Source organism: Schistocerca americana, chromosome 4 (assembly GCF_021461395.2).
Source record: "Schistocerca americana isolate TAMUIC-IGC-003095 chromosome 4, iqSchAmer2.1, whole genome shotgun sequence".
Classification (NCBI taxonomy): domain Eukaryota; kingdom Metazoa; phylum Arthropoda; class Insecta; order Orthoptera; family Acrididae; genus Schistocerca; species Schistocerca americana.
The window spans coordinates 456,038,560-456,326,917 of record NC_060122.1 but is presented as its reverse complement, the minus strand read 5'-3'; the positions used below and the strand labels follow the sequence as shown (position 1 = coordinate 456,326,917).

Here is a 288,358-nt window from a genome sequence, read left to right as displayed (position 1 = left end):
ATTTTACTGCCTAGGTAGCAGAATTCCTTAACTTCATTGACTTCGTGACCATCAATCCTGATGCTAAGTTTCTCGCTGTTCTCATTTCTACTACTTCTCATTACCTTCGTCTTTCTCCGATTTACTCTCAAACCATACTGTGTACTCATTAGACTGTTCATTCCGTTCAGCAGATCATTTAATTCTTCTTCACTTTCACTCAGGATAGCAATGTCATCAGCGAATCGTATCATTGATATCCTTTCACCTTGTATTTTAATTCCACTCCTGAACCTTTCTTTTATTTCCATCATTGCTTCCTCGATGTAGAGATTGAAGACTAGGGGCGAAAGGCTACAGCCTTGTCTTACACCCTTTTTAATACGAGCACTTCGTTCTTGATCGTCCACTCTTATTATTCCCTCTTGGTTGTTGTACATATTGCATACGACCCGTCTCTCCCTATAGCTTACCCCTACTTTTTTCAGAATCTCGAACAGCTTGCACCATTTTATATTGTCGAACGCTTTTTCCAGGTCGACATATCCTATGAAAGTGTCTTGATTTTTCTTTAGCCTTGCTTCCATTATTAGCCGTAATGTCAGAATTGCCTCTCTCGTCCCTTTACTTTTCCTAAAGCCAAACTGATCGTCACCTAGCGCATTCTCAATTTTCTTTTCTATTCTTCTGTATATTATTCTTGTAAGCAGCTTCGATGCATGTGCTGTTAAGCTGATCGTGCGATAATTCTCGCACTTGTCAGCTCTTGCCGTCTTCGGAATTGTGTGGATGATGCTTTTCCGAAAGTCAGATGGTATATCGCCAGACTCATATATTCTACACACCAACGTGAATAGTCGTTTTGTTGCCACTTCCCCCAATGATTTTAGAAATTCTGATGGAATGATATCTATCCCTTCTGCCTTATTTGACCGTAAGTCCTCCAAAGCTCTTTTAAATTCCGATTCTAATACTGGATCCCCTATCTCTTCTAAATCGACTCCTGTTTCTTCTTGTATCACATCAGACAAATCTTCACCCTCATAGAGGCTTTCAATGTACTCTTTCCACCTATCTGCTCTCTCCTCTGCATTTGACAGTGGAATTCCCGTTGCACTCTTAATGTTACCACCGTTGCTTTTAATGTCACCAAAGGTTGTTTTGACTTTCCTGTATGCTGAGTCTGTCCTTCCGACCATCATATCTTTTTCGATGTCTTCACATTTTTCCTGCAGCCATTTCGTCTTAGCTTCCCTGCACTTCTTATTTATTTCATTCCTCAGCGACTTGTATTTCTGTATTCCTGATTTTCCCGGAACATGTTTGTACTTCCTCCTTTCATCAATCAGCTGAAGTATTTCTTCTGTTACCCATGGTATCTTCGCAGCTACCTTCTTTGTACCTATGTTTTCCTTCCCAAATTCTGTGATGGCCCTTTTTAGAGATGTCCATTCCTCTTCAACTGTACTGCATACTGCGCTATTCCTTATTGCTGTATCTATAGCCTTAGAGAACTTCAAACGTATCTCGTCATTCCTTAGTACTTCCGTATCCCACTTCTTTGTGTATTGATTCTTCCTGACTAATGTCTTGAACTTCAGCCTACTCCTCATCACTACTATATTGTGATCTGAGTCTATATCTGCTCCTGGGTACGCCTTACAATCCAGTATCTGATTTCGGAATCTCTGTCTGACCATGATGTAATCTAATTGAAATCTTCCCGTATCTCCCGGCCTTTTCCAAGTATACCTCCTCCTCTTGTGATTCTTGAACAGGGTACTCGCTATTACTAGCTGAAACTTGTTACAGGACTCAATTAGTCTTTCTCCTCCTTCATTCCTTGTCCCAAGCCCATATTCTCCTGTAACCTTTTCTTCTACTCCTTCCCCTACAACTGCATTCCAGTCGCCCATGACTATTAGATTTTCGTCCCCCTTTACATACTGCATTACCCTTTCAATATCCTCATACACTTTCTCTATCTGTTCATCTTCAGCTTGCGACGTCGGCATGTATACCTGAACTATCGTTGTCGGTGTTGGTCTGCTGTCGATTCTGATTAGAACAACACGGTCACTGAACTGTTCACAGTAACACACCCTCTGCCCTACCTTCCTATTCATAACGAATCCTACACCTGTTATACCATTTTCTGCTGCTGTTGATATTACCCGATACTCATCTGACCAGAAACCCTTGTCTTCCTTCCACTTCACTTCACTGACCCCTACTATATCTAGATTGAGCCTTTGCATTTCCCTTTTCAGATTTTCTAGTTTCCCTACCACGTTCAAACTTCTGACAGTCCACGCCCCGACTCGTAGAACGTTATCCTTTCGTAGATTATTCAATCTTTTTCTCATGGTAACCTCCCCCTTGGCAGTCCCCTCCCAGAGATCCGAATGGGGGACTATTCCGGAATCTTTTTCCAATGGAGAGATCATCATGACACTTCTTCAATTACAGGCCACATGTCCTGTGGATACAAGTTACGTGTCTTTAATGCAGTGGTTTCCATTGCCTTCTGCATCCTCATGTCGTTGGTCATTGCTGATTCTTCCGCCTTTAGGGGCAATTTCCCACCCCTAGGAAGAGAGAGTGCCCTGAACCTCTATCCGCTCCTCCGCCCTCTTTGACAAGGCCGTTGGCAGAATGAGGCTGACTTCTTATGCCGGAAGTCATCGGCCGCCAATGCTGATTATTTATCAAAATTTAGGCAGTGGCGGGGATCGAACCCGGGACCGAAGAAGTTTTGATTATGAATCAAAGACGCTACCCCTAGAGCACGTGTACATTTCCCACCATGACTACCCTGTTGTGTACCTGCCTAGCAAACATGTTTTCAAACGGCTGTAGCACATGGTTCAAATGGCTCTGAGCACTATGGGACTTAATATCTGAGGTCATCAGTCCCTTAGAACTTAGAACTACTTAAACCCAACCAACCTAAGGACAACACACACATCCATGCCCGAGGCAGGATTCGAACCTGCGACCGTAGCGGTCGCGCGGTTCCAGACTGAAGCTGTAGCACATGGATTCCTACTCAAAACATTATTTACTCACTCCCCACTACAAGTCCTAGAAGCTTGTAATGGGAATTTCCGAACATCCTGTATACAGTATTGACTAGATTTTCTCGATTGTAATACTTTTAAATTTGGATAACGTGTTTGCTCCTAGGTACGTGACCATGTTGTTACCTTGGAACAGTTTTACACATTTGGAAAAACCTTATTTTTCAGGAGGAATTTTTGTACTTTCACAAAAAGACGGCACCATACTTAAAGTGATTGCTATCATTTCGATATAGAATAGGAAAATACATAAAAATTCTACGTGAAAGTCTGAAAAGTGTTAAGGTACAGCACTCTAACCTAATAGTGAGGTATCACAAAGTATTCACCAATTCTTTTTTTTTTTTTTCTGTGAGTCATCAGTCTTCTGATTGATGAATTCCATTCACTAATAGCATCCACCAGTTATATGAGCCATACCGACAGATTACTATTGTCTGAAAGCGAATCAGAGAATCTTGTTTGTACCTCTGTTATATTTGTTCTACGATACCATTCACCACACCTTACTTTTGCGTAATAACAGCTGAGAACTTCACAAAAAAAATTCTGCAGTTTCAACCCACTATTCGGGACTGTGTATCGATGTCTTGTAATTTAGATGCCACCGTCCTCTACTCGGAAAGAAATTCGTAGTTTCCTAAGGCAACAATTCACATTTACTCTTAACACGAACTTCAACATCCCATAATGTTACAAGCGCTTATTCCGTTTAAATTTAATAATGCTGCTACTTTGGAAAAAATCTGCTGCCTCCCCAGTTTTCCTGTACATAGCTGTTGTTTAGCTGATATTATTAGCTTAAAATTTACTTGATTATGTCTGTAAGTACTGAGTTCTATTTATAGTACATTATTGTTTGTCTTACAGCTTGATAAGGAACACTTCTACTTGCCATGTAGCAAACAGAGGTATTCAATGCGAGAGTCTAAATTTTCAGATAAAACTACTCGCAGCCGTTTTGCATCTTAGGTGTGATATATCAACCAGTATGAATTTTGTGAATATATACCTATAGTACAAGTATGCTGGCTAGATCTACAAATCGTCACTAGATGGAGACGTGTGTTACTGGTAAGGATAATCTGAGGAATATTCATTGGTTGAGCCCAATAAAATCATTTTGTCTCCTCTTCATCTCAAGTTGGACCTTAGGAAGAAGATTATACATGTTATGGATAAAGGAGGTCGGACCTTCAATCATTTCAACGAAGAGATTCCCAGACTGAGTGAAGTAGACCTGAAAGAGATTGTATTTGTTGGACCACAACTAAGAAAATCGATTAAAGATCCAGACTTAATACCAAACTCAAAAAGGCCGAATTACCAGCTTGGTCCTCTGCCCAAACAATCGTGAAGGACTTTTTGGTAAACAGAAGAGATAATAATTATGTTTCCATTTTGAGTGATCTTATAAACAGCCATGGGGTGTAGAATGTCGCTTACAGTACAAGCTTTTAAGAGTAATTTTGATTTATTTGCTGAAAATGTGGGAGTCATAAGTAACGAGCAGGGCAAACGTTTTCACCAAGACAAGCGTACGATGCAACACTATTAACACTGGAATCCTTCGATGACGGACGACTGCTGCTGTGGTCTTGTTAGGGACAGTGATGAAACTGAAAACAAAAGAAGTGCATCGTTGTCGAATTTTCCGAGTACTAACGAAAATTAAAAGTGAAAATGTGTTCTGAAATAGACCTTCTATTGACTTCATGACCACTTATAAATACTAAATAGCACTGAGTTCTAAGGTTCTGCATATGTACAACTTGTTTGCTTTAATTGTATCAATGTTCGCCAGTGTTGTTTTTGATCCTGCTGCGTCTAGGAAATGTGACGTAATGGAGAAAAACTTATTTTTACTAATGAATTAAGCACTCCAGAATCAGATAAATCCATCCCTTTGCAAACCAGATGCGTATAAAATTTTAATTTGTTGACTAGTGTGATTTGAAGAGGTAGTTGTTAATAAATTTTGTTTTACATTTTCTTTTTTACCGGTAGGGATTCCCAGTTTCTTGCTTTATATTAGACGGGGCTTGTTGAATATGTTACCACTAGGGTATGTAACTCCATTCTGTGACCTAGACAAGGAAAACCATTTGTGTGTTTTTTATTATGACTGTATATCACAGTTCGGCTGAAACCGATTCTTATTACAGCAATAAAAATAGTTGAGAAGTAAATGTTCTGGGAACCGAGTGTAAGAATTCCAAGATTCTTAAAAAGCTTGTGCAGGATGTATAGTTATCTATTGCACATAATATTCTTACTGTTCGCTTCTGCTAATGCTGTTATTTAATCCGTGTGTTGACTCGATTTTAACATTTATCCAACTGGGCACCAAGATATTTATTATACTGTGCTTCATTTAGCGTATGACCACTAAATGTTTACTTCTGGTGCTAAGAGGTCATTATTGCATAGTATTTGTCTTTGTGACATTAACTGTGAACCACTTGCAGCCCTGTCCACCTATCATCCAAGCTGCGTCTATCTCTTCATTAGTGTGCTTGTGTTATTAGTAAGCATTACAGGTTTTGAGCTGCCCCTTAAAGTCATACAAGGTCAGTTATATAGGTTGGAAATATAAGTGGGCACAGTACTGATTCTTACAGCACTCCACATGTTATGTTTTACCATTCTGAGGTTATGGAGGGTAGAGACATGCTACAGGGATGTCATTAATACAACAAAACTTTAGGCTGCTAAATGGAATTTTTTGAACCATACAATCAAAGTCTTTGGATAGGTCACAGAAAGTACTACAAGGGTAATGTTTCTTGTTTAGCTCTGCTAGCATATCATTAATGACGTATTGCTTTCAGCATGGAGAATCCTTCACTAAAATCAAGTATATTAACAAGTACTGCTCAGTTAAAGTAGTCTGTATTCTAACATCCGTCACTTTCTCAAACATTTTTGTCAAAAGATTTTTCTACAACACATTTAACTCTGTCAGGAAATATGAGTCGAGTTGTTGATTGATTACAAAAATAAGTTTAACCCAAACGAGTCAGAAAAGGGTTTTACATTCTTCTAGGAACACCATCATAGCTAGCAGTATTTCTGCTTCTAGTGACCTGATGAACTCTGTAATCTCTTTAGCGGTTACATTTTTTTTAATCTGTATTTGTTGGAGCTGCAAGCAGTGTCTGCAAAAGTAAATCTAACATGTCTGTGATTGGTTTTTTGTTACTGGACACTGAATTTTCAGCCACTGTGAAAGGTAATCATTGAGTTTTGTGATTTGAACGATTCCAAAGTGTCACCATTTCCGCCAGGGCTGTTTGCTAGGTGTTCAATTACATTTGGATAAGTAGTTTCATTTCTCTTTTCTTGTTTAATACTGTTCAAAGTAATTTTGGCCTTACACTTAGTGTGTATCAGTGTTTGAGCATAGTGCACGAGTTCTGATTTTTAATAACACATCGTAGGACATTACGATACTGGTAATAAACGAGTTTCCATCACTTACTATAGCTTATCCTCCAGACTCGGTAGATATCTCTCTTTGTAGCACAAGATACGCTAATCTCAGGAGTTATCCACACCTTATCCTTGCTTTCCATCAATTTTAGCCTTATTTGTTTTAGGGGAAAACAAGACTCAAAGTGACACAGTTATGTGATGAAAACACTGTAAATTTCTCATTCCCACTCTCCGTTTTATAAATTTCTCTCAAACGTTATTTCCATAATTTCCTTCGAAGCACTGTGATTGAGTCAGTGTTTATGATTCTGTGACCTAATACTTTTCTTCTATAATCTATACCTAACTAGACAGTAAATTTTATTTTTAATTTTGTCCTTCATGGTCAGACAAGTCAATGATTACTGGTTTTACAGCTAAATAATTTCAAATTGTTCGGTCTAAAAACAAACTCTCGCTCTCTTCCTTCCAAACCACGTAGGGAATTGTACAGTGTAAAATAATTCAGAGCTGACCATCAATGATTCTGGCTGCCCTCGGTCAGTATTATCTAAAAGAAAACCAACATTATAGTCTCCACAGGCAATTATTATACATTTAAGTGTGTATGACCTTATTAAAACTGGTTATACCTGTTTTGTGATGTACAACAAAAATTCTTTAACTTGAAAGAACTTCTTCAGAGCCTGGGGAAATGGGATAAATAGACACAGGAATTATTATCAGGCACACTGTAGTAATTTCAAAAGGATAAGAGGCAGAACAAATAGGACATACCAAAATTTTGTACCTAGTATACAATCTGAAAAGAATAAAATAAAGTTTGATAGGGCATTTTGGGAAAATTTTTTATCTGAAAACAAGGATGAACAAAAAAGTAGAAAATCTGAATTCGCTTTAGAAGAAAACACTTTGACAAATTTCTTTAACAGTAGTAACGCAGTAGCAGTTGTTGATAGTAATGAGAACATATCTGATGAGTATTGTTTAGTGAGAATGTTGAGTGACTGTGAAATGAGTCAAAAAGTTGATACTGGTGCTGTATGTGTGGAAGCTGATGCTCATGTTCTTGGCAATAAAAATGAGAATGACAGACCAATACCAGATGAAGTTCCAGTAGATAATAGACAGAAAAATGAGGATGTCATAGAACAGAGTGGTCACAGTGTCGAGGTTGTTGAAGAAGGGTGTGAAAAAAAATGAGTTTCGCGTTGAAAATAACATTAAGTGTGATGATAATGTTTCTGATGAGGATGTCTCAGATGATGGTGATAATGATGTTGATGATGATATGTTACTTACAGAATTAGATGGGATGGTATATGTCAAAGTTAAAGTTGATTATTTGATGCTGAATGATTCTGGAAATTCTGATGTGTGTTCGAGTGATGAGTTAGAAACCATTATAGCAGTTCCAGATAGATTAATGTTGCCAGTTGATGTTAGTGATGTTGTGTCTGAATGTGTTGGTGAAAATGGAAAAGAAGATATAATTAGTCATAGAGCACTAAGTGTAGTTAGTGATTATAGTAGCAAATGTTAGTATGGCGATCAAAAATGTAAGATCTTAAGTGAAATTCGTAAAAGTGTGTACTCCGATGGTAATATTACTATGAAAAATGTCGAAGAGTCTCCTGGTAGTAATATGATTAGTAAATGTGTAGAGTCTGTAGTAAAAGGTAGTGATTGTGATGAAGGTGTGAATTTCCGGGACATAGAAGAGGATTTGTTATTTGAAAATGAGGTCAATGAAATGGGTAAAAAGCTTGGAAGTCCATATATTGAAACACAGGTTAATGACTGGATAGGAAACTGCCTTCTGGATACAGGCAGCCCAGTTACAGGAATATCAAGAAAGTTAAGAGACAGGACAAAGATAATAAAAATTTTACAGAATTTCCAGTAACAGGGGTAAGGATAAAAGGGACTACAGGTAAAAGCAGTAAGTTGATTACCAGACAAGTCTTACTTGAAATTAAGATTAATTATGTACAATTTATACAAGGATGCTTAGTAATTGATGATTTGAATGAAATCTTGATATTACGTATAAACTGGATTATTAAGACTAAAGTACATTTTATCTGGGGTGACTTGAAAATAACATTTGTTGAACCAAAAAGTGGAATTCGTGGGGAAACGAGTATTGTAATGGAAGATCATGGTCTAAGTAGTCTGATTAGAGGGATGCAAGAGACTAACAGTGATGGTTACTGTGAGGAAGGGGAAGAATTTGGTATTAATGAGGATAGTGTTGATTATTACAGTGAACTGGTAGCGAAAAAAGTGTCTGAAACAGAAAGCCTTATACAGAGAATAGGAGAGAGCTTGAAGATTTTTTGAGGGATTTTAATGATATATTTGATGTAAAACCTGGAAGAGTAAAAGGGTATCAATGCAGGCTAAAATTGAAACCTCGTGGCCCATTTTTCATAAAACCATACGCTATCCCTATCTGTAAAAGAGAGGAAGTAGAAAGAGAACTTCAGAAAATGGAAAGGTAGAAAATAATAGAAAGAAGTTGCAGTCCTTACAATAACCCATTAGAAGTAGTTTCGAAACAAGATGGGGGTATTCGTTTAGTGCTTTACTCCAGACCTCTGAATAAATATTTCGAGAGAGAAACTGACCAGCCTGAAAGTATAAATGAACTACTAAATAAGTTTGAAAATGTAAAACATATGACTAACCTTGACTCAACTTCCGGCTTTCATCAGATCGAACTAGAAAGTGATTCTAGAAAATACACTGCATTCTTGTTTAATGGGAAATGTTTTCAGTGCTGCGTTGTAACATTCGGCTTAAATGTATCTGTGGCAGAATTTATTAGGGGATTGGATTTTGCTTTGAGTAAAGAACTCTTGGAAAAGTTAATTGCACTACTGGCCATTAAAATTGTTACACCACGAAGCTGACGTGCTACAGACGCGAAATTTAACCGACAGGAAGAAGATGCTGTGATATGCAAATGATTAGCTTTTCAGACCATTCACACAAGGTTGGTGCCGGTGGGGACTCCTGCAACGTGCTGACATGAGGAAAGTTTCCAATCGATTTCTCATACACAAACAGCAGTTGACCGGCGTTGGCTTGTGAAACGTCGTTGTGATGCCTCGTGTAAGAAAGAGAAATGCGTACCATCACATTTGCGACTTTGATAAAGGTCGGATTGTAGCCTGTCGCGATTGCGGTTAATCGTATCGCAACATTGCTGCTCGCCTTGGTCGAGATCTAATGACTGTTAGCAGAATATGGAATCGGTGGGTTCTGGCGGGTAATACGGAACGCCGTGCTGGATCCCAACGGCCTCGTATCACTAGCAGTCGAGATGACAGGCATCTTATCCGCATGGCTGTAACGGATCGTGAAGCCACGTCTCGATCCCTGAGTCAACACATGGGGACGTTTGCAAGACAACAACCATCTGCACGAACAGTTCGACGATGTTTGCAGCAGCATGGACTATCAGCACAGAGACCATGGCTGCGGTTACCCTTTATGCTGCATCACAGACAGGAGCGCCTGCGATGGTGTACTCAATGACGAACCTGGGTGCACGAATGGCAAAACGTCATTTTTTCGGATGAATACAGGTTCTGTTTACAGCATTGTGATGGTCGCATCCGTGTTTGGCGACATCGCGGTGAACGCACATTGGAAGCATTTATTCGTCATCACAGTACTGGCTTATCATCCGGCATGATGTCATGGGGTGCCATTGGTTACACATCTCGCTCACCTCTTGTTCGCATTGACGGCACTTTGAACAGTGGACGTTACATATCAGATGTGTTACGACCCGTGGCTCTACCCTTCATGCGATCCCTTCGAAACCCTACATTTCACCAGGATAATGCACGACCGCATGTTGCAGGTCCTGTACGGGCCTAAAATGTTCGACTGCTGCCATGGCCAGCACATTCTCCAGATCTCTCACCAATTGAAAACGTCCTGTCAATGGTGGCCGGGCAACTGGCTCGTCACAAAACGCCAGTCACTACTCTTGATGAACTGTGGTATCGTGCTGAAGCTGCATGGGCAGCTGTACCTGTACACGTCATCCAAGCTCTGTTTGACTCAATGCCCATGTGTATCAAGGCCGTTATTACGGCCAGAGGTGGTTGTTCTGGGTAGTGATTTCTCAGGATCTATGCATCCAAATTGCGTGAAAATGTAATCACATGTCTGTTCCAGTATAATATATTTGTCCAACGAATACCCGTTTATCATCTGCATTTATTCTTGGTGCAGCAATTTTAATGGTCAGTAGTGTATTTATGTGGATGACATTTTGGTATCAAGTAAGACCTGGGAGGAACATATTCGAATTTTAAAGTAAATTGGAGAGAAATTGAGCCAGGGGTATATGACTTTGAAATTAGAAAAATGTAAATTTGCAATGAAACAATTAAAATTTCTTGGCCATTGCATAAATGAAAAAGAGATTTTCCTTGACGAGGAAAAGATAGAGGCCATCGCAATATTCCCAAAACCTAGAAATAAAAAAGATTTAATATTTTATTTTGGATTTGTAAACTTCTATCAAAAATATGTGAAAACACAGGTAATTAATGCACCATGTTTGAATAACCTGTTAAGAAAAAATGCAGTGTAGGATTGGTCTGAAGAATGCCAATTAGCTTTTGATAAAATTAAGGTGTTGGTAGAAAGTGAAATCCTTTATAGACCTGATTTATCTTTACCATTTTGTTTGATGAGAGACAGTTGTGATTATGGGCTGGGGGTACATTTATTCCAAGAGAAAGAAATTAACAGGAAAATTTAACATCATTCTATGGCATTTGCAAGCAGAACCTTACAAAAACATGAGAGAAATTACATGATAACTGAAAAGGAACTTTTGGCAATTGTATGGGGGTTCAAAAAAAAAAAAAGCAATTATTTGTTTGAGCATGAAGTCAAAGTTTATACAGATCATAAAGCATTAACCTACTTACAAGAGTGTAAATTGTATCATGGGAGAATGACCAGGTGGTCAATGTTCTTACAGCAGTTCAAATACACAGTTCATTTTATAAAGGGAAAGGAAACTGTCATTGCTGATGCCCTGTCAAGAATGCCAGTGAGCAATGAAAATGATAATGAAAACAAGTCAGGAGAAAATATTTAAAATAATATATTTTAAAGATTTCCAAGAGCAAGGTGAAATTAGGAAAATCTGTAATCAATTGAGAAGATATCAAAATGGTGATGAACATTAGAAGCTAGGGAAGAAAGGTCACGAGAAAGTACAAATGTACTACCAGGTCTTCAAAGGTATTTTATTTTATAGGCACAGTCCAGATAGTGATGCTTGGAAAGTTTGCTGGCCTGATTCGCATATAAATACTTTGATATAATACACACATGCAAGCTTCAGACACTGTGGTGCATTGAAATGTATTCAAAAGATACAAGAATGTACATATTTTCATAACATATGTAAGAGAGTTAGGACATTACTTGCCTGCTGTGACAGATGTCAAAGAACGAAAGTTTGTAATAAGACCAATAAGGAACATTTACAGAATGTGGTACCATGTATACAGTTGGATTTGGTAGGAATAGATTTGTATGGTCAACTTCGAAGAGCTAAAGGAGGATTTCAATATATTTTTGTCATTGTAGATTTATTTTTTAAATATGTGAAATTTTATCCTTTAAAGAAAGCAACTAGTAAGGAAATAGTTAATCAATTTGTGAAACACTGCTTCATTAAAGTGGCTACACCAAAAGCAATTTTATCTGACAATGGGAGCCAATTTACTTCTAAATTTTGGAAGGAATTTGTAGAAGAACATAACATCAGACATATCTTAATACCATCATATTCACGTAATTGGTAGATTATGTAGAACTTACTGACAGAAAGATCACACAAATTGGTTATGTTATATTAATGAATTTGAAGACATTATGAATAGCTTACAACATATCACCACAGGATACTCTCCTTATGAGATCATGTTTGACCAAAAACCACCTTACCTAATCAAAGAACTTAGAGTTCCCAGCTTGCAAAAGCATAATAGCAGCTGAAAGAGAGGAGGTAGTTAGAAGAACTATGAAAGATTATTATGAAAAAAGAAAGAAAAATGCATGACAAACAAACAAAAAACACAGTATTCAAAGTTGGAGATCTAGTTTTGACAAAAAGTTACACCAAATATAAAGAACTAAACAAAGAAATAAAGAATTTTTTCATATTTGTATCGGACCTATCGAAATTGTTTGAAAACCCACACCCAAATGCTTACAGACTTATACAAAAGATTATTTGGACTCAGGATTGTTACACAGCTGAAATTATACAAACAGCCTTCATCACTCATATAACATCACACGAACTGTTTTTGCTCAGGAGGTTGCAAACTCTTTTTGCAATTTGGGGGTTGCGAACTCAAGACTCCGAGCTCGTATGACCCTTTCCTTTTTCAAGTCACATCCTCTCTTACTATTCTGTACAAACTGACCCTCCTTCTACGATCCATGTCATCCAATAGTTAGTAAGTCAATGATTATGTTGTTTGAATGAATACAGGTAGTCAGAAAATGTGGCAATGCAACATATGTATGAATTTTGAGGAGAGATGGTCTGATATTTACTTATGATGTCTGTGCAGTTATAATGTAGTTGTGTTAATTTACATTTTGGATATGATACTCTCATTGTGCTGATAATGTTATATTCTCATTGTGCTGATGATCTTGTGAAAAGTAAAGAAAATGTTTAGAGTTGGTGTGAAGTTTACTTAAGATATCTGTGCAGTTACAGTGAAATTCTATCACTTTACATCTGGGGTGTGATTACAATTAGGTTAAACTCTTTGCAGTCTTACATATGTGTTCTCATTTGGCTTGTCCTGTTACTATACCTGTTATGTGAAAGTCACTGGATAGATGTTGATTTACTACCACATATGAAAATACTCTGTCATAATCTTGTCATTAACATGTATTAGATCTACTGTGTAATTGGCAAAGGAACATTTCTCAGAAAGAAATTCATTATGTTTGTGTTACTTGAATGGTTCCATCTGTGGAGCATGAAAAAAATGAATTTTATGTTGGAGATAGTTATTGGGACAGAAGGGTTTCTGATTCCAAGGATTTGAGATGCACACAGTTTTAATTTCATGTTATTTCTACCGTTTCAATGACTATTATGATCAACCATTGGTAGTCTTATTTAATTATTCTTTTGCCGTCTTTGTACTATAAGATAGGGATGATGTTTGCTACATGTCTGGTATCTGATATATGTAATGCTATCTCCTTAATATAGATGCAAGGTGTTCTTTGTCACAATATCTACACAAATCTGAAAAAAACAGCTCTTCTATTAACATCATGTGATACAAAATGTTTGAGTTAGGTACTGTTTGATATTGCTGTATGTTACAGCAAATCAGTGCTGTACAATATATATAATAGAGAGAAACATTCCACGTGGGAAAAATATATCTAAAAACAAAGATCATGTGACTTACCAAAAGAAAGCACTGGCAGGTCGATAGACACACAAACAAACACAAACATACACACAAACAAACACAAACATACACACAAACAAACACAAACATACACACAAAATTCTAGCTTTCGCAACCGACGGCTGCTTCGTCAGGAAAGAGGGAAGGAGAGGAAAAGACGAAAGGATATGGGTTTCAAGGGAGAGGATAAGGAGTCATTCCAATCCCGGGACCGGAAAGACTTACCTTAGGGGGAAGAAAGGACGGGTATACACTCGCACCCACACATATCCATCCACACATATACAGACACAAGCAGTTATCTGGAAGTACACTGTGGGTACTTAATTTACCAATATAAATTTGATTCTATGGTGGCATGTGGCCATGGTGGCTCTCAGTCTCTACAAAAAGATGCAAAAAAAATTCGGATGACAACTTTCAAGCTACGAGAACAAGGCACCTTTGACAGTTATTGTCGGCAAATTCCTCTATCCATCCTTGTGGTTTCCTGACCTGAAACGTTAATGTCAGTTCAGTTGCTCTAAAGTCTGAGTTTGACTTGTAAAGAAATAAGGATGTTTGGTCCTACAAGTGGTACAGTCATTATGTCTAGGTACGTTTCAACAGTTGAAAACTAACACAATTTTTCCATTAAAATAGTTTCTGAAGGGCTAACAACTCCTGTTTCTTATAAATTGCTTAACAGCTGCCTTTACATGATATGACATACAGTAAAATCATCTGTTTAATCTGGACTATCTAGACTTAATACAAAGATATATTGTTACATGCAATATAATTCTTTATAATCACCCATAGTCAATGTATTCTCTGCTGCCTGAAATATCTTCTACCTCTACTTAACACAGTGATATCCTGCCATTGCAAAATGGTTCTCAGTAATCACTCATAATCAACGCTCTTTTCCTTTCAAAAGAAATATATTTACTTTAATTAGATATACAACTTATGGGAAGAAAGTTAGAACTGGCAATGTATTGTCATATATTATACCATACTGTGCTGTCACACGCAATCTAATTCTCTGTAATCATTCATTGTCCAAGTGGTAAACTGCTTTCTTGTGGCGTACACCTTACCCCAGCGATTATTAACAACAATGTCTTGACTATAATTAATTCCATCACTCTAATAACAACTGTTTATTCATATGTACTGGAACTTGAAAAAATATATATCTCTTACCTTTGACTTATATATAATTTTGTAACATTTTAAACACATCAAATATGTTCCTGAACTTGAAATAGCACTTCATATATCCTTTGTCTATTGGAGGGATAACATGACACTTGTCTAAGATTTTAGGAACCTAAAATTTGGTATCTTAGACTTGCCTTCTGTTTAATTTTGAAATTGTGACATAAATTTTTTTTGTAATTTTCATGCTTGACTTCATGGTGTTTATCAAACATATTGATGCATGAGAAAGTACTTCCATAATGTGAACATTGTAACATTTGGATGATCTGCCCTATGAGGCAGTTGAAAAAAAATGGTTCAAATGGCTCTGAGCACTATGGGACTTAACATCTATGGTCATCAGTCCCCTAGAACTTATATCTACTTAAACCTAACTAACCTAAGGACATCACACAACACCCAGCCATCAATATGAGGCAGTTGACTTTGTTTATTTAGTGATATGGGATATGTTGTAATTCGATGCATTTGGCTATCTTATTTCTATATTTTCATATTTGTGCACTAATTTATGTTTGAGCAGCAACAGATATCAGAGGAACACAGTAATTCTGTACCACACTTCAGTATTTTCATGTTTGTGTCTCAAGTATGTCACAGGTTTCGATATTTCATGTTTAAGTAATTGATTATGTTTGATGAAACTCGGATATTAGAGGGACTGCTTGTAAGTCAGTTGGTAGTATCTAGCATTTGTTACTTGAATTAACCAATACAGCATTATATATGTCATTTACTCTTTCCTGCAGAATGCTAATTGCTCACCCTTTGTTCGTTGATCAGTCAACAGTAAGTGTTGGGGTTAATTTTTGCGGACTGGGAAGGTGAAGCTGTGGCAAGTCCAATTTGCAGGGAATGCCGAACACTAATCCCTCTGGTGCTACAGTGAAGTACTGGACCAGTGAGGGTCCTGTGTGTGTGGGGGGGGGGGGGGGAGGGGGGCGGAGGGTAGGGGGGTTTCCTGTCTTTGGGGTCTGTCATCTTTTCTTCTTCAACTCCAACACTCCGAATTTTCTATTTCATTTCTTGTTTCTCATCAGAGCACCAAGCTATCCTTCCCACTGTCCACATGCATACGTCTCTATTGCTGAGACCCTTCTAATTTACCATGTCAGCTTTATAAGTGACTAAAGCCTATTTTATAGGAGGATCTGGAGAACAAGCTAGCGTATCTGTGTTATTAAATGTAACTATGCTCTGTCATACTGTATTATTTATTTATGTCTGACTTTGTTGTATGTTGTCACCCAAATGGTAAATATTTACTTTTTTTTATTTTGCTATATACCAGCACTCAAAGTTGTGAACACTTACTTATATACAAGTATGCTCTGCTAATATATTTTCGTGAGGAATGGCTTGCTTATACTATTCTCTGCCACATAATTATGTTTTATGAGTTAAGCTGTTCTAATCTGTGGGGTCTGCCATCTTTTCTTCATCTCTAACACTCCGAATCTTCTGTTTCATTTCTTACTTCTCATCAGAGTACCAAGCTATCCTTCCCTCTGTCAACATGCATATGCCTCTATTGCTGAGATCCTTCTAGCTAACCATGTCAACACTTGTCATTGTTGACAAAAGCCTATTTTACAGGAGGATCCGGGAAACAAGCTAGTATTTCTGCACTATTGAAGATACTGAATTTATATATATACTGAGTGATCAAAAAGTCAGTATAAATTTGAAAACTTAATAAACCGTGGAATAATGTAGATAGAGAGGTAAAAATTGGCACACATGCTTGGAATGACATGGGGTTTCATTAGAACCAAAAAACAAAGTTCACAAAATGTCCAACAGATGGTGCTGGACAGCCAAACGTCAGTGACAGCGCATGACAATCGTGTATAAAAGGAGCTGTAATGAGAGAGAGAATCAGAAGCGCCGGAAGTCACAGCATGTTGACGTTGCCCGAAAAGGCGCTTTTAGTGAAGCTCTATTATCGGAATGGAGAATGTGCTAGTTCAGCATTACGATCCTATCGCCATAGGAAGAGGATTCGAATGGGTAAAGGTCCGTTGACAAATGCAGCTGTGGCCTGAATGATTTCGAAGTTTGAAGCCACGAGTTGTTTAGACGATAGACCCCATAGTGGCCGACCGAGCACAAGGCGTAATGATGCTGAGACAGTTCAGGAAGAAATGGAGACTGTAGCGGGTTCGTCTATGCATGGGGAAGTCAGAGCTCGTGCAGCCGCACGTCGCACCTACATTCCATACACTACAGTTTGGTTGGCACTTAGGCGTACCCTCCGATGCTGTCCGTACAAATCCATCGGAATCATGAACTGTTACCTGGCGATTTAATGAAGCGGAGGGCATTTGCGGTGTGGGCGTTTCAAAAGATGGCGGAAGATGACGATTGGTTGAGTAACGTGTTGTGGACTGACGAAGCTCATTTCACGCTCCGAGGGTCTGTCAACGCCCACAACTGCAGAATTTGGGCTGCCGAAAATCCTAGAACTGTCGTGGAAACTCCATTGAACGACGAGAATGTCATGGTATGGGTTGGATTTACCACATCTACCGTTATCGGACCTTTTTTCTTCGAGGAGTTGCGAGATTCTGGTCTTGTAACTGCTACCGTGACGGGTTACGCTGATATGTTACAGAATCACATCATCCCCAGCCTGGCTGATAAACACCTGCTGGAACATACGATGTTTATGCAGGATGGCGCTCCACCTCATATTACTAGACGCGTGAAAGATATCTTGCGTGCGTCGTTTGGTGATGATCGTGTGCTCAGCCGCCACTTTCGTCATGCTTGGCCTCCCAGGTCCCCAGACCACAGTCCGTGCGATTATTGGCTTTGGGGTTACCTGAAGTCGCAAGTGTATTGTGATCGATCGACATCTCTAGGGATGCTGAAAGACAACATCCGACGCCAATGCCTCACCATAACTCCGGACATGCTTTACAGTGCTGTTAACAACATTATTCCTCGACTACAGCTATTGTTGACGATTGATGGTGGACTTATTGAGCTTTTCCTTTAAAGAACATCATCTTTGCTTTGTCTTACTTTGCTATGCTAATTATTGCTATTCTGATCAGATGAAGCAGCATCTGCCGGATATATATATATATATATATATATATATATATATATATATATATATATATACTATTGAATGATTGTAAAGGTGGGAAGGAGGCGTTGGAAGTGTCTGGACAAATGAAAATAGTAATATATACAAACCAACTTACCAATGTATAAAACCTATTCATATTTTTGTCATATCATTTATGATTCGTTTATTGTGTACTCACACCTAAGTGGTGAACACTTACCAATGTATAATGCCTAACCATGTTTTGTTATGATGTACCAGTCATTTATAATTCAATTATAGTGTATTCACACCTAAGTGGTGAACACTTACAAATGTATAATGCCTAACCATGTTTTGTCATGATGTACCAGTCATTTATGATTCAATTATTGTGTATTCACACCTAAGTGGTAAACACTTACGAATGTATAATGCCTAACCATGTTTTGTCATTATGTACCAATCATTTATGATTCATTTATTGTGTATTCACACACAAGTGATGAACATGTACCTGTGTATAATGCCCAACCACATAACTGTTGGTGACATTTCAGTTACTTATAAAACACAACCAATATGATGTATTAGTCACTTATTCAAATCTTTGTATATTGTCACTCAGAGTAATATGTAACTGGACACATACGTATCACAACTGTGTTGTGCATATATTCTTGAAAAAAATACATTAATTAATGTTTGAATGATTGTAAAGGTGGGAAGGAGGCGTTGGACGTATCTGCACAAACGAAAATAGTAAGATTGGTCATTGGTCAGACATTTCATCCTATAAAGCAGTCTGTGTACTGCACACTTCATGATTCTCTATGAAGCAATCTGTGTACTGCAAACTTCACGATTATCCATAAAGCAGTCTGTGTACTGTGAACATCAATACTATTTACATATATGTAAAGTACAGAGATTAGTGCATTTACACTTAGGAATTTTGTACTAGTTTTGAAACTCTAAGTTACATATTAGCTCATACAGTTAAGAAATAACTTGTTGTGCTAATGAGTAATAATTTTGTATTATGCTTCATATTAATTTACATATTTGATCAAATACTGGACTTATTTCATACCATAAGTAAAATTCTTGTTCCTCCATGTGTCAAAAAGGTTTTGTTCCACTGTCAGTTTCACAAATCCTTTTGGGGGTGTTGAAACGTAGCAGCCCAATTAGACTCACTTAAAGCATGCATTCTCCAGACGAATTCGGAATTACACATGCATACAAAAATATGTAACTCGTCTAGAAAAAATTATAACTGCAAAAATAACTGCTTGATTTCATTTACTTCGAAGTGTAGAAGCTCTGTAGATGAAGGGAACAATTTCCATGAAGGGAGCCTCAAGTAATTGACGAGATATGTAAATGCATTATTGTAATCATGTATTCGAGAAGTTATACTCAAATAGTATCACAAATACGACCCCACATAGAATTGTACTTGCTGTTCTGGAGTAAACATACGTTTTTATATGTATTTTCAGTTTTTATATGTTAATTTTAATTGTTAGTTAATCAAAAAATGAACCTAAACAAAGCCGAGGAATGTTCGGGATTGTTTGGAAAATATACGCTCCTGGAAATTGAAATAAGAACACCGTGAATTCATTGTCCCAGGAAGGGGAAACTTTATTGACACATTCCTGGGGTCAGATACATCACATGATCACACTGACAGAACCACAGGCACATAGACACAGGCAACAGAGCATGCACAATGTCGGCACTAGTACAGTGTATATCCACCTTTCGCAGCAATGCAGGCTGCTATTCTCCCATGGAGACGATCGTAGAGATGCTGGATGTAGTCCTGTGGAACGGCTTGCCATGCCATTTCCACCTGGCGCCTCAGTTGGACCAGCGTTCGTGCTGGACGTGCAGACCGCGTGAGACGACGCTTCATCCAGTCCCAAACATGCTCAATGGGGGACAGATCCGGAGATCTTGCTGGCCAGGGTAGTTGACTTACACCTTCTAGAGCACGTTGGGTGGCACGGGATACATGCGGACGTGCATTGTCCTGTTGGAACAGCAAGTTCCCTTGCCGGTCTAGGAATGGTAGAACGATGAGTTCGATGACGGTTTGGATGTACCGTGCACTATTCAGTGTCCCCTCGACGATCACCAGTGGTGTACGGCCAGTGTAGGAGATCGCTCCCCACACCATGATGCCGGGTGTTGGCCCTGTGTGCCTCGGTCGTATGCAGTCCTGATTGTGGCGCTCACCTGCACGGCGCCAAACACGCATACGACCATCATTGGCACCAAGGCAGAAGCGACTCTCATCGCTGAAGACGACACGTCTCCATTCGTTCCTCCATTCACGCCTGTCGCGACACCACTGGAGGCGGGCTGCACGATGTTGGGGCGTGAGCGGAAGACGGCCTAACGGTGTGCGGGACCGTAGCCCAGCTTCATGGAGACGGTTGCGAATGGTCCTCGCCGATACCCCAGGAGCAACAGTGTCCCTAGTTTGCTGGGAAGTGGCGGTGCGGTCCCCTACGGCACTGCGTAGGATCCTACGGTCTTGGCGTGCATCCGTGCGTCGCTGCGGTCCGGTCCCAGGTCGACGGGCACGTGCACCTTCCGCCGACCACTGGCGACAACATCGATGTACTGTGGAGACCTCACGCCCCACGTGTTGAGCAATTCGGCGGTACGTCCACCCGGCCTCCCGCATGCCCACTATACGCCCTCGCTCAAAGTCCGTCAACTGCACATACGGTTCAGGTCCACGCTGTCGCGGCATGCTACCAGTGTTAAAGACTGCAATGGAGCTCCGTATGCCACGGCAAACTGGCTGACACTGACGGCGGCGGTGCACAAATGCTGCGCAGCTAGCGCCATTCGACGGCCAACACCGCGGTTCCTGGTGTGTCAGCTGTGCCGTGCGTGTGATCATTGCTTGTACAGCCCTCTCGCAGTGTCCGGAGCAAGTATGGTGGGTCTGACACACCGGTGTCAATGTGTTCTTTTTTCCATTTCCAGGAGTGTATATATAGGGGTAGCCATATTGGCATAGGGAGTCAGTACTTTGTTGTATTTGTACAGAAAGCATGTAGCTTGTTGAACATGATTCATTTCATTACTGTAAGTATGTTACAACTTATTTCAGATTTGTCAAGATGCTTTTATTTACTTTGAGATCGTAATAAATACTCAGCTGAAACATTATACTGGATTCCGTCTCTAATGACCTCGTTGTCGACGGGACGTTAAACACTAACCACCACCACCACCATTATACTGGATTAAATATTCATTTGACTTTATAGTTAAATCCTACAGTCGCTGTTTTCCAGGACTTCCGCTGCGACAGTTTGCCAGCTACGATGAGTACTTTAACTTAAATCAAAATTAATTCATAGTAACGTTTTAATTCTATATTGAGTACAAGTGGCATAAATTTCTCAAGGTATAGTCCCCACTGTAATACCATTAAACGAGTGTTCCGTGAGTTTAACAGATTTACGAGAACCTACATACCAATTGGGTAACATATTTGTCTTTATTTGAAGAGGTACACAACAACCTCAATGTTTATGAAACTCCGTACACTCCTAATGAGCTCATTTTCGATAGCAAAGAAGACAACGATTGGACAACGCCGTTACCAACACATTCTTTTCAGCAAACAACACACAACGAAAAGGTAAGGGAAGTCTGTTTCATCCGATCTAAGAAAACAAGGCCAAGATGTTTCGAAGAATGTGAGAAAGATCTTATTAAATAATGTAATGCCACACTGTTCAATCATATTTCACTATCAGTCACTGCACACACTATACTCACATTGTTTCATAACACTTCACTCACACCACACACACACACACACACACACACACACACACTGGTGATCTCTGGGCCATTTTCTGTACCACCACTTTCCATTTGCTATCCTGAAAAACTGAGTCAGCATCCCTCTAGAATGAGTGAGATGTTGAGCTCAGCAAAGACAGTGTCGCTTAGTTTTCCAACCAGTTGATTTAGCTCTACAATACAATACAGTAAAGCATACTACAGCGTAGCCGGGCGGGTTGACCGAGCGGTTCTAGACGCTACAGTCTGGAACCGCGCGACCGCTACGGTCGCAGGTTCGAATCTTGCCTCGGGCATGGAGGTGTGTGATGTCCTTAGGTTAGTTAGGTTTAAGTAGTTCTAAGTTCTAGGGGACTGATGACCTCAGAAGTTAAGTCCCACAGCGCTCAGAGCCATTTGAACCAAACTACAGCGTAATGTTCTACTTCAAGCAATCAGTTGTCTTCGTCTGCTTTTTGCATTTAAGATGTGCGTACGCATTTCAGGTTTGACGATGTATTCGTTTTATAGCCTAATTTGAAACCAATAGTCTGCAGAAAACTGGAGTTTAAAAAATAAGCGTTACTTTCTTGTTAGTAATCCCCAAATGCTTATCAAACATAACTGAGCATTAGACGTTATAGCCGATATATTTCTCAAAAAATTTAATAAAAAAATACGAGGTTTTATAAGCAAAGCAACCAATGAGCGATATTGTACCAAGTGACTTTTAAACATAGCGTTTTCGTATGATTTAGACGGAACCGTCAAATTTCGCTCTCCTTTTTTCACTTCTAAATACTGTAATCGCGAAAAAGCTGCGAAAATATGCTCTAACTTTATACCTGTACAGTCAACCGTTCACGTGACGGGTACGTGAAACCTCCTTTAGAAACCACAGTAATGCATCGTGGCATTCGGGAAGGCGCTCGGGTCCCGAATCGAATCGTGGTACATTAACGATGAGGGCCGGTGTGCCGGCAAGCCTGGATGTGGTTTTTAGGCTGATTTCCATATCCGAATAGATGAATACTACGCTGTTACTCACGTCCCACGCGGTGGGCGTACATTTCGAAAACTAGCTCAAACTTTCAAATGGGATGACACTAGGCGCAGACATTAGGTGCACACAAATTCCCGTCACAGAGGGGAAGGTGCGCTGACAACGAGGGCATCCTACCATCCTCTGTGACTAACATTTCCCAATCCAGAAAACATGTCGACCCCTTGAAGACTTGGAATAAAGCCAGACGAAAGAAGATGGAAGAGTACCGATTTTATCGGTAAATTGGCTTCTTGTTTGACACATAACTGACCGGAAAAACTGTAATATGTGTTGAACTTTCTAGTGAGATGCTTAGGTGCTTACATTAAGAGCAGTTTCTCCCAAAGCATACAATTATTTGAGGGGGCAGAAGTATCCTTTGCCCTACCTTCCGTTCAACGCTCCAACGAAGAACGAAGCAACAATCTTAATCAAAACTGAAAGCGATTTTCAAGCTTTCGATGAGATATCTGTTCTCACCTTCGATAAAACGAGTACTGATAGTCAATTAGCTACAACAGCTAACGTAATGCGTCAGGTGATCATCGCCCTCAGCTTATGTGCGACAGGGAAGCAGCCTGTCTACTCTGAGGTGACTAGAGTCATGGGAAGGCGATATGCACACATACATACGGCGGTACTATCGCATACGCAAGTTATAAAAGGACAGTGCGTTGGCGGAGCTGTCACTTCTACCCAAGTGATTCATGTGAAAACGTTTCCGATGTGTTTATGGACGCACGACGGAACTTTGAACGCGGAATGATGGGCCAATCCATTTCGGAAATCATTAGCGAATACCAATATCCCAAGATCCACGGAGTCAAGAGTGTTCCGAAAATACCAAATTTCGGGCATTCCTCTAAACACGGACAACGCAGGGGTGACGACCTTCACTAGACGACCGAAAGCAGCGGCGCTTGCGTATAGTTGTCAGTGCTGACAAACAAGCAACACAGCGTTAAATGACAGCACAAATCAATTTGGGTCGTACGACGAACATATCAGTTAGTACAGTGCGCCGAAATCTGTCGTTTATGAGCTATCGCAGCAGACGACCAACGAGAGTGTCATTGCTAACAGTACAACATCGCTTGCAGTGCCCCTCCTGGGCTCGTGACCATATCGATTGGATCCTAGACGACTGGAAAACCGTGGCCTGGTCAGATGAGTCTGGACTGTAGGTTCCAGCGTGGTACAGACACCACGAAGCCATGGGTCCAAGTTGTCAACAAGTCACTATAACGGTGTGAGCTGTGTTTACATGGAATGGACTGGGACTTCCGATCCAAATGAACCGATCGTTAACTGGAAATGGTTATGTTCGGTTACTTGGAGACCATTTGCAGCCATTCATGGACATTGTGCCATGTTGCTGGGCAACAAGTGGTCGCGGTTGATTTGAAGAACATTCTGGACATTTCGAGCGAACGATTTGGCCATCCAGATAGCCCGACATGAATCTCATCGAACATTTACGAGACATAATCGAGAGGTCGGTTCGTGAACACAATCCTGCACCTGCAAAACTTCCGCAATTATGGACGGCTATAGGGGCAGCATGGATCAGTATTTCTGTAGGTGACTTCCAACGACTTGTTGAGTTCATACCATGTCAAGTTACTGCGCTACGACGGGCAAAATGATGTCCGACACGATATTAGAAGGTATTCCATGACTTTTGTCACCTCAGTGCGTTACGACGTCACAGTAACCTTCAGGAAGGCTAACAAAAGGGATCGGAGAGTGATGGACTTACTTTTTCTTACGACAGGGGAGCAAAAAATTGGACGATATGGAAGCTATCCACAAATAAAATGTATCTCTCAAACCTTGCCTATCGCAACAGGATAGTGTGGGTATTTTGCAATGTATCCGCTGTTAAAACGACTATGAAACCATTATATAGTATATAGACGAAGGATCCGATTTGCCAGATGTCATGCCGTGACGAGGAAGTCAATACAAAATGTGGGAATTGTTGTAAGGACGATCTTTCAATAGCGTTTCATATTTCAGAGACCTTTCTGAGTATTACTTGGAACGTAGAACGAACAGTGAGAATAGTTGCACAGTTGCTTTTATGTCACACTGCTAAAACTGTTAAATATCTGGTGAACTACTAAATGATACGCGTTAAATTCACGATATCCCAAAGATGATACGACTTTCCTGAGAAGTACCATGCGATCTCAAATTAAGAACAGGATTTTTTTAAATTTAAGTTTATGTTTCAAGCAAGAAGAGCATTTTAGAAAGGTAATTTGATGAGTGATTTCAATTTTGTTATATTTGTTTGATAATGAGGAATGTTTGAAATTGCTATTACAATAAATATTTTAGACAACCTAAGCGGTATTTTTCATGTTTAACAAATGTAAAATTGATAACATATTTTTCTGACAGATCTCATATCCAAAAGAAGTTCTCTTTGTGTGAAAACCTACAAGAAAAGATACATCATAAGGAAGTACATATGGGTTCTCAGTAACATTCTGTCAATAATATATGCAAAAACGGTGTATTTAACATTCACGTTGCACACACACGTAATGGCCAGACTTAGAAAAATGTTTGTTAATGACTTTCCAACGAGGTTAAGAAATTAATTCGTTCTCCCATCCCCTAAACTGATACAGTCTCGCCCGCCGGAGTGGCCGAGCGGTTCTAGGCGCTACAGTCTGGAACCGCGCGACCGCGTTGGTCGCAGGTTCGAATCCTGCCTCGGGCGTGGATGTGTGTGATGTCCTTAGGTTAGTTAGGTTTAAGTAGTTCTAAGTTCTAGGGGACTGATGACCTCAGAAGTTAAGTCCCATAGTGCTCAGAGCCATTCTTTTTTTTTTTTTTTTTTTTTTTTTTTTTTTTTTTTTTTTACAGTCTCATACGCATCCTTATTATTACTTCCTACATTCAAATGACAGTGTTCTGTTTTTACCTCTTGCTTCGAGGCAGAAATAAAATTTCATTTATCTAATCCCATATGTTACCCTCAGTGAGAAAACGTTCTAAACACAACCTTACATTATGAGCATTTATTTCATCTATCCGCTTGCACCGAGATACCCTCGAGCGCTGAACAACAAAATTTTTCGGAAAACCGTGATACATAACATCCCGAGTTGTAACAGGCAATATTGTTGCAATGCGCAACAGCACAACCCTTATTTATTTCACTGACAGTTCAATATTACTGAGTTGAAAGGTATAATCACAACACGAATCACAGCAATTTTTGCCTTGCCTCACCAGTGACGTCACAGCAGAGGCTGACAGTTTCGCCCGGGAAGCCGGAATACACCCCCCTGAGCGCATGTATGTTTGAAACGCTACAGGACTACCAACTATATGACGAGTGCGTGGCAGATGGGCAGTGTTGTAATGCTAGCCATGGAAGGCAGCGCTGGCTCAGACGGAATTTGCATAACGCCAGCATATGAATACAGAAGCATTCGCGGCTGTGCGGGAGTGCAGAGGAGTGTCCTTCGACAAACTGACTACGACTCAAGAAGATGTTGCAGTGTTCTCCGGCCGCAAGGCAGTAAGGTCCTCGTGCATCATCTAGTCGGCGTCGACGAGATCGCAAAATAATCTATATATATTAGCTACTCGGTATAGTTCGTGACGGAGAGGTCTTCAAAACTTTCCGGTCCCTTCCTCTCCTTTTCCGACTTCGGAGGAAAGAGGAAAATTATCTCTCTGTACTCTGGTCTCCCTTCTGTTGCAATTGAAACATTTATGTAACAAAATGGTTCAAATGGCTCTGAGCACTATGGGACTTAACATCTATGGTCATTAGTCCCCTAGAACTTAGAACTACTTAAACCTAACTAACCTAAGGACATGACACAACACCCAGTCATCACGAGGCAGAGAAAAATCCCTGACCCCGCCGGGAATCGAACCCGGGACCCCGTGCTCGGGAAGCGAGAACGCTACCGCGAGACCACGAGCTGCGGACATTTATGTAACAATGTTACCCCAAAAACGTCGTTGGATATCCTGGTATCGAGACTGAAACTTGTTAATTCATAACATGCATTTGGGCAATAATGAGTTCACCTTCCCTGTCGTTCTTTCATACTTAATTCTGACAGATGGAAGCTGTACGGAAGTGATAAAGCACGCTACCGGTCATGGTTCATACTGATCCATCACGAGCTAGGCGTATCCTGCGTTTCGTGCCACTAGAGGCAACCGAACTATATGCGGGAAGTACGTCCACCAGAAATTGTTGTAGAGAATGTGAAGACATATTTACTTTAGCCAAATTATAGACCTGTTATCTGATGTTTTAAAACAGGTCGTACATCTTAGTTTTCGTTTTTCATCTTTTTACAGTTTTCTCTTCTTTTGCTTTATCTACAACATTTACAAAGAATAATACTTTTCAAAATAACAATAATTTAAGGTTAAAAATGTAAATAAAATTTTGTTGTTTTTTAAGACACATTGCAGAACGTTACCGACGTCGAACGTTTTTGGAAGTTGACCACTAACAGCCGTCGAGTAATGCATAAAATTCATGTTTGTCCATCAGCTGCTTTTTTATTTAAAATCCAAATATTGGTTTGCTTTTGCACTACATAATCGGGAGGCGCGCAGCACTTACTTATATCGTCAGTATTTCAGTTTATTTCGCTATATCTACTTTGCCGTAGAGAGTCCACTTAAATACGGCCTGCACTGTGACTATTATGTGTATCTTGATAGATTGCCGCGTCTTGCTTTGATGGGTTCTTGTTAGATGAAAACCATCTTCTCCCATACGATATGCCAGGAGCGGTTCAGGTGTTCGGTTCTACGGAGCTTGGGGAGGGGAAAGCGGCATCGTAGTTTGTTACTATATCTGCCACCTCAACAAATACACTGCCGGAAAAAAATTAGTACAACCATTAAGTGGTTTACAATTCACACAAGATTTATTGTTGCAGCAGTGCATATGGAGTAAATGAAATGATTATATTCACAGGCAGTTCTGAGGTGCCAGGTAACGATCTGTGCTGAAACACCCACATATTAGCATGTAGTGTAGCCTCCACATGCGGCGTTACAGGAGCTAGCTCTCGCATCCAGTCGATCGCACAGATGGCGAATACGCCTGCTCGACCTGTCCACATTATTCTGTAAGAATTGTTGGCTGTAAGAGTTCGCACACATCTTACGGAACAAGCTGAATTTCACGAGCAGCGTGTGGGCGAACATTATCCTCTTGGAATAACTCATCACCTTCCTGTTGCGAGAACGACAAAAGAACGTGTCTAACAACATTCTACTCGTAACGAGCGCTGGTTTGCGTCCCTTACAGAAATAACAAGGGTGAACGAGACTTATAGCCCGTCGCACGCCAGACCATAAGGCCCGGTTTGTCTTGGACGAATGCACGAACAGCACTCACCAAGTCTACGTCGTACTCGCATACGACCATCACTTGCCTGCAGGCAGAATAGCTTTCGTCGCTGAAGCCCATAACGCACAATTCCATCTTCCAAGTGATTCTCTGACGGCAAAAGTCGAGCCGCGCACGTCGATGCTGTGGTGTTAGTAGGAGACGGGCATAGTGCCACTGCTAGTAACCGGTTCGCAACTGTTCACGTTGACACATCCGGACTTACAATATATAATATAATATATATTAATGACTTGCCATTCTACATTCACGAAGATGCAAAGCTGGTACTTTTTGCCGGTGATACAAGTCTAGCTATCAGACCCAACAGACAACAATTAACTGATGAAATTGTAAATGATGTTTTTCAGAAAATCATTAAGTGGTTCTCTGCAAATGGGCTCTCATTAAACTTTGACAAAACACAGTATATAAAGTTCCACACAGTAAATAGCATGACGCCATTATTAAATATAGACTTCGATCAGAAATCGGTAGCTAAGGTATAATATTCAAAATTTCTAGGTGTATGCATTGATAAGGGGTTGAACTGGAAAAAACACACTGAAGATCTGCTGAAACGTTTGAGTTCAGCTACTTATGCTGTTAGGGTCATTGCAAATTTTGGCGATATACATCTCAGTAAATTAACTTACCGCGCCTATTTTCATTCTCTGCTTTCGTATGGCATCATATTCTGGGATAACTCATCATTGAGTAAAAGAGTGTTCATTGCACAAAAGCGTGTAATCAGAATAATTGCTGGAGCTCATCCAAGATCATCCTGCATACACTTATTTAAAGAGCTAGGGATCTTCACTCTAGCCACACAATATATATATTCACTTATGAAATTTGTTATTAACAATCTGAACGAATTCAAAAGTAATAGCAGTGTAAATGGCTACAACACTAGGAGAAAGGATGATCTTCACTACTCAAGGTTAAATCTAACTTTGGCTCAGAAGGGGGTAAATTATGCTGTCACAAAAGTCTTTGGTCACGTACCTAATAGCATCAAAAGTCTGACAGATAGCCATATAGCATTAAAAAGGAAATTAAAAGAATTTCTGAATGGAAACTCCTTCTACTCATTAGATGAATTTTTGGATATAGTAAGTGTGTAATTTCCCCATCCCCCACCCAAAAAAAATTAAAAATATTAAGTGTCATGTAATATTTTGTGTAATGTAATACCTTGTATAGACACATTTTATTAACCTGACACGTTCCACATCATTACGAAGTGTCGTATTCATGATCTTTGGAACAAGTACTAATCTAATCTAATCAAGCCCTCTTATCTGTGCTGTGGCAGCTGCTGCCCTTACACTACAACGATCCTGGGGGGCGTCTGAGCTGCGTGGACGTCCAGAACCTCGTCTACCTGTTTGCTAATATTCACGTGATCACTGGAAGCAGCATCGCTGCACAACTGACGCAGCATGCCCAGCCTGTGAGGAAATTCTGCGTTATGTTGTCCTCATCATCATTTCATTCTCATCACCGGCAAGCGAGTCTCCCAATGTGGCTTCGACTGAAAGAAGACTCGCACTTGGTGGCCGAACTTCCGCGGATGGGGCCTCTCGGCCAGCCAGCTAGAGCATCTTCTTCAGGGTTTGCCATCTAACCCTGGTGGCCGGAGTATTTGCAGGCTTCCCCTGCATTGCCTCCATATCTTCTTTCGACTAGTTGTTTTTCTTCGGTTCTTCTCTTTTTATTCTTGTCTTCTAGTTGCCCTTTTCAGGTTTAATTGCCTTCTGTGTTGGCCGCGTGTGCGGACAACGGTGTTGGCCCTCGGCGGGCCGACTGCACTCCTCCCGGCGCGGACGGCGCAGGGAGCGCCTCACTTCGGCTGCTGCTTAGCCGCCGCTTGTGTGGCCGTCAGCATGGCCTCCGCAACTCGCTGCAGCGTGTCGGCAAGGCTTGCCACCTTGTCGATCGCCACAGACAGTGCGGAGACGGCTGCTGCCAGGATGTCTTCATTCGCTGCAGGTGCAGCGTCTCGCCTTGGCGCAGCAGGTTGACGGGCGGTGGCAGTCGTGTTGCCACTCTTGCCACCGTCCGTTGCTGTGGCGTCTCCTTTGCGCAATTTCCCCTTGTGGGGGGAAACGCGCTCAGCTTCAGGCGTGCCCTCTCGGGCACGTTTGTTGCCGCGGATGCGCCTTCTTCTGTTCCCCGCCGTGGTGGGGACGTTGTTAGCGCCTGCGGTTGTCCTCTGGGTAGTCGCTGTTGCCTGCCGCCTCGCCGGTTTTGCGCCTGGGCGCGGACGGCGGAGGGAGCGGCCGGCAGACTTCTGTGCTGGCTGCCCGCGCTGGCGAGCAATCGCAGCTTTGAAGACTTCACAGCCACGATAACTCGCCACATGCGGGCCGCCGCAGTTTGCACACTTGGGTGTGTGCGTCCTGGGAAGTGGGCATAGCCCACTTGCGTGGGGGCCTGCGCACTTCACGCATGCCTCGGGAAAGGAACAGTGGCGAGCCACGTGTCCCATCCCCTGGCAGCGGAAGCACTGTACGAGCCCCCTCTTCTGCTTGAGGCCCTCCGCGGTGACCGATGTGTTGGCCACCTTCTTCAGCTCGAAGAGCCGCCTGTTCTCCGGTGTGTCGGTGGCAATCACCAGCAGAGAAGGCGACTCTTTATGGCTGACGTGGGACTTGACCCGCGTCACGTTCCTGACGTGAAAGTCAAGGTCCGCCAGCTCTTCTTTTAGCAGGTCAGGTTCAGCCGCCATGGGGAAGCCCTTGACGACCACCTTTAGCAGCCTCTCGGGGACGGCGGCGTGCGTGTACCAGTGCAGGCCCTGGTTCGACGCCTCCGACGTCACCTTCATGTAATCCTGCGTATTACTAACTTGCAGCCGCACAAGGTTTCCAGAAGCAGCTCGCAGCGTGAAATCGGCAGTCGTCCACTGCCTGACGAGCTGCAGGAAACGCTTGTAGTCTTTGGCCACCTCAAAGACTATCGGCGGCGGCCGTCGATGAGACTGCCCGGTGGTGGGGGCCGTCTCTACTTCGTCGTCTGAGCAGCCAACCTGTGCAGCGGTCGTGGGCGCCGTCTGCGAGGTCGTTGGCTGCTCCGGCCTCTCGTCGTCTGCAAGCGCGCCGAAGCGGTTTGCAGTCGATGTGGGAGGCGGGGAAGGCGTCGCCCTGGGTCTGGCCGCCCGTCGGGACGAAACGGTCGTCCAGGTGGCGCCTACCACGCTGTCGTCACGGATGGCGCGTCTTCTGCCTCCCGTGGTAGAGACAGTAGGTTGCCTCCTCTTCTTCACTGCCTTTCTGGCGCCGACTTGAGCAGTGGACATCGGCCGTTTGCGCCGCCCGCCCTCTGGGAGATGCGGTGCGCTGGCTGCCGTGCTTTGCCCGTTCTTCGTGGGCAGGAAATCTGCCAAGTTGACGATGACATCGTCATCTTCTCCCGACTCGAGGTCCGTGTTCGGTGGCCGAGTCGTCGTAGACGGCGGGTCAGACGGGGCCGCCTGGGGAGCACGCTCCTCCGGACGGCGGTCTGCCACGCCAACTTCTCCAGTCGTCGTATTTGGGGGGCCGGATGGGGCCGTCGACCGAGCGGGCCCGGTCGAACGGCGATCCGCCACACCCATAGCTCTGCTCAGCGATCCTCGGAACTCCGGGCGCGCCCACGACATCTCTGCGCGCTGCCGGAGCGACGACTGTCTGCGGCCAGCAATGCCATACCATCGTTTCATTTTTTTTTCTCCGAAGGGACCATCCCACCATCTGGAAGGCCACAGCTTAACCTCCTTAAAACTCGCTCACCTAGCTGCAGGAAACACAAGTGCGTCTCCGTGGCGTGGTTGCCTGTTTGCTTGACACGACTGCATCGCACTGAGCCTTCTGACTGTGAGCATTCGCTATTAAAGGATAGACACAGACGGCGCTCTGGTAGCTATGGCACTAGTTGTCTGTTGGCGGACGACGTTGAAACCATTATCAGTAGGTCTAATATACACTACTGGCCATTAAAATTGCCACAACACGAAGATGACGTGCTACAGACGCGAAATTTAACCGACAGGAAGAAGATGCTGTGATATGCAAATAATTAGCTTTTTAGAGAATTCACACAAGGTTGGCGCCGGTGGCGACACCTACAACGTGCATACACAAACAGCAGTTGACCGGCGTTGCCTGGTGCAACATTGTTGTGATGCCTCATGTAAGGAGGAGAAATGAGTACCATCATGTTTCCGACTTTGATAAAAGTCAGATTGTAGCCTATCGCGATTGCGGTTTATCGTATCGCGACATTGCTGCACATGTTGGTCGAGATCCAGTGACTGTTAGCAGAATATGGAATCGGTGGGTTCAGGAGGGTAATGGCGTGCTGGATCCCTACGGCCTCGTATCACTAGCAGTCGAGATGACAGGCATCTTATCCGCATGGCTGTAACAGATCATGCAGCCACGTCTCAATCCCTGAGTCAACACATGGGGACGTTTGCAAGACAACAACCATCTGCACAAACAGTTCGACGATGTTTGCAGCAGCATGGACTATCAGCTCGGAGACCATGGCTGCGGTTACCCTTGATGCTGCATCACAGACAGGAGTGCCTCCGACGGTGTACTCAACTACGAACGTGGGTGCGCGAATGGCAAAACGTTGTTTTTTCAGATGAATCCAGGTTCTGTTTACAGCATCATGATGGTCCCATCCGTGTTTGGCCACATCGCAGTGAACGCACATTGGAAGCATGTATTTGTCATCGCCATACTGGCGTATCACCCGGCGTGATGGTATGGGGTGCCATTGGTTACACGTCTCAGTCACCTTTTTTTCGCACTGATGGCACTTTGAACAGTGGGTGTTACATTTCAGATGTGTTACGACCCGTGGCTCTACCCTTCATGCGATCCCTTCGAAACCCTACATTTCAGCTGGATAATGCACGACCGCATGTTGGAGGTCCTGTACGGGCCTTTCTGGATACAGAAAATGTTCGACTGCTGCCCTTGCCAGCATATTCTCCAGATCTCTCACCAACTGAAAACGTCTGGTCAATGGTGGCCGAGCAACTGGCTCGTCACAATATGCCAGTCACTACTCTTGATGAACTGCGGTATCGAGTTGAAGCTGCATGGGCAGTTGCACCTGTACATGTCATCCAAGCTCTGTTTGACTCGATGCCCAGGCGTATCAAGGCCGTTATTACGGCCAGAGGTGGTTGTTCCGGGTACTGATTTCTCAGGATCTATCCACCCAAATTGCGTGAAAATGTCATCACATGTCAGTTCTAGTATAATATATTTGTCCAATGAATACCTGTTTATCATCTGCATTTCTTCTTGGTGTAGCAGTTTTAATTTTACCAAAGGTTGTTTTGACTTTTCTATATGCTGATTCAGTCCTTCTGACAATCATTTCTTTTCTGATTTCTTCACATTTTTCATGCAGCCATATCGTCTTAGCTTCCGTGCACTTCCTATTGATTTCATTCCTCAGCAACTTGTATTCCTGTGTTCCTGAATTTGCCTGAACATTAATGTACTTTCATCTTTCATTGATGGACTAATGTATTTCTTCTGTTACCCATCATTTCTTCATAATTACCTTTTTTTACCTACGTTTTTCTTTCCTACTTCCCTGACTGCCTTTCTTAGATATGTCCATTTCTCTTCAACTGAACTGCCTACAGAGCTATTCCTTAATGCAGTGTCTGTAGCCTTAGAGAACTCAGTAGTTACATATCCCACTTCTTTGCATATTGATTCTTCCTGACTAATCCCTTAGACTTCAGCCTACTCTTTATCACTACTAAATTGTGATCTCGGTCTCTATCAGCTCCTTGGTATGCCTTACTATCCAGTATCTAATTTCTGAATCTCTGCCTAATCATGGTGTAATCCAACTGAAATCTTCCCGTATCTCTCAGTGCAATCTAAGTATACCTCCTCATCTTGTGGTTGTTGAACAGAGTATTCGCTATTACTAGCTGAAATTTATTGCAGAACTGAATTAATCTTTCTCCTCTCTCATTCCAAGAACCAAGCTCATATTCTCTTGTAACCCTTTCTTCTGCTGCTTCTCCTACAACTTCATTCCAGTTCCCCATGACTATTAGATTTGCATCTCCCTTTGCACATTGAATTACCCATTCAATATCCTCATATACTTTCTCTATCTTTTCATCTTCTGCTTGCAACATCAGCATGTATACCTGAACTATTATTGTAAGTATTGCTTTGTTGACAATTACAATGAGAACAACCCTATCACTGAACTGTTCACAGTAATTCACTCTCTGCCCTAGCTTCCCATTCATAATGAATCCTACTCCTGTTATACAATTTTCAGCTGTTGTTGATGTTACCTTATACTCATCTGACCAGAAATCCATGTCTTCTGTCCATTTCACTTCGCTGGTCCCCATTATATCTAGATGAGTCATTGCATTTCCCTTTTCAGATTTTCTAGCTTCCCTACCATGATCATACTTCTGACATGCCATGCCATGACTCATAGAACATTATCCTTTTTTGGTTATTCACTCTTTTTCTTGTGGTCACCTCCCCCTTAGTAGTCCCCTCCTTGAGATCCAAAAGGGGGACTGTTCTGGAATCTTTTGTCAGTGAAGAAATCATGATGATACTTTTTTAAATTACAGGCCAGATGTCCTCGGGATTCATATTATGCTTCTTTAATGCAGTGGTTTCCAATGCCTTCTGCATTGTCAAGCCATTGATCATTGCTGATTCTTCTGCCTTTAGGGGCAGTCTCCCACCCCAAGGCCAAGAGAGTGCCCTGAACATCTGTCTGCTCCCCTGCCCTCTTTGACAAGGCTGTCAGCAGAATGAGGATGGCTTATGCCAGAAGTCTTCGGTCACCAATACTGAAGATTTTTATTCAAAATTTAAGCAGTGGTGGGGTTCAATCCTGCAACAAGGGTGTTTTGGTTACTAGTTGAAGATGCAAACTCTAGACCATGGGTCATGGCATTCTGTAACCAATGTTTACCCATCCTCTGCTATACAAATGCTGCATGGATCTACATCCCACCAAAGTTCTGTAAGTCCTGACATATTATTGAACACCATGTTCTCTACATTGCTTTCTGCACCTGTTTACCTTCCCCCACATTGATTCTCTACCATTTCATCAAATTTCCACCCCTCCTCACCTACATCGAACACCTCCACATCTCCTATACTATCTTTGAACTAGATTCCAATAACCCCCATTGTCTCACCTCTCCTCATCAAACATGGTATGCTGCCATGCCTTCACACATACATCCCTCCATCCCTGCACCTACACACACTTTGCATCCCATCCCAACACAACTTCAACCAACTCTCTCTCCCAGACAATAAGATCTGCCCCACATTTATCCCTCCTACCAACTTTAATTCTTCCCTACCAACCCCACTCCACACCAGGGCTTCTCTCTCCCTGTCCCTCTGCATCCATCCCCATCCTTTCCCTCTTGTCACCACTACTTTACCCACACATCAAACCCCTCCCCAACCCTCTATCTTTCCCAACTTCTGTCTTCCCACTATCCACCTTGACACCTATCCACATCTCCAATGTTTTCCCAAACTTCAGCACCATGGAACATATTCTCTCCTCCTAAAATACTTTTTTCACAGTGCAAGTCCTTCAGGTTTCTGAGTGAAAGTGCAGTGTTTCAGTGTTTTATTTTTTTTTCCTAGAAGAATTTCACCATGCTGTAATGCATTTTTAAAATGTATATATTTTCATTTCTTAGATGTCTGTCTGATTTTTTAACTTAAAATAATAAATTTCTCCTAATGTTTTTATCTCACCCTTGTTATATTTTTAAAAATGCTCTTGGCTGAAGAGTGGAACATTATACTGCTGACAGACAACCCACCCACCTATAAGGAGCAATGGGGATGAAACTAGAAACAAAGGCAAAAAAACTAATGTGACAAATTTTTCAGCAGTTCAGATACTTTACTTTATTTGGATAAAGAATAGGGGCACTTAAGGTGGGGCAAGGTGCTTCATGCTCCCTTCCTCATCCCTTCCCTGCTTGGTCTCAACACATGAGAGAATGCCATGAGTCCAGGAATGACCTTTGAGATAAGAAAGTACTGATGCTTCTGTCAGTGAAACATAACATGCACAACTGTCTCAGCTGTAATATGACACCCCCCCCCCCCCCCCTCCTCTCCCTTCCCCTTTCCTCTGATCCTTGATTTGGCATGTGGCAGGATGTCATGATGTATGACTTGGCGATAAGGAAGTGCTGATCCTGATGTCAGCAAAATACAAGAAGCACACTTGCCTGAGCATGGTAGGTTTCCCAGAATGACCTCTAGGTTGGTGTCAAGGTTACCTAGCAAGGTTATCCAGCACTCATAGTGCCCCATTTGAGGGCTGAAAGGAGGATGTTCCAGAACCTCTCATCAAAATGTTTGAAGGAGCTCAAGGGTCTTTTTTTGCCACACATCCTGCCTCATAATGCTTAACCACTGGTCTGTTGTGCACTGTGTGAAACACTGCTCTCTGTAATCATTTTTAATTTCTGAAGCGTGCTCCCTTTCTGCCTGAAGAAATTGAATAATCACTCTTTTTGCTGATCACAAGGAATACACCATGCAAAACTGCAAAAACATATCTCCAGAAATGTGGGAATTCCAGCTGTTAACTCTGCTTGTGCAACTGGGAATAACACCAACACTATCTCTTGGTAAACACATTCATCCACTGCGATTACATGCAATCCTGCTACAGTGAAGGTCTCCTTTTCAATTGGGCATACCTTATGTACATAAAGTTGCTTACATCATTATATTTTCCCTTTGCAGCCCCTATAATCACTAAAATGATTCCACGTTCATCTCAGCACCATTACTTACTTCTCGTACAGCATTGCTGGCCCGCAATGCTAATAGGCAATTCACTGATCCCAGTAGAAGAAGGGGAGACGTGCAGTCATAGGGGAACTGAACCCCCTCCCCAAAAAAGCAAGATCATTGTATTAAATATTCATGTGGACAAATTATGATGATTACATTAAAGAATTTTAAATAATTTGTATTATTATTATTATTATTATTGTTATTGTTATTGTTACTAAGCACCAGCACCAGGCATCATTCTGTCTCACTGTGGGCAGTGATAACTATGTTTTGTTCCATTGGTTATGAGTGTATGCACTGTTAGATCAGAGTATCCAGACACATATTAGTGGAAATTAATATTAGGTGTGTCCACCCTTCACCTTTATGATGGCTTGAACTCTGCAGGTTTGAACTCTGCAGGGGACACTTTCAATAAGGTGTCTGAATGTCCATGGAGGAATAGTAGCCAGTCCTTCCTCGAGAGCTGAAGCGAGAGAAGATAGTGATGTTGGGTGTTGAGGCATGGAGTGAAGACAACATTCTATCACCTCCCCATGATGTTCCATTACGTTCAGGTCAGAACTCTGGGTAGGTCAATGTATATCAGTAATGTTAGTGTTCACAAACCATTGTGTCACAACTGTTCCTCCACACTGTAAAATGTGTTCATATCCTTCTGCATTTAGTGTTCTCTTAAATGCAATAAGGTGAGAGTGCATCCTGACCACAAAAAATGCCCTGATATTTTAACATGACCTCCTCCACACTTGACTGTTGCCACTACACATGACATGTAATGTCCTTTAGTCATTCACCACACCCAAAGCCTTCCATTGCATTGTCACAGGGTATAAGGTGATTCATTATTCCTGATCATTCATTTCCCATCACCCAAGATCCACTGGCATCACTCTTTACACCACCTCAAGTGTCACTTAGCTTTGACTACAGAAATGTGTGGCTTATGAGGAGCTGTTCGACCATTGTACCCCATTCTTTTTAACTCCCTAAGCACAGTCATTGTGCTAGCTGGACTTTGGTACTCATAAGTGTTTCCTTCCACTTATTTCATGTGATTTTCTTAGTAACATCCTCCACAACACTTGACAGTTCCTGACCATCAGTGTACGAGGACTGCCTGGTCTTGTTTTAACTGTGGTTGTTTCTTCATATTTCTACTTCACAGTCACATCATCAACAGTTAACTTGGCAGCTTTAAAATGGTTGAAATCTCCCTGATGGATTTATTACTCAGGTGACATCAAATGACTAGTCCACATTCCAAGTCACTGAGCTCTCCCAACTGACCCTTTCACTGTTACTGCTCCACCACTGAGAACACAATACTCACCATCTCCTTTTATACTGTCAGGTCTGCCTCTGATGACATCTAGTGGACAATTCATGCACAAATGGGTGTGTCTGGATACTTTTGATCAGAAGTTTATATTTAAAATACATTACATAATTCGTGCTTATACAGTGACCCTCTGACATATTACAGTACACCAGTTTCATAGAGATTATCTGTTACAAACTGGATATAATCTCTCTACTACAACTAATTGGCATTTAAGTGATGTAAAATGTAAATGTCATGAGACTAGGGCTGCCCGTTGGTTAGACGGTTCGCCAGGTGCAGGTCTTTCGATTTGAATCCACTTCAGCGACTTGCGCATCGATTGGGATAAAATGAAGATGATTGGGACAACACAACACCCAGTCCCTGAGTGGAGAAAATCTCTGACCCAGCCGGGAACCGAACCTGGGCCCTTAGGATTGACATTCTGTCGCACTGACCACTCAGCAACCAGGGGTGGATTTAAGTGATTAAAAAACTCTATTAAAACTTACTGCTATAACAAATGTTACAAGTTAATTTTGATGAGAACATCACAAGCTTTTAAGCAATGTCCTTGTTATTAGTTTTTAGCTGTTTTTTTGGGAGCTTAGTTTGGGATTAGTTTTATGTCATTCTGTTCCTCAATAAAAATTACTGTTACTATTAACTAACAGCTCACAACTAATAAAAATTATGCATCTGCAGTTTTCCATGCTGATTCCATTATATTTCTAATCAAATGATGATTTCATAAATTATTTATTAGTCTTTGGAAACAATATTGCAGCTCATCATTTAAATTGTATTTTGTTCATTAAAAAAATCTGATACTATCTTTCAGTAGTGCTTTCATTGGACACACTACTTGTTTTGATCATCTAATGTATTTGGAAGTCATTAATTTTTGAAGAACAAAGACAGAGATGCATCTTCCATTGTGTTAAAACACTATTTTACCTACAGAGTAGATCCTTAAACATGCTTCTTCTCCTCATTTTTCTCTTTCATGTGGTGCTCCTGCCTATTCCATAATTTTATTAATCCAGCTTTTTTTCTTGTAGTACTGGTAGCCATGAAATTAATCACACCCAATGCCAGTTTCTGGCTTTATTGCATCTGCCACGCACATCTTCAAATTATCAGTAGCCCAGGAATTCTGACACACAATAACCCTTTAGACTGCCTGTTACTCATCTTGACTACCTTAACAACTTTGTAGATGGCACATCAACCAACAGCAGTGGTTTATATGCCCTCTGTTCAAATTGGATGTACCATTTCCTCAGGAACTTTGCGTGCCTGTATCCTGAATTGTACCATCTGTCAAATTTACAGGTGTATCAGTCACACCTGTCATCTCACATGATTCATTGGTTCTGGTTGAGCCCACATATCAATCAGTAATGCATATCATCACTTACTATTAAGTATTCTGTGTCTGATGCTCCTAAATGTTTTACTTATGCAAAACTCTATCCTTCATGAAATTTTATGCAAAACATATCAGTGCTGACTTAGGAGAAGATGGCCTTAGTGTGCTGCATGACCTTTGCATGTGGTACCAGTATGAAACACACTCTGGCATTAAGACACATTTTGTTAATATGTCTCATTACCATAGCCATTGATTTTGTAGTATTGTTTTAACCCACATTCAGAAGGAAGGACCCTGGTTCAATGCCTTCTCTTGCTGCCCAGCTTCAGGAGCAAACAGGTGAATGCTTTATTCCTCTAGTTGAGCTTCATTGCTACCTCAACAGCCCACAGGCTTGGAGCTACTGTTTTGTTAGTGAAGACTGTCAAGAGAACTCTTTAGCATATACCTGTAAAAGTGTAGACTGCTGTGCCTGATGCTAAATTTTCATTGTCAAACTTTCCCTTTCCTCATGCAAACCACTTCCCTTCATATTTGAGATGACTGTGACACCTATTCAGTTTGACTGCTTTCAATCCTTGCACAACTTTTTTATATAATTTACATTAATGTTTTTACTACCATCTATTCTGTGATCAGACTGAGATTTTATTCTTTTGGAACAATTCATATATAACACTGTGGTTATCATCAATAAAAAATGTAATTTGCAGAGGAGAGCTCACACAATATCACAATATACATGATCCAACTCCATTATGTATCAATTGCCATGGTAGTTCATGTTGTAGGAGCCTCACTGCTTGTTGTGGGTTCCTGAAAACCAGTTAACATATAGCCACAAATAGCATAAATAACCCAAGCTGCTAAGATTTCATTGTAGCCATCATTATGCTATGTAGAACTTTTATATTGTGTTAGAAAAAGACAGTGGTTTATGCTATGTGCTGTGTTTCATACCTTGTGCTGAACTTTCATTGATTAAGAATAGTTTACTTTAGCTTCATGGAAACACTCCTATCTTACAACTAGAAAAAGAATTTTATGGTACAAATAATGGCCAGAAAATGAGGAGTGGGCATGGAGGGGGAAAGGTTCTGGAAATACACACAAACAGGTGCAAAATTTTGATGATGAAATTACTTTTCTTGAGGTTAAACCAGCTATCATAACTTATTTTGGCCCATTTAGAGGGTTCTGTTATACTGTATTACACACACACCATTTCAATGTTTTTTATAGTGAGTCACAGGCATGTTGAGATCAATAGCTCCTTGTATACAGAAAAACTCTGCTTAACATCTACAGAAGCCAGTGGAGAATATCTTGTCAGCAACTGTAAAGAAAGTTTGATCAGAGTCACAAAGGTCACATCTGGATTTTTTTTTCAAATTTAATTTGAATTTGTCATTAGTAAGTCCATCAAATGTGTCCCTAACACTCAGAACTTCTTCCACTGTTCCTAGTTTTCCACATCTTCTTCTCACATCAGGCAAATAGTTGCAGCTATATGCAACAAAAAGTTTCCACTCTGGGTCTTTGTTGTTGACTAATTGTTGGGCCTGCTTGATGGCTGCTGTGTCCATTGACTCTAGGGCACATATGAAATATTTGATTTTATCAGAGTTGTAACATAGGACACCTGTGGATCTTATGCAAGTACCTTATCTGCGGAAGGTGGAGCCCTGTCATTTCTTGAAACGGAGCTTGATGACTGGGAGCCTTTACCAGAATATTCTTCAGAGCAGCAGTGAAGTCATTTACCCTGCAGTAATTCTCCCTGACACTTTCACAAACTCATTGTAGATCATATGCAATATACAGTGTGATCATAATTAAAGTTAAACTTTCAAAATGCTGTAGAAATTACACAACTGGTCAGAATGATGTCAAATTGCAACAGAATGTTATTGGAGAAGGGGGAAAATGTATGGCAGAAGAAAAAATTGATCAATAGATGGCGCTGTATGTGTCACGACATGTAAATGAAAACACCTGTCATGAGCATGACCCATTGAAATTGGTATAAACATGCTGGGTACACGCCCTTTAATTGCCGGAAAGGTGAAAGCTTGTAGTGTACTTGATCAGTCACTACAATTCTGACTTTTTCATATTGTATGTTCCCTGGACCCAGGTTCATACATGAGGCATTGAATGACTGCATTATCATGCAGACATTTGTCTTCTTGAGTTGGTACATTTTAAAAAGCATAGGTTTTACCCATTCATCGTACAATGGGTAAACCAACATGCTCAAAATATATCTCTGCGGCTCATCCGTGGTTTAATGTAAAATAAATCCTACTTCATGTGTGCTGACCACCTCTTACTTTCTCCACAACAGTCTCATAAATTCATAACATAACTTTTTCTCAGAGTGCTCTCATCTGGTGTTGACCTTTGTGTGTATTTCTCAAGAAATGATTTGAATGCATTATTGCTTACCTTGTGGACTGGAATTCCTGGTTGGATTAATGCCATGGCAAGGTCTGTACAAAACTCATTCAGGGACCATTGCTTTTGAGATCCTGAAGTGAAGGCGGTTTGTATTAGAGTAGTTTGCTTAGGTTTTGAGTTGTGAAGTTTAATGTCCTTTAAGTGTTTGTTATTCAGATGTGCTGGTTTATTCTGTTTCGTCTTATTCTAAATAAATTCTTTCCATCAATCCTGAGTCACGGTACTTTGGTTGAGTACATACATTCAGACTAGTAGCCTCATCATGTCTCTAGCAATCAGTTTTCATACTATTTTATAATTTTTTTTCACACTTACTAAGTATGCTATTTACCTTTTACCCTTAAGGGACCTAAGAACCACTCTGTAATAATTCCTTTACATTTGCTATTTGTATTTTGCAACCTTGCTTTAGAGAAGAACAACACTAAATCTAATTATCTGTTAAGAAAATTTGCTACCTACATTTGTTTTTACTTGCAGGAAACCACCATAACTGCTTGAAGAAGTCAAACAGTTGCTTCACAGAAATTTTGTGGGATTTGCAGTGTTATCTGGTGGTATACCTCAGAAGTTCATTGCAACATATCCACCAGGAAAGCATGAAAAGTCACAGAGTAGCTACTAGGTAATTCTCAAACTGAATTATTATGTAAAAGGAAATAGTATTGAAGGAGTTTATAATAATTGTATTTGTGCTCTCTTGACCCCTTGAGTGTTCCAGATGACTGTCTGCCCCTGTTGCTCATGGTTCTCACTAGCTGTGGGAAATAAGGATCACTTCCACACTCAAAACAGCACCATTCAGTAGCTGTAAATGACAGTGAAAAACTTACACACACACACACACACACACACACACACACACACACACACACACACACACACACACGTGGGCCTTGTGGAAGGTGGTAGGATGTTCAAGTCACTCTGCTAGTCTAATTATCATTTCATACCTTTGTTTTAGGGGGAAATGTTATTCAGTTATAATTCATAGTAGCTTACATGCTACATAAGATTGTCATTTCAGCTGAGGCTTTTTGTTCTCCTTAGCTGATGGGCCATTCTAAATACATAACTCAAAATTTTTGGAATCATTCTCATCTTTAGCCTTAAATGGGACAAATAAGTTTCCCCTGCCCTCAGCTCAGTGTCCAGGTGTAACACTGGGCAAAAATCTAAATTGGGCTAAATACACACTACAAATTGCAAGAAACATCCCTCCATGTACTAAAAAAACCTCTTTCCTTTGAACTGGAAAGAAAGCTCATACAAAAGATTGCACTTCCAATTACTGATTACAGCAGTCTTACCCTGCTAGAGCTATCTGAGTTAAGTTGCTAGTACCTGGAGCTGCTGATGAATGCTTGAGTACAACATATCCGTAATGACATTTCAGTCATATTTCATAATCTTATGCACAGTTACACTGGCTGCACAGAGACAAAACAAGGGAGTACCATACATACACTTAGCTTTACTACCTGATCAATATATACACTCTCACGTATCTCTCCTAGACTGTAAGATTAGCGTGAACAATAGCAGACACATTCATTTTAATAAGAGCAAAATCATTTGTGTCCTACTAAATTCTTTTTTTGTACTATGAACACAGCTTTGAAATGTTCTCCTTCACAATATAAAAGAAATTATCGATATCTCTAACTAAATAAGTTCACTAATGACATATCTCCTGAAACACCAGTAATGACTTCCCTTGTTTTTGAATGTATCCTTTATCAATTACAACCAATTATCTTTGTTTCCCATCAAATATTTCCCCTTTGCTAAGTTACCTGGCTTGGTCCAAACATCTGAATTTCTCCCTCTTAGAACTCAGTCTGCTGTAGTATTGAGTGAAACAAAAAGGACTTTACAACTTTGAAAACTTATTCTCATTTAACTTACGGACATGGTTTTGGTGTTATTTTGTTATGCAGTACACATCCCATCTGAAGTCGATTTCTTGCTGAACATGCTATAGCATGTCAGGTGTGACTTGTTCAGTTGTGAACTAGATTCTAGCTCTGAGCTCTGGTAGAGAAGCCTTTGGCTAGAACAAACATGGTATCTTTGAGGAATCCCCAAAAGAAAATGTCAAGAGGTGTCAGATCCGGTGAACAGGGGGGTCATGCAGTTTGCATACTTTGGCCCATCCACTTCCTGGAAAGGGACATTCAGATAATCTCCAACATCAGAGAGAGGGTGTGGTGGTGTGCCATCTTGCATAAACTGTACACTGCATTATTGGTCATCAGCATCAATCTGCGGGATTGAAGAGTTTTGTAGCATATCTAATTACACCATTTCAATGATAGATTTATCTTGGAGAGAGAAAGGTCTGTAAACTTTGCTCTTGCTTAATGCAAAAAACTCATTCTATTTTGGGCCATTGTACTCATTTTCCAAGTATTTTATTGGACTTTCACTGTCCTAAACCCTACAATTCTGTTTATTAACTTTACCACTTAAGTAAAATGTCAGTTTATCACTAAAGCTAATCTTTCCACTGATATCCTTACCTTCATCCAATCAATGTAACATTTCCTTACAGAAGTCCTTACAAACAATCCTACCAATGTCTTTTAGTTCTAGCAACATTGTAAACTTATATGGTTTGAGATGCAACCATTTTCTCAACACATACCAGTCAGTCATATGAGGTGTGTGAGGAAAGTAATGAGACAGATTTTATCTATTAAAATTTATATTTTTTTCAAACAACAATATCGTCCCCTTCTAATTAGTTCCCTTTGGCAGCTGTACACCAGCAGAGTCATTGTTATCAGTCTTGATAGAAGCCCTGAAAGGCTTCAATTGGTAGAACCTTTATGCCAGTCACATGAATGTTCTCCAGAGATCCAAAATGACGTCCTTTTAAGGCATTTTTCAATTTCAGAAAAAGAAAAAAGTCACAAGGACAGAGATCAGGTGAATAGATAGGCTGTGGAATGACAGGAATACCTTCTGAGGTCAAAAATTCCGTCAAAGAAGTGTCTGTGTGACATGGAGTATTGTCATAATGCAGCATCCATTGTCGGCAATGCCCAGTCTCACCCAGTGTGACCCTTTCCTGAGCCTTTCAAGAACATCTTTGAAAAATACTTGGTTGATGATTTCTCCTGGAGGAACAAATTCTTTATGCATGACACCCCTACTATCAAAAAAGCAAATCAGTATTGTTTTAATCTTTGATTTGCTAATTCGAGCTGTTCTTGGTTAGTAAGATGTCTCAATGTGTCACAACTCACGTTGCCACTTTATCTCAGGATCATATTCAAAAATCCAGGATTCATTACCTATGACAGCATGACTAAACCATTTGTGGTCACTGGCAGTCCTTTCAAGAACAGCGCACATTTCTTCAATTGTCCTTCTGTTCAGTTCAAATAATGGTTCAAATGGCTCTGAGCACTATGGGACTCAATGTCTGAGGTCATCAGTCCCCTAGAACTTAGAACTACTTAAACCTAACTAACCTAAGGACATCACACACATCCATGCCCGAGGCAGGATTCGAACCTGCGGCCGTAGCGCTCGTGCGGTTCCAGACTGTAGCACCTAGAACCGCTCAGCCACTCTGTTCAGTTGGCACAAAATTTTCGCATGTGCAATTATTGGTAAAAGTAGGTCTGATCTCACCAGAGCATGCATATACCTAACGTTTCTGTCGGTTTTTGAAGTTGAAGGTATCCCTGAGCAAGGTTCATCTTCAATATGTTCTCAACCTTCCAAAAATGATCTGTGCCAGCAAAAAACTTGTACTTTTGATAAGGAATGTTCCCTATAGGCACGTTTTTACTTTGCAAAGCACACGCTCATGGATTCCCCAAGTTTAACACAGAGCTTGATGGCATAACATTGCTCTAAATTCCATTGTTCCAGTTTTTTAATGCAAAACAAAAAGACAAATGCACTGATGGCACTCTCAAAAATCACATGATGTATGTTATGGAGCTGAAACTTGGAAACTCTGAAAGGGATGAACACATTAGTCTACACAAGCAGAACAATACAGTGTTGCCAGATTGCTTGCAGTGTTGTCAGTCCCATTACTTTTCTCACACATGTTGTATGTTACATGCCCAGCTCTTGAGAAGCACACTGGGTTCATTTTGTAGACTGTTCACTAAACTTCATCTCACTGTAACAGTATTGACAGAGATCCTGGGTACAGCATAGAGTGTGACCTGGCGAAGATTGCATCAGCATCGAGGCATACCAGTGTTGAGTTTGTATCTGTTCTTGGGCGCCATGACCGACCTCATTTGAACTCTTCTGTCAAGAGAGTTAATTTGGAGCTGGAACGGCTGCTCATGTCGGGTGCGGGGTCACACATTGGTGTGGTTCATGTTGATTCTGTCAGTAGGTGGGATTATACTAGGCATGGCCTTCACCTCAACAGGAAGGGGAAGGGTAAATTGGCTGGGGAAATAGCAGGAAAGTTAAAGGGGGGAGGCACTGTCATGAGTGGTAAAATACCAGTGGTTATAGGATTCAGAAAAGACCCTTTTTTAGGGTAGGGAGGACAGAAAGAAAACAAATTTTAAGAGAGGTTAGAACTGAGACAAACCTTCAGTTTGAGAAAGAAATCAAAAAACATAATTCCAGCTTATTACATCAACATAAACAGCCATTGGTTAAGAATTTTCAACTGTCAGCAGATATTTTAACTCCATCCAATTTTAAGTCAGTCAATGTGAAATGTCAGCTATCTTTATTGCATCAAAATATTCGAGGACTGAGAAATAAAATTAATGAATTAACTATCTGCATAGATGAATTAGAGTCTTCAAACCCAGCTGACATAATCTGCCTCTCTGAACATCATGTGACCACTGGTATAGAACTTTTAAGTGTTACAGGGTTTAGGTTAGCATCTCACTATTGTAGATCAGAAATGGAGAAAGGAGGAGTTGCCACATTCATCAGGAACTGTCATAAATTTAAGAACATAGACATTCATAAATTTTGCCTAGAACAGCATATGGAAGCATGTGCAACAGAATTAGATTTTCACAAAAAATCTTTCATAATATTAAGTGTATATCGAGCACCTGCAGGTAACTTTAATCTGTTTGTAAACCACCTTGAAGCTGTACTGGCCCATTTAACAACCAAAAACAAAGAAATAGTGGTTGCTGGTGATTTCAATGTAGATTTCCTTAAAGACTCTCCCAATAAGAACCTATTTGAGTTAGTAACACTATCATTCAACTTAATTCCCACAGTAAAGTTCCCCACTAGGATAACCACTTGCTCACAAACAGCCATTGATAATATCTTTATAGAAAAGTCAAATGAACAAAATTATATTACAAAACCAATAGTCAATGGCCTCTCAGACCATGACATGCAGTTCCTTCTGTTAAATGTTAATACTGAACAGGATATAAAATCTGTTAAATCTGAGCTCAAGAGGGTAATCAGTAAGCCAAAAATTGATTATTTTAGGACACTCCTCAGAGACATTCACTGGACTGATGTTTACAGTGCTCATGGCATGAATGAAAAATATAACATTTTTGCTAATAAAGTGCTTACCTTATTTGAACACTGCTTTCCCCCAAAACTTACCAAGGTTAGAGCAAAGTCTACAAAGAAGCCATGGATTACTCGAGGAATAGGGGTATCTTGTAAAACAAAAAGAAAACTGTATCTGTCAATCCGAAACATTTCCAATGTTGATGCTATAGCACATTATAAGAAATACTGCAAAATATTAAAGACTGTAATACGGATGTCAAAGCAAATATATTACAAGGAAAAGATAGTCATATCAGATAACAAAATAAAGACAATATGGGATATAGTGAAGGAGGAGACCGGTAGAACCAGACATGAAGAGGAACAAATAGCATTAAGAGTAAATGATGCATTGGTGACAGATGTGTATAGTGTTGCAGAACTTTTTAACAAACATTTTATAACTGTTACTGAAAAGATGGGGTTGTCAGGTTTGGTAGATGCTGCTATGGATTACCTTAGACCAGACATTTCAAGTAACTTCCATAATATGAATTTGACCCTCACTACCCCAACAGAAATAATGTCCATCATAAAATCTTTAAAATCAAAAACATCTAGTGGGTATGATGAAATATCAACAAAGTTAATTAAAGAATGTGATTCTGAGCTAAGTAACATATTAAGCTATCTGTGTAACCAGTCGTTTATCAGTGGAATATTTCCCGAATGGCTGAAATATGCTGAAGTTAAGCCACTGTTTAAGAAGGGAGATAAAGAAATAGCATCAAATTTCCGTCCAATTTCACTGTTGCCAGCATTCTCAAAAATTTTCGAAAAAGTAATGTACAGTCGTCTTTATAACCATCTTATCTCAAATAACATACTGTCAAAGTCACAGTTTGGATTTCTAAAAGGTTCTGATATTGAGAAGGCTATCTACACTTACAGTGAAAATGTACTTAATTCATTAGACAAAAAATTGCAGGCAACTGGTATATTTTGTGATCTGTCAAAGGCATTTGACTGTGTAAATCACAATATCCTTTTAAGTAAACTAGAATATTATAGTGTAACAGGAAATGCTGCAAAATGGTTCAAATCTTATATCTCTGGCAGGAAACAAAGGGGTGTTATTAGGAAAGAGACATGTATCAAGCTATCAGGCATCATCCAACTGGGAACTAATTACATGTGGGGTCCCACAAGGTTCCATTTTGGGGCCCTTACTTTTTCTTGTGTATATCAATGACCTTTCATCAGTAACATTACCAGATGCCAAGTTTGTTTTGTTTGCTGATGATACAAACATTGCAATAAATAGCAAATCAAGTGTAGTCTTAGAAAGATCAGCCAATAAAATATTTGTAGACATTAATCACTGGTTCCTAGCCAATTCTTTGTCACTAAACTTTGAAAAAACACACTACATGCAGTTCAGAACTTGTAAGGGGTGTCCCAAGAGTATATGTCTAACATATGATGACAAGAAGATAGAAGAAGTGGACGGTGTTAAATTCTTGGGATTACAGCTTGATAATAAATTCAACTGGGAGGAGCACACCACAGAACTGCTGAAGCGTCTTAACAAATCTCTGTTTGCAATGCGAATTTTGTCAGACATAGGGGATATAAAAATGAAAAAGCTGGCATACTATGCTTACTTTCATTCCATAATGTCATATGGGATTATTTTCTGGGGTAATTCATCAAGCCAAGCTAAAGTTTTCCGGGCACAAAAACGTGCAGTAAGAATTATATGTGGTGTGAACTCAAGAACATCCTGCAGAAGCCTGTTTAGGGAACTAGGGATACTAACTACAGCTTCCCAATATATTTATTCCTTAATGAAATTTGTCATTAAAAATATATCACTTTTTCAAACCAACAGCTCAATTCATGGAATCAATACTAGAAATAAGAATAATCTTCACAAGGATTTAAAGTCACTTAGTCTTGTACAAAAAGGTGTGCATTATTCAGGAACACACATTTTCAATAACTTGCCAGCAGCCATAAAAAGCTTAACAACCAATGAAATTCAGTTTAAGAGAAGCCTAAAGGATTTATTGGTGGCCAACTCCTTCTACTCCATTGATGAATTTCTGAGGAAAACCAACTGATTTGTATATAAGTACAACATAACTTCTGCACAATTTCAGTGCAGTAATGTGTTCACTGAAAATTTGTGTGTGTGTGTGTGTGTGTGTGTGTGTAAGTATAATCTAACTTCTGCACCATTTCAGTGCAGTAATGTGTTCATTGTACATAAGTATTACAGTAGTTGTATTACATGTTTCTTACCTTATAAATAAATATAAAACTTTTTTATTTTAAATTCAGTGCAATAGTATTTGTAAAATGACTCTTAGTGTTCATTAAAAAATGACGATCATTCCACTTGGGACCTGTGGAATGGTACATTAGCTTATTTGTTTTAGTTTAAATATTTGTCATGTATTGTTGTTTTTCTGACATGTTCCACATCCTGGAGGACCTCCTCACTACGGATCAATTGGAATGAAAGTAAAAAAAAAAAAAAAAAAAAAAAAAAAAAAAAAAAAAAAAAAAAAAAAAAAAACTGCATTGTCAGATATGTGAGGATGACCTGCGGATTTGTTGTTTCTTACTGAACATCCACTTTCAATAAAACACATATGCCACTCATAAATAGGTCTACTGGGAGGTTGTAACCATACTCTATACAAAAGTTACATTGGACAGTTGTTGCAGATTCCACTCTTCAAACCAAAACATGCAGTGAGCACGCTAGGGACCGGTAAAGGCAGCCATCTTTGCTGCAACTGCTGCTAGCACTTATGATGGCACAATTCTGTACTAGTGCACCATTTAAGTAAAAATTTGATTTATTTTCCTTCAAGATGACACCGAGACTAAGTCTAAGTCATAAGAATAATTTTGCATGAAATTTCGAAGCCGTAAAATCCTTTCTGATACATCTGGTGTATTATATTTATGTTTCCTACTGTCATTATTATTATTATTATTATTAACATTATACTATTTTATTATTTAAGTAATGTGTGATGCTAAAAAGTTTTCCATGTTGTTGTTGTTGTTGTTGTTGTGGTCTTCAGTCCTGAGACTGGTTCGATGCAGCTCTCCATGCTACCCTATCCTGTGCAAGTTTCTTCATCTCCCAGTACCTACTGCAACCTACATCCTTCTGAATCTGCTTAGTGTATTTATCTCTTGGTCTCCCTCTACGATTTTTACCCTCCACGCTGCCCTCCAATGCTAAATTTGTGATTCCTTGGTGCCTCAGAACATGTCCTACCAACCGGTCCCTTCAACCCTATTCTGATGTAAGAAAAGGCCAGAATGCCTTTATCTTATTAGGCCAAATTAATAATAGATCCTATGGTGGTGTGCCCACATTTCTGTCACCTGGAAAACCTCATGTGGTTTCAAATGCATAGTTTTTCATGCAGTCTAATAAATTCAGTTTTAATACACTGTTGCTGTTTTAGTCAAAAATGCCAAGATTGTTTCAATGAACCTCTTTGTCTTAGCCAACCTTCTGCATGCCTTCTCATATCTGGATAACTTGTGTATCCTACATCTGTCTGAATGTGCTTACTACAATCATACCTTGTCCTCATTCTACAATTTTTACTCCCCACACTTCCCTCCCCCCCCCCCCCCCCCCAACACACACACACACACACAAATTACCAAATTTATTGTCACCTGGTTCCTCAGGATGTGACCTGTCATCCTATACTATCTTTAAATCAAGTTGTCTGATAAGACCCTTTTTGAACCCAGTTTAATTCAACAACTCCCCATTGTTATTCAACCTACTCATTTAATCTTCAGCATTCTACTCTCACCTGGTTGTTATTGTTAACTGTCAATGTTTTCTTTCCATACCTCTCCATGCTCCAAACAAAAAATAATTTCAAAATTCTTCCTGATTCTTAAATTTATATGTGACATGAATATATTTCTCTTTCACACTTCTTAAACCAAATGTTTTCATAATGGTTAAATCATGGCCTGTGTGAAATTCTACCAGGCATCTTCCCATTTCATTCATTTCTCCCAGTCCATGTTGTTTTATTTCTATCCTCCTCTCTTCCTTTTCCGACTACTGAATTCCAGTCCACCATCAAAAAATTTTAAATTTCTTGTAAAAACAATCTTCTTTGCCACATATTTCACTTTATTTTTGCAACATAGTTTTCAGGTCATTAGTCCCTCGTCTAACCTTACCGTATCTATACCAGACAATGGGCAAATAAACCAATGCTTAAGTAGTTTGCAAAAATAGATATTTAATGAAACAGGTCACAAAAGCGGTTTCTCTTATCATATTGTAATTTTTTACCACATAACCACAGAGTGGCATGTATTCAGTGGGCATTTGGTAACCAGTGCTTACCCAGCATAAAGTGAAAACACAGCGAAACATTGGAAACATTTGGGTTAAAAAGCATTCCTCACATCTGTTGACAAATGCAATATTATACAATATTTTTTGGATTAACGGTACAGATTTTTATGATTGTCAGCAAAATTTGGTATTTCACACTCACTTTGTGTTACAATTCAGGCAAGGACCAATTTTCTCTGAATAGGCAGTACAAGTGGCAGCGGGAGCTCTGGAAAATGTGCCTGCCTGTTACCATCAGCCACCAGGTCCTGCAGTGAGACGACTGCAGGCCTTGGTGTGAGATTAGAAGAACTTCTTCTTCTTACTGAAATGTTTCTGCTTATGCAGGTCATTCACAGAGCCTGTTCCAAGCTTCTCTTTTCCCCCACAGTCTATCATTTAGCACCTCCTCCCATTGCAGCCATCTTAAGTTCACATCATCCTTCACCTGGTCCCTCCATCTTATTTGTGGTCTTCCAACTGGTCTTTCTCCAGATTCTGTGGATTATAGAGCTCTTCTCGGAAGTCTTTCTGGCCCAGTCATTTTAATGTGGCCAAGCCTCATTACTCTCCATTGTTTCTTTTAGGGGGTTGATCTGCAGGGTGTTTCATTCCTTATCTTGTCCCTTCTCATCTTACCCAGGCTCCCTCACAGAAGGCACATCTCTGTTGCTTGTATTCTGCTCAGATCTTTCTTTGTCCAAGTCCAACATCCATAGGTCAAACTTGATAGATAATAAGACTTGTACATTATAATCCTTGCTTTGGCTGATATTTTCCAATTTCTAATTATGTCCCATACACAATAATAAAATTTTGAACAATTTTTTTTCCTCTCAGAAATTTCATCCTTGATGTTTCCTTTCTTGGTTAATTTACTTCCTAAATACTTGAAAGCATCTACTTTTTTCATAATTTTTCCATCGCAAGTTACATCCTTCATTTTTCATTTCTCCTGCTATTTTATTGCTTCATTTTTCGTTAATCTTATTTCCATTCCTGCTTCTTCAATTACTCTCTGCCAGGTATTTAGTTGGTCTTTCAATTTCTGCTCATTTTCTTCCAAAATTATCACATCATCTGCATATGCTGTGATTTTCATATCTGCTGTTCACTCTTGATGAATTTCCTTGTGATTTTGTCCATGACCATATTAAAAAGCACTAGTGAGAGCACACTTCCCTGCTGAACACCTGTATCAGTTAAAAACCATCCTGATATTTTTTCTGTCTATTATAACACAATTCAGGCATTTTTTGTACATGTTATGATTCTCAATTACATTCCTTTTGATTATTTCAGTCTGTTCAGACATTGTCATATCTCTTCCCTTGTACCAGTGTCCTAAGTCTTCTTTATATCTATGAATGCGAGTATGATGTCTTTCCTAAATTCCCATTCCTTTTTTACAACCTTTCTGGCTGCAAGCAAGGCATCTATAGTTGATCTTCCAGGTCAAAACTCTTGTTGTTCTTCTCTTAACTATGGTTCTATCTTATTCCTGATTTACTGTCACATTCTCTTTTCATAAATCATCATACAGTGGCACAGTAGTGCTATTCATCTGTATTTCTCACTGTGTGCCTAGTTACTCTGCCTAAAGATAGGTATTGCAATTGTCTTTTTCTAATGATCAGGAATCTTTCCATATGTCTACACTGTCCTCATTATTTTATACAGCCACTGAATTCCAATAGTTCACGTGGCTTTGATCATTTCTGCTGTCATGTCATCAACACCAGGAACTTTGCCATTTTTTCATTTTTAACACAGATTTACCAACATTCCATTAGAACTACTGACAGCCTTGGGAGAGCCAGTCCTGACAAAACTCTACCATTTGGTGAGCAAAATGTGTGAGACAGGCGAAATACCCTCAGACTTCAAGAAGAATATAAGAAACCCAATCCCAAAGAAAGCAGGCGTTGACATATGTGAAAATTACCGAACTATCAGTTTAATAAGTCACAGCTGCAAAATACTAACGCGAATTCTTTACAGACGAATGGAAAAACTGGTAGAAGCCGACCTCGGGGAAGATCAATTTGGATTCCGTAGAAATATGTGAACACGTGAGGCAATACTGATCCTACGACTTATTTTAGAAGCTAGATTGAGAAAAGGCAAACCTACTTTTCTAGCAATTGTAGACTTAGAGAAAGTTTTTGACAATGTTGACTGGAATACTCTCTTTCAAATTCTAAAGGTGGCAGGGGTAAAATACAGGGAACAAAAGGCTATTTACAATTTGTACAGAAACCAGATGGCAGTTATAAGAGTTGAGGGACACGAAAGGGAAGCAGTGGTTGGGAAGGGAGTTAGACAGGGTTGTAGCCTCTCCCCGATGTTGTTCAATCTGTACATTGAGCAAGCAGTAAAGGAAACAAAAGAAAAATTCAGAGTAGGTATTAAAATCCATGGAGAAGAAATAAAAACTTTGAGGTTCGCCGATGACATTGTAATTCTGTCAGAGACAGCAAAGGACTTGGAAGATCAGTTGAACAGAATGGACTATGTCTTGAAAGGAGGGTATAAGATGAACATCCACAAAAGCAAAACGAGGATAATGGAATGTAGTCGAATTAAGTTGGGTGCTGCTGAGGGAATTAGATTAGGAAATGAAGGAGTTTTGCTATTTGGGGAGCAAAATAACTGATGATGGTTGAAATAGAGAGGATATAAAATGTAGACTGGCAATGGCAAGGAAAGTGTTTCTGAAGAAGAGAAATTTGTTAACATCGAGTATAGATTTAAGTGTCAGGAAGTCATTTCTGAAAGTATTTGTATGGAGTGTAGCCATGTATGGAAGTGAAACATGGATGATAAATAGTTTAGACAAAAAGAGAATAGAAGCTTTCGAAATGTGGTGCTACAGAAGAATGCTGAAGATTAGATGGGTAGGTACTAATGATGAGGTACTGAATAGGGTTGGGGAGAAGAGGAGTTTGTGGCACATCTTGACTAGAAGAAGGGATCGGTTGGTAGGACATGTTCTGAGGCATCAAGGGATCACCAATTTAGTATTGGAGGGCAGCGTGGAGGGTAAAAATCGTAGAGGGAGACCAAGAGATGAATACACTAAGCACATTCAGAAGGATGTAGGTTGCAGTACGTACTGGGAGATGAAGAAGCTTGCACAGGATAGAGTAGCATGGAGAGCTGCATCAAACCAGTCTCGGGACTGAAGACCACAACAACAACAACAACCTACATCCAACATCTGCAGATCTTCTTTTTCTGTTTCCTCTGTAGTAGTCATATTCTTTTCATCTCCCTCCATCATTGTTTCATCCTGTCCTTCACACAGCTTTTGGAAGCATTCTTTCCACACTTTCAAAACTTCTATGTTTTCCTTCTATGTTGATTTCCTTCTATGTTGATTTCTTTTGAAGTGTTTTCTTTTTGCTTCCTAAGAAGAATTGAATGTTGTAAAATCTATCTACTTCTATGGAAAACATTTTCATGGCTAAGGCAAATAACTAATTACATACATGGTACATAGTTTTATGTTAACACCATAAACAATCTTAACAGGTATGCTGCTACATGTGGGAAGCTAAGCAACCTAGCTCATGTGTATCATACTGCGGGGTAATGGATTCTTGGAAACCCGAGCTGGTCTGCACCTGTGTGAATGTGGGACTCTGCTGCCTGCAGTTCCCAACAGGAGAAGAACATAATACAGCTGTACAGCTGGGTAGACCTAAAATTGAAATCATGGATAACTTGAGGTGAAATCTTGCATACAATTTTTCGATATGGAACATTACAACAATCAACCAAAAGAATCTGGACAGTAGATGAGGAAGTAAAGAAATGACTGCCTAAAGTGTCTACCATGCTGTGGAGTTCTGCATCTCATTTGGAGGAAACCTCATGGCACAGTCAACTACTTTCACTTTTCAAAAAAATAATAGATCCAGACTGGGGGGACAAAGAAGCCTATATTGCTACTCATGGCTTGATGTCACAATGTCAGATATCAGTTTCAGCTTAATTCTACATGCTTTTGCAGATATTTTCTCTCTCACTGATTCCTTATGTGATATGTTGCATGCTTGATTTTATGACAGTGGCTAACTTGTAACAAAAATGAATGAATGCCAAGAAATATTGAAAAATAAAAGTGATGGATTTTAAATAAAATGTGTGGAAGTCATTGATGGCCAGCATAAGGATGACACAGTGGCTAAACATCCGAGGCATGATGCAGGAGTAAATTCAGAAACACATGTTAGCAGAATCTGCTGTAAAATTTTTGGGTGTAGTGTTTTGCACAGTTATTGGTCCTGTGAATCATACATTGTACAGGGGTACATAATGATACAGGAGATGTCAAACAGTTGCAATAAAGTTTAACAGAAAACTGTTGTATGGTTTCCAGTATATAGCAATATAAGTCTAACATATGGCAATAACATTTCACAAAATACACAAATAAATTACTTTTGGCCTTGATTATCAGATGCACACATATATGTAATAGACCACATATAATACACAGATAAATCTACATGTATACATTTCTTATTTAGGCCTTAATTGTACAAACTATTTAAATTTTTCACATATTTGCATTGTAGATAAAAAATTCATCAACACTATAGTAGCAATTCTGTTGCAAGTAGGCCTAGTCACTCACTGCAGTTTTGAATTTATGCATGCCAGTTATTGCCTTAATTTTTTTAGGTACTTTGTTATATAGTTTTTTCTGCTTGCAAGGGTCCTTTTTGTTTTAGTGTTGTATGTGAAAACTGCAATGTAAATCTTGATTATTCCTTGTGTTGTATAAATGGATATTTTGGTTTTTTTGAGCAATCTTGCTATTTTCACCTACAATTTTCCTTACAAACATTATTGTTTCTAGGATATATAGGCATGTTAATGGAAGAATATGAAGCTTTTTAAATGAGGGTTTGCATGAAGATCAAGGTGCTGTGCCTTCCATGGCTCTTATAATTCTTTTTGTGCAATAAAACAGCTTTTGCTTTGTGGTGAATTTCCCCAGCAAATTAAACCACATGTTAGTGGGCATAGTACACATTTTTTATGATTTGCATTTATGTGCATCCAGCAATAATTTTTATACTACAACAAATGGTATTTAATTTACTACATAGGTGTTGTGTGTGTTTCTGCCATCTTAGGTCATCTTGGAACCAAACTCCCAGAAATTTGGTGCTATTTACAATTTCAGGTCATTTGCCTAACAGTTCTATGGTCACATTTAAAGGCTGTTTATTCTGCACTGTGTGTAGATGCATACTGTTTGTTTTGTGTGTCTTTATTATTACGTTGTTCATTGCAAACCATTCTGATACATGTGAAGTACTCTTTTTTATTGCATTTTGGAGCTCTTCTGGGGTCTTTCTTTGATAAGTACGTTTGTATTATCAGCATATTTAATGTACTAATAGTTGCAGCTGCATGGTTCCAAGTCATTTACAAACAGCAAGAACAAGATTGGTCCCAGTACGGAACACTGCGGCACACCGTATTTAACACACTGTTTTTCTGATTCATAGGAAATTAAATTCTTTACTTCTTTGTACAAGACTTTAACTATTTGGTGTCTGTTTTGTGGATATGACTTTACCCACTCATAAGCTGGGCCTCTGACACCAACATTCTGTAGCTTTCTAAGCAATAGACCATGGTTAATGATGTCAAAGGCTTTTGAAAGAGCTAGGAATATTGCTGCTATGTGTTCTTTTTTATCTAATGCATTTAAAGCTTCATTTAAGAAATTGATAATAGCTGTCTTGGTGGATTTACATTTTTGGAAACCATGCTGTGTAGCTGATAAAAGTTTTTTCTTTTTTCTTTTTCTTTTTTTCCCCAATGAAATCTACTAGTCTTTTATAAAAGATTTTTCAATTATTTTAGAAAAAGCCGGTAGTAGAGAGACTGGGCTAAAATTTGTTATATCTGTTTTTTCACCCTTTTTGTACAATGGCTTCACTTTAGCTATTTTTAACCTTTTTGGGAAGATTCCCTGAGAAAGTGAACTATTACATATGTCTATCATGGGCCTAACTACTAAGGGTGCACATTTTTTAATGATAAGGTCTGGTATGTTATCAGCACCAGAGGAAAATTTTGATTTTAGCTCCTGTATTGTTTTAGCATTTCCTGATCATCTGTTGGGTATAGGAAGAGAGACTTGTTGCTAGGGATATTATGGTACCGGTATTCTCTCCATTTTACTCCTGTTTCATGCCTTACAATGTCCCATGCGGCTTTCATTTTATTTGGTGTGTTTGCTAAGAAGGAACTACTTGCCATTCTTTTTGCTTCTTTTATGACTTTAGTAAAAATCTCTATAGTTCTTAAAATAGGAATCAAATTCTGGGGATGTGGTGTGCTGTCTAGATATTTCATTAAGTAATCTCTTTTTCTTCGGAGATATTTGTAACCCTGTTGTGATCCATTTTATTTTCGGATCCTTTTTTGTGACTGCCTTTTTATGGAGTGGAAAGCAAAGTTCAAAATAACAGCTAAAATATTTAGGAGTTTGTTGAACTTATTATTTGTACTTTTACATTCATAGATGTCTTCCCAAGTTTCTTTATTCAGGTAGTTAAGGAAATGTTGTATATTCTGGTCATTATACTTCCTAGTTGCAGTTGTTAGACATTCAGTTGAACGAAACTGTTTTCCCAATCTTATACTAATTTCTTGGACTGTCTGGTCTCCAAAGCCTGTATTGTGGGTTTGTGTTGAATATTGCAAGGGCACGTTTGTAAATATTTGATCAAGGATTGTGGCTGAGGTTTTTGTGATGTGTGTTGGTGTTTCTGTAGTAGCCTTTAAAATGAAAGTTGCTACGAGATTCAGTAAAGCAGTTTTTTGTTTGGACTTACTTGCAAAGTCATAATTCCATTTGCCTCAATATCTTTCTCCATGGATAATTTTTCTACGTAATGCATTCATTTAAAATTTCTGCTCTTTTTTAAAGATAAAGGCAGCTACCACCATGTTTACACAATCTCCAACAAAAATAACTACTCAATACAAAACTTGGAATGCATACCATCTGAAGTTTCTCTTTGTCAAGCCAATGTTCAGTAAAACATAATACAGAATTATTTTTAATGTCATTTTCTAACAAAATATAAAATTCGTTTACTTTGTTGGATAGCGATTGTACACTTTGATGAAATACCGTAAAGTTTGGAGTTATACACGAGTTCTGAAACTTATTGTCCTTAGTACTTATATTTATATTGTAAGTTCAGCCTGGAAGATATTTTTTATTTTCAGTTTTCACTTTTGAATTTTAACCTCCTTCACACGGTATCAGTTTCCTTTGTTCTTAATGATTTTACAGATGTCTGTAACCATTTTACTGAAATTCATTGAGCCTAGTCTGTTTAAATGCACACCATCCTTTCCCAAGCATTTGTCACTCAAAAATTTGTTGGGGTCTACGAATATTGTGCCGAGTTCGTCGCACTGTTCCCTGATAGCACATTTTATGATATTTATATAAGAACTGCTTACTGGCCTTCTGTGCAGAATTCCACTTATAACCAGTCTCGAGTTTGTGTACAGTGCTTTGGCTGAACGAATGATGTTTCTTGTCTCACTTACAATTTCTTCCTGACTGCTACACCGAATGGAATTTGTCCCAGAATGAATAAAAACACCTTTGTAATTGGTCTTTGGATCGTTTCCATTTTTAATTGTAGACTGTTTTGCACTTAAGAGATTTTTAAAATATTTGTTGAGTTGATGAGCAGTGCGAACACTGATTTCACAGTTTGGTGAAACTACATTTTTTAATATAGAATTGCAAATAACAAACATGTTTCACCCTTATATTAAATGTCACTGTTTTCCAGCTGTATTTACTTAGTGATTTTCTACAGTTTAAAAACTCTGTGTCTTTTTCGATCGTATTTTGCCCATGAGAATTTTGAATTTTTTTCCCTGTTGCCCATGAAAATTTCGAATTTTTTTCCATGTTTGGTACTGTATTCCGACAAGCACAGGGTGCCAAATCACTTAATAACTTCATGTTTGCTTCCTTGAGAGACACAATTTCACTTCTAAGCATCCACCCTGATAACTGATTGGTCAGCGTGACGGAAGTAGCAGAAAAGGAAAGAAATAAGAAAGACTGGGTGTGGTGGTGGAATGATGGCTGTATAGAGCTGGAATGGGAACAGGGGAACAGGCAAGTGACTTCGTTAGTCACTGTCCTCACCCATCCAGTCCCTTGCCTGTTCCCATTCCAGCACTACACAGCCATCATTCCACCACCACACCCAGTCTTTCTGTTTCTCTCCTTTTCCACTACTTCTCCCCACCCCCCTCCCCATCTCTTCCTGCCCTCCGTCTGCCCTGCTGCACTTCACTGTCCCCCACCCCCACCATAAAATCCCTCCCCCTCCCTGTCCCACTCCTCCTTACCCCCACTTGGTCACCAGACACAGGCCTGTGTCTGTATATGTGCGGATTGATATGTGTGTGTGCGCGCAAGTGTATACCTGTCCTTTTTTCCCCCTAGGGTAAGTCTTTCCACTCCCGGGACTGGAATGACTCCTTACCCTCTCCCTTAAAACCCACATCCTTTCGTCTTTCCCTCTCCTTCCCTCTTTCCTGATGAAGCAACCTTGGGTTGCGAAAGCCTGAAATTTGTGTGAGTGTTTGTGTGTTTTTTATGCAAAAGCCTAAAATTTGTGTGAGTGTTTGTCTGTTTTTTATTGTGTCTATCTACCAGCACTTATATATATATATAGAGGGAAACATTCCACGTGGGAGTGGGGAGGACTTCGTGGAGTGTCTTTCCGCTGTCCACCTAACCTTTGTAACCTCTTGGTTCATCCCTATGAAATCCCCAAACCACCTTCCCTACCCTCTGGCTCCTACCCTTTTAACCGCCCCCGATGTAAAACTTGTCCCATGCACCCTCCCACCACCACCAACTCCAGTCCTGTAACCCGGAAGGTGTACACAATCAAAGGCAGAGCCACGTGTGACAGCACCCACATGATTTACCAACTGACCTGCCTACACTGTGAAGCTTTCTATGTGGGAATGACCAGCAACCAACTGTCCATTCACATGAACGGACACAGGCAGACAGTGTTAGTTGGTAATGAGGATCACCCTGTGGCTAAACATGCCTTGGTGCACGGCCAGCACATCTTGGCACAGTGTTACACCATCCGGGTTATCTGGATACTTCCCACTGACGCCAACCTATCAGAACTCCAGAGATGGGAACTTGCCCTTCAATATATCCTCTCTTCCCGTTACCCACCAGGCCTCAACCTCCGCTAATTTCAGGTTGCCGCCGCTCATACCTCACCTGTCATTCAATAACATCTTTGCCTCTGTACTTCCACCTCGACTGACATCTCTACCCAAACTCTTTGCCTTTACATATGTCTGCCTGTATCTGTTATGAGCAGATGGATATGTGTGTGTGTGCGAGTGTATACCTGTCCCTTTTTCCCCCCAAGGTAAGTCTTTCCACTTCCAGGATTGGAATGACTCCTTACACTCTCCCTTAAAACCCACATCCTTTCGTCTTTCCCTCTCCTTCCCTCTGTCCTGATGAAGCAACCGCAGGTTGCAAAAGGTTGAAATTTGTGTGTGTGTTTGTTATTGTTTCTATCAGCGTACCAATGCTTTTGTTTGGTAAGTTACAGAATATATATATATATATATATATATATATATATATATATATATATACATACACACACACACACACACACACACACACACACCTAAAAACAAAGATGAAGTGACTTACGAAACGAAAGCGCTGGCACGTCGATAGACACACAAACAAACACAAACATACACACAAAATTCAAGCTATCGCAACCAACGGTTGCTTCATCAGGAAAGAGGAAAGGAGAGGGAAAGACGAAAGGATGTGGGTTTTAAGGGAGAGGGTAAGGAGTCATTCCAATCCCGGAAGCGGAAAGACTTACCTTAGGGGGAAAAAAGGACAGGTATACACTCGCATACACACACATATCCATCCGCACATACACAGCCACAAGCAGACATTTGTAAAGGCAAATTTGACACGTGCGTGTGACTTAACGGTCGACATGAGATTTGAGTCGTCCGGAAATTTTGTTTCACAGCCCTGTCGGTTGTAAGCAAAAAAGTACACTACTGGCCAATAAAATTACTACACCACGAAGATGATGTGCTACAGATGCGAACTTTAACCGACAGGAAGAAGATGCTGTGATATGCAAACGATTAGCTTTTCAGAGCATTCACACAAGGCTGGTGCCGGTGGTGACACCTACAACGTGCTGACATGAGGAAAGTTTCCAACCAATTCTTCATACACAATCAGCAGTTGACCAGTGTTGCCTGGTAAAACATTGTTGTGATGCCTCATGTAAGGAGGAGAAATGCGTACCATCACGTTTCGGACTTCAATAAAGGTCGGATTGTAGCCTATCGCAATTGTGGTTTATCGTATCGCGACATTGCTGCTCGTGTTCATCAAGATCCAATGACTGTTACCACAATATGGAAGTGGTGGGTTCAGGAGGGTGATGCGGAACACTGTGCTGGATCCCTACGGCCTCGTATCACTAGCAGTCGAGATGACAGGCATCTTATCTGCATGGCTGTAATGGATCATGCAGCCATGTCTCGATCCCTGAATCAACAAATGGGGATGTTTGCAAGACAACAACCATCTCCACAAACAGTTCGACGACGTTTGCTGCAGCATGGACTATCAGCTCGGAGACCATGGTTGTGGTTACCCTTGACTCTGCATCACAGACAAGAGCGCCTGCGATGGTGTATTCAATAACGAACCTGGGTGCACGAATCGCAAAACGTCATTTTTTCGGATGAATCCAGGTTCTGTTTACAGCATCATGATGGTCGCATCCGTGTTTGGTGACACCGTGGTGAACGCACATTGGAAGCGTGTATTCATCATTACCATACTGGCGTATCACCAGGCGTGATGGCATGGGGTGCCATTGGTTACACATCTCGGTCACCTCTTGTTCACATTGACGGCACTTTGAACAGTGGACGTTACATTTCTCTCTCTCTCTCTCTCTCTCTCTCTCTCTCTCTCTCTATATATATATATATATATATATATATATATATATATATATATATATATATATATATATATATATATAAAAATAGAGGGAAGCATTCCACGTGGGAAAAATATATCAAAAAACAAAGATGATGTGACTTACCAAACGAAAGCGCTGGCAGGTCGATAGACACACACAAACACAAACATACACACAAAATTCAAGCTTTCGCAACAAACTGTTGCCTCATCAGGAAAGAGGGAAGGAGAGGGAAAGATGAAAGGATGTGGGTTTTAAGGGAGAGGGTAAGGAGTCATTCCAATCCCGGGAGCGGAAAGACTTACCTTAGGGGGAAAATGACGGGTATACACTCGCACACACACACATATCCATCCACACATATACAGACACAAGCAGACATATTTAAAGACAAAGAGTTTGGGCAGAGATGTCAGTCGAGGCGGAAGTGCAGAGGCAAAGATCATATTATTAAAAATAATATGACTGGAAATTCTCACAAAGTAAACCCACTCCGAATTTTCAGTAAGTTACCAGTCTTTGCTCGGACCATGGATATAATTAGTTTTAAACAGAAGTGGTACAGATCACCCTTTTTATAATATTAAAGAATACTCTGATTTACCAGATTGTTATATTAACTTTGAAAAACTGTTACCTTTAATTGTATTATTATGTACCGCATAAACTTTGTAGAACTAATATTTACTGTTACACATGGTAGTACTGTGCATTGTATATACTTTATGTTGTATCAAATTGATGAAACCCATGTCACTGTGAAATGATTTATGGTGAATAAAGATTCTTGATACTGAAAAAGCCATACAGTTCGTCAGGAACTACAGGTCTACTATAAATGATTCATCCGTTTTCAAAGCTCTATATTCCAAAGTATTACATGTACAAATATGTTAGATGCATGAAATCTGTAAACTCATCAATTTTGCATCTTGCGCTCTACAAATGTACAAGTACCTCTCTGGTCACATGACACATCCAATCAGTAGACAAGTTCATTCACTGTCTTAGGTAACACATCCTGATAATGGCCATCACGACAGCATTTATATGTTTTCTGTGCTGTTCCAGTGTTCTTGGCAGGGGGTAGGGGGTGTACTTAAACATAGTTCTTCAGGTACCACCAGATGGAAAAAAAAAAAAAAAAAAAACACATGGTGTTAGGTCAGTTGACCTGGAAAGGGAACAGAGCCATGCCATCTTCAGCACTACACTCAATCCAGCAATGCAGAAGTTTGTTGTTCAATTAGTAACAAACATCAATGCAACAATGAGTGGGTGCCCCATCCTGCTGGAAGATGAAAGTCTTGGAATCGGCAGTCTGCTGAGGAAATAACCACAACTGCAACATATTGAGGTAAAAGGTACCCATCACAGTGTTCTCACAGAAGAAAAATGGCCCAAATAGCTTCGTCTGTGGCATTATACGTAATATCACAGGATTCAAATTAGCTTTTACTTCTGTAGAGAAAATATGGAGCCAGGAGGAGTTGCCACATTTGTCAGATACTGTTTTGATTGCAAGAATATTGATATTAATAAATTTTGCTCAGAACAGCACTTAGAAGCTTGTGCAACAAAAGTAGTATTTCATACTAAGACTTTTATAATAATAAGTATATACATATCATCGTCAGTAAATTTTAGCCTCTTCATACAAAATCTGGAATCTCTGTTGTCCCATCTCACAGTAAAAAACAAGGAAATAGTGGTTGCTGGTGATTTTAAAGTGACTTTATTGAAAAGCTGTGTCAGTGAACAATTATTGAAGTCAGTAACACTATCATTCAATTTAGTTCTTACTGTGAACTTTGGACTAGGATGTATAAATGCACTGAGACTGCTATTGATAATATCTTCATAGACAAATCTAGGGAAAAAAGTCAAATCACAAAACCAGCAGTAAATGAGCTATCTGATCTTGATATTAAATGTTGAAATTTCTCAGGATAAAAATTCTGTTAAATCTGAGTGCAGGAGCGTAATAAATCAGTCAAAAATTGAGACATTCAGGAAATTCCTCAAAGGCATGAACTGAATAGATGTTTACAATACTTCTGACTCAAATGGAAAACACAAAGAATTCATTAATAAAGTTACTTCCACTTTTGAAAATTGTTTTCCTCTAACGGTAACTCAAATCACACAGAAGTCAAAAAATAAACTATGGATTACACAAGGAAGAAAGATATCATGTGGGACCAAAAGGAGACTATCTACTATCTTGGACAGCTCTGATGTTAGCATTGTAATGCATTACAAAGGATAGTGCAAACTATTGAAGTACATAATTCAGAAATCGAAGCAACTTTATTATGAGAAAAAGATAATTGCATCAGGCAACAAAATAAAAACTATACAGGATATAGTTAAGACAGAGACAGGTGGGACCAAAAAGGAAGAGGAACAAATAGTTCTAAAAATAAATGAGACTCTGGGAACAAGTGCATTTAGGGTTGCAAGCCTCTTAAACAAGTACTTCATTTCTGTTACAGACAGCTTGGGGTTATCAGGTTCGGTGAAGACTGCAATGGAGTATCTGAGACACGTCTTTATAAATAACTTCAGTAAAATGGGACTGACACTCATGTCCCTCAAAGAAGTAGCATGCATCATAAAATCCTTAAAATCTAAGTATTCTAGTGGGTATGATAACATATCAACAAAGTTAATCAAAGAGTGTTCATGCGAGTTGAGTTCTATCTAAAGTTATTTGTGTAATCAATTTCTTACCAGTGGAACATTTCCAGACTGACTAAAATATGCTGAAGTTAAACCTCTTTACAAGAAGAGGGATAAAGACATACCATCAAACTATCGACCAGTTTAACATTTGCCAGCTTTCTCAAAAATATTTGAAAAGATTGTGTTCAAGCTTCTCCTTAAGCATCTGACTACAGATAATATATTGTCCAGATCACAGTTTGGTTTTCTTAAGGGTTCTGATATATTGAACGCTATTTACAGCGAGAATGTACTTAATTCATCAGATAATAAATCAGAAGCTACTGGAATTTTCTGTGGCCTGTCTAATGCCTTTGACAGTGTGAACCACGGCATTCTCTTGAGTAAAATGGTTTGAGTCTTATCTAACTAACAGGAAACAAAGGGTGTCATTGTGAGACACCTGTGCAGTAAACAGTTATTCTTCATCTGACTGGGAATTAATTACGTGTGGTGTTCCTCAAGGTTTCATCTTGCGTCCGTTGCTTTTTCCTGTGGACATTAATGACCTCTCATCTGTTACACTGTCAGATGCTCAGTTTGTTTTGTTTGCAGATGATACAAACATTGCAATAAGTAACAAGCCAAGTACAGATATAGAAATAGCTGCTAATGCAATTTTCACTGACTTAATAAATTATATAAAGCTTATTCAGTCATTAATCTTTGAAATGGCCCACTATACTGCAGTTCAGAACCTGTAAGAGATTTCCTTCCAGCATGTGTATAACATGTGAAGACATGCAGATCAAAGAGGTTGACAGTATTAAATTTCTGGGATTACAACTCGATAATAAATTAAGTTGGGAAGGGCATATCACAGAATTTCTTAAGCACCTAAACAAGTCTGTATTTGCAGTGAGGATGATGTCGGATGTGGGAGACATAAATATAAAAAAAACTTGGCATATTTTGCTTACTTTCATTCTATTATGTCATACGGGATCATATCCTCATCAAACCGAGGAAAAGTTTTTATCATGCAAAAGCATGTAATGAGAATTATCTGTGGTGTAAATTCAAGAACATCATGTAGAAACCTGTTCAAGGAACTTTGTATTCTAACTACTGCTTCTCAGTATATTTATTTCTTAATGAAATTTGTTGCAAGTAATATATCGCTATTTCAACCAGTAGCTTAATACATAGTATCAATACTAGGAATAACAACAATCTACATAAACACCTATAATCACTTACCTTGATCCAAAACGGGCTCCAGTATTCAAGAACACACATTTTCAATAAATTGCCAGCAACCATTAAAAATTTGGTTTCAGATAAAGTACAGTTTCAACAGAGTTTGAAAGACTTTTTGATAGGCAACTCCTTCTACTCTATAGATGAATAGCTTAACAGCTATTGTTAGATCAGCTAAAATAAAAATAAATTTCCTTTACTTTACATCTATGGTCACAAATTTTTTGTCATCAGACTACTGGTTTCAGTCTATAATGACCATCTTCAGATCTGATATATAAAAACATGTTCTAATTTACTGCAGCATATGCTGTTATTTATATATATTTGATGATGCTGGTGCTGATTTTGTGTTTAACATTTGATGATGCCACTATGGCTGCAGTACATTAGGGCATGCTTTTATAAAACAGATCTGAAGATTATCATTATAAACCAAAACCGGTAGTCTGATGACAAATTTGTTACCTTAGACATAAAGTAAAGGAAATTAATTCTATATTTGGGTCACCATTTTATTTGTGACCATGTCGCAGCTTGTTAAATAAAAATGACTGTTAGATTTCAGTTTTGACAGCACTTGGTCCAACGGTCAAGATTAGATGTTTTGTGTATATAAATTTATTAAAAGTGCATTACAGTGTTTCATTCTGACACCATATTAACTCTATAAATATTAGCAGTGCCAATTTATTGTAATGTATTCACCTATTTTGACAGTCTCCTGATAAATGACCAGGGAAGTAAGTAATATAATCAAATGTTTCATGTTTTTTATGTTATACTTTCTGACAGGTTCCACACTCATGAGAATCATCTCATTTTTTTTGCATCTATGAAACGAAAACTGAATCTAATCTAATCTACATTAACCTTTGGAGAATCTCGTTCATGTGTCATGATTTCATGAGGATTTTTGGTGCCCCACACTCTCACAATTAACCTTTCCAGATGAATGGAAGGCTTCTACATCGCTGAATATCAACTTGAAATGAAATGTGCTCACTGCATTGTGATGCAAAATTGAAGGCACCAGCCATAATCTTCCCGCTTTAATTGTTGCAGGAGCTCTGGACAGTAGGGTATGAAATGTAACAGCATCACAAAATCTGCCTACGAAACTTTCTCTCACCCTTTTCATGGCACACTTGGTTGACCTGCACGTTTCAGTTAACTGAAACAAGCAATGTCTGCAAATTATCACTATTAATGCACAATGCTCTGTTCACATAGCAGTCTTTTCCACAATTCTTTCTGAACGCAGCACTGCAGTGTTGTAACAGATAAACATCTTGTTTATTCCAACACACAAAACCTGTCCTCTGTCCTGATAACACCAAATGATGGGCACACTGCAAACTTGGCAAGTTTATGGTTCTATTCATGCAACAGTCACATTTCTATATGTAATATTTTGCAAAATATAGTCCTGTATAAATTAGTCCCCATGGGCACCATTCTGACATGGTTGCACCTAGTCAGTTATCTGTACTGATGAAGCACACAAGCAACCCCATCATGTCAAGGACCATTCTTTTATCACTGTTGAATCAAACAACAAGGCAGATACTGCATTTTACCTGCAGCACAATCATGAAATTCTTCTAGATAAGGTTAAGTATTGTGATATGAGTGGGGCAGTGCACAAATGGCTTAATTCATAACTAGAAGAATGCAGAAGGTTGAAATTAGCAGTACAGACAATCTGCAAAAATCAGCAGAGCCCTCCAGTTGGGGAGGTTTCAAGAATGGTGTCCCACAGGGTTCAGTCTTGGGTCCCTTATTGGTCTTAAAATATACTTACGACTTGGCACTCAATATTCATGAAGATGCAAAGCTAGTTCTTTTTTCTGATGATACGAGTATAGTAATCACAAATAGACTCTCATTAAATTTTGAGAAAACACAGTTTATACAATTCTGTACAGTAAATGGCATAACACCATTGATAAATATAGACAATGAATGGAAGTCTGTTGCTAAGGCAGAATACTCAAAATTTCTGGGTGTGTACATTGACAAGAAATTGAATTGGAAGAAACACATAGATGATCTGCTGAAATGATTAGATTCAGCTACTTATGCTATTAGGGTTATTGCAAGTTTTGGTGATAAACATATCAGTAAATTAGCCTACTATGCCTATTTTCATTCACTGCCAAAAATAACAGCAAAGTGCATAGCTACAACACTAGAAGAAAGGATGATTTTCACTATTCTGGATTAAATCTCACTTTGGCACAGAAAGGGGTGAATTATGCTGCCACAAAAATCTTTGGTCATTTGCCAAATAGTGTTAAAAGTCTGACAGATAGCCAACCAACATTTAAAAGCAAATTAAAAGAATTTCTGAATGACAACTCATTCAACTCAATAGGTGAATTCTTAGATATTAAGTAGCAACTGTAAAAAAAAAAAAAAAATAAATAAATAAATAAAAACAAAAAAAATTAATTAATTATTTTATGTAAAGAAAACTTATGTTAAAGTGGTGTGTTCCACATCATTACGAAATTTCTTATTCATGATCTATGGAACAAGGATTAATGTATGTATGTATGTACACCCTTCAGTCTCTCTGCCCATTCATCCTGAAGCTCTGAAGTGTCTAGTTGCATAATATCCATAATGTTACTCGTCAATACTACAAATGTACTGTAACTGATGGTGTTGTGCAGGTTTACTACAATGGGATACTCCCCAAGTTGATTTGACTTCAGTACTTGGGTAGCTTACTACGATATCCAACCGCCACTACCAATGATCTATTAAACAAACTATTTCAAAAGTGTTTTCTGTGTGCTCAATGAGTATAAATACATTTTGACATACACTGAGGTAACAGAAGTCATGGTATACCTCATAATGTCATGTTGCACCTACTTTTGCGTATCGTAGAGCAGCAACTTCATGTGGCATGGACTCAGAAATTCGTTGGGTATCCCCTGCAGACACATTGAACCATGCTGCCTCTATACCTGTCCATTATTGCAACAGTGTAGCTAGTCCAAAGTTCACAATAGGAACTAAATTGAATGATAGTGTTACTGACTTCAATAATTGTTCACTGACACAGCTTTTCAATAAATTCACTTTAAAATTACCAGCAACCACTATTTCCTTGTTTTTTACTGTGAGATGGGACAACAGAGATTCCAGATTTTGTATGAAGAGGCTAAAATTTCCTGAAGATGATATGTATATACTTACTATTATAAAAGTCTTTTGAGCACGAACTGCCCTCTCGATTACCTTCCATAAATGTGCAATGGGATTCATTTCGGGTGATAGGGTGACCAAATCATTCACACGGAATGTCCAGAATGTTCTTCAAACCAATCGCAAACACTTGTGTCCCAGTGACACAGCACACTGTTGTTGGGAACATGAAGTCCATGAATAGCTGCAGACAGTTTCCAAGTAGCCGAACATAGGCATTTTCCTTCAGAATCAGTTCGGTTACACCAGAGGACTCGCACTGTTCAATGTAAATACAGCCCACAACTTTATGGAGCCACCAACGCCTTGCACAGTGCCTTGTTGACAACTTGTTTCCACTGCTTCATGGGGTCTACCCCACACTCAAAACTTACCATTAGCTCTTGCCATTGGAAATCAGGACTCATCTGACCAGGCCACGATTTTCCATTCATATAGGGCCAAAGTGATATGGTCACGAGCACAGGAGATGATGTGCTGTTAGCAAAGCCATTCGTGTCCATTGTCTGCTAATGGCAAATTTCAGTGCACTGTCCTAACGGATATGTTCAAGATACATCCTACATTGATTTCTGTGGTAACCGCTGCAAGAAGTGTTGCTTGGCTGCTAGCAGTGACAACTTTACACAAATGCCACTGCTCTCAGTCATTAAGTGAAGGCCATTGGTCACTGCATTGTCCATGGTGCAAGGTGATACTGTGGATCTCTGAATATTGAATTCCCAAACAACTTCCAAAACAGAATGTCCCACGTGTCTAGCTCTGACTACCATTCCTTGTTCACAGTCTGGCAATTCCTGTCGTGCAGCCAAATCACGTCAGAAACGTTTTCACATGAATAACCTGAATACAAATGGCAGCTCTGCTGATGCACTGCCTTCTGCATGCAACGCTACCTCCACCTATATATGTGCATATTGCTATCCTATGACTTTTGTCACTGCAATGTAATGAGTATGTTTTATTATAGAAAGTGTCTTTCAATGTTAAGGAGGGTTAATCAACACTTTTTGCTTTGGGATTTTACTAACCAACACTTAATATGAACCACTGAAAGTGTTTTAATGATAATTATTTGATGCTATCTTGCTCCTAAAAGCAGCTAAGGAAATAAAAATAAATCTACATGGGTAAATCAAATATAAGCACAATTTTTGTTTCGAGTGTCTATGGCTGGAAGAACTGGGGCCATGCTTCTCATATTTTTGGTGGAGGAATTAATCGTGGGGAGACCTGGCCATTCCACACTCCCAGTCAAAGGCAGAAGCTTGTCACAGGCTCAGCTTATTGGGCAAATCAGCAGTAGTGCACCTTATGTCAGAGCAGCAGGTGCATCCCTCCATGGCACAAAGCATAATTTTGCAGTTTATTGCTCATGATGGAGTTCAAACAACAGAGGAAACAGAAAAAGAAGATCTGCAGATGTTGGATGTAGGTTGTTGTTGTTGTTGTGGTCTTCAGTCCCGAGACTGGTTTGATGCAGCTCTCCATGCTACTCTATCCTGTGCAAGCTTCTTCATCTCCCAGTACCTACTGCCACCTACATCCTTCTGAATCTGCTTAGTGTGTTCATCTCTTGGTCTCCCTCTACGATTTTTACCCTCCACGCTGCCATCCAATGCTAAATTTGTGATCCCTTGATGCCTCAGGACATGTCTTACCAACTGATCCCTTCTTCTAGTCAAGTTGTGCCACAAACTTCTCTTCTCCCCAATCCTATTCAATGCCTCCTCATTAGTTACGTGATCTACCCACCTAATCTTCAACATTCTTCTGTAGCACCACATTTCGAAAGCTTCTATTCTCTTCTTCTCCAAACTATTTATTGTCCATGTTTCACTTCCATACATGGCTACACTCCATACAAATACTTTCAGAAACGACTTCCTGACACTTAAATCTATACTCGATGTTAACAAATTTCTCTTCTTCAGAAACGCTTTCCTTGCCATTGCCAGTCTACATTTTATATCCTCTCTACTTCGACCATCATCAGTTATTTTGCTCCCCAAATAGCAAAACTCCTTTCTACTTTAAGTGTCTCATTTCCTAATCTAATTCCCTCAGCATCACCCGACTTAATTCGACTACATTCCATTATCCTTGTTTTGCTTTTGTTGATGTTCATCTTATATCCTCCTTTCAAGACACTGTCCATTCCATTCAAGTGCTCTTCCAAGTCTTTTGCTGTCTCTGACAGAATTACAACGTCATTGGCAAACCTCAAAGTTTTTATTTCTTCTCCCTGGATTTTAATACTTACTACAAATTTTTCTTTTGTTTCCTTTACTGCTTGCTCAATATACAGATTGAATAACATTGGGGAGAGGCTACAACCCTGTCTCACTCCCTTCCCAACCACTGCTTCCCTTTCATGCCCCTCGACTCTTATAAATGCCATCTGGTTTCTGTACAAATTGTAAATAGCCTTTCGCTCCCTGTATTTTACCCCAGCCACCTTTAGAATTTGAAAGAGAGTATTCCAATCAACATTGTCAAAAGCTTTCTCTAAGCCTACAAATGCTAGAAACGTAGGTTTGCCTTTCCTTAATCTTTCTTCTAAGATAAGTCGTAAGGTCAGTATTGCCTCACGTGCTCCAACATTTCTACGGAATCCAAACTGATCTTCACCGAGGTCAGCTTCTACCAGTTTTTCCATTCGTCTGTAAATAATTCGTGTTAGTATTTTGCAGCTGTGACTTATTAAACTGATAGTTCGGTAATTTTCACATCTGTCAACACCTGCTTTCTTTGGGATTGGAATTATTATATTCTTCTTGAAGTCTGAGGGTATTTTGCCTGTCTCATACATCTTGCTCACCAGATGGTAGAGTTTTGTCAGGACTGGCTCTCCCAAGGCCGTCAGTAGTTCTAATGGAATGTTGTCTACTCCCGGGGCGCTTGTTTCGGCTCAGGTCTTTCAGTGCTCTGTCAAACTCTTCACGCAGTATCGTATCTCCCATTTCATCTTCATCTACATGCTCTTCCATTTCCATAATATTGTCCTCAAGTACATCGCCCTTGTATATACCCTCTATATACTCCTTCCACCTTTCTGCTTTCCCCTCTTTGCTTAGAACTGGGTTTCCATCTGAGCTCTTGATATTCATACAGATGGCTCTCTTTTCTCCAAAGGTCTCTTTAATTTTCCTGTAGGCATATAAAATAAAGGGAATATTGCTGTAAAGCATTTTATTTCAAAAATACAGATATACAATTATTGCCACCCTCAGGACACTCCCCTCCTCTATCTCCACAATATGCCAGACGAATTGTCCATTGATGGAAATAGAGCTCGAAGTCTTCCTCTATGAACAGACAATGCAGTATGAGCAAGCATGTTGTTTTGATGCAGAACCCACAATTTGTTCTTCCATAACTCAGATCTTTTTTTCTTATTTTCTCACAGAGTTGAGCAAGAACCTCATGTGGTAATGTTGATAGCTAGTTGAACCTTCAGGAACCCAGTGGTGACACACAATTCCACGAATAATGGAAAATGTCATCATCACTTTAAATCTTAGTTTGTTCATCTGAGCTTTTTTACTCCTGGCATCCTGGTAAAGTTGGGCCCTTCCAGTGCATGGATTGGCACTTAGTTTCTGGATCATAAGTGAAAAACCACAACTTAAAATATTTCATCATCCTTTCCAAGAAATCAGGATCATTTTCAATTGTATTCAAAGTGTCAGTACAAACATTTACACGAGTTTCTTTTGGTTTGATTGTGATAATTTTTGGTGCCAGTTTCACACACACCTTTTCTCATGTTAAGTTGGTTATGTAAAATGTTCCTTACACTTTCTTTGGCAATTCCTACAGTTACAGCAATTGATCGAATACTCAAATGTTGGTCAGATCAAATCGGATTACCTTCTTTTTTGATATTTTCATCTGTTTTTTATATTGAGTCATCTTCAACATCTTCCAGGTCATCTTGGGAATGCTTGAATCATTCAGAGACCCAGGTATGCGATAAAAGTCTTCACCATACACTTCTGATAGGTTTCAGTAGCAGTTTTTCCAAGTTTCTTGCGAAATTTCACGACAATTCGATGCTGTATAATTACACTTATCTTTTTTCCAGTAAAACAAAATAATAGCTGTTATACAAAGACCACAGCCACATTGCTTTGTCAACAGGCACGAGAGATGCCATATTCAACTGCAAAGACTTCATGCCTCACAGCTATTGGTCGTTCATCTTAGACGCATGCATACTTGCTTTGTGACTGCAACATCCCCATTATTTTATAGCCACACCTCTTATTTGCCTCTTATTTTTCAATAATTATTTTTTAAAATAAAATCCCATTTATATTAGATCTACCCTCAGACACAGAGCAGTGTTTTACCTGAATTAGCCTAACACAAAACTGAGAAGTCTCACATGCTTCAGAGATTGAACACTTAACAGCTGTTTCTTCTCAAAAATTATACCCTCCATCAACATGCAGAAACTTTGAGGCTGCTTTTATTTTGTTTAAATATAAGTTTGCACTACTCTTACAACTGAGTCACTTAAGGAAATATCACATTTCTCTGTGATACAAAGTGTTCTGCTATCACAAAGCTTATAGGTATACAGTGTGGAGGTACTGACCAGCAGCCAACTTTATAATCCCAGATTCTCAAACTCAACTCATACCTGACTAGCAAAGTTCCCTTGGGGGTCTGAAATTTGGCATAATTCTATGGGCATGTGTAGCTCACTGGATGTCACAGGTGTGCTAAGATTACATCACTTATGACATACAGAGTTCATACAGAGCACACTAAAATCAGGTTATTCAAAACTTCTGCTAATAATGCTCTACAAATAGTGCAATTCTTTACCAAACTGTTACTAACTTGAAAAAATTATTTCATTGAAAGATAATATAGATGAAGCCTCAAATAATGCCCCAATTATATCCAAACTCTAAAGGCAAAATAACCTTTATTATTTGAAAATGAAGTACAATATTTACATCAAAATGTTCCAATCAAATAATACCATAATACAAAAAAATACCTTGACATTACACATGATCACAAACATTGAGCACCATTTATTTTTTCTTCCTTTTTTAGTATCTAGTAGTACAACATTGTGTGAAGCAGGCTTCATTATAAAAGTACACATTTAAACAGAAACTACAGTAACATTCGCACATTAGATTCAAGAAAACTAAAATTACATTATTCTACATCTTTTACAAACTATACATTACGCCTATATCTGATGAAAATTTCCAAACAGAAGCCTTTTTTATTATTTTTTGCATACAAATATGGATAATTTATACAAATATAAAGTCCTTCCCCATATAGAATGGATATCTTCAGTAACTGATACAGATAACAAAATTTGTTCCAACAGTCATGAAGGTAACAATGAACACAAATAGTGGAACAGTATGGAGTATTGTACTGTACACAAATTATGGACAACAATGGACAGAATAAAGCAGTTTATGCCTGCAGTTCATTGACCTGATTTGAAGAGGAACCGGCTGTTATCCTGAGGAAGAAAAGGTGTCGTGATATACAACATAGTACCTAACAAACTACAGACAACATTCAATATAGGCAGCATCTCTAAAATTCTCTAATGTGGATATATAAATTCTTATGGCAAGTTGTTATACAGTCTAAATCACTTATGTTCTTATAGAAAATTATACTAACTTAAGTGGTGACATTTATGAGTGACCATAATGATAAAATTGACATTCATAAAAACTGTTATGAAGTTGTTATGTAAAATATATTTTCAGTTGATTTCTGCCACAGGAGGAGACATCTTAAGGCTAAGATAAAAAGGCTTGTAAATTTGGAACAAAGATGCTCTCTTTGGCTGTTTGCAAGTAAGATATCTTACTGAACACAGCTGTCAAGCTATCCTTTACTTTTTTTAATCAATGAACAATGATATTACCTAAGAAAAGGATCCAGAACTAGGAATGTACCAATAACTCAGTTTATTTTAGTTGTGTGAGGTTCAGACTATTTACAAAGGCATGTGTCTAAACATAAAATTACATGATTAAATTATGACATCTCACTAGTCATTAAGACTTTGTGCAGCATAGCACAGAAAACAATGAAAAAAACTTAAACAGTTGGCATGAAAAAAATGTTAACATTACAGTATGCTATGTATTACCAAGAGTTTAAAAACTTTTACAATTTTTATATATTATAATCATCTGCAAAGTGATGGATGTCAGTTGAAAAACAGCAATCCTTACCATTCTACTATAATGAGGTCATTTGTACATAAAAGTCTGTCTGTTTAGAAATTCATGAGCAACATGCAATTTGAACTTTTGCTATATGCCTATCATACAAAAAGAACATAGAAGTATTTAGAATCATACATCTATAACAGAGTCTTCCAGTTTCAATTTTTTCTTACAATGATTGCTGGTTACTGAATAGCACCAGTTCCACATGTAATAAAATATCTTATTTGAGAAATAGGAGACTACAGAGTATTTGTAAAGAATTATACAAAGAGGAGAGGATCAATCTTTTCTCAACAGATAAAAATTGCAGTGCATGGGTGACTTGATGTTTGTTTTTCTTGGCTTCTATGGAGGGTAGCCTTTGTTCATGGAACATGCAATGCAGTCTATAGTAAATGTAACCAGGTTCTTATACTTTATACGCAACAACAGCTGCACATTTATTTCACTATACTACTGAACCTTGTAAACATTTCTTACATTGTAATGTCTTACTGTTGTGGCATCAAATAGATATGTTTAAGCAGCAGTAATATTGAACAAAAAACAGCATATAGGGGCCAGTAGCTTGCCACTGAAATAGGCTGCAGTAAATCAGAGTAAACCGACAACCTAACTTGTGAGGCATTATTTATTCCTGAAATTTAACAAGAGGACTGCTGATCTGAGAGAAAGAATAAACCTTTCCATTAAGTTTGAGGAACTAAACAACACTATCAAACAATTATCTTATTAAGCTAATTGCAACTGACACACTTTAATAAAAGTGCAAGATCCTAGTACACAAAATCAATAGTGCAAGTTATGTATTTGTTAGAGTACTTATAAGCATGTAATACACAAAATATTTTGGTATAGTATTCTCTGTTAATTATTCCTCCACTAATGATCTCTCATATCTGGTTCTGGTTCTTTTGGTCAAATGATCCATATCACAAACAATTATGCTTAAGGATTGTGTACATCAATAACATAGATATTGGAACTAGCATATAGAAATTGTACTCACAAAGGCAATAATTAATTTAAGATAGTTCCTCAAATATGACAGAGACAGAATAGGATAAGGATGAAGAGCAGGGATCACTGATATTAATCCTGTATTCAGAAGTACAAATAAACAGAGGCCACAGAAGCAGCTTTCCCATATGTAATGTCTGTTCTAACCAGTCAACCAAAAGTGCAGTGACATTCAGCATATATGTAAGTTAAATATTCATATATTAGTTATCTTTTTTAGTAATTTACCTTTTCTCATTTCTAAAATTAGTGGAAAGAGCTTACGAGATGATCCAATCATTTTTGACAGGATTATACTACACAAATGCTTAACAGTGCATTTAACTACATTTGATGTATACATAGCATGATTTTACTGGAAAATGGATATGAAACAGATCAAGATTTTTGCTATGTTGTCTGAAGCAACACTTCACACTCAAGTCACTTATGGAATCAGCAATTACCAAACTTCTGTTTCATTTTCTGTTATGATTGCAAATAATTTTAGGTAATATTATTTACTGTTTCAGATATTCAGATCAGATAAGATAAGCCATGACTGGCTCATCATGGTGAGAACTATGCTTTAGATATATGTAAAACCAGTCACCAAAAGCAGTAACTAAAACTTTCTGTGATCATGGCATAAAAATAAAATAAAAATATAATTACAGTGATGCTGCAGTCTCTATTGATCACATCATCATTTGCAATTAGTCAATGATTAACAACCATTATGGACCATTAGTTGTTGGTCTGAAGTGAAAACAGAAAGAGGAAAAAATACGGTAAATGGATATCTTAAAAGTGCTCTTGAAGTAACATAATGAGGTAGACAAGATGCCTGACTGTCACTTTATGTCAGTTTCTTATACTCTCTAGACAACTCTAAACTGCAAGTCAGATCAGTATGCTTCTTTCTTTACACCCTCCACTAACTTGCTGTAGCCTTTTTATCTTTGCAAACATGAAATTCTGTACCACTTTAGGTCTGAGTTAGACAGGTTACAGTCCTTATAAAATATAGCTCTTTTACATGGCTTCGGTTTTTTTTCTATATTTTGACTTACATAAAACCACATACACATTGTATGAAATAAAAATCAGCATTTAGCATAAAACAGAATGGACACACTGTCAGTCATTTCCTAGGTTACAAATCCTGACAAAAAACTAAACATATGAGAATATTTACCCACAAACTGCATCAAAAGGAAAATTATGAGGCAAAATTGCTGCCCAGTACTTACATTTTGGAGGCAAAATTTCAGTACTGCTGACAGACACACATAGAAGTACATACACTATCCCAGCTTTCAGAACCAAAAATTCCTTCCTTGAGGAGGAGTGAGGAGTAGGTTGGGGATGAAAGGAGCCAATCTGTGGTCTGAGTGAGCTCCTCATCCTTTCTATCATCTCCCCTACTATGCTCCTCTCTCCTCGTCAAAGAAGGAATTGTGTCTGTTGGTCATGCTGAAATTTTGCCTCCTGAAGTTCAGTCTCACAATTTTATATTTACTCACAAATGCTGCTGGCATATATTCCTCTTTTCAGAAACAAGTATTTTGCTTAAATGAAATATTCCCCCAGGGGAAAGTGCTGGTAATAACAGTCTCAGATATTAGAGGGGTGAGGGGAGGGGGGGGGGGGGGGGGGGGAGATGGAGAGACTTATTAAGTGGACCAAAAGATTAAAGCATCACAGTATGGAATAGATGTCAATATCTGTAAAAGTTATCTTATGCATCACACCCACCAGATTTTATTTTATAAATACAAAATAAGGTATGTAGGTATTTCATCATAACACGCAGATTAAACTATTAAATATAGGATAAGTAGCAGAAAAATCAAGTAATTGCAAAACTGATTGTAACACTGTTATCAGCTTATAGTATTTATTCGCATGTAAAATTTGACATGAAGTGAATCCATAGTGTTAAAGGTACATGTATTTTACACAAATTTATTGCACAACACTGGAACTATGGGCTCTTAAGGAAGGAAGGATGAGAAGTTGTGTGAAACAGAGAAGTGTACAACACCCCTAAAAATCTGACTGAAACAAAAACTGTCTCCAGAAGAAGAGTGGCATAAAGTATCTGCAAGCTGTCTTGACATGCAGAAGTGGGACAGAGATGAAGTAATGCACAATACGTAGTAAACAGCAAGAATGAATTTCTTTGTGTCACGGTGCAAAAAATATATAGTATGTAACTAAAGACAGGTTAAATTTTTTTTGCAAATCTTGAAAAGTATTATTGCAATACTTTGATTTGATACTGGAATATCCTGGTTGGAAAATAGACAGTGAAATGACAAAGATAACCAACCACCATATAATGGAGGTGTTCACCAATGAAGATTGGATGATGTGCTATGAGATTTAGGATGTAAGTATGTGTAAAATATGCCTATGCAGATGAAAATGAAAAAAAATAAAATAAAATAGAGAACTTGATTACACAACCAGTAAGCCATATATATCAGTAACCAATAATGTAAAAAGTTTACTCATGTTTGCATGCACAGCCTCAATGTATTTTCTGAAAGTCATAACCATTTTGTTAACAGTAGGCTATTTGATTTAATTGAACAAGTTGACCTTTTACTTCAATATTTATTTTTCGTTATTAGCTAGTTTCAGCCAGTGACCATTTTCAGTAATAGCTGTACACTGGTGACATGTGTTTCCTCATACTTTAGACCAATTATGTTACATGGGATCATGTACACAAATAATATTTCCTTTTATGTGATATGATTTTATTGTGTTGCTTTATGTGAAGCCAAGTCATAACAAATTACAGTCACAAGGCATGCAGTGCAATGTGTGCTCTTAGGAGGACAGGGTGTTATTGTATTTATATACAAGGAAATATAACTTTTGTGTGGGAATAAACACTTGTTCCCGTGGCACATACATTGATTTTAAATCTGATGACACACAGGTCACTGATCTGCATGTGAAAATGACCATAGTATGAAACCAACTAGTAGTGCAAAATACACGTTTAAACTTTCTCAAATAAATTAAACAGCCTATGATTTTGACTAACAGAATAAAACATATCAAACAATGGAAACTCCACTTTGGAATATAAACAATGTAGGGAAAGGGCGATTGCTATTTACTGTAAGGATGACATGTTAAGTTGCAGACAGGCACAATTGAAAGACATTTATGTAGCTCAGACCAGAAAGCATTCTGGTCTGAGCTGCCGCTGTTGGTGGTCATGTGTGCGTGAGGTGTGCTTGCTTGTGTGAATGAATGGTGTGCATTTCTCCTTCTTTTTCTGATGAAGAATGTGGCCAAAAGCTTGTGTGTAAGTATTTTTAATTGTGCCTCTATGTAACTTAATATGTCATCTTTATGGTAAGAAGCAATCTGTCTTTTCCTGCATTGTTAGAATAAAATATATGTAAGATATAATTACCCTTAACCATGCAGCAGAAGATTGAGTGAAATGTACAAAAGCTTGCAGATAGCTCTCCACTGTGTAGTTGTTGGCTTCTTTATTTGGTCTGTTCTCAATGTGTCTTCCTTGACTTGGGTTCTCAGACAACTTGCCTGTAAAACCCCTTCCAGTCTCTTTTGACAGATGCAGAAACTTCACATTATGAAAGTTAGTGAATCTGTTATATTTTTTCTCTCTATAATTCTGCTGCAATCTGGCAAGTAACAATTTTTTTAAATCTTAATTAGTTTTAGTTACAATCTGGATCAATTAGTTTTAGCTTCAATGTGGATAACTGTTTTATTTATGAGTATGTTGAGTATGTGAAGAGGTACATTGTGATTTATAAGAAGGTAGTAAGAACTTGATACTATGGATAGAATAAACTGAGGCACAGTGTTGCAGTGGCCCAATGAAAAAACATGTTGTTCACTTACAATCTGTAAAAGGGTGCTGACCAAGCAATTGTAATGTACAAACACTAAATCTCACTCACAAATAAATGAAAAAGAATCAACAGACTGAGTAAATTTTGGACAGCCAGATGTCTGAGCATTGATAAGAAATGCAAAGAAGTAAAAATTTCTCAAACACATGATATTTTATATGGGAAGTAATAGTAACCCATCAGAGCTGATAAGCCTTAAGGGACAGCACTAGAGCACTGTTCTGAAACAGCTGCCATTACCAGTGGAATGCAGCCACAAATAGGATTGAGAACTGACTGAAAAGCAACCGTATTTAAACAGCGTTATTGTACAGCAGTTAAGTTTATTGCAGCTAACAAGTCGAAAATAATTTTCCAGCAGCATAACATATAATTACTCCCTAATTCCTATATGCAACTTAAAAAAATGTTGAAATAAAAAATTCCAATATTCCCCATGGAACTAAGTTACTTTATCTGACAAGAGACGGTTCTAAGTTGCATGAATTGAGAGTGTTTAGGAATGAAGTAGGTAGTGGTTTCCTTGGTAGCTCTACTATGCTCATTTTGGTACATGTGGGCATAAATAGTCTATAGCAGTCTCTGAAAACTCTTAGTTCAGTCCAGTGAAGATTTACTCCTTTATAACAGCCATATCATCTTTTTATTGTTAAGCTTGACTCATTCTAAAATTCTAAATGTTTTCTTTTATGATAAATGAATTGTGAAACAAAGTCATCCATGATTTTGGGTCATGGGAAAAACTGTATAACAAAATATGATGGAAATCGTCAATTAAATACTAACGACAGACTAACTTGTCCGATTCTTTTCTCGTTTTGCGGTTTGTCTGTATCTGCTGCCAGTTGGTTATTTATTTGTTTCACTGTAGCTTCATATTGTAGACAATTTTCCATAAAGAAGCTCTTCTTGAATATATCATTCACAGTTACACCATAGGAATAACTCTGTATTTTTTCCATTCATTTTCTACTCTAAATCTTTTCTTATTTAGGATACAGCTTTTTATGTCCTTTCTTCATTGATGATCTATTGATTAAAAATAAACTCACCGAAAACAGCCTATTACCTACATAGTTTCATAACATTTTCTTGTTATTTCTGAGCATGATGAAATGTTTAACTATTTTTGTGATCAAGTGACACAGTTTTACAAGTGCCTAATATAATATTTGTACTGAATGCCTCTTACAAAAAAACCGAAATGCTCATAATGTGACAACCACAAATTATGCTCCAATACATGACATTGTTACTAGCACACATTTATTTTCTCCTGGTGTGCTTCTATTGTTCTTATGTAGTTCACACAAAAAGTTAGCCACAAACAGCAGCAGACCTCCATTTTTCATACTGTAATTCCATTGCGATCTAAAATAATTATTTTCACACAGAAAAAATGTGGCTCAAATGGGTATATAAATGAAGATAAAAAAGGCGCAATGCGCAAACATAAAAAAGTATTCTCTTATGCAATTCACTGATTTTACCAGGCCTTGGAGCCACACAAAATTATAACTGTTATTATGATTACTGGTTTCACAAAACATGTAGAGGTCTTATATTCAAAGACTATATTCAGGCAGCTAGAAAATTTAAGCCTTTATCTTTTGTTCTATCATACAATATCTGTTGCACAAAATGTAAAGGAATTATATTTTGCAACAAAACTTGCAAATTTTTCTAATTTTTCTGCCTGTAGTCACATATTTCTTACGTGCATTCATATATTTTGGCACAATGCAAGAACATAGAAGCAGAGCAAACTTTCTAGTATGTAAATGAAGGACAAACAAAAAAAATTTATTTTTATTTTGTGGTTTTCTCTTGTTGAATAGATGTCCAGAAATGCATCAGTCAGAAGGAATAGCGAACATCACTTTTACTATTACTCAACTAAAATGAAACATTAAGGTGAAAGAGTGTGCTAAACTGCACTTGGAAACAAATCTCTTATCCAAATAGGCAGTGTGAAAATTTGGAAATTTCTTTAATTGATAGACTACATTTGTCAAGTCAAGTATGTCACACATTGACATTAAACTATAGAAAACAATTTACCATAGCGCCTATAGTCTTAGAGCAAATCAAGGCTAGAGAACAATTTACAGTAGGCCTATAATGTCATCATAATTTGAATTGATGTGAACTGCAGGTGCCCATCCTCATCCAAGTTTTTTTTTTGGTCTGACAATCAGCTATACCGGACAGGATTAAAGGGTATTGCATTAATTTGCTGTGTCAAATACTAAAAGACTTGACTGATTATCTTTCACAGCATTAATATGTGATTGTTGTGAAATCCAAAATATGTAATAATCATTTTCTGGCAATGGGAAAAGTTTAGTTGATAGTAAAATACTACAGAAGAGGTAAAACAAGAGCACTGTGCAGGAAACAATAAATGAAAGGGATGGCTCCAAGACCACGGGAAAAAGAGCTGGGTGGATGAAAGAAGTGTGTAAGAGAAACAGCTTAGGGACCAAAAATGGAGGAGAGATAATATGGCGATTTCCTTAAATTTGCTTTCCTAATATCCATTATGCAGCTCAGTTTTGTCTTTCATCTGACCCTAAATTGGTCTTCTTTGTTTTTCTTTTTGTCAGTGGAGTTTCCTGGCATTTGTACTTCTCCTTTTTATCTTTCTCTCCTCTTCTTCACTCTCAATCTCCAGCACTCTCTCCAGTATCATTACCGACACAGTGCACATGATGCTCCACAAAATTCACCCAACATTCTTGAAACAGCAAGCATTTATGACTGTCAATACATATGTATGCTGCATATTCAAATTAAGGCATCCATAAGTTGTTTATTTCATGCACCCTATTATCAGATACAATGGCAGCTTCGATGGAAATGCTGCTGTGTAAGTCTTTCAGTCATCTACACCCAGTAATCTATGTCTTCAGGCATATCATAAAATGTGAAAGTAGAACTAAAATACAAGGATGAACATGAAATCTCACCTCTGAGAATATTTTCCCCATAAGTTTGCACAGTGCAGCTTTATGAAAATTGGTCTCTTTCCTTCACACTGTAAACAATGTTTACTTCAACCTCTGCAACTTGTCTTGTCCTGTCCTCTTTGTTCCCAGGACATTTTATGATATGAATACAATGTCAAAAGATTAATGCTATAAAAGAGGGAAACATTCCCTGTGGGAAAAATATATCTAAAAACAAAGATGATGTGACTTCCCAAACGAAAGCGCTGGCAGGTCGATAGACACACAAACACACACAAACAAACACAAACATACACACAAAATTCAAGCTTTCGCAACCCACGGTTGCTTCATCAGGAAAGAGGGAAGGAGAGGGAAAGATGAAAGGCTGTGGGTTTTAAGGGAGAGGGTAAGGAGTCATTCCAATCCCGGGAGCGGAAAGACTTACCTTAGGGGGAATTGGGATTGGAATGACTCCTTACCCTCTCCCTTAACACCCACATCCTTTCATCTTTCCCTCTCCTTCCCTCTTTCCTGACGAAGCAACTGTGGGTTGCGAAAGCTTGAATTTTGTGTGTATGTTTGTGTTTGTGTTTGTTTGTGTGTCTATCGACCTGCCAGCGCTTTCGTTTGGTAAGTCACATCATCTTTGTTTTTAGATTAATGGTATAAAATACATATACTATAGTACCAGTACAAACAATGTTTGTGTTTCTTGGGAGAGAGGGAGGGAGAGGGAAGAGGAGAGAGAGAGAGAGAGAGAGAGAGAGAGAGAGAGAGAGAGAGAGAGAGAGAGAGATTTTGCCTCAAATCTGCAGAGCTCCAGAGGAGTACTTGTTATACTTCCCCACAAGCTTAGTGAAACACTTGAAGTAATACTAGCAATGTCTTGGATTGGCCTCAAAAATTAATAAAGCAATCACTATTATTTGCAAATGTTGTGATGAAACTTCTTTAAACATCAACACTAAGTGTGACAAAATTTAAAACACATCTATAAATAATATCATAGGAAACTCTTTCATTATAAAGCAAAAATCTTAAAATTACCCTTTATTTTCCATTGTCTCAGTTGCACAACTGTTATGATTATTACTTTCAGTCATTTTAGTTTCAGGTTCAACATAGTAAAACTGCTTCTCACTGCTTGGCTTTGCACCAGCTACACTATTGCTGATAGCGACAGGTGCTGTATGGTATTAAAATTTGTCATTATTCTACGCTGCTACAGTTCTAATCATTATTAAAAAATTGAAAATGAAATGAAGGAAATGAAAAAGCTAATTTTAATACCACATAGCAGTTGTGAGCCTCTTCTCAATAAATGTGTTAGCAATACGAAACATAAATCATTCTGATTTCTGTATATAATTCAACATTAGCAAGTTTTAAAAAAAAGTCACAATATTATAACAATACACTGCTCCATTTCTCTCTTCAGCATATAAAAGTCCTCTGTAAATACATTGCAATAAAGAAAAGAAATGATGCATTATATTCCATGCACTGTGGACAAACTTAGCCCTTAGTTACCAAAATATTTCTCAGCTGCACAGCTGATCAGAAAGAATACATGAGTTACTGTAACACACTTAAATCATAAACTAAATAATGAAACTATAATTCTCTGTAGGGTCATACAAACAATACGGAAATCATTTACATAAAAAAAAGTAACTCACACACAGCACGAAGTTATAACATGTGCAATGAAGCTAAGAACTTCCTAATTAAAACAGTTTATTACATTTAAGTGAGCTGAAACTAACATATAAATGCATTTACACTTTAAATATGTACACAATAAATAAAATAATAAAAAAGGATATGAGGTATACTGCATTAAATGTCAGTAAGAAATAAATAACTGAGAAAATGCGAGGAATAAACCTGGTGCACACTCCATAATGAGGACAGTACACATTGTAACAGCCATCTGTGACAGCTTTCTGACAAAATCATAGGAAAAAATGTTTTTTCTAAGGTTCAGTGAAGTGCATCTCAGAGTAGTCAAGATCAGTTACATTTAAAAGTTATGTTGAATATAAATTATGACTGTAATTTATTCTTATCAAAACTGTTGATTAAGCTCACTGAAGGCCACGAATTAGTTTTGTCAACATATGATTACCACAATCTGAACTTCAGTTCATTACATTAAAAAAATTGCAAAATTCACAACTTTTTTTACAGTATATAGTTAAAAGATTTCATGTAATGTATGTGAATCTAGCAAGGAACATAAAGTAAATACTGCAAGCTCACACCCCACAACTCTTACTGAAAACATCAATTGTTTTCATGAGTTAAACACAAACAGGAAACAGTAGAATGGCTAAATGGTTTGTCCAAAGTGTTGATCTGACATGTATTCCAGAAGAGAAAACTGTTATTTAATTGGATAAAGAAAACTGGTTATTTCTTTCATTTAGAAGAAGATAACATAATGGTGAAATGAAGCTTTGCTGACATAACTAATATCAACCCAAGTTACTAGATCAACAAATATTAACCCAAGTTACTAGATCAAAAGAAGTTAACTTTTTGCAGATATAAATAATAGAAAACATAGTACAGATGATACATCCATTAGCTCAGAATATATATGACAGAAAAAAACTTCATATATACATAAAAATTACAAAAATAAATAACAATTTTTATAAAGAAAGAGACAGCAAAAACAGCATCACTGTGTGAAACTCATAAAGTAGTTCCCCTCATCACAGGGGAAAACGAACAACAGTGTAACACAGCACACATTTATGTAGAGAAGCAATGGAAAAAGCTTGAAATTTAAGTAACACAAGATTATTTTCTGTACATAAAAATGACTGGTTTGTGGTACATAAAAATGTATACCAAACCAGTCATTTACAATGCACTTCTTAACATTACTTAATAATTATTTTAATGGGGTATGTTCCATTTTCCAGTCTCTCTCATTTCACTTATTTTTTAAACTAAAGAGACATGATTCAAAATATGCTCTTTGTTTTGTTTTTGCAAAATATTTCATGGTCAATTATGTAAGACATGTTGCGAATCACTGTTCTACATATTTTAAGATTGCAAAATATCTGCCTGTTTCAACAGGCATATGAGCTAAAAACAGCATACACAGCATTACAAATAAGCACTTTTGCTTGTAAACACCTCAAGTATATTATTCTTTCCATGAAAATGCATTGTCAAAGATCTAACATTGTGATGCAGTGTAAATATACTTACTGGTAGATATGGTTCAGAAAAGTGGTAGTGGACATCTCAGTTTCAGCAGTTTTAATTAAACTGAAAGCTGATGTGTTTTATCTCTTACTCAATTTCCTGGGTTTCTAATACTGTCATCAGGTGAACAAAGCTCACTTCTGTTTTGCACAAAATATAATATTATGCAGTATGCTATACATCTTATATTTATGCCTTCAGTTCCACATTGTTCGGTTGGTATATACTAAATGACACTAAATAGTCATAGTAACCTTGCTATACTGAGGCTGGTGCCTCTCACTGTATTTTGATATTCCAATACACATTGGGGAATTTCTTTTTTTCTTTTTAATTGGGTGGCTTAAACAGCTCTCATTCAGAGTATTTAGCCTATCTTCAATGACTTATGGTGGTGACAGTAACTAATTTCTATTATAGTCAACATAGTTATTCAATCAGTTCTCGTGTTGTTTACCAGAACCGTATGTTCACATCGGAACCTTTATTAGAAATGGAACTGCATTTGCCCCATTTTTTCCCAATGCCTAGATAGTAAACTGTGTTAAAGCACCTTCTTCTGGGATATTTGGAGGGGTACTGGCCCTGGATCAAATCACTTTGCAGATTAATGATGGAGGCTGATGTGCCAGCCAGTCTGGATGTGATTTTTAAGCGGATTTCCACATCTACCAAGGAAATTGCTGGGCTGGTTCCCATGTCCTGCCTCAGATACATAATACATAAAAACTTTGGAAAATGATCTCTCATTTAACCATTAAGTGAACAATAGATGCAGGCAGAAGGGGTACACCTATTCCTCCTGGAAGGGGGGAGGGGGCAGGGGGGGGGGGGGTGCCTTTGGGACAGGTGACCCTCTTATAATTAAGTAATAATAGCCTATATAAAGGTATCGTTGGTTCTTTGTGAGATTGGAGACATAAAATACCAGTCCATACCAGGCACTAGCAGGATATGAAGCACTGGACAGAAAGGAAGGAATTACATTTTCCTGAACAGAAGATACTAAAAAAGCTATTAGGTCCAAGGTCTGTGATGAATAGGAAGTATAAAATCATAGCCACACTGTGACTGACAATCTGCCCCACTTGGTCCTGGTACTTTAAAAGTTTTACTCCTTTGGTCAAAATATCTGTGGAGCAGACTATTTCCCAGTGACAATGTATGGAAATTCACTCACCTCTGCATCTGTAAACAGCTGTTTAGTGTTTATTTTTTTTCCCTATAAAACTTATGCCACACACTAGCAATATAAATTTCAGAACAGAAGCAACAAAATTAAAACTCTTCAGTTGCACAACTACTGCTTCAGCATACAAATCTACAATGTGCTCTTTAGCCCCCAAAAGAATTCATTCTGAAATGTCATCCAAATTTGTTTGGATTGTTTAGTGAACCTTTATGTCATATACTATATACCAGAGGTGATCAATAGACAGAAAAACATATTTTCAGCATTTTTGTCTTACAGCTCATTGTAAGGATATAGCTTGTATTTCTACAAAGGCTATTGGACTGAACAATGTTTCTCCAGCCTTTAGTGGTGCACAATTCACATCATTTATTTAATTTCTGTGAATTTAGGATTTGTTATTGCTCCATAAGAAGCTCTTCATGTTATCTTGCTAACATGTTTTACTAAGATTTAACACAATGCCATTCCGTCTGTGAATCAGATAACTGTTGTGTCTTCTTCATGTTTTAACGGTTGTGCAATCTTTCTGAGAGGAGATTTTGAACTGCCTCAGTATTTGCCTACACAGGTGTGGGATATCACATAAGATCACATTCAGGCTGCCCACTATATGAGACAAATAGTTATTAATTAAATTGATCTTGTTTGTCTCCTTCTTCCACAAGCCACAATTACTCATGACAAACTGAAGTTCCAACAGTAGACAAAAATATCACAAACTCTTTCTGATAAATATTAAAAGGAATTATCTCAAAAATTAAAATTTGTATTTTTACAAAAAATCACCAAAATTATTAACTTAATAGTGTCAATGATCTCTTTGGAAGTGAGTCTCTACGGTCTCCCTGTATGCTACTGTAACTACTGAGAGTGAAATAGTGGAAGTGAATTGCAAACATTTATCATGATGCATTACACACTAAATATCCCAGCCGACCAAATGTTAACTTTATACATGGGGTTTTAAGTTTTTTGTGCCCAATTGCAAGATTTGATTTGATTTGATTTGACTACTCTGAGTTGCAGTGAGATTCTTACTGAGAAGGATAAGGAATAAAATATGTATTACAATGATACTGTTACCACTGTAGTATAGCCAAATGTTCTAGTACTGTTTCTAGCTGCCTTATATACTTAATTTATATCCAAACTGTACGTTGACATTTTGTTTTACACTGAAAAAAATATTTCTTACTTCATTTCTATAATTTTGGAAATGAATGTTTCTTTCATAGCCCTTCAACATCATTTCATCAACTATATAGGTGTGCACAATTGGTAAATAAATTTGTGGCTAATATTTTCTGTCCAAATTGGCCAGATTTCTATTAACAATTCCAATGCAAAACATCTCTGGTTATATTTACATACATGTGGCACAGAAAACTCATGTCTAAGGACTGTACAAAATTGTTATTACATCTGCTTCAGTTTCATAAATAGAAAAACTCTGACAAAATTTATACAAAATGTAAAACCTGATAAAACAGCTAGTCTGGAAACATGATTTTAAAAAATATCAGTATTTCCCTACAGACATATTGTCTTTGTTAATATTCCTTTCTCCTGAAATACTAGTTTTTTTCCTAATTTTGGTTTGGTATTGCATGATTACAGACTGAGTTTCTCAATACAATTTCATCATAATTTAACATATTATTAATCGCACTTTGTTGAAAGAAGGCAACATTATACTTGTGACTGGCTCCATTTTATGTGTTTGTCCGTTTTGTAACAGTACTAATCACTTGCTCTGATTTCTACCTTATGTCTCGACAGGCACGAATACGCCACTTTTTCATAACATAAATTGATGCAACTAGAGGAAATATTACCAGTCGGCTGATAATGTGTAATAGAGAAAAAGCACCATTTAAACAATAAGACAGTATGTGACACAGCAAACAAAAGATCAAGACACTTAGGTTTCCTAATTAATCTCACATGATAAGCTGCTAAAATTATCACAAACAATTATTAAACTAGAGTTGGTTGCGATGTCCTTGAGATGAACTTTCAAACTCCATAGTGCTGGAATTATGATACAGTGGACAATATCACTGTGCAAAAATAAAACTACATTTTTATAATTCTATGCACTCACAGGTAAAACACTATATGAAAAAAAACATCTGTCTTAAATAAATTGTAACAAAACTTGTTGAAGGGCTAAAAAGAATCATTCACTACATCATCATCTGATGACACAAAGTTCATCAAATTTACATGTATATAAAAAAATGACTAGCGGAAATATGGTCATTTGTAAAATTGTTGAAGCTGCTTTTAGAAGGGCGCTCCTCTGAGCAAGAGCAATGTGACACACTCCACACATTAAACATATAAAAGTTTGCCTTGAGACATACTGATTTGCAACAAGACCTAAATTTTGAGATCTTCAGACACACCAAGATTGGCAAGAGTTTTTTTGATCCGCAAGGCAGTCAGGCGAGCAGCTGCGTTGTGATACCAACATTCTTTCATAAGTTTTGACATGACATGCAATGCCTGTAGACAGAAACCAATTACGTAAATACAGGTCACTGAAATAATCTACCATCTTGTTTTTCAAAAAGGAAAAATGTCATTATGGTAGCCTGTACTTGTACTCTCTCTCTCTCTCTCTCTCTCTCTCTCTCTCTCTCTCTCACACACACACACACACACACACACACACACACACACATTCATGCACATGTACACATGCATGCGCACGCTCGCACGCACATGTACACACACATGCACGCAAATGCGCATGCGCACATGTGCATGTGTGCGTGCACACACACACCTCTTCATTTGCTACAGGATGGAAACATTTTATTTGCATTATCTTACCTCATTTGACTGCCATCTGTTTGGTATGGACGGCCTTTGTCGATCAATGCATACAACCTTCCTCATTTCTTCAATAGTTGGGTCTGAAGGTACCATGTCATAAAATGGCAACTGATATTCATCATAGATGCCCCCAACATTACACCTCCTTGCTATTTCCCAGAATATCAGCCCCAAAGCATAGACATCAGCTCGTTTGAAGGAATCAAAATGGTTTGTATTTATTAGTTCATCAAGTACCTGCACATGGAAATAGTAAACCATAAAATTGTAGACAGTTATAAGGCCAGCAAAGCAGAATTTTACATATGCACACACGACAATTAATTATGTAATATACAAATAGAAAAAAAATGCATACATATGCTAAGATAGCACCACCAAAGTTGATCCCATGTTGTTTGAATTTCAGAAGGCAATCAATGTAGTTCCACACTGTCATCTGGTGAACAAAATATGATCTTATGAAATACTGTATTAGCTTTTAAAGGTGGACTGAAGACTTTCTGGCAAAAAGAACATAGTATGTAGTTCTCAATGGGGAGAAATCACCACATGCAAAAACAGATTCGGTCATGCCCAGAGGAAATGTTACTGTTCAAGATAAATGTATAACAACAGCAAAAAATGTTGTTTGTAAATAGTTGGAAAGACCCATCACTACTTTCTGGAACAATCACGGATTCAAAATATCTGGAGGTATACAGAGACTTATCAACAGTTGCCATTCCTCTGCATGATTCGTGAAGGTGGGGGAGGGTGTGTGTGATATAACAAAGTCACTATAAAGAAGCACAAAGTAGAAATGCAAATGCAGATACAAAGGAGTGAATTCTGAAGTTTTTTCCATGTTCCACTGATTGCTTGCAAGACGGCATATTAATGAAGTGATATATGTTGATTTTATTGATTCATAACAATGCATTTTTATACATAATTATGTGCTTCCCAATTGTAAATTAATAAGAGCAGAAAGTATTTTATTTTTGATATCCATACTAAAAGTTTCTAAAAATCAAGAAATGCTTAAGACCTTGTTTTATTTTGCATATTGTTTACCTTGTATGCTATATGTATCTCTTGATTGGATACTTTATTACCTCTTAAGACTTCAATACCTTCTTCAATGGACTCTTCTCAATTTACTAACTATTCATAGCTCCTTGCAATATTCTGCTACAAATCAACACTTTCTCTCTTTTCCTTTTACAAATAAAATGATATTCAGATATTTCTGTATTGCCCATAACCACATTTAAAACAAAAACACTAATCCAACTTTTTGGAACTTGCTGTTAGTTCCTTCCTCAGGGAGAAATGAGGTACATCATTGGGAAGTGTTAGAAATAAGCAGTAGGGCACTCAGACCCCAGGGTGAGAGGGAAAAGCCTTTTGTGAGGACAAAGGGAGACAGAATTAAACATGAGGCATCATAGAGAGGAAAATGTCAAATATAGCATATTGGTAGGCAACTCACCAGTTTTCAATAAAGAGATTATATACAGACCGAGTCAGAAACAGAAGATAGGTAGAGGACGAAAAATAAGAAGGCAAATGAATAGTGTAACTAAAAACTATAAACAAAATGGAGGTACTGAGAAAATAAAAAAAGAGTGATTGTACATTAATGTAGGTCAAATCCTAGAGGCTGACAAAATGCGAGGGTATGTTGGAGAGCAAATTCTCATTTCTGGAGTTTTGAAAAACTAGTATAAGGTGGGAGGATCGAAACAGCATGCATTTAGGTTCCTTGAGTCATGCTGCACAGCATGGTCAGCAAATGGCTACTGGGTGTCCTCAAGATGGGACAATTCTTCTACATCCATTCATGTATTCAGCAATGGAAGTTGGTACACAACATGTGTGGTTGTACTTGTTGCTCTGTCTGTTATGGTATACAATTTACCACTTGCAGGACTGGAGTGACTGATAGTGGCTGGTTGTGTGGGGTAGATTTTACAGGGGCAAGAACCTTGAAGTAAGGATAACACTCAGGGAATGTCATATGGTTTGATAAGGATGTTACAGTGGTTAAAAGGGTAAAAGAAAGCTACAATGGGACAGGCCAATGTAGCCATAAAAGTTATACATTAACATACTAGAATGACATTTCAGAATAAACAAAGCAGGAAGGAAAATGACCTACTTCGTATACAGTTACTATGTCACCACAATGGGAAAGAGAACAGAAAATTACGATCTTTCATTTATCATCATCACTAGCTGACAAACTGTTGACAAACCCAGAATTGCCTGAGTATTCATTCTGCCAATTTTCTATTAGATACAAAAACAAACAAATGGACTGTGTTTGTAGTGCAATATCAAAAAACTTTCATTTCCATGTACTTGTGATGGTCACCTTCAAAATTATGAAACAGCTATACAAAGAAATATGCATCCACATTTTTTGTAAACATCTCTACGGCAATGGCTATTCACATAGCTCTATAAACAACTATTGTTTTTGCACACAGCCTTTTGTGCTTAGCAATTGAAAGCTGTCAAAAGCATTGCCAGGTGTTAAGGATTTCCTGAAGTTGAATCAACTGTAGGTGTGTCTTAGAAGTAGAGAACAAGTGTATTTAAACATGAATGAGACAGAATTTTTTCATGCAGCTCAGTGTTTATGATGTCATATTTCCTAATCTATGTATCATACGATGATATAATTTTATAGGTACATTCAGCGCCATATGTGGACACATCTGTAAACTGTGCTGTGAATACAGTTAGCAGGAAATAAGTAATAAATTTAAACATCATGCACAATGCAGCAGTTTATGATGTCATATCTCCCAAACTAAATGTGGTACCACGATATAATTTTGTAGGCACATTTAGCAGCATACATGGTTACTGCCAGCAAGGATGCTGTCAGCAAAATTTATTGTGAATAGAGTCAGTACCACAGAATTAATAGTTTTAAATGTTGGCACGATGTGCCAGTTTTTTACACATCTCGTTGTTTATGATGTTACCTCCTGAACTATAATAGGCAGGGGTTTCTCAACCGACAGCAATTGTTGCCCGACAGTAAGGATTATCTGTACCAAGTTTGGTTGAAATTGGCCCAGTGTTTCAGGAGGGGATGTGGAACTTATATACATACGTACGTACGTACATACATACATACATACATACAAAAGTTGGAACTTAAATAGTGGCAACTATTTATTCACAACCGATACAAAGGAGTTACATGTTTGTACCTGCTACCATCCTTCAAAGTAGTCACCAGCTATGTGTAGAACCCATTGTCAGCAATGTGGAAGGCGTAGTATACCGTTTGCAGAGCCTGTTCTGTTGATGGTACAAATGGAGCGGTCTACTACCCCTCAGATCTCTGGAACAGTTCTGAAGCAAATGCCACGAAGTGGTTCCTTCATCTTCGGAATCAAATCAAAGTCACAAGGACTTAAGTCATATTACTGTTTGTTTTTGGAGCATCATCTGCGACCAGCTTTGCAAAAGAAGCAGCGACACTTTCTGTGCAACCCACCCATCATTTTGCATGACAATGCGCTGGCGCATACAGCACCAGCTGTGGCGGCTCTGTTCGGTCGATGGGACTGGGAAGTACTGAACCATTCACCATACTCCCCGAACTTAAGTCCTTGTAACTTTGATATGATTCCAAGAATTGTTCCAGAGATTCGACAGGCAGTAGACCGCTCCATTCACACCATCAACAGAACAGACTCTGCTAATGGTACACTACGCTTTCCACATCACTGGCAATGGGTTCTACACAACACTGGTGACTAATTTGAAGGACAGTAACAGGTACACACATGTAACTCGTTTGTATCGGTTGTGAATAAATAATTGCCACTATTTAAGTTCCAACCTTCGTACACATGTATATACATCTATTTTTGTAATGTGTTTGGTTGTCATCATCATGTTTTTCCCAGGACTGTACTTAATGTGTAGGTTGCCTCAGTATTATGAAAATGTCTTAGGAACATTTTTTTGGGTAGCTGTGATCATTTAGGATGCCATTTGTGGATGTGCACAAGTAAGAATAAATTATGTTGAGCTTAAATGATTCTGTTCAACAAAATGCACAACCTTGACTTTAGAAATAATTTCCAATATAAATGAAAACATAAGCTGGCAATAATGTGAATGTGGCAATGCTTGAGTGAAGCAAACGGCATGAGTACTATGCATATAAAGTTACAGAATGTTAGTTGATGCATTTAACAATTAATTACCATAAATATACAACTCAGAAAACATGGAGTCTAAAGGAATTACTATTTTTCACAGAGTGGCTGCTGTGTTCAAAATGCAGTCAACAAAGGCTTGGTACTGATGAAGGTATAAATGTAATATACTTACTGAAGGTGAGTGAAAATGCAACAATCTTTCAACATAAATAAAGCTGTATAAAAAGGTGACTGGTTGTTGCATTTGTTAAAGTAATTATTCATCTGTTGTTCATATCTGTTGGGTCTCTTATTATTTGATACACTGGTAGGAAAAACTTTTCAATCTCATGCCCAAATGCCAAAAGCAGCAGTCATGACAATTATCCAACTTGGATGATGACTAGTTATTTGGTCAGGTTTGCATTACTTTGGCACACATCATCATAGGCCTGTATCCTTGCAGTTATCATCTTCTGAGCAAATATTAAGTGTATTGTTTCATTTCTCTTTTGTTTTTAATTAGGGAGCAAGAGTCTTCACTCTCAGCTTTAATTTTGGTCCTATGTGTGTCCATCTTGCACCTTACTCGTTCAGAATTTTGTATCTTCTCTCACTTCATTCCATCTTTCTTCAAATGAATTAATAAGTGCTTCTTCCAATAATTTTGCAGTGTGAAGATCAGACTATGTGAGAATCTTAACTTCCATCAAATGTTCAAATGATACTTTCTCAATTCGTCATACCTTGTTAAAGTGGTGGTGCTGTTTTGTGCCATTCAATAGAGTTGTCACGTTAAGTTTGGCAATGATCATAGCCACACAAGTGTTGGTCCCTTCAATCTGCCCACTGGCACTAAAGAGTCCTGTCATTATTAAAATGTGTTCAATTTCTTCTATTCTGCAGAACACCTTGAATTTCTGAGATACAAAATAAGTCCCTCTAACTAATCACTTACTTGGAGTTCCAAAATTAGTTTTTGTAATCCAATCTTACAAACTCTGTTTTTGCTCATTTTGTAGTTTTCACAAGTTAACTTGGTAAATGCATGAATGATACTTGGGATGTGGTTGTATACTCTGTGAGTAGATGAAAGTGGTCCAGTGATAAATACATAGTGGCTCATTCTCTTAGAATTATGGGTGAAGGAAATTTTCCTTCTTTCCTGATTTCTTATTCATGATTAAAAATTTTACACAGCTGGATATCACTAATTTCACCTATCAGTCTTGTACATAAGAGTCTTACTTTACTCCCCTTTCAGTTCGCTTGGCTGTATAATGCCATTTTAACTGCAGAAGCTTGATGATATCATGTTGTGTAGTCTGTAGAACACCTAAAGTTTCTCTTCTGTCATTGAATTAGAAAAGGAGCCTGTCCACTGAAAAGTTGTCATGAGGTCATTCTTTGGGAATATTTTTGATAAATGGTAAGTCATTGCCCTTCTCTTGCGCCTTCCTCATTTTAGTTATTGGATGGATGGGGCTGATTTTGATGCAAAGCCATCATTGCCCATTCCCAATATAGTTGTACACAAGTAGTTAAAATTGTTAAAATAAAAAATAAAGACTATATATCTAGAAGCCCAAACAATAAAATGTTGCACAAGCATTCAACCAGTATGTCTGATTGTACTGTTGCCATACACATAAATGCAGCTAGATTGATCAAACAATTAATACGGTGAAATAACTACCCAGAAATCATTAAAATTTCCATTCATTCAAGTTGGAAAGGAGTTGTGACACCACATAAAATAATTTTATTGCAATTGTCTGATTATCACCTAAAATTGAGGGTAAATCGCTTAGTAGGCCAAAGAATTTCCCTTCACCCTTCCTTTGAGACTGGAATAACGTGCACCATGATCAGACTGACCAGAGCTCATTGTTAGTCACTTCCTACCATAGTTTCCCACATTCATCAGCCATCACCCTCTTTATTACCCAAAGAGCCAAAGAAACTGATACACCTGCCTAGTATCATGTAGGCTCTGAAAGCCCATATTGATGATGTTTTGTTGAATGGTTCACAAACTGACACTTGCTGATGGCTGATGGCCCAGCACTGAAATTTGCAGCAATTTGCAGAAGGACTGCACTTCTGTCATGCTGAAAAATTCTCTTCACTCATCATTAGTTCCATTCTTGCAGGATCTTTTTCATTGTAGTGAACCATGTTGTTTTCCGGACAAGCTGCTTTCACTGCTATGTCAGTTATCTCATTTCCCTCAATCCCATTGTGTCCAAATAACCTGCAGAATACCACTTTATCATTTCTTTCCCTGTCTTTGTAGGTAAAAGATAGTTTCCAGCATCATCTCAATTATCTTAACTGCTCAGCACACTTATTGAATAGCCAGTATAGCACAAATTCCCTCTACCTTCACATCTCACCTTTTCCAGTGCCTGCCAGATCACCTACAACTATGTATAGTACACTGAAAAGTGGCTTGCTAAATGAGATTCAATGACACAATCAGTAAAAGCCACTGACCATTTGCAATAACAGATAAAATGCTGTTAAAATATCTTTTCAAAAATAGCAGGTGGAGGGATTTTCTTGTTGTGCTTCATCATGTCAGAGTTTAATCTGAACCTGATAATCATTCACATATGGTATTTGCTCCATCCCTGATTAAGAACAGGAATGTCTGTTACACCAAGTTCCTCTATGTATGTCTTTGCTCATACAGAAAGCACCAAACATTCACTGCATGGATTGTTAGACTCAGTGCTAAAACTTGAGCAGAGACCTCATGTTGAATGCATGTTGTACTATAAAGAGATCATGTCAGATGATAACTGGCAGCTCACCAGCCTCTCTGCAAGGACTACGTATGGGAGTACTTTGGTACGGGTCTATGCTAATTTAATACTTGAATGGTGGACTGCATCCAAGATCTTCAGATAGGAATATCGAGCTGATCTGTACATTATGCAACTATGCATTCAAACAAAGGTTTTATTGAGTGGGGTGGTTTGATTTATGATCATCAAAAATCAGGCCCAAGAATCTCACAGAGGTTTTAAAAATAGACTTCCTTAGTCAAGCTCCAGTTGGACACAGGTTGACAACAATTTGTCTCTCTCCTGGAGACAATCTTCTGGGTCAACTAAATGTCAGTTGTTCATGTTTCATAACAATCTTCATTCTAATAATGGTGGACTTTATCTTTTATTTCATCATCTTTCAGGTTTGCATCTGGGAAACCATTATTTTTTTCTGATATTTTGGGTGATAATCTTACTACAGCCATTATCAAGGTGAATTGGTGACAGAATTTAAACTACGTAACACAATACTAAGAGTATGCACATGTTTCAGATAGAACACTGTTGACAACAGGAGCATGTTGTTGCTGTTGTTGTGGTCTTCAGTCCTGAGACTGGTTTGATGCAGCTCTCCATGCTACTCTATCCTGTGCAAGCTTGTTCATCTCCCAGTACCTACTGCAACCTACATCCTTCTGAATCTGCTTAGTGTATTCATCTCTTGGTCTCCCTCTATGATTTTTACCCTCCACACTGCCCTCCAATACTAAATTGGTGATCCCTCAATGTCTCAGAACATGTCCTACCAACTGATCCCTTCATCTAGTCAAGTTGTGCCACAAGCTCCTCTTCTCCCAAATTCTATTCAATACCTCCTCATTAGTTATGTGATCTACCCATCTAATCTTCGGCATTCTTCTGTAGCACCACATTTCGATAGCTTCTATTCTCTTCTTGTCTAAACTATTTATCGTCCATGTTTCACTTCCATAGATGGCTACACTTAATACAAATGCTTTCAGAGACGACTTCTTGACACTTAAATCTATACTCGATGTTAACAAATTTCTCTTTTTCAGAAACACTTTCCTTGCCATTGCCAGTCTACATTTTATATCCTCGCTACTTTGACCATCATCAGTTATTTTGCTCCATAAATAGCAAAACTCCTTTACTACTTTAGGTGTCTCATTTCCTAATCTAATTCCCTCAGCATCACCCGACTTAATTCGACTACATTCCATTATCCTTGTTTTGCTTCTGTTGATGTTCATCTTATATACTCCTTTCAAGACACTGTCCATTCCATTCAATAGCTCTTCCAGGTCCTTTGCTGTCTCTGACAGAATTACAATGTCGTCAGCGAACCTCAAAGTTTTTATTTCTTCTCCTTGGATTTTAATACCTACTGCGAACTTTTCTTTTGTTTCCTTTACTGCTTGCTCAATATACATATTGAATAACATCAGGGAGAGGCTACAACCCTGTCTTACTCCCTTCCCAACAACTGCTTCCCTTTCGTGTCCCCCGACTCTTATAACTGCCATCTGGTTTCTGTACAAATTGTAAATAGCCTTTCGCTCCCTATATTTTACCCCTGCCACCTTTAGAATTTGAAAGAGAGTATTCCAGTCAACACTGTCAAAAGCTTTCTCTAAGTCTACAAATGCTAGAAATGTAGGTTTGCCTTTCCTTAATCTTTCTTCTAAGTCGTAATGTCAGTATTGCCTCACATGTTCCAATATTTCTACGGAATCCACACTGATCTACCCCGAAGTAGGCTTCTAGCAGTTTTTCCATTTGTCTGTAAAGAATTCACATTAGTATTTTGAAAAAGAGAGAAGAAATAAAAACTTTGAGGTTCGCTGACGACATTGTAATTCTGTCAGAGACAGCAAAGGACCTGGAAAAGCTATTGAACGGAATGGACAGTGTCTTGAAAGGAGGATATAAGATGAACATCAACAAAAGCAAAACAAGGATAATGGAATGTAGTCGAATTAAGTCGGGTGATGCTGAGGGAATTAGATTAGGAAATGAGACACCTAAAGTAGTAAAGGAGTTTTGCTATTTATGGAGCAAAATAACTGATGATGGTCAAAGTAGCGAGGATATAAAATGTAGACTGGCAATGGCAAGGAAAGCGTTTCTGAAAAAGAGAAATTTGTTAACATCGAGTATAGATTTAAGTGTCAAGAAGTCGTTTCTGAAAGCATTTGTATTGAGTGTAGCCATGTATGGAAGTGAGACATGGACGATAAAGTTTGGAGAAGAAGAGAATAGAAGCTTTCGAAATGTGGTGCTACAGAAGAATGCTGAAGATTAGATGGGTAGATCACATAAATAATGAGAAGGTATTGAATAGAATTGGGGAGAAGAGGAGTTTGTGGCACAACTTGACAAGAAGAAGGGACCGGTTGGTAGGACATGTTCTGAGGCATCAAGGGATCACAAATTTAACATTGAAGGGCAGCGTTGAGGGTAAAAATCGTAGAAGGAGACCAAGAGATGAATACACTAAGCAGATCAGAAGGATGTAGGTTGCAGTAAGTACTGGGAGATGAAGAAGTTTGCACAGTATAGAGTAGCATGGAGAGCTGCCTCAAACCAGTCTCAGGACTGAAGACCACAACAACAACAATTTTTTCAAAGCACAGATGTGGGCATTACTAATTTTTTTGTGGTTGTGTGTGTTGCATATTTTCAGTAGTAGAAACTGTAGGCATTTTTGTACTTTACGTGTAGACTACTGTCTCTTCATTTTGGTACTGCTAATTAACTTTTGTAATACAGTAACTGTAACTAAGTTGTGTCATTCATGAGTATTATACCACACAGCAACAACATTAAGTTTAAACATGCTCAACATATTATCTCATTCATTATCCAAGACTGTGTTCAACATTAATGAACAATTTACACTGTTGCTACTACTTTCTTCACTTATTAAAGGTTTTTACATTTTGATGGCATCTTATTGCTGTGCATACTGCATACACATAAGAAAACTTCCTCTTCAGTCCCTCTCTACAAATGTTGTATTGTGAATACTACTGTTTGAAGTTTTAATGCTATGGCAGCCTAAAGTTAACAGACACCAAATTTTTATCAGAGAACAAAGCAAAAATCTGGTCTGTGTGACTATCGGGTATAACAACCACAAACCATCAGCCCCTTTGATGTTGTTGTAACCAGTTTTGTCTGTATTTACTTTTCTGGTTTTGCCTAACAATGGCAGTTCAAGACATTTTATCATCCTCCTTAAGTCAACAATATAGGACACTTTTGATATTGTTCTAAAATAGTGCAGCTGAATGTAACACTTCGAAATTAATGTGTAGCTAAACTTGTGATTCCAACTCAATGTGCCACATTCAGACTAGTTTTTATCTCATAGGTTTCCATTTTGCTACTTATTTCATCTTTTGTCACAACATATAAAATTCCATCTCTCTGTATTGTTACTTCACTGCTATAGTTGGCAGTGACTAGCATAGTGCAACCTGGAGCGGGAACACACCATGTCGTAGACACCGATCTTCAGATGAACACAATACAGGATAATGACTTTATAGTATGTAAAGCGGGTTCGAATGACATAGCTAAAAATGAAGCCGATGCCTGCATCAAAACGCTACAGAACTTTCTAGAAGTGAATAAATCAAGGAACACAATAGTAGCCACTGTGCCTCATAGACACGACCTAATTTACAGATCGTGTGTTAATAAAGAAATTAGGAAAACTAACATCAAACTTAAGAAATTGTGTGCAGAATACACAAAGTGCGATGTACTGGACGTAGGTAAACTACATCAAAACCTGCACACCAAACACGGAATGCATTTTAATTACACCGGAAAAAGTGTTATGTGTGATCACATCAGTGAAATAATTAAAGAAAGACTATTACAAAATAGATCTGTCTATCAGCTTCCTGAAAGACTTACAGGCAAAAATGAGAAAAGCAAATACGACAAGAACGAATAAAGCAGGAAAGAGGAGACATTAGAAGATTCACAAAGGACTGCAGCAGCTACACCTGTAAGTGTTAATTTAAGATCAAGGCGGAATATACCCAAGAAGGAGGATTTTTTCTATCCCCCCTCTGAGAAAAGAAAAAACTTAACATCACCAAACAAGTTAAAGATAGCATCATCAAACAAGTTAAAGATACACCATAAAACTTGCACAGGATTCCATCAGCAAATTGTAGTAAATAAGGTAAAGTCTGAACCTCCTCACCAATGAATAAAAAAATTAAACAAAAAAATTCTTGATCTAAAAGTATACATCCGTAATGTACAAGGGCTCAAAACCAAACTTAATGAATTAGAAATTTTGTTATCAAGTGCAAGTGAACTGTCAGATACACAGGTATTATGTATTAATAAACATTTCATGAGGTCTTTCGAAATAGAAAGTGTTGTGATACCAAATTTTAAACTCGTAGGTCACTTCTCAAGAACATCTTACAAAGGTGGAGGTAGTCGCATATTTGTAAAAGACAACATTACTGCTACACCTCTTGATATTTGTAACTCGTATAGTATTGAAAAAGATATAGAACTGTCAGGTGTAGAGCTTACAGATCTAAATGTTTATATAATAGCACTTTACAGGTCACCCTCTGGTAACATAGGAACTTTCTACAAAAATCTAGCACCAGTAATAGAAAATCTAAGTAAAAGAAAATCATATAGTGTTCTAATATGTGGTGAGTATAATATAGATTTTCTCTCAGAAAACTCTAGCCATCTAAGCATTAAAAATTTTATGAACAGCTACAACCTAGACCTAATGGTCAACACTCCAACCACGATAACAAATCACAGTACCACTTGTCTGGATCAAGTAGCAAGAAATATAAATTGTACTGTATCCTCCATCAAACTAGGATTTTCAGACCACAATGCATTATTTATGCAGGTGTGGTTGCAAAATAACAGTCACGAACACAATAAAATCACTGTACAGAGGAGAAACTTCAATAAAACCCACTTGCATATTTTCCTCTTTGATATACAAAATGAAAACTGGCAAAATATATATGAGGCTCAAACAGTAGACAGCAAATATGAAGCATTCTTGGATATTTTCTGTTATTATTTTAATTGCCACTTTCCCTTACAAACAAAATGTATCAGCAAAGATAGAAAACTCTCCAGCTGGATCACCCCAGGAATCATTAGATCATCACAAAGAAAAAGAGAACTTTTTTACATTAGCAAATCCAAACTAGGCAGTAGTGAAGCATTTAAGTCATACTTTACTCTATATAAAAAGATATTAAGGAACGTAGTAAATGCAGCCAAAAAGCTACAGATTGATAACTACCTCAAATTGACATCAAATAAGAGCAAAAGCATGTGGCAACTTATTAATATGAATACTAATAGAGGAAAACAACTACAAAGTGATATTACCTTAAAAATAAATGGAAAATTAGTCTCCAGTGGGAAAGAAACAGCAGAGAAATTCAATAACTACTTTACAGAAACAGTAGAAAACCTGGCTAACCATCTTAAAAATAGCTGTCCCTTACAACTAGAACCAAACTTATGCTCTGAGACTCTATTTTTAAGGCCTACATCTGAAATTGAAATAGAAAAGACACTTCATAGCAACATTAAAAAAAAAAAAAATCATCTGCTGGACAAGATCAAAGTCCATGCTTCCTCCTTCATAATTGCAATAACTTTATCAGTAAACCCCTAGCCCACATAATAAACTTCTCATTCCTGAATGGTGCATTTCCTGGTATGCTCAAAATTGCAAAAATTATACCTGTCCACAAAAAAGGAAGCAAAGAGGATCCCAGTAATTATCGACACATTGCACTGCTTTCAACTTTTAGTAAAGTATTTGAATATATAATGGCCACCAGAATCATGTCCTTACTAGACAAAGAAAATATCCTGTCCCCTGCTCAGTTCGGCTTCCAAAGTAAGAAAGCTACAACTGATGCAATACAAGAATTTCTAGATCATGCACTGGAGCTTGTGCACAAAAAACTCCCAGTCATAGGTATCTTCCTAGATCTAACAAAGGCCTTTGACATGGTTAATCATAGTATACTTTTGCAAAAGATGCATTCCTATGGAATAAGAGGAAATGCCTATGACTGGTTTAAAAGCTATCTGGAAGACCGACAGCAGTATGTCGAATTAAATGAAACTAAGCTCTCAGGTACAGCTAGCACTGTACATTCCTCCATACATACCATAAAGCAAGGCGTTCCCCAAGGCTCCGTCCTGGGCCCCTTGCTGTTCTTACTTTACATAAATGACCTTCCTCTCAGCCTACCAGACACAAAAACCCTTTTGTTTGCTGATGACACCTCTGTACTAATATCTGCACCCAAACAAATTCTCCAATCTAATATAGATAGGACCACAGATCAAATAAGTCGATGGCTTCAAAGTAACAGGCTGCTTCTTAATGCAAAAAAGACAATTGGAATAACCTTCCACACTGCCCAAAACAGAAATCCATTACAACCAACTATATCACTGGAAAAAAATAATGTTAAACTTGAAAATGAAATAAAATTTTTGGGGGTCACTATTACTGATACGCTCACATGGAAAAGGCACATTGATGTTACCAGCACAAAACTTAGTAAAGTGTGCTTCATGATTAGATCAATAAGGAATGTCACTAACACAAGTACCCTAACCACAATGTACCATGCACTCTTTCACTCTGTACTTAACTACAGAATCATCTTCTGGGGCCAAAATTCTGAATCAATTAAGATATTCAAACTGCAAAAGAAGATAGTCAGAACAATTATGTTCAATAAACAAAGAGACACTTGTAAACCATTATTTAAGAAACTAAATATTTTGCCGCTCCCATGCCAATGCATACTAGAATTATTATTCTTTACCAAAAAAAGCCACTGTACTGATTTGATCTACGGGACAAATAAATACTAAATAAATAAATAAATAAAAGTCACGAACGATGGCGGTCGAGTTTAGGCTTGTTCTGCACACCTACGTCAGGTATTCCCTGACTGCCAATGAGTACTCAATATTGCTCTGAGAATTCTGCAGTGAATCCTGTAGCTAACGTGTGCATTAAATATGATCATAGCAAGTTGTTTATTGAATTTTGATTCCAGTTGTTCGACTTGTCATCACTGATTATGGTGGTAAGTGATAAACTCTGCATACATAAATGAGAGACATAATTTGCAGGATGTACGCTTTCCACAAGCAGAAAGTGTGCGCAGGCACGTACCACAGTTGTCACTTGCAATCATCAACAATGCAATATCCTTCCATGCCTTGACACGCACGAACTGCCATCGTTCGTGGATTGACCTATAATTGTTAATATAATGTGAACTTTTGACTTTAAATGAATTCTCATCTTAGTTCCAAAATCCATACAATCATATATAACTATATCGTTGCACACAAAACAGCTGTGAAGGAAGTTTTATGATAACATCACAAATATATGGCCAAAAGCTACATTGCCACTAGTTCAGTTAATTGTAATTCAGCCCTCAAGATGTGTAGGTAAAATAATACTGAATTTAATACAAACTATTTATCATTAACAGGTTACTTAATTTGTTCATCAGATGAAATAAAAGAAAAAGAAAATCAGAACAATTCAACTTTCATCTTTTCCATGAACATACAAAAACGTTATTTTGAACCAGAAATAATGTTGGGACACAAACAAAACAAGTAGAGATACACACTTCAATTGATTAATTTCTGTATCTTCACCTGTTTGTCTCTATAAGTGTTAGCGGGAGGACGTATGATGAGTTCTGCCATTTTAGTATTGTTCAAAGATGTATATTCTAACCATACATTACACAAGTGTTATAAAAGTTATTATGGAAATGAAGTTTATATCTGTATAAATAACCCCATCTGTTCATCATTTCGCCCGCGCAGAGAATCCTGTACCATGAAGATTGAAGCAGACAAGTGGAATTTGCATGAGCAGAGGTGGGGGCATCCAGTAACAGCATCGTCATAACCAACTCTATGCACAATGGCGATAACGAGAAGTACGTAAATTTAAATGATGAATGTTGATCTTAAATGTATTGAGTATTGAAGGTCTGTCGATATTAGTGCCAGTTAAAGTTCACTAAGGATATGTGTACCTTCCTATTTCTTTGAATTATTCTTTCCAATTTTTTTTATTATTCAAGCAGCAATTATTAATCACTTTCTATTATATATTATATTTTATGCCCCCCCCCCCCCCCCTATTCTGACACTATTCACAGGAAATAGTTTAAATCCTCCATATGAATCCCACATTATCAGAAATAGTTAGATTTTGTAGTACTCTGTACAAGAATTATGGAGGGGACAGTTCACATCTGTTCCATATCTACAACAATGTAACTTTAGCAAGATTTAAGTAGACCATTCTTCAGTGTCATCAACAATTCAGTGGGGCAACATTTATATTATCCATCTATTTCTTTTTTGTAATGTATAAGATCTCTTTATGGCCAGTGGATAAACAACAGCTCATTAAAATGTTTATCACTGTCAAATTCACAACACTTTTTTAAGAGTGAGGATTAAACCAGTTATTTCTAATTATAAAATGTAAGCTTCCCTGGCAAGTCTTTACAGTACTGATAATTTTACTTGTATGGGCAATAGGCTGTGGTCTAAGGCATGTTTCTGTGGTAATGTTGCACCTTGTTATGCTGGAGAGATCCTCAAAGGCTCTAAAGACTTCATTAGTGCTTTTCGAAATCAAACAAGCTCAGCAAGCGGAACTATTTTCATGTAACAGTGCAATGGTCTGGTAGCAATGTCATTAGATCTCAGATAAATTGTGGCCTTAGTGCTAAAAAAAGCGAACAGCACCAACTTTTCTGCGGTACAAGCTCCTTAACATACAACAGTGTAACTGGTCAGATGACATCACTCTCCAGCTGTTGTGCAGTTACTTACAAGTGGTTTAGATTGTTGAGTTTGACTGATTTTGAAAGGCAACTAAAAAAGTTTTTACAATCTCTGAGGATATCTCCAGCATTAACAGAAGAAATAATCGGCACAAAAAGGCCTACTGCCCATACAACTAAAATCAGTAAAAACTGCCTAAGACTGCAAAAAAATAAATTAGAAGTAAACAGTTTTCCTAACAGCTATACATAATTGGAGAGGATCTGAAGCCTAATTTTATTTACAATAGATGAAGTTTTACGTCTCTATAAGATTAGGGTGTATTCACACACACACACACACACACACACACACACACAGACATACAATGTGAACAATCACTTTCACTTGTTTTCCATCAGCTTGCTCTATAGATGTTGAAGTGAAGTGAAAAATATTAATAAATAAAGGAACATATAGCAGAATGACTCACCTCAGGTGCCATGTAGCGTTTCGTGCCAACACGGTTGTTAAGGGGTATATCCACAGTATCTGTGGCCACATCATGTCTAACAGCGAGACCTAAGTCTCCTATAGCACAAGTTCCATTGGATTTTACTAGGATATTTTTAGTTTTGAGATCACGATGTGCTATAGCAGGTTTCCCTAAAATGGCAAAAATCCTTCTAATTTACATTTGTTCATGTATATGCTTAACAATGCAATAAGCCTCTAAAAAAATTATTAATTTGTTTATTTAATTACAAAACATACACCCTGATGAATGACGGGAAAGTCAGCAATATTTAATAACTGTAATGGAAGTTACTTACAACACAGACAGAGTTGCGTTACAACATTTAAATGAAATCGTATCATTACTGATAGTGAAAAACTAAATAGGAGACATTAAGAAAGATGGTGGTGAATTTGAAAAGTTTCATAAACAAAACTGTCATAAATATCATGATGTTGCTGTCCTAATTCAATACAATTCATGGTTCAAACTCACAGATAATTTTGTTTCTTTGATTATTAATATTTACACCCTATTTATTGCCGTTTGCTGTTCAACAGCACTACAGTCTCACTAACACAATTGTTTTCTGAACTCTGTGTTCTACAAAGTTTAAAGACAAAATGTTGCCAACTAGAATTCTTCGGGAGAAACCAAATTCTCCTAGAGAAATCAAAATATTCTGGAATCAGATATCTTTTAATTTTCATCCTACACAACTAAATGAAAGCAGAATGAAAACAATGAAACAGTATCTTTAATGTGGGGAGTAATCATTACAGATATATCACATGGATTGATATTCTTATTGTTGCACAAATGATCTACCATCATATATCCCAGAGGCAGAAATAGTTCTCTTTACTGGCACTGTAAGTATTATTGTCTATAATACTAAGCAAATATCCTGGGACACAGAATCTGGACCCACTTGCAGGCTGCCTATCTAATGGCTTCCAAGGGAAACAAAAATTTGATTTAATATATGTCAGGGAAGAGGGAAGGAGAGGGAAAGACGAAAGGATGTGGGTTTTATGGGAGAGGGTAAGGAGTCATTCCAATCCCGGGAGCTGAAAGACTTACCTTAGGGGGGAAGAAAGGATGGGTGTACATACATATGTGTGGATGGATATGTGTGTGTGTGCGAGTGTATACCCGTCCTTTTTTCCCCCTAAGGTAAGTCTTTCCGCTCCTGGGATTGGAATGACTCCTTACCCTCTCCCTTAAAACCCACATCCTTTCGTCTTTCCCTCTCCTTCCCTCTTTCCTGATGAGGCAACAGTTTGTTGCGAAAGCTTGAATTTTGTGTGTATGTTTGTGTTTGTTTGTGTGTCTGTCGACCTGCCAGCACTTTCATTTGGTAAGTCACATCATCTTTGTTTTTAAATATATATATATATATATGAAACTTTTACACAAAATGATGAAAGAAAAGAGATTATTGGTTTCTATATTTTCAAATGATCCTACAGTAAAACCGCTGCATCACACATGATATTTTAATTTTTTTCTTTCTTTATTAATAACTATACTTGCAACACATTTTGCAGATAGCATCCACATATAGCACTGTATGTACCTGCAAAATTATATCATCATACAACACACAGTTTGAATATACTCATACAGTGTTCAGTAATGAAAGCACTTTGTCACTTCCAGTTAACTTTGAACATAATTCCAAACCTTTTCTAAACTCTCTCTTGCTCACATGCTTAACATAAAACATGTTATACACCTTCTAAAGTTTATATGTTTGATAATTTTTAAATTACTTGTGGTGCCCATTGTAGAACACCTTGCAGATAGTTCTTGAAACAATTAAGCATATTGACAACAATCTCACAGTTCATTTACTCCCTTATGAAATTTGTCAGCAATAGTTAATTGAAATTAAAAACACACCAATAACATCCATAAATTTGAGCCTAGAAGAAGTTTATAGAATACATCACTCAGTTTTAGGGTGGCAGAGAGGAATTAAGTATTCAAGCGCAAAAATCTTTAATTGGTTCCCCAATGATGGGGAAGATCTGAAAGATAATCATGTCAGCAATTTTTTCGTTGAGAAAGTGTGTGATAACTGCAAACTAACTCACACTTTCCACATCATAGCATTACATTGCAATAATGATCCATGGAACAAGCGAATAACTCATTCTAAAACTTCATTCAGTTGCACACCCACTTCAGTATGTGTCAGTATTTTCTGAAATGTTGCTATGAGATTTTAGGGCACTTGATGACATTGTCATAACTGTCTTTCTGATGACATTTAAAAACTTCTAATAAAAGAAAACAAATGAATTAAAACATCCACTGCAAAGTAAAATGTAAAACATTGTTGTGACTCGCCGATCATTCAAAGCGCCGCCGCGCAATTACGCGCGTCCTCTACATGCGGCGCTGTCTGCCAGAAATGCAGCAGCTGCGCCACCTAAGCGACCAGCCGAGCAGCGGCCGCCAGACTGGGGCTCAGTGCTCATTCGAATGCTAACATGTACACATGTCTTGCTTGTCAACTTACTCTGTGACTTACATGTGTTGTGTCGTTCTGAAATATATGTGTTAAACTTGACGTTATAACAAACATTATAGACATTAGAATAAGCATTATAAACAATACACTAACATGGAATATGAAACAAATAAAAATATTTATATTATCCTACCTCTAATGACAAATTAGTTCTGAAAGCTACTAAACTCACTCAGAGGTATTATGTTCCCTAACAAAAACAGTGAACAGCAAGTGTAATATAATTGAGTGTTCTTAAATTTGTCTATGGCTCTGGACTCTGTGGGATAATGCTGCAGAGCGCCCTCAGTGTCCATGATTGCACACCACCAAACTGTACCAAGCAGCAGCTGCATCTGTAGACAATTGCATCTGCAACATGCAGCTGTGCTGATGCCACCAACGAAAGCTCACCATATTACAACTGGGCCAGGCATGTGGTCCACAAATAGGGCAGTCTTTACTGACCAAGGATGCAGTCACTGAAGTATGCTCATTGTGGTGGCTCAGAATTGCACTCTGAGGATGACTGTAGCTGCACTACTGGTTTGCCATTTGCATAGAGCTACCTACAAGCACCAGTTGCTTGGAACTCATGTTTCTTGATGCTTGTATGTCTTAAAGTAAGTGTACTGGGGTGTGATATGTAGACAGCATCAAAGATGCCACAACCCAGGCATCGTTCTTAAGGAATAGGACAACAAAAAGTCTACACAACAACGACCATGCTGGATCAGTGATCTCACATGGTCTTTACCACCACCACCACCAGCAGCAGCAGCTGCAGCAGCAGCAGCAAAAACAAAATAAAAATCACAAAGGTGGCACTTTTAAATTTCAGTTAACAAGTAATTGTGCCCCTAAATCAAATGTCTTGCAAATCAATGTAGAAACACTTTGCAAAGGTGAATGTGAGTATCTAAGAAGATTGATAACTGATAATAGCACTAATATTTTAGCACTTCAAGAAACATAACTGCCTCCAGAAACTGTTATACAACTATTAATATTACAGGATAAAAACTGATAACACCCGTACCATCTGCCAACTACGAATCAAGAATCAAGAATTTTATTAACCATGGATCATTTTGCAATGATATTGGCTTCATCATACAGGATGTACCAGTACATACAGAATAATAAAATAAACAAGTGTCAGTACATTACAGAATACATTTCAAGCATGGCAGTGTACCAAATTGCACTAGGATAGCTTCTAAAAGTTAATGCAGTAAGCTATACTATTATCTAATATAATACACTATTGTATTGTTTATTGTATACACTATGTAATTACACACGATTAACCACAGCACACAATAATGTGTTTAACTACAGACAACTTTTAAATGCCAATATCCTCGCAGGCACCTCAAAGAATTCTTTAATGTCATAGAATGGATGATCTGACAGCCAGCTGAACCAATTAATTTTTTTTTTTTTAAATATTATATCCATAGACTGAACATGAATTGGCAGTTTATTGAACATTTTGAGTGGGTTAACTTTGTGGGAGTTTCCTGTTCTTGCTAATCTGTGGCGCGGTATGTCTAAATTACCCTTAGGCCTGGTGTTGTGTTCATGGTAATAAATTCTGAAATATTATTTTTAATATAGAGTACAGACACACAGACGTATAAGTTTATAATTGTGAATATTCTGAGTCTGGAAAAAAGAGGATGACAGTGCTGTTAAGGTTTGGTCAATGATTTCCAAGATGGCCCCTGTTGTGTTTTCCCTTTTGTGAAAACCAAACTGATTGCTACATAGGATATTGTGTTCTTTAAAAGAAGCTGCTTATTTGTATGTGTATCAGTGCCTCAAACATCTTTGAGAATATTGGAACAATGGAGACTGGTCTGTAGCTTTGGGGAAGATGTTTGCCCCTTTTTTAAAAACTGGGACAACTTTTGATACCTTAATTGCATCTAGAAAAACTTCAAATTCTACGCATTATTAAAAAATAAAAGCTAATGGTTTGTCAATTGAGTGTATTGTGTTTTTAATTATGTTATTTGATAACCAATAACAGTTCATACTTTTAGAACCTGATAATTTGGATACAGAAAAACATCAGCAGGTGTGACAGCCCTCCATTGAAATACCAGGTTAACAGGCAGTGGTGTTCCAACAAGATTCATTGCAGATGAATTTGTTGCTTTGATACTGTTACTTATTTCTTTAACTGAGTTTAAAAAGTATTGATTTAATTCCTTGGGTGCAAGCAGAGTTGTTTCTGTACATTTTGGTGTATTCTCTTGTTTTATTATCTGCCATGCTGCCTTGCATTTATTGGGAGCCCTTTCTATATAGTTCTCCACTGCTTGCTTTTTTGCCAGAAGTAGTTAAGCTTTATAGTATTTTTTGCAATTCAGATATGACCTATGAATGTTCACGCTCTGTACTGCGCCTTGATTAGTGGCTTGCTTATGCATCTGGTACAGCATATGCATGTTTCCTTATTTCTGCTAGCTCTTCTGTAAACCAGTTCAGACTTTTCATTTCAATTGGTTTATCTATTTTTTTTTTTTTTTTTTTTTTTTTTTTTTTTACTGGTGAATAAGAATACGACAAATCTGTGTTCTTTTCAAAGAAGTTATGAAAGGTAATTTTAGCTTCCCTTTTTCCAGATTGTCTACGCAGGCATTCTTACGTGTGGCACTGTTATTTGTACAATAGAGGCCTAATGATCTTAGCATATTTAAAAATGTCCTACCAACTGGCCTCTGTGTCTCTGTGTGTTTACTATTTCTATGTCGAAATCACCACATATAGCAATTCTTATTTTACTCTTCAATATCTTTTTAACTATTAATTCACATTTTTCAATAAACAAATTTACATCACCATCTGACGACCCACATAGACTAACTACCACTATATGTTCATTCATTAGTTTTACACTACTAAACTCCCCATCTAGTTGTGAGGAGTACATAGATACATCAATTCTGGAAAACTTTATTCTTTCTTTGACAAAAATTCCAGCACCACCATTCTTTCTCTATTTTCTACATATCATGTCTTCCACAACTACCCTTGGGGAACAAACATATTTACTTGTTCTTGGGTTAACCAGCGCTCAGATACACATATAACATCTACATGCTCAGTGTTACATAAATGTTCTAATTCTAATATCTTATTTCTAATAAAATGGGTGGTAACTTGTAGAAAAGTAAGTAGTTTGTCTCTGTCTTTATTTCTCTGAGTGCAATTGACTCTATACTTGAAGTTGTAGGTTCAGTTACTGCCTTTAATATTGATGCACTGTGATCATCTGTGTTATGATAGTCACATATCTGTTCATCCACTTGATGACTCACTTTGTTAACTGCTTTGTTCTGTGAAACCACTGCTGATCCAACCAAAAATCCTAGTCCCTTGGTTGTGGTTTCTTTCTTCAGGTTGACTTCCATATTCCACCTGTTGGTATTACCATTCCTTGAGCTTGAGTTGCTATTCTTCTTTTTGCAAGTAGTTCTCTCTTCTTATGTGGTGTCTTCTTTCCTGCCACATCATTTGCTGCTTCTTCTAACTTTTGCACTGATCTCTTGGGTATATTTATTTCTTGAGTAATTGTCCTCTCCACACATACAGAATTCACTTTTAAGGATTCTGCTGTTATTTGTGCTGGAGTTGTGTCAGTAACAATTCTCATTGATTCCTTATCTGAGACTGCATTATCCTTCCATTTTAGTTATATTGCTGTTTTGTACACTTCCCTGTTTGTTTCCACTGATTCATAAATCCTTGTGGCAATTAGATCTTTACCAGTTGCATTTAGGTGCTGTTCATGTGCTGTATACATCTCCTTGTTACTAGGAGTATTAACAAAACAAGTGTTATGGAAGCCTTTCATTATTTTTTTTTTTTAGTTTTCTGTTTGAGGATTGAATTTCTTGATTTACACAAGACCATTCAGGCAGGTACACTCCACATATACCACTACAGCATCTTTCCCCACCTCGACCTGCCATCCCTCCCTCTCTCCATCACACACCTCTTCAGTACCTACACTACTCACCACAGCTGAGACAGCTACTCACTGCAGTGTGGCCACAGTGTCTGGAGATGACGGTGGCCATGTGTGTGTTAGTAGTGTGCTTATGAAACACTGTGTGTGTGTGTGTGTGTGTGTGTGTGTGTGTGTGTGTGTGTGTGTGTGTGTTTCAACTGATGAAGGACTTCATCGGATAGCTGAATAATATGCAAAGGTCTACTTTTAAATGTGCCTCTCTGCTGCTCAATGGCACCTCTCTATGTTAAGTGGCAAACTATCCAATTGATATTTTCAATGATATGTCTACATTCTGTTCATATAAATATATTCTCTGTTCACACATATGTAATCTGGAGACAAGATTAAAAATAAAATATGGTTACGCCTCATTTTTCCACCACTGAGGAGATGTATTGTAACAGGTCCTCACTTGCTATGAGTGCATATGGCCAAACTAAGCCAAGTTGCAGCAGTGCCAGACATACGCAGTTGCATCAGGTATATGCAACAATGTCAGTGCTGCCAAGGAAATCTTATGACATCACAACTGGAGCTAGCTCATGGCCCATAAATAGTGTAATCTTCTTGAGCAAGCAAACAATCTTTGGGCCCACTCACGGGGGTAGCTCCAGCATGAAGAACTAAGCACTTAGGATGATGGTAGCCTTGCCACCACCTTGTCATTTGCCTAGGACTGCCTTTGAGAGCCAGCTATGTTTAACGCTGTCTCCTGATGGTTCTACCTCAATCAATAACATTATTGGTGGTGCCTGTCACACAATAGCGTGCACTATATCACTGTTCCATCGTTCCATTCAACAGGCAGCTGTAGTCCACTTTGAGGCTGCCTGTGCTGGAACTTATCCCAGCCCACCTGACCAAGGTCAGCTGGCTATTCAATTGATTCTACAGTTACCTGTGCCATTTATCTGAGTTCTCTGGTTCAAGCACAGATTTTCAAGTAACTTAAGATCCTTCTTATTGAAATGTACTCCCTTAATAACTTAACTAACATATTACATTGCATCCTGTTAATGGATTTCTCATGAAAGAGACACATGCATATATCCTATAGCCACAATAACTTTGCACCAACATCTGCATCATTAGCTCTGTTTTATGCCTGATACTTTTATAAAGTAAAATTGTAATTGCTCTGTATATGTGCACATGATGTGTTGAAACAATCCACCTAGAATTTTGTCTGAATTTTTGCTTGTGTGTAATGAGATTTTTTTGGTGACTAAACCTGCTTATGTAAATACAGGCTCAAATTCCACACATTTACACTCCTGGAAATGGAAAAAAGAACACATTGACACCGGTGTGTCAGACCCACCATACTTGCTCCGGACACTGCGAGAGGGCTGTACAAGCAATGATCACACGCACGGCACAGCGGACACACCAGGAACCGCGGTGTTGGCCGTTGAATGGCGCTAGCTGCGCAGCATTTGTGCACCGCCGCCGTCACTGTCAGCCAGTTTGCCGTGGCATACAGAGCTCCATCGCAGTCTTTAACACTGGTAGCATGCCGCGACAGCGTGGACGTGAACCGTATGTGCAGTTGACGGACTTTGAGCGAGGGCGTATAGTGGGCATGCGGGAGGCTGGGTGGACGTACCACCGAATTGCTCAACACGTGGGGCGTGAGGTCTCCACAGTACATCGATGTTGTCGCCAGTGGTCGGCGGAAGGTGCACGTGCCCGTCGACCTGGGACCGGACCGCAGCGACGCACGGATGCACGCCAAGACCGTAGGATCCTACCCAGTGCCGTAGGGGACCGCACCGCCACTTCCCAGCAAATTAGGGACACTGTTGCTCCTGGGGTATCGGCGAGGACCGTTCGCAACCGTCTCCATGAAGCTGGGCTACGGTCCCGCACACCATTAGGCCGTCTTCCGCTCATGCCCCAACATCGTGCAGCCCGCCTCCAGTGGTGTCGCGACAAGCGTGAATGGAGGGACGAATGGAGACGTGTCGTCTTCAGCGATGAGAGTCGCTTCTGCCTTGGTGCCAATGATGGTCGTATGCATGTTTGGCGCCGTGCAGGTGAGCGCCACAATCAGGACTGCATACGACCGAGGCACACAGGGCCAACACCCGGCATCATGGTGTGGGGAGCGATCTCCTACACTGGCCGTACACCACTGGTGATCGTCGAGGGGACACTGAATAGTGCACGGTACATCCAAACCGTCATCGAACCCATCGTTCTACCATTCCTAGACCGGCAAGGGAACTTGCTGTTCCAACAGGACAATGCACGTCCGCATGTATCCCGTGCCACCCAACGTGCTCTAGAAGGTGTAAGTCAACTACCCTGGCCAGCAAGATCTCCGGATCTGTCCCCCATTGAGCATGTTTGGGACTGGATGAAGCGTCGTCTCACGCGGTCTGCACGTCCAGCACGAACGCTGGTCCAACTGAGGCGCCAGGTGGAAATGGCATGGCAAGCCGTTCCACAGGACTACATCCAGCATCTCTACGATCGTCTCCATGGGAGAATAGCAGCCTGCATTGCTGCGAAAGGTGGATATACACTGTACTAGTGCCGACATTGTGCATGCTCTGTTGCCTGTGTCTATGTGCCTGTGGTTCTGTCAGTGTGATCATGTGATGTATCTGACCCCAGGAATGTGTCAATAAAGTTTCCCCTTCCTGGGACAATGAATTCACGGTGTTCTTATTTCAATTTCCAGGAGTGTATATTGTACAGAACTTCACTCATTCCATTCATTTGCATGATCAGCAGACTTCAGACAACAGCACTTACACTGTCGCACTGTTCCTTGTCTTCTGGAAGACAGGAAGAAATATTTGGATTTAACATCCCATTGCTTGCAAGGCCATTAGATATGCTGCAAAAGTTCAGAATTGAAAAGGACAAAGAAGAGTAGTGAAGAAGAGGGTCCACAAGTTGCTCCAAGTATGCCATATCCATCTTCAGAAAATCATTAATGATTAAATCCCATGGAGCTACCATACTGCTACATTTCACCTGTTGTTCCACATAGTCTCAGGCATTTTCTATGGGACTAAGATCGAGTGATTTAGTAAGACAATTGAAGGAAGGACGATTAGAGATTAACATCCCACTGAGAACAGTGTCATTAGATACGGAGAAAGAATTGGGTAAGGAAATCGGCCCTTTTCAAAGAAACCATCCCAGCATTCCCCTGGAGCAACTTAGGATATCATGGAAAACCTAAATCTGGATGGCTACATGGGGATTTTTTAATCATCATCCTGCTGAATGTGAGTCCAGTGTGCTGACCAGTGTGCCATTCTTATTATAAAGATGTGGTTCATGTTCACAGAATCCTGAATGAGTGATTCAAGTCATGATACAAAAAATCACAAAACCACCTTTGGCCTGAACTGCAATCTCCAGAAACTACAAATTAAGTGTATTATGGGCCGTTAGTACACTCAATGTCTTGCATAATTTGAAATGGGGCAAAATTGGGACCTGTTAAGCCACATCACTTACTGTCTAGTTTCTGTGCTGTTTGGTACACTGAAGATATGCTGTTTTACTTGTTCCTGTGGGACGAATGGTCTTTTGAGACTCCAAATGTTGACTGTGTAAAGTTTCTTTCACAATGTCCACTCGAAAAATGGTTGAGATGGACTTCCACTAACAGCAGCAAACCCAGTCTTGTTTCAAAGCAATCACTGACAGGCATAACACTCATCTATAGTCCCTTTATGATGACTGTAATTATGGAACGTCACATGGATGTGCGTGGTACACTCCTTTTTTTCTTAACTCCCTACACAATGTTGTCATGGGCATGTCATGTCCTGTCACGTATCCACATCAACCTACCTTGCAGCATGATTCCAAACAGTCATCAGGCATACACACACCACTTCAATGTCATGATTTAGGTCAACAGGGGAGAGCCATATGGCTACCTGGTACCAATTCTACACAATCTACAGCACTCCAAAGTGATCATTGTCCTCTTTAATGAGGGTGACTATAACATTTTCTCTGCTGAGCTTATATCAGTGGGCAAGAATTGAACTCCAACCACTGGATCACCTATAGTTCGATTAGAATTACTTGATAACTGACACTTCACATGTTGTAGCTGGTTTCCTCCAATAAGAGCACTGTATGTGATGCCCAAACCATTTTAAAATGCCAAACTGCGACAACAATAGGTTAGTTCACTTCCAATCCTTGTTACACTTTCTTTCTTGATGAGCCTGTATCTGAATCATGGGTCTGGCACTTTTATTTCGTATATGATACCCATGCTAAAAACAAAACACACAATGGTGCTAATGAAATACACACACTTCATACACAGCACTAACCAAACACTGCTGGAGAGGCTTACTCCCGCACAAGAAGCAATTCAGTGTCACATATCCAGGGATTGGCTGACAATAGATAAGCTTTGCACAACACTACATGAAGCAGAATTTTTGAAGGCTGAGATTTATCACTGTGACTGGGGTACTATAGTTATAAACATGACGACATAACCCTGAATTGCGGCATAGCACAATAATTAGCATATAAATTCCATATATAGAAAGTCATAGGTACAAATCTCATCAAATGTAGCAATTTTTTTTATTTTTAAATCTAATCAAAAGAGTCTGACTGTTGTTTTTATTCAATTAATTGGTTTAAATGTAATTTTTTTTATTTCTAATGCTTTGCTGCATCATTTTTATCATCGTGTCAACTTTTTTATCTGCTGTTATTTTTTCTCGTATCATTCTGTTTTCATATGGAATCTGGCTGTGTGGCCTAAGATCTGCAACCAAGAGGCCAACAAGGACTGCTCATCAGTTGGTAACAAAGCAGCTCATGTAGCCAATTTGATGATAGTTTCAGGTAACAAATGATAGCAAGAAATTACAGTTTGCTTTTACCACTGAAACTGAACTGTTTCTGTCTTGTGTTTGCTCATAGACATTAGTTTTCATCACCATGATCAAAGCATTTTTTTGTCTTTCCATACACCTGTGTCAGGCAACCACTCATAAACAGCAATCGAAACAATAAAAAGGGAAATAGCTGGCTCAATAGATAGTGCCAAAGTTTGAGATGTAACATGTGTGAATACACCACCCATAAATCAGCAGTAGATACGTGATTGCCTTTTCTCATTTTGAAAAGTAGTGATTTATATAACGACTGACATCATGCGTGGAGAGGCCATAGCGACAGTCCAGACCAGTCCTTGCCGCAAATGAAGGGAGAGAAATAAAATTAATGCCTTAATTTCGATCACAAATAATTTTATACTAAACTCAGACCAGTCACTTGATTAATTGCCCACAGTGCAAAACATGTCTTCTAATGACATGATTATTATGCATATTGTAATATCGGTAATTTTTGCCTCACAAACATTAGTATACACTCAATAGTGAACACCTGATGGCCTGAAGTTATCAAACAATTGTAATGTAAAAGAAATGAACCATCGCATAGCAGCAACAGAATCTATTATTCTCTATCTTTGCTGCTCCTGCGCAGCAGCTGCAAATCTGTATGTACACATATCGATTAATGATATAAAAAGAATTCTGTTGTTTCAAGACAAATGAGGCCTTGAGTGCTTCATCTTTTTTACTGTATCTTTTCCATGAAAGGCAGACGCAGACTTGCTGCGTTCCGGAATCTGAATTTTATAATTTATGGAAAATATTCTGTAAATGTGCTAATTGTCTTCTCAATCAGAGAACATATACGTTTATGTACTTAATTATGAGCAGCCACCATCAAGAGGACATTAATCTCGAGTATTGCCTGTTAAGTGCACCTGGAAAAACAGGAGACATGGTCATGTCAGAATTAGGTCAGATAATTTGAATGTTAGCTCAGGATTTACCTGAATGGCATCAACAGATAGTTGATGAAGTTCGTACGCTCAAATGTCAAGTTGAAAATTCTCCACATCACACGTCAGGAAAGTGGAATAATTTACCCCCACATGATAAACAATAGCAGACACATTACCGTTCTCCACTTGATAATGCTCAAACCCACAGTTCTATAGAGACACAATTCAATCAGAGTACCAGCCCACTAACTTTTGTCAGTTTGATGAAGGAGGAAAGCGTGATCAAGCATCATGTTTTTCTGACTTTTCACCCACAGAAAAGAGAAATTCATCCTACAGTATTCCTCTGAAATTTTTCAGGAATTTTTCTGAATAGCTGGAGTGACCGCCAGCAAATTCAATTCATTACTGGATTTATCGTAGGAGACGCTGCTTTATGGGGAACCGAAATAGTCAACTCCTGTAAAAGTTATAAGGAGTTCGAACAGATGTTTCTAGCTAAATTCTGGAGTTCTGGTATGCAGCAGCACCTGAGGAAGAGGTTTACAATGCCGAAGTGTTTAACAGCCAGCAAGGTAACCTGAGGAGATATTTTGAGAAAATTAAGTTCTGGGATTCGCCGACCACCGCCAAAGACATTATTATGATCCTAAAAACAAGACTACCGATTCCAGTCAGAGAAAAGTTAGTAAACATCTCTGAGGAAGATAATGACACCTTCCTATCAGTGTTAGACTCCTTAGATCTGATTTACGAGGACACTAGAGTTAATGATGGCAACACCCACATCAGTGCAGGCAGCCAGCACAATATAGAATATGCAGCAACAACGGTAGCTGATTGAAAGCACGCCACAGCAACAGCCAGTACCAACCCCACAATGGTTTCAAAAATAAACACAGCACGTACTCCAAAAATACAAAACTAAGTACAATAACAGGAGAAGACACAATTCAATATATAATTCATCACCACAGCAGTACAGAAACACACATTATAACACACAGTCCCAACAATATGGAAACATGCAACCGACCAATGGCAGTTATCAAAACAGTCAGTCTTACAATTCGAAATCACTTGTAGAAAGGGAATAAATGGCATAATCAAGGTGGAGACCAACATACATCTTTCAATAACGGTTACACTCCACACAAGCCACAGCAAAACAATTTTCAGTCACAGAATGTACACTTCATGCAACAAGCGAAGGGACCTTCAGGAAGTCTGAAGCATAAACGCCAGCATAATACACAAATTTATTATGCGCAAGCGAATACACCAGAAGAGCAAGACCCATTTCCACCCGAGTTTGTGCCACAAAACCAACACCAGCTTGAGACGGAAGAAACTTTGAGAAACATGAACCAGTAGGAAAGTAAACGCCGAGTGGAAAATTAAATGCAGCACCTTTGAGCCTCCTAGAGGATGCTGCAGGTTTGAATGGGGGCACCGTGTCCATTAGTCCACACAAAATTAATGCAATCAGGTATGACAAAGAGAGAATCTTACGGGATGATCTAGTAGCAGACACTGAGACGAAAGACAATGATGGCGCTTGGGATGAACAAGTTCAAGCTTCCATAAGAATATCAATTGCCAACATACCGGTAACAGCCATCGTAGATACAGGATGTCTTATCTTTAATTAAGCAAATATCTTCTGTATGCAAAGTTTTATCACTTCCAATTGAAGGTTGCACCGTTTCAGGAGCAATTGGTCCACTAACACAATGCGTAAATCTTCAAATTCAGCTTCAAATCGAGATAGAGTCTATTTCAGTAACATGCATTTTTCTCATTGTTAAAAACCTATCAATGCCATGCCTCCTGGGCATGGAATACTTGAGACAGATGAAAGCTAAAATTGATATTGAGTGTGGAACCTGTACTCTAGTAGTAAGTCAGCAACAGGTGACAGTAAATTTGTCAAGAAGTAAAGAGAAGGCAAAGTTTAGCATGCATCAAATACAGTATGACAATGGACTAAAAGACAATGGTACAGTCAGACAAGAGACATGACAGAGTTTGAAAGTGTTAATGATGATGACTATAAAGACCTAATTCCCTATCAGAATGAATTAAACGTCAAAGATAGTGAATCCACTGAACTGTCCAAACAACAGAAGAATGAACTTTACAATTTATTAATAGAACATCAGCTGGCTGCACTGCTCTTTAAATGGTCAACACACTCAACCCAAGAAGCAGCCTTCCTAGATGTTGACATCCACTTCAAAGATGGCTACACCAGTACCTCCGTCCATATCAAACCTACTACTCACCATCAATACCTCCACTTCGACAGCTGCCACCTGTTCCATACCAAGAAGTCCCTTCAGTACAGCCTAGCCACCCATGGACATCGCATCTGCAGTGATGAGCAGTCTCTCTCGAAATATACCGAGGGCCTCACTGAAGCCTTCACTGACCACAATTATCCTCCCAACCTCGTACAAAAACAAATCTCCTGTGCCTTATGTTTCCAGTCTCCCACCACTTCCCAAAGTCCCGCTGTCCGGCCACAGAGAAGCATTTCCCTCGTAACTAAGTACCGCCCATTACTGGAGCAACTGAATTACTTTTTCTGCCAGGGTTTCGATTACCTCTCATTGTGCCCTGAAATGAGAAATGTCCTGCCCACTAACCTTCCCACCTCTCCCATAATAGTATTCCACTGTCCACCAAACCAACACAATATACTCATCCATCCTTACACAACCCTTGCTCCTTGGCTCATGGTTCATACCCCTGTAATAGACCTAGATGCAAGACCTGTCCCATACATCCTCCCACTACCACCTATTCCAGTCTGTTCACTAACACCATCTATCCCAGCAAAGGCAGGGCTACCTGTAAAACCAGTCATGTGGTCTACAGGCTAGGCTGCAACCCCTGTGCAATGTAGGCATGACAACGAACAAGCTGTCTGTCCACATGAATGGCCACTGACAAACTGTGGCCAAGAAACAAGTGGACCACCCTGTTCCTGAACACGTTGCCAAACATAATATCCTTCATTTCAATGACTGCTTCACAGCCTGTGCCTATGGATCCTTCCCACCAACACTAGCTTATTTGAAGTGTGCAGGAGGGAACTTTCCCTGCAGTACATCCTACTTTCCTGTAACTGCCATCTGCTTCACGTCTGCTGTGCAGCGAGCTACCTTAATTTAAGTATTAACTGTATTTTTCTTACTTGTCACTTCTTCTTCCGTGTGCATTTGCTTTTAGGAAGCTTTAATTGTCGAGTGCTATTAATAGTTCCATAGATTTCGTGTTTGTTTTGAATACAGTCAGAGAGAGTCCCTTTAGTCAAGTGTTAGTCAGTAGTGCTAGTGTTTGTTTGCAATACAGTCCAGAGACAGGTAGTGCTATTTTCATTGTTTTCTACAAGAAGTGCCTAGCAACCACAGTTTAGTGAATAAACAGCTGCCTTTAGTGAATTAGCAGTCTAGTTAAAGGCTGATTAACTCTCTTCAGTAAATTGATTCCTTAGGATGGATAGGATGTGTGACTGCTGTGTACGGACGCAGGAGGAGCTGGCCACTGTTCGCGAACAGCTGAGCGTGTTGATGGTCGCGGTCAGCCGTCTTCAGGCTGCTGCCTCGGAGTGTAGCGGCAGTGGGGAGTCTGGTGCGTCGCAAGGTACACCCCAGGTGTTACATGCTTCACCCACTGTCCCTGCTGTCGAGACATCTTCGCGTGTACTGGGCGCGGTTGGGCCACCCTCTCCCCAAGGGGAGTGGCGGGTTCAGCGGCGTTCGCGGCGCACGAGGCGGAGGATCAATGTGGAGGCTGGCCGTGTGGCATCGCCCGCTCTGCCTGTGAGTGAACATGTGGCTGCTCCTTCAGCAAGGTCCGAGCAGGCACACGGGGGGAGGGGTTTATTAGTTATTGGGAGCTCCAACGTTAGGCGGGTGATGGAACCCCTTAGGGAAATAGCGGGAAGGTCGGGGAAGAAGGCCAGTGTTCACTCTGTCTGCTTGCCGGGGGGTCTCATCCGAGATGTGGAGGAGGCCCTACCGGCGGCGATAGAGAGCACTGGGTGCACCCGACTGCAAATTGTTGCTCATGTCGGCACCAATGACTCCTCCCGTCTGGGTTCAGAGGTCATCCTCAGTTCGTACACGCGGTTGGCGGAATTGGTGAAGGCGGAAAGCCTCGCTCGCGGGGTGAAATCAGAGCTAACTATTTGTAGTATCGTTCCCAGAACCGATCGCGGTCCTCTGGTTTGGAGCCGAGTGGAAGGCTTAAACCAGAGGCTCAGACAATTCTGCGGAGATCTGGGGTGCAAATTTCCTGACCTCCGCTATCGGGTGGAGAAATGTAGGGTCCCCCTGAATAGGTCAGGCGTGCACTACACGCCGGAGGCGGCTACAAGGGTAGCGGAGTACGTGTGGAGTGCACATGGGGGTTTTTTAGGTTAGAGAATCCCCTCCCTAGGCCCGAAAAGACGCCTCCTGAGACGCAGCAAGGTAGGAGTAGGCAAAATGCAACAGGGAATAACAATATTAATGTGCTAATAGTAAACTGCAGGAGCGTCTACAGAAAGGTCCCAGAACTGCTCTCATTAATAAACGGTCACAACACTCATATAGTACTAGCGACAGAAAGTTGGCTGAAACCAGACGTAAATAGTAATGAAATCCTAAACTCAGATTGGAATGTATACAGCGGAGACAGGCTGGACAGTGAAGGGGGAGGCGTGTTTATAGCGATAAGAAGTGCAATAGTATCGAAGGAAATTGACGGAGATCCGAAATGTGAAATGATTTGGGTGAAGGTCACGGTTAAAGCAGGCTCAGACATGGTAATTGGATGTCTCTATAGGCCCCCTGGCTCAGCAGCTGTTGTGGCTGAGCACCTGAAGGATAATTTGGAAAATATTTCGAGTAGATTTCCCCACCATGTTGTAGTTCTGGGTGGAGATTTTAACTTGCCGGATATAGACTGGGAGACTCAGACGTTCATAACAGGTGGCAGGGACAAAGAATCCAGTGAAATTTTTTTAAGTGCTTTATCTGAAAACTACCTTGAGCAGTTAAACAGAGAACCGATTCATGGCGATAACATATTAGACCTTCTGGTGACAAACAGACCCGAACTATTTGAAAAAGTTAACGCAGAACAGGGAATCAGCGATCATAAAGTGGTTACGGCATCGATGATTTCAGCTGTAAATAGGAATATTAAAAAGGGTAGGAAGATTTTTCTGTTTAGAAAAAGTGACAAAAAGCAGATTTCAGAGTACCTGTTGGCTCAACACAAAAGTTTTGTCTCAAGTACAGATAGTGTTGAGGATCAGTGGACAAAGTTCAAAACCGTCGTACATAATGCGTTAGATGAGTGTGTGCCAAGCAAGATCGTAAGAGATGGAAAAGAGTCACCGTGGTACAACAACCGAGTTAGAAAACTGCTGCGGAAGCAAAGGGAACTTCACAGCAAACATAAACATAGCCAAAGCCTTGCAGACGAACAAAAATTACGCGAAGCGAAATGTAGTGTGAGTAGGGCTATGCGAGAGGCGTTCAATGAATTCGAAAGTAAAGTTCTATGTACTGACGTGGCAGAAAATCCTAAGAAATTTTGGTCTTATGTCAAAGCGGTAGGTGGATCAAAACAAAATGTCCAGACACTCTGTGACCAAAATGGTACTGAAACAGAGGATGACAGACTAAAGGCCGAAATACTAAATGTCTTTTTCCAAAGTTGTTTCACAGAGGAAGACTGCACTGTAGTTCCTTCTCTAGATTGTCGCACAGATGACAAAATGGTAGATATCGAAATAGATGACAGAGCGATAGAGAAACAATTAAAATCGCTCAAAAGAGGAAAGGCCTCTGGACCTGATGGGATACCAGTTCAATTGTACACAGAGTACGCGAAGGAACTTGCCCCCCTTCTTGCAGCGGTGTACCGTAGGTCTCTAGAAGAACGTAGCATTCCAAAGGATTGGAAAAGGGCACAGGTCATCCCCGTTTTCAAGAAGGGACGTCGAGCAGATGTGCAGAACTATAGACCTATATCTCTAACGTCTTTCAGTTGTAGAATTTTGGAACACATATTGTGTTCGAGTATAATGACTTTTCTGGAGACTAGAAATCTACTCTGTAGGAATCAGCATGGGTTTCGAAAAAGACGGTCATGTGAAACCCAGCTCGCGCTATTCGTCCACAAGACTCAGAGGGCCATAGACACGGGTTCACAGGTAGATGCCGTGTTTCTTGACTTCCGCAAGGCGTTCGATACAGTTCCCCACAGTCGTTTAATGAACAAAGTAAGAGCATATGGACTATCAGACCAATTGTGTGATTGGATTGAGGAGTTCCTAGATAACAGGACGCAGCATGTCATTCTCAATGGAGAGAAGTCTTCCGAAGTAAGAGTGATTTCAGGTGTGCCGCAGGGGAGTGTCATAGGACCGTTGCTATTCACAATATACATACATGACCTTGTGGATGACATCGGAAGTTCACTGAGGCTTTTTGCAGATGATGCTGTGGTGTACCGAGAGGTTGTAACAATGGAAAATTGTACTGAAATGCAGGAGGATCTGCAGCGAATTGACGCATGGTGCGGGGAATGGCAATTGAATCTCAATGTAGACAAGTGTAATGTGCTGCGAATACACAGAAAGATAGATCCTTTATCATTTAGCTACAAAATAGCAGGTCAGCAACTGGAAGCAGTTAATACCATAAATTATCTGGCAGTACGCATTAGGAGTGATTTAAAATGAAATGATCATATAATATTGATCGTCGGTAAAGCAGATGCCAGACTGAGATTCATTGGAAGAATCCTAAGGAAATGCAATCCGAAAACAAAGGAAGTAGGTTACAGTACGCTTGTTCGCCCACTGCTTGAATACTGCTCAGCAGTGTGGGATCCGTACCAGATAGGGTTGATAGAAGATATAGAGAAGATCCAACGGAGAGCAGCGCGCTTTGTTACAGGATCATTTAGTAATCGCGAAAGCGTTACGGAGATGATAGATAAACTCCAGTGGAAGACTCTGCAGGAGAAACGCTCAGTAGCTCGGTACGGGCTTTTGTCAAAGTTTCGAGAACATACCTTCACCGAAGAGTCAAGCAGTATATTGCTCCCTCCTACGTATATCTCGCGAAGTGACCATGAGGATAAAATCAGAGAGATTAGAGCCCACACAGAGGCATATCGACAATCCTTCTTTCCACGAACAATACGAGACTGGAATAGAAGGGAGAACCGATAGAGGTACTCAAGGTACCCTCCGCCACACACCGTCAGGTGGCTTGCGGAGTATGGATGTAGATGTAGATGTAGATGTAGAACACTCCTGGCCTCAACCTTCATTAGTCAGTGTCCTCTCCCATCCATCCCCTTCCCTGTTCCTATTCCGGCACTAAACTGCCGTCATTCCACTTACACACACACAGTCGTGTGTGTGTGTGTGTGTGTGTGTGTGTGTCTTGTTGACAAAGGCCAATGGCCGAAAACTTTAATTGTGAGAGTCTTTTTGTTGTGCCTGTCTGAAACACAGCATCTCCACTACATGGTGAGTAGCAACTTTCCTTCTCATAATATTGTTTCATTCCATCCTGGATTTTCCATTGTTTAACAATTAATTACCCTTTTTATACTATTAAATAAATTTTCCCAGGACAGCTGACACCACTCATGTGTTGCCTACATAAAGGACCAATGGTTGGAGAGGGTGGCATAATTTTGACATCTACAGTTTAATTAATATGAAAATGCCCAAGATTGTTTAGCCCAGTAAACTTCCCCGGCCAACATTTCAAATTTAACTTAAAACCATACAGTGCCAGAGGCATAACAGTTCCTCGCTCATTTGGAGGACTAGCCCCCAAACAGGTGTCCCAAACTGAAAGGCAAAGACACTATGAACTGCCGAAGTGAGGCTGCACCAATACTTGTGTTTCCACCCCATCACGTTGGTCGTGGGAGCCTAGTCATTCACGGTGGAGTCACACCAAGGTGCAGCACCCAAGTTTACAATTAGCCACTATCCAGCCCATTCAGCTGCAGTTTCTGAACAAGTCTAGAGTGCGAGAGTCATTGCATGGCAGTTTCTGCCATTTTGTTGCAAATGTTGTTCTCCAACACTTTGGGACCAACCTTGTGATTAGCCATCCATGATCTATCCTTCATGATTTGTGCTAGGAAGTGCACAGCAACTACTGAGTTGTGACTGTGCTATTGTGACATCTGCACCACTCCAAATCCACAGTCATAATGAGGTAAGCTTTATTGTTTGATCCCCATTTTCTGTTATGTGGGTGATATCTTAAGGAAGACAATGTGACAGAGCTACCTCTCAACAACAATAGTATACAACTACATTACCAGAATCCACTCAATTTCAGTTGGCTGTAGCTTCTGTGTTATTGTTCTTTTGTTTAACTGATTACAAGACAACAAGACACCTTTTGTAGGAGAGGAAGTCTAATGCCAGTGCAGCCCATGGACAGTAGATCAGCAAGTAAGTGATCTGTCAAGGAACACAGACTGTTAGTACATCTCCAAAAACCATTTATTCCCCCTTCTTATAGTCTGTGCAAAAATAGTCCAGTTACATGTTTTGTTGGTTTGTTCTACCCTGAAATATCCATAAGCACGATGCTACAAAACTTACGGTTTCATGGAAAACACAAATCTGAATATGCCTGGATTAGTTCACATTGAAGAAATAGGATGCAGAGAGTTACACAATGCTGTGCATGTAATTCACAGTGGTGTGCAATAACGTCCTCATGGGGAGAAATTAAAATGAGAATCCTACAAGAGTCAATCATGCGTTGTTCTTGCTCTGCGTTCATGCTTGACAATTTTATTTCAGACTGGAGGCAGAATTAGACATTTTTTAATTGATGTTAGCATTATTATCACATTGAACAAATCAAGAGAGAAAGTGCTGTTATGAAAATTACTGAATGGTTTTACACAGATGGGCCAGTTGCAGTTGGGCAGGAGAGGAGGAGGGAGGGAGGGAGGGAGGGATGGACAGGAGGAGAGAAGAATACTGTCCATCCTGTTTTTTACTGTTAAATGTTACCTTCTCTGAAGAACAAAGTGTGCCAGTAAGTAATAACAAACAGGCCCACCTGGTTGGCCGTGTGGTCTAACGCACGGCTTTCCGGGCGGGAAGGAGCACCTGGTCCAGTGGACTGGCCAGTCTGTGGATGGTTTTTAGGCAGCGTTTCATCTGCCTCGGTGAATGCGGGCTGGTCCCCCTTATTCTGCCTCAGCTACACTATGTCGGCAATTGCTACGCAAACAAGTTCTCCACATACGCGTACACCACCATTACTCTACCACGCAAACATAGGGGTTTACACTCGTGTGGTGTGAGACATTCCCTGGGGGGGTCCACCAGGGGCCGAACTGCACAATAACACTGGGTTCGGTGTGTGGCGGTGGAGGGGTGAAGTGGACTGTGGTAGTCGTCATGGGGTTGTGGACCACTGCGGCTGCGGAGGGGACGGAGCCTCTCCATCATTTCTAGGTTCCCGGTTAACATACAATACAATACATACAATAACAAACAGGACAGAAAATTGTAAGTTCTTATGTGTGCTTAGTTACGGAAATTTGAAATAGAAACATCATATAGTAGTTGAATTGTTTAGGTTTAGTTAATTTCGCATTCTATAAATGTATAAGTTTACATATTTTGTAAACTTTTAGTCATTGATGTCCTATGGCATAATACACCCGTGTTTCTTAAAAAATTTAATGAACTGCCTGAATGAATCAAAACTTAGAGAATATGTAGAAAAATGTATCTGCAGAAAGTGACAAAAGTTGCAGAGCAGTGGTATATATGTGGATCCAGCAGTGCCCTCTTTTGTGTGATCAACTGCTAAATGCCTCCTCAGTGTGGTGAGTAGCAATCTGTCCTAATTAATAATGTTATTCATTTCTGGATCTTCTATTGTTTGAATATAGAAACATAAATTGACAACAGAAGAGAATAGCGGGAATACAAAATCCATAATACCTAACATTTGCTGCACTACAGTGTTCAACTCTGCAGATACAGTATACAAAGTGCTGGAGCAAAATAGTGATAAATAAAAATCCAGAGCCTTGCTGTTTTGAAGCAGTGAACAGATCTTCTTCTTCTTCTTCTTCTTCTTCTTCTTCTTCAGCTATATATGTTGTACACCATAGCAGTATTCTTCAGAAATTTGGATGTACCACAACACAGTCACATGCTGGTAACTCTCACCACAACATAATTGCCACTAATTAACACTAGAGACTCCACATCCATCATCTGTAAACGTAAGCATATTTCCCGGCAGACTTACACACAATACAGCAGTGTAAGCATCACTTCAGATGATGGCACAACACCAAGAACATGCCACTTGGAAACTGATTGTGTACTCTTCTTCCAGGCATGCTTATAACTGGCTGTCCAACATAAAGCCAGCAGAGATCCCGCCAAATACCCATCCTGGATACCAGCTGTTTGCATGGGCAGCCAAGCTGACTTAGCCTCAAAGGACTCTACTTGCAGCATGCTCTTTAAGTTGTCCTGAGCAGTCACTACCTGCCACCAACCACAGCCTCATGGTTCCAGTTCCACATGCACCAATACCCACCACGTTGCCACTGTGCAACCGCTACTCAACCACCATGCCGCCGCCACTTCTGGCACCAGCTTCATCAACCACTGGTCCTACCCTACCCATCAACATCGTCATACTATCAACCTGTCCTATGGCCTCCCTTTTTCCTCCTGCCTTCTGTGGCTGTCTTAGCACTTTTCCTACACTCCATTGTAGTTTTATTTTTGTTCTTTTTTTACTTCCACTCACTCCAGTGCACGCCAGCATACGCCATCACACACAAAGTGCACCACATTTTATCCTTGCTTCCCTTAGCATTCTCCAACACATGCTGGTCCACACCACTGTTTTCCTCTGGGCTCCAACATGCACCACCCAAGCTCCAAGGTGCACCATTGTGCACCACTGCACTCCAACACACTCGACTCTGTGCCACTGTTCCTCAACACTCACAACTGCACTCCAATATTCACCAACACATCCCAATACCCACCAAAATGCTCCAACACCACCGACGACATCACTCCAAAGCATAGTGATGCACATATCCATGCTCACCCCTGCACACTTTTTTCTTCCCCAGATCACTGGCACCCAATGAGTTACTAATCCCCCTATCTATCTCCTGTGTTCCCTTACACTTCTCAGTTTTTCTACACCTTCTCCTCAATCACTGCCATTCAAACTGTGCACCCAATCACAGCAAAATCTCTTTCCATTGTGTTTAGGCACATAGTGACCAATCCCACAGCAGTCCTCACAGAGCTCTCACTGGCAGCTGGCTCCAAGCTGAACGCCTTGTGTCTCCCCACCAGCATCTGCCTTGGATCACGCCGTGCTGCCCAGTTGCTGACACCCAACACCTCGGAGGCACCACTGTCCTCAAGTTCACACTACCACCAGCATTGTGGTCCCTCTGCCATCTGACAGTCACCCTCTTCCCACCACAACTGACACTCCCATCCATATGACACAGCTGTGGCTGGACTCTCCCCAAGGGTGGCATTGCTCCGGACCACCTCCAGTTCAAATTTTTGGTACATCTGTCCTCTTCTGCCTCCCAGCTGTCTGCCCTCCAAATGCCACATCTCCCACTTCAAGGGGCTGGCATAGCTGGCCTACCTTGGGAGGGCATCACAACCCGCTCAGCTGGACACCGAGGACTATCACCACCTGGTGTTTCTGCATGTGACATCTAACATCTCATGTGCCTGTGGTGTGCGGTGCCAACCGCAATCCACTGGTCTATGTCTGGAAATGCACCTACGTAGTCCACCTCTCCACCAGCTGCCAGACATGTCTCCTCTGGCTGCACCCAACACTACACCTACCATTCAGGGGGTAGATACATCTGGCCTCCTTAAAGAGGGGTGTTGCTCTGCACCCCCACTGTGCCTTCACCACAGTTTCCCAATGGTCGCCTCCCCCAACACCTCTGCTGCAGGCCCAGCCACCAACACCACTCGCCTGACCACCTCCATTGCCAGCCCAGCCACATCTGGCGCCAGCCTTCACAATGCAGATATCTGCCGACACCTCTCTGGCCTTGTCATTCTGCAGCACTCTGGCGGTCCCAGACTCCGGTGCCACTCCACATACCTCATCTTTGGGACACACTCTCACCTTGCTTCCTGGAGATGACTTTGCAATCCCTCCCCTATGGCAATAGAGGTACCTCTTGAAAATTCAAGAGTATCATAGCATATTCAGCCTACAGTCAATGCCTCGCCAAAGACTAGAGACTCCACATCCACTGTCAGTAAACATAATTATATTTACTGGCAGACTTTCAGAAACTCCACACAATATAGTTGTGTCAGCATCACCCCAGACAACACCGTGGTCAAAGAAAATGTTTCTGTACCAGGCAAGTGTCTCCTGGAAACTTCCGCCAGGTGTGCATATAACCAGCCCACCACTGTACAACCAGGAGAGTTCCCGCTGAGCTCCTGTCCTGGATACAAGCCATCTACATAAGCAGCAAAGCTGTCAGTCTGGTGCTGAGCGCCATGGGTTTCGAATCTGCACCAAACGGCATGACCACTAAAGGTCTCTGCAGCAGTCACGTCATTAGCCATGGCTGCGCACACTCTTGGCCCCGAGTCTAACATGAGGGCGCCACTGTGGAGCACATGGTCCCAGCTGCCAATAGCGACATACCCTATCATGTTTTTAGACGGCTGCCTCTCACGCAGTGAGGCACTCTGTTATTTGGGTTGAGTCGGCTGATATTTCACTTACAGACATCGTGTTTCATTGCATGTGTTGACTTCCTGTTTGCAAGTGGACATTGTTTTGGTTTCATGAGGTTATCTCTTGTGACCCCGTAGCTTAACACTTTGTTGTTGATCTTTTAGTCTTGCTCAGTTGTCTGTAGTCATGCTTGTCCTTCCATTCCCATTTGTACATCTTGTTTGTTCGCAGACCACTCCCATTCGGTCCTGCCACGTTACACTATCATTATGCAGCCAATGTTCAACCACCAACCACAATCTCGCTGGACATCACCTGCCCAGCATCCTTCGAACTGCTCAGCTGTCAGCAGGTGCAGATACTGCTTACCACTGACCACTGCCTCGTGGGGCTCAGCATCTGTTGATGTTGTGACACATTTCCTATTTTGGTGATGAAATTTAGACTGTGAGTGAACTTCCCATTGGTGGATACAGTGTTGACTCTCTTTCTTGTAGTCACGTAATTATTCATATTTTCTAGTCATCAAGCACTGTCTACTACTTTCTTGTTATTCATGTTCTACGTTCAATGGCATAATAAAAACATTGCGTATTGCAGGTGGTGTGCCAGTAAGTGTTGTTCCGTTTGTGGTTACGAACATAAAACCATAGTTTATTTCCAGCCCATTTTCTGTTGGTCTTTCATGACTCCATCTTTCTATCTGGTTCTTGGTTGACTTCGACCTAGTTGACCATCTGGATTGTCACTTAATTTTCTTTTGGCTAATCCTTCATCACTCATCCGTGCCATTTGTCCCAGCCATCTCAATTTGGCTAATTTCATTTTCTTTTGGCTAATTTCATTTTCTTTTAATAAGTGTATCTTTATATACAATGTACAGCTCAAGATTATACCTCTTACGCCATCTTTCTCTTTTTCACGTTGGGCCAATGATTTTGCAAAACATATTTTTCTCAAAGGTATGTAGCATTTCAGTATATTTTATGTTAATGGACAAGTTTCCACGGCATAAGTAAGCACTGGTCTTGTAAGTGTAACACGTAAAATAAGAGAAATGCAACCACTCACTTATAGCGGATCAATGCATGGACCACAAACAGAAAACAGCTTTCACGCTACTTTCTGCGCACTCTCATTTTCTAGCAGAAGCACACACAATGAAACAGGCACACATACACTCCCACGGGCACAGCAAGATTGGTTATTGACACTCAGTTACTGAAAGCAGTTGCTTGACCCGATGGAAGTGGAGAAGGGGTAGAGAAGAGCACAAGAAGTAGGAACAGGTCAGCAGAAGTTTAGGCTAGGGGGATTGTGAGGGTGGAGGATGTGGTGAAAAGACAGTTCCTATTTGGATAGTTCAGAGAGACATGTGCTGGAAGAGAGTATCCAAATGGCTCGCATAGTGAAGCAACTGTTGAGGACATTTGTGCTGCGATGTACAGCATGTTCAACAACTGGATGTTCAAGTTTGCAGTTTGCCACAGTTTGGCCATGTGAGTAGACAACTGGTTACTTGTCATGCCTATGCATAATACTGAACAATAATTGCAGTGTAACTGATGTATAACATGGTTGCTTCCACATGTGGTCCTGCCTTTATGGGTAGGATTTGCTTGTGACTGGAGACTGTGGTAGGAAATGGTGGGTAGGTGTATGGGACAGGTCTCACACCTGGGCCGACTACAGCCAAACTGCGACAAAAAGCAAACGCTGACCATCCAGCTGCATATGCTGCGCACCACAACACAAATGACCTCTATAGCTGCTTCACTACATGGGCCGTTTGATTTTCACTCCGAGCACAAGTTTCTCAGAACTATTCAGATAGGAACTGTCTCTCCACCACTCTCACAATCCCACTGCCCTGAACCTTCAATAACCTGTTCCTACTGCCGCACCTTACTGTTTCCCTTCTCTCTTCTCTCCGCATCACTCCTTCTCCATCCATATTGTACACCGCCTTCTCTCACAAATTATCCCCCACCCCCCCATATGTAGGTGCTCTCTCTCTCTCTCTCTCTCTCTCTCTCTCTCTCTCTCTCTCTCTCCCCCCCCCCACCCCTTGACCTCTCCTCCCCCTCCACTTTGTAATGCTTCTCCCTTCTCTCTCCCCCCTCCCTTACTCCCTCTTGATCTTCACCTTTCTCTCTTCTTCCCCCTCCATTTCCCCTCCTCTCCCTCTTCCTATATCTCTTCCTGCTCTGCCCTCTGTACTTGTTTTGTCTTCATGTGCAGGTGCAGAGATATCTGTCCAATGACCTGCTTCTTTTCTGTTACCCCTTTCTGGCATCCTTCCCTACCACTTTCCCATCTCCATGAACTCAGACAACTGCTTTCAGTAACCAGGTATGAATAATCAGTCTTGTCATCACCGTGTGTACATTTGGGTGTCTGTATGGTTATATGTGTGTGAATGTGTCTGTTGACAGCTATGAATCACTGTTTAACATCATAGGATGTGTCATTTGAGTATGTGGCTATCAATCATTGACATTTAACTGACTCAACTTTCTCAAAAGTATAATTACCCAATGTTATTGAGGGTGGCATGCTCTCCTTACATGTTTTCCCAGCAGCCCTATATGTTGTTTTCTGTTGGTTAACATTCAATCCCTTATTCCTATTTACCTGCTCAAGCACCATGAATATCTCCTCAATTGCTTTCCAAGTTCATGTAACTACATCTACATCATGGACACAAGCGAGTGCCTGCACTAATTTACAAAAGTTCATTCCCCATGCTCATCAGGTTTGCATCCCTCATACCCTTCTCCAATGCAACATTGAATAGGAGACACACCAGTGCACCTGCTTGCCTCAAATCATCTCCTATATCTAGTGTGTCAGTCATTATTCCTCCCATTCTTATATTATTTTACACATTGTTCATTGTCATTCTAATAAACTTTAATGATTTTTCAGTTCCCAATTCAGTCAAAACATGATACAGTTACTCTCTGTCTATGCTTTCATATATTGCTTTTTAGACAGTGAAGAGGTGATGCAAGTCAATCCCAAATTCAATTTTCCTTTCTAAAATTTGTCATAAGGTGAAGATAATCTATAGTTGACTTCTCTGGGAGAAATCTACAACAATATGAGCCAGTCGCCCTCTGAACACTTGGAAGGAGATGGTTGAAGAGTGTGTCAGAGGATACATAATACTCCAAGTTTAATATAGTAATTCCTTGAGGGTTGTCATACTACAATATACTTCCTTTCTTGTATATAGGGCACATAATTCTGCTGGAGCAATTTCTCCTCATCTCATACTGAAGCAATTAGCTTTAGGAGAATATGCTCTGACTGGCTGCCAGCTTGCTTCAGCATTTCACTGCAATAGTATCTGTTGTTAGCAACTTATTGTTCTTAAATTTCTTCCAAGCAATTGTCACCCTTTCCAGAGTTGAAAGGACAGGATTTTTGTCTAGGTAATTTATTCCTTGTGAGTCAGTGAAGTCTCTTGGTATCATTATGGCATTGAGGGGTTTACCAAAATGTCATTTCCCCTCACTGATGATTTTCTCTGTTTCAGCCATTATCAAGCTAGTTTTTTCTACTAGGTGTTTCTGGGCAGCATATACCTTCCCATAAATGTTCCTGTTCTCATTCTTGGTTCACAGAAGCTCCAGTTCTTTTATTTATGATTTCAACCATTCTTTATTTTATGTTGACTGAACCTCTTTTCAGCATTCTTTTTTTCTTTTTAATAAACTTCCATCACTTCTCTTGCACAATTTCATTGTACAGATTTTCCCTGTGCATTGTTCTTTTCCTCTGTTGCTATCTAATACTTAATATCAAACCATAAAATCTTAAGCATCATGCCTCAGTTTGCAGAGTTTCAATTGTTGACATCTTCACTGCATTCTTTATGATTTCCTATTGATATTCAATATTACTGCACTCTTCTGCCTTTTCAAGAATCTGTGGTATCTTTTACTGGTATTGCTCTCTTTTTGGTGGTTCTAGAGCTATTGTATTTATGTTTGTTACTTCAGGTTCCTTAGTGCCCATATCAAAAAGTGGTCTGAATCTCGATTTGAGTGTCTGAAACTCCTTGCCTCCATGAGATCTGGCTCGTGGGTTGCATCAATCAACGTATGATCAATCAGGTTACAAATATTCCTGTTGGATAATTTATATGGTCCCTTGTGAGTAATCTTTGTGTGGGAACAATGAGGAGCCCACAGCCATGTTTCATGACATCGCAAATAAGATGAGCCTTGTTCAGTTATTACTGTTTGTGGTGTGTTTGCTGTGGGGTCTAGTTATTGGTTTAAATACCTGTTCTCTTCCTATCTGAGAATTTAGGTTACCGGAAACTATTTTTACATCGTGGCCTGGGCAGCCATCATTTGTTTTTTACAGGAGTTCTTACTCCTTTCTCAGCTTCTCTGGTTGGTGCATATGCATTGATTGTAGAATAATTGAAATATTTCCCCTTACTCCTGTGAGAGTCTTGAACTAATAAGTATGAGCCCCATCACAAGATACTTAAACTGGTGGTGTACCACAAATACAAATACTGTTCAGAGCTTATGCTTCTATCATACAGCTGTAAAATATGCTAGCTGCTCACTTTTCTAGAGTCCACTATTGGTCCACCTTACTTTTAGCAGAGGCCTAATATTTCATTCCAGTTACCTATTTTGATCTAGTAGCATCCCCAGGTATTCTGGGCAATGCAGAAACCTCATATTCCAGGTTCCAATACATAAATCTGAATCATGAATTATATCTCTACTCTTCCTTGTATGATTTTATTGTTCATTATCATTGTCCTTTCCCTTCCCATGTTTGTCTCCATTGACCAGTCCAGCTTTCTTTATTGATGTTTCATGAGTTGAGTTAGTTTTCCATAGTGGGTTGTCAACCCTATCTCTTTCAGCAGAGGGGTAATTTTTAATCAGAGTTTTCTTTCCTTAGCCTTTGGGGAACCAACCCCACATACTACAAGATAGCAATATCTTCACTGAAGACCCATTAATGACCACTTTTTAGGTTTCCCCTTGGGGCTCCACAGTTATTGAAATGGCCTCAAGGAGCACATAGTCCCCACTGTACATCACAGCTAATACAGTGAAAAGATTGTTAAGTATGCAATTTTAACAATATGATTGTATACAAATAACATAAATGAAAACCTACAGAAGTAAATTTTATCATATTATGGTTGCTGGAATGGTAAGGCTGCAATGGTCAAGTAAAGTTCATAAAGAAGAAGAGAGGATTACAATTAGACATTTGTAGGAACAACATATACCGCAGCACATGGACTAACACAGTGTACTTTAGTATGGCATCAGATTCTTATTTTTGTGAATGTATCAAAGAATTTTACAGGTTCTTAATGCATTCATGCAATACTGCGCCTAAAGCATCTAGAAATTTCATGTGCAATTTGAATGGGGAAAAGGAGGGAGGTAGAGGGAGAGGGAGACAAGATCGAAAGGGGGGCATATGGGATGTGGTTTCACTAACAGTGAAGGCCCAACCTTCTCAACAAGCTTCAAGAGTACATATTATTTTCAATAATCATTATTTCTATTTCAGTTGCGTACATAATAGCAATTCAATACATCCAGAACAATATACTGTTACCTTGTGTTCCGACAATGTCCATATGCAAGTGAGCTAGACCTGTTGCTATGGAAAGGGACATTCGGATCATGCCAGCTGTGTCCACAGTGCACCTATTCAAGTAGTCAAAAAGGGAGCCATTTTCATGATAATCTGTTATGAGCCACAGCTGTGTCCATGTTCCATTGTCTGAAATAAAGAAGTCACATTCAGCAATGAGCTAAACAATTTTAGGTACTTGCCAACAAACCTAGTAATATTTATGCACTGCGCCATCTTGAAGTACAAAATAACATATTTACATTCACTTACATTCGCATTTACAACTCACTATCTGCCTTATGGAGGCTAATGTAAACAAGCTTCTTCCACATTTATATATCATCTTCCATCCCCCCCTCCCTCCCTCTCACATCACTGCAACTTTATTATGAACAAATAAAGATTATTATTATTATAACTATTATTATTCAATGGGGTATGTCAAAAAGGGCATTACAACTATGAAATGGTATAAAAATTCATCAAAATAACTTACAGAATCAGTAGATGTGTCATTTTGTAGCCAATAATCTCAATTTTGATACACATAGAGCATCAGTACTGCATTCAACCAACAGGAGTGCCAGCATAGTGCACAGTTAAAATGGCTACTTTCACTCGTGTAGAGTGTACTCACTATGTGTATTGGTTTTGAAAACTATTTAATTTCACAGATTGACAAAGATAACTGAGATGGGATGGTTTACTACCAACAAGACAGTGGACCTCATTTCCTCATGGAAGTTTGAGGTTTCTTCAATAATTGCTTCCCAGGTCTGTGGACTGGCCATGAAGGACTAATCACATAACAGCCTAGTTCCCCAGACATGAAACCACTGGATTTCTTCCTTTCTCTGGGGTCCTGGGGTCCTATTAAAGATCATATATATGTTTCTCCTGTACCAAACAATTTAGCTGACCTGAAAAATCTAATCTATGTGACCATTGCACAAGTTACACTCAATTTGCTGCAACGAGTGTGGGAAGAAATCGATTATCAGTGGGATGTTTGCTGCATCACAAATGGTAGTCATATGAAACCAAAATGACACTTGACACTATTATGTGAAACCTGAGAGTGTTTGCTACAAAATAGCGCATTTAACGATTCTGTACGTTATCTCCATAAATTTCTATACCATTCCAAAGTTGTACAGTTCTTTTGTCTCACCTTGCGTTGGTGGATAGCAGTGAGAAAGTGATTTCCTGTAATCTTCTTTAAGTTTAAAGTTCCCTAGTTTTATCATTGCGATCTTTGTAAGTGGGTGTAGTCTACATCCTGTGATTCATTCTCAAGGGTACAGTCTCTGAATTTTAACAGTAGTTAGCTGCATGATGTGAAATGAGTTCATTTCATCAGATTCCATTTAAACGTACTAATCATCTGTTTATTTTTTTTTTTTTAATAGTAAAATCCACTTAAAACAGCAGACCCTCTTTCAAGTTTCCTTTCTTATACAACACTTGGTAAATATCGCAGGCATGTCAGTGATAACAGTTAACAAACTAAGAGTTTCAATACAAATTACAGGGTGATCAAAAAGTCAGTATAAATTTGAAAACTTAATAAACCATGGAATAATGTAGATAGAGAGGTAAAAATTGACACACAGGCTTGGAATGACATGGGGTTTCATTAGAACAAAAAAAAAAAAGTTCACAAAAGTCCGGCAGATAGCGGTGGACAGCAAAACTGCTACCGTGACGGGTGAGAGGTACGCCGATATGTTACAGAATCGCATCATCCCCAGCCTGGCTGATAAACACCTGCTGGAACGTACAATGTTTATCCAGGATGGTGCTCCACCCCACATTACTAGATGCGTGAAAGATCTCTTGCACGCGTTGTTTGGTGATGATCATGTGGTCAGCTGCCACTTTTGTCATGCTTGGCCTCCCAGGTCCCCAGACATCAGTCCATGCGATTATTGGCTTTGGGGTTATCTGAAGTCGCAAGTGTATCATGATCGACCGACATCTCTATGGATGCTGCAAGACAACATCCGACGGCAATGCCTCACCATAACTCCGGACATGCTTTACAGTGCTGTTCACAACATTTTTCCTAGACTACAGTTACCGAGCGAGGTGGCGCAGTGGTTAGCACACTGGACTCGCATTCGGGAGGACGACAGTTCAATCCCGTCTCCAGCCATCCTGATTTAGGTTTTCCGTGATTTCCCTAAATCGTTTCAGGCAAATGCCGGGATGGTTCCTTTGAAAGGGCACGGCCGATTTCCTTCCCTATCCTTCCCTAACCCGAGCTTGCGCTCCGTCTCTAATGACCTCACTGTCGACGGGACGTTAAACAACACTAACCTAACCTAGACTACAGTTATTGTTGACGAATGATGGTGGACATATTGAGCAATTCCTGTAAAGAAAATCATCTTTGCTTTGTCTTATTTTGTTATGCTAATCATTGCTATTCTGATCAGATGAAGCGCCATCTGTCAGACATTTTTTGAACATTTGTATTTTTTTGGTTATAATGAAACCCCATGCATTTCCAAGCGTGTGTGTCAATTTGTACCTCTCTACCTACAGTATTCCGTGATTTATTCAGTTTTCAAATTTATACTGACTTTTTGTTCACCTGGTACATGAATCTTGTCATGAGGAAGGCAGATGCCAGACAGAGATTTGTCAGAAGAATCCTAAGAACATGTTATTCATGCATGTAGGAGGCCACGTACAAAACACTGGATCAACCACGGCTTGAGCATTCTTCCTCAGACTGGTATGTTTAGCAAATTGGGTTAATGGAAGAAATGCATAAGATTCATAAATGAGCTACACTATTTGCCATTGGTTTGTTTAGTGAACGTGCAGCATCACTGAAATGCTCAACAAATTTCACTGGTAGATGCTACAAGAACGGCACCATGCATCTCAAAGATTCTTACTCCAGTGTGTATCAAGAAACATATTACTTCCTTCATCTTACATCTCACCATGGAAATATTTGGCTGTATATATAGGAACACTGACACTCTTCCTTCATATGTATCATCTTCTAATGGAACAGGAAGATAGTGTCCAAATGATTTTGGTAAACCATGAAACCTCCACCATGCTCGATGTTGAGGCTTGCAAATTACAAATTCAAATGTAGATTTCTTCTGCAGAATAAATTAACAAATCTAAAACTTTTCACTGGATTTAAAAGCAAAATTGATATTTCCTATTTCCACAATTTGGAAAACATCTGTCGACAAAACCTTGTTAAAAATTTTCAACAAATGTTGCACTTCGCACCTTACATAACACCTACACTGGGGTTGGCCAAGGTGTGCAAAACTTCACATGAGCAAAACATGCATGCAGTCTGGGGTTCAACCTGTCTCAACACTACTCCGTATGTCCCTGCCACTATGTCTACCACACCTTTACCCAATCCTTCTTGGAGCTACTCAGTGCACTGTGACATTTAGCAGTGTAATGTGCCAGAGTTGCTTCCAGTATCTGATGCAGCACTATTTGGTTGCCAGTTCATCAGAATTATAGTGGCAGCTCTGTTTGTCCCTGACTATATTCTATTGGTATAAAACAAAGTTCAAACGTACAGTGGCTGTTACAATGGGGCATACATTCACAGAGAAGTCTTCTAGAAAACTATCATTACAAGCCTTTAAAATGTATGGGAATCACAGTTCTTTTTTGAAGGGAAGCATGATAAAGCCTAAACATATATTATGCTGTCACATAATTGTCAGAACAACTTATTCATTACAGAATGGCATTAGAACACCACGCACTACGAATTTTAAAAGATTTAGTTGGTGATGAAACTGCAAAAAATTTCAGCAATCAAAAGATGATTTGTATGGGATTCATTGTTTTGTATATAAAGAAACACTCTTCGATAAATTTTCAGGCATGGAGCATGTGATGAAATTGGTGATGCAACTAATAAATTTTCTGAAGTCGCATGTGTTATTACACTGTCAGTTCCAACCATTTTTGATGGAACTGATTACAAATTATGAAGATATTATACAGGGTGAATCAGAAGGTTGGGCACAAATTGAAACAGCTGATATAGGAGTCAAAATTCAAAATCTTGGAAGTAAACCTGAGCAAGTGAAAGCTTTGAAACATCAGGAATAACAAGGACAGTAAATGAACAATGCTGGATATCCCAGGTGCTAGATCAGAAGGTCTGGTTGCAAGGCTACCCTTGCTCTCCTGATCTGAATCACTCTTTTTTTTCTGGGAACATATCAAAACCCTCTCGAACATGGAAGAAGTTCCCAATGAAAAAATAGCTCTTGCCAGGATACTTGAAGCATTTGATGTGGTTTATGCAATGCCTCATGAATGTGGTGGTTGTCAATTTGGACACCATCTGTTGAGTAAACAGTACACCACCTTTGCTGAACTTAAGCATATGTTGCACTGATTGTCCTTGTTGTTCTCGACATTCCAAAGCTTTCACTGACTCAAGATAACTTCGAAGACTGTAAGTTTATATTCTAAAGTTTTTTTCGAGTTCTCTATCAGCTGCTTCAATTAGTGCACAACCTTGAGAATCACTTTGAATTATTGTGTAATACATTGGTTATTAGAGGAACATGCCTGGAAAGATTTTTTGATTTAAGACACACCAATATTAATTTATGAAGGAAACGGGCAGCAGGAACAAATTTAGAAGCTACAAAATGGAGAATAGACATCACATTTTTAGTGGACTTAACTACAGTCTTGAATGCCCTCAGTAAGATGTTAAAGGCGGAAGCAACTTATCTCTCATTTGACAGGGAAACTGAATGGGTTTAAAAAGTGAATTGCACTGAGGAAGAGCCAACTTCTAAAAAAGAACACAGTCTATTTCCCTAGTCCCTCTGTCGTTTAAGAAAATGCAAATTTAGAAGAATTCACAGCGGCATTGAAAGACAAACAGGAACAGCTTTCTAAATGTCTTCAGAACACTGCCAATTTCAGATCTGTTTTTGAATGGTTTTCCAATTGAAAGCATCACTTTGCATGAACAGATGGGATTGCTTGATATGTTATGTAATTCCCATTTAAAAGACAAATTCTTTTACATTAAAAGTATCTGGGTGTTCTACAATATTTCCTCAGGAACAGGAGAGCTTCCGTATCTCCATAATGGGGCTAAAAAAGTGACAACAAAGTTTCAATCAACATATACGAGTGAAAGGTTTTAATCAATTATGAAACTAAATAAGTCACGATTATGAGGGAATTTGTGTAACAAAAATGTGCGAAACTGTCTGCATCTGCCCATGTGCCAACAGTTTGTGCCAAATTTTATTTATGGTGTCGAGCACTGTAAGCTCTGTAATGCTAATAAGAGTAGTTCTAGATAATAAAATTTGATTCTAACGACATGTGAAAGAAACATTTATAGGAAACATGATGTTCGGTAGAGACTATTGTTTCTGGCCTCTCTTTGAATACCTAACCTTAAATGTTGCGTCAGCATTTTGCAGGGAACAATGTAGCATGCACGACATTGTTAGTTTAATGCAGTTGTGAACCCTTCTTCTTCTTCTTCTTCTTCTTCTTCTCCTTCTTCTTTTTTAGGTGTATTTTCTTTTGCCAACAGTCAGTCACAATAATAAAGAAAAGTTGGGTTCAAGTTTGCTGTCATGATAACAGTAAAATATATACAGTCATTATCTGATGTATGTTCTAAAGTATTGTTTTAAGATTACCCTGCTCCAGCACTGAAATAATGGACATCCTAGTATACAAAGAATAAAATGGTTGATAGTAATGAAAGTGAGTGCTCCAATGTACAGCTGATAAAGATGGTGTTCCTTGGGGATTGATGATAGGATCACATCTCTTCATTACATATGTGAACAATATGCCTACTGCAGTAGATGTCATTTTCATAATGTACACATATGAAAGTTCACTCATAGCTAGTACTGACTTAACAGAAGAACTGGTACTAAAGAGTTTTTCAAAGTATGAAAGGAGTTATAGGTATTTCCGTGAGAACAAGTTGTATGTAAATGGAAACAAGACAATATATATACTGACACATGTGAAGAGATCACTACAGTCCAATGATATTCATCTTCAGTTGCAGACTCAGTTATAAAAGAAGTAGAAAACCATAAATTCCTGTATGGAAACAGAAAAATATAAAGTTTCATGTGTTGTAACTGATAGTCATACGACACAGCAGCAACTTATCGTTCTAATTTGTTCCATTATCAGCTCCAGCATATTCCTAATGACAAAAGTTGTCTGGGGAAGAAAATGCACTAAATTTAGAATGCTCTAAACTATCCACACTTTTCTTATTGAATCTAAACACGACACAAGACAGCATATATACAAAGAGATTGTGGAACTACAGAAAGCTATCAGGTGAATTAAAAATTCAAATAACTCGTTTCCAGGGTATTCACACAGAGATGACTCAAAACACTAGATACAGCATATTGAATATGTCCTCCCTGTGTTTCTATGAAAAAACTACATACTTAAAAAATAGCTGCAAAGCGCTGTTAAACAGAAACATACACAATTACAATAAAAAAATAGCAAGCTATGACCATGAAACTTGTCAGTTATTCTCCACACACTCACCCTTCAATGGAACACATTCTTCCCAAAGACGGGTGACTTGCCAGAGACATTGGTTGTACAAGTCTGCATTTTTACTGTTCAGAAACCATTCCATCTCAAATATCACCTAGCCAGCATTCTGGAAATACTTATCACACAATAGTTTCTTTATCCAAGGAAAGAGGAAAAATTCATGGTGCCATGTCAGGAGAATATTGGGTATGAGGCAAAATTTGATAGCCCACAGAAGCATGTGTGACAGTGTGTGAAGCATGTGTGACTGCGCACTGTGCAAAATGAGCTGAGGTGGTGTCATAGATCAGAAACACTCCCTAGGATGGCTTCCCGCAACATTTTGTCTTGACACCCTCCCGTAACCTCAGCAGGATATCTCAGTAATAAGCTCAAGTGATAGTTTGCCTCCTTATAAGCACAACTTGTTAGCATCATATCAAGGCAGTCCCAAAAAAACACCTAGTGTCACCTTGCCCAATCATGGCTGGAGCTTCAACTTTTTTGGTAGTGGTGAACCCACGTTTTCCACTGCCTACTTTGCTTCTTTGTCCCTGGGACAAAGTGATACATCAAGCACTTGTCCAAGGTAACCACGTGGTTACAGAAGTCATGGATTCGCCTGACACAGCTGCAATATTTCCAACACTGGGTTTTTTGAAACGGAATGAGCAATTACAGAACTCAGATGTTGAAAACTAATCCACGACCGATTTTCACCTTTCACGCTATCAGATACACTGTGATATGCTTGTCTTTAGGGAACCAGGGCCTCCACTTCCCTTGAGATTCCCAGTTTTTCACAGAGAGATGGTCTGCCAATTCGTTCTCTGTCACACTGGCAGTATCTGTGCCACCTAAGCACCGTGTCCTATGATGGTGTATTGTTGCCTCATATTTACACGAACTCAGCATGGATTGTTGTTGCACCATTGTTCCCATTCAAATGCAGAAAATGAATTACTGTGCAATATTTCTTTTTATCAACGGCTTTCACCATTCAGTTTTGTCTCTTCTAGCAGCGTGCTATGGTACTGTGTATGTCAATGTGTGCTAGGATTGCAGACATCTGCCTGCAAACAATCAGAAAATTAATTCAGCATCATCGTCTTCATTTCCCATTTATACAACACCAGGTGGGGTTGGGATATTTATGGTGTTTCTCTGCTTTCCTCTACCTTCTCACCATTCTTCTTCTATAACTATTTTGTTTCAGTCCAAATTCTTTCTTCTTAAGGGGCTCCAGAAAGGCTCAAAATCATGAAAAGTTCAATTTTTACTTTTTTGCGTTTTCTGAATCTGCAGACTATTACCTTTTAATAGATATATAATTTATTCAATTCCGAATACTACAACTATTTTTAAATTTTTTTAGAAATGTGTTCTACATGGGCATGACCCACTGTGGCACTGTTAAACTGCTGTCAAATGGTGTTATTATTAACGTCCGTGTTCATCAGGTACATTTTAGTGATGTGAGATAAAGTGTGTATTGTGGCTAGCCTGTGATGGCTCAATATATATCGCTGCTGTGATTGTCGATTGTTTCATGTTTATTTAATCTGTCGTTATCTCGAAAATATTCGTAATTAATTCTGTTTCTTGAGTCTCTGTTTTGTTGAAGTATAATAATGAGTAAAAGTAAAGTTATTAGAAATCCTCTGAAGGCTTTTAAGAAAAGGAGAAATGTTGGAAAGCCAAAGGTATGTGTTATTACTGTAAACAATAAAGACGATAACCAAGTGAGTGAACCTAACCTCTCAAGTACACCTGCCCATAGCAGTCAAAGTGGGAAAGAAAATACTTCACAGAAGAAGCTTGGTTCAATGAGTGAAAACTATGAATGTTTTATGGGCGAATCGGATGTGAATGAAATATTTGATATGTCGGTTCTCAAAGGAATTTTTTCAAACTGTGTAAGATGTATTCATTGTAGTGAAGTTGGTCTGGAACTCTCCATAATAAAGCATGTAGGACTTGCTAGTGAAATACAACTGAAATGTGATAAGTGTTCATACATGCCCACCTTTTGGAACAGTGTTGCAGTAACTGCAACTGAAGAAAATGGTAGCAAAATCTACGAACACAACATTAGATTTGTTTATTCATTGCGTTCAGTTGGTAAGGGTGCTACTGCAGGTGCAATTTTCTGTGGCATCATGAATCTTCCAAATCCCCCAACCAAGTTTACGACCTATAATAAATTAATAGGGTCTAAAGTAGAAGATGTCTGTATAGAATCTATGAAGAACGCTGTGGAAGAGGCAGTAATGGAAAATAATGGTAACAGAGATTTGACTGCAGCGTTCGATGGTACCTGGCATAAACGGGGACACATATCTCTTCATGGTGTAGTATCTGCCACCAGTATGTATACAGGGAAAGTTTTAGATGTAGCAGTAATATCAAAGTATTGTAGATGTCCACAAAAATATAAAGGTACACATGAAAATAATTGCAAAGCTAACTATAGTGGCAGTAGTGGAGGAATGGAAGTGGCTGGTGTTGCCAGTATATTCCAGCGTTCTGAGGCGTGTGATAAAGTGCGATATGTTAATTACCTTGGTGACGGTGATTCTTAAAGCTTCAAACATGTTCAAGGACTGAAGCCCTATGGTGATGATGTTGTAGTGCAGAAATTTGAGTGTATTGGACACGTACAGAAGTGAATGGGAACAAGACTTCGGCGACTGAAAGCTTCGTACAAAAAACAAAAACTCAGTGATGGTAAAGGGTTGGATGGGAAGGGAAGGTTAACTGACAGTGTAATTGACAAAATACAGAACTATTATGGAATGGCTATTAGGCAAAATACACAAAGTGCCGACGAAATGAAGAAGGCTGTTTGGGCTCTTTTTTTTTCATACTTCTTCAACCGATGAAAATCCCCAACATAGCTTGTGTCCCAAAGAAGAAGACAGTTGGTGTAAATACACTCCTGGAAATGGAAAAAAGAACACATTGACACTGGTGTGTCAGACCCACCATACTTGCTCCGGACACTGCGAGAGGGCTGTACAAGCAATGATCACACGCACGGCACAGCGGACACACCAGGAACCGCGGTGTTGGCCGTCGAATGGCGCTAGTTGCGCAGCATTTGTGCACCGCCGCCGTCACCGTCAGCCAGTTTGCCGTGGCATACGGAGCTCCATCGCAGTCTTTAACACTGGTAGCATGCCGCGACAGTGTGGACGTGAACCGTATGTGCAGTTGACGGACTTTGAGCGAGGGCGTATAGTGGGCATGCGGGAGGCCGGGTGGACGTACCGCCGAATTGCTCAACACGTGGGGCGTGAGGTCTCCACAGTACATCGATGTTGTCGCCAGTGGTCGGCGGAAGGTGCACGTGCCCGTCGACCTGGGACCGGACCGCAGCGACGCACGGACGCACGCCAAGACCGTAGGATCCTACGCAGTGCCGTAGGGGACCGCACCGCCACTTCCCAGCAAATTAGGGACACTGTTGCTCCTGGGGTATCGGCGAAGACCATTCGCAACCGTCTCCATGAAGCTGGGCTACGGTCCCGCACACCGTTAGGCCGTCTTCCGCTCACGCCCCAACATCGTGCAGCCCGCCTCCAGTGGTGTCGCGACAAGCGTGAATGGAGGGACGAATGGAGACGTGTCGTCTTCAGCGATGAGAGTCGCTTCTGCCTTGGTGCCAATGATGGTCGTATGCATGTTTGGCGCCGTGCAGGTGAGCGCCACAATCAGGACTGCATACGACCGAGGCACACAGGGCCAACACCCGGCATCATGGTGTGGGGAGCGATCTCCTACACTGGCCGTACACCACTGGTGATCGTCGAGGGGACACTGAATAGTGCACGGTACATCCAAACCGTCATCGAACCCATCGTTCTACCATTCCTAGACCGGCAAGGGAACTTGCTGTTCCAACAGGACAATGCACGTCCGCATGTATCCCGTGCCACCCAACGTGCTCTAGAAGGTGTAAGTCAACTACCCTGGCCAGCAAGATCTCCGGATCTGTCCCCCATTGAGCATGTTTGGGACTGGATGAAGCGTCGTCTCACGCGGTTTGCACGTCCAGCACGAACGCTGGTCCAACTGAGGTGCCAGGTGGAAATGGCATGGCAAGCCGTTCCACAGGACTACATCCAGCATCTCTACGATCGTCTCCATGGGAGAATAGCAGCCTGCATTGCTGCGAAAGGTGGATATACACTGTACTAGTGCCGACATTGTGCATGCTCTGTTGCCTGTGTCTATGTGCCTGTGGTTCTGTCAGTGTGATCATGTGATGTATCTGACCCCAGGAATGTGTCAATAAAGTTTCCGCTTCCTGGGACAATGAATTCACGGTGTTCTTATTTCAATTTCCAGGAGTGTATAACAAAGGATTGCTAACTGGTGAAGTGTACACTCATAAGCATAGTCTGCCTCATGCAATAATGGAGGTGATAAAACCTATTTTCAGAGACTTAGCAGCACCTGAACTGTTGAAAAAGTGTATTCACGGAAAAACTCAAAACCCCAATGAAAGTGTAAATAGTGTTATATGGTCGAGAATCCCCAAGACTGTATTTGTTGGAATAGAAACACTTCACTTTGGTGTGTATGATGCTGTTGCGACTTTCAATGATGGCAACATTGTAAGGTGCAAGGTATTTAGAAATATGGGAATGAAGATAGGTTCTAACATGGTACGAGCGATGCTTGTTTTAGACAAGGAACGCCTTCGGGCTGCAGACAGGGCTGTAAAGAGTCTAGAAATACAAGCAAGAGTAAACAGGAGGAGGAAAAAGAGGAAGCTGGAGGAGGAGTTTGCAGAGGATGAAGATAATCCATCCTATGGACCTGGAATGCACTAAAGAGTTAATCCAATCTTTGTCGCTCGATTCCCAAAACTTTTATTTTCTCATACTAATTACATGTTTTCTAAGGATCTTCCAAACATATTTGTTTCAAACTTTCAGTAAATGTTACACAGTACCTTCTGCATAATTTAACACAGCCTTTTTCCAAAAAACTGTATATTTTTGAATATATAAATAAAAAATTGCAAAAAAAATGTTGTGAATTTTCATTACAATTGAAAAAAAAAATCATCTTTAATAACTGAACTAAAATTTTGTAAAATCCCTGTGTTAAGTTGTAGCCCATATTCCAATAAATAATCTGTAAAAAGTTCAACTTCCTACCTCAAATACTTTGTGAGGAAAGATGTAATTTATAAGCGTTATTTTAACATTGTAAGTATAGGGCGTTCCGGAGCCCCTTAAACTTGTTTTTATTGAGTCAATCCATGTTTCTCTAGGTCTCCCTTTTGCTCTCAAACTTGGCTTCTATCATTCATTTTGGTACTCTTCCATTCTCTTTACATGTCCAAACTGTCTTAACCTGTTCCTCTAAATTCTCTCATTCAGCTTTTCTGCTCCAATTTTGCTCCTAACATCTCCATTTCTCACTCTGTCTCTCCTTGCTTTCCCTAACATACTTCTCAGGAATTGCATTTCACTGATTTGGTTTCCACTCTCCTCTCTTCCCACCGAGCGAGGTGGCGCAGTGGTTAGACACTGGACTCGCATTCGGAAGGACGACGGTTCAATCCCGCGTCCGGCCATCCTGATTTAGGTTTTCCGTGATTTCCCTAAATCACTCCAGGCAAATGCCGGGATGGTTCCTCTGAAAGGGCACGGCCGACTTCCTTCCCCATCCTTCCCTAATCCGATGAGACCGATGACCACGCTGTCTGGTCTCCTTCCCCAAAACAACCAACCAATCTCCTCTCTTCTTGTCTTTGTCCAGGTCTCTGATGTGTATGTCAGTATGGGTTTGAAGTAAGTCTTGTACAGCACTTTCTCACACTTTAGTGGCACCTCTCTTCCCCAAATGAAGCCCCTCCCATGCCTCTATTCTTGTGTTTCCCATTATCACACTTCCTCCATATTTTAAGTTATCCACAATTTCAGTATCCTGTCCTTTAATGTAAATTTGTCCCTTGCCTTCGCTGTCTCCTCCGGTTACCACCACAATCTTTCTGTTATCCACTCTACATTTCATTCCACGTCTCGCGATTTTTGCATTTCAGATGTCTATTTGCTCTTGGGCCTCATTACTGATGGTTCCCCACACCACAATACCTTTGGAAAATAACAATAACTTCATCTCCCTACCTCGATGAACTTCTTTCATCTCTTTAACAATTTCAGCCGTTGCCATTATAGATAATATTGGCGACACCACACTTCTTTGTCTCAACCACACAACATTTTTTAAATCAATCAGTTCTTCCAACTTGAGTCTGGACACAAATGAAGCTTTTGTCATACACTGTTTGAAATAATTCTACTGTTTGTTTTCTGCCTCCATTTCTCTCTAAGATTTCCCATACCTTTTCTCTGGCAACACTATTGTAACCCTACACTAAATCAAGAAATATGATTGCCAGAGCTTTTCCATATTCCCAAGGCCTTTCCACCAACTGTCTCATACTTAAGATTGGGTCCACAGTTGATCTACTGTGTCAAAAGCTGTACTGCTCCTCTTCTAACTGACCTTCCACTTTTTCCCTCATTCTTATCTCCAGTACCCTCTCAACTACTTTTGCTACTTGTGATATGAGTGTGATTCCTTGATATTTGTATACTTTCTTGTCATCTGTTTGAACACTGGAATTATTATTCCCTTTCCTAGGCACATGTTTCTGACTCCATATGCATCATAGCAGTCTACATAACCACTGTAGCCCAGTAGGTCCAGCAGCTCTTATCATCCCCATACCTCCACAGTCATTTCATCTATCCCAGATGCCTTTCCTGTTTTCATTCTTCTCAGTGCTAGTTTATTCTCTTCTTCCAGGCCCCTCCTTTCAACATCCAGTAGTTTGTCAAAGTAGTCTTTCCATCTTTTGTTTATCTCCTCTGGCTGCATTATTAGCTCTTCATTTCCCCTTTCACCAGCTTTGTTTAAGTGCTTTCCTTCCTCTTACTCCTTGTAATTCCATACAGCATCCTTTTAACACCTGTAACATGCTTTCCCACCTCACACATGCATTTCTCTCAGCTTTTCCTCTTTTCTTTCACTACACTTTCTTATACTTCTTTTTACTTTCCTGGTATTTCCTTTTTCTTTCTTCCTTTTATCTGTATTCCATCCAGGCTGTGCTTCATCCTTTTCTTTTATTGCTTACTTTGTCTGTTAATTCCACCATGGTGTCTCCTTATCCTTTGTCCTTCTAGACATTCCGGCATGCGTGTTCTCTGCAGAGCTTGCAAATGCCTCTTTGAGCTTATTCCATCCCTCTTCCTACTTTGACATTCAGTCTTTGGGATTTTAAGCTTGAGTAACTCTCTGAACTTTTCTTGTACCTCCCTAGCCGTTAGTTTCCCCATTTTTATTTTCTTCTCCCTTTATGACTTTATTTCTTACATTTTATCTGTCCTCACATTTGCCACAACTACTCGATGGTCTCCATCAAAACCTTGATGAAGAAGATTAACTAACTTTATTTTTGCTAGGTGATAACTGGAACTTTATGATTCCCCTTATACAGAAAACATCTGCCATTACTATCTTACAACCAAATGGCTTAAATTAACTGAAAAGGATCCCACAAATACTGGATTCATTCTGCACAACAAACTACCACATGGAAGCAAAAGCATATAAAATACAAGTACACTTAGAAGTTAAAGATTACTTAATTTCAGTTCTATACAGTGTGAAGAATATTTGAAAATACTAGAGACTTTTGTCTTCCCAATAAGAATGCCTTTATCAAACAAAGTAAATATGCAGACATTATGTATACTGAGTAAATGTCCCATTTTTGTACTGGACTGTTGCTGCTGTTCTTTTTCTCTCTCATTGTTTCAAATGTCACCAAGTATGAATGTTATGGGATTCAAATGGAATGAAGGAGATGATGAGTTTTGCGAGTAAATTGGAATAACAATGTAATATAGCTAGAGGTGGCTACTACTACTGCAGCTACTTGTAAACTAAACAGTTTTTGGTACCTTTATTGTCTGCTGCTATGAAACCCAAAATATTGTCGTGTCTCAGCATAACTGTCTGATAAATTTCTGCTTCCCGAAACCATGACCTTTCCTCCCGAGATGAAAAAATTTTTACTGCAACATTTTCTCCCCGCCATCGACCCCTCCACACCTCTCCAAAGCGTCCTTTACCGATAATTTCAACCAGCTGAATCTGTCTTGCTATACTGCGTTGGACAAGAAGAGGCAGACCTGTGAAAAAAAGGACACAAAATGACAATCAATGAGGAAAAAAGTTATAATGAATTCATCATCTAATGAACATTCACATTTCGTATTTAATATCTTGTTAAACGCAGACATAAATAGCTAGCATTTTTGAAAAGTTGCCATACTGTCTGAAAATTTAATGGACATACACGTGATGTGCATACATTAAGTGAATGTACACACAAAATGCACATATAATTTTGAAGAACATATAATAAAAAAATTAAAATTACTGTATGATGTTTGGAGTGTTGTGAGGATACAACTAGGTGCAAATTAACAATTCAGCAAGTGCCAAATTGGCAGAATATTTTGCGATATTTAGCAACAATCAAATCATGCAGAGACTCAATAAATGATAATGGAAACATTATGTTTAATGATCCAAGTAAGCTTCAGAAAGCTTGCAGTAGACTTATTCAACTAATAAATGCCACTAAATATTTCCTATGATGAGTTCTCTGAGGAGCACTGCCAAGGAATAAACAGAACTACTCATCAGAAAGAAATTTATGCATTTGTTGGTATTAGACTGCCTAATATGGCATAATAATCATGCAATGTTCATTACTATCATTGAATCAACGAAAACAATATTAATCTTAAACAATAAATCACATGAGATACATTATATAATGTGAATACAGCTTTTATGCATATACTGTATTTAAAACAACTTGTGTCAGGGTACATACCTGAACCAGAACCACTAGTGGTCATCTCAATCATATCTCTCAACGATACACCTCCCAGAATAGGATGATCAGGAGCTTCAATTGAATCATCTGGATGATACCTAAGTTGATGCAGTCTCCGCTTCTGGTGATTCCAGAAACAGTAGGCCATTACTGATAGAAAACAGAATATTACAATTGGGCCTGCAATTACTATTGCTAGTTCCCACTTTCCCATCACAGGTCCTCGAAGTACGTGTTGGTCTGCTGACAATACAAGAATAATGGAAAGATAAAACACTGAATGCACAGAACAAGAAATTACTTCTCAAAAATAGTAAAAAAAAAAAAGGAAGAAGAATTGTAAATGATAGTTGTAGAAAACCTTGGTGTATACAATGGGAAGAGGGAGGGAATTTGGAGCATAAAGTGAATTCACAGGTAGTGAGATGTAGGATAATCCTTTGTAGCAGTGATAATATAATTAATCTGCAACTAACTGTTGTAAGCTTGGTATTGAAAAAGGTACACAAAATGATTTTGAGCCCAGGTTATCTACAAAGCAATTATACATCTTGTATCCCAGATCATAGAAAACAACAGATGTGTTTTACACACAGAGGCTCGATCATTCTCAATGGGACACATGGAAACTGTGTATTAATATTATTGGAATGATCACAACTCAACAATTTGAGCAAACCAACTGACTGTTAACAGGACATTCAAATAACACAGAGGGCAGATTTCAATATCAACATGTCTACAAGAACTTGGAGAAACTGATTAATTGTAATTTTGATTTGGAATGCTTAATCTAGATTGGTTCCTGTCGTACAGAATTATGCATGCAGCAGACAAGCATTCTTCTGTCCTTTATGGTGGGTCATGTAACTGATGCTGTATCTGTAAGATGCATTACTTCCTGAATTTGGAAGGAAGCAGGGCCACAACTAATATACAGTACGAATATTGGGACACTTCAAAACTGTGAATTTACTCCATGTCTTATACCTTCATAATGGTGCACCTGTTTTTCATCATTACATCCTCTTTTTCTCTCTCTAATCAAATGCAGCAAAAATTTAAAGTGTTCTTGCTGTATTTGCAGAATGCAATCATGTCTCAATTGTGAGTGTATCTACGTTTTCATACCTTTCTTCTTCTGCCATGAAAGTAATGGAAATGGTTTACTCTCTGCAATACAATCCACCCACAACTCATTCAACTTCCAATTAAAATTATACATGTATTCTCTATCATACAAATTAAGGATTAACATTGCAGAGAGAGGTAGCTCAAAACACTGTCTACACACAGTAGACTATATATGATACTCTCTTCAAAGTAATTCACTGTGAATAATTTTGTAACAGCAGAGTGTAGGAAGCTATGGCAACTCTATTTTTACTTGTATCTTTTATCAAGGCACAAATGGCACTTCAGCATTGGTATCTGAACAAACAAGGAGATACCATGATGTTGGGATCACAGATTTACTTCAAACTTTGTACACCTTTAGTAGATCACAAAAACAATATAATTTTCAAGTAGTGGAGTGCACTACTCTGACAATTCCAAGAAAATCGCAAGAGAAGTTTTACGCATCTATCACTTGGTCGATGTATCTGTGCAAAGCTGCTAGACATAAGAAGTCTTTGTGGTCAAATGGTTAGCATTCATGCTTTGCAAGAGGGGCATGGATGAATCAACAGTTTGAGTCCCACTAACACTTAATTTTTGATCTATATTTCTTCGTCACTTGTCACATTATGTAATTTATATGACATCTGAAAGGTAATGTAATGAAAAGACAGCCACATGCATTTTCATGACACTCTAGTGAATTTCATATGTTATTTGACTATTTACTATTTGTAATTAAATTTTCACAGATGAGGGACAGGCTTGGAAACCCTAATTCGTACCTCAATAAATAATGATGTGAATGACGTTATTCACAATCAGTAATATAGTAATTCACAATGTGCCAGACCACAAAAGTAATGTACAACTACTCATTAGACATACTCTCGATGTCACACGTTTCTCATACAGACATGGAACTCATAAACTGAAACTTCATGCAAATGCACATGGTTTTTTTTTTCATTATATTACCTCTCAAATGGCATATAAATTAAATAATGAACAGTGTTACAAAACTAATAACTAAGTTTGAGTACGAGTCGAACTGTCACCTCATATTCATTCATCTCACAAAGTTGACCACCATGAGCTCTATCGTCCGGCACCTTAGCACATATACATAAACCACATAATAGGCACGTAAAACTTCTTTTGCAATTTTCTCAAAATTGCCAAAGTGGTGCACCTTACTACTTGACATTATGTTGTTTTCATGGCCAACTGCCCGTCTGGTGAGCTATGCAGTCTAACGCACTGCTTTCTGGGCGGGAAGACGTGCCGGTCCCCGGCAAGAAACCGCCCGGCAGATTAGTGTCAAGGTCCAGTGAGCTGGCAAGTCTGTGGATGGTTTTTAAGGTGGTTTTCCATCTGCCTCAGGGAATGTGGGCTGGTTCCACTTATTCGGCCTCAGTTACACTATGTCGGCGATTGCTGAGCAAACACTTTCTCCACGTATGCGTACACCATAATTACTCTACCACGTAAACATTGCACACTCTCAGGTATTGTGGCAGGTTAAAGTTAATTGTCCCTAGGTTTATTTGGACATAAAGCTATTTTATTATATTACTTGATCCTCAGGCACCACTGTCATTCACTTCAAACATTAATACAAAGTCACATATAGAACAAATTAACTCTCAGTTATTGTAGTAGATCCAAGTCCATTGTCCATGGGACTGTTTTATTATACTACTCGGTTTTCTTGCACCATCGTCATTGCTATTCACTTTAAAACATTAATAGCAAGTGGTTTTTTTTTTAACCTCTACTAATGTAATCAATGGCTTTGACAGTAATGTGTCAGCTCTTGTACTTGTCTTACCAGGCTGCTGCCACACAATAAGTAGTTTCTAATGAGCTTGTAGTATAAACATACAAAATATGTTATTTTACTCCCAAAATGTTGTTGTTTTGTTTACTAACAAATGAGGTCAAAGATGTAGGTCTGATATCCAATTCAGTAAAATTTTTTAAGCTTTATGGAAACCAGAAATGAATAAATTTTACTGCCTATGAAAGTTCCTTCATACAAGAACCTTACTAATGACTACACTGAATTGTCTAATAAAATTATGAGGGTATTGCAAGCATAGCATATGTAATGAAACTTTCACACCACACTACAAACACTTCTTTCTTTAGAGTAGTGGTTCCAAACCTTACTGATACAACTAGCCCGTGTGCAGTCACATATATGTGGAAGATGATGTTCATACATTACTTTCACAAGCTGTAACCTCCACCACATTGTCATGTGTTAATGCTAGCACAGTACAGTTTTGATAATTTGAGGTGAACTGGACCAGGACCACCTCAAACTATCAAAAACCACACTTTCAAAATTTATTTGGGAAAAGAAATAAAACAAAGTTTTTCTTTTTTTTTTTTTTCAATCCCCAATGTCTTTATCATTTTTCAGTTGAGAGAATCTTCAGAGCATTTTGTTGAAGGAAACTGTTCCAATTTAAGTCAGTTACTTGGCCAGTTACCCTGAGTAATTTTGTCAACATCGTATTCAAGAGCAATTTTTTTTATTGTTTCTTATTTGTTAGTTTATTTCAGTGCTTCTACATTCAAAGACACAAATTTGCCTTTTTTTTTTTTTTTTGTTGCAGCAGTCATTTTTGGGCATACAAGCAAAATAGTCAACACAAAGCACAACACTGTACCTTACCAACAATAAAAAACCTAAAACACCACTTACAACAAAAGTTGTGCTTATGTAAACAATTAAAGATCGGGAGAAGCGTATGTGTGGTCTCACTGAACAGGTGTTGTGCCACCAGTGGCAGGGGGAAATGGATCAAGGTTTGACATGCCATACACTAGTTTTTATTATTATAATTATTATTATGAGGCTCGGATTTATGAGACACTTGTAATTCTGAGAACTGAAATATTGAGATTGTGTTGTACTTGAAAAAAATGTTTTTATTGGTAACAAATGTAGTAGTCAGCATTACAGGCTTACTAAATATTGATGATAGTAATGATCTTTTAAAAATAATTTACTTTCGTCACTTGTTTTTACCCTCAGAAAATTACCCCTTAAGGGGTAATTACCCTAGGTTGCGAACTGCTGCTCTAGAGCACTGATCTTGTATTGTTTGCAAGTGGTTTGTTCCTAGTAAGAGAACAGCAGTTCCTACAGGTAGAGAAATAACAATTTGTAAAGGACTTCAAAGGACAAATAAAGGTAATTAGTGTAATGGTCTTGATTTTGCAATATGTATTTGTGTTACTAAGCTCTGTCATCTTTCATTTGCATCTATACCTACTGGTTACTACAAGATATATCTATTTTTAAAATAATCAAAAATCCAGGATGGAATGTAACAATATTATGAAAAGGAAAGTTGCTACTCACCATATAGCGGAGACAGAGAAGCTGAGTCGCAGATAGGCACAACAACAATACACTCACAACTAAAGCTTTCGGCCATTAAGGCCTTAATCCACAATAGAGCACACACACACACACACACACACACACACAAACGCAACTCCCATACACAACTGAGAACCACCAAGTTTCAGTTGTCTGAGACTGCAATCATGTGTGTGAGTTGTGTTTGCTTGAGTGAGTGGGTGTGTGTATGTGTGTCTGTCGATTATTGTTGATGAAGGCCTTAATGGCTGAAAGCTTTAATTGTAAGAGTCTTTTTGTTGTGTCTATGTGTGACTCAGCAGCTCTGCTATATGGTAAGTTGCAACTTTCCTTTTCATAATATTGTTATATATCTATTTTTGTTGTACTAACATTCATCACTGTCAGGAATTTTTTAATCATTCATGATATTATTTATATTTCTGATCATACCTACAGAGCTACTGTTACCAGATTACAATTCCAAAATATTTTACACAGAGTATCACTCACTTTATCATCCATCTCAGTCTGTTGTGTCTCTGTGTAAATATATTCTGAGAAAATAAATTTTGACTCCACTTTTCCAATACTATGTAGGATGCAAAAGAAGCACATTTTTACCAAGTGTTAAAAAAAAGCTGCCAATATGTGTAACTCATAGCATTCCTTTTGATCATTTTGAAGTTATTGTTTTCCAGCAGACAAGGTCCCTGAAACTGTGGTTCCTGATGATGTAGAGAAGTGTGAAGGAGAGGGTTTTTGTCAATTGCTAGTTAGCATCACAAAGAAAATCTGCTCTCACAACCCTGTGCCCAATTCCAAAGCCAAACTAAATGACCTTGTTAGCAAATAACACAAATAATACACAGAATTAAAATTTGTTAATGACATCAAAGCTACTACAGCTTTTAAGTTTAGCTCAGAAACTAGGATGTCTAATTAGCCTGTCTGGATAAAAAGTACTGATTACTGTCACTCCCCTATCCATGTAATACTTATAATACTCCAAAATTACTCCATTTGCATCCCAGAAAAGAATGAGCAAAACTCTTTCATCAGACAGTTACGTGTGAATATTTTTGGTTTCAGTAAAGACCCATCTTGTAGCAAACTTCTCCGGCCGGGGTGGCCGAGCGGTTCTAGGCGCTACAGTCTGGAACTGCGCGACCGCTACAGTCGCAGGTTCAAATCCTGCCTCGGGCATGGATGTGTGTGATGTCCTTAGGGTAGTTAAGTTTAAGTAGTTCTAAGTGCTAGAGGAGTGATGACCTCAGAAGTTAAGTCCCATAGTGCTCAGAGCCATTTTGTAGCAAACTTCCAGAATTTACCAAATTTCACAAAATAGTTATCATGTTCCGTAATATCATGATCATGCTTTCCTAATCCACTGTTTCTTACACATTAGAACATCTCGATAACATTGTCTATCCTATATAACTTCTCCTAGCCTAATATTATCACACACTCCAGCATCAACAATGGTAAAACTGAACAAATAAGGGAGGATAAACAGTAACACCACACACATTGACAGAGCTGATCAAATTTTGGTCAGCATTTGAAACTGCAGGTTGTCTGACAACATTCAACATACTGTTATTGAATGTATCCTGTATGATAATTTATTTCATCACATGGAGCACCTTTACCGCCTTTCCATTGACACGGGAACTGACTCTCATATTTAACCTACCATTCCTCCTTTCCATTCTATTTCTCTCCATGCCTAGATGTCCTATTCTTTTCTATTCACAACTTCTCAATTCTGACCATCAGGGTCTCCTTCTTCCACAGCCTGTAGTGTATTTCTCTATTTCTACTGGCATGCTGTTCCTTCATTAAAGTTCCAATTGTCATCATGAAATTATAAATTTTCTTTTGTCAGTTACTAAAAGTTAAATTTGAATCTCAGTTACTACAGTCCATTGTTACTTTCAACTTTCTTCTTGTACATAGCATCTCTTCTGGCCTGTGGTTCTGACTGAGTTTCACTTCCCTCTGGCGGTGGTATTATGTTTACAAATCTAAAGATTTTAATTCAAAGATATTATATATCTGCACATAATCTGTAGTACTTATTTCATGTGGTAGAGTCCCATTGCTTTCCAAGAAGTGACACCATAATACAGATAATGAATTGGAATAAACACACAGGTACAATTTAACATGACATTTCTTTCTTTCTCTCTTTCTTTCCTTCTTCTTCTTCTTCTTTGTCATAAAACTAAATATCTCTTCTTTGTGATAAAACTGAATATACCGTGTGTACTCTATTCTATTTGCTTGGAGCTTTTTCAAAAATACACTTGACTGCTTTGTTTTCTTTTTCACATATCACTTATCAAGCAAAGAGAAAGCTAACCATGCCTGCTGAGACTTAAATGTGCAAGATTTAACAATAAACATTAAAATTTAATTATAATATACATAATATTAAGTGGTGGCTATGATGCTGTTCATAATTAAACATGAATTATTAATTATGTGTTTCAATAATGAGGGCTTGATATCTGTCGAATTTGTACTAAATCAATCTATCGGTGAAAGAAACAAAAGTCGATGACAGGTTACAAGGTTAGTGGAATGAACTTTCATCCCCCATGTTAATGACGCATGATAGTTTAATCTCATACTGTGTTACTGTTTATGTATTGTCAGTTTCTTATCTTTCTGGAACTTGAACTTCCACAGAGAGAAACAGAACAACATTATTTCTATTATATTAAGATTTTAGTTCTTGTTCACGTCTGTGGCTTTCTGGAACCTGAACTTCCAAAGAGAGTAAAAGAATAACATTATTTCAACTTTAGTATGATGTTAGTTTTTATTTGTGGCTGTATTACCTACCCAGTAACAAGGCGACTTTTTTAATGTCTCATTTTGGTCATTATCCTTAAAGATAAATTTCTTTCTGAAATTGGAATATTATTTCTGCAAGAGTACCGTTACAATCTAAAACTAGAATATGAATCTCTGAAAGGTTTAATGTTGGCCTAACAAAGGGGTTGGAAGGTGGGGGTTAGTATATCCCAAAATTATGAGGGTATTCCACCAAAACCTTAAAAGTGCTACAGTATTTTTAACTGTCACAATGAGTAAAAAACACGTCATTTTTTGATGAAGTCTCCCTGATGCTGAATGCACCGCTTTGGAGCTGCATATATGTCATCATGAAAGAATTCTTTTGGATGTGTGTGCAGCCAACGAAGCAGCATGGTTTTCACCTCTTCATCACTTCTGAAATGCCTGCCTCCCATTGATTGTCTGAGTGCACTGAACAGATGAAAGTCACTACGAGCGAAGACTTTTTCATTTCTGATTGGTGATTGTCAACCCAAGTCTCATTGTCTGTAACAATATTTCCCAGAAATGTATCACCTTCGACATGCATACAATGCATAAGTTCTTCACAAGCATCGACACAACTGTCTTTCAAATTCAGCAGTCAACTGATGTAGTGCCCATCTTGCACACATCTTACTGAAGTTTAGTACACTGTGAACAACATTCTGCACTGAAGCAATACTAACCTTCAAAGTTAGGGCTGAGTTACGTGTCTGTTCTTATTTGCAAGCTCCTCCACTAATGCAATATTCTCCTCCATCAATACGCAGTAAGCCTGCCATGGTCTTGGGACATCCTACACAGTAGTTACATCACTTTTAAACTTCCTACACCACTCGTACACTTAATGAAATGACAAACATGAATCACCATACTGCACTGTCATTCTACAATGAATTTCAGCTAGTTTGTCACCTTCACTACACAAAAAACGCATCACAGATTGCTGTTCAATCGCATTGCGGGTTGACAGTGGGGTGGGCATCATGTTGCGGCTGTTTCTGCATTGTAGCATCACCCTGCCACCTGTCAGTCACTTTCTGAATCTCAAGGAACCTACTGCCACCTACTAACTCCATCACACAACTTTTTGAAATGTTATGGAACTCTTAAGGTTTTCATTTGAATCAAGCTCAAAATATTACAGATGAAAATAAAGCCACTTTATTCCAGCTTCATACCTTCAATCTCTTAAAGGAATCAGTTGAAGAATTTGGGAGAGATAATTAATGGGGAATGAGTGGTTGGGCTGCTCAAAAGGAAGAAAAATGAATCACTTATACAATGATAAAATCTGCTATATATAATTCACACTGAAAACTAAAAGAGACAAAAGACATTTATCCTGAAAACATTTCAAACACAAGAATACAGCATGGACCAAAATGAACCTCTTTAGAATGCGTTTCAACAAGAAAATAACTCAGAAACAAGACAGAGAAAACATATTGAAAACCTTACTGAATACAGTAATGGTTAAGATAGGCACAAAGCTTTGATTGTACAGGGTCCACCAGTGAAATGAAATGATTTTGGGTGGCATTGCAGTACAGTAGGGAGACAATGGATATAAAAGTTACTGGTCCCCCAGTATCTGCATGGCCTACTGTTTAGTTGCAATGGATTGTTGGTCAAATGAACAACATGGCTATATGGTGAAAGTGTGCTATCAAAATGCTGAGAAGTGAAAATGTAATCCACCTTTTGACATAAGTTTAAAATGCCACATAAACAGCCTGTTACATCAGATGATGTGACCTGAACATGGATATACAACCTAAAACAAACTAGATCAACCAAAACTGTACTCTTCACATGGGAGTTAAAATTTAATAGCAAAATTCCCAAAAACATAAAAGTGGATACTGAGATCAAAACCTTGGGAAAATCTTTAATGTCATATTTAGAGTATCACTGTATTTACTCCACTGAAGAATATTTAAATGTATGAAGTTTATTATTTGTAATTTCAAATACATGTGCATAGAAGCCGCTGTTGCCTGTATACCAACATCTCATACCTTTTTTAGTCAACAGGACCAAGAAAGATACAACACAGTACCATTTAAAACATGAGGAAGCAGTGTAAGAACTGTTCAGACTCTTGAAAACATCACAGACATTCAACACGTGATGGTCAGAAGTCCTCACTGATCAACCACACAATATACTTTTGTGGAGTATGTGGCATATTGGTGGGAGAAGACCTTAGTTTCCGCACATAAAACCTTCAGAGTGTGATGTCTCTAAATCCAATCCTATGAGTAAATGCTCAGATTTCTAAAAGAAAATTATGCTAAAGTAAATAATATAAGGATGAGTGATGAGGTGTACTTACACCTCTCTGGTTTGGCAATACAAAATTTCAGAAAATGGTTGAATGAAAACTCTTGTTTACTTTATGAGAAGCCTATACATGCCTGGAAAGCTTTATTGGCGGACCCTGCATCTGACTATCTTAGACTACAACAAGTTCTTAACCTAAGGCATTATCTACGCTCTTTCACAAAGTGATTCTGCAAATCTGGAAAGAATTTGCAATTACTGACTCATGAAGGGATTGCCAACAGAAAAAGATAATAAGTCATCTTGGTAAGAATTTTAACAAGTAGCGCCTGGAAATCTAGATGGAGATGTACAGTGCTTGACACTTTTGCCAGATCAACATGAGCATTAAGAAACTGCTGATTCGAAGCTGGATGACTGAGAATTGTGGGTAAAAATGTGACGCGATCACGTACCATCTGTAAGCAAACAGTCCCAACACAGTATAAAGTGGCCACCAGTTGACGAGTGTGGTATAGTTCAACAGTTTGAGAGTTCCTGCCAGCAGAAAAGCCTTGGGTGATTGTCAGTTGACAGCAGAAAATTATGTGAGTGAAAGAATCTATTCAATTAAGCTTGCACACTAAGAGGGACTTGCATTCTTGCCTGTTTGTACCTCTGGACTGTGGGTAGTCAGTCCATCATGGCTTACTTGTACCTATGACTGACTGTCAAGATATGTAACGGAAACTGAGGGTTCAATTTGAGCAATAAGAAGTTGGCTCCTTTTCATAATTTGCGGCAAAGTGATAGGCCAAGCAGGCTATTTGTTGTAATTTGAGTATCACAGGTAAGCCTTATTTATATTCTCCACTCTATTAATATTCTACACTCATTGAAATTATAACCCAAAGACTGTGCTCTTCACCACATTCATGTAATCTCAGGAAGAATAATAAAGTACCAACCCAGAGGCTTGTTTCTTCTTTTCTTCCTCCCTGGCCTGATGGCCGAGCCTCTCTGTAGTCACTCCATCCACAGAGACCTGATAAAACTCAGCTAGACTCTGTCACCAATTTATTCCCATGCACGAAAGCCACTCGCATGCTAAAGAAAAATCTCACATCGCTTCCTATTTGACTGAGGGAATAACAAGTATGTTGCAGCCCCTGTCAGGTTACTGCATATAGACTTGTGTCAGATGTGGGTCCAGGCTTCGAATTCTGGCTGAGTAACTAATCTAAGAAGTAAGGTGCCTTTGAGTACAAAAGATAGGATTTTCTCTTAGGTGAACCAGCAAGCCTTTGTCTTGAGACAAATCAGTCTGAGCTTCCAAGGTAGATCGGGTACCGTAATATGAGCAGAGGGGGTCCCTTTAGTGTACAGCAGTAAGAAGTGAGAAGGAAGGAAGAACAAGACAATCTTCAGTCCATCAGCTGCCCCAAACCACAGAATTATGAGACCACTGCGAACAGCCCACCGCCAGTAAACACTGAAGACGCTGTTGCAAGCAATTACACCAGCCGAGGTCAGGGCCGATGACACCTGAATCAGCAACATGTGCATTCCAACATTCACCTTCAAGAGGCCAACACAGCATCATTCGCCTGATCAACAAGGAAGGTGAGGAAACATACCGTGGCACAAAAACAAAGTCCATGTCTACGAGGAAAGACGAAGAAACAGCTAATATGAATCTGGAAAGTAGAGAGTTCCCCACCCAACAAATAACTTTATCTGATGCATTCAAGTTAATTCCAAAAGATTTGATGGAAATAAATATGATCTTATGGAATTCATAGACAACTGTGACTTAGCATTTGAACTTACTCCACATCATATTCATAGTGTACTGCTAAAATTTGTAAAAACTAGGATTGGGGGAGCCGCACAGAGCGAGTTACTCGTACGTGGTTTGACCACAACCTGGGCAGATGTGAAGTGAATTCTATTGGAGTAGAAATGGAATTTCGATTACCACACGTGTTTACTATTCTTGAGTAGACAGATTAGGACTGAAAATATGACTGAATGGGCAAGTCAAGTGGACAGCACCAATTTCAAGAAGCTGCCGGGGGGAAGGGGTGGGGGGGGAGTAATGAGGGAATCAGACGTTCATGGGAGTGAAGCTCTAATTGGGAAGTTAGCGAGAGCAGTATTCACACAAGGAATCAAAGATGAGAGGATTAAAGCAGCTGTGAGAGTGAGAGGAGAGGATTTAATGTTAGCGCAAGTGGTGGATTTAGCGTTAACAGAAGAAGTTTCAATTGCCTCTTGTATAGATAGACTCAGTGAATCTGGTCACTTGAGAGACTATTGTTTCAGATGTAAGAAAGGAGGTAATCATGCAAGGAACTATGCTATAGAAAGTCGTGTCAGAAAAACAGATACCATGCAGCCAAATCATCCGTCACTGCTCATAGAAGACAGGTGAAACATCATGCAGGGATCATAACGGGTCATGGAAAGTATGTGGTTGACTGTGTGCCACCGATGCAACCTACAAGTACTTGCAAGGCCGTGTGATAAAGTGGGACCCATAAAACATGTTTGCAGAGAAGCAGGATATATAACCTGACAGTGGAATGCTAAGGAAGGGTCAGCAAATACTAAGATTCAGAAGATGGGAAAACAAATGGACGGCATGAGTATGCAGTCAACCAATGTTATGAAGTTATACTCAGTAGACTGCAATGGAAAGAATGATTTCATAAACAAAAGGTGCACACGAGGTGGTATGGAAATCACAAGTTTTATAGTAGGTCGTGCTACCCCTGTTAGCATCATAAAGGAGTCAACAATGGATAGTACGATGGGCACTGACACCAAAGACAGAATAAAACTAAGAGAAATCACTAAAGAAGTAATAGAGACATGCGGAGCTGTGTTGTTAATATTGAGAACAGATGTTGATGCGTGTGTGTGGAGCACAAGTTCCGTATAGTAGGTGAGGAGTTAAGATGTTCCAAGTGAAGGAACTTTAGGCAGACACTTCTGCCAGAAGCAAAAAATAATCATACATTATGCAACGGAGAAGTTACAGATCAAGGGTCAACCATTGCAGTTACTGACAGAATAGGAGCAAAACTGTCGAATCTTGCGGACTGGAAGAGGCCCGTGAAGAGAGAAAAATTGTCCCATGGGTTAGATGTTAGGTAGCCAAGAGGAATGAGTAGCAAGAACTAAGGCATCAGTAGGGATACACATAGAACCAGAGAGAGGAGAGAAACCTCCAGAGGGAGGAACGAAAAGACATCAGAAGAAAAGGGTGCTGCAACTATGGGAAACATAAGACAAAGTTGAGCAGCAGATGGAGAAGAAAGAGAGCCCAAGTGATGTTATATGATTAGGTCCATGAGAGGAAAAGATTTTAAGGATTAAGGTGCAGCCTACAGATCTGACTGAAGGAGTATTGGAAAAGCAGCAGTTGCATATGGCTGCCTGCAGCATTAGTGACAATGTAGAGAGGCACATGCATCATGGGTATTCTGATACTACAGAAGAAGAGGTTATACTGAAGTGTCCTGAGGTTAAGACAGACACAGTACCTGCCACAGAAGAAGACGAGGTGAGCCACATATGTATGAGGTTCATTCAAACGAAACCTGGTCAGTGCATCTATCTTTGCCTTACATGTAAGGTGGCACCACATAACTCCAGACATGGTGGCGTCATACATTGGTAGAGAGACTGACATGCGTGCACCATTTGATGTTTCATAGTGCCAGTGTTGTTTCATGCTGAAGAGAAGGTGGTCACACAAGTTATCATCCACTACCGAACATGCAGGCGAGTAAGCAGGAACAACTTGGAGTGATTGGGTTTTTGGTGGTGGAGGGAGTTGCAGGCTGTGAAATATATCGCCGGATGAAGGCTGTGTACTGTGAGTACAGTCTGAGTCATTCAAGTGTTGTGGAATAGTGCAAACCATTCTGCGGTATCAAAATTTGATACCACACTTGCTAGGGGTTGCAGTTATCAACCACGGTCCATACTAGTATTGCTGGACCCGCGAGTTGAGACTAGCACCGCTCCGCAGCTTGCAACAAGTCTCTAGCATGCGCTCAGCCACTCTTGCTCGGGACGTCAAGTAGGAAAGCAGTATAGCCTTCAGCTGATAGGCGCTTAGTTAAAGTATGGCCTATGTGTTGCCTCTATAGCTCTCTGTTTGCAATTATATTCCTCCTGACTATGAAGACTCCTGTACAATACAGTATTTTTTACCAACGACTTCTAATTATTTTAGTCATTGTAGACCCAGACCATGCAGCCAGCTCCTTATCAACTTCACTGACAAACCTGCTGTATATGCAAAGAAGAGATTTGTATGTTTCTATTTAGCATTGGCCACCAGTCATTCACATTGGCAATGATTCGTTCGTCGTCATCATAATAGATTCCTTGTGGGGCGCAAGTCACTGGAAGACGATGCTCGTCCTGGACAGGCTCATTGTGTCATCATACTGGAAATGGTTGCAGAAGTAAATGCTTTAGTCTTGGACAACCGCAGAATCACTGTGGATGAGATCCATCAGTTACTGGGTATTAGCATTGCCCCCCCACACCATAATGCGCAGTGGGTTCCCAACCAACTGACCGCCAAACAGCGCAATACTCAAATGGCGCTGTCTTTGAGTCATCTGCAACATTGTTCAAACAAATTTTGGGCTTGCAGCCAGTCTTCGTTCAATACTTCGCACAATATTTCAACTGGGCACCTGCCAGTCATCTTCAGGTGAGCCCTTGCAGACTGGCGAAAACGTCCTCCGTTCTGCAATATATAGTGTACTGTAACTATTCTGCACATGCGTCGGAAACTTGATAAGATGAACCACACTGCCCGCTGGCAAAGCCCTCGCTGGTGGAATAGTGAAACTTAGTCGCCCTCCGCGTTGCTGTTTGCCACAGCCGTCGACGCACTCTGTCATCTTCGATTTGAGCAAATCGTGGAGATGATGGGATTCTATGCACTGTCCAGCTGGTAGCCGCTGTCACGGTTTAACAGATTTTCCGCCAGTCGTATTTCTACGGATTCTTTAATAATGGAGTCCCAGAAAGACGTTGCTATGGACAAAATCATCGTTTTCTCATACTCCATTGAATGTCCAGTAGAAATACAATGTTCAGCAATAGCAGACTCGCTTGGCTGCAAAAGGCGGGTGTAACATTGATGTTCAGTGCAGCGTTCTTTCACGGTGTGTGCTTACATAGTTCAAACCACACGCACAACTGACTGACTGTGAATTGCAGGTAAAAATGTGATGCAGTCATGTACCATTTAAAAGCAAACAGCCCCAACACAGTATAAGGAGGCCACCAGTTGGTGAGCACATCAGGTTTCAAGAGCTCCCGCCAGCAGACAAGCCTCGTGTATCCCTCAGTCAACAGCAGAAAATTTTGCGAGTGAAAGAAAGGACTTGCATTCTTGCCTGTACGTCCCTCTGGAATGTGGCTAGTCAGTCTATCCTGGCCTACTTGTACCTAAAACTGATTGTCACTTACAGTGTGATGTGTAACAGAACCTGAGGGTTCAATTTGAGCAATAAGAAACTGGTTCCTTTTCATGATTTGAGTCAAAGTGATAGGCCAAGCACGCTATTTGTTGTAGTAATTTGAGTACTTGGTAAGCCACATCTACGTTCTACACACACTGAAATTACCACCCAGTGTCTGTGATCTTTGACATGTTCATATAAACTCAACAAGAAGCAATAAAATCAGGCCAAGGTACCAATTCAGAAGCTCGTTTCTTCTTTTATACTTCCCTAGCCTGATACCGAGTCTTTCTGTATTGTCTCCAACCATGTTGTTGTTGTTGTTGTCCTCATCATCGTCTTCAGTCCGAAAACTGGTTTGATGCAGCTCTCCATGTTACTCTAACCTGTGCACACCTCTTCATCTCCAACTAACAAGTGCAACCTACATCCTTATTGTATTCATCTCTTCGCCTCCCTCTATGATTTTTATCCTCCACGCTTCCCTCCAATTCTAAGTTGGTGATCCCTTGATGCCTCAGAACATGTCCTACCAACTGACCCCTTGTGCCACAAATTCCTGTTCTCCCCAATTCTATTCAGTACCTAATCATAAGTTACGTGATCTACCCATCTAATTTTCAGCATTCTTATGAAGCACAACATTTTGAAAGCTTCTATTCTCTTCCTGTCTAAAATAGTTATCGTCCATGTTTCACTTCCATACATGTCTACACTCCATACAAATACTTTCAGAAAAGACTTCCAGACACTTAAATCTATATACTTGATGTTAACAAACTTCTCTTCTTCAGAAAAGCTTTCCCTGCCACAGCCAGTCTACATTTTATATCCTTCCTACTTTAACCGTCGTCAGTTCTTTTACTCTCCAAATAACAAAACTCACCAACTACTTTAAGTGTCTCATTTCCTAATCAATTCTCTCAGTATCACCTGATTTAATTCGACTACATTCCATTATCCTCATTTTTCTTTTGTTGATGTTCATCTTATATCCTCCTTTCAAGACACTGTCCATTCCATTCAACTGGTCTTGCAAGTCCTTTGCTATCTCTGAAAGAATTACAATGTCATCAGCAAACCTCGAAGTTATTATTTCTTCTCCCTGAACTTTACATCTTGCTCACCAGATGAGAGACTTTTGTCATGGCTGGCTCTCCAAAGGCTATCTGTAGTTCTAATGGAATGTTGTCTACTCCCAGGGCCCTGTTTCAACCAACATCTTTCAGTGCTCTGTCAAATTCTTCAGGCAGTATCATACCTTCCATCTCATCTTCAACTATATCGTCTTCTGATCTTTACATTTATCCTCTAGCCATTCCTGCATAGTGGTTTTGCACTTCCTGTCAATCTCATTTTTTTGGATGTTTGTATTCCCTTTCGTCTGCTTCTTTTTCTGCATTTTTATAGTCTCTCCTTTCATCAATTAAATTCAATATCTGTTCTGTTACCCAAGGGTTTCTACTAGCCCTCATCTTTTTATCTAATTGATCCTCTGCTGCCTTCAAAATTTCATGTCTCAAAACAAACTATTCTTCTTCTACTGCATTCCTTTCCCATGTTCTTGTCAATCATCCCCTTATACTCCCTCTGAAACACTCTACAACCTCTGGTTCTTTCAGTTTATCCAGGTCCCATCTCCTTAAATTCCTACCTTTTTTACTTTCTTCAGTTTCAATCTAAAGTTTGTAACCAATAAATTGTGGTCAGAGTCCACATCTGCCCCTGAAAATGCCTTACAATTAAAAACCTGGTTCCAAAATCTTTGTCTTGCCATTATATAATAATCTGAAACCTTCTGGTGTCTCCAGGCTTCTTCGACATATACAGCCTTCTTTCATGAGTTTTAAACCAAGTATTAGCTATGATTAAATTATGCTCTGTGCAAAATTCTGCCAGGCAGCTGCCTCATTCATTCCTTTCCCCTAGTCCACATTCACCTATTATTTTTCCTTCTCTCCATTTTCCTACTATTGAATTCCAGTCCCCCATGATTATTAAATTTTCATCTCCCTTAACTATCAGAATAACTTCTTTTATCTCATCTTGCATTTCTTCAATCTCTTCATCATCCACAGAGCTAGCTGGCATATAAACTTGTACTACCATGATGTGTGTGGGCTTGGCTACAATAATGCATTCATCCACATCTGATTTTTTTTTTTATTCATTATTGAACGCACTCCTGCATTACCCTATTCGATTTTGTATTTATAACACTGTCTTCACCTGATCAGAGGTCCTATACCTCCTGTGACCAAACTTTCCCCTGCCACTGAACTTCACTAACTCCCATCATATCTAACTTCAAGCTATCCATTTCCTTTTCTAAATTTTCTAACCTACCTGCCCAATTAATGCATCTGACATTCCACACTCCAATATGTTGAACACCAGTTTCCTTTCTCCTGATAACAACATCCTCCTGAGTAGTCCCCACCTCATCATTTAACTATACAGTAGAGCTCCATGCCCTCAGAAAAAATTATATCTGTAGTTTCCCCTTGCTATCAGTTGTTCACAGTAATAGCACAGCAAGGGCGTTTTGGTTGATGTTACAAGGCCAGATCAGTCATTCACTCAGACTGTTGCCCCTGCAACTACTGAAAAGGCTGCTGCCCCTCTTCAGGAACCACACATTTGTCAGGCCTTTCAACAGATACCCCTCCTTGTGGTTGCAACTACCTGTATCACTGAGGCACACAACCCTGCCCACTAATGGCAAGGTCCATGGATCATGGGAGCGAGGAGGAGGAGGGGAAGGGGTGTCTTCAACCACAGAGACCTGATAAACCTCAGCTAGAACTAGACACTGTCACTGACTTATTCGCTTCCACAAAGCCACTAATGTGCCAAGGAATCATCAGACCTGAAAAATCCCACATCGTTTCCTTTTCGACTGACCGGTTCAATGAAGTACGTTGCGACCCCTGTTGGGTTATGACAAATTATTCAGTACAAATTGGTAATACACAAGGAGAAATTTATTGCAATATACTGCTTTTGTTCAAACAATCTAAATAAAATGCAAACTGACAACAAATGCAAAGTTTTCACCAATACAATATCCATTGGCAGAAGGTTCAGTAATCTTGATTTCATAATACATTTGGAAATCAAAACCAAAGAGAAATATAGCTCACACCTCCCAATATGTGTTGTGTCTGTCATTGTCCGAAAATGGAGCAGCATGCAATAATCATGGTTTGGTTCAAACTTGGAAAAACTACATCAAAACACCTGAAATCACAAAGTGAACATAAGACTGCAGATGACTGTACATGAATAGTATAACCAATTTTGTTTGCTATGGACAGTGACGAAAAGAATGGACGTCTTTCCAAGATTAACATAGACTGCCTTGGCGAAGATAAGTTGTGCATTAGCAAAACTGTTGATGCTATTATTTGAAACTTCTTGGCAAACTAAGATTGTGAGAGACATTAGTACCACATTTCCTCATGTAAAAACACAAAAACTGCTGATGAATGGTTGTGCAAATTTTATCAAAATGGCACAGATTACTCTAGCTGCTAATAAACCTTTCTGGATGTGTGGTCATGGTCCAAGAAACTCTTCTGTTCCTGATGTTTCATCCAGGACTGCGCTGGGTATCCTCAGAGCTGCACAGGAGTGCCTCTGAGGATGCCCAGCGCAGTCCTGGATGAAACATCAGGAACAGAAGAGTTTCTTGGACCATGACCTCACATCCCGAAAGGTTTATCAGCAGCTATGCCATCCGATCATAAAAGCCTTCATTCTATGACCAAATTATTCTGTTTGGTAACATTCATCACTGTTAACTAAACATGGTGCACCAAACATGAACCATCTATAAAACAATAGACCCAAGAATTGGAACAGCTCAAATGATGAAAATGATGCACATCATGTTTTCAACTGCCACTTCATTGTAAACAGAAAATTTACATTTGACGTACAAACTCTTACCTCAACCAATTTAGACACTTCTTTTGCAGAAACTTAAAAGAGTCTTCAGGGGGTGTCATATGGGTAAACCACTGATATTCAAAAGGTAGAGACTTATCATCTGATAGGCATCACTAAGCAAGACTACTCAAATGAAGCAAAGCTTATATACGTACATGAAATGGAAGGGGAGGGAGGAAGGGACAAGAATTATGTAGACTTCTTGAGTGAAAGATGTATTTATACATCCCTATGTCCATTTGTATTCACCTACTATACAAACTTTCCAGACAGACTGTATACTTGTCTCACTATCATCTTCAGTCACCAATATATAAATAATTTTTTGAGAGGAGGGGTAATGTTCGTGGTGAAATTATTATCGAGAATTAAGAGCTCATATAAATCCACATCCATTTATCAGTGGTTGTAGTGTTATGACGTGCAGAATGTTATGTATAACTGAAAACCACACAAAAATGATCATGAGCACTTAAACCACTTTCTGGGAGATATTATTGTAGCAAAAATACAAATACTTATCAACATTTTCATTATGCAAATAATCCTCCATGTACTTCAATGCATCACTTTGCTCTCTTTGTTACATTACATACAACATTACTGACAATGTCTCCATATAATTTTAAACAGATAGCAGTGTTCATAAAGCAAGTACCTAATTTGTGTCTTATGTTTGTTAATTTCTTGTGAAGTTCCCATTTCAACATCTCCACAGACAAAAATCTAATGTAGGTAGGTCCATAAATCTTGGTGGTCTCTGAACATGGTCCATGTGCCTGATTCCTCACCCAGGGAGAATTTGGTTTACATAACAGAACTGAATTTTATTTGATTCTGTGATATTACATTGTGCACAATAAACATACATGTAACATGGGACATACCAAAAACAGAACACATTCATCATCATTTATTTCCAAAAGAGCAATCATTTTTATTGCACTTTCCAACATCACTGATTCAGCAGATAGTCTCCAAGTTTCTTTGGAAGGATAGTCTTCTCATGTCTCCTATCCTACAGATTTTTACACAGACTTCTCAGTTTTTAATACTAAGGTCCTTTTTCCAGCACTGTCAGTTGGTAGGGTATGTTTTTTTATATTGTTCTTCCATCCTGTATTGTGGATGTGTACACTAGTGTTAGTAATCCATACAAAACTACCTTTTGTGACTTATATTATTGTTTTATGTGTGTACGAAGATGTGGAAGTTAAGATGCCTAGATTTTTGAAGTAGTTTCCGCATGTTTCAGAATGTTAGACAGACTGTAATTAAGTTATTACAGTTTGGAATAAATATGTTTTATTACTTGCATAAAGGAGAAGGCACTTTAAACACATAACATAGAACAGATTCCATTAACAATGGTCACAACATAAATTAGTATGCAAAGGGATAAACAAAATGTATCAGTCAGAAGTGGCAAAGATATAAAAACGTCATATGTACTACTGTCCATCTGCACACAGACATCACAAGATAATCAGTGCAACAAGCCGCAGAACTTAACACTCCTGCCCTTATTTGCTGATTATAAAGACATAGGTGATAATGATCTACAATTAGATTAAAACTTTTGTTTGGTAATTGCTTTTGTAAACATTTCTGCCAAAAGATCTTGACATAGGCTACAAGAATAGAATCATCATTTATCTTTTCACAAATGTAATGAAACTTTATGCCTAAGAGTTTAGTCCTTTTGTATTGCTCATTATTTTGCAATAATTGCAAAGCACTCCGATTGTCCACAAAGAGTTGAGCTGACTGTTCCATGCTGAAACCAAGCTCCTGGAAGATGTGCGAAGCCACACTATTTCAGCCGCTGTGTTGGATGTTGCAATGTATTCAGCTTCTATTGCAGATTCTGCATCACATTTTTGCCTATGAGATTTCTAGGTAACAGGTCCACTAATTAATATGCCGATGTAACTTCTTCTTGAATGGTGAATATCAGAATCTGGGTAAACATGTGGCTTAAGATGGTCCCACTGTATTTATACCTTTGTCTCTTGCATCTTGAAGATATTTCAGGTTGTGTTTAACAGTAGTTCAGCGCTCAGATCCTTGAGAAACTGATTTACTTGACGGAAAGAAAACATTACACCAGGCATCAGGTCTTGTCACTGTAGCAGGAAACATCAACCCTCCTTCAGGCTTGTAAAATGGAACATTTTCCGTATATTTCTTGTTTTCATTATCTGGGCACTGTCCCAAGTGTAGCTGTAAACTGTAACCAGCTTGTGTGCATGGGAATTACTGCTGTTCATGCTGAATTTTTTAAGAGGCGACTAATATAGTCCTCTTGACTGCTGAAAAATTCATTAGTATCACATTTTTTGCCTGATTTCCAATCCTACAAAATAAATGGGATCATCAACCATAATTTCAAAATGAATAATGAATTTTTCAAGTATTTTATTTATAACTGTGACTGATTTACTCAGAATTAGCCCATCATCAACAAAAATAGCCAAAAACACTTCATGACTACCAACTTGAGCATGAAACACATGACTGTCTGAATAAAGCTCCTTGAAACCAAAAAACTTTAAAAACTGAACAAATCTTTGATTTCAACATCAAAGAGACTGCTTCAGTTATGAAGGCTTTTCTTTAACTTGCCAACTAATGTTGCGTATCGTTAAGGAAATCTTCAGGCTGTTCTATGAAAATATCTTATTGCAAATCACTGCTGAGAAAGTCAGCATTCACATCAAACTGCTCCATGTTCGTATCCATACCGCAGCCAAATCTAGAAGAATAGAAATTGATTTATACCTAAACTAACAGCAGGTGGAAAAAGTTTCTCCAAAATCAAGACAAGGTCTCTTGGAATATCCTTTTGTACATGCTCTAGCTTTATACCTCAGTTATACGAGGTGCATTCAAGTTCTAAGGCCTCTGATTTTTTTTCTAATTAACTACTCACCCGAAATCGATGAAACTGGCGCTACTTCTCGACGTAATCGCCCTGCAGACGTACACATTTTTCACAACACTGACGCCATGATTCCATGGCAGCGGCGAAGGCTTCTTTAGGAGTCTGTTTTGACCACTGGAAAATCACTGAGGCAATAGCAGCACGGCTGGTGAATGTGCGGCCAAGGAGAGAGTCTTTCATTGTTGGAAAAAGCCAAAAGTCACTAGGAGCCAGGTCAGGTGAGTAGGGAGCATGAGGAATCACTTCAAAGTTGTTATCACGAAGAAACTGTTGCGTAAGGTTAGCTCGATGTGCGGGTGCGTTGTCTTGGTGAAACAGCACACGCGCAGCCCTTCCCGGACGTTTTTGTTGCAGTGCAGGAAGGAAATTGTTCTTCAAAACATTTTCGTAGGATGCACCTGTTACCATAGTGCCCTTTGGAACGCAATGGGCAAGGATTACGCCCTCACTGTCCTAGAACATGGACACCATCATTTTTTCAGCACTGGCGGTTACCCGAAATTTTTTTTGTGGCGGTGAATCTGTGTGCTTCCATTGAGCTGACTGGCGCTTTGTTTCTGGATTGAAAAATGGCATCCACGTCTCATCCATTGTCACAACCGACGAAAAGAAAGTCCCATTCATGCTGTCATTGCGCGTCAACATTGCTTGGCAACATGCCACATGGGGAGCCATGTGGTCGTCCGTCAGCATTCGTGGCACCCACCTGGATGACACTTTTCGCATTTTTAGGTCGTCATGCAGGATTGTGTGCACAGAACCCACAGAAATGCCAACTCTGGAGGCGATCTGTTCAACAGTCATTCGGCGATCCCCCAAAACAATTCTCTCCACTTTCTTGATCATGTCGTCAGACCGGCTTGTGCGAGCCCGAGGTTGTTTCGGTTTGTTGTCACACGATGTTCTGCCTTCATTAAACTGTCGCACCCACGAACGCACTTTCAACACATCCATAACTCCATCACCACATGTCTCCTTCAACTGTCGATGAATTTCAATTGGTTTCATAACACGCAAATTCAGAAAACGAATGATTGCACACTGTTTAAGTAAGGAAAACATCGCCATTTTAAGTATTTGAAACAGTTCTCATTCTCGCCACTGGCGGTAAAATTCTATCTGACGTACGGTGCTGCCATCTCTGGGAGGTATTGACAATGAACGTGGCCTCATTTTTAAACAATGCGCAGTTTCTATCTCTTTCCAGTCCGGAGAAAAAAAATCGGAGGCCTTAGAACTTGAATGCACCTCGTACTACCACTGGTTGACATTTAATTTTGTAACCTCATTTATGACCGACAGGTTGACAATATGGAGTTAGATCTAGTAAGTCCCAGCTATTATGCATTTCCAATGATAAAGTTTCATCTTCCAGTGCGTCATATCACTTCTCAGACTCTATGGATGCCATCACCTGGTTGAAAGTTTGTGGTTCATTAATGATTGCTGCGCAAGCCCCATAATTTTTGAAATGAACTGGAGGGTTCATTGCACTTTCTAAGATTCATTTCTGACTGAGAAGCCTTCTCAGTATCACCTTGATCTTTTGCAACTACAACTCAGTTTTCCAAAGACTGTTGAATTTTATCTTCTGGTTGTGTTGCGAAGTTGTATTCATAAATTAACATTTCTGCTCCTGAATTCTTTGTGACACCTTGAGGTATTTTCATTGAAAACCACATCTTATGAAACAGTTATTTCCTTTGTTATTGCATCATACACCCTAAAACTGTTACTTAACCAAACATTAGCATCTTCGACCTGCTTTGATGTGGGGTCAAAACTGTTTGGGAATGTACAAGAAATATTTGGCTCCAAACCTCCTCATTGTGCTTTAATGATGTTTCCTTCCCAAACCATTCCTCATCAGGTATCTTTTGACAAACATACATACAAAGACAACGGTTTAATGTATAGACTGACATGTTGACCACTTCTACCCAAAGTGTGTGTAGAGGACCTGAATCAAACAGCAGTTTGCATTCTTCATCTGATATCACATTCAGCTCTACCATTCTGCTCTGGTGTATATAGCGAATTAGTTTCACAGATGATGCTGGTTTTCTTGAAGTGATTACGAGGTTCATCATTAACGAACTCTGTCCCACTGTCAATTCTGAATCTTTTAACCTATTCTCTGTCTGCATATCCATCAACTGTTCAATCTGTTGAAACTCTAGGAATACAGGAGTAAAATCACTTTTGTTCTTAACAAAATATACAAATCAATATTTAGTACAATCATCTATAAAAAGCAGTAAAATAGTCGACCCCAGCTAACGATGTAAGTAGCAACTTTTCACACACATCAGCATGAACAAATTCTCTTGGAGTATAGGCACAAGTTAGCAACTTTGATCTAAATCACTTCCTATGAACTTGAACAAACTAACATGATTCACTAAGGAAGTTACTTAAAGTGTTTAATTTTAAATCTGGAATCAAACCACAGTCAGCCATTATCTTCAAATTCTTGAAATTTACCTGTCCATTGATAAATCTGGTCAAAAAAACTGTTTCTATGAAAATAATCTATTTTCGAAAATATAATGTAATTGAATAGATAAAAAATCTACTCACCAAGTGGCAGCAGGAGAACACACATACAAAAGGTATTACAGTTTGTAAGATTTTGGAGCTAGAGGGGTCTGGCAGAAGTGTTGAAGAGGAAGGAGAAAGGGTGAAGACAAAGGACTAATGAGGTTTAGGAAAAAGGGTAGAGTTAGGAAAAGTCTCCCAGAACCCCAGGTCAGGGGGGCACTTACCGGACAGGATGAGAGGGAAATACTGATCGTTGGGGACAAGATTTGAAAACCTAAGAGGTTAAAGGTGGAAGTTAAGGTAATATGCAAGACAGTGATTCCTGTTATAGCATCATGCACGAGTTAACAAGAGCAAAAACCTAAGTTCATTGCATGTGACAGAGTGAGAGGGGGACAGTGAAAAATAGATGGGGTGGAAAATAAAAGATGTAGAAAATTAAAAGGCACTGAACAAAGGAAAGTTACTTTGAAGTAATGCTGAGACCAAAGAAATTAGTGTAAATTAAGGCCAAGTGGGTGTCAAGAACCAAGGACATGTTGTAACACCAGTTCCCACCAACACAGTTCTGCATAACAGATGTTAGTTGGTGGCTGATGTAGGGGAGAGGATCAAGCAGAAAGCCATCAGCCCCATCGGATTAGGGAAGGACGGGGAAGAAAGTCAGCTATGCCCTTTCAAAGGCACCATTCCAGCATTTGCCTGAAGCAATTTAGGGAACTCATGGAAAACCTAAATCAGGATGGCCGGATGCGGATTTGAATCGTCACCCTCCTGAATGTGAGTCCAGTGTGCTAATGAAACAGGTGTCTGGAGGAAGAGTCTAAATGGCATGTATGGTGAAACAGGCACTGAGGTCATGACTGTCCTGTTGTAAAGCATGTTCTGCAACAGGATATTGTGTGCTGCCAGTATACACCCTCTGCTATGCCTATTTATCCTTAATGATAACTTGATGGTAGTCGCACCGATGTAAAAGATGCTTACACAACAGCTGGTACATGATGTGTTGTTCCGCAGGTGGCTCTCCCTTTGATAGTACATGCTTTGCCTGCTATAGGGCTGGTATAGGTGGTGGTAGGAGGATGCATAGAGCAAGTCTTACAGCAGGGACAGTCGCAAGGGTAGGAGCCACAGGGTAGGGAGATGGTTGCAGAAGGAGCATAGGGTCTACGAAGGATATTGCAGAGATTGGGAGGATGACAAAAAGCTATTCTAGGTGTGATGGACACAATAAACCGTATTTCTTCAGGGCATGATTTTAGTAAGCCGTAGACTTGTGGAAGTAGCTGATTAATACAAATAAGACCAGTATAATACTGAGTAACAAATGGTGTACTCCTATGTTGGTTTTTGGAGAGTCCAGCAGCACCAGGATTGGATGTGATGGCCTGGAAACACTGCTTTTGAATTAGGCTGGTGGGGTAATTATGTCCAGTGAAGGCTGAGGTTAGAATAATAGTGTATTGCTGTAAAGAGTCTGCATCTAAATAAATATGGTCACTTTGAATGTCGAGGCCTTTTACATCGACATGACCACCACTAACTTATCACTTAGGATGAATGGGCATATGCAGAGGATGTATACTGGCAACACACAATATCCTGTTGCAGAGAATTCTGTACAACATGACAGTCATGAACTCGGTGTCTGTTTCACCACACTTGCCATCTGGATTCTTCCACCAGACATCTGTTTTCCAGAACTCCATAGGTGGGAACTGTCACTTCAATATGTTCTTGGTTCTCACCACCCACCTGGCCTTAATTTAATTGATTTCTTTGGTATCAGCAGTCCTTCACTGTAACTATTCCTTTCTCCACTCTCTTTTAGTTTTCTACAGCTTTCATTTTCGGACTAGTCTATTTCCTGTCACCTCCCTCCCACCTCTATCACATACAATGGACTTAGCTTTTCGCTCTTATTAACTATGCATGATGTTTTAGCAGTAACCTCTGTCTTGTATATGACCCCATCTTCCACCTCTCAGCTATCAGGTTTTCAAATCTTGTCCTGTGCTACCTCCAACAATCAGTCTTTCCTTCTCATCCCATTCTGCTATGTCTCCCCTGACCAAGGTTCTGGGTGACTTTTCCGAACTGTACCCCTTTTCCTAAACCTCCCCAGTCTCTTTCCTTCTCCCCTCTTTCTTCCCCTTCAACCCTTCTGCCAAAAGAAGGAGCCTCTGGCTCCAAAAGCCTGAAAACTGTAATACCTTTCATATGTCTGTTCTACTGTTGCTGCTTGTAGATGTTTTAACTACCCAACACATTATATTTTGAAGAAAAAATGTTTGTTCCATAAACAACTCACTTTACTTGACTTTGTCTCCTTTGAGGGACATACACTTGGATCACTGACTCTTCAGCTTCTTTACCCCATTTAAAAAGTAGGTTCCGCCAAACTCGGCAAAATACTTATTGACTGCAGCTGTCATTTCCCCATTTGATGGAAATTTCTACCCAGCAATCCAAAGTTTCAAGTTAGGTAACAGGTAGAAGCAACTTGGAACTACTTCGGGTGAATAGGGTGGATGAAGAGCCAACTCAAAGTCCAAGTCATGCACCTTTTCCATTGTTATTGCTGATGTGTGGGATGGTGCACTATTCTGGTGAAAGAGCACATTTTTATGTGCCAACCTTGGTCTTTTTTCAGCCAACGCAAGTTTCCAACGATCCAACAATGAAGCATAATAGGGTCCAGTTATAGTTCTGAATTTTTCCAAGTAATCTATGAGGACTATTCCTTGGAAATCCCAAAAAAACAGTGACCACACCTGACAAAATGTCCTTTGACTTCTTCAGAACATTTTCACCAGACTTTATCCATTGTTTTGACTGCCATTTCGACTTTCATGAATAAAGATGGATCCAGATTTCATCAACAATCACAAATTGGCGCAAAAAGTTTTGTGGGTTTCTATTAAAAATCATCAGACACTGTTATGAAATAGTGCACCAGGCACACTTTTGGTAGCCCAAGCAATTGTGGCACCCACCTCACACACAGCTTCTCTTCTGTTTCTTTATTTGGTCAATCTTTTCCCATTCTTTCAATATTATCTATACCCAGGCTGTGTTTATCTTACTTCTTAGTTCATTATGGTGGTGTTAACAGCTCTTGCTTTTATCTATATCATAATTTTTCTGTAGCACTTCCGTAATGTTTTACAGTTTACAACTTAACCCATCCATCTCAGACCCTGCAGCTTCCTGTGTTGTTCAAATTTCACTGGTAACCCACTATATTACATCCTGCAGCTTCTCTTGTCTTTATGCTTCGGGAAATGCTACATTACAACAAAACAATGGAAACTCCTGGTTGGAATATCAATAATATAAGGAAAAGAAAAGATTTCTGCTCACCATTAAGATGATACTTTGAGTTGCAGACTGGCTTAGTGAAAAGACTGTTATGATTTAGTTTCTATCCAAATTCACACAAGCAAGCACACCCCATGCACAAATGACTGGCATCTCTAGCAGCTCAGACTGGATATTTAATTTTGTAATAAAAGCTATACACTTTTCATTTTTATTCTGTACCTGTTGGGTTTCATTCCACATTTCCCCATTTAATATTGTCCCAAAGATGTTAATATTTTGCTCACTGATAATCCTGATTTCTCTGGCTGTTCATTTTGATTACGATACTATGTCATTACTTCTGCAATGGCAGATCAGCTGTCCACGATGAACAAATATTTCTATCTGAACTACATGAAACCAACTGTCACATCTACTAACAGTAGCAATAATGCTGTCAATAACTGTCTAGCTTTGAGAAGTGGTACAGATAACGTTGCATGAATGCTATACTGACTTAACAATTCTTCAAAATCTTGTCTTATTTTCGACCCTTTTCCTATATCAATATTGAAATCTCCACATATAACAATGTTTCTATTCATATTCATGTGTAGTAAGATTTTGCCACCTGGTGACCTGTACACACAAAATACTCTTGTCATTGGTCACTGCACCAGCAATTTTAAAGTCTTTTTCTTAACTATGGGTCATCTCACACCTTTATGGTACAAATCTTTAAAAGCTTTCCTGTTCTGATATGTATAAAGATACCAGCTTCTTTATATTTAGATCTACAGGAATAACTGGTTAATATATAGTATTTTTGCTGTGGTGACATGAACAGCAGGTGCTAACAGCTACATGCACAACATATACAGGCTGTTTCAAAATCATTATATGGGTTTTAAGGCTTTCTAGAATTTACCACATTCAACTTACAATTATAAATAATACATCAAATGAAAGAGCAATTCAAACAGTTTTCTTTGTATACCTGTGCACAAAGGGAAGAGTGACTGAATAACAAGTTGAATGAGTGAGAGTCTTTTACACTAACACCAAGAAATAAGTTCGGAACTTAGTCATCAATTAGCAGTTCCAGTGACATCAGTTTGGAGACCTTTTGAGGACATGCTTACAACTCCGTCCATATCGTTTGCAGTCGGTACCAGATCTATAGCCACATACTGTGGTTTACATGCCAACTTTGCAGACGAAATCTTTATGCATGACAATGAAGATTTTCTGCATCATGTTGTCTTCAGTGATGAATCATCAATTCAGATAATTGGAAATGTGGTTGCCATATACCACCCTCTTTTTTGGTGAAGCAACTGTAAGAGGCATTTCTTATCTTGATGTAATAGAACTACAGCTCTTTCCTCAATTGGAAGAAGCTGAACCACAGAACTTCATTTGGCAACAAGATGGTGTGCTACCTCACTGGCATAATTGAGTATGCGATTGGTTATGTGACATTGTACCTGACTGCTGGATTGGCTGCAAGGGGTCAGGTGACAAAGTTTGTTTTGCATAACCTCCACGTTCACACACGAACTGATGCGATGCGATTTTTACCTTTGGGTGTTCATAAACACTCGTATGTATGTGCCTCTGCTACCAGCTGATCTACCTGACTTTAGAAACAGCATTGTTCCAGCAATTGCTCCAGACACACTGATCAAGGCTTGGCAAGAACTCACCTATTCACTCTGTGTGGTGAGTAAGTTAAATGTAATAACTGCTGCAAAGCATTAAAACCTGTATATTCATTTTGAAACACCCTGTACGTCATAGCAGCAGTACCACAATACGCGTACCACCAGACCAGACGCCACGACAACTCAAACTGGTGAGCTGCACCACCAGACCAAGAGAGGAAGACACCAGTGGACAGGTCAGCATACTGAGATGCAAGCGCAGCTACGATCAGGGCAGGCAGATCAAATTATTCTCTACTTCCATGAGGCAGTTATTTAGGCTCACACTCTGGCTCCAAAAGTCAGTTCCAGCACAGTGAGCAGCCTTGAAAAGATTTCACCAGGACATCATTCACTACTACACAGATGCCTTTCACCAGGACATCACTAAGGGACCAGACTTCATCAATGGAATAGTGCCACACAGGGAGGCCTTGATATACTCTACTTCACTACTACTGCACCAAACTGAAGTGTTGGAGCTGGTGCCAGTAGTATTTGCACAAATTTAGAAAATTTTTTGGTTCTCTTGTCAGGACTTCATCAGCAAAGTATGACCCCAAGAAATTCTAAATCTTGTGATGCCATTGCAACTTTTGTTCATTAACATCTGCCTAAGACTCTGGCCTTTAACTTCTGGTTCCTATTTCAGAACTTAACTTGTTCATGTAAATGGGAAACTTTATGTTACCCTTCAGACTTTAATTTGGTCATACTTTTGAACTTTAACTTCGTGGAACTCTGAAGCTGCTTCAAGAAGACCCAGGTTTGTTTCTTTGGAAGTTATTGATTGTGTTATGATAAAGCCAGTGGTATTACCTGTGGGACATATACTCTGCTTATAATAAAACTTTTTAATAGTGCATCTGATGTACTTTAATGCGATATTTCTATTGGGAGAGGATATATATCAGATTACATATCTGACTTTCAGTTACCCCACATTCACTGATGTATAATATATCTGGTTGTTTTTGTATTATCCAATGGATGAAATGTGTAGGGAACCCAACCATGCAGAAAGAACATGCCTAGTCTTGTAACCAAATATTCTTTCCAATAACCATGACAAGTCCCATTGCAGGAATTCTTCAAATGTGAGCCATGTCATACAATTAGGAATAACAATCATTTCAATTCACTAACTGTCAGTCATACTGAACCACATATTTGCAACGAAGCAGTGTTGAAAATGTGCCTCAAAATAGCATGGATGGAATTTTTGCCATATTAACTGTTGCGGAATATAGGTGGTATGAATACCATCATAATATGAAAGTATCTTCATTAGCTAATAGAATGAATGAGAATGGATTGACAACAATTAAGATTTCAGTTAAAAGGCTACATACCCAGTGAAAGCTTTCTACAGCAGGTGATGGAAAGGGCAAGAGCCACATTGATGAATTGTTTGCCATACTTTTGTACACGGGAAATTGATATTAGTTGAAATTCGTGAAATTCATAGTCTACTTGTAATATAAAAATATAAATATTTACCTATAGAGGATTGGTGCATGGTACACGAATCATGTAACATTTAGCAGTAGCACCATTCCTCTATGTATAAGTGGTTGCCCGACTCTTATATTACGTATTTTTCCATCTAGGAATTTCCATCAATGTCATATAAATATGTTCTATGAACTGAACAGAGGCTCCTACTTCATATATTTCTTGTTCAGTTGCAGATTCAGGAAACTGATTGTTCTGAGAACTGTATCAACATCATTGCCTTATTGCCGATATGTGTCCATATATTTAAATGTGGAACTGGGTTATTAGGAAACTATTCATTTAGTTCTTTAAAAGCCACAGTAGCATTTATATTTCAAACGTCCTAAAAATTACTTATGACCAATTTAGAATGTATGAAGATTAGTAACTGCTTAAAATACTTATATTTTTCACAGACAGCTTTACACTACTGATGATGATGATGATAATGATGCAGCTTTAAACTACTATCTTGCTGAAGTCAGACATCAGAAAAGTGGTTGTCATCAGCTCTACACATTTACCTCAAACATCTAAACATCCTTACTCACTGAAAACTGGACAAAAATTTACATGAATGTGCCACTGCTCTGGAGATTGAAGATGTAGTTGTGATTACCAACAACATTGCAGTATTTGAAATTGCAGCAATGGAAAACCACCAAAGGACATTCCAACTCATTTTTCAATACACCACATTACATATGATCACAGCACATTTCATATGGAATAACATAGTTTTACACAGTATTAGCAATATAGGTGACATGTCAGCTGGTTCTCTAACCGAAAGAGTGACAGGTGGAATGATTGTGAAGAACTTACTCTATATTAATGGTTAGGTAATGGCTTCCTTGGCAACGCAATTGGATTATCTGCCATAAACCAAATACAAAAAGTTAAAAAGGTGTGAAAAGTAGTAATCCCCTTAAGTGAAACTGGTTAGCCTTTGAGCACAATGACCATCTGGGAACACCAATTTTCTTTTGGAATGACTAAGACTTAGAACTACACACTTTAAAGTGAACATGATAATTCTCAAATCATATTCAAATTTACAATCAGCTGAAACACAGACTTAAATAAAACCATCTTGCTGTCTAGGGGTACAATTTTGTAACACAACAGTATAAGATCTCATGCTGCCAACAGCATGATCCCACCTGGTGCTGGCCTACATTTTCTCTTGTGCACTACACTCACTAATCTCAGCCCAACTGATATTCACTTTCCAGTCATTAAACAACACCTTACGAGAAACTGTGTTTGGCACATACAATGAATACTGCTCAAGAGGTTGCAAAGGTAGCCAAAAGAACTTACTTAGACAAGAATTTAGCAACTGGTAACTGCTGCATGACTTTTTAATAGGCCTTAGACAAACTGTACTGAAAATAAAAAAGTTTTATACAACTGTGGCACAATAAATAATCTGGACAGACAAACAACTAACCAACAACATGTAAGATCCTACTGTGGGACAGTGTAAAATATATATAACATGCACATAATTACAATCAAATAACAGAAAATTTGGGATGGAATAACAACAATATGAAATAAGACATACTGTTACTCAACACAAAGAGGAGAGATCGAGCACCAGACAGGCACATTTAAAAGCACATTAAAAGTAGACTAAGCTATTGAACATGGTCCTCTTCCAGATATAGAAAAACACACTCCCATTCACATACAAACAACTCACACACACATGGCTGTGTCGTCTTTGGGCACAAAGGTCTGAATACAGTGGGCAAGATCATGGCTGGCATGGATAGTGGGGGTGGGGGGTGGGTGGCAAAGGGCATGTGTAGGATTGGAGTTGGGGCAGGGAAAGGGGAGAAGAGGGGTGAAGGAGAGAAGGTGAAGGTCTATACATGTGCAATATTGGGAAGAAGGTATGTGTGAGACTGGAGTGGAAGCACGAAAGAGGACAGAGACAGATGGGGACAAGGACTAACAAAAACAGGAAGGAAGCATACGTTGTATGGATATTTCCATCCTGCACAATTCAGAAAAGTTGTTGGTAGGAAGGCTCCAGAGGGCACAGGCCGTGAATCAGTTGTTGGAGTCAAGCACATCGTGTTGGGCATCAAGTTTGCTGACTGTGGTACAGTAGTCTCTTGACCACAGTTTGGCAGTGGCCCTAATACAGAGAGAAAGCTTAATTGTGGTCATTCCCAAGTACATGGCAACATTCACAGGTAGTCCTGCCTTCAATGGGGTAGGAGATGCCTGTGACAGGGCTGGAGTAGATGGTAGTGGGAGGATCTATGGGAAAGTCTGGAATCTAGGCCTTTACAGGGATATGACCCATGAGGCAAGAGGTTTGGAGCAAGCATGGAATAGTGATGGACAAAGATGTTATGTATGTTGAGCATGTGGCAAAATATCACTGAGGGAAGGGTGGGAAGGAGATTGAGGAGGATATTTACCACTTCCGGGCACGACGTGAAGTAGGCAAAACTCTGGAGAAGAATGTGGGTCACCTGGGTACTACTGAGTCACAAGGGGCACTTCTTTGTGGCTGGCCAGTGGAGGGATGGTATCTAACAGGAAAGACATGGCACAGGAGATATGTTTCTTGACAAGGTGAAGAGGGTAATTTCCATCTGTGAAGGTCTCAATGAGATGCTCAGCATACTTGGAGAGGGAATTACTGTGGTCTTCACAGACCGAAATTACTCTCCTTATGCTGTCCAAGAACAGATCTCCTGCGCTTTGTCTCCCCGATCACGTACCAATCCCCGTATAACCACTGACCAGCCATAAAGGAGTGCCACCCTTGTGACTGGAGCAACTAGACCATGTTATCTGCCAGGGTTTAGACTAACTCTCATTGTACACTGAAATGAGAAATATTCTCCCCACCTCCTCCAACAGTAGTACTCTGCAGCCCATTCAGGCTATGCAATATACTTGTCTGTCCCTATTCTATCCCTGCTCTCAATCCCTTGTCCCGTGGTACAAATTTCAGTAACAGACATTGATGCAAGGTCTGTCCCGCACATTCTCCCAGTACCATCTCTACTACAGTTCTGACACAGGCATCTCCTACCCTATCAAAGGCAGGGCTATCTGCAGAAGTGGTCACATGGGCTACCAACATAACTGCAAACACTGTGACCCATTCTACATGGGTATGACCACAAAGAATCTGTCGGTCTGCATAAATGGCCATTGGAAAATTGCCATACTGTGGCCACGATACAGTTGGACAACCAACTGCTGAGCATGCCACCCAAAAAGGTGTTCTTGAGTTCAGAACCTGCTCCACAACTTGTACCATCTGTATTGTGACTACCGACACTGGCTTGACCATGAGCCCCAACCTTCACTAATCCCTGTTCACACCACCTTCCTTGCTCCCACTACAGCCTCACACATGCCTTCATGCCTTCTGTCCCCTCAAAACCCTTCCCCCCCCCCCCCCCTCCTGTCATGCATCTACATAGACCTTCCTGCTTCTCTCTTCTCCATTTCCTCCCTACTTGCAGCACAACCTCCCAATGTTGCACCCAGCAGCCCAACATCTTACACCTGCCACATCCTTGCGTGCACGCGCCCGCACCGCACACACACACACACACACACACACACACACACACACACACAGAGGCAGCACTACAGCATCTTTCCCCACTCTACCCCGCTATCCCTCACCCTCCTTGTCTCATGCCTGTTCTGTATCACCGATACCCACCCCAATCAAGATCACTGCCCCTTGCAGTCAGGCTTTAGTGCCCACAGACAACAGGGTGATGTGTTTGTGAGCTGTGTGTGTTTGAACGTACATGTGTGTTGGAAGTTTGAACATACATGTGTGTTGGAATCAAACAATGGAAAATCCAGGATGGAATGTAACAATAGTTCTGTATGTGTTTACGTGTGTGCGTGTGTGTGTGTGTGTGTGTGTGTGTGTGTGTGTGTTCAAACATGGTTCAAATGGCTCTGAGCACTATGGGACTTAACCTCTGTGGTCATCAGTCCCCTAGAACTTAGGACTATGTAAACCTAACTAACCTAAGGACATCACACACGTCCATGCTCAAGGCACAATTCGAAACTGTGACCATAGCGGTCACGCGGTCCCAGACTGAAGTGCCTAGAACCGCACGGCCACACCGGCCGGCATATGTGTGTGTGTGTGTATGTGTGTGTGTGTGTGTGTGTGTGTGTGTGTGTGTGTGTTCTTCCACATCTGAAGGAGGACTCTGTCCAATAGCTTTTTAATGCTCTTTTAACTATGTCTGTCTGCCATACAATGCTTCCTGTATGTGGTGAGCAACACTCTGTACTACTTCATATTGATCCATGTAAGTACTTGTTACATAATTTATTTCACTCCTTTCAATACCACTCCTCCATAATCCTAGCACTGAAAATTGCTTTTCCAACATATACTCGACTTTCAGATACATCTATCCACAATTTCTGCTAATTTTCAGGGTTTCAATTTTTGTGGCTAACTTTTGATCACATCTGTATCTATTCTAACACCCACCAGTCCACTTTTTGGAACGTTTTTCTTTCTCTTCAAAATCTTTGCATCTTTTCCTTTCTTTTTACTACCTCCCATCTTTCTGCCTTTTTTTTTTTTTTTTTTTTTTTTTTTGAAGATTTTTTAGAAACTCTGAAAGTAAAAGTTTCGACTTGTCTTTTTATTTATATGGCTGTCAGCGCAGCAGAAGTGCCTCCTGTCTTGCTGCTTGGAAAGTAGGTGCTCGTTATTTGTTTCAAGTGTCACCAATATTCATTTGTGACTTTCAATTTGAATAAAATTCTGCATCTACGTTTAACAGGGGAGGTTTGATGACAGCAGGAAGACATGAATGCAGTGTGTATGAAGAACGAAAGTCACAAAATCAAGTCATTACATAGTAAGACATTTGAAATCTTGAAACTGCACTACATAACACAGAAATTATGACAATAAGTTCACATTTCCAAATCCTTTCTATATCATTACTGGTCTTCTGTGAAGGATTATTTAAGAAAGGCAACAACAATAACTAAGATGATATATGCTATATTTTTCTAATAAAAAAATAGAGGGTTGGCAAAGATTTGTTGAAGTTATGAAATAGTTCATGCCCAAAATTATTTACATTTCACTAATTTGAAGCAAACATTAGAACAGTTTTCTGTAAAAAGTGCTGCACAGCTTCAACATATTTAAAGAATGACATCATGTAGCTGCCAGAAGCTGCTCCAATGTATATTTATACGCACACAACTGATTTTGGTTAAGTTGTTGATTAACACCAAATCAGGTTAAAGCAAGGTTCCCTGCCATCAAATACATAACAGTCTTCAGCTGCAACATGTACCACATACATATGCACCTGTTACTTTATATAATTTTCATCAGTCACCAAGTGCAAAAATCGACATATCACTGCAGGGTTTAGTAAACTGTCTAGAGATTGTAAGATGAATGCTGTAAATGTACTGTAAATTTTTGTACCTGGTGACTGATGAAAAATGTATAAGATAATAGATGCATGTACATCTGACAGGTGCTGCAACTGAAAACAATTATATATTTGATAACAAGGAATCTTCCTTTAACCTGATGTGGTGTTAAACCATAACTTGGTAGTTTAAGCAGAATTGGTTGTGCATGACTAAACAAATATGCAACAACTTTTGGCCATTTCATGATTCCATTCTTTAGAAACACTGGAAAGTGCAATGTTTGCTGAATTATTTATTACATGTATTGAAGTCAAAATACAGGCAGTAACATACAAGAGGCACAACAAGTTTTGCAATACAGTAAAATCCAGTGTAGTGGCACACTACACACCAAAGACCTGTTTATACCTACCTGTTTCTTTGTTGTTATTGAGAGTTGGTTTCAAATCTCTGTTACACATATCAGATTGCTTACAACATTCTACGACAAAAGTGTCATTAAGTTTGTTGGAGTAATGACAAGCGATGGGATTTTCAGGAGGAAAATTACTATCCAGGCACCTGTCATAGATACAACACACAAAAGACAACACAGATTAGTTGTATATCAAAAAAAATCATGCATTTATCAAAGTGTAGTCAGCCAAGGTTTACGGGGAATAGCCAGTTCAGAAAAACTCAATTCTTTAAAACACAATACTGCAAATTCAATATTAGAATTACACACACGGAGGAATCAGCAGACTGTTAATTATAAATACCAAGGAAATAAAACAACTTTATTTTAAAAACTACACAGGAAACAAAATAAATGCACAGTTCATAAACTTCTAATTCATATGATAATCAGTAAAGATTCATACATCATTAAAATTTCAGGCTTTGGACTACACACAGCTAGTGGGAGGATAGGTCAAAAAACTTGTGATTTGGTAAAATTGAAATATGACAAAATGCATGAAATTAAGGTAACAAGTAAATGAATTGTAGAGGAGTTGAGTTGAGTGATGTACACACACACACACACACACACACACACACACACACACACACACACCTCTGAAAAGCCACATTGTGCTAACTGAACATACAAAGCTGGGATAGTACTTCTGCAGGCAGACCGAGGTAAGGGATTGGTTGAATATAGAGGGCAAGGGGACAAAGAAAGCGGCCAGTGGGAAGAATGATTGACCAAGAGTACCTGATGGCTCAGGTGCAAATGAGTAATGTTTGGGCCCCAATGTAGAGTGAAGGAGAGTGAGGATTAAGAGGATAAAGGATGCATTCGAAGGATACCTCCTGTCTACATAGTTCAGAAAACCTGATGCTAGGAGGAGGGGAAAGCGGAGGGAGAGGGGGAGAGGGAGGGGAGGAGAAGACCCAGACAGCCCACGTTGTGAAGCAGCCACTGAAACAGAGGATGTTGTGCTCAGCACCTCGTTCCACAACTGGGTGGTCAATTCTTCTCTTGGCCACAATTTTGCAGTGGCCATTCATTAGGATGTACAGTTGGTTGGTGGTCATGCCCACATAAAATACTGTGCAGAAATTGCAGCAGAGTTGGTATATGACATGACTGCTTTCACAGGTGGTCCTGCCTCTCATTGGGCAGGATATGCTTGTGACACGACCTCAGTGGGTGAATCAGACAGGTCTTGTGCTTGGGTCTTCCACAGGGAGATGACACATATAGGAAGAGATTTAGGGCAGGTGTGACATAGAAGTCATGTCATATACCAAACCTGCTGCAGAATATCTGCATAGTATTTTATGTGGATGTGACCACCAACTAACTGTCCACCTGAATGAATGGCCACTACCAAACTGTGGCCAAAAGCAAACTTGATCCAGTAGCAGGACACACTGCTGAGCATATAGCACTCCATTTCAATGGCCGCTTCACAACCCATGCCACACGTTCTTTCCCATAATACTTTTGACCGCAATCTCCATTAACTCACTACACCACTCACCTTCACCCTGTGCCAGGACTCAAACTTCACTCAACCTGCACCCACACACTCTTTCTCACAGTCTCCACTTCCTCTGTTCTGTCAACTCTTCCCAATCTACTACTCCTTATCATCGTCATCTACATCACTATGATGGTGCTGGTGTGCTGGATTCCTATCCTGTGCACCTTCTGCATCTCACTTCTGCATTCCTATCTTGTGTCCAAGGGGCCTCTCCCCAAGCTATAATCCACCATTCCTCAACCTTCCCTCCTATTACCTGTCTTTTTTCCCTTCTGCGGCCACTTTTCTCAACACAACCCCTCACCCCAGTCTACCTGCAGAACTGCAGTCATGGCGTTGAGTATCTAGTCAGCACAATATAGCTATACAGGTCTTTGGGAGGGGGGGAGTGGTGGGGGGGAAGGCAGGAAACACACATGCCCGGTCTAGCTCAAAAAAGATTTGTCCGAAAGCTGGCAAATGTTTCAGTCTTGTTTATGTGCACGTCAATAGCTGAATGCCTCTACTACTTGATGGTTTGTTAGTTTGACTTCTAAATTATTGGCCTCTCAGAACTTTCCATACCATATTTATGGTACTACCATCTGAAATTCTGAACATAAGAGCTCAAAAATATTCATACTGAACACTATATTGATGAATTTCTTTTTTCTCTCATTTTGTTTCCATTCATCTGTCACTTTACTGAATTTACAAGTTGCTTATACTGTTTCATACTCTCAGAATGTCTCTTTACAGAGCCCTGTACCCCTAACAACAGGAAAAACATTGTTTTAAGTTGCAAGTTTAACATCACAGGACATGGTGATAGTTGCACTTAAAGAAAAATTGTCAAGCGTAGCCAACTATAATACTAATGCTGCCAGGAACTATTTTGCACCTTTTGTTAATACAGGGTTTTCATACACCCTTGTTGGTTGGGATATAATAGGGGTTTCCCAATGTTTTGGTACTAGTCTTTGTTGTTAAAGTACTCTAATAATTTAAAGAATAGCATTTAAAGAGTAACACAACCTGTGTGCTTTAAGGAAAGACTTATAACAGTCACACATTTTTTCATGCATTGAAATTGTGTAATTATGCATTCACACAATCAGTTAAGAATTTCTTTCCGTTTCCATTGTTTTCAATGATGCACTGACACAAAAAAATGGAACTAATGATACTATTAACAAAAATGGGAAATGTAGCATTACATGAATTACCTCCAACTTGTTCTACTTCTTCTGTAATAATTCAGGAGCATATTTTACAGCTAGTAAAAAACAAAATGTTGAACTCTCTCTGCAAATAAGTTTATTTTCTTCATTTCAGAAGATGATGAGAAGTCTCTTTTCCTATACATACATTCAAGTATGACACATCACTGTGTGACTGTACAGCTCAGATACCAAAATAATTCTCTATTCATGATTAGTATCAAGATTGTATACAAGACGTCAAAGCCCTACATTAAAAAGGTACCACTTCATAGGGGCTGGTTTTTTCTCTTTCAGTTATGGCAAAGTGTGCAAAGAAGATAATCATGTTCATTTAATATTTAATCTGCATTTATATACACTGACCAGTTTAAAACACATATATTATTAAATAGGGCAGCAGTATAATTAACATTTAAAGGAGTGGTTATACTTTACAAGAAACTAAACTGACTGATAAAAAATGTAAATACAATGATACTGTTGTACTACAGATACTTTTTCCATTTTGTTCAGATATTCTGTAAGCTGAATGCCATGGATAGAAGCCAAATGTGTATAGCATCTATGTTTCAAATCTGATACTTCATTTTAACATAATTCATAAAACATTTCACATAAATTCACTTGACCACCAGTTACTTATCCTTCAACATGTAAAGTAATTACAAGGAGTGTACGTCAGACTTTAATGCCCCATAAATGCTGAAGCTTTTATGAAGCAAAATTTCATTTATACAATGACAGTGGTGAAAACAGCCATGCCACTACTAGAGCATTGGTCTTATGTGACTTTAGGAAACTATAAGGAAGATAAGTCAAGCTGAATGAATGGGAGTTTGTATTTCACTTTTCCCATACAGAATTTCAGAGCCTTGAATACTAAGCCTCAAGTACTGTGTTAACTGAATGAAACATAATTACAATAACTGATCTAATTATCCCAAGATTGCAATGGAATTGCAAATAATTTTCATTTTATTATTTGCAAACCTAATAGATCCTTACATCCCTGTTTTATCACTCCAAAAAAATTAGAAATCATTTCTATTCTTTCTTGCAGAGATTTTTTATCATGGTATAATGGTGTTACATCTATAAACATCACAAACATTTTCATAAAACCTCTCCAAAAACAGTTATTTTTCAATTGCCATCACTTCTTCACCTTTACTTAGATTTGCTGTCTGTAGCTTAGGAATAATGTTATAATTTTTGAACAATTTATCCAGGTGAAACAAAATTAATATTTACTTGCATGTATTCTGAATAATAAGTGAACCATTGAATATGTTTTATTTATTTACCACCTTTTAGTTCCTCTTTGCCTGATAAGAGATGGGTGCAATGAATTTTACTATATTTATAATCTTGCATGCTATTACAATTGCAAAGCATTGACTTCCTAAGTCTGCCTGTAAATCCAATGTGTAACAGTAGGCTGTAACTTGACTATAAAACTTGATTTGCATGTTCAACACAGCACAGCGTTTTCGTTCCAGGTGAGACTGGAAATCCGATGAAGATAGCATCTGGAATTCTGCACACTTCACCTGAGGAATACCTAAACCTATAACACACAACATTCATTCCTCACAAATCAGTCACAGTCATCTATAAATTTATTTATTTCCTCTTTGTTATTAAAGAGATATTTTAATTTCATGTATCATATTGATGTATAATCTGGTAAATAAAACCTGTATGTGATTACAAAGACTTTTGTGACAGCAACCTTTAAATTAAAGTTCTTGTTTCATAATTTATGTCAAATCAGATTTAAAATTCAAGCTTTGAAGAACCATTAATACTGTCCTCAATGTCAGGAAAGCAAACTCCAAGTTTTTATCCCAGACACACCCCTATATTGATTTAGGCTTTTATAACCATTACCAAAAGTTTTCCAGCTACCAGTCCCAAGGTTTCCACAAGAAGGTTGAATTAAAGTCAATCACCATAACTGCAATAAGTTCATTCACCTCTTCAGTTACCAGTTACAACAGTGATATGGGAATTAGGTTTCTAACAGCATTATTGTGCCGTTTGTGTCGTTTTCTCCATCTCTACTCCACCTGATGGCTGCATTCTATTAATGTGACGTGTGTGCCCACAAATTCTAGTGCTGCCAAATAATATTTCATCAGTAGGCATGACTATGTTCTACAATGGCAGATTTCTCAAACTTACTTTTTATACTGTCAGTATGTTCTCTCCCAAGTGTTTATTAATAATGCAATCTTTCTTCTAAAGTAATTCTGCCAAATACTGAAAACCCTAACACACACTGTTCCAATGCTGCCATAATGGGCATGGGAGAGCCTGTGAGCACCCTTCAGTTCAACCGTGAGTAGGAGCAGGTGGTGTAGGCAACCTGTCAGACAGCCCGACCGCATGCAGTCTGCACAAGTGTGACCTGCTTGTCCACTCCTGGCCATCTGAGCTACAAGGCCAATCATGTGTCAGCCGTTTGTACACCCCTGCTTGCCCTGTGGCCGTGCCCACCCTCCTGCTCTGCAGCAGGTGCGTGAGTTGGAACAGCCTGCCCTAAGGACTGTTAGGCATTGGTCATCTTTGACTCATTGTAATTTACCCTTGATTTATGGAGGTGAGCTAAAGACTGATTTATCCCAATGCCCTCCCAATAACCACTCAATCTTTCTGGAGGCTGCTCCAAGGAACAACAGATGCAATTAATTTCTTGTCTTTGTTTTTCTATGGTTTCAATATGCATTTAGTATGCGAAGCAGATATGATTTCATAGGACTTAATACTTTTTTCTGAAGAGTCTTTCAAAGTATTTTAGCTCAGCCCATAGATTTTGTCTCACTAAGATAACCATAACCATGTTTCCTGAAGTACTGAAAACGAGTTTGTTCTGTGCTGAATGGTGGAAGTTACACGCATTTAAGTGTAGAATGGTATGGGTCGCCTTCCTTTAGACCATATGACACATCAGCTCTGTCTCTCCTAACTCAATTTCCATAGTGAACTTCATTTCTGGATAATACAACCCACCTGTTTAGAGGACATCTGTAATGCTTTGGTACCACGGGAGAAACAACAGAAGATGTCAGTTATATCCGTAAACCCAGTTTGGTCATAAAGAAGCCATATTCGAGGCCTTGCTATAGGATAATCCCATATCAAGCAAAATATCAGGTGCTGAATGGAACAGCAATATAACACTCAATAACACCAGCAGTGGATAATTTTTTACAAAAAACTTTGAACACACATTCCTGACTATGGCTTATGTTATGACTACTTTACATTATCAAAACTTGTAAGTCTTCACCCTTCACAGCTTTACGTTAATGATGGAATGAAATAACATATGATTAAATACCAAAACCAATCTGCAACTTAATTAATATTAATCTAAATGGAAGAAATAGATTGAGAAATTTAATTTCTGGACTGAAACTTGTACTCAACAAGTATTAACTTTCTTGATAGACTGAAACAGTGTTCCTAACAGGCCTCAAACCGAAACGTTCATTTTTAGTCAGCATGAACTCGGACAGATGATTGTTGCCCATAAGATTAAACTCCTGGATTTTTACCTTGGTCTGGTACATATTTTTAATTAATGAAGAAAAAATTAGTAATTCTGTCACAACTGCAGTAAAATGGCAGTGAAAAACTAGCTGCTCACTGCAGACAAACATGGTGTTGTGTAAAACAATTTAGTTCCATCACACTTAAAGATAATTTGCTCATCTGGAGTAAGCCATGATATGGCAGCCACAATTTCTTTCTTTTTTGTATACCTGTGATGCTACAAATAGATTAAATTGTTAAGTCATCTTCTCCTTAAGGAAAAATTTCCACTTGTATTTGAGCAACTAATGGGAATTAACACAAAATTTAAATTTAGATCACAAGACAAATTTCAAATCCCACCAATATCTAGAGCAGCTACTTCTGGTCCCATACACTACCATTTCTCATAGCTCACCACTTCAAAATTAATTTATAAGGAAGATCCTTATCAGCAGTCTAATGATGAAGTGAGCTAAGGAATGGAACAGGGCTGTGAGGAAGTAGTCAAGTTTCTGTAAAAACACACGCCAAATTTTCTGATGACATGGTTGACTGACAAGGCAAATTATATGATGATGTGAATGTAGTGCTCCAGGCAGATATAGATTTAAGGACAATGCTCATTCCAGCCATCAGCTAGGTCACTGCCAACCTAGACGAAAATGCCATGCATTATGTTGTTATTGTTGTTGTTGTTGTGGGCTTCAGTCCAGAGACTGGTTTGATGCAGCTCTCCATGCTACTCTATCCTGTGCAAGCTTCTTAGCATTATAGCACATTCATTTGATTTCAAAGACACTCATTTTAAAGTTTATATAGTGTTCCCTAGAGAAAAAAAGAGGCAGTAATTAATAGCCTCATAAGGCCATCGACATTGGGTAACACTGCAGATGAAGACACAGCTAAGTCATCTTCTTTCACATTTTTAGTTCAGATTTGGGGATGAACCTTTGTATGCAACCACATAAATTTCATCCATATTTGCAATAAAAGCTGAACAAATGATACAACCCTGCTGACATCATTGTAAGAAAGCTATTTACACAATAACAAAAATGAACATACATTAGTACTACTGTGTTAGTGACAGACACATTAATTCATTCTGGTTGGCAGGCTTAGATTTCAAAACTGTATTGTCCACTGAAGTGATCTTGGATAACTATGAACATCTACATGGCAACAACTGGATTACAATTTAATCAACAAATCCTCAGGCATAACTAAACAATACTCATGTAGCATAGCACTGCTTCTTTTTGTATACCCACGTTTGAGCTAGCAAACCATTGAGTAATAAAGGAATTTCTAGTTAACAACATATGTCACGATTGACAACAGGAGTAATTTATTAATGCTCCATGGGTGTGACACATGCAAACTGTAATTTTTTTACATAAACTTGCCTCTCCCTGGCATTTTGTTTCAAAAATGCATCCTTTGGTCTATATGTGCCAATTCATAAATTGTAAAATAATATCTTTCACTTGCCGTGGTACAATGTGTCACTTCCTCACTCTGCTTCACTACAAATAAAACTATGATTGTTTTAATTTTTTATTTTAAGTTAATCAGTTTTGACACTGTATATGAAATGTAAAAGAGTAAACTAAACTGCAAGACAAAATACTTTAGAATGTACAATTACGAAATGCCTTAATATTCTCTGACTGATTCGACAATATTATGGGAATCGTAAAGCAGATAAAGGGTGCTATGAGATATTTATCCTTATTTTTGTGTATAATCTATTAGCATTCTCCGTTTTACTTATCTAAAACTATTGTTTCATACACCCCTTTTGTACAGTTGTTTGTTCCCCTAGATTTTTCTTGATAGAACATACAAAAAATCTCAGTCTTCAGTTACAATGATCAAAGAATGCATTATAATCAGGAGAGTCAACATCAGTATTTATCTTTTGCTTCCTGTTCCAACCTATTATCTGTCGCTGTCAGTAACATCAAAGTAAAATGGTTCTGTATCCAATCATGACATAATTCTTCAGGAAAACAAAAAAGGAGTAATTCTGGATTTTTTTGCCAAATAGAAAGCAAAACTTCAAGTACTGCAGAAAAATTATTTATCGATTTATTGTATCATCACAAAGTCATAACACAACATACATGTGACTCTATGAAGGCACAATTATTTTAATAGTTTATTATGGGTGTTCCATCAGCCCATTACTCTATAGATCTTTATAGAATTGAAAAAATAATAACATTCACCTTGGTACAATGGTTTAAATAAGCAATATGTCAATTTACATAATGAGAGGACATAAAAAATTTCTTTGTCATATTCAAACACATCTCCTCCTTTCTACAGTTAAGACAGTAACATCCAAATACTTCCCCCTAATCCTTTGAAAATCAATCAATTTACAAAGCACCCATGACTACTAAAGGACCTTAACCAAGTTGTAAAATGTACATCATAATCATCACCTCATCATCAAAATCATCACTGTCACATGAGTTGGTAAATATTTTGACAAATAACTGCCCATTATGCTACAATTAAGTAAGGACAACAATGGCATCATAAGTACACTATAATATTACTACGCTAGCATTTCCTTGTTACATTAGCTTTCCTGAGAGTATTTGCCAAGCATAAAGGACCATCAACTAGATTAAGAATTTATAGTCTCTTGTACAGCATATAAGAAACACCACTTTCTTCTCATTTTTCTTTTTGGGATCATGAATATTTGCTCTGCCTATCCTCTGCATAAAGCAGAATATAACCACATTTGATGACTAAATGACAAAATTGATGACACCAAGTATGTACCTAATAATTTTAATAAATCCAATAATTTTAAGCAGACATATTTCTCAGTAATTAGCATGATAAATATGACAATTTAGTTTCATAACTATATCACTTATTTTTCAACATGTACTGAAGTCCACTGACAAATACTGAAGTCTATTCATATACACTCATTTACAAAATAACTCAACTATTAGGTGCCTGTTTAAAACTAGAAGAATAAAAGCAATGCAACTGCATCAGAATACAATCAAATGAATGTAGAATTAATCTGACATTTGTAAATGTTCATGCCAAATATACAGAGCTCTGTGTAGCTGCACAATTCACAGGTTGTAAAATAATTATATATAATTTAATACCACATTTCTCAAAGATCTATGAACAGCAGCAAACTAAACACCAATATATTTCATTCTATCAATATTTCATTCTATCACTCTGTGTAAGTGTATCACATGAAGAACTGTTCACATTGTCATGAAACCAGTCACTCAGAGGCAAAAACTGTATCAAGTTAGCGGCAAGTACAATGTAAACACACAAAGCTGCTACAAACACACTACTCATTTGGTTATTAACATAAATCTACGATATCCAAACAGGTAGTCTGCTACTTGTTAGTGTACACCACACAACGTCACATGGCGAACTGGAGCACAAGATGTTAGACAGCAAGCTGGGGCACTGATGACTATCATGTCGTCCATGTGGGAGAGTGCGGGGGAGTCACCTTACCTGCCAAACGTGGGACCTCATCCTTGTTGCACATGTCTGAGTGGTTGCAGCATATCATTGCATAAACTGCTGTGGGCTTCCGTGTACAAAGTACCGGATACTCCGGTGGGAAAAATTTCGCCTTGTTAAGACACCTTAACAATCAGGAATAACATAAACAAAAACTCCTCAGATGGAAGAATAAAATACCACTATTTAGTTTAAAAATATGGGCTGTATAGTCAGCTAAAAATAAGGAATGTAAATGAGTTTTTATAATGCAATTATGTAATTGAATACTAGTTAAAATTAAGCAAGTACTCTTTCATTAGCAAAACTTCACAACTTATTTTTATGTTCCAAAACACTTATCAAAACTGTTAAGGTAGCTACTATTTAAGTGGTCACTGTTTATCTGTGAATTGTGTAAAATAAAGCACCAAATGTGTGGAATTAAATTCTTCAAACAGAAACCTCATCAATCAGAAATGAAGACCACTCTGAAAGTTTCAAGAATGACTGTTCTGATCTACCATTATAATTGCAAACAGGACATGCAACAGGAGCAATCAATCATTTGTTGAAAGTTTCAACAATGTAACTGTTGAAACAGTGAAAAGATCATTTACATTATTCAGTTGTTGTTGGTAGCAATGGACTGAATTAGGGTCATTTCTTTGTAAAACAAAATTACTATTTCAAAGAATAGGAATGAGAATACGTATCTTGAGGAACTGATTCAGGTATATGGAGACTCTCCTCTCTCCACAATAAGTGTCTATAGTTGGCTGTTGATTTCAGATATGATGGAAATTTTCTTTATGATGACAGTAAATCAGTGTTGCCTAAGCAAATACATATCATATTTGGGGAGCGATTGAATGAAACACTCACTGCACCTACAGCACATGGAGAATGTCTTTTTTGCAAGGAATAGTGCAGCAGCCATTGTTAAGATGTTACATGGAAGTTTTCAACTCAGGTTAGGAAGATTTGCAGTCAGTGGACACCACATGGTTTCATCAAGAAACAGAACCCCACAGTTTGATGTTTTATCAGTTGATGTTTGACACATTTAATTTTACCATAACAGAATCAACATTCAAAACTATATCGAAAGATGAAGCACAACTGCATGAATTTGATTTATAATAATAATGGGGGGCATACATACAGAGCTTCTCTCATGATGATCATCCAATGAACATGCAGAAACCAAGGATTGTAGTTAACAAATATTACTGATCATTTGCTTCACTGAAAATGAACACCTCACCCCAGTCACCACACTAAAAGCTAGTATTGTATCTACAGACTGTTATGCCTAAAGTGTCTAAGGTTTTCAAGGAGACAGAAGATAAACTGACAATGGCAGGTGTAAATGTAGTACAAAATTTATAGCAGAATGTAAATTATTTATGCATAAAGGAAACAATTCAGCAAACAGTGGTGGTATTAAGTCTTCAATAGGCACAAAAAAAGGTGAAAACTGTGCTAGCTTTACGAAGACTGACACACACACACACACACACACACACACACACACACACACACACACACAGTGTGGCACGTAGCCACCTGTGTGTTCAGTGTTCAGCCAGTAAACACAGAAATGTGTGCGTGCAGGGGAGGTGGGGGGGGGGGGGGGGGGTGTATTGGTGGCTGGATGACAGCACGCCTGTGCACTCATTGATGGATTCATCTAAAAGCTAGCAACATTTTCATTATTTTTTGTGCACCTGTTGATAACTCCACACCTTCACTACTTGAAGAGTCGTCTTCTTTACTCCTAAGTTATTTACAATGGCAGATGTGGTTGAGATTGTGGTCGATCATGACAAATGCCTTCTCACATTGTGGTCACTATACAAGTATTTTTCACGACATTCAAATCCAGGCAACTCTTAATCCACTTCACTGCCTAAATCTGCCACTATGTAATTGTGTAGCACGCTGAAAACTAAATACATCATCTGTCGACAGAGTTGTGAATCTCCAAACAAATGTGCCTACAGAGTCTTACAACACAACCTTTCCAAAGGAAGGAATCAATGTGTGAAGATTTTTTTTTCTTTTCAGAAGCAGAATTTTACTTTGGTTTCTTAAAACTTTCAGAGTGGCTCTTGTTCTGAAGTAAGAAGACTGATTTTCATTATGAAGCTCTTCAGTTTACGTAAATAATCATATTAATTTTCTTGTCTGATAGACTGATTTCACAGAATATGGGCTCCAACACAACAAATAACCTAAAAATCCTGAATTTATGGAGCTATACAGTGTTTTTTATGTTGTAATATTTTTTACCACAAAACATTTAGTGTTCTTTCCACAGGAGATTACAGAATTATGCAGTGATCTACACCCAAAAGTGTCCCATCAGGAAATATATGTTTTTTAACTTCAAGTACGAGTTTTCAGTATTGGGCCTGAGATGGGCAATAAGAACTGCAACTACACCACAGTAATACACAAGATATTTAGAAAATAAGTGTGTCCATTACAAAATAAAAACTCTTTGAGAAGCTAATGCTGTACCAGATTTTGGAAAGATGCTTCAGAGCTTTTTTCATAGCTTGCCTACCAAACTTCATACATCTCCAATATTGCTGATGACAAAATTTTGTATTCTCATGGAAATGGAAAAAAGTGAACTGATGCGTGTTCTGGAAACTGAAGCACTGATCATCAGTTGGAACAAACAGCCTTTATGAGTCACACAATCTAATTATGAGCATTACACTGTTTTTGAAAACTGAACTACTTCATCAAAGTCTTATTCTTTAACATGCCTGATGAGAATATTCTCGGAAAACTGTGCACATATTTCTTGAGTGACCACAGTTAATATAACACAGATGAAGAAGAAAAGTAAGCTACAGAGTTACATTGCAGATGAAGCAATGAACAAAGATCACTCATGAGAGACCCATAAATACATAGAAATATAGCATGATTTACAACATGCACTGTTCTACAGTTAAAGTAGTACATTAAATTGAACAGCCTGACAGTATAAAAATATTAAATGCCTTTCACATTAAACAGAAAATATGTGAATTAGCAATCTGCAAATACTGTGGGAACAGATCACTACTACAAGTAATTTTTAACACTTATTATGATCCACAAAAAATTTAATTTTAATTTTCACATGGCTACACAAATTCTATATGTAAGATGAACACTTATAGAAATGCACAAAGCTCATAATGCACATTTCATAACCATATGAACTGTCTGATCAAACACTGTCACTTGTCACTTTGAGCATCATGTGACAGGAAGCTAGTTAATGTAATAACTGTTATTAGAAGAACACTGTATATTACTGTTACAATATGAAGCTGGCTATATGCACTGGACCTAATGAAAATAGAGGAAGCATAGCTTAAATGGGATACCAAGTTCTATGATGCAGGCACAGTGCATTTAACAGATGCACAAATATATATTTGCCAGGGGAGGGAAAATAAATCAACGAATTACAAAACTGCTACAAGAACAAAGTACAATCAAAACAAGAGGTATTGCAAATAATCAATATGGTTGAAAGAGAGTGAAAACACTGTTGCAAAACTGGCCAAACCCCACAAACCTTGTCTGTTACAGAGAAATTTAAGTCCATAAATGTAAGAGCACAAACATGATCACAAAATATTCCAGAACAGTACACAGATGCCATAATTTCTGAAGCGCTAAAAACTGTGTGTGATATAATAAACATCTTACACTCCAGTTGACAAACTCTGAGAGCATGCTATGGAGAATTATTATGCACACTTCCAAAATTTAAAAAAAAATGGTAGTTGTGATTGTAAGGAATTCCTCATCAAGTATGGCCTGTTTCCACATAATTTATAAAATTTACTTGGCATCCTAAAAAGCAACTAGTTCATGTGCAAATTTCAGCATTACAACTAAATTTGTAAATAAAACTTGAAATAGATGACAAGGATGTTCTCACTTGTTGAATCAAAAACAGAAATAACTACTGTTGCTGTTATAATTTATGCAACACATGACATCCATTCATTTGCACTATTATGGTATTTTACATCTCAACAGTTAGTGGATAAAATTGCACTTCACTGTCTGGAAGATGAACTGTTAAAAGTTTCTACTGTACAAATAATCACTTTAAGAAAGAATTCAGTTCTACACATTACAATTCTGGCAAAACAAAAATACACTCCCACTGCATATGCTTATTTCAAACAGAGACAACAGTTTTATATAGCTATGGCATAACAGAAATCACTTTGTTGAGTGCTAATCAGTTCAGTTCTTAATGGGAGCTCATAATTCTTGTATCGTACCAGGTCCAGGCATTATAAGAGAATCAGTGTACTTAATTTAATATTATATGTTTACTGTTCTGTCAAACACTGCACAACGACAATGCAACCCCACTGTGAATGTTGTTATTGGGCATTGGCTCAGTTAGTTGATACTTGTAAGCTGCTGGAAAGTGACTGAAAGTGGTTGCAAATGGATGTGCTAGGAATGTTTGCAATATATACGTGCAAGATATAGCAAACATACTTCAGGTGCTATCCTCTCCCATCGATACTGTCCTCTCTATATAAAGTACAGTTTCTCGTCACCACCTGTTCACTAGACCATGAGTAGCATGTCAGTGATGGGTCTATGGGCCCTGTATAGGGGAGGGAGGCAGCAGGAAGAACATAGGGTTGGAACTCCAGTTAGCAATGACAACAGAAATGGCTAAACAAATGCTCTAAAATATTTTGTTTCAATTCAGTATATTTAGCAATATTTCTGAGTGTGACACATTTTAATAATTTTCTTTATAGTGTGTGAACACTGGTTTTATAATTGGTACAGTTATAATAAACTAAATCAACTGAATTTCCTCTCTGTAAAAACTAGCCTCATCAAATATAATGGGGTACATGCCACAGGGGATGATGATTTCAATGCCCCTGCTAGTCAGCATCAACAACAACCAACTGGCTGCCCAGTGACTACATCAGGATACAGGTCCCTTCCATGATTCTCTAGAACCTACATTGGACACCCCAATGAATGCTACCAGCCACTCATTAGTGGTCATTAGGAGTTAATCTGGGACACATACTGTACAGGAGAAGATACAGATGTTAGTACAGGAGCTATCTAGCTTCCCCAGCACAAGAAACAAGCAGCAAAGTGACGTTAGTTGGAATCAAGGGATCCGAAAACCTTCATTGAGTAGCTAACCAAGTATTGTCTGTTACTGATGTTTCAAACGTATCTGATCACCTTGTAAATGAAGCTTCTGCTTCCAATATCTGCCAACAAAATGTTAGAATTATTCTTCCTGTCGAATCTACAGCTACTCAGCGGTCTCGTAACTTCTAGAAACAGCACAATCAATAAAGATCAAAAACAGCCAAATTCTCACACAGTGCCAGGAGGAAGAGTACTAAACAAAATACTAAAAATCCTGCCTAGTGGCAGGAGAGGGTGGGTTTAAAGGTCACTTTTTTATGTTTTTCTTGAATAACACAAAATTGTGGACACTATCAAAAATCCTTCCCAGTACAAAATTAGGCTACATTAAATTTCCTACAGAAAAAGGTCCTAGCCACATTTTCTCTAAGACCAATAGTTTCTGCATTCAGGGGATGGAAAAATCATATTTTATTAAACACGTTGTTCTAACAGCACAGAATTAATGTTTATCTTTAAGTAAAATGGGTTATAAGGAACATTAAATGTGTTTACCAGGGGGGGTACAGGGTAGGGGGGAGTGGGTGTGGTAGAAGTACAAGGGAAGAGATATGTTTCCAGATTGTGTTCATGCATTTCCCTCCTTCACAAGTCTGCAGACTGAAGGTTGAATAGGTGATTCTACACTGTCTGCCCCACTATGTCACAAGAAACAGCTACAGCACATTTCACAAAGTTATAATTATACTCCACAGTGCTGCTTGTGAATCACTGACAATGCAGTGTACAGACATGCCTGAGGAGCATTTATTTTGCACAAAATACAGTAACACTACATGAAATGCAGGTGTAAGTTACTAATAAAGATAACACAGGTATAGTGATTGAAATTCTTCTGGGTATTATGCCGCATCATTGCTAGAAACTAACAACAATGCCCTGAGGAAGGCCATTGCAATTCGGCCGAAATGTCGGTTTTTGTTTATTATTTTAGTTTTTAGCAATGATGCGGCATAATACCCAGAAGAATTTTAATCACTATGACACCAGCCATGGAACCCTATGTTCTTATAACACAGGTAATGCTCTGTACAGAATATAATATATGTACATCTCTGCATTCTGTTCTACACTGCTCAATATTAATTGATTCTTAGTCATCCTGTATGGCAGCTGTAGCATTCTTCCGAGAAAAGCACTTTCTCCCACAATGAGTGCTGCTGGCTTTTTTATTTAGACACAGACTACACCTTCACAGGATTTCCTGTCCAATTCTCTAACATGAGTACATAAAACGACTTCACAGAGCTCGTGTTTATATAGTGGAGTTATTTTCAGTTCGTTAAGTGAGTACTTATGTGCAGTTGTTAAGAAAGCTCTTTTGAAAATATGTTCCTGTGTGCTTAATTTGTTATTATGATGCTGCCATGACATATGTAGGGTCAGTGAGAAAGGGACTGGATTGGTAAATGTGGCACCTTGCTGCAGTCTATCAGTGAAAGTTTACTGTAAAGCTGTGTAACCGTGTTTTAGTCACTTGGTGGTAAATAATGAATGAGCAAAAAGCTACTGCACTTTTCTGACTGCATTAAGCTTTTACACTAACGAATTATTGGCTCTTATGGAGTGACCTGCACTTGAGTGGAGCCACTTACCATACATTTACAGTACGTCTTCCAAGATAGGTGTGAATATGTCTGATGGAATGAGGCTGATCCTGTTCACCTAGAACAGCAATCTCCTGTAATACACTGTTTGACTTATACTGAAATATCTGAAATTTTATAACACCTAGGTGACCTACTCCTGTTGCAGAGTGAGACAATTTAACCCTCTGTGCCTCTTCAGATTTTGGAAGAGCTGAGGCTGGAATGATGCATGTGATATCCTCCTTCTGTGAAAAGTGTACCACACAGTGGTAGTGGAGACAATGAAATCAGCATTGTCAAATACATATTGACAGCATGTTACATCTGGGAAAGGCTCTTCAGTGTTGTAGACAGTTGATAGTGCCAGCTGTTGAGCTTTTCACAGAATAGCCCATTTAACAACTGCAAAAAGTACTCTCTTAATAAACTGAAAGTAATTTCACCATATAAACGTGAGTTCAGTGAAATTATTTTGTCTACATACATAGTCCGTCTCTAAACTGAAAAACAAGCAGCACATGTGGTGGGGGAATTTACCTTTCCCAGAAGAACACTACAGCTGCTGTACAGGATGACTAAGAATCAATTTCACCTCTAGCAGTGTAGAACAGCATACAGAGATTTATGTAGATTCTGTCCATACAGATTACCTGTGTTAGTGTTATTAGTAATTCATGGCTGCACTCCCTGTAGTGTTAATGAATTTTGTGCAAAATAAACACTCCCCAGGCATATCTGCACACTACATCACCAGTGACTCATAAGGCCCACAGTGAAGGGTTGGTATAACTTTGGGAAACACCCTGTAGTTGTTTCTTGTGATGTAGTGGGGTATACAGAGGGGAATCACTTGCATGATCTTCAGTTTGCAGACCTATGAAGGAGAGAAGTGCATGAACACAATCCAGTGAGCTACTTTCCCTTTCACTTCCACTCCAGACATTTCCCCTTCCATCCCATTACACCCATGGAACACAATTTATTCCTTAATACGGCTCTACTGCACTTAGATGTGGTACACACATTTAACATTTGTTTTCAACCCATTTCATTTAAAAATAAATGTTAATTTTATTTCATCAGAACAATATTTTTAATAATCTGTGTCTTTTCCATCCCCTGAACACAGACGCTATGGGTCCTGGAGAACATGTGACCCGGAAATCCATCCCCAACTCCACACTTGCACCCCATTGTTCAGGATTTTTAGTATGTTCTTCATGATACTACTCCTTGGTACTGTGCAAATATTTGCAGCTATACAATTTTTCCTCTAATTTTCCTTCTTTGACTGGATTAAAACATAAAGATAATGGCTCATATTTAGACTCTACAGAAAGTTTGGATAAATACCTAGGCTGCCTGCACACTATGACTCTATGGAAAATTTTGTATCTTTCCTTGCCAGAACTCAAGAACCATGTATGTTATATATCTTCTGCCAGGAAAACCAAAATGATGGTTGAATTAAGAACTTCAGAAGAGGCAACTAATACAGAACAGATTTTGGAATCGCGCAATCTATATTCCCTCTTATAGGTGTTCGGAGGTTTATTAAGCCATATGTATGAGATGGTAAAGGACATTGTCAAACTGCAGACCTGCTTGTTAACCTTTGACTATCAGACTCTTTCGGGTACTGTGCCTATTCATGGAAGTGCCTATTCATGGAACTGTAGACCGCTATGTGTCAATTGCCAGACAGTGCTTTAAATGTCACTTTTACAGGTACATCAGTAAACAGTTTCAATTCCAGGTAAGATGCAGCAAATGTAGTGGGCCTCAGTCTGTTGAATCTTGCACCTCCGCTATTACTATTTGTGCTCACTGTGAGGGAAAACTGATACTGTCTGGAATATCATAGACAGGGCAAAAAGCTCAGCAGCTAGCTATGTTTAACAATGAAGACTTCACATATGCATTGAACAATACTCATATGTCACCTATGTGTTCCATCACTGGGGAACATCATCATTTCTTGCCTGCACAATTGTTACTGCTCAAACAAACACCAGTGCACCAGATTAACAAAACACATAACTCTTCCCACCGCTGCCTGTCATAAGCATATAGTGTCAACAGTAAGCAAATGGGGATAGCATTCAATAAGTGGATGTGCCTCTGCAGACAAACACTGCTCACCAACATTACTGGTGGCTGCCTGAAGTAAGCAAACACCATAACATACATGAGTGACCCCAGTATTGAAACAAACTATAACTCATGCAATATGTAGCCACACCTATAAGCCAAATTCCTATTTGCCAGGTACCCATAGATAAGCAATTGCTTGAGTATCAAATCAGTTACAGCTTTTAGTTCAAGCTGAACTGATCGATAAGATAATGAATGTTATAGACTCTGTCATTCAGAATACACAACCAAACAGTGTTATGAATGATAACAATCAGGCAACTCACAACAGAAATCTTTAATTCTCTGTCAGCCTAAATTATGAAGCCTATAAAACTATTACAGTGCAATACAAGAACAGCTAACTCCAACAGAGAAAGCTTGCGAACAGAAATATTCACAAGTCAGCCTGATGATGTTCTGTTATGTGAAACTTGGTTCAACTACCAGCAGAACATTCATTCCAAGGAGAATCGTCTTGATGTGAAAGACAGTCTTCGTATATTTTTAAAAAATACACTGCCACATGTAAAATTCCTAATTCAATGCAAAAAACAATGGCATCAAATTAGTTGCCATGCAAATAAAATTTATTCTCAAAACTTTTATAGCTGTCTCTGTGTATAAAGCTCCCCACTACAGAATCGTGGAAGCTGACTTGAGACACCTAGCCAACTTTGGTCTCCCTTTAGAAGAGGTGAAGACCTGAATTCCCATTATGTAGCATGGAGAGGAAGCATGACAGATAGGAATGGCAGGACTTTGATTAATGTTATCAAAGACAATAACCTAGTGATAGTCAAAGACGAATTTACCACCATGGTGCCTTCACCTTTCCACTGAAGTTCTGCAATAGATAAAATGCTTTGCACCCTGTTTTACCAAACTTTCTACCTGGCATGTTAAAATAGATTCAGTGGAATCAGATCATCTCCCAATAGAGTCCTAAAGTAATATAAACACTGATACTAAACAAATATATTAAATTAGTAGCAAGTGAAAATTGCAGAAGCCAACTGGGAAATGCTAAGTAAATAGTTGAAAAAATGCTGCCGTTCTGACCACAGAAAGGCCATATACACCAGTTAATGACATCATCACGATGTGGTATGGGTGGTCTTTATTAAGTGACTCTCAATTTCCTTCGGAGTATAGGAAAACCTGTAGATTTTAATAGTATTTATATTTTCATCACCCTCCCCCCATGAACCATGGACATTGCCGTTGGTTATTTAAGACAACACCAAATTCTTGCTAACAATTTTTATTATTTTGCTTGTTCTTGATCTTTTCAAATCAGTGGTGCTTATTTCATTTCGTAAATGGCATACAAAACAGTGTTTACTTATACTGAACTTTTCTAAAACTTTGAGCCCTACAGAGCATACAGTATTTGACTTCTGATTCAATTTTGTTTTTATAGAAAAGTAATACATCATTTCAATTTATTTATACTGTATTCTCTCCTAGAGTGTTAAATGTTCTAAATAAAACTCCCTTGTTTTCATATGTCGAAACTACAAGTTTTCCTTATATCCCTTATTTTAAGTAAGGTTTTTAAAAATGACATTGATAATCTGGCACATTTACTACTCCAGTATTGACAGAACTCCAAGCATGTCGTATTATTAAGGCCCTACCATGTAAGGATGGCAGCATTAGAATTCCATGGCACCTGAACAATGGCCTACATAAAATTTGTTGAACTGACACCATAGACCAGCCTAACTATTTGTTTCTGAACAAGGAGTATTCATGGTGATTGCAAAGAGTTTCCCCAAATTATAATACACATGAGATAACAGAGTGAAAGGAAGCAAGCCTCATGTTTCAGTATAGAGGGGTGGGGATCTTTCTTATAACGAAGACTAGACATAGATTTGTTGAACATAAAAAAATTTAAAATACAGAAAATTGACTTTTACTGGAATGAGCAGAGACTTCAGAAGTTCTGTGACATGCTAGGGTGCAATTTCCTAAACTTGCTGCATATGATTGAGAACTATAATGTTATCCTAAATGAGTCAGGGTGAACTATGCATCAGAGACTGTTATGCAAGTTTTTGACAACTCTTCATCCACTCCAGATAATGATAGCTATAAAAGAATCTGAATTATTAGTAGAGCCCCACAGAAATTCTCCTCACAGATGAGACTAGTGATCAATTGCTAAAACATTCCCAACAATGTGCCAGAATTTGAGGCACTTTTAAAAAGCAGCGAATCTCACAAAATAGTACATACAGAAGTTTCATTTCATTTCCTCCTCCCCTCCTGAGTGCTTCATGTTTTTGTTGGGCAGAATGTCAATAGAAAACTTGGTACACTAAGCCCTGGGAAGGAGAATACAGAGAAACTGGTGCAGAAATTAAAAACAATAGTTGACCAACTTCATTTGGTTTACTGGAGTGATCCTTTCATAGTATACACTTTCTGTAAGAAGCTTCTATAGAACCAGCAACTACTGTAGAATACGTGTAAAACATCTACCAATAGAAATGCTAAATGAAACACTATCAAAAGGACAATTTCAGTGATTACCAAAGCACAATCTCTCATAGAACGCAAAGAAATTCTTGTCATATGTAAAGGTTGTTAGCAGCACCAAAGTTAGTGTCAAGAAACTCATGGATGACACAGGAACTGAAATTGAGAATAGCAAAGAAAAGGGAGAAATTCTGGATTGCCGAAGTTTAATTTGTATATCACAGCAAAAATGAGTAATGTAAATATTAGTGTCAGTGGTGTTGAGGCACAGTTAAAATAACTGAACTCGAGCAAGGCTGTGGGTCTCGATGGAAACTGTATCAAATTCTATACAGAATTTAAAGCCTGACTTAGCTCCTCTTTTAATCACAGTACACCATAGATTCCTTGAACAAAATACTGTGTCCAGTTGTTGGAAGTAAGTACAGATCTCAACTGTCAAAAAGAAGGATGACACAAGTTATTTACAAAACTAATGTCTAATATCTTGTCATCCATCTTTTGTACAATTTTGGAACATAATTTCACCTCAGAAGTGTTGAACAGAATGATCTCCATGCCAGTCAGCAGAGATTGAAAGCAATGATCAAGTGAAAGCCAACTCGACTGCCTCACATGAGAGAAGACAGGTGACCTTTTACGGAGAGTGATCGATGGACGTAGAAGTAAATTCAGGGGTGCTCCAAAGAAGAGTGTTGGAGCTCTTGTTGTACATCAATGATCAAGCAGACAACACTGATAGCAACCTTACTTTTTTTGCACATTTTCCAACTACCTTAATAAAGTACTGTATGGAAAAAAATAACAAACAAAAAAGAAATACTGCACAAATATACTGCAGTGTCATCAATCATTGATATTTGTGCTCCAGCTGTTGACCATCACAAAGATGCTGCACATCCTCACAGAATTGCAGGGTACCACTGGCACACTGAAGCTTGATAAGCAGTCACATGAGACCAGAGTGGCAGTTTTGTTTTGCCCACCATCATGAGAGAAGACCTAATTCCACTTCCAGTGGACAGTCATGTAACATCGCACCATCATGCTCTTATCTGTCTCTGTGATACGGTGTGTTATGTGGTGTCAAAGGACATCTGTTTACAACTGAAGTAAACATTTCAGAGTTGATGTTCCTTCAAACTTGTGAATTCATCATGCTCTTATCTGTCTCTGTGATACGGTGTGTTATGTGGTGTCAAAGGACATCTGTTTACAACTGAAGTAAACATTTCAGAGTTCATGTTCCTTCAAACTTGTGATATCATGCAGCACAGAGCTTTTAACTGCTTCTTGTATTTGGACCTTCTTTGGTGAAGGAATTTTGGAAAACAGTATTTAGTAGCTCTGCTTTAGTGGCACTGTGATGCAATTCAGTAACTGCATATGAATAATTCACGTACAACTGTGCAATGTGAGAAAGATAAGTGTATTACCTTTTGTTCTGCATTTGTACTTACCATTTTACTGACTGTTCTCTTCAGCATCTGCATGTTTGAAAGTGGAACACAAAATGTTGTCAGATCTTGTCAAGATTTCAGGGTGGCAAAAGATTGGCAACTTACTTTAAGTGTTGAGAAATGTACATTCTTCAGAAAATGAAAAAAAAATGTATCCTATGAGTACAATGTCAATGATTCCCAACTCAAATTGATCAATTTGTACAAAAACCTGAATGTAATGCTTTGCTGGGATATGAAAGGGGATGGTCATTTATGGTCAATCTCTGATAAAGCATAATGCAGATTTTGGTTCATTGGTAGGATACTAGACAAAATACAATGATTTTCAAAAGGAGATGGTTTGCAAAGCATCATACAATGCATCCTAGAACAGTGCTCAAGTGTGTGGTGCTGATACCAAACAGAACTAATAGGGGACATTGTATATAATAGAAGAGACACTCATACGATTTGTCAACGACGAGAAAGTATTCAATAATGTAAAATGGTGCAAGATGTTTGAAATTCTGAAAATGATAGGAGTAAGCCACTGGGAATGGTGGATAATATACAGAAAGTACAAGATCCAAGAGGGAAAAATAGGAATGGAAGAACAAAAACAAAGCGCCTGCATTACAAAGGATGTAAACATGGATGGAGTCTTTAGCCTCTGTTGTTCAATCTATATAGTGAAGAAGCAATGGTGGAAATAAGAGAGAGCTTCACAGTGGGATTAAAATCCGAGATCAAAGAAGATCAACAATATGAATGAATAATGATACTGCTATCCTTGACGGAAACGAAGAAGAATTACAGGATGTGTTGAACAGAATGAAGAGTCTACGAGTACAGAATATGCATTGAAAATCAAAAGTAATGAGGAGTAGCAGAAGTAATGAGGATTAGCAAAAATTAGATTAGCGATAAACTTAACACCAAAACAAGGAAGTCTAATACCTTGAAAACAAAATATCACGTCAGGTGATGTGAGGACATGAAAAGCAGACTAGCACAAAAAAGAAAGAAGAGGGTAATCCTGCCCCATGAAATGTCTGCTAGTATCAAACATCGGTCTTAAACTGAGAAAGAAATTTCTGAGGATATATGTTTAGAGTACAGCATTGTACGGCAGTGAATCACTGTGTGAGGAAAAATTGGAAAAGAAGATAATTGAAGTATTTGAGATGGTGTGCTATAGGAGGATGTTGAAAGTATGGTGGCCTGCCTCCACCATATTGCTCAGTCTTGGTGAAGTGTTCAGAATGCAGTGCTACTCTTCAAACTCACTTAATACAGTAAAAAAAAACATTTAGCTGTTTTGCTGAAATGTGCACCATGTTTGATGAGAGAGAATTGGCATAAAATAATTACATTTTCAATTGTCTGATGACAAGTATCCATCCATAACAAAACATTGTTTCAAAGTACATACTCAGATCTGACTGTCAATTTAACGCATTAACATTAAGAGTGTAGATTTAACACAGAGCTTTAACATAGAAATAGATTTCCAAGAGACACCAAGATGGCAGACAGGCTTCAACTGACATCTGTGCTCAGCATAGAGCATGCTCGTATGTTGCCATTAGTGCTTCACAGTTGACAGCTGAAAACAGTGCTACAATCTCTCAGAGATCTTCTTAAATAATCTTGATTACAGTTTTACTTAATGTTTCTTATTGTCCTTCATCTCCAGCCATTTTGTTTTCCTATAATAAAAACGTACACAACAGTGTGAGGGCCTCTGCAGTTGCCTGGTATTTGAACCTTTGCAGTGCCATGGGTTGCTCAGTTGCTAAGGGACACTTCTTATTCCACTTATCAAGCAGGCAGCCTCAAGATTGATTCTGTGGTATAGACTCTTCAACATTATCTGTCATTGATCAAACATAAATTGTTTGTAACTGTCATCCCTAGGTATTTTGTTGAACTGATACCTTGATTTAGTATAACCAAAATTTAATGAATTCCTTTTAGTACTCATCTCGATTACCCCACATTTTTCATTATTTAAGGTCGATTGCCACTTTTTGCACCATACAAATGTCTTCCCCCCCATGAACCACGGACCTTGGCGTTGGTGGGGAGGCTTGCGTGCCTCAACGATACAGATAGCCGTACCGTAGGTGCAACCACAACGGAGGGGTATCTGTTGAGAGGCCAGACAAACATGTGGTTCCTGAAGAGGGGCAGCAGCCTTTTCAGTAGTTGCAGGGGCAACAGTCTGCATAATTGACTGATCTGGCCTTGTAACACTAACCAAAATAGCCTTGCTGTTCTGGTACTGCGAACGGCTGAAAGCAAGGGGAAACTACAGCCGTAATTTTTCCCGAGGGCATGCAGCTTTACTGTATGATTAAATGATGATGGCGTCCCCTTGGGTAAAATATTCTGGAGGTAAAATAGTCCCCCATTCAGATCTCCGGGCAGGGACTACTCAGGAGGACATTGTTATCAGGAGAAAGAAAACTGGTGTTCTACGGATCGGAGCGTGGAATGTCAGATCCCTTAATCGGGCAGGTAGGTTAGAAAATTTAAAAAGGGAAATGGATAGGTTAAAGTTAGATATAGTGGGAATTAGTGAAGTTCGGTGGCAGGAGGAACAAGACTTTTGGTTAGGTGAATACAGGGTTATATATACAAAATCAAATAGGGGTAATGCAGGAGTAGGTTTAATAATGAATAAAAAATAGGAGTGCGGGTAAGCTACTACAAACAGCATAGTGAACGCATTATTGAGGCCAAGATAGACACGAAGCCCATGCCTACTACAGTAGTACAAGTTTATATGCCAACTAGCTCTGCAGATGACGAAGAAATTGATGAAATGTATGAGTAAATAAAAGAAATTATTCAAATAGGGGAGGGGGACGAAAATTTAATAGTCATGGGTGACTGGAATTCAAGCGTAGGAAAAGGGAGAGAAGGAAACATAGTAGGTGAATATGGATTGGGGCTAAGAAATGAAAGAGGAAGCCGTCTGGTAGAATTTTGCGCAGAGCATAACTTAATCATAGCTAACACTTGGTTTAAGAATCATGAAAGAAGGTTGTATACATGGGAGAGGCCTGGAGATACTAAAAGGTATCAGATAGATTATATAATGGTAAGACAGAGATTTAGGAACCAGGTTTTAAATTGTAAGACATTTCCAGGGGCAGATGTGGACTCTGACCACAATCTATTGGTTATGAACTGTAGATTAAAACTGAAGAAACTGCAAAAAGGTGGGAATTTAAGGAGATGGGACTTGGATAAACTGAAAGAACCAGAGGTTGTACAGAGTTTCAGGGAGAGCATAAGGGAACAACTGACAGGAATGGGGGAAAGAAATACAGTAGAAGAAGAATGGGTAACTTTGAGGAATGAAATAGTGAAGGCAGCAGAGGATCAAATAGGTAAAAAGACGAGGGCTAGTAGAAATCCTTGGGTAACAGAAGAAATACTGAATTTAATTGATGAAAGGAGAAAATATAAAAATGCAGTAAATGAAGCAGGCAAAAAGGAATACAAACATCTCAAAAATGAGATCGACAGGAAGTGCAAAATGGCTAAGCAGGGATGGCTAGAGGACAAATGTAAGGATGTAGAGGCTTATCTCACTAAGGGTAAGATAGATACTGCATATAGGAAAATTAAAGAGACCTTTGGAGAAAGGAGAACCACTTGCATGAATATCAAGAGCTTTGATGGGAACCCAGTTCTAAGCAAAGAAGGGAAAGCAGAAAGGTGGAAGGAATATGTAGAGGGTCTATACAAGGGTGATGTACTTGAGGACAATATTATGGAAATGGAAGAGGATGTAGATGAAGATGAAATGGGAGATACGATACTGCATGAAGAGTTTGACGGAGCACTGAAAGACCTGAGTCGAAACATGGCCCCCGGAGTAGACAACATTCCATTAGAACTACTGATGGCCTTGGGAGAGCCAGTCCTGACAAAACTCTACCATCTGGTGAGCAAGATGTATGAGACAGGTGAAATACCCTCAGACTTCAAGAAGAATATAATAATTCCAATCCCAAAGAAAGCAGGTGTTGACAGATGTGAAAATTACCGAACTATCAGTTTAATAAGTCACAGCTGCAAAATACTAACGCGAATTCTTTACAGACGAATGGAAAAACTGATAGAAGCCGACCTCGGGGAAGATCAGTTTGGATTCCGTAGAAATGTTGGAACACGTGAGGCAATACTGACCCTACGACTTATCTTAGAAGAAAGATTAAGGAAAGGCAAACCTACGTTTCTAGCATTTGTAGACTTAGAGAAAGCTTTTGACAATGTTGATTGGAATACTCTCTTTCATATTCTGAAGGTGGCAGGGGTAAAATACAGGGAGCGAAAGGCTATTTGCAATTTGTACAGAAAGCAGATGGCAGTTATAAGAGTCGAGGGGTATGAAAGGGAAGCAGTGGTTGGGAAGGGAGTGCGACAGGGTTGTAGCCTATCCCCGATGTTATTCAATCTGTATATTGAGCAAGCAATAAAGGAAACAAAAGAAAAGTTCGGAGTAGGAATTAAAATCCATGGAGAAGAAATAAAAACTTTGAGGTTCGCCGATGACATTGTAATTCTGTCAGAGACAGCAAAGGACTTGGAAGAGCAGTTGAATGGAATGGACAGTGTCTTGAAAGGAGGGTATAAGATGAACATCAACAAAAGCAAAACTAGGATAATGGAATGTAGTCGAATTAAGTCGGGTGATGCTGAGGGAATTAGATTAGGAAATAAGACACTTATGGTCTTAGTGTTAATACTCACTAAAGAAACACAAGCCAATGTGCGCACTGAAATTTAACTTATCACTGGGTTTTAGTGAGTTCAAATGAATAGCTAGGAAAGTAACAGTCCATCCAAAGTAACTACACACATTTGAAGTGAGGTATCTCGAGTCTTCAGCTGTATATCTGCAACTTTGTTTCTCAACTAGTTTCACTTATTACAAGCATCATCACTGGAGGCAAGAAGTAAAATAAAATGATTAATATATCTAGTATACACAGGCAAATAAAAATAAAAATATTGTATGTATGAATAGAGAACCATCTACAGTACTTATAGAGCTGTACAATGAGAAATCAAAATGACATTATCATCAAATAGAGCATGATCATATGTTCTGTATAAATAAATGTCACAATGAAGTGGATACAAACAATAAAACAGACTTCAGCACAATTCATACAGGTTGTGTCATGAATAGATGATAAGAAACAGGTATATATTGCCAGGCCAATGAATGGTATAATGGGAGCTCATCGCAAACCAGTAACCCTCATATCAGGCAAAAGGTTGGCAGTAGTTATAGATAACATCACTTGTTAGGATTATGTAAATAGGTTTTGCCTGATTGCTGTATATTTCTTGGGACTTCACCTATGTTCACTTCTGATTACTGTTAGAGGAGCACTTTTACATTACTAACAGTGCATAATGTAAATGCAACAGTTGTATTACTAAAGCAAAAATATGATTGTAATGTTCTCTTGAACAGGACCAGAGTCTCGCTCCATTACGTCACAATGCTATTCATAAAAAATGACGTAGGAAGTTGTTACTACTTATAATGCTTATTTTCTTTTTAATTACAAATTACTGCTTTATATTTTGATAATAAGGATTTGTTATTAGATATCACCAATATTAAGCTAAGGACTGTTTGGATGCCACTTTTGTTGTACCTGTAACTGCTGTCAACCTTTGACCTTATAACAGAGCTGCTGGTCTGTGATGATACATGCTCCTTTGCTTTGGATATTCTTTCATTATGCCTCCCACCTTTGGTGTTATACTGACAATGTATGGCAGTTTGCTATCTTGCATTCATGACATAACCTGTATGAATAATGCTGAAATGAGTTTTATTGTTTGTATGCACTTCACCGCACTTCATTCTGACAGTTATTTATATACAGCATATGATTATGCTCTAGTTGATGTTAATGTCATTTTAATTTTTCACTGTGTAGTTCTGTAAGTACTGTAGATGATTATCTTCATATACACAATATTTATTTTTTTTATTTGACTGTGTGTACTACATATATTTTTCATTTCATTTTACTTCTAGTCCCTCCACTAAAGATGCTTGAAATAAGGGAAACTGGTTGAGAAATAAAGTTGCACTTGTATGGAGTAAGGCTCAAAATGTTGTACTTAAAATATCTGATGACTGTAAGCAATTACCTTTATGAAGTTCTTTTAACTCCACCCACCTTAGATAAACCTATGACAAATGGGATGTAATCAAGTGCTCCAAACATTGTACGCTACTGAGAATTTCATCTCAAATGCCACTCAGCTCCTTGAGCATACTGTGGACCATGAAACTGAGATTTTATTTTATAGAAGTTTCCACTTTTCTCTCAACCACAAAATTTTCTATTTTGTACAATGCTCTGCTATCACAACCATCAGTGTTCACTGAATAACAACCATAGTTCACAATTCTAAGAATTCATAGCACAGACCCATCCTGAAGCTCAGAAGCCTCAGGTTCTCAAAATTCAAACTCAACCTCAACCAAAACTGATCTCCCTGAGATATTTGCCATGATGCTAGCCAGAGGTCATTGGAATCTTTAAAGACACAGTCAGGTTTATTTCACTCATCATCCTATAATGTATCACGTAGACTAATAAATTACTTCTGCAGACATTCAGATCCATCTTACATGCACTGGATTCAAGAGTTAAAGCTGCTACTACCAATTCACCACAATAGTTGCTCAGTTTCTTAACGGAAGAAACATGAGAACTCAGTTTTGCAGCACATTTCATCTCAGCAGCGAAGGGAAGGTTGTTGCTTTGAGGATACAGCTCTACTATTAGGAAATCTGCCCATATTTACATGGGTCATTGTTCAGAAGTTTAGGTTTGACCTGAGTGAAAATATTTTCAAGGCAACATAAATTCATTAACCCCTACAGAAAATAATTCCACAGTGCTAAAGCAGAACAGCACGCAGAACATTGCATTTCTTATTGCAAATGAATGCTCAAAAAATTTTAAAGTGTCACATTTCACTATGAAAATACAGCTGTTGCAGTAGACAAACCTTAGGTTAATGTTGTGATGCTCTTGGAAAGACAAAAAATAAGAAGTGGGTATTCACACAATGTGGCCATCTTTTACAGTTCTGGGATACCAGTCTGTCCAGAAGAGAATCATGGCTTTCTGCCTTTTTACCAATATAAAGGAAGTACTGAAATTATGGCACTTGAGAAGGAAAGAAAAAGAAGTGTCACTGGAAGTGGTATGTGCTGTTTGGTGACTGACCTCATTCCTGGCTCTAACGCAATGCAGTTAAAATTTTATTTCATGCCAAAAATTTGTGACCCTCTAGTGCAAGAATTGCAGTATGCTGTTAGGAAAACAAGCGGAATGGTGTCTGATCTTCACTCCAGAGCAAAGTCTGCAAAAGCTGTCTTGTTTTTATGTTGTCATTAATGTGGTAGCCCAGTGGTGAGATACTCAACTATGGGTATATAGGTATGAGGTTCAACCCTGGTCAGTCATACGACTTTAAATGAAACTTAATTGTTTCACCTCTGACAATGTTTGTTAAAATGTGCAAAATGCCGAACTGCATCATGGTTGAGTCAAGGGTACAATGCTTCCAACAGGACCATACCTAATAAAGATCTGTGGTGTTCAAATAAACCTTCGGGTCAGTGACAAATTTAATTTTTCCTAGTACATGTTAAGCCAAGTATTTTTCAACTCATCTCTTATATAGATAAGACATTTATTTCAAAGAGACTTTATCTATAAGAATACGTTATCAGATAGGGAAATTAAAAGGACAGGAGCGTCAGCACAAAGAAATAAGCCTAAATCTGCTAAATTGGATACCTCAAGACATGAACACAGAAATAATTGGTTGACACCTTCCTGGTAAATATGTTGGTGGTTTGTAAGACAGCATTAATAAGATTCTATGCAAAATTTTGTCATATGTTTGTTGAAATTTTCCCTGCCTTCATGAAAGGTTGATAGTTAGGAAATACCTTATCAGTATCACAGAAGCTACATAGGACAAACAGTTCATACTGTACAAAAACAGTGGACTGAACACCAGCGACACACCTGCCTTCTACAAGCCAATAAATCTGCAGCGCCTGTAACATTTTTATTACCACTGGCCATTCCAAGGATTATGGGAAGTCATGATGCTGATCACAGCCTCATCCTATTGAGATTCAGTGGTCATGAGAGATTTGGTAATACAAGTACGGTATCTCGAATACCGAAACTGCAAAAGAAATTTGTCCAATACATGTATGCTGCACAGCAAACAGTCTTTTTGCCCCATAATTTTGGAAACTACAAATCCTAACTGTTCCCTCCATATACATTTATGACATCATAATCTTCCTGCACAGCAGACAAAAACTGTTTGAGGAGAATAATTTTAATCATAAATATGACACAAGAAATAAAAATAATTTTATGTTACCCACACAACAGTGAAATTACATGCACGGACTCCACAGTATATGGGGATGACAATATATAACATGTTAATGGGCAAAAACATATTTAATATGAAGCCAGAGATTTTAAAAATGAGGCTACAGCAGATTCTGTGGGAGAAAAACTACTATTCAATAGAAGAATTCATAGAGGATGAAATGATAATTTAATCAAGGGTTAATTAATTATTAGATTTTATTGTATGTGTACATAACAAAATTGTATTATGATTATGATGCTGTTTGTTAACATCAACTGTTCTTTGTTTATGGTGAAATTTTATCACAAGTTGACGTGTCTCTTGTACTTGAATCAAATGATTTAGATTATGTCCATTATGAGACAAATAAACCACAATTCATAATTAGTAAGCAACCTGCTCAAATGAGATGAGAGTTCCTAGATTGAAAAATCATGGAAACCACTCATTTCATGTCTGCACTCTCAGAGGAATTACTGTCATAAGTCTTTGCTGCCTCACATACCAACACATGCCATCCATTTTAGAAATTAACCATATAATTCATAAGCACTGCCAATTTCCTGAGTTGGGATCTACTATGTTTTATTCTTAGCCACACGAAGTTTTATCTATGGCTGACACCCTTGTTACTAGAAGTCTTTTCTGACACATGTATTTATTATGCAGTATTGTGTCAAATAATTATAGTTCTGTCACTGACTAGCTTACAGATGGCTATAAATTTATCAGTTGAAATATAAGAAGAAGAAATAATACTGCTCCAGATGCACACCCAAATGACGATGGATTAAAATTTTGTAAAGCTATATGTTGCAATAACGATATGAAATACTGGAATATCATAAGTAACTGCTTTATGCATGGACAGTAACTAATGGTATCTTCAATGAAAAACTGGATCAGCCTGATTCATCTAGTAATAAAAGTCTGAATTGTCAAGTACAGAACAATACTTTAAAGAACACACAGATAATGTAGAGAAGGCAACTTTGGTAATACTGCACACTCACAAGCAGTTAGTACACATATATAGGAAACAAATGACTGGCTGTTTGTCACAAACAGAGCCTCCAGGCCACTCTGACCTCCTCCAGTTGTTGATTTACATCCTGTACAAGGGGAATACTCCACTACAGTTAAGGAACAGAAATAGTGACAGTCACAAGGAATATTTTAAATTTTGCCAAGAACAAGGCTAACATACTTAGTTCAAAACCACACACACTCGCATGCCACTATAAAAACAGGGCATGGTTGATGGAACCATCCTAGCTTTCACCTCCTCTTATCAAATAATATCACCAAAGCTTTTAGAACATAACTTCATCTTTAGCCATAGCTTTGACTATCTACCATGCCCTGAGATGAGAGAGATCCAACCAATCTTCATCATCCAAAGTAAAATTCTATCATCCACCAACAAATGCAATATTCTAGTCAATCCCTATTACTGTCCTGCACCTCATCCAACATCACATGGGTCATGTCCTTGTGGACAACCAAGGTGCAAGGCCTGTCCTGTAGACCCACAGACCATCTGCTAGCACAGCCCAATCACAGGCATTTCCTGTCCAACATAAGGTAGGGCCAAATGTGCAAGCAGCCACGTCATCTATCAATTGTACTGCAATCTCAAACACATATTTGCTGAAGATGCTGCACATCCCAACACCAATGACCTTAATAATTTGGGCCCTCTTCCTAACCCCTCCCCCTTTTCCTTTTGCCCAGTGCCAGTTGCTCTGAATTATAGAAGTGTGGATTGTTCCTTCAGCAACTCCTCTGTTCTGGCAAACACCTCAGACTAAAACTCCAATAGTCCTCTTCTCATTCCCTTGCCCTTAAAAAATTAAACTGGTCTGCTCTCAAAGATTCATTTGAATACCACAATGTTTTACTTGGAATTGTCATGTTGCAGGGTGTTGAACAGATTTATCTAGACTATAGGAGGCACATACAGTGTAACATGGGAGTTCCAAACAAAGGTGTGGCATGGAATTATTCAAATTAACAAATTATTGCCAGAGGGGAAAGAAAGCATAAGAAGCAAAACAAAAATCTTAAGACTATCTAGGAATTGAACCCAGAACCCTTGGATTTGCAATTTGGCACCTAACTTTCTCGCAATTACCCTAGTGGATCGCCCCCCCCCCCCCCCCCCCCCCAATATTTATTTCATTACTATTAACCACTCACATCATCAGTGCCACTGAAGGTCCAGAGGTGAACATGTTTGGGTATCTCTGTTGTTTTGTCTGCCTTAGTGTGAACATAAACTGCAAAAGGAACAACTGCTTGAGTGCTACTCAAGTCTCTATGCTGTTACATATTTTTAAAAGCTACACATCAATCATTAACAATTGGAAAGGACAGATTGCTACTTACCACATACAGGAGACGATGAGTTGCGGGCAGGCATAATGTAAAAGAATGCAAGATTTATTCCACTATACGACAAATTTCTTCATCACACATAGAAAAAACATACACTTTCACAGAAGCCCAACACACACTGGCTGCCGTCATCTATCGGCACTAATTCACATAGATTTTATTTCGTTATTACTCACTACAGGCCCTACTTAATCTGGTTCTATCTTTTTTCGCTATATTTCATCCATTTCACCTGGCTGTGTTTTTTGTGATAGTCTCACATACTTCATATAATTTTATGTATTTATAGGCTTTTTTGTCGTTCACTAAGGATCCTCACTAGAAAATTTGCCCTATTCCTAGCCAGAAACCAAACCCATATGTTCTTCCATTGTTGGCTACCTCCATTGCCGCCTAGATCGTGGAATCCCTCAACTGACTTGACCATCAAATTACCCATCTCCAGCTGCAATCCCTATTTCCACAATTACTGCTCTCTGTGCAAATTCCATCAGTCCATGGCCTTCACCAACACAGTCCTGCAAAACTACATATATCAGATCCACACCTCCTTGCACCACTTTTGTTGTATCAGTAAAATCCTACTGCTCTGTAATCCTAAATTCCTGCATCACATCTCCCAGACTGAAACCCTTTCCCTTCAGGAACTAGAGCAGAAAGCACAACACCACCTCAAAAATTGTTCAATCTATTCTCCTCAAACTTCCGCCTTGGACTACTGCTGTACACCACACTACACGAGCCTCCATCAAACCTCCATCACATCCCTTCACAGCTGTGAGACATATTACATTTAACACACACCCCAAATCTTACTGCCACTACCCTACAGAACCCAGAGCCTAAACAGACCTGCAACACAATCAAGAACCTATCCTCAAAAAGCCTCAGTACCACAGAAGTATTTGTCCTTTACAAAGACCTTCTCTTTTTCCCAACTCTCAAATTCAGTCATGCTGGTCATGTTAAAAATCTTATCCCCTTCTCCCTAGCCCTACAGTGGAAATACTTTTTGCCACAAACTCAACCAATTAGACTCACTCCAAAACCTATACTGAATCCTGCAGGACTCAATTTACTCTTCCATCTAACCATGATTCACCCACACCTCCTGTTAACATTCCAGAATTTACTAACCTAAGATCTCGTCTCACTGTTATTCCTCAAATCCTTCAACATGGAAACCGCCCTCACATAGGCAAAAAGCAATGCAACCCATCACCTGAAAATTGATCCCAACGTCATAATTCTACCTATCGACAAAGGCTCCATCACTGTGGTTGCAAACCACTGGGATGCTGGTGGAGGCCAGCTGTCAGATATGTCCATCTTCAAGGCCCTATCACAGTGACCTCATTCCAGAAATCCAGTAGGATCTAGGGTCCCTCCTCAAGGCCTTAGATCTATCCCAGAATCTCTTCCCTGGGTACGTGTCTCCCCTCACTCCACCACTCCATCCACTCCTACCTACTACTCGATTCCTAAAATACATGCAGCTAACCACCTAGGAAACTCCTTTATATGGCTGGTTATTGTACCCGCACAGAGGAAATTTCTGCCCTTGCAGACCAACACCTCCAGCCCGTAACCCACAATATACCTCCTCATATAAAAGACATCAACCATTTCACTTAGAAATTCTCCACAGTTCCTATTCCTTTACCACTCAGTGCCCTGCTCGTCACTGTTGATGCCACCTTCCTCTACACTAGCAACAACATGCCCATTGCTTTGTCACTGCTGAACACTACCATTTCCAATACTCAAACCAACTCCAAACTTACAACTTCCTTCCTGGTCACCGTGACCGACTATATCCTCATCCACTTCTCCTTTGAAGCCATCACCTACAAATAAATCTGTGATACAGCAATGGGCCCCTGCATGGTACCGTAATATGGCAACCTACTCACGAGCCATTTACCAAAATCCTTCCTTATCTCTCAGTATCCCAAATCCACTTGGTTCAGATTCACTGATGAAATCTTCATAATCTGGACTGAGGGTGCAAACAACCAATCCATATTCCTCCAGAAGCTTAACACCTCCTCCCTCACTTGCTTCACCTGGTACCTGGTCCTCCTCAATCCAACAAGCTATCTTCCTCGATGTTGACCTCCACATCCACATTAGTACCATATCAAACCTAACAGCCACCAACACAATATCCACTTCTACAGCTACCACCCAGTCCACACCAAAGTCTCTTCCACACAGCCCAGCCGCATGAATCACATTCTCCACCAGGGTTTCTACCACCTAATTACCTGTCATTGCAGCCTGAAAGGTGAAATATCCTCTCCACCCCCCCCCCCCCCTACCCCGACCCCTCCTGCAACCTACATAATATCCTTTTCTGTCCGTATTCCATCCCTTACCCCCGTCCCTTGCCTCATGGGTCATTCCCTGCCATACACCTTCAAGGTATGTTGTGGCATATGACTGGTGCCTTGCGATCCAGTCACTTGCCACACAACAATGTGCTGTGGGTCACAGCCCTGTCAAGATGCCTGCAAGTCAGTGCAGCTCAGCTCGCCTGTGTCAACTGTTGCAGTACTGAGAATGCAACATTCACAGCATACAGCTGTCACTAACTTGCATCTGCAAGCCAGAAAACACAAGACTACTACCTGGTATTCAACTGCTAGGTGGCTTTTATAAGACACTGCTCAACAGCTCCCCAGCCAGTGAACGACGCAGCCTCAACATCGATGTTCTATTTGAAAGTGCTGCTAGTATATTCCTTCAAGAGCAGTGCATGTAATCAGAATCTTGGAAATCGGCAGTGCAGCCTGCACCGACTGTGCCAAAGGCAGATTTTTTCAGTTGTGACAGACTGAGTGCTCAACTTGCACCCTCAAGGACTGTATCAACATTTGTGACATTCTTTCAGCAGATCAGGATGATCTTTTATGTTGCCTTCCCTGTTTCTTATGTTGTTGTGTACTTTCTCTGTAGTAATAAAGTTATACTGTCCTTGGCTACCTGGGCACCTTTCTCTTCTTGTGCTTGTGACACTACAATGAGATAGTAACACCTCGGTTCCTGTTTCCTTTGGATTGCATTTGCTTGTGTGCACCTAACGTTGCATGCTTCTCTGTCTTTCCTTGCTTGTTTTGCCTTGTCTTCATCTTGTGCTAATGCCGCTCACTTCCTTCATTCCGGCATCTTTCTGCCTGCTCCATTTTCCCAAGCTGTACACTTCTATTGTCACTGTTGGATACTCCCAAGTGTTTTTATTGCTGGTCTTGCTTGCCTATTTTCCCAAGGCTCCTTTCACGGCAGAACTTTCACTTCTGCAGCTTCAGCACTTAGAGGATCAACACTGCTGCATTTTACCTGGATACCACTCACTTGATGCAGCACTTTTCAAAGGCTATGAATGGGGCAGCTTTGCTTCCTCATTACACTCAGCACTTCCTGTGCACCTCAGAGCCTCTTCAACAGCACCTCGTCCATCCCAATGCCCCCTGTAAAGGACTCAATGCTACTGCCTCCATTTCCTCCTGATTATAGAGATGCCTTGGATTCTTGACCCATGTTCCTTGCTGCACTGGATCGCCTCCTTACAGTCTCTGCTCTTCATGATGTTTCTCTTCTGGGCACGCCCAACCACCACACCTCTGGCCCCTTTGCCTCTCGCTCACTCACTTCTTGCACTGCCTCCTCTGCCATCAATCCAGCACATTCCAATCTGGTGCCACCAGCTCCAGTGCCAGCAACTACAGCAGCTCCTACTCCGGCACCACCACCAGCCCCTGCAACACGATTGTCCTTCTTGATGATAACCTTGTATGTCTCTTGTTCTTCCAGGTCTGCTCCTTGCCTTGTCCAGTGGCTACCCTCCACCGGCAGTGCCTGATGTTACTTGTGGAAACTGACAGAAGCCTGTGGCCACGGCTGGCCTTCCTTCTGCAGGCGGCTCACTACTCTGGGTTCCTGCCACCTCAGGCAACAGGTCATACAATGATCTCCCAGACCATTTTCCATGCTATGCCTTGGCCACCATTGGTTCAAGTGCCAGTCTCCCATCAGCCACCAGCATCATGATGCCTTCCTCCTGGGCAGTCTGTGTCAGTCCGGTGCCTGCCGTGACCTATTCAGGTGTCTCCGGCACTCTTGCCACCAATAATAGTGCTTCCTTGGGTTTGAGCAATACCAGTTCCCACCATGCCTCCAGCCACTCATCTCTAGTCCGCACTCTGCCGGCCCCCTTGCCTCTGGCCCATACTCAGACTGGCCCATTTGTTGATGTCTCATTTGCCGTTCTCCACCTTCAGCCTCTCACTGGCGTTTCCTTCATCACTGGCTCCTGCCCTGACTCCTGTGTGCCAGCATCTTCTTGGTCCAATGACGGCCTCTCTCCATCTTCTGCCACCCCCAATGTCCCCTTCTTGTCTCCTCCTGCTGTGTGACCCTTCATTTCATCATCCTTCCTGCGTGTTACCGGCCTTTAGCCTACATCTCCAGGGCACTAATTCCTTTCCCAGATGTCATCTCTTCTGAGTGAGATACACAAGTGCACCAGCGCGCTTGCCCTCATGCACGCACATGCGCGCGCACACTCGCGCGCGCACACACACACACACACACACACACACACACACACACTGGAATTTTTTTCCCAATAGGCATTTTCATAGCACCCTGTGTGCTTTCATCTCGACCCACCCCACTCTGTGCTGCTGCACCCTAGTTGTGAGCCCTGGACATTTCTGACCATGATCATCTCCTACATCTTCCATGGCCTTCTTCTCTCCACAGAGTTCCAGCCTCTTCCCTTTGGGGCATCCCCTCTGAGCCTTCAGCTGGCCTTCTTAAGTGCTTATGTTCTCTGGTCCACTTGTTCCAGATGGCTTCACCACTTCCTCCTTCGGAAAATGAGTCCCATAACTTCAGCTGTTGCCTGCACCACAGCTACCACATGCAAGGGAGATGGCTCTGCTGTCTTTTCCAAAGAGAAGAGAAATATGGCATACAGCTGTGGCCTTGTGATCCAACCATACAACAGAGTGCTGCAGGCTGCCGCCTTGTCTAGACACCTGCAAGTCGATGCAGCTCAACTTTCCTGCACCAGCCATTGCAGAACAGAGGACGCCACATTCACTGGATATAGCCATCACTAGCTCACATCAGCGAGCCACAAGACACACTATTACTCCACGATATTTCTATGCCAGCTGGCCTTTATATGGCTCTGCCCAGCAGCTCACCAATCAATGTAAGTCCCAGCCTCAACACCAATGTTCTGCTTCAAAAGAGCCATGAGTATATTCCTCCAAGTTCAATGTGTTTATCTGAACATCACCAGTGTGGCCTACAATAACTGTGCCTACAGCAGCATTTCTTGGTCATGAAAGACTAAGTGCTCAACTTGCACCTTCAATGATTGTATTGGTTTAGTGACATTCTTTCTGCAGATTAGGAAGCTGTTTCTATTGCTTTTTTTATTGTGTAATTTCTCTGTGGTAATAAAGTTCTATTGTTCTTGGCTACCTGGGCACCTTTTCTCTGCTTGTGTGTGCATCACCATTCACTCTCCCACTACCACATACTCCAATCTCATCACAGACACCTCTTATCCCCTTCGAAAGATAGAGCCACCTGTAAAAGTAGCTATGTGGGCATGACAAATTAACAATCCATCTCGCCCTCACCTGGCCTCAACCTTCAGTAATTTCTGTCCTCCACCTGCCTACCACCTTCCCTGCCTAGACTCCAGTACTATGCATGCCCCCTAGAGTGCCAGCACATGTACATAGTCCTTCACATGTCTCTAGTTTGCTCCTCTCTGCTTTGGGCATCCCCCCTCCCCCAGCACAGCATCCTGATGCTGCCCCTAGCAGCCCTATCTTATATGTCCTTGCACCTCCCATGGTGCCACATTAACAACATCCCCCGCCCCTGTCCTGCTATCCTTTCCTCTTCCCCACCCAACACCTCTTCTATATTCCCACTACCTACCCCAGCAACGGTTGCTGCTTACCACACAGGCAATTGCAGTTGGGTATTATACCGGGAGATGACAGAGACCAAGTGTGTGTGAGTTAGCTCATGTGAATGTGTGTGTTTTTTCTATGGCTGATGAAGAACTTGGTCCAAAATCTGAATATTTCTTGCATTATGTTTCATTGTGCCTGTCTCAACTAATGCCTCTTCTATGGGGTATCCTTTCTGATTGTTGTTATTCCATATCAATCGCCTGCAGATTTTGTTTATTATTTCATACTTTACATCACAATGAAAATGATAAGACATATTACAGAAAAATTGTACTAGTAACTGTTCTTCCTGTATACAACATGATGACACAGAACCTATATATAATACATAAATTAGTGATAAGGAAAATGAGAGAAATGAGGCAGAGCAGCTCAGTATCAAAAAACACACAATGATAATTGTTTATTAATGATGCTGCTTAAAATTATTAATATCTTCTGCCCTTTCAGTTTTCCTTTATTTAATATACAGCAGCATACAAGATAAATTTGCTACAAATATATTTAAAAAATACAAATGAGAGGGTGGATCAAAATGTAGTTCCTCCTGTGTCAAGAAAATTTTAATAATTAGCATATAACAGTGGAATTAGTACAGATTGTAGCCTAATCTGTCCTCTACACAACAGCGGCATTCAATATAGTCACCACGCATTTACACACAATAGCACCATTGTTGAAGATAGGCTTCAAAATCTGTTTATAAAAATTCAGGGTTTTGCTTCTTGCTCCAAAATTTTAAAACTGTTTTAACCTCATTGAAGTCACTGAATCCATAACCACATTGACTTTCACAGGCCCAAATCATAGCTGTAGGGTGCAAGAGGCATCACTGTTAAAAGTTATGTGTAGGGGCACACATTATCGTGATAATGCTTGATGGCATGAATGTCATTTACTGCCTTCACTATTGACTGTGAACTCTTTAATGTGTGCGTCTCCTTGAATCACTTCATCAGTATGCCTGCATTTGCCACCTGTGACAAATGTCGGCCAGTCACTGTACGGTTTATGTACAATTTACATTCCTCCAATATCAAACTTCTTCATCCAATGCTGCACATTCCTGATATCCACTACAGTGTCCACATTCACTTTCTTCAAGGGTGGAGTTAAAAAAGCTTTAAAATCATAGATCAAGAAGTAAACCCCAAATTTTACCAAACTGGTTTTGTTGCCTGGGTTCAGTGATGGCACAAATGTCTACAAATGCATTGTAACTATGTTAAATGGTAGTGTTGCATAGAGGGCAGTTCAGGCTATGATCTGTACTATTTCCATTGTTATGTGATATACTGCCCTATATTAAACAACTGAGTTTCTTAATAACTTGTGAATAAGTGAAATGCATTAAACTTTTGTTCATACCTGTACTGTAATTCCGTGGACCCTGTATTTTTATCCATGAAGATAGACGTAAAGCAGTAGCCATCTGTTATACATTTGTAGTCAGTCTCAAGACAAATGTCACAATAGCATTCGAGCCCTTGAACAGATATTGAGATGTGTCACAAAATCTGAACACAATGTCTAGCAAACAGCACAGTTCTGTTGAACTGTTAACTAACAGTTGTAAATATATACTATTTAAAGATATTTAAAACATTTAATAAATGCAAAATAAAAGAAACAGCATTTTTGCCCCAACAGAGCTCATTGGAAAATGCAGTTGGGTTAAATGTTTCACAGGATTATTTGAATATGGCAAATAACATGTTTGTTACATTTGGGATCATTATGATATTAATTATTTACACTTGTAACAATGTTGAAAGAATCCCTAGGAATGCATCTGTAATAAAAGGAATGAATTAATTCACAAATATTAGCTAACTAAAAAGATTGACGAGACAGTCATTTGAAGGAAAGTCACAAAGCAGAGGGCAACATAGATACAAACAAATGTATATAAAGTTGAACCATATTCAAATCAAAAACAGCCCATAAGCTCTAGTATCAGACAGTATTGAAGCGCAGCTGGAATAATTCACTGAATACTGCTTTCATTCACATCATAACACAGCTTCTTCTCATAAATTTTTCCACTGCACCGTGTTTACAGTTCTGTACCACAGGTACCCAGGTAAGATAAGTGGCCTAAATCATAAATGGATTCGATTCACAGGCACTGAATCATAATATTATTGGGGCCTGTCTTGGTTAAAAGCCAACCTCCTTTTAATAGTGTACAATGAACATAAGTGGACAGACATTAATTACCAGTAGTGGTGTAACTAGGGTATGGCAGTCGGTGCACATGCACAGGGTGCCATTCCTGTGAGGTGCAATTTTGTGACAGGAGGAAAAAATGAAGAAGGATAAAAGTAGATTCACAAATGTTCACTGAATTTCTTCGAATCTATGGATAAAAGCATGGTAAGTCACTGGTCGCTGGCCAAAGCGTCTGTTGTCAACAATAGAACAAGAAGAAAGAAATCTGTCTGATCTCCCACACACAGAGTAGCCACACGCAGCAGTGACACCGGCAATGTCACAACGTGTGGGTACTCTTATTCAAAGCAATGGATTAATAACACTCAAGCAATTCAGAACTCAACTTGACATCTCTATTGATAGTACCGACACACTTGTCCATCAGTTAGGGTATTCAAAAATTTGCAATTGCTGGTTTTCTCAAAGCCTATCTGAAGAGTATAAAGAAGAAAGAAGGAACATGGTGTGCAAACTGCTTGCTAGTTTGAGGCTGATGGTGACAAATTCTTGTCAAACACTGTTGTACATGATGAAACATAGATTCAACATTTTGAGACAAAAACGAAACAGCAGTCCATGAAGCGGCATCACATTTCTCCTTGAAAGTAGTGCTACGAAACAACCACCTCAGGTGTTGAAGTCAAGCCCACAATCTTCTTCAACACCCTTCTTCATAGGCAAATGAACAATTCTGAAGTCTACTGTGAGATGCTTAGGAAATTGAAGAAACAATTACAGCATGTTCGTGGCCACAAAAATGTGGATGCACTTCTCCTTCACTTCAACAATGCAAGGCCACAAACAAGTCTGCACACCCAAGAGGATATCACAAAATGTTGGTGCACTGTTCTTCCTCATCCACCCTACAGTTCGGATCTCGCTTCTTCTGACTTCAATCTCTTTGACCCACTGAAGCATAGGCTCTGCAGAGAGCTCTTCAGCAACAATTGGGGAAGTTACTGGTGCAGCAAAAACTTCACTGAAATGCAGAATAATACAGTAGTACCATTGTGGCATATGGGGGCCCACATTAAGGTGGTGAAGGCCATAGAACTCAATGGAAATAACATTGAAAAATAGGGTTTCCCAGTCACATAAACGGGAGCAAGTTGCACCAAGGTTCAGAATCCATGTTAAACTGTAGGTCCCCTATAACTGGCTGGGTAAGTCAGTTCAAAAGTCAGAGAAAGGCACCAGCATACCACCACCAACCCACTGTAGTGTTCAAAACAATCTAACAACTGCTTCAGTCAACTGGGGAACAATATGGTGCATTTAAATCACAAATAAAACCATCTTGCTTTGGGACAAAATTATGTGTTGCATTATTTATTGAATGACCAGTATATGAAAGGAAATCGTGGTACAATTCAGAATAGATTGTGCTGAATAACAAAACCTCTCGCTCCCTGATACAGAGGTGCTTGTTTCTTTTTTTAAGGTACTAGGTAGAGTCACTTTCAATATGCCAAAAGAGGCATCATAACAAAAGCATAAAGAGTAATTTTTTCCTTCCCTTTTTCATGGATTTGCACTGATTGACAATGAACCAATAAAACAGGAATCACATTATTGTTACATGCAAACTATTCTGAATGGTGTGTTGTTCCATATTTTGAATTGTATCATCTGAAAGAGAATTACTGAAATGAGATTCTTTTAGTTCATTGTAAAGTGAAAATTATTGAAATGAGTTAACTGTAAAGTTGTGTTGATCTCAGTAACGGAATGCGCGAGAGACACATCTAGGATTATGTAGTGTCACTAGCACACAGTGTTATTACAACAGAAGGAGCCTGATACTGGAGAATCTGGTCGCAAAAACATTATTGTTACATTTTGTTGCTGCACACTCAGCAGTTAAATGCTAAAGGCCAAGGTAAAGGCATTTTGCACATCCACGACTTGATACTGTGGTTTTAACCTGACCAAGTGTGTTATCATCATTTCTTATGCAGGGTGGAAAGGGAGAACATGTCACCAACAGCTATCATTTTTGGAGTGGCACATCTACATCTACATGATTACTCTGCAATTCACATTTAAGTGCTTGGCAGAGGGGTCATCAAACCACAATCATACTATATCCCTACCATTCCACTCCCGAACAGCGCGCGGGAAAAACGAACACCTAAACCTTTCTGTTCGAGCACTTGTGAAGTCATTTTTTAGGTGAGTAAATTGTTTCTTCTTTATACATGGTTTTATAGAGCAAATACATGTGTTCATGTTGTGCCATTCAGTAGCATGGTAACAAAAATGCCAGACTACCATTACATAGGTTATGGTTTCGATACCCAGTTGGTCCCATGATTTAGTCATGTACGTTCCTCCTTTGCCACCTCTAGGTATGTCAAAAATGCCTATTATCACCATGGTTCAAATTCCACATTCAACTGTAGAAGCCCCCCCCTCCGAATAACTCTTGTGAATATTTGATGTGCATATTTTGCGCACACACACACCTCAACAAAAGTTTGGAATACCGTACATTTTACTGTAATGACTTCTTATTGTACACCCCCTGAGATTTGTACAATATCTTATTAACAATATAAACATAATTCTTTCTGAAAACAAGAATGGTTTGGTTAGTTACAAAAAATCATTTTGAAACAAAGCAGGCTCTCTCCCAAGAGAACATTTTGAAAGCAATTAGAGTGGAAATCTTTCACTGGTGATTATTAATCTTTAGTAGCGAGTAAGTCCTCCCCACACATGGATGAGTTCTTCCACTCTGTGAGGCATGCTCTGGATGAGACCATCAAGTTTATCTTGGGTTGTAGGGTCCCACTCCTCAATGGCAGCTTCATTGAGGTCCTCAAGATTGTCAGGTGGATTTGGACACTGTGCAATGGCCACCTTCAACAGGTGTCACACATGCTCAATTGCATTCACATCTGCGGACTGTGCTGGACAATGCATTCAGTTGATGTTGCTTCTTTGACGATACCAACACACTGCTACAGTACAGTGCGGTCTTGCATTGTCACCGACTACGATGAAGGTGTCCCTGACTTAATGTCTGTAGGATCTTACAATCATTTATTGGACCTCTTGATCTTCTGGAATGAAGGTCACCCTAATGCAATCTTCTACGGAATGTTTTGTCTGAGAAACAAATCTCTGTTGCCCGGGAGAAGCTGTTTCCAACATTTCTGTGAACTGATGTTGGGTACCCATGAGTTGACAGCTGGAGGAAACAATCCTTTGTTGGTGTTGTCATATGAGGACAACCACTGCAAGGTCTATTGTTAACATTTCTCATCTCTCTGTACTTTCCCTACACCTTACACATGCCACATTGAGTGACACATAACCGATCAGCAATGTGTTTCTGTGTATAACCCACTGAAAGTAAAACCACTATCCTGACTCTATCAAAGTGTCATATACCTCTACATGCCATGTTACTCCAATGCTGAATGCAAGTTGAATGAAGCTTTTGTTGATACTGGACTCCTTGCAGGACGCCACTGCAGCAGTGGTATGTTTACATGGCGGGAAGACAACCACAAGGCATGCCAGTAGTAAACACTGTCCAGTATATGGGGTCTAACTGGATAATGCATGAAGTACCTAGGTCAATGAGATCTCTAGTATCGCTTACTACATTTTATGATAGTATTCCAAATTTTTGTTAAGCAGTGTATTTAAGGAGTAATTATTGCATAAAAATCTGGTCTTTTTTCTTCTTATGCCAAAACCTCAAGAATTTTGTCCCCCTTGTTTCTTTGTGTTGGGACAAACAGCTTACCTGAATTCTCTAATTGCTCTACTTGTATTGCTGCAGTATTTCTCATTAAACAGTATATCACTTAATTTAGAAAAAGACGCAGTTAAGTCAATTTTGTATAAAGAAAGATATTATACCATCACAATCAACAACAACAACAAGTGAGCCCATGGGAAGGGAAATATATAAAACTTACTGTTCAAAAGTTCTGGGTGTGTGTTTTGATCAGAACTTAAATTCTAATGTATATTTTTTTAAATATGTTATCTAATTTGCCAGCATATGTATTAACAGAGAAACTGTATCTTATTCGTAAACCTATTGACATGTTGCACATCATGATGAGCTGTCATGAATATTATACATGGGAAAAGCAAAAAAGTAATCTAAATTATATGTGGTTATCAGAATATGCCTTATTTTATTTCCTTTTCTTCACTCTTAATGCATTTTTTCCAATCCCACAGAACATAATGAAACAGTCTGTACCAGAAAAACAGGACAGCAGAGAGGATGGACAGAAGAGAGAAATTCTGGAAACAGATGTATCAGGGGCCTTGAGACTTATTGAAAACTGCCTGGACAAGTCGTTCATCTGCAGTGAAATCTTCTGAGCTGTATAGGAAACCAGACAGTGCTACATTTGAGCCTACAGACAAAAGTGGTGGCAAAATGGATTTGGATATGCCTCATTGTGAAGCAATGTTTGCAAATGTTGCATGTTGCTAGATATGTATACATAGATTGTGAAGGTGAGACTGAACATCTACACAAACTTTTGCTTGGTTTGATTGAAATAAGCCAGAAAGATGCCAAAATACTTGTGAGTGACATCTTAGGCCAACTTGGAAAAGGAAAAAATGGATAGTTAACTTTGAGGATCGCAGTGCTTTAAAAGCACTGCAGTGATGGCTGGTCAAGAGAGTAGAAATAATTGCTGAATCGAAAACAAAAATAATTAGTTTCTTTTCATGAAACATGATGAATGATTTCCTGACTATTCTGGGATGAAATCCTCATTCAGTGAACTTCCACAACTCCAGGTTTGATCTAAAAGCACTGTGTAACTAGATGCATGAAAAAAAAAGAGATGAGTTAGTTAGCAAGTCACTTTAGTAAAGAGCAAACTTATATGAGAAATGGGTAAACGACACAGTAAGGCAGATCAGATAAAGACAGCTAATGATTGGCGAGGTGATAACTGATGGATGAGCAAGAAATAGAAAGACTGATAAGAGAACACTAGTCCTTCTTCAAGAGGAAATGAATGCAAGGTTCTCCTCACTGAGCAAAACAGACAGAAAGTTCAGGCTGCTTCATGAAATATGAAGCTTGTGCTACGATGCTGAAAAGGAGATCCTGAGGCCCAAATGTGAAAATTTTGCAAAGTATTTTCTGTTGTAATGCAGATGGTGAATGGCTCTATGCTGAAATTTTGAACTTCAGGATGCTGCTATAAATCTGCGATTTCATCAAACTATCCAAACCACAAGAACACTTGCATTTCATTATTAAGTACAGCGACAGAAGTGTCTTCGCAAATCTATAAGCAGCTGTCCAAACCATGCTGACAGTTGCTGTGTCTATTGTTATCTGTGAGAGGTCCTTTAGTGAAGTTAGACTTATTGGAGGATAGTTTGCTCACACAACAATCAACTGAGAAACTTGCCGTTTTGTAAGTGGTGAACAAGACCATTCATCCTTCCGAAACCACTACTAAATGCCTTCTGTGAAAGTTAGCAAGAACAGACGGTTTGTGCATCTATTCATAATGGAAATATGTGAGAGCTAATAGTAATGCTTCTTTGAAGATATCCACATTGAGACTGGTATCAGTGACAATAAGGCAGTTATAGCACTAATGATTTCCAAAAATACAAAGGGCAACTAAAACAAATAGGTTGTTTTACGTTATCAGGAAGCTAGATACTGAAGCAAAGATGTCATATCTCAAAGAGGAACTCAAAACATTGACCAATGGCCAGGAGAATGTAGAACTGTGGCTCAAGTTTAAAAGAATAGCTGATCATGCATTGAATACATTATTATTATTATTATTATTATTACTAATGTATGCATCAGCTGCAACATCAAATTGTTTCACATATTTAACTCAAAAATACATATCTGCAACTATTTACATTATATATCAGTATGCATGTGACGGCATGCATAACTAATATGTTATAAAACGCTGTGCATAAAAACAGGATTTTCTAGTGCTCATACCTCAGTTTCTATTGGTAAAAAAGAAAGGTTTAAATGTTTCGGACAGCGCTTGGGCTACGGACCATTTGTATAGCCAGCAGAAAAATAATCTTGTGTCACTACCCTACAGTATACGGTTAAAATATGAATATTACACATTCCCTCCTGCTTAGGCAAATGGAGCAATTTGGTTGGTTCTCTTTGCATTTGAAGTGGTCTATGGTGGGCTTGATGGGACTTATGCAGGCACCATTAGTTCATTAGTTCATCGGGGGTTCCACTGAAAAACCCAGAGATGAGTTTTCTTTTACTATATTTTTGCTGTCACCAGCAGACCAAAATCCTGCTGAGGATTCCAAGGTAGCTATGCACAGAAAATGGCTGAAATTTTTATGATATATTCCTAACACCCTGATCTCAAACAAATTTGAAAATTTTCTTGATATCTTCATCCATTTCCAAGATACAGAGGTACTGTGTTACCCTACTTCTACACATAAAATCGAGTATGAGGCGAAATCTAAATTATAAATAACCACAGCAAATTCTCTAGACATTTCTCTAGAATGCCATCTCTGCATTTTCAAAAATCTTTATCTGTTACCTAAAAACATGACAAGAACTTTTTATTTGGGTACCGAAACCCAGCTGTGGATTAAAAAATGGCTATGCATAACTAATGGCTGTAATTTGTACGATGTATTCTTAAGACCCCAAGCTTGAAAAGCTTTGAAAGTGTTCTTCGTATCTTTATCTGTTTCCGAGATGCTGAGGTTCAAAGTTACCCATAAAATATGCATGTAAAAAAAACATTGTGTACTGAAAAAGTACTTTATAAAGTGTTTTAGCCTAGAGAAATATACTATAAAGTATTTCCATTATCATTTGGAAACTCCATGTTGTAGTAACGAAGTACATGCAAAATTTTTTGCTCATAAAATCCAGTATGAGGAGTAAAATTAGTTTTGAATTCTTTCAGTTTCACATAAGTAAACTATCTAAATTTTACTGATTGATACATTTCTTTTCATATGAGTTATATGCCCTGCTGCAGCAGAGAAAAGAAAGGAACCAGCAGAAAAAATGTAAATATGTTCCTATTTATTTAAAAGACTTTGACTGAAAAGTGGTGTACCAGGTCCCTCATTTTACTTTCCTCAGCACCTTTAAAAATTTTCCCAAAAATCTTGGCGTGTGAACATATTCACAGTTTTTTATGCTGAGAGAAAAGAAGATAGTAGCAGTGGAAAAGTAATATATGTTGGGAGACAGTAGACAGTGGTTGTGTTATCAAAATGAACAAAGGAGGCAATGACAGTGTGAAAGAAAGAGAGGGACGCAGTGGCAGAACATAGTTGACAGTGACAAAACAGTGTGGGAGAGCAGGAATAAAGAGTAGGAGAAAGTGGAAATGGGTGAGAGCCAGTGATAATGAAAGACAAAGTATACGACAATGACGACATGGAAGAGAGAGACAGTGACAGTGAGAAGAGACAGCAGCAGCAGTAGGAAGGAAGGAAGGAATGAGGTATTAGCTTTAAAAGAGAGGAAGAGGAAGAGGGAGACAGTGACAGAGAGAGGAGACTGTAGGAGTAGGACAGATCAAAGGGGTTGTGACTGTGACACAGGAGACAATGACAGAGAGACACAAAGAGATGATGACATCGAGTTGGGCTTAATGAGTGAGTGCAAAAGGGCAGCTGGAAATGGATGGGTATGAGTCGTTTACAGTTTTGGACTAGTGAGTGAGTGTGAGTGAGTTACAGTTAGGGGAGATCATGGTAGTTCAAGGTGAGTTGTGTGTTAAAAAAGCATGAATATGTTCAGTTGCCTAAATGTTTGGGAACATTTTGAAGGTGGTGAGGAAGGTAGAATGAGGCAGCTGGTTCCCCATTTTTCAGCCACAGTCTTTTAAATAAACAGGAACATATTTCAATTTTTCGTGCTACAATGGGAGCATTTTTCTGCTGGCTTCATCAGATACTAGTTGGAGGCAACTTTAACCTATGGAGTATAGACTGGGATGTCTATAGATTCACTGCTGTGAAATACTATTGAACACATTTTCTGAAAACTGTCTTGAGCAGGTTGTTCAGCAGCTCAACTCAATAAAAATACCTGGTGATCAAAAAGTCAGTATAAATTTGAAAACTGAATAAAATCATGGAATAATGTAGATAGAGAGGTACAAATAGACACACATGCTTGGAATGACATGGGGTTTTATTACAACCAAAAAAATATAAAAGTTCAAAAAATGTCCGAAGATGGCACTTCATCCGATCAGAATAGCAATAATTAGCATAACAAAGTAAGACAAATCAAAGATGGTGTTCTTTACAGGAAATGCTCAATATGTCCACCATCATTCCTCAACAATAGCTGTAGTCGAGGAATAATGTTGTAAACAGCACTGTAAAGCATGTACGGAGTTATGGTGAGGCATTGGCATCGGATGTTGTCTTTCAGCATCCCTAGAGATGTCGGTCGATCATGATACACTTGAGACTTCAAGTAACCCCAAAGCCAATAACTGCACGGACTGAGGTCTCGGGACGTGGGAGGCCAAGCATGATGGAAGTGGCGGCTGAGCACACGATCATCACCAAACGACACGCGCAAGAGATCTGTCATGCATCCAGCAATATAGGGTGGAGCGCCATCCTGCATAAACATCATACGTTCCAGCAGGTGTTTATCAGCCAGCCTGGGGATGATGCGATTCTGTAACATATCGGCGTACCTCTCACCCGTCACGGTAGCACTTACAAAACCAGAATCATGCATTTCCTTGAAGAAAAAAGGCCCGATAATGGTAGATGTGGTAAATCCAATCCATACCGTGACTTTCTCGGTGTGCAATGGAGTTTCCATGACAGTTCTAGGATTTGCGGTAGCCCAAATTCTGCAGTTGTGGGCGTTGACAGACCCTCGGAGCGTGAAATGAGCTTCGTCGGTCCACAACACGTTACTCAACCAATTGTCATCTTCCGCCATCTTTTGAAACTCCCACACCGCAAATGCCCTCCGCTTCACCAAATCGCCAGGTAACAGTTCATGATGCCGATGGATTTTGTACGGATAGCATCGGAGGGTACGCCTAAGTGCCAACCAAACAGTAGTGTATGGAATGCCAGTGCAACATGCGACTGCACAAGCACTGACTTCCCCGTGCATAGACGAGCCCACTACAGTCTCCATTTCTTCCTGAACTGTCTCAGCAGCATTACGTCTTGCACTCGGTCAGACACTACGGGGCCTATCGTCTAAACAACCCGTGGCTTCGAACTTCAAAATTATTCTCGCCACAGCTGCATTTGTCAACAGACCTTTACCCGTTCGAATCCCCTTCCTATGCCGATAGGATCATAACGCTGAACTAGCACATTCCCCATTCTGATGATACAGCTTCACTAAAAGCACCTTTTCAGGTAACATCAACATGCTGCGACCGCAGGCGCATCTGATACTCTCTCTCATTACAGCTCCTTTTATACACGATTGTCATGCGCAGTCACTGATGTTTTGCTGTCCAGCGCCATCTGTCGAACATTTTGTGAACTTAGTTTTTTTTTTTTTTTTTTTTTTTTTTTTTTTTTTTTTTTTTTTTTTTTTCCTAATAAAACCCCATGTCATTCCAAGCATGTGTGTCAATGTTTACCTCTCTATCTACATTATTCCGTGGTTTATTAAGTTTTCAAATTTATACTGACTTTTCGATCACCCGGTATATTAAATCTTGTAGCTACAAATAGGCTGAACCTCATCAACAATGTCAGTATAGAAACAGGAATTAGCGATCATGATGTCATTATAGCAATTATGATTATGAAAGTCAATAAATCAGCCAAGAAGGCTAGAAGAGTGTTTCTGCTACATAGAGCAGATAAGCAGTTGTTGGCATCTCACTTAGACGGTGAACTGACATAATTTAGTTCCAGTAAGATGGTTGTAGAGGAATTATGAGCAAAGTTTAAGCAGATTGTAAATTGTGCCCTATCATGGCTTAATAATGAAATCTGGAAGATACCGAAGATGCAGAGGCTGTTGCACTCTCAGTTCAAAAGAGAATGCACAAATGACGACAAGCAAAGGTTAGTAGAGATTCACATGTCTGTGAAAATGTCTATGCGTGAAGCATACAACTACCACTGTCACACCTTTGCAAAAAACCTGCCAGGGAACCCAAGAAAATTCTGGTCCTGGGTAAAATCACTACACGGGTCTAAGTCCCTTGTTGACCACTCCAGTGTGGCAATTGAAAAGAGCAAAATGAAAGCTGAATTTTCAAATTTCATGTTCAAGAAATCGTTCACAAAGAATAATCATACGAAAATGCCTCAATATTGACTCCCATATGGACGACATAGTAATAGGCATCCCTGATTCCCTTTATTCGCACGAAGTAATGGCCACTATCGACAGGGGATCTCAGGTTGATTCCGTATTTCTGGATTTCCGGAAAGCTTTTGACACCATTCCTCACAAGCGACTTCTAATCAAGCTGTGGGCCTATGGGGTATCATCTCAGTTGTGCGACTGGATGCGTGATTTCCTGTCAGGAAGGTCGCAGTTCATAGTAATAGATGGCAAATCATTGAGTAAAACAGAAGTGATATCAGGTGTTCCCCAGGGAAGCGTCCTGGGACCTCTGCTGTTCCTGATCTATAAAAATGACGTGGGTGACAATCTGAGCAGTTCTCTTAGGTTGTTCGCAGATGATGCTGTAATTTACCGTCTAGTAAGGTCAACCGAAGACCAGTATCAGTTGCAAAGCGATTTAGAAAAGATTGCTGTATGGTGTGGCAGGTGGCAGTTGACGCTAAATAACGAAAAGTGTGAGGTGATCCACATGAGTTCCAAAAGAAATCCGTTGGAATTCGATTACTCGATAAATAGTACAATTCTCAAGGCTGTCAAGTCAACTAAGTACCTGGGTGTTAAAATTACGAACAACTTCAGTTGGAAAGACCACATAGATAATATTGTGGGGAAGGCGAGCCAAAGGTTGCGTTTCATTGGCAGGACACTTAGAAGATGCAACAAGTCCACTAAAGAGACAGCTTACACTACACTCGTTTGTCCTCTGTTAGAATATTGCTGCGCGGTGTGGGAACCTTACCAGGTGGGATTGACGGAGGACATCGAAAGGGTGCAAAAAAGGGCAGCTCGTTTTGTATTATCATGTAATAGGGGAGAGAGTGTGGCAGATATGATACGCGAGTTGGGATGGAACTCATTAAAGCAAAGACGTTTTTCGTCGCGGCGAGATCTATTTGCGAAATTTCAGTCACCAACTTTCTCTTCCGAATGCGAAAATATTTTGTTCAGCCCAACCTACATAGGTAGGAATGATCATCAAAATAAAATAAGAGAAATCAGAGCTCGAACAGAAAGGTTTAGGTGTTCGTTTTTCCCGTGCGCTGTTCGGGAGTGGAATGGTAGAGAGATAGTATGATTGTGGTTCGATGAACCCTCTGCCAAGCACTTAAATGTGAATTGCAGAGTAATGATGTAGATGTAGATGAACAGAAACAACTGAAAGATTTGGAAGCAAATAAATCATCAGGTCCGGATGGAATCCCAATTCGGTTTTACACAAGAGTACTCTACAGCATTGGCCCCTTACCTAACCTGCATTTATTATGAATCTCTTGCCCAGCACAAAGTCCCAAGTGGCTAGAAAAAAGTGCAGGTGACTCCAATACCTAACAAGAGTACAAGAACAGACCCGCAAAATTACAGACAAATATCCCTAACTTCAATTAGCTGCAGAATCCATTAACATATTCCCAGTACAAGTATTATAAACTTTTCTTGAGACTGAGAAGCTTACGTCCACGAATCAGCAGCTTTTTAAAAGCACTGTTCGTGCAAAATTCAGCTTGCCCTTTTCTCACATGAAATACTGTGAATTATGAATGAAGGGCAACAGGCAGATTCCATATTTCTCAATTTCTGGAAAGCATTTGACACAGTGCCCCATTGCAGGCTGTTAACGAAGATGGAATAAGTGCACAGATATGTGAGTGGCTCAAAGACATCTTAAGTTTTAGAACCCAGTATGTTGCCCTCATCAGCAAGTGTTCATCAGAGACAAGGGTATTGTCAGGAGTCCCCAGGGAAGTGTGATAGGACCACTGTTACTCTCTATATACAAAAATGATTTGGCGGATAGGGTGGGCGGAAACCTGTGGTTGTTTGCTGATGATTCCATGGTGTATACTATGGTAAGGCATCGAAGTTCAGTGACTGTAGGAAGATACAAGACAATCAAACAATGGAAAATCCAGGATGGACTGTAACAATATAATGAAAAGGAAAGTTGCTACTCACCATATAGCGGAGACCCTGAGTCGCAGATAGACACAACAAAAAGACTGTCACAAATAAAGCTTTCGGCTAGTAAGGCCTTCATCAATAATAGATGACAGTCTCACACACACACACACACACACACACACACACACACACACACACACACACACTGTGACTCAGCATCTCCACTATATGGAGAGTAGCAACTTTCCTTTTCATAATAAAGATACAAGACAACTTCGACAACATTTCTAGTTGGTGTGATGAATGGCAGCTAGCTCTAAATGGAAAATGTAAGTTAATGCAGACGAATTGGAAGAACAAACCTGTAACGTTCAGATACAGTATCACTAGTGTCCTGCTTGACACCGTCAAGTCGTTTAAATATCTGTGCGTAATGTTGCAAAGCGATATGAAATAAAATGATAATATGAGAACTGTGGCAGCGAAGGTGCATGGTCAACTTCAGATTTTTGGGAGAATTTTAGGAAAGCATGATTCACCTGTAAAGAAGACTGCATATAGGATGTTGGTGCGACCTATTCTTGAGTACTGCTAGAGTGTTTAGAATCCATACTAAGTCGGACTGAAAGAGGACATTGAAGCAATTCAGAGGAGGGCTGCTAAATTTGCTATCACTAGGTTTAAACAATATGTAAGTGTTACAGAGATGCTTTGGGAATCGAAATGGGAATCCCTGGAGCAAAGGCAATGTCCTCTTCGAGAAACACTATAGAGAAAATTTAGAGAACCAGCATTTGAAGCTAACTGCCAAAAGAGTCTACTGCTGCAAAATACACAGCGTGTAAGGAGGAGGAGGAGATTAGTGTTTAACGTCCCGTCGACAACGAGGTCATTAGAGACGGAGCGCAAGCTCGGGTGAGGGAAGGATGGAGAAGGAAATCGGCCGTGCCCTTTCAAAGGAACCATCCCGGCATTTGCCTGAAGTGATTTAGGGAAATCACGGAAAACCTAAATCAGGATGGCCGGAGACGGGATTGAACCGTCGTCCTCCCGAATGCGAGTCCAGTGTGCTACCACTGCGCCGCCTCGCTCGGTAGTGTGTAAGGACTACGAAGATAAAATACAAGAAATTAGAGCTTATATGGACGCATATACACAGTCATTTTTTCCTCACTTTATTTGCGAGTGGAAGAGGAAAGGAAATGACTAGTAGTGGTACAGGGTACCCACCACCATGCACCATTCAGTGACTAGCGGGGTATCTACAAAGATGTAGATGTAGATGCTTCAGGTAAAGTCTTAATACCATGAGGGAATTGTCTGTTAGAGCAATTTGTGCCCACTGTCTGTATACCTCCACAGTCACCCAAATGATCTCCAGTCACCCATACTGTCAGTGTAAATGGCCCTCTTGCACACGTTATATGTGCAAGTATCTTCTTCAGTTGAAATCTATTGAGCTGTAACCACACCACCCTAGGATTGAGAAAGCTTGGAACTTTAACAGCAGGGTTGATCAATATGTTCATGGTTCCAAGTTTCTGTGTCTTGCCACTCACATTTCCATTCAGTATACTGGTTGAATCCCGTGAAGAGCATTTGGATTCATTCTTCATATGCTGGGCTTCTGGATTTGAGGTGTTTCCTATGCAGTGATGGTAAATATTCGTGAAGAGGGAGATCTTAATTTTTAGAAATTTGCTGACAAAGGTTGTACAAAGCTGCTTTTTGACGAAGGTGAGCTGGACAGATGTTCAACAGTATTGATAGATAGGTGTGGTGTTATCTATACAAATGTATGTTATAGGTTTGCTACAGTCAACTAACAAAGCAAAAGCAGACTGCCAAACGAACATTGCTACAAACTCTGAAACATCCTTTAACATGACAGAAAAATGTTCACCCATATAACAATTTCAAGCGTAAGCTGTAAAAAAAAAAAAAAAAAAAAAAAAAAGAATCACCATCAGTGGGTTTCGAACTCGTGACCTTTAGTACAATAATCTGACACTCTACCAATTCACCTACCAGAGATGATCTCATTCAGAGCTCACAGACACGGTTTGCCTGTACTCCGTAGTTATGATGCTACTTTTAATTATTGTTTACGCATCTTCTACTGGATGACAGCACACAGCACAAACTAAATTGGTGTTTTGGTTGGTATTCTATTGACACACAATGTTTGGCACTGTTCTGAGTGTCTGACATTTGGAGGTTTGGGTGTCAGAGCTGTATTCAAGTGAACATAAACTTTCTTCACATGAATACTGCAGAGCCAAACTGCTGTGCAATATTCTGCTGCAGAGTGTACCAACGCAAGTGGTGCTGCAAGGAGAACTGACGCATTTGCTTCCCATGTACTGCTTGCCAGTTCCCTCATAAGGTTCACTTGTATTTGTAGCTTCTTAGTAGGGTTGGAAAGGTGTTTATGGCAAGTCAGCATTTTGTCTAATGTGACACTAAGGTTTTTGGCTTATTGTATTTGACTGTGGCAAGAGGACCAAACTATTGGCTGTTTTTTGCTGATGCTACATAAATAGAGATGGAAAAAACATACTTCTGTTTTTAGAAACATAAGGTCTACATCGCCATGACTCAAAATATTCATAAAGTTTTGTGACACTGTTTGTTAGGTGGTCCCCATTAAGAAAGACCTTCACGCTGATATGAAACTGAAAGGTCATCTGCATCCTGGAATTTCCGGGAGTAGAACAGATCGTGATGGGAATATACACACTGCAATGCATGCATGTTTGTGGTTTGGGATGTTCAACATTGGGGTTAACAGCACTCTCCCAAAGATCAATTGAAACACATTTGGTTAAAATGCAGAAATTGTGATAAGAGAATTAAAAGCCAAACTGAGATAAAATTACAACCACTCTTTCCCTATCTCACCCACAATCACCCGCTCAGTCACATTAGCTCACAATATGGAAAACTGTGCCACAAATGAGGAGATGTGCAAAAACAGTCCATTAAAACACAATGAAGACTAGAGGAAAACTAAGAGAGATTCACAGCAATATGTGACTGGCTGATCCCATACCAAAAACACGGATGAGCCAGCCATCTTGGTAAATGATAACACATTAAAAGTGAAACCCTAAAATTTCAGGGAACAAGTCAGACAGCTCACACAATTTTAAAGGTCCTACCACATTTGTTTGATTGTCATCTCAAATAGACAGCAAATCTGTTGGCAAATGAGCTGCTGCCCTTTGGTTTGAAAATAAAACACAGCGTAGTAAAACGTGGTGTACTGTGATCTGTGGCCACAAGCACTGCTCACTGGAGGGTCCTCTCTCCAGGGCAAGAAACTATGCATCATAGGCCTGTGATCTATGCAAAGACAAGTAAGGAGGACCTCATTCCGCTGCCTGCCTGGAAGAAGGTATGTCACAATCGCATAGTGGACTTCACTAGACGCAGCTTATTATATGTCATTTACAGTCATTCATATTCCGATTGACACATGTCTCTGCACCTCAACAGCGACGTGAGAGTATATAGGGTACTGGACAGTGAACTAACTGAGGATCACAACGTACCTCCTTGACTGCTCTATCCACTCTTTTGTTCCCCACAATATCCATGTGTCCTGACACCAAACAGAGAGACATCTCCTTCCCTGCCTTTATAGTCACAGAAAGGCATCCTGGATATTCTGAAAAACTTTATCTGCTGGATGCAAGTGTTTTACAGAGTGAAGGGCACTTAGGGAATTGGAACAGACAAGGCATTTAGCACTCAAAACATGTCCCATCTGCTCAGGTGGCTGCAAGATCGCATATAATTGCACACAAAAGTCTTGAGGCAGTCGGATCTTGAGGATACAATCAGGGAAAACAACAGAGCAACCAACAGGGTCTCCCTGCTTAGATCCATCTGTAAATACAATTTCATAGTTGTGGTGCTCGGTTAAAATGTCAAAAAACAATGTATTAAAAAAATATACAGGATTGCAATACCTCCTGTATTGCACTAATTCTGAAATCACTCTGTGCTCCTACAATAACTGGGTGGCAGATGGTTAAAACCCTGGAGTTGGTGTTATACTTGCTCCAAACCAAGTGACTACAGCACATGCTGCACATGGATCCGAAACAGCCTTGTTGCTCATGGACGATTGGAGAAAAGGCATAAGCAACAGCACGGTCTAAAGCTGAATTAGAATCAAGGAGGAATCCGCATATCTAACACATCACGAGGAGCTGCTATCAAATGGCGAGTGGCAGTTCCCCAGCCTCAGCAAAGATTGGGTATAGAGATGGTCCTGGTCCTGTACGCACCTGTGGCCAGCCTCATCTGCTCAAGATGGAGTGCGTTAGTAATCTTCAGAGAAGAGGACCCCGCTGATCCATATCCTGTGCACCAATAGTTTCGCTTGGATCACACAAAAGCCCTATAAAACTGAAGCACACACACTCTGCTCCTCAAGACCTGTGGCTAAGATACTTTTAAGTATTCAGTGGATTCTGGGTTTTGGCTTTCAGGTCTCTCTCAGGTGTGGTAACCACGACAATTTGGAGTAAAAAATGAGGCCCAGAATCCTCAGTGAGCCTTTAAAAAGTAGAATGGCATCACTCATATGCAAGTCAGGTAAATTAAAAATACAACTAGAAATACTGAAATAGTCACACATACATATATCTGCAGAAATTAAAAACCCATCTCTGCAGCCCACTTCTCTAACCTCCACACTGTAACTTGCAACTGATGAGTCACTGTTGCAACACTGCAAAAGGAACAGGAAACAGCAAAATCATCCACAAATAAGGAGCACTGTATTGGACCCCTTACCATAAACTTGATTCTGTTTATGGCTATGGAAAACAGAGTAACACTTAAAACACTGCCCTGAGGATACTATTCTTCTGCTCAAAACAATCCAACATCATGTCACTAACTCATGACCTAAAAAACTGCTCAGACAGGAAAGACCATATGTAGATGGGGAGGTGGCCACAAAAATCCCATTGATGCACCTTACCGATGTCAAAGACTCTACCAAAGACAGTGATGTTTTTGTAGGTGAGGCTGCTGAATAGTCACCTGTAGCAGGGCCAGGTTGTTGACATTGGACTGACATCTCTGGAATCAACATTGAGAGTAGCTAAAGAGTTGCCTGATCTATAACAACCACATCAAACAACAGTTTACGATATGCTCCAGGGTCTTTCATATACAGCTCATTAAGGTGACACTCCAGTAACTACTGGTCCATTTGTGGTCCTTTCCTGATTTGAGGATAGGTATCAAAATTGCTCTCTGCACGAGGTGGGAAAGTGAGCTTTCTGCTACATCAAATTAAAACATTCAAGGAGTTTTTCCTTTGACACTGTTGGAAAATATCAAAGCTTGCTGTATCGGATTTGGTCACAACCAGCTGCTCTATCAAAAGTCTCAGGCAGTGCTGAATCCAGCTCCCGCATGGTGAGAGAGCAGTTGTAAGACTCAGAATTGTAGGGTCTGAAGTCCAACTCACCCCTCTATACAGTGGCACAGTAATGGTGGAACACTGTATCCTGGATGGCATCGGCAGTAGCCATTGCAAAATGCTCTGTCATCATCTGAGCGATGTCTCCAGGTATTGTTTGGAGGCACCTCTGTTTCAGCACTGCTGCTATTGGGAAACAACTGTGTTTACCAGAAATTCTCCCAATGCCTTCTCATAATTTTGTAGAACAAGTGGAATGGTTGATGGAGTCCAGGAACACTTGCCATGACCTTTTCTTACTCTGCTTACGTACATGTTGAGCCTTGGCTTTCATGAATTGAAAGGCTGTGAGGTTATATGCTGTTAGGCAGTATTTAAATTGTCAAAGAGCCACGAACCTGTCCCGGATTTCAGAGCAGCACTCATCAGTCCACCAAGATACAGCATGCCTCCTAAGATGACCTGAGGACATTGGGATGTTTAAGTCAGTGGCATAATGGATTAATTGTGTGATGTGGTCCATCCATTCCTGCATGTTTGAACACAGCCATCTCATTGAACAGCATCCAGTTAGCCCTGCTGACCATCATTTCCATAGCTTCTGTTCAAGTAATGCTCCATCCAGTAGCTGTATCCATAGTATGAAATCGTCAGTGGAATGAGGGTCATCAGTTTCTTCCCACTGAGCAGAGTCTGCAAAGACCGAAGAGAAAAAAAGAGATGTCCATGGCTGAGGACGACTCAGTAGTAGCTAATAAATGAGTGGGACCTCTTGTGTTTAGGATGCACAGCTCCTGACAGGTCATGAGGTTCTCCAAGACTCGACCCCTAGGGCAAGTATAGGTCAAGCCACATAATACATTATGGGCATTGAAATCACCCGGTAGGGCAAATGGGTAGGGGAGTTGGTTTATAAGATCTGCGAGAGCCCCAGTGTCTATCACATCCTGTAGAGGTAAGTACAGTGAGCAGATAGTAATCTTCTGACTCACATGAACTGCAATAGCTACAGCTTGTGGATCAGTAACCAAGGAGACAGCAGAGGAGATGTGACAAACACAGCAACCCCTCCCTTGGCCCGTTTCCCAGTCAGGTCATACTTGCAACAAAGAGTAGCCTATATCCCCATAGTACAGGGGCACCAGACACTTTAAAAAGTGTTTCCTGCAAACATAGGCACAGGGGGTGTCTCTGTGCTATGAGTTTCAGTTCCTCCACATGTGTCCTGGATGCATTAATGTTCCACTGCAGTATGGGAGCCATTTATCACTGGGTATGCAGTTTCACCCTGTCTTTCTGCCCAGGAGGGAAGCCTTTACTGGGTGGAGGCTTGGTCTTGGTGAAAGATGAGTGCCTTAGGCTGACACCAAAGTACATTGATTCCAAAGACAAATTGTGAGAGATGTCAGACAGAGCAACATCGATGTCGTCAGACAGCTTACTTCCCGTCTACATCAGCAGCTGATTCTTTGCCTTTGCCGTTGATTTTTTGCCCTGGATATGCTTCAGAGCCACAACCACAGCTGTAGTAGTGACAGTGCTGCACGGTGGGTCAGACTGTACTTTTAGAAGGGCAGAGCGCTCCGTATCAGCGGCAACCACAGCCTTTTCTGATGTTCTAAGGGGAGGTATGGACTTTGACATAACTGCAATGGCACAAGTGTAATGACAAATGCTGGACTAGTATTGACACTTAATTGTTTGTGTACCAGCATCAGTTTTCTGGACTAGCTATTTGAGAACGAAAGCAAAACAGGCAGCGAGCATGGGTGGCTGCATGGCCTTGTAGATCTTTTTGGCTTCACCATACAGAATGCGCTTTGTCATTTTTATCTCCTGGAGTTTCCTTTCTTCAAGGAAGGCATTGCAATCCCTACTCCAGAAAGGACGACCCCCAGAGCAACTGACTTACTTCAGAAGAGGTGAACAACAAACTCCTTCGTGAGTGGCCTTACTGGATTTGCCACAGGTGGCTAGCCGCATGGAACCAAGAGTAGTGTGCCCAACGTGCCAGCATTTGAAATGGGTTGAGGAAATATGGCTGCACCATTAGGCAAAGGTAACCTAAATTGACATGTGCTGGAATTTTCATGCTGTTAAATGAAATAATAAACAAGTCTGAATTGATAAGATCACCATCCACCCTTTCCATGATGTTCTGCACATAAAAAATGCTTGCTTTGGCCCACTCAGCTTTCAGTTCCTCTTTGAGAATATCAAGTAGATCTCTGCATGATACGACACCTTTGCTGTCGTTCAGAGTGTTGTGCAGTTCAGTTTTGATTGCATATTGGTCAAGGCACCCAGCTTTCTGGAGGTTGTTTACTTGTTGGGAACTAAACATTTCTGCTAACAGGGTCCCATTTCAGAAGCACTTGACAAAGTTTAAAGTGCTGTAGACTCCCTCTAAACCCCTTTGGATACAGAACAGTGAAACCTTCTCAAAACTGCCCATTTTCATTTTATTATTAAAAACACCTTTTGGTCAAAAACATGCAGTCTGTTACTATAAATGACAGCATACTGAATAATCCCTGAATCACATGGACTTGCCACAACTGCCCTTTTGTTAGACTGGGTGTTGGTACCTAACAGCGGCCCACCATTTCGGTGGGAGGAAGAAGAGGAAATTTCGATGGTTCCAAGTCAGTCCCACAACCAGCTAGGGAAATAAAAGTCCACCTAGACAGAGCCCCGCATGCCTACACCTGGTCACTAATGTAAAGTAATGGTGATGATTTTATCAACTCAAAAATGTATTGTACACAGTACACACACACACACACACACACACACACACACACACACACACACACACAAATAGTCACCAAAACTGTTGGCACATTTATCCCATTGTGACACTAGCCAGTCGATTTCATCTTCGAAGAAGCTTGTAGGATGCAGTCACACACTTTGTTGTCCGTCGCTAATTGATGTCCGCAAATAGCTTGTTTTAGAGGTCCAAACACATGAAAGTCACACAGTGGAAGGTCGGGACTGAACGGTGGATGTTCCAGCATTTCCCACCGAAACTGCTGCAATGTCATCTTCACCACATAGACCGTGTGTGGGCGGGCATTATCATGCAGGAGGATAATGCCATTGGACAACATGCCTCGGCATTTTGACTTTATGGCTCATCTAAAGTTCTGTAAAGTGGCTTGATAACACTGGGCACTGATGGTGGTTCCCTGTTCCAGGAACTCGACAAGCAGTGGGCCCTTGTGGTCAAAAGAGAAGGACATCATATCCTTACCAGAACTGGTGTACACGATCTTTGATTTCTTTGGAAGTGGTGCAGTCACAAGTTTCGACTGCTTGCTCTGACACTTGCTATCCGGTTCAAAATGGTGACACTATGTTTTGTCACCTGTGACAATAAGTGACAAAAAGCCATATTCCTCCTCATAATAATGCTGTAGATGACTCAAAGACAGAGCCATTTGAGTATTGCACTGTTCGGCGGTCAGTTGGTGGGGAACCCCTGCACACAGATTTTATGTGAATTGAAGTGTTGATGCATTATGATGTGGGTGGTGCCCATGTTAATACCCAGTAACCAACAGATCTCGTCCAAGGTAATTCTGTGGTTGTCCATGGCTTAAGTATTCACTTCCACAACAATTTCCGGAGTGATGACACGATGAGCCTGTCCGGGACAAGCATTGTCTTCAAGTGACTTGCGCCCCTCAAGGAATCATTTGTGTCATTCCACAACACCTGAATGACGCAAACTGTACTCGCCATACACAGCCCTCATCTGTTGATACATTTTGTGGCCTCCAACTCAACTCTGCTGCCAAAAATCAAATCACTCCTCGTTGTTCCTGCTTACTCGCCTGCATGCTGAGTAGTGGACAATAACTTGTGTGACCACCTTCTCTTTGCCTTTGGCGTGAAACCACACTGGTGCTAGTGTCAGCCTCCCTACTAGTAGATGGCACCACCGTACCCGCAGTTACGTGGTGCCACCTTACATGTAAGGCATAGGTAGACACACTGACCAGGTTTCAGTTGAACAAACCTCAGAAATCACATACAACTGAAATGTGGCAGGATCCCCAGGGCTTGCCCACTAACGATTGTTTCACCTCAACAGCCATGCATCTCAGTGTGCAGCACACCTCGAGACAGATTTTTTTACCACGCTCATGATCCACGCAGTCCAGTCATGATCTCCATTCCCTGTGACACAAGACATTACACTGCCACATCATAAAGTGGTCAATGAAGCATAACCAGAGCTTACATGTACAGAGGACTGGCAGTGCCTACTACTCCTCAGCTCAGGAACCCTGGGGTTGCCAAGCTGTAGCCAGCTAATGAATGGTGAGCTGCTGAAGACTACCCACTGTTAAGAAACTTTGAAGGAAACAGTGACTACTGCATACTAGGGACAGTAAAAAGTGTGGTGCTACATATACAGATGCCAAATGAAACACACTTGGATGTGAAGTGCGAAATGATGAAGCATTCAATGACTACCAAGCAGAATCTTGTCTACAGATCTCTCACGAAACCCACGGAGACTGTGGTCATACATAAAGGTTGTCAGTGGCACTAAAGTTAGTGACCAGACACATATGGATGACACAGGATCTGAAGTTGAGGAAAGCAAAATAAAAGCAGATATGCTGAATTCCATTTTCATATATGAAGATACAGACATACAGCCCCAGTTTACTTCTCATACCACTCCAAAGATGAATGACATATAATATGTCAAACAATGGAAAATCCAGGATGGAATGTAACAATATTAATGTCCTGCCCGCTATCCCTCCCACAGTGGTATTCCACCATCCATCGAATCTACATCTGTCCCTACACAATCCCTGCTCCCAACCCTTTATCTCATGGCTCATACCCCTGTAATAGACCTAGATGCAAGACCTGTCTCATACATCCTCCCACTACCACCTTCTCCAGTCTGGTCATGAACATCACCTATCCCATCAAAGGCAGGACTAACTGTGAAACCAGTCATGTGATCTACAAGCTAAGCTGCAACCACTGTGCTGCGTTCTACATGAGCATGACAATCAACAAGCTGTCTATCCACATGAATGGCCACTGACAAACTGTCGCCAAGAAACAAGTAGACCACCCTGTTGCTGAGCATGCTGCCAAACATGACATCCTTCATTTCAACGACTGCTTCACAGCCTGTGCCACATGGATCCTTCCCAACAACACCAGCTTTTCTGAATTGCGCAGGTGGGAACTCTTCCTGCAATGTATTCTACGTACCCATAACCCTCCTGGCTTCAATCTTCACCCATCCGCCCTTCCCCTGTTCCCATTCCAGTACTACACAGCTATCATTCCACTATCACACCCAGTCTTTTTACTTCTCTCCTTTTCTACTACCCCCTTCCCCACCTCCCCCTGTCCTCTGACTAACTTCCTGACTGCACACACCTGCCCTACACTCTCTCTACCTCATACCTGCACACCCCCCAGGCAGCACCCCACTGTCCACCACTCCTACCCTACTATCCATCCCCCTCCTCCCCCCCCCCCCTCCCCAGCCTGTTGCTTACCCCCACCCAGTTGCCACACCCATCATGTGGTATTGGTGCTGCTGCTTGTAGTGTGGCATCAGTTGCCCGAGACTGCAGTCGTGTGTGTGAGATGCATTTACGTGTGTGTGTGTTGTCTATTTCTGACGAAGGCCAAACTGGCCGAAAGATCTGCGAAAAGTAACAACTTTCCTTTTCATAATATTGACACATATATTTGTGTCAATTATGTAGCGAAAAAGCTGAAATTGGTAAAACTAAATAAGGCACCAGGGCCCAATGGAATCCCTAACAGGTTCTATACAGAATTCACACCTGGCATTTGAACCATAATACCACTTCAGTTCTTTGATTAAGAAAGTACAGGTCATGTCCGTCCAAAAGAAGGGGAGCAGAAGTGATCAACAAAACTATCTCACAAACATCCATTTGCTGTAGAAGCCTAGAACCTATTCTGAACATAAATGTAATGAGATATCTCAAACAAAATGACCTCCTCAATGCCAACCAATATGAATTCCAACAACATCAATCACGCAAAACCCAAAATGATCTTTTCTCACATTACATCCTGAAAGCCATGGATCAATGAATGCAGTATTTCTTGACCACTGAAAAGCATTTTACTAAGTACCACGCCAACAATATTTACCTTTTAAAGAAGGACGGCATGAATTGTCAATGTTTTGTCTGACTCATGGGGAAGCATCAAAGAGATATTGAAAAATGTGAATTGGCAAGCTCTTAAAAGATAAGATGCAAACCAAAAACATACTTACAACATTTCGAGAACCAGTATTACAGCAAGAACTTAAATCTATACTTCAGCAACAAACAAATGCACGGCAAATTTAAAAAAACACAAAATCTCCAAGATCGTCAACCATAAACGGAAGCTCGAAACTTAGTACAGACTTCAATACAAGATGCTTTTCATAGCGTCCACAACAAAACCGAATGAAGAAATTCTGGTCATATGGAAAGTAAGACACACTCAATACTTCTCTGTGCGTATAGCAATGGTAATGATGCCAGTGACAGCACCAATGAAGCAGAGTTACTAAACACGGTTTTTCACCATAATAGATGTAATAAATATTCTGGAATTCAAATCAAGAACAGCAGTCAAAATGAGTAATTTAAAGTAGACAGTTTTGTTGCAACAAAGCAACTTATGTCACTTAATAAAGTCAACTCTTCCAGAAAAGAGTGCACACCAATTAGGCTCTTTTCAGAGTACGCTGATGTACTAGCAACATTCTTATCAAACAATGAAAAGTCCTGGTTGGAATATCAACAATATTATGAAAACGACAGACTGGTACTCACTGTAAAGATGACACGTTGAGTTCCAGATAAGCACAATGAAAAGACTGTCATGTGTAAACTTTCAGCCAAAACTTTCTTCAGAAAAGAAAGACTCTCTCACATGAGTGGCGGGAGATAGCACTTGTGTCCAGGTGTGTAAGGTGTGCTTGTTTGCGCAAATGTGTGTGCATTTTTTCCTTTCTGAAGAAGGCGTCAGCCAAAAGCTTATGCATAACTATCTTTTCACTGTGCCTGTCTGCATCTCAATGTGCCATCTTTATGGTGAGTAGCACTCTGTCTTTCTCTCCACTCTTACAGTTATAAACAACCAATTGACCGATTAAGGATCCATACCAAAAGACTGGGAAGTTACATGGATCCCACAAAAAAAAAAAAAAAAACTGAAGTAATCTATTGTATTACAGACCTATGTTGCTGACATTAATTTGCAGTAGGGTTTCAAAAAATACTCTGTGTTCCAACATTATGAAATACCTCAAAGAAAATTATCTATAGACATATAACTGGCAGGGATTCAAAATATATCATTCTTGTGAAACACAAGTGTTTCTTTGTTCACACAAAGTAAAGAGTGCTATTGAGAGGGAATCTAAAGCTGATTCCATATTTCTAGACTTCCACAAAGCTTTTGACACAGTTTCTCACAAGCAGTTGTACATCAAATTGCATGCCTTTGTAGTGTCTCAGTAGTGGCAGTTCGTAGTAATTGACGAGAAGTAGTATTATGAAACAAAAGTGATATCTGACACCTCCCCCCACAAGAAAGTGTTATACGCCTCCTGCCATTCTTAATCTATCTTAATCTATTTTAGGAGAAAGTGTAGGTGGCCCTCATTGATGGTGATGCTGCTGTTTACCACCTAGTAAAGTCTTCAGGAGATCAATCAGTCTGCAAAACAATTTAGAGAAGATATGTGCAGGATGCAAAAAGTAGCAGTTGACACTAACAAATAAGAGTGTACTAAAAACTCCATCATAATTTCCTTAAATCACAAATCACAGAACTTTAAAGGTTGCTGACTCAGTTAAATACCTAGGGATTACAACTGTGAACAATTTAAACCAAATGTGGAGAAGGCGAAGCAAAGACTTCATTTTACTGGCAGAACACCTAGAACATGAAACAGATCTAAGATCTATTAAAGAGAGAGCCTACACTACACCTATCCATCCTTGTTGCATGAATGAGATCCTTACAAACAGGCTTGACAGAGGGCATCAAAAAATATCACGGAAGGGCAGCTTGTTTTATAGTATAACAAAATAGGGGAGTGAGTCTTGAGGATATGGTAAGCAACGTGGAGTGGCAATCATTGAAACAAAGGCGTTTTTCATGACAGTGAGAGCTCTTCATAAAATTTCAGGCACCAACTTCCTCCTCAAATGGTAAAAAATATTTTATTGAGTCACACCTATGTAGGGAGAGATGATGATAATTAAAAAAAGAGAAATCAGAGATAGTACAGAATGATTTAGGTGTTAAATTTTTCCACATGCTATTCAAGAATTGAAGAGTTGAAAAATAATATGACAGTAGCTCTATGAACCTTCTGCCAAACACTGGAGTGTGAACTGCAGAGTAGACATGCAGATGCAGATATAGCACCCTAAATATTGTAACCGTAAGAACCACAAAGAGAAAATTAGACTAGTAAATGCATGCACAGAGATATTTAAGCAGTCATTCTTCCCACCCTCCATATGCAACTGGAATGGGAAGAAACCCTAACATGGGTATCATACTAAGTACCCTCTGCCATTCCCTTCACAGTTGTTTGCTTAATATTAAAGGGAGGAGAGAGAGAAATGCTATTTTGATACGATGATTCAGAAATCTGCTGCAGCCAAAGAATAAAAGATAAGTCAATTACCTATGAATAAAATAATGGTTAAATTCTAAAAATAGTAATTATTTTATTCTTGTCAAAACAAATATAATTTAACCACTCACCACAGCTCAGCACAATCACTGTTTCTTATCTAACTGTTTGTGTGTGAGAAAAGTGATCACAAGAGCTCTCCAGATACTAAGACTACAACTAATATTTATCAAAGTGAAATTTCATATAAACAATATGAGTTTCTCTTTGATTACAGCTTTACTTAATTTTCCTACATAGTGTAAAAATGTGGGTAAAATGTAACAGGGTCTCAAAGCTTTTACATAAAAAATTACAGTTGCTGTGAAACGGAAAAGAATCTTTTATGAGTACAAGTTTAAGTTTGCATTGTATGTTCTACATCATACATACTGACGTTAAAACATGTATTTTAAGTATTTTCCTCTAAGGAACAAATAACTCAATAATCAATTAATTATTTGTAGCCAGGAAACCATAACAACATTTAATTATTCCTAATGCTTGAAGCACCAGCTATCTGCATTTCGAAAACGACCTACAAGTTAGATAGATAGGCTGGTATAAAGTTTGTAACAGGGAATTTAGTGACTTCTTCTCAAAATAAACAACCGAAGTATGCCAGATCTAAAATTACTCTATCCTACAGCACCTCACAACAAACAAAAACCATATACGTTGTGAGTTTGGTTTATTGGTGCATTGAAATATTGCAAATTAATATCGGTGGATTGGAACAAACAAAAAGCATATACGTTGTGAGTTTGCTTTATCGGTGCATTGAAATATTGCAAATTAATATGGGTGGATTGGGGTAGGCATCAGCTATCCAAAAAATATGGACAGTTTAGGAGGGAGTAGGGAGAGGGGGGAAGGGTCGCAAAGCAAATAGTAGCTGCACGGGATAGTGCACAAGATTTGAGTAGAACCCATTCCTCAGATATGACAATATTGTGTCCCCCCCTCCCCCCCCCCCCCAAAAAAAGGTGGGGGTGGGGGGGGGGGGAGTGGCTTGATGATGCATCTCCAGAGAGTTCAGCAAGCTTGGAAAGAATTTTGAACACAATTCCTGCAACATTCCTTTTTCCTACTACTATCCCATGGAATAAAACTCGTTTTATTAAAAAACTGTTAGCAATTACAGACGAGGACACACCGGTAGATCCTGTATGGAAAAATAAAAGTCATTCACACAACTTCCAGAATTGGGAAATAATTTAGACCAACTGGCTGCAGCTGTCATTCAAAATCAAGTGGTACAAGGCAAGCAAATTCAACTGTAACATTTTCCGAATCCACTTGCTGTAATACATTTTAATAAATGTTTGATTGATTGATTGGATAAATGATTAATTAAAATACAAAGTGTCAAGGTATTAAACATTTGCTTAATACAGAAAAACATTAAATGAAAAAGCAATCACAAATTTTCCCTTGAAAAGTACCCATCAAAAATATGCATGCAACAATAGCAATACCAGACAAAAATTTTTGTCTGTTGATACAAATTTTATTGGATATGTAATTACTTTGGATTGCGGTGCCAGTTCCTGTTTATGTTTCAGTACAGAATGGGTGAATATTTAAGAATTTTTGGGTATACATACTGATGTAAACATTTACCTTCAACAGGAATGGAATTACAACTGCCTTAGATGAAACATAAAATTTTATGCATATGAATGTTTACAATAGATTATTGGTTCTGGATATCATTTTCTGACTTCAGTTTGCAGGAATCATTATGGTGATGATGCTATTTAAAATAAAGTCACATACATTTACACAGGCTGCTAAGATTTTGTGGTGTGTAAATCCACAAACTACATATCCAATATCATTTCTCTGGAATAATATGGTAATCTCTAAATAACTGGAAGTGTTGTTTTACCAAACTGTTTTACAGGACCACAAAAAATGTGAAGTTTTGAGATTGATTGTCACACTCCCAATAAAAACAAACTGATGCAACATCAAATCTAATCATTTGTTGCTGATTTCAATAACAACTGACTATAAGTACTGCTAGAACAAATCCCCACTGCCATGGCATACATAGTGCTTAACTGTTGTCAACTGAGCTAGTAAAATGGTAGCATTTGTGTGTGATGCATTTTTATGATTTAAAAGTGTCTGGATGTGAATCAATGCCAGGAGAAACAGTATTAGGCACTAGTGCACTTTTCAATTTTCATTGACAAAATCCTTCACTTTTCAACAGATCCAGATATGAAGTAAATTTTCTTGCAAGTGAAAGTCAGCCCATACACAGAACAAGAGCTGCTACTCAAGGCAACATGTCTCATACTCAAAGCAATCGAAATGGATACCATTAATATCTGCCAGAATATGTAGTGTAACCAGGACAATGCTCATATTAAGAGCCACCTCTACAACTTTTTAGAAGAAATTTCTATATCGGGAAGGTTCAAATTCAATAGATCACATATAATGTATACCATTACCTGAAAGCATAGAATTTAAAGTTCTGTCAGAATATGCTGAAAAGGTTTGGTTATGCTGTATATATAAAGACAGAGAGAAGACAAAGAGGAAGAGATGGACCATGTCTGTGCTCATTTCAGTTGATAGCACTGCAGCCATGTACATGCAACTTCTTCAATGATGCTTGACTAATAGAAATGGAGAAAGTACAGTCAAAGTAATGGTGTACACTTTCTTCACACCAAGCTACCTTCAAGGTGTGATGTGACTGTGATGTTAGGGTGCAATGTGACATGGTTGCAAGCAAGCACTAGATGTGATAAATGGAAGTAAGACTACCCATGGTGCAGAAATTTTCTATGATATCCCTCACACCATCTTAAAACATTATGTCAATAGCATGGGAAGGGGGAGGAGGGGTACACATCACAAGAAGGTTATGGCAGTGGTGGTATCATCTTAGCAATCTCCAAAAAATTAAGGAGGACTGGTAAACATAAACAATGGACAAAAATGGATTTGGGCTGCCACCTGAAGTTCAGCTGGATGTCGTAGATCATTACACCAAACAAAACAAACTACAATCATGATTCAAAAATCAATGATCGGGGATAGATAATTTTTTATTTTTTTATCATCATATGGGGAAAGGTATTTACCTTCTATAAAGAAACACCAAAGTACTGAACATTCTGGTTGTGATCAGGTCAACTCATTGGTATTTATAACATTTTAAAAGGCTCACTGCCACTCTGACAGTACTAAATTCATGGGGTAAGGCGGGACAAATACATAAATATGATGACACTTCATTTCTTCATGACCCTTCTCAAATTGGGAGTTGCTGTAGGAGTTGGCATCAAAAGCAAGTAAGACTAATTCTTCTGGACAAGAAAACACTACAGTCTTATTGTGATCATCAACTGATTATAAAATGATGCTAATGATTTGCTTTTGTAATGGTCCCACAGACTGTGATGTTAGCAAATGAGCAACACTGGATGTAAGTCACACTGTTTTTCACTGATTCAGAGATGTCTTTTGGAGAATACTGACTCACAGAGGGCAGCATTATTCATGTATAGTGGATATGCAACCCACATACCAAGCAAATTAGTCAGGCTAACACAGTAATACAATGTTAGTATAATGGAGCTGCCACCTCCCACCGCCTACGTTTTACAACCTCCCCCTCCAGTGTTTCATTGCTATAAACACCTACCTGTAATACTGATCGCCTGACATTGGTAGTAAATCTGACTTCTCTATGTAACCTTACTGTTTGTCAACAGGCACAGATACCCAAAATCAGATTAACACAGTTTATATGGAGGAGTGACTACATCCAGTGACCCACAATTTTTGAGATAAATGAGCCCATATGAAGACAATTTTTCAACAAGTCAAAACTGTCATTCACAAATTCAACATTTCCATTTTATATAGTAATTACCACAAATAAAGTAACAGACAAACAATAGCAAGAAACAAAAAAGTGGCAATATAATAATGATCAAGTATGTCCAGGCTTCCAGCCAAATACAGTAATCTTCAACTATTTGACCTAACTAATATCACTACCAATTTATAAGGCAAACACACATACTGAATTTCGTTGTGTGTGTGTGTGTGTGTGTGTGTGTGTGTGTGTGTGAAAAAGGAAGAAGAATCGGGATGACAATCAGAATAAGCCAACTAAAGTACAAAGGTGGGCCCTGTGTTCAACAGCAATTACAATTACACAAAACTAGTAATTATGATTTCTGGATAAAGATATCCAACAACTGGTGGAGCTATCATTGTGTACTTCAGACACAGTCATATTTGCTAATAATCTCATTGTTAGGCACCCCAAACCCACAACAGTCATGCTGCCTCAAATGTTTTAATCTCTTCCAACTGACAAAAAATTAATCTTTTTTATATGGTAGAGCTTCTTGGATTTTGTTCATCTTTTCAAGCCTTCTATAATATTCTTTCTCCCAGTGGTACTAGTCCAGGAGGATAAGCACGAGAGCCTCTATGAATATTGATATACAAGGCAGACTAAACCTTCAAATAACTTAGTATGGTAGACTTTCATCATCCTTGTATCATATAGCCTGTGAAATGCCAGTAGGCCTACTTGCATTCTAGTCTCAGCTCAGCTCACAGACGTTTGGTGTATACTCACTGCAGATTGTCTTTTAGTTTTCAATGAAACACTAGGTTTTATCTAAACCAATGCTTACAAAATCTCTTTACATAGGGGCATTATGTCAACAGGACATGAATCTCTGTGAAAATGTTACAGTTCTTCAGGGTATTTATAGTGATTATTAATGTATTTGTTTTTTAAACAAAGTGGTCAAATGAGGAAAAACAATAGAAGTGGAAGAAACATTTCATCAAATAATACCTGAAATTAACCGTCTAAATATCACCAAAGGGAGTGAAAATTATGAGTGATAAGTTGGATTTCTGTAAGATATATGAGCAAAATCTGCATTAAGCACATGTAGTAATGTTATTCAGTAAGGCTGAGTTCGGTTCACATAAAAATTTAACAAAATGATGAAACTTCCAACATATTTAATGAAACTGCAGATACTTAAAAAGTGAATTTGTATGGCTAAAAACATATCAAAGGGCAAACCTAATTACTAATTTTTAATGCTTCATGATAGCAACTTCAGCATAATACAAATCTTGTATCTAGTAAGCAGCCCTGTAACTCTCATCCTACAAAGTTAAAACCGCAGTTTTAGGATGACAGAAGCAATGCACACTACAACACGTTAAAATGTTTTGATGTTATAATAGTTACTGTAAGTCATATTTTAATTGCAGAAATAATCTGAAATCTGTTTTACTTTCATCAATGTATTGTTTTTTCCAGTCTCAATATCAACAAATCCCAGAACAACAAAGCACGGAAAGTGTCAGCCACAAAAACTTGCTTGCAACAAGATCAAAGACCAGAAGTATCTGTGCATGCTGTTATTTCAATATTTTGACTGAATAGTGTAACAGGTGGCACAAAACGATTGGGCCTACCAATGGAAAACAAATCTGGGATAACGAATAGACCTACTATCACAGTGAAATATCTATGGTGTCTAACATGTTTAAAAGGTCTATTAGAATTGTGAACTACATGTAAAATGAACAACTAGAGTTCAGTTATTTTATATTTCGTTATTTTTCTTGTCTCAATCATAAATAGCATAAATGGCCAATGGATAAAGATGAGGTATTTTTTGTCGGCTCCATTTAAAAATGTGGTAATAAATTTCTCCCCATTAGGTAAGTCTGTTCACATTCGAAACCAACTGTTACAAGTACAATATTGCTAATGGTAACGAAAACACGGTTTCGTTCCATTTGCAAAGTGACGTCGTTACAAGACAACAAATTATAATTGTTGTGGTACAGTCATAAAAAGGATGGATAGTTTCTCAAAACCTCTAAAGTGTTCATGGTTCTTTCATGATGACACGGGCAAGTTCAGCAAGCCTTACTACTTTTTCCTAAATGAACATCAATTAGTGTGTTAGAAATGCAGTACGTGCGTAACTGTATTGTTAGAACGTATAAAAAATTGCATGACATCAGCTCAAGAGTACACGATGAGCATCTCACATTTCCTGGCAATAATCAATAATTTATTTGTAAACTGTAGTTTTAATTTCTCACGGTAATATGATGCCATACCATCGGTTACGTCAAATCAAAACACCAGTTTTATCAGTCAGTAAATGAATGTCACTTCTTTGTGGTGGGGTATTACAGGGGTTAGGGTGATAATTGATCAACGCCGATAAACAGTTTTATTAATTCTCTAAGAAGTGACAGCACTGTTCCAATACTGACCATTGGTAACTGCGATGTGCAGGTAAGCCAAGATAGCTGCGTGTAACATGGTATAAACACAGGAAGACGTCATTGCTTCAGCGTTTGAAAACTTATGTAACAGTAATTGTAATTTCCGTGTTACAGTCGAAGGTCATTTTTGAAATACTTTTCATTGTACAGGCTGAAACTACTTTCAGCCATCATTCACACCCACAACAAAACCACTACGACTCACAACCAATCACGCTACCCATTAACAACAACATATTGGGAAAGAACTTAGTATCCCTCCGCGGCTGATACGTGGTATCCTTTTTTAATCTTTGTTAATTAATTATTTTTCCACCTGTTTTGGAAGGCAGATAACTAATTTGTAGGGACAGTTAACCGTCATGTTTAAGCTACATATAGTTCGTCGTGTGATGTATCACTAATTTAGAAGTGTTGGAGACAGAAGTCCTTACGCTCAAAATGTGAGTCTAAACTTCTCGCGAAATTAATTTTACTTTTAATCGGTACCATTCACAGACAATAAATGAACAATAACTACACTCTCAGAAATAACACCGAAAGAGCATCTCAATGGCAAATGTCAATTTCCTCTGTCGTTTCGAAGGTTCGTGACCTGTCATCTATGGGTATTTTTATATCTTACAATTTTATCAGACGCGAATTTTAATTCGCACACTCATCATCAGAAGTAACCGTGATTAACACTTGTAACATTAGCAGTTGTCTTCCTTCACCCAGTAACTATTTTCCTTAGTTTGAGGAGATTTTCCTCGGATGTATGACGGATGCCCACTGTCAGAGAGTGAATGGATTTTGGACAAGAATGCATATAAACCAGAAATAAGTCTGTTATACTGTATGCATAAAAATTCCAGGAGAATATATTCATCAATTATGGGCGTCCCCTTAAATGGATACAAGAAGGGGCAAGAACCTAAAGTGACCATTATATGACATAACTGTCCGGCGAGATTGAGAATGTACCGTGTCCCAAGAACTAAACTTGACAGGAAATACACAAATCGTGTAGTATCTTAAACTTAATGTTTTAAAAATACATTGCTTTGTAAATATAAAGTATGTTCAAAGCAAATCTTTTTTGCACAATGTATTAATGATTAACATCCTTTTATTGATTCTTCTGAAGTTATATACCTACTATTTACGATTAATTCCGCCGTATCAGATTAGTTATTCACAAAGAAACATTTTTATTCGTACACTTGTACCGTACCAAAAAAATGAAATATCAGAATGATTGAGGCCCTCTATTACGTCATGAATTAATCAATGAAAATGCAAAACTACATATTCTGTAAACCACTGCTAGGTGAATGGCAAAAGCTGCATAGCAAGTTGGTACTACATCAATTTTTCTTCCCTGACTGTTAAAATGTCGCTTCTTGCGTCTAGATTAGTCTAATTTTGTCGGAATATTTATAGAAAAAGCCTATACGAATTTAATGCCACCTCCAACACTGTGTTTACAAACTTCACATTTGACCATGTTCGTGATTTTATTGCATTATTTTGAGGCCATGTACTCATGAATGTAAGAAACCTCCCAAAACTACCCTCAACTTGACCGATGGACGTTTTAACAGCCCAGGTTGCACCTCTTAAAGTTGTAGGCATCCAAATTCCTAAAGAAGCCATATTTTCGACCTTAGAATTTCAGCCTTTTTTTTTCCTTTGCTTCCCGACTGAAGTATTTGGGTCCATATGTAAAGTACACACCTACAGCGCAGCATCTGTGTTCTTCACAGTGACTCAAGCCGCGTAAAACTGGATGGAACTTCAACAAGCCGTCACGAGTCTTCTTTGTCCGCAAACAAGTAGTATACTACTATTGCTTGCAGTTAAGTTGTGTGAGGACGGTGCGGCGGGGGGGGTGGGGGGGGGGGGGGGGTCAATCGTTTTCAGAGGTGAAAACACGATAAAAGAAAAAACGTAGCGCTCATGTAATGTAGGAGTAAACTGCAATCTTTTACATTAGTAGTCCAGTAGTTACCGATTGAGTTAGGATTGCTAACTATCCCATATTTCTCTAGAAATCCGTATTTTTACTATTTTTGAAGATCCCATGTCTCATATTATTTCGAATTTATCCTATTTTTACCTAACTTTTGCAGTGGAAATTAAAATAATTTATTTCACCTGACACGTCACGGTTGTCGCTACAATCTCTGGTCCTGGGGTGTTCAAGTAAAGGTGGATTCATACGTTTTTTAGCGTCGACGGTCAGAGGAATTCCTGAGTATTCGCACTACACGGCACGTCAGCGTCGAAAGAACGACGTGACCATGGAGATAAAAAGAAGAAGGGAGTTGTCATTACGTCACAAAATTTAAGCCGTTGCCCACCTTCTTATATAACCTAAAACATTAGATTCACGGCATTCGTACCTCCATTGTTCACCACTTTGATATTTCTCATGAAGTCACTCTGACGTCCCCGTGTCCAGTTTCGACCAATAGGGACTTTTGTGGTTGTACGCCAAATAGAATCTACTGCTTTGTTTGTGCGGAGACGTAGTTGTTTCAACAAAAATGCCAGCTTGCGTCGTTTATGGATGTACTAACCGATCCGATCGTAGTCTAAAGTTTAACAGAATGAAGTTTCATTATTAAGTGAAACTGTTCTAGTAATATTCTCGTTCGTATGTACGAATTACGGTTGTGCTGTTTACTTTTATTCATCCCTGTTTTTTATTGCCATCAAATGCACAAGCGGTCCGACATCCGAGCTACGTGGTTATCAATGGCTTCGTCTCCACATAACACATGGCTACAGAACCGCTCAGGTTGTTGCTGTAGCATCTCAAGCCCTAAATTCCTCACACAGATAATTATTCACTGTTCACATTTCTTACCTCTTTAAAGAAGGTCCTGGTCAGAACAGCATGAGACAGGGACCATATGTATGTGTGTGTGTGTGTGTGTGTGTGTGTGCGTGCACTTTGGTTGCTTTCTGAAGAGGGTTTGGTCGAAAACTTTTCAACATTCGTTTTATCATGCCTGCCTGCTGCTCAGTGTGTTAGTAGCAATGTAATCGCTTCACCATTTAATTTTTTTCGCTTTTGATGTTCGTTATAAATAATCAGCTGCATTTCAACAGAAATAAATGTATTCATAATTACAATACCAGAAAAAAAGACAGTCAATATACCACATTAATGTTGTCCGTATCACAAACAGGTGTTCACAATGCTGTAACCAAAAGTTTTGATCACTTACCCAGTGATATAAAATGCTTGACAGACAGAAAGGTTAAATCTGAAGCTAAACTGAAAAACGTTTCTCTTTGACAACTCCTCCTATTCTGCAGAAGACTGTCTGTTATTGTAATGAGTAAATGGGCATGAACAGGAATTTTTAACATTAGTCTGTTTTTAATTAAAAAGCAAAAAACTAATAAATGATCAGCATGGAGGCATAGCTACAAAAAAAAATGTTAATATAAAGTGACTCGTTCCACACCATTAAGATTTATCATACAAATGATAAGTGGAATGTGCAGCTGACTAACTAACTACTGGTATATCACTAAGAACAGTACGTATTTCTATACTTTCAAAATCTTAAAATGAAATTCAGAAGTAAAACGAAGCAGATGATCGAAATGGATGTACTTTCCAACTCTGATATGTTTGTCTGTGATATGTTTAGTTATTCCCGAAAAACTGACAGTTACTTTTGAGAAATGCGAGGACTATTCAGAAAGTAGTGAAAGTTTATTCATTAAAAAAAAACTAAGCACAAGAAATACATTTTATTAAATACATCTGAAAGAGCGACCGACATATTACTTTTCCACATAGTCACCAAACACATTGAGGCGTTTATCAAGCAGTGGACAATCTTTGGAAGACCTTCGTCGTAAAATTCTGCCGCCTGAGATTTCAGCCACTGAGTAACAACTGCCTGGAGTTCCACGTCATCATCAAAGCACTGCGTTGCAAGTCAGTTCTTCATCTTGGGAAACAAGTGGAAGTCGCTTGGCGTAAGATCGGGGCTGTAGGGCAGATGAGGGAAAACTTCCCATTTGAATGAATTAAGGAGTTCTTTAGTGCGGTTTACCATGTGAGTTCGGGCATTGTCGTGCAAAAACAAAATTTTGGATGTCAGCTTCCTTCGGCATTTGTTTTGAACTGCTCTTCTAAGTTTGTGCAACGTTTGACAGTACAGGTCAGAATTTATGGTTGCTCCACGTTCGAGAAAATCAATAGGAAGCACACCATGCCTATCCCAAAACACTGTCACCATCAACTTCCTTGCTGATAAAGTTTGAAAACATTTTCTTGGTTTTTGGGGGACCTTGTGTGCCCCCACTCTATGGACTGTAATTTTGTCTTGCAATTGATGTGTTTCAACCAAGTCTGGTCACTGGTTACGATTCGATCCAGTAATGAATCACCATGTTTGTTGTAGGCCTCCAAAAATGTCAAAGTTGCCCCCATTCGCTGTTCTTTATGGTGCTCTGTAAGCATTTTGGGGACCCATCATGCACAAATTTTGTGGGATCCTAGCTTTTGAGTGACAATTTCAAACAACAAAGTGAAAGGAAAGTTTAAGCTCCGTTATTCGAAGCGACGGTTTCCACAAATCGTTTCAACTTTGGCGACAAGATCGTCAGTCACAGTGCTCGGGCGTCCACTATTCTCTTCATCATGAACGTTGGTTCGGCCATTTTTAAACCGAATGCACCATTTCCGGACAGAACATTCACTCATTACTTTGTACATTTCACAATAAATTTCTATAGGTTTTAGGTTTTTTGCCAAACAAAACCGTATCACAGACCGCACCTCACAACTGAAGGGGTTTTCGATTGCAGTGCACATTTCAAATTCGAATATCACGGATGGATGCCGACTAAGCTGCCGAGCACGCACATACCAAAAACATACGTAATCGGCACACTCCTAGCGGCGTCAGGCGGAAACGTTCCCTACTTTCTGAATAGCCTTCGTATTCCAAGAAAATAAGCAAACAGGCTACTATTGGAAAGGTAGACCTATTATGTTACGCTAGTTAGGTTATCATTATTTTTTAAAAAAGGCTTGCAGACCATTCCCTTAATCACATTTATAGTATTGCACAATAATGGAACATACAAAAATTTATATCTTTTTTTACCCTGTAAATTGTTATTATTGGTCACATACTGAATGATGCATCATAGGTAAGATTTAAAAGGGAAATAATGTGTAAACTACAATGAAACTAATGTACAGTGAATCGAATGAAACAAGAGCTCTATTCGGTATTGAAGTAGACCTCTATGCAGTTCTGTTTCTTTGACATTCCAATAATGGTTCACTTTTTTGACGTACATAAGATATGATAGCATACCTTGCGTCTTCCTTCATTGCTCACGTCTATGGGTTAACAAAGAACATGTAGATCAGTTTTTTGCAAACATGAGCATTAAAAGTGTTGTGAATACAAGTTGAAAGCTGAAAATGTAACAAAGAAGAAGCAGTACCAGCAAGACAACAATCACTGTGTTGGAGTTCCATCTTATTTTGATATCGGTATAACTATGGTAAAAGTGGAATTAAATGGATTACAAAAGCATGCATTTTACACACCGTTTCCTTCTCTCCTTGGTTACTCGAAATATATCGACAAAAAACGACTTACATTAAGGAGCTCAAATGTGTGGTATTACTACAGCAAATACGCGTTTATGAACAAATAAACATTCTAAATTGCGTTCCTGGTACTATGTTAACAGTGAAATTCTGTAGAGCCATCTCCCTCTCGCTTTTTTACCTCCATGCTCATGACGTTACAGGTAGTTCTTAAAATACCCATCGGAGGCGCTATTACTTAGTTCATGGTAGAGCATCATAAAATGGTAAAATTTAGTTTAAAGCAGCTTGCAATGATTGCTGTCGCACTTGATGTTGAGGAACAGGAACAGTGAGAAAAGAGTCTGTATTAGGAAAAAAAAGTTAAAAAATCGAGACTGTGAAGGCGAGTTCCAAAATTTTTACAAGGAGCTGGAAAAGGAGCAGTCATCGTTCTGTAAATATTTCAGAATGTCTAAACAACGGTTTTTTAGAGATAAAAATTACAAGGAGAAATTTCAACTACAGAGGGGAATCTTCTGACGTGATGGTGACGTTCCATCAAGTGTGAATCCACCTGAAACCACCATCAGCAAGTATGCTCTGCATGCCAGCGACCTAGAAACTGGAGGGAGAACAACATTATGCTTAGCTATTGGACATGAGCATTGTTCTGAGGTTCGTTTGAGCAGCTGCCAGAGAGGGCCAGAAAACAGGCATTACTGTGCATGAGCAGCACTGTGTTTTAGAGGGGTTGTGCTTGATGTTTGCTCAAATCATACACTTGTTGTCGCATTGCAGCATGTTGTTAAATGGGCACATATGGAGTTTATGAACTTAGGGCAATTGTTTCATCACATTGTTTCGAGATAAGGAATGCAAAATAAGAAAGAGGTTCTTTGCGTAATACTCATTTCAAAACTAAACTCTACAGCTCAAAGTACGCTCTTATTTTGTAATGTGGTGACTTAACTTTAATTTGTACTCTGCAACACTGTTATGTAGCACTTCCAGTCAAGTTTACATTTACCCAGCACTGCAAAAAGCTATTAAGAAGTAATACAAATTTCTTGCAAAAATAAAAAAGTTGCTTGTATACACCAGAACTAAGGACAATAAGTTATTTCGTGATTATTTCACACTGTATAAAAATCAACATGGTTATATGTGAAACAAAGAAACTGTACAACTGGTCATTTATATTCTACGCTGGGAATAAATATTAAGCTACGCAGGGAGCTACAATGATAAAACATGACGTGCTGCTATCCTGTAATTTACCAAAGAATGGCATTCTAAAATATAAAACACAAACAATACAAATTAAGAAATAATGTCAAGCCTAGAAGAAGTACCAGACAAGTATTGAAAAATGTCTTGTGATAGAAAAACACTGTGTCTCACGAAAAGCAGGTCCATAAAATTCCATTAAAGCTGTCAATATATTTGCAACAAAGTCTTTTATTCAATAGTACTGACAAAATTTGCCTCCTTAGTCATGTTCTAGTGAACATCTACATTGTTGTTGTTGTGGTCTGCAGTCCTGAGACTGGTTTGATGCAGCTCTCCATGCTACTCTATCCTGTGCAAGCTTCTTCATCTCCCAGTACCTACTGCAGCCTACATCCTTCTGAATCTGCTTAGTGTATTCATCTCTTGGTCTCCCTCTACGATTTTAACCTCCACGCTGTCCTCCAGTACTAAATTGGTGATCCCTTCATGCCTCAGAACATGTCCTACCAACCGATCCCTTCTTCTGGTCAAGTTGTGCCACAAACTCCTCTTCTTCCCAATTCTATTCAATACCTCCTCATTAGTTATGTGATCTACCCATGTAATCTTCAGCATTGTTCTGTAGCACCACATTTCGAAAGCTTCTATTCTCTTCTTGTCTAAACTGTTTATCGTCCATGTTTCACTTCCATACATGGCTACACTCCATACAAATACTTTAAGAAACGACTTCCTGACACTTAAATCTACACTCGATGTTAATAAATTTTTCTTCTTCAGAAACACTTTCCTTGCCATTGCCAGTCTGCATTTTATATCCTCTCTACTTCGACCATCATCAGTTATTTTGCTCCCCAAATAGCAAAACTCCTTTACTACTTTAAGTGTCTCATTTCCTAATCTAATTCCCTCAGCATCACCCAACGTAATTCGACTACATTCCATTATCCTTGTCTTGCTTTTGTTGATGTTCATCTTATACCCTCCTTTCAAGACGCTGTCCATTCCATTCAACTGTTCTTCTACATCTACATCTACATTGATACTCCGCAAGCCACCCAACGGTGTGTGGCGGAGGGCACTTTACGTGCCACTGTCATTACCTCCCTTTCCTGTTCCAGTCGCGTATGGCTCGCGGGAAGAACGACTGTCTGAAAGCCTCCGTGCGCGCTCTAATCTCTCTAATTTTACATTCGTGATCTCCTCGGGAAGTATAAGTAGGGGGAAGCAATATATTCGATACCTCATCCAGAAACGCACCCTCTCGAAACCTGGCGAGCAAGCTACACCGCGATGCAGAGCGCCTCTCTTGCAGAGTCTGCCACTTGAGTTTATTAAACATCTCCGTAACGCTAACACGGTTACCAAATAACCCAGTGACGAAACGCGCCGCTCTTCTTTGGATCTTCTCTATCTCCTCCGTCAACCCGACCTGGTACGGATCCCACACTGATGAGCAATACTCAAGTATAGGTCGAACGAGTGTTTTGTAAGCCACCTCCTTTGTTGATGGACTACATTTTCTAAGCACTCTCCCAATGAATCTCAACCTGGTACCCGCCTTACCAACAATTAGTTTTATATGATCATTCCACTTCAAATCGTTCCGTACGCATACTCCCAGATATTTTACAGAAGTAACTGCTACCAGTGTTTGTTCCGCTATCATATAATCATACAATAAAGGATCCTTCTTTCTATGTATTCGCAATACATTACATTTGTCTATGTTAAGGGTCAGTTGCCACTCCCTGCACCAAGTGCCTATCCGCTGCAGATCTTCCTGTATTTCGCTACAATTTTCTAATGCAGCAACTTCTCTGTATACTACAGCATCATCCGCGAAAAGCCGCATGGAACACTTGCAAATGTGGACGGCACACTTGGTGCTGCTGCATCTACAGGTAAGGCTAAGAATGTTGTTAGGGGAGTAGGTAAAACTGCTCAATTTCTACTTTTAAATGGGCCTACCTTGTTTTGTGGCGCGAGATTTAATTTTTCTCCAATGAAAAGTACCACTTCTTCCAGTCTTGGTAATGGTTGGATTACTGTTGCTTTTGTTGCATGTAACAATGCAGGTAGAGCTGGTTTGGAATCATTTGAAACTCGTGAAATTTTGGCTTACCGTACTATACCTGTATCTGAGATTATTATCTCTGGTGAGGGTTCCTATTTTATGCCACATGGGAGTCCTTTGCCGCCTCTGACAGAATTACAATGTCATCGGCGAACCTCAACGTTTTTATTTCTTCTTCATGGATTTTAATACCTACTCCGAACTTTTCTTTTGTTTCCTTTACTGCTTGCTCAATATACAGATTGAATAGCATCAGGGAGAGGCTACAACCCTGTCTCAGTCCCTTCCCAACCACTGCTTCCCTTTCATACCCCTCGACTCTTATAACTGCCATCTGCTTTCTGTACAAATTGTAAATAGCATTTCGCTCCCTGTATTTTACCCCTGCCACCTTCAGAATATGAAAGAGAGCATTCCAGTCAACATTGTCAAGAGCTTTCTCTAAGTCTACAAATGCTAGAAACGTAGGTTTGCCTTTCCTTAATTTTTCTTCTAAGATAAGTCGTAGGGTCAGTATTGCCTCATGTGTTCCAATATTTCTACGGAATCCAAACTGATCTTCCCCGAGCTCAGCTTCTACTAGTTTTTCCATTCGTCTGTAAAGAATTCGCGTTAGTATTTTGCAGCCATGACTTATTAAACTGATAGTTCAGTAATTTTCACATCTGTCAACACCTGCTTTCTTTGGGATTGGAATTATTATATTCTTCTTGAAGTCTGAGGGAATTTCGCCTGTCTCATACATCTTGCTCACTAGATGGTAGAGTTTTGTTAGACCTGGCTCTCCCAAGGCTATCAGTAGTTCTAAATGAATGTTGTATACTCCCGGGGCCTTGTTTCGACCTAGGTCTTTCAGTGCTCTGTCAAACTCTATACGCATTATATCTTCATCTACATTCTCTTCCATTGCTATATTGTCCTCAAGAACATCGCCCCTTTATAGACCCTCTATATACTCCTTCCACCTTTCTGCCTTCCCTTCTTTGCTTAGAACTGGGTTTCCATCTGAGCTCTTAATATTCATGCAAGTGGTTCTCTTTTCTCCAAAGGTCTCTTTAATTTTCCTGTAGGCAGGATCTATCTTACCCCTAGTGAGATAAGCCTCTACATCCTTACATTTGTCCTCTAGCCATCCCTGCTTAGCCATTTTGCACTTCCTGTCGATCTCATTTTTGAGATGTTTGTATTCCTTTTTGCCTGCTTCACTTACTGCATTTTTGTATTTTCTCCTTTCATCTTCATACGTCTGTATTTATATGGCATTAAGAGATCTTATGTGATGTCACAATAGAAACATGATTTCAGAGAATACTCCAAGAGCATTGTAAATTCGCAAACCATACTAAAATACATAATTCTGCTTAAAGTGTACATTTTTATGTCCAGATTCGTACTGTAGTACCTGGTGTTAAGATTTTCAGTGTAGTTTTCTGGATGCTAATTTTTATGGAGTACCATTACTTTTATGGCATAATGTCACATGTGCGAGAAAATGAAAATGTGAATTTGAAGTTGAATGAACTGTTGAAACTAGCCAACAGAGTGGAAGGAAATACTTCATTCCCCATAAATTGGCTACATCTACAAAAAAAATTAATAAAGTCAAATTTCTTTAGCAAATCAACAAAATAACTTCATTGTACTGCAAGATGATTAATATTCGATCGCTACTAAAATAAAATCAGAAAACTGAAAGTCTGTCATTATTATGCGAGTGTTTTTTAATTCACTTGGCAGCTCTCAGCAACAGATAACCTTCCCCCCGCCCCCCCCCCCCCCCCCACTATCACTCAGACTGCTATGCACCTGTGCAATTTTGTCAGCTTGAGTGTACCAGAAAAACTTTTTCCAGGTAGTATCTGGCTGCTTGCTGCTACTTCTCATACTGCTAACAGACACACTTCAAGTTGCCATGAGCAAGAGAAGTCACTGTCCATATGCGACTTCAGCTCACCACATGCATGTGAAACCACTGCTCAAACAAATCTCTGGTCAGATTCAGCATTTGTGGTTTGTCGTTTTAAAATGAGCAGCGATGAAAATAGGGTGAATCACCCCCCAAGTTGGGAAGAAAATCATTCCTGGATTTGTTCTGTGAATGCTAATTATTTCAAAGCTATCTATCCTATCTACAAATGGGAATTTAGTGTAGCACATGATGGCAATCCTGAGTGTTCTAAAAGAGCAAAAATTACAGGTAAGCAATAAATTGTTTTTTTAGTACAAATGTTTTATTGTGCTTGGTGAAATTTAAAATTACATAAGCATGAGTTTTTAATATCAAATGATATCCGTGTTTCGGAAAATCAGTATATCATGATAGTAAGCGACGAAAACAATGTAAATATGAATGAACTCAAAGTAGTGACCAGAGTATTAAGGGGATCAGAAAGTGATTGTGGTGGCATACCACGTAGGCTTGACGTTATAGAATCAACATGTGTAAAAAAGATACATTAAGCAAATGGGACTTATTAAAAGATCTGACAGTCGACTTTAAATGGCATTTTCTCAGCTTAGATGATGTGGAAATAAAGCACTTTACAATACATGAAATGCATCTAAACAGATGGGGCAAATGACGACTCAGTCAGAGGATCAAAATGTCTGTGGCAAGATTTATTTTTCTATAAGTGAGAAATATGCCACAATTGCATTGCCAGCAACAAAAAATACATGCAGAGTATGTAGCACAACCAGGACCATCAAAGTTCTTTCCCTCTAACAAATCCAGCTGCAGCAGTAATAGAACACGAAGAAACGGCAGCTACAGAAGCGATTTCCAACAGAAAAGCAGCGACAACAACAGCTGCAGCAACAGCAGCAGCAATAAAAGTTCAAGAATCAGTCTCTGGAGAGGACAAGGAGATATTCACACCATGCACATCACACTAGCAACAACAGCAGCAACAGATGGCACAGGAACAACACAATCAGCAGAAGACGAAGCAGTATAAACCTCACCTCCAGCAATAGCAATGTCAGAAGGCAGTGTTATACATCTGCCCAGAAGAATAACAGCTCCACCTACATATTTCAAGAACTTTTTATTGGCAGATAGTATCACACAAATAGTAAGGTAAATGGTCCACTGAAGTCGGAAAAAATATGTTGACTTTTTCCGTAAAAATTTACAGGGTTTAAGCATTAAGCTATGTAAAATAGAAGTGTTTCTGAATGACTGTTTAAAACAAACAGCAGTCTTATGTATAAAAATGATCATTGGACAAAAGACATGCAAACAAGTATTGCTGTTATCCATGAGTTTGAAATGATAAGTAAGTTTTATGGAATTAACAGTAAAGGAGATGGTACATGCAAATATGGTAGGACAGAGCTAGATTCAACGGAAATTAAATATAATAATGCAAAATACGTGGAGAAAGACTTTGAATAATGTGTATCTGAGTTAAGTAAACTCAGAATGATTATTATGGGTATATATAAATCACCACCAGGCAGCCAGCCAGTGTGGCCGAGCGATTGTAGGCGCTTCAGTCTGGAACCACGCGACTGCTACAGTTACAGGTTCGAATCCTGCCTCAGGCATGGATGTGTGTGATGTCATTAGGTCAGTTAGGTTTCAGTAGTTCTAAGTTCTATGGGACTGATGACCTCCTATAGTGCTCAGACCCATTTGAACTATTTGAACCACCAGGCAAAATTTTACTTTTTTCCTGCAAAACCTTGAAGTGCTTCTAAATGTTTATCTTAACAATAACTGTACTAAACAACAATATCTGATAAATCTGTTATCTTATAATGTGACAGCAACAGTATTGGAAGACACTAGATGTATGAATGGATCTGAAACAATAACTGATCGAGTATTTGTTCATAAGAACAAATGTGATCATATCACTGAGGTAATATTTACTGAGTTCCCACATCATAAGGCAGCACTGATGACTTTTAATAATACATCTAATATGGATCCAGTGCTTTGCAATAAATACAGAGACAAGAGATTTATTCGTTAAGACTGCTTAAGGCTCTTTAATAACATGTAACTTGTGACATGGAATCAACCTGTGATGTAAAGGAAAAGTTTGTCATTTTTTGCAGGCTATAGGCACTGTTAAGATGTCTCATTTCCCATCAAGTACGTCACAATCAAAATTAAAGCTAAGACATGGGTAAACCACAGAATAAAAAATCAGCAGACACACTCAGAAAGGTAAGCAAATCTGCCAGAAATAATACCACACTAAAATAATATGTGAAAATTTCCAGAAAATTATACAAGAAAGTTATAAGAACAGCTAAGAAATTTAATAATGACTCATACACCGATCAGTCAGAACATTATGACCACCTACCTGTTAGCCAGTATGTCCGCCATTGGCACAGCTAGCAATGGTGATGCATCGTGTCATGGAAGCAATGACGCCTTAGTAGATCACTGGAGGAAGTTGGCACCACATCTGCACACAATCAAGTCACTTAATTCCCATAAACTTTGGGAAGGGGTCCACGAACTCTGACACCTTGTTCAATCACATCCAAGATGTGTTAGATCAGATTCAGATCTGGTAAGCTGGGGTCCAATTTAAATGCGATACTATGTTCCTATTACTCCATCACACTCGTGGCCTTGTGACATGGCGAATTAGATAGCTGAAAAATGCCACTGCCGTCGGGAAATTTGATCGTCATGAAGGGGTGTACATGATCTGCAGCCAATACATGATACTCCTTGGCCATCATGGTGCCTTACATGATCTCCACTGGACCCATGGATGCCCACATGCATGGACAGAGAATAATAGAGCTGCTACCAGTTTGTTTCCATACCACAGAACAGTCGTCAAGGAGCTTTTCGTCTGTAAGGCGACGGATTCGCGCCCTCCTATCAGAGCATGTGGCTGCCAATGTCACATGCATGGGTCATTAGGCGCAGAGGCCCATCGTTAGGAGTGTTCAATGCACTGTGTTCAGACACACCAGTACTCTCCCCAGCATTAGAGTCTGATCTTAGTTCCCCCACAGTTCACCGCCTGTCTTGTTTTACAGGTTTGCCCAGCCTATGGCATCCAAAATCTGTAATTGGGGTTGGCTACCCAACCCCATGACGTCTGAAGTATGTCTGACTAGCAGTCATTCCTTGCGACAGGAAACTGCTGTTGCCTGGATGGGTTTATATCGATAACAGGCCGGTGATCATGATGTTCTGTTGATCAGTGTACAGGTATATCAGCAAAGGTAGCAGCAAAGTAAAATCAGCCTGTGAGGTAAGACACAGAAATATGGTAAACTAAATATAAAAAACAACAACTTTATAATTAAAAGAAAAGGAAAGACCATTGAGGACTCCATGCAGATAGCCAACATATTCAACAAACATTACACAAACATAGAGACAAAACTAATTCAAAGTAAATAAATTTCAACTTGAGAGTGCAACTCTCCATGAATGACAAAACCATATTTCTACGTCCTGTTACTCTATATGAGGTATGAATTGCTATAGATATGTTAAAAAAATAAATTGTCATATAACAGTGATGCGATTCCAGATGAAGTAATAAACCACAGTGCAAGATACTTACATTCCTAACTTGCTGACATCATTAATGTATCATTTAGCACAGGTTTCTTCACAGAAAAACTGAAATATTCGATTGACAAGCCAATTTACAACAAGGATGAGCAGTCTGGTGTTACCAATTACCTACCTGTATCACTGCTACCTGGGTTTTCAAAAGCAAATGAAGGGGGAATGCATGAAAAATCAAACATTAGTTAATGAAAAAAATGTTTCTAGGAGAAATAGTTCAACTGACACAGCAATCTGCAAGTTGGCCATGCATGTCTCACCACGAGCTATTTCACGTGGAATGGCGATTTCTATGAACAGCTGGAAGGCGTCGCCATGGGTAGTCCTCTCAGTCCAGTGGTGGCCAACTTCTTCATGGAACAATTCGAAGCACAGGCACTGGACTCGGCGACCTGCAAACCTAAGGTGTGTTACAGGTACGTCGATTATACTTTCGTGGTGTGGAGCCATGGTGAAGGACAGCTCGGCGAATTCCTGAGACACTTGAACAGCCTCCATGCCAACATAACATTTACCATGGAAGTAGAAAAGGACAAGAAACTGCCATTTCTAGATGTGCTGGTCACAAGGCACGGCGAAAACCTGGGACACAGCGTGTATCGACAACCGATACACACGGACCGATACCTGCACAAACTGTCAAACCACCACCCGAGCCAGAAAAGAGGCATGATTAGTACGCTCGTAACGAGAGCAGGACGAATATGTGAGCCTCAACACCTCAAACGAGAAATGCAACACCTGGAAACTGTTCTGAGGAGCAATGGGTACTCCACAAATTACATTAGAAGTGTAACGGAGCCAAACACTCGGCGAAGTAAGGAACCAGAAAAAGAAATGTCGGGTACGGCCTTTCTGCCATATATTCCCAGAGTGACGGACAGAATCGGTCGTATATTGCGCAAACACGGCGTAAAGACGATTTTCAAACCGACAAGGAAGATCAAAGAGTGTCTTAGATCGGCGAAGGAGAAAAGAGACCCACTTGCAATGTCGGGAATATACCGTATACCATGCACATGCGGAAAAGTTTATGTCGGAATGACTGGACGATCAATTAACACCAGGATCAAAGAGCATAAGCGACATTGCAGGTTGGGGCAGGTGGAGAAATCGGCAGTGGAAGTTCTGGCTGTAGAGAAGCACTATCACACGCGCTTGTTCAGAGAAGCTGTAGAAATCCAAAAACACGCGAACAGTTTCAACAAGAAAGAGGAAAGCCTTAAGGTAAACTGATCCTGGCTTCCCGTACTGCAGCGAACGACCGTCGCAGGTTGCAAGAGGAGAACCGCACCGGAAATGACTGCGGAGAAGCCCTCGGACGTTGGCGCGCCAGGTACATATAGTCTGCGGCCGCGAGTTCGCCTCCAATTCACCACCGGCAAAGGAGGGTGAAGCTTTGACAATGCCAACCACTCGTGCTGGCGAAACGTCAGAAAAACCATTAGATGAACGTCGGCCGAAGAACCGGAGACAGAAGCCAATAGGCAGTTTGTCAGAAGGTGAGTTAATGTTTTCTGCACCTTGAGAGCCAAAAATGATAGGCTCTCAATTTGTCTGTATTAAACATACCTGGTTCAAATGCTGAGGCAGGAATACCTTTATTCCCAGTGAATTATAAATGGACAGAGGTGTGCTACAAATGAAGTGCCAAGCTTATAAAAGCAAATCTGCTAGCATCTGTGATATTTAACTGTAGAGAAGTCTTTACATACATAAAATCGAAGGTATCTTTGTAAAAAGAACCAAAGTCTGTAAATTAGTACAATAATAGTGTAAAATAAAACAAGTACTCATATTTTAATTGTATTCAACTACTCTTTGAAGAAAACACTATTTGGAATGTTTATTTTGTAAGCTTCCACATTGATCCCTTATTTTCCATGTAAAAGGTTGGCACTCCTAGACTGAGTCACCAAACCCAACAAGTACTACCAGTTAAACAAATGCATACAGATGTTAACTGGTTAACTTATTAATTGTTACAAAAATTCACATATGTTCACAGAATGAAGTTGGCTGGTTCCCAGCTACAAAGGACAAAAAGGCAGCAAAAGCTTTTCCAAACTGCAATGGGATTGCTAACATTGCTTTGCCTCCCAAACTGTTAAGTACTTCAATTACCTGAAAAACAGTCATTAGGAGCCAGAGTTCTTAAATTTCTGTCAGAGGTACAAAAAGACTTACAAGCAGGTGCTGTCTGATACAAAAACCTCATTTAATGAAAAAAGTATATACAGTCACAGTACAAAAGGAAAGCAGCCTGGGATTTCATAAAAAAGGAAAGAGTGGAGGGGGATAAAGTAATAAATAATTCACACCATCTGGGAAACTATGTGAATGAACTTATTTCAAATATTGCAGGGAAGCTACAGCAAAAATTCTCAAAAACAAATATAGCACTTGTAAATAATTATGCCATACAAACAATGATATTACTGCCAACTACAAGCATGAAGTCAGTATAGAGTGAAACCTGTCAATAAAATCTACTGATTGTGACTTGTGACTGTCTTGAAAAACTTAAAAAGTAAATCAGATGTCGGTACGCTTTGATAAAGCACCAATGTTTGTACTGAAACAATGCATAGAAAGTATACAAGTTTCCTTAACAAATGTAATAAACAAATGCTTCACACCAGAGAAATTTTCAAAGTATTTAAAATAGGCAAGAGTTGTATCTCTGATAAAGAAAGGTAAGGCAGAAGAGACAGAAAATAACTGGCATTGCTGTCAGCAGGCTCAGAACCAATAGAATCAATGAATTACTTGAATAAGTACAATCTTTCAAGTGGATCACAATTGGGTTTCAACAGCGATAGAAATACTGAATCACAAAAGCGTGACTTGATGCTCTTGATAAAACTGAGAGTGTCACAGGCATATTTTTGCTTCTTTCAAAGGCTTTTGATACTGTCGATCATAAGATTCCACAAAATACTCGCAAGTTTCTGCATTAGGAATAATAGGGGTAGCTAATGATTGATTCTGATCATACCTAGCAGATAGTGTATAAGGAGTAGAGGTAGCACATACCCCAAATAAACCTTTAGCTAAACAATTATCAGAACCAGAATGCATTAATACAGGTGTTCCTTAGGGTAGTATTTTAGGGCCAATACGTTTCCTGATATGCATCAGTAGTCAGTGGTTGGGCGGAGAGCACGTTCTCCGCCCAACCACTGCAGCGCAACCTGTTGAGATGGATGAAGTCACGAGGGAGGAGGTAGGCACTGCATTTATTCCATACACAGGCGAACTCTCGGGGAAAATCGCCCGCATTGTGAAGAAACACCGGGTCGGAACTGTGTTTTGTCCTCCAAATAAAACTCGTGCACTGGTGGGGAGCCCCAAAGATGATCTCGGTTTGAGGAAGGCCGGCGTGTACCAGATTCCGTGTCAATGTGGCAAGTCGTATATTGGTCAGACGATGCGTACCGTCAGGGATCGATGCCGTGAACACCAGAGGCACACTCGACTGATGTATCCGAGCAAGTCGGCGGTCGCTGAACATTGTTTGTCGGAAAATCACGCCATGGAGTATGACCGCACGAGGATTCTGGTACAGACGTCGAGATACTGGGACAGCGTTGTTAGAGAGGCCATCGAAATTCGCACCAATGACGACCTCATAAACTGTGACTGTGGCTATAATCTTAGCAAGGCTTGGGAACCAGCGATTGGATTAATCAAGAGTAAATCGAGCAAACGTATAGTTGTGACGACCACGGCGGACAGAGCCATCACACCGTGTCATCTCAGACGCCGTCGCAATCTGATCCACCGCGCGACCGTGGCGCGGGGTGCGGACGGCGGAGGGACCGCGCCGCGGGCGGAGGGTATTTAAATCGGCCGCCGCCGCGACCAAACCCAGTTCCCTCTGAGCAGCCATAGCGTACGGATCTCCGTGCCGGCACGTTCACAGGAGCTCAGTCTGTCAGTTCACCTGATGATGGCGACATGTATGATCGCCGAAATACTGTGCCCGTTAGACACTATAGACCGGCAGCACACCCATGGATATTTTGATCACATTGACATGTGTTTCTATCAAAGTGCACAGAAGTTTGTATAAAGTTTCATTGTGTGTACAGAGAATAAAAGTGAGTGTTAACATGAGTACAACACAGATACTAAAAATAGAATGGCCTATAGGCAGCGAGAATTATGCAACTTGGAAATTTGCCCTTGAGGCGTATTTGCATTTGGATTACCTATGGGACATTGTCAATGGTGCATTGAATGAAGTTTTTCTGCTAAGGATCGGAAGGCAAAATCAGAACTAATCCTTTTGATTGATCCAGTAAATTATGTTCACATAGAAAAGGCTACATCAGCAAAGAAAGTATGGGACAAACTGAAAAACGCATTTGAAGATCGAGGTTTAACCAGAAAAATAGGATTACTTTTGAGCTGATAACCACAAGATTGAACAAGCGAAAAAACGTGGCCGAGTACGTTAATAAAACAACTTCAGCTTCAAATCGTCTGATGTCAATTGGTTTTGAAATTGCAGGAGAATGGGTTGCCACTTTAACAGTAGCTGGACTACCAGAGAAATATTCACCTATCATTGTGGGTTTGTAAAGTTCAGGAATATCCATTACGACAAATAGTGTGAAGGTAAAAATTCTACAGGACATGAAAAATGAGCCCGTTTCTTATGATCCAAAGACAGAAATGGCTTCCGTTTCATAATCTAAATACAAGAAGAAGCCTAGAAAATGTTTCAGAAGACTGGACATTTTTCATCACAGTGTAACGAAAAGTTGAGTAATAATGAGAAGCAGCATGTTAATTCTACAGGGTTATTACAAATGATTGAAGCGATTTCACAGCTCTACAATAACTTTATTATTTGAGATATTTTCACAATGCTTTGCACACACATACGAAAACTCAATAAGTTTTTTTAGGCATTCACAGATGTACGATATGTGCCCCTTTAGTGATTCGGCAGACATCAAGCCGATAATCAAGTTCCTCCCACACTCGGCGCAGCATGTCCCCATCAATGAGTTCGAAACCATCGTTGATGCGAGCTCGCAGTTCTGGCACGTTTCTTGGTAGAGGAGGTTTAAACACTGAATCTTTCACATAACCCCACAGAAAGAAATTGGATGGGGTTAAGTTGGGAGAGCGTGGAGGCCATGACATGAATTGCTGATCATGATCTCCACCACGACCGATCCATCGGTTTTCCACTCTCCTGTTCAAGAAATGCCGAACATCATGATGGAAGTGCAGTGGAGCACCATCCTGTGGTACGTTTAGCTCCCTGCTTGCTTTATTCGTCGACTTCCGCGGGCTACGCGTGAAACTTGCCTGCACGCGTTCAACCATTTCTTTGGTCACTGCAGGCCGACCCGTTGATTTCCCCTTACAGAGGCATCCAGAAGCTTTAAACTGCGCATACCATCGCCGAATGGAGTTAGCAGTTGGTGGATCTTTGTTGAACTTCTTCCTGAAGTGTCGTTGCACTGTTGTGACTGACTGATGCACGACATACGCTTTCTCGGCTCCTGTCGCCATTTTGTCTCACTGCGCTCTCGAGCGCTCTTGCGGCAGAAACCTGAAGTGCGGCTTCAGCCGAACAAAACTTTATGAGTTTTTCTACGTATCTGTAGTGTGTCGTGACCATATGTCAATAAATGGAGCTACAGTGAATTTATGAAATCGCTTCAATCATTTGTAATAGCCCTGTAGTAGTCCTGAGAGGAGAAACTACCCGTAAAGGTAAGGCACTTTTTGCATTTTATTGCTTTACTGAAGCGAGTTACGATGATGCAGAATGGTTTCTAGAGTCAGGAGCATCTGTGCATATTATTAAAGCTCCATATGTTGCATTGGAATTTCCCAGTTGATGTGTCCGAGTTATAGTGTTAATTCGTAAGAAACGTTATCTCAATTTGTTAGTGAATGGGGAAAAGCAAAATGGTTCAAATGGCTCTGAGCACTATGGGACTTAACATCTGAGGTCATCAGTCCCCTAGAACTTAGAACTACTTAAACCTAGCTAACCTAAGGATATCACACACATCCATGCCCGAGGCAGGATTCGAACCTGCAACTGTAGCAGAAGTGCGGTTCCGGACTGAAGGGCCTAGAACCGCTTGGCCACCGCGGCCGCGTTCGATGGAAGGCATATACAGATTAAAGTAGAGTGGCCATTGCTGGAATAAATGTTAACAAAATCTTTGATAAAACTGGGAATGTTATAGTCAAAAGCAGCTCCAAGTTTGCATTATAAAAGAAACAAGCAAGAAATTACAGCCATGGTCATATGGGTAGATGACTACTTTTTATTTTGACCAACAGTGAAAATAAAGTGGACCATTTTAAAAAACAGTTGCAGTCAGAATTTAATATGTATGACTAAGGTGAAGTTAGTCAATACTTAGGCATGAAGATTCTAAGAAGAACCAACAGAGGAGAATTACGGATCGATCAATCTCTGTATGCAAGAACATCTTAAAAAAGTTTGGTGTGGAAGATTGTAAGCCTATTTCTAACGCAACGGAACATAGTGCAAAACTGTTAATAACTGATGAGGAGAAGAAATGTAAGGAGAGTGTACCCTATTGTGAGCTGTAGGAGGTCTATTATACTTAGCACAGTCCTTCAGACCCGACATTGCATTTGCCACGAATGCTGTAAGCACATTTTGCAATGATCAAGGAGCAAATCATTGGAAGGCAGTCAAGTGAATATTCAGTTATTCAAGGGGAAATATAAATTTAGAAGGGTACAGTTATGCAGACTGGGGAAGTGAGCTGGAAAGCAGACACTCCATCACCAGAATTTGTTTTAAACTAGTGAGAGGATTGATATCCTGGTCATGTAAGAGACAGAGGACAGTTGCCTTGAGTATCACAGAAGCTGAATATATGACATTAATCCTCCATTATCCAACGAGCTCTATGGATCAGAACACTGATGGGTGAAATAGAATCTCTTGGAACAATAAAATCAACTATAATATTTTGTGATAATATGTGTGCTATTAAACTTGCCAACAATAATGTTACCTATGTGAGATCCAAACATATTGATATAAAGCAACACTTTATCAGAGATTATCTGGAGGAGGGAAATATAACCATCAATTATATGTGCACAGAAGAAATGTTATCAGATCCCTTAACCAATTCTACCAATAAAGACAAATTTCAGAAGTTGGTGAAACATTATGGCCTAACCTGTGATGTGCACTGTTCAGTATCTGAAAAATATTTGTTTAAGGGGGATTGTAGGAGAAATGTGAACAAAGCATTTTTCCAGTGCGTATAGTTGTGCATAAGATCCTCTTTGTGCTGAACGCATTAGACCTCTGTGAAATGGTATTCTATGGTTATTGATTGCCAATGAGATCATGTGGATATTTTATGCATAAAATGTGTCTATTTGTTAATAAAATATAAGTTTTAACTTGTCCCTAAACAATTTTTCCACGTAATTTCGCTGTGCTAAGCAGGGAACTCTACAGGAACAAGATCTTCACTGTACTTAAGTTTACCAAGAAAGAATGAATATAAAGCTCATGACAGCATATTCTACCAAGGAATAAAACTGTACAGTAAATTACTGAAGGAGATTAAGAAACTCCTAAAACAAACATATTAAAAAAATTTAAAAAGCAATAGTTAACGTAAAGTGAAGGATTACTTAGATAACACAGAGTAGGGGCTCAGTAAAAAATATAACACAAATCAATAACAATAACGATAATAAAACACCTTGCACTTCACATAACATTTTCATACTATATTTTTTCTTCTTCTTTTCTCTTCTGGGGAAACTTATTCCCAGAGCAATGAAATGTATAATACTAACTCGTAATCCTCTTTCTGAGCTCAACATCTCATTTGTTATAGGGGATGCTGGCTCAGTTTTCCAGGCTAGAAACGGGACAGTGAGGTGCACAAAATGATCCTGACATCAACTGCATCAGTTTATAGTGTGTCTGGTATGAGTAGTATTATGAAACAATGTGTGTACAGTCTGTGTAGCGTGTACGGTGACAGTGAGTGAGAAATGAATCGACAGTCCACTGTTAGCCTTTTTCATAATTAAATAACTTATCTGTAAAACCATTTCTACA

At 39.3% G+C, this 288,358-nt stretch overlaps 1 protein-coding gene across 5 annotated transcripts; it reads right to left on the bottom strand.

Annotated features, from left to right (window-relative positions):
* Window positions 1–88,741: 88,741 nt before the first annotated feature.
* Window positions 88,742–266,357, bottom strand: LOC124613994 (TGF-beta receptor type-1). 5 transcript variants are annotated; one of them, XM_047142792.1, is made up of 10 exons: window positions 265,822–266,357; window positions 232,300–232,417; window positions 224,732–224,811; window positions 191,386–191,534; window positions 154,506–154,751; window positions 153,562–153,792; window positions 138,992–139,159; window positions 108,243–108,415; window positions 91,945–92,184; window positions 88,742–91,614 (listed from the first exon to the last, which is right to left on the bottom strand). In XM_047142792.1, exons 3-10 carry the CDS (start codon window positions 224,806–224,808, stop codon window positions 91,489–91,491), a joined length of 1,410 nt encoding a protein of 469 aa, XP_046998748.1. In that variant the 5' UTR covers window positions 224,809–224,811; window positions 232,300–232,417; window positions 265,822–266,357; the 3' UTR covers window positions 88,742–91,488. The 5 variants fall into 5 exon arrangements, with proteins under 5 accessions (XP_046998748.1, XP_046998745.1, XP_046998744.1 ...); XM_047142789.1 differs by lacking the exon at window positions 224,732–224,811 and having other exon boundaries at window positions 154,506–154,748; window positions 265,822–266,354; XM_047142788.1 differs by lacking the exon at window positions 224,732–224,811 and having other exon boundaries at window positions 265,822–266,353.
* Window positions 266,358–288,358: the final 22,001 nt, after the last annotated feature.

What these genes read in the sequence shown, in the direction of transcription:
- LOC124613994 (XM_047142788.1), bottom strand. Translation starts at nt 265,894, where the DNA reads ATGACGTCTTCCTGTGTTTATACCATGTTACACGCAGCTATCTTGGCT. An exon ending in AACGCTACATGGCACCTGAG is followed by an intron (nt 92,185 to 108,242) that starts GTGAGTCATTCT and finishes TTCCATGTGCAG; the next exon opens with GTACTTGATGAACTAATAAA. An exon ending in ACAGATGGCAGTCAAATGAG is followed by an intron (nt 91,615 to 91,944) that starts GTAAGATAATGC and finishes TTCTGTCTACAG; the next exon opens with GCATTGCATGTCATGTCAAA.